The sequence below is a fragment of the Lygodium microphyllum genome, chromosome 25 (assembly GCF_053477565.2).
Source record: "Lygodium microphyllum isolate KBCC chromosome 25, Lygodium_microphyllum_v1.1.10, whole genome shotgun sequence".
Classification (NCBI taxonomy): domain Eukaryota; kingdom Viridiplantae; phylum Streptophyta; class Polypodiopsida; order Schizaeales; family Lygodiaceae; genus Lygodium; species Lygodium microphyllum.
The window spans coordinates 3,985,171-4,229,190 of NC_141159.1; the positions used below are offsets into that span (position 1 = coordinate 3,985,171).

The 244,020-nt window shown below is 44.1% G+C and overlaps 1 protein-coding gene across 2 annotated transcripts; it reads right to left on the reverse strand.

The window, feature by feature from the left end:
• Positions 1–3,381: 3,381 nt before the first annotated feature.
• LOC148013853 (uncharacterized) lies at positions 3,382–166,065 on the reverse strand. Of its 2 annotated transcripts, XM_087667392.1 has the most exons (12): positions 165,540–166,065; positions 162,475–165,414; positions 162,147–162,264; positions 161,953–162,041; positions 161,627–161,865; positions 100,981–101,067; positions 100,758–100,857; positions 100,027–100,571; positions 42,827–42,896; positions 7,582–8,598; positions 7,098–7,219; positions 3,382–4,322 (listed from the first exon to the last, which is right to left on the reverse strand). In XM_087667392.1, exons 1-10 carry the CDS (start codon positions 165,636–165,638, stop codon positions 7,642–7,644), a joined length of 5,244 nt encoding a protein of 1,747 aa, XP_087523518.1. In that variant the 5' UTR covers positions 165,639–166,065; the 3' UTR covers positions 3,382–4,322; positions 7,098–7,219; positions 7,582–7,641. The 2 variants fall into 2 exon arrangements, with proteins under 2 accessions (XP_087523518.1, XP_087523517.1); XM_087667391.1 differs by lacking the exon at positions 7,098–7,219 and having other exon boundaries at positions 3,385–4,322.
• Positions 166,066–244,020: the final 77,955 nt, after the last annotated feature.

Below are 244,020 nucleotides of genomic sequence, written 5' to 3' on the forward strand. Positions count from 1 at the left end.
GTCTCGGGGTAGAGCTTGTAGCCATACATTGGATAAATTGGTCCTCATGTATTACTCTTAACAGAGGAGGTATGGTCTAGAAAACCTCCCTCATATACTCATTTGTGTGTATTTGGTTGTGCGGCTTTCTTCAATGTTCCCAAGGACAAGTGCAATAAGATGGATCCTAAGTCTAGGAAATGCATCTTCCTTGGTTATGGAGATACATGTGAGATAGGCTATTGCCTATGGGATCTGTAGACTTGGAAGGTTATTCACAGCCATGATGTTGTTTTCCATGAGAAGAGAATGCATAAGAAGTCCGAACATGTCGTTGAGGTATGTAGGGTGATATTTTGAGAGGAGCCTCCTACTACCGTACAACTAGCTAGATAACCTATAACAGCAGAAGCTAATGCTTCAGTGGCCCAGATCCGTAACGCTCCACAGGATGCACAAGCCCCACAATCTATTTTGAGATGGTCTATTAGAGATACATGACTACCTCTTGCACACTGCTTTGAGCCCTCTATGGATTATGTTATGGTGCCAAATGCTAGTGAGTCTTTCCCTTATGATGAGACCATGCATAGAGGTGATAATCACTTTGGGAGAGGGCCATGCAATTAGAGTATGACTCATTGCAAAACAATCATGTGGGATTTGGTTTCTTTGTCTAGTGGAAAGCGTGCTTTACCATGCGAGTGTACAAGTTGAAAAGTATCCTTATATACCTCAAGTTGGCATACAAGGCCAGATTGGCTGCTAAGGGTTTCAAGCAAAAGAATGGTATGGACTTTGATGAAGTCTTTTCTCATGTTGTGAAGATGACTACCTTACACTTGGTACTAGCTTCGGTTGCTTAGCTTGACTTGGATCTTTATTAGATGGATGCTTAGATGGCTTTTTTTCATGGAAACTTGTATGATGAGATTTACATGGAGTAGTCTAAGGGCTTCATAAAACTTAGCAAAGACTACCTAGTGTGCAAATTGAGAAAGAGCCTTTATGGCCTTAAGCAAGCATCTAGAAAATAGTATTACAAGTTTGATACTTTTATGCATTCCAAGGATATTCCTGTAGTGATATGGATCCATGTTTTTATAAGGCTCGTGATGGTAGCCTTATGATTTTGAAACTTTGTGTGGATGATATGTTGATTAATGGGAGTGCTCATGATGAGCTAGATGCCTTGAAAGGTCAGCTCAAGAAGAGCCTTGAGATGAAGGACATGGGACAAGTCTCACATATTCTTGGGATGCATATTATGCATGATCGTTTTAAGGAGCTCATTTACTTGTCACAATAGTATATCCAAAAGGTCCTTGAGCAGTTTCATCTACAAGATGTAAAGTCTATTGGATGTCCTTTACCTTCTCATATGAATGTTAGTTAGATCGATTGTCTGCAGTTTGATGAGCAAAAGGCCAAGATGGCCAAGATCCCTTATGTATCCATAATGGAAAAATGTATGCCATGATAGCTACTCGCCCAAACATAGAAATATGTAGTGGGAGTTGTGGCACGCTATATGGCTATACCTAGTAAACGACATTGAGATATCGTTAATGGTATCATGAGGTACCTGAAGAGCACAACAACTATGTGCATATGTTATGGTGGCCAATGTACAAAATTCATAGGGTACACTAACTCTGATTATGTAGGATATGTAGACAATAGGAAGTCCACCTTTGGGTATGTCTTCACCTTTGCTAGAGGTGTTGTTTCTTGAATGTCCAAGGTGTAGAAATGCATGGCCCTATCTACTATAGAGACAAAGTATATTGTAGCCACTGAGGCTTATAAGAAGGCCCTTTCGTAGGCCGTCAGACCTTGGCATTACTAGTACAGTCTCTACACTACATTCGGATTTTATGAGCGTTATTCAATTGGCCAAGAATCCAATCTTTCATGTAAAGATGAAGCACATTGAGATGCGTTACCACTTTATTTGAGAGATTGTTGAGGACAAGTTCATTGAGCTTGTTAAGATCTCAACTAACCAAAACCTTATAGATCTGCTCACTAAAAGTCTCTCAATGGAGTGTTTTACCTTTCTTAAGAAGTTGATGAACATTGGATGAGATGATATATTTGCTCATTTTGTTGTACTTATATACATTTATACTGTCACTTTTTTCTTGTTCTCTTCTTACTAAGAACACATTTACCTTTAAGTGGGAGATTATTGGTGGACTTAAAGGTGCTTGTACCTAACCACCTGTGTATTAGTTATATTAATAGTATTCACATCATGTATTAGTTATCTACACTTGTATATTGCGAGTGATAAGTATCCATCACTATCACTTCATTATTTATTCTTTTAATGATATTTGAATAAAGGGAATGTCGATCACATATTGTAACCGATCCCACATCTTGTGTTTCTCTATTTTGCTTTTGCTCCTTCCACCATAGCTCCTGCTTTCGCTTCGTGCTTTCACTTCAAGGCTTACTTTCTTCATTGGTTTAAAAAACATTAATACTAAGTGAATTTTTAAGTTCAAATTTAAGTCAAATAGTATTGTTGATCATTATAAGACTAGACTTGTAGTAAAAAATTACAATGAATAGAATATTAACTTTGATGAGACATTTACTCCGTCCTGCTATATAACAACAATTCATAACATTTGTACATTAACAACTCATAATAATTGAAATATACATCAATCAAACATTACAACACATGATTGAATGGTGATATATATGTAAAAGCATATATATTTACTCACATGATTTTGTTCAAAAGATATATAAGCTAAAGTAATATCTTTAGCTTGGTATGACAAAACACATGTATATATTAACTACATGTGATTTTTAAAATAATCCAACTAAGAGCACATTGTAAATATAAAAATGATACACTTGTTATTTATAATGATTATATACTATCCATCGATCCTAATGAGACAGACTAATTTGAACTTAATATTTAACTTGTTAAGCTTGGACCTATTACATCATCATTTGGATATTTAGTTTAAGCATTGTGATGGAGATATTACTGTGTGTCAAGCAAACTATACTAAGATATTGTTACAAAGATTTAGTTGTAAGAACTACAAGCCTGTTGCTATTATGGAGATAAGTTTAAAATTGAGTGTTCTTGATGCTAGGGACTCCTTTGATGTCTTTCTTTATCATCAAGATGTTGGATCCTTGATCTATATATGTATTATAAGTTTGGACACTCAATTTACAGTTTAAAAGACATGTGAGTTTTTATATAGCTCAAATATTAAGCATTGGCAGACAATGAAACATATCTTTCACTACTTGAGTGATACTTGATAACTTGGTCCAATTAATTCCAAGAGAATCATTCTATCCAAATTTAGATGATTTTTCAAATTCTCACTACGCCTTGGCTATTATGATAGTCATGTATTTGTAACTGATTTTACCTTTATGCTTGGCAACTCATGCAAATCATGCTTGCGCAAGAAGCAATCCATTGTGGCCACTTTTGGTCATCAAGCTAAGTGCACAACTTTTACAGCTACAGTTGAGTATGTTTGGCTCTTGTATTGTTCATTGATTTGGGTGTCGAATAACCATTTGCAATGTGATCATTGAAGCACATTAGCAATTATACAAAACCTAGTGTTTCATGTTCACACTAAACAAAGATTACTAGTTGCCATTACGTTAATATGGTAGTTGTTCATGTGTGGAAGATTACTAGTTGCTAACTGAAATGTTGATGGCCACTAGTGTATTAAGGTGGACACCACTAGAGTATTGAAGTGGCCACCCAGTTATTGCCAAAAACCATTCATGAACATTGCATCACTTTCTGCCAAAAAGTCGATATAGGGCAGGTGTCTCCAATGGACAGGTACTTCTCATGCTTTACGTACTATTAGGATCCAGCCTAACAAAAAATATGATCCCTAATTATTCTGGTTTCCTAGCATCAGAATGGTGTATGTACTGTATGATCCAGGACACGGAACCAAAAAATATGCCATGTACAAAAATTTGAATCCCACGACCAAAAAGAAATGATTCACACCCTTTAAGGTGTAGCAAGTTCCTTTTCTTGCCCAAAAGAATGACAGCATTGTTCCCCCTGTACATTCGTCTCTTCAGTATGGTACCAAGTGAGAGTGGTGAGGCAGCCTAACAACGAAGGGCATGGCAATCAGGATACCATGTAGGTTCTTCTGTGCTTACCTGTATGTTCATAACTCAGTACACGACCTGGAGGCTGCAGGTAGCTGGCATCAGTCTTTTTGGTAACTGCCAAGTGACTACAAATCAAGTGGTGAAGAGCAGTTGATTGGTTGCTCAATTCATCTAAAGCAGCTACCCAGAAGCCAGCTCCAAGCCTGATACCCAAAGAAACAAGCCCCTTTTCAGGTTTTAGACGTCTTAGAAATGCCCTGTAAATCAGGTGGATTGGATCTCCAACCCTTTAAAAGGACTTTTAAAAGAATGAAAATAACTGGTTAAGTGAGAAAACAATGAACTGTCCCAATTTCTGCCAACATATGAGCTTTAAACAATCTCATTTTATCTTTGATTTGCGTTTCTCTCTTCTTTGATGCCATAAACATGAGCTCCTGGCCTTATCGGCAGATTATTTAAAGGACAGGGCCACCCAGCAGGAGTGTTATAACTGGTTGTAGGTGCACAACATTATAGTTCTATATTAGCAGTCCATGCAAATGTGCTAAAAGTCCAAAAGGAAAGTGGTCTATAAGACTGCCAAGAGGGATCAAGGAGCACATCTCTGATCTGCATATGCAACTATTCAGTGGGAGTCCCTGTTATCAGCTAGCTTTGACCTTCAACTGGTGGGATAAGACCCTTATTTGTGCTTTGGCTATCTGGATCGCATGAGACTCCTCTGTAAAAGGCACTAGGGGTATCCGTACATGGCCCTCTCAGGTTGGATAACTATAACTGTAAGGTCACCTGTTTAGACCTAATACTAGTCTCTTTTGTTCATACACACATCCACATATTGCCCAAGATTAAACAAAAGACACAAGGGAAGGAACAAAGGAAAGTAACTGTAATCTTGCAAGGCAGGTATAAATTAAAGGCATGCACATATTGCCCAAGATTAAACAAAAGAAGCAAGGAACGGAACAAAGGAAGACAACTGCAATCTTGCAAGGCAGGCATAAATTAAAGACAAATGAACTCTTTTTTGCTGATAAAGTTTTCACTTAGATGCCACTGTGAGACTTATGCATGAAAGAAAAGGGATGAGGAAGTCAATGACATCTGCACGCACTGAACATGTGTAAGAGAATCGCAATACCTCCATGCAGGATTGGAAAAGTTTTTTCTTAAACCATAAAGGATTGCAGGTTCACCTTAAGTTTTGACAAATATTCAATGTATACTAGACCTTCTCACCCTCAAGAATTTATACAACAGAATAATGACCAGTAAAAACGAGGCCTTGAGCTCTTCCTTTAAAGCTTCAAAAACACAAAGCTTCTATTGAGACCCAGTCTATTACTAGTAGGGCAGCTTAGTTGAGAGTGATGACATTGAACAGAGCTGCTGAGCTCTGCAGAGCCCAACACATTTACATTAAGCATTCATTCATTCATTCATTAGATTCTACTTTGTTTTGTAGTTCAAAATGATCACTAGACTTCATGATATTTTTTTACTCAAACAAAGCTCTATGAGAAGCATATGAGATTGGCCAGCTTCATGTCCATGTTTTAGTTTAGATTGTTTGTGTGGATGGAAAGAAGAATGTTATGGATGATGCTTTATCTAGGCAATCACATGTTTCGATTGTGCCTGTTCCCTATCATGAGGAATTGGAAGAGATGAAGGCAAAATATGCATAATATGAAGGATTTATGTGACTAATCAACTAACGGTCAATATCATTTGCATTATGCTATCAAGGACGGCTTCCTTATGATGCACAGTCACCTGTGTAACAAAGCAATTGTGGTCAAAAGTGATGATCAAAAGTAGTGTTCCACCATATGTAGGGCATCGTAGCATTGATGCAATGGTGTGATGTTCATCCCTTTGTGTGTACATGCAATTCATTTTCAAAAGGTTATGTCCAACTTAACGCACCAAGATTGTCACATTTATTGCCTATTCTAGATAGATCATGGGAGCTTATCTATGGATTTTATCTTTGATGTTCTTGGGAGACCTACAAGAAATGATGAGATTTAGACTATCACATTAGGTTTAGTAAGCATGGCCATTTATTCCGGTGAGGAAGAGGATAAAAGAAGATCATATGGCAAAGTTGTTGCGTATAACAACTCCAAGTATCATGGTATGCCATAGTCTATCATCAGTAATAGAGATCCAAGAATGAGAAGCTTGTTTTGGAGAGGGCTTTTTCAAAATAAATGTTTGTTTCATCCACAAACAAATGGATAGTCAAAAGAGACAAATTCTATTGTTCTAGATCTACTGAGGTGTTATGTTTTAGAGCATAAATCTATGTAAGAACAATTTCTTCCATCCATAGAGTTTGCTTATAATAACAACATTCATTTGATAGTTCCCCTTAGAAGGCTCCATTTGAGATGGTTGAGGGTGGTAAGCAGGTTCCACTTACTCTACATACAAAGAATAAAATCTTTGAAGTATATAAGTATGTTGAGAGTATGGATGAAGCATATAAGAAAGTAAAACTAGCTCTTTAGAATTCACAGGAAAAGCATAAGAGATTAATAGACCATCATCACTGCAGAGCTCTAGAGTTTGCAGAGGATGATTAGGTTCTCTTGCGCTTTGAAAAGGCAAGGCTTAAGAAGATGAAGGAGAAAAAGCTTTTTTTTCAGAAGTTAAGCATGAGGTACTGTGGGACTTTTCAAACAACAAAAAAAATCGTTGACATAGCTTATAGGTTGCAGTTATCAGATCACTGGAGGATTCATAATGCATTCAATGTTAGTCTTCTTTGAGTTTTCCATGTAGATGTACATAAGATTTAAGTTTTGGAATTATTCACCAATAGATACGATTGGATGGAAGTGTGAGGTGCACAAAAGAGCAGAAGCAAAACAGAATCAATGAACACAACAAGAAAGACAAGAACACAAGTTCACCAAGAACAGATCTATCATATAGCATAGAGACACAAACATATACAAGAGCAATACCGAGATGGAAGCTCCACAGGATAATGTCTCTCCTCCCCAAGGAGGCCCAACTCTTCAAGCACTGATCATGATAGCAATGAGCAGGAGAACTATATAGGCAAGAGTTCCATCAAGTAGGCCACCTATAAAAGCCATCCACCCAATGATAAAGCCTAACCCCGCCCAAGTGAAAGTCCAAATACATGCAACCATAAGCCAATGAGTTGCCCATAACATGCTTAGTTAATAGTGCTAAAACCCTCTCAGATCATGGGTCATAACACTCCAATTATTGGGTACTTGTGGCTTATGGTGACCGTAACACTTGCAAATGTTTTGTGAACACTCAGCTGCACATATTGGTTTTACATGATACTTGCTAAATATGCTATCACCTTACAACATAACAAATGACAGTACATCACAGATTATTAAGGCCTGAAAATATTCCCACCAACTACGTCAGGATAAGAAAAAGGAGATGCTGCAAGTTCTAAACACATACCTTGTGCCTCTCAAAACACACCTACTGATGTTGGAACCGCCAAGAGCAGGGACTCTCTATTCAAGTTTTCACCTCCATGCCCATTGGTAACTGTGCATACTGAGGAAAGTCCTTCGCTGATAATTCATAATCTTCTGTAGACATTTCCCTATCTTTTTCTTCAAGTTTCTCACCCTTCTTGCATCTGCTATGAACTTTTGCATTCAACAAGGCTGCATTGTATGAATCCATACTCAAATAACCCTCCTTGTTGCAGGTGGGCTGGCAGTCACTTCTATCAGTGAAGTCACTGCAATCCTGGAAAGAAAGATCACATCCACGATCAGCTGGATATATGTTGTCACCATCCTGTGCCAAAGTGCAATCTGTAACAGCCACAGCTGGCCCTGTTGTTTTGGAAGGGTATTCAATACACCCTATATCATGAGGCCCACCAATCAACTTGCTAACTCCAAGATTAGTTGAGAATTGTGAAATCTTCTCTGACTTCTGTCCTCCATCTGCTTCGACAACCATTGGTTCTTCCTCTCTACTTGTTCCGGAGCACTTGTTTTTCATCCCAAACCCATCATTAGTACCCACAGAGACGTCAAGCAATGAATCACACTGTAGCTGATGAGGAGATCCAGCTAGATCAATGTTGTCAAGTTGATGTGCCAAGGTGCAATCTGTAACAGCCACAGCTGCCTCTGTTGTTTTCAAAGGGTATGCAAGACACCCTGTATCATGAGGCTCATCAATCAACTTGCTAACTCCAAGATTATCTGAAAATTGTGAAACATTTTCCAACTTCTGTCCTCGATCTGCTTTGATAGCTGCTGGGTTTTCCTTCATACTTGCTCTGGTGCACATGTTTTTCATCCCACACCCATGATTAGTACCCACAGAGATGTCAAGCAATGAATCAGACTGTTGCTGGGGAGGAGATTCAGATAAGGACAGCCTAAGCAATTTTGATTGCCTTGTATCTTTCACAAGCTTTTTCAGCCCATCTGCAACCCACTTGGATGATTTAACCTGGCAAAGGGAAGAAATAGTAAAGAAGGAGGCCAATGGGAATGTGCCTGTACAACTTAACTGTTAATATACACATTACAAACTCTTTACTTTCCTTGATCATAAAAATTAATGTGTATCATGGTGTTTACAGACACTTCTTTAACCAATGCTCTGATCAAGTTACAAGAGGTAATGCAATCAATGATTTCAGGTCCACAAAAAATGTATTAGTAACATTGGGAAATCATGGAGTAAGGAACATCAACATCACCAAGTGAAGCACATTCACATGATTATTAATTAGATGACCATGGAAATAGAGACACTAGATGAAAAATCCAGTTCGGCACAATTTTGTGCTGTACAAGGCCCCAACATTTAGTCTCTGCAAAGAAGTAACTAACAAGAAAAAATTCAGGCATACAGCAAAACACATTTGCAGAAATTCATACCAAGAAGTCTATGCTCAGTTTTCCGTGCAAGGACTAGATAATAAACATGAAATGGAACAGCTCCAAGGGAGACTAGGGATGTATTGAGAAGCTGCTCCACATTCTTACACCTGGCAGTTGCAATTTTTATTTTTAAAGAACATCTTACCCATTGATAAAGCTACAACCTCATATATGTTGAAGGAAGTGCACATACAACCAGCTGTGATTTGTACCTGCACCTGCTGGATTTGTGCTGCTGCCAGTCATGCAGTTTGTATGGAAAGCCTCCTCTAGTTCCTTCTCTGTGAAGGGGGCTAGGAGGGAGCGTCCCATCTCCTCTGTGACGAGGGACGAGATATTATCCCAAACCTGCTGTCTACATCGCTGTCCTTTAGCTGAGGCTGTCTCCTGCTGGAAGAGGCGACTATAGTAATCGGTAGCAATCTCCATCACCTTGTTTGGGCTAGAACGGGTCCTTCCATACTGATCTCAGAGGCTGCGTATCTGATCTCTAGAGGTGCAAGGCTAGTGCACCTGGAAAAACTCCCTGCACATCGTGTCCGCCTTCCGCGCCCAGAAAGCTGCTGAGGTGCTGAAAGAGAACTCAAAGCGCCTGTCCTCTAGGCCAGCAATGGCTGCTTGCGCACGCACCTCCTGTGCGTGGAGAGTGGGATCCCTTGGTGTCACCTGTAATAATCTCTGTGTGGCTGCAAGGTCCCGCCGGAGTGCTCTCTCCTCCTCCCAGCTATGCTGCCTGGCCTGTATGGCTGCCTCTTGGCAAATCCTACTCGACTCAGCTAGGGCCTCTGCAACCTCCTTTGCGATCTGGCCCCTCCTGCCCCACTCTCTGGTCCAAAGCACGCGATGCTTGGAGAGACCCTGCCTTCCATAGGAGGGAAAGGTCGCTAGACTTCTCTTGGGGGTACAGGCGGCTAGGTGGAGTCTTGCTGGAGCGGTTGGACAGGCTTTATGTGGGAGAGTGGGGTGGCTCTCGGGGAGGCCAGATTGGGCTGCTGGCAGGCACCACGTTGTCCGATCATTGCCCGGTTCTCCTGACACTAGATCCCCCAGCATCTGCCCTAGACTCACAATCTTGTCGGATCCCTGACACGATCTACAGGAGGGAGGAGGTGACGAGACAGATAGAAACACCTCCCATGCCTCCTACTCCTCCCCGGCCATGCCCTGGTATTGGTAGTTTCTCCCTCTACCCTACTAGTCCTCCAAAGACTCCAGGTTGTTGAAGTCTCCTCCAACAATCCAAGAGCCCACCTCTGGGAGTCCTTCAGCGATCTCCACCCAGAACCTGCTGCGTGCCCTAACCTTCGTAGGGGCATAGATATTAAGGACTCCAAGGCAGAGTCCCCAATATCCAATCTGCTTCATAGCACCCTCCCTCCCACTATTGTCCCGTGGTCACGAACACAAGCGGTAAGACTCGGACCAATAGAGATGCACACGCCTCCACTCCTACCGTAGACACCTATGACATGCTCCCAGTAAGTGTGCAAGCTACCTGGGAGTACCTTCCCTACCCGCTGGGCCTGGGTGGGGGTGAGCTTGTGCTCCTGTAGAAGTAAGATGTCGATCCATCCGGCAAAGATAGGCTGCAACTCCTGCTGAATAATCAATTTCCTGGAACCACGTGCCCCACTGTAGTGGAGGCTATTCACATTCCATGATGCAAGATGTAAGCTCATGGGGAAACCTGTGACTGCCCGAATAGACATCTGTTCGGTGTGGAGACTGTTGATGACGAGGAGGAGCTATGAGGCATACAGGTACGCTTTGCTGCTAGTCTGGACGGCGAGCTCCATTCCCCCATGGTGGCCCTCGGCCGGACCAACGAGGTGATAGAAGTTCCAAGTGGTACTATCAATGCATCTATCAACCATGCTGAGAGTCGAGCCTCTGTGCAGTGGGGTAGAAACGGGCCGCCTGCGCCAGGGACCACTCAATCACATCCCTCGGAGCTCTCCACTGTGGAGGGGCTCGAAAGATAATGCTCAGATGAGGGACCTCAGTACCAGCCCACTAGTTAATGTCCATCATACAACCAGGCCACTGCTGTGCAAACAGTGCTAGTCCTCCCATCCACTAGGAGGTGTGGTCTGCCACCTAACTTTCCAATTCTTCCTCTATCTCTGTTGTTGTCCACTCCCCAGAGTGAGAGGCCTGAAGAAAGAAGGCGTAGTTTGGTCCATCCGGTGGTGCTAGTAGATGGACCTTGCCCCTCCTTGACTTAAGAACCATGAAGATCCCCGCCTCTAGAGATAGTGGGAACTCTCCGCGCTCTGCAACTCTCAAGTAGGACCATGGGCCACTGTGGAAGAACTACTCTAGCAACAGGTGTGCCTGTCTCGGAAAGATGTGACGGGCGGCAGGGGTGGATGAGCCGGTGGCTGTATGGGAGGGGGAGGACTGCTGGTGCGAAGAGGATGTAGGCGTGTGTGGCTCATCACCTCTTGTGGGAGGCGAGGGGGTGGGACTTGGGGGAGGGGGGGGGGGGGGGACTAGTGGTCCTGGGAGTTGGGGGGCTGTGGGCCAGGGTCAATGGGGGGGAGGGGCGGGCCTAAGATGTGGGGGGAGGTGGGTGTGGGGGCTGTGGAGACTTAGGAGGGGTAGTTTGCGGCGCGGGTGGTGGATGTGGGGGGCTACGGTCCTGCCAGGTGGAGGGGGCAAGAGGGGGCTGAGGAGTGCTCTGCCGAGGGGGTGTCACATGTCCACCTGCTCCCTGCTGCCGAGGCTGGGCCTGAGACGCAAGCGGTGCCCCTCCTACTGTCTCCCTCTCTGTTGTCTCTAAACCCGTGTGGAGCCATCAGCGTCCACATGTGGACATGTCGGCGGAGCCACCTTGGCTCCGAAACGCATGCAACCTGTTGCTTGATGCCCAAAGTCGTGGTAGCGCAGACACTGCCCTGGTTGCCCCGTCACAATGACCTGCTGCCTAAAGAAGTGTCCACCCGCCTCGATCTCTAGGAACTGTGGAATATTCTTGACCTCTTTCATTGCCACCCGTACCTTTGGGACTCTTGCAACTATCACTGCATCCGCGAAGGATGCGGTAAGGATAGTGCCAAAAAGCCTTCCAAAGTCTTCCACCAACTGGCGATACTCAATCGCCAGGCCGGGGAAAAGAAGCGTGACCGGGTGCCGAATAAACCTGTTGTGGAGTGTAAATGCCTCCACAGTGAAGCCCCTGTACCAAGGGACCATGTGTATGACCCCCCTCGTAGACGCATATGGTGAGCTGGCGAGTAACTCGCGAGCTACGTCCGCCGAGCTGAGCCGGACCATGAAGATCCCTTGACCCAATAAGACCGCCTCCTTGATCTGCGCTATCCCGATGCGCAGTGTGGAGTATAGCCAGTCCCAAAGCTAGGCCCTGGTCGGGGAATGTCCTACTACCTGACCATAAATCGTTGTTTCCATTAGCTCCAGCTCCTTAGCTCGGACGGCTAGGAGTTGTTCCTCAAAGAGGACTACGCACAAGGTGTTTGACTGGGGGGCACTCGCTGAGTGCGCCGGCGTCTGACTAGGGGTTTCCATTGCACGTCCCTACTTAGGACAAAGTCACGTTGCGGTGCTACCTGTTGGGGGGGGGGGGGGGGGGGGTGTTTCGGTAGATGAAGGGAGCAATTGGAGGGTGGGGGGATCGATGGCGAGGAAGGGGAATCCTGCTATGTTTGTTCCAGATATGGTCGAGGTTGCGGACGAGGGAAGCGCGCCGGGGGAGGGGGGGGGGGGGGGGATAGGCAGGATGGTGGCCAAGGTGGAGTGATGGTTAGGACGGAGGGGGGGCGATAGGCAGGGCGGGGCGGCGGCCAGGGCGCGGTGACATACAGGGCGGGGGCGGCGGGCAGGGCAGGGCGGGACAGGATAGGCGACGGATAGGGCAGGCGGGACGTCGAACAGGATAGGCAAGGCGGAAGACTGGCGAGGGTGACGAGTAGGCCAGGCGAGAGCTCAGACAGGGAAGGAGGGGGTGCCAACGCAGGCGACGATCGTGAGGGGGCGGGGTAGCAGGCGACGCGGCGGTTCGAGCTGTGATATCAATCAATTCATACAACTCTGGTAGGCATGCACACACTTGCTAGGACTAAGGTAAAAAATTAATGAAATAAGGCCATTTTGTGGATAGGAGGTGAATCGTGTAGCTCACACACGGTTTTTTCTCTCTTCCCTCCTTTGTCCAACTACAAAGATCTTAATTTACAGATTAGACCAGCAAGCTGATTTACTTCATCTATCTTTGATATCAAAGCAACAAGACCTTGGAAATGAAGGTTAGAATTTTAAAATTTTCAGTTTTCTTCCATTGAAAGCAAAAATGACCTCCCGAAAGTGCTTACAAGTGTCACAAATATGTTAGGACTGGCATCAAAAAGTCAATTTATGAAGTAGGTAAGGGAATTAATTCTATCGAATAGTCCAAAAAATAAGAGGGAAGATAAAAGTTCTGATAAAGGAAATAAAGGTAAAGATGAACATATCAATGTAGTATAAACCTTGGGAATATGGGGACATGAAAGGTTATGCATAGGGTTAGTGTACATAGTACATGTGTATCATGTCTATGTCAATGTGGTACACGTTATTTTGACCACATGAGATAATGAGAATGCATGGATCAGTAGGAGGGCATAGGGTCAGAGTCATGAATGATGACTCAGCTATTGAGCTAAAAATGCATTACATGCTGATTAGCCACTTAAAACAGCCCCAAAACAAGCTTAACTAGTTAAAATACCGAAACTTTCATCAAAAGAAACACGTTCCTAGAGAGAGTATGTGTCCCATAAGCCAAACCCTAATTTGGGAGGACCCAACTATCTAAAAATAGATAAGCTCCCCACCATGTTGAACTAAAAATGCATTACAAACTAATAAGCTCTTTTAAAAAGCACCAAAACATGTAAATTACAAAAAGTGTTATTAAATAGGGAGCGTTTCTAGAGAGTTTCCACCACATGCAAACCCTGGCATATCTTCATATGGTATCAAAGTTGCTGTTGTTTTCAAGAGTATCATGTGGTATTGTGAAGGCTTGGTTTTGTGCGAGATACACAAACATGATGTAACAATTTCACAATGTCTCAGATTTCTCTTTCTTGGGATAAGTGGTTTCAAAAAGTAAAATCAGATGCTCGTGATCAAAGAAACAAACCATGAACTAGTGAATCTATACAATTAAGCTCTTAAGAATCTAAATTCGGTGACTCTAAAATTTAGGAGATTACTATTTTTGGAAGTTATTCAAATGGAAATTTTCTTAGCGTCGAAGATTCCAAAATTTCACAAGCAACAATTTTGTCTTCAATGGCTATCTCAAATTCTTAACTATTTGAGAGACTTTAGGAGTAGGAGGTTTAAAAGCCTCTTTCTCTAAAAAAGTGACATGTGGCATCTAGAATAGGATGTGTCATTTTGAAGAGACTCAATTTCAACAAACACTTATCATTTGTAGCCTCTACTTCCCACTTTTAAGCACCCAATGCCCACACCTTTATATTGGAGGTCTCTCTCTTCATTTCTAATAAGCTCTCACGCTGAAATTTCTGCCACATGCTTTGTACTCTTCTATCTTTCACTAATCCAAGAAGCACTTTCCTACTTAGCTTGATCTAGTCCAAGTACTAAAGAAGAAAATCAGCTTGTTGCCTGAAGTATATAGAAATTAGGCATTCAAGACCCTAATTTTTAGAATTGCAGCAAATCAACTCTTTGTATATGGTTTAAGGACTTAATGGCTATGGTTTGTTTAAAAAAATGCCTATAAAGGGAAAGAGGCCGGTTTCTCTCTCAATGTGGCATTGACTCTATTATTTCTCTCTCCCCCCTTTGTCTTTTGATTTTCATGTTGATAATTGATCAAGTTGGTTAAGTTCAAAGTATTATCATTCTCACATTCTTTTTCACACTTATATTGGTATCAAAGTGGGGACTTATTTCTTGCAAGAACTTTTTTGGAGCAACGAGAACTTTGGGCCCAACTATTTTCCCATATCAAGCGGCAAAGAGGAGAATTTTGGTGAAAAACAAGAAGCCTCCTGATACTTTGCATTTGTATACGTCACTGAATATGAGAAGATACAAAGCTACAGGGAGCTAGAAGTAGATCCAGAAGTTTAAGCTTTGATGGAGAGAATGACTAAAGCATGGACTGAAGCGAAGGTCTTTGAAAAATTCCTTACCGAGAAGGCTCTTGAGATAGATGATATTACCTTAGTATGAGAGATATAAATGTTATTGATGCAACTAAGTCTATTAAAGGTAACACATAATGTATCATTTGAGGATCCACCCAAGCAATGACTTTAAAGTCTCATTATACATAAGTTGCTTCCTCTTGTCCCAAGAATCCCTCCATGGAGAAGGACAACAAGAAAGTTAAAGAACAAGCTATTTCCATGGCAGTTGAATCTCCAAAGATGATTTTAGCAAAAGAAATGATGCTAAAAGAGACTTGAAGCCTGGAGAGAAGAGTGTCAAGTTTGACAGTAAGAGAGATTCTCAAAAAGCTACGTCTTTTACTAAACAATTTGATGCTACTTTTGGTGATGAATACTATACAAAAAAATCAAAGACTAGGATGGTTAAATGCATTTGAAGGATATTGCTCTAAATTGGTGATTCAAAGTTGTTTGAGAGAAAGATGTACAAAAGTCTTAAAAAGTGTTTAAGGAGATATTCAACTAGAAGTTCTTGTCTTCATTCTTTGAAGCTGATATGAAACAAGAATGGGATGAATTGAAGAAATGTCAAGTAGACAATGTTGAGATATATATCAATAGGCTAGCAACAATTTCTCTTAAATTTACATCTCTTAATGAACTCCTTTCATTATGGAGGTGAGAAAAGTTTTATCCATGGGTTACATCCAATGGTATGATGAGTTGCAAGATGACAAAGCCCAATACTTTGGAAGTAGCCCAAGATGCTTGGTAAAGTCTCCAAAGAAGAACCACAAAAGAAGAAGATCAAGATGTTTGATCAAAAGAAGTTAGATTAGAAAGAACCAAAGCGTAGGACAGAGGCACGAAGAGGAGTGAAGGGTCAAACGCCCAATCCTACCAAGGGCAATCGAAATCCAGAACAAGAAAGGGCTGACGATCCTACAAGAGATTGGAGACTTTACCGTAGAGATCATTGTACCCATGAGGTACCTGAAAGACTCTTCTAATGGTGCAAAAGGACATGAGTGTGCCTCGGGACAAGAGAGTGGCATTAACCACCGAAGTCAATCCACAACGGGCCATGCGATTAATTTAGGTCTCTCCTCGAACTTGCCTTCCCACTAAAGAATAGGAGACACTGCTAGAATTTCCATCAACAATGAATTAACCACTTGTCTATCCTCTATCAAATACCAACAGGCCTTGGAAAGTACGATTCTCTCTCTCTCTCTCTCTCTCTCTCTCTCTCTCTCTCTCTCTCTCTCTCTCTCTCTCTCATGAGTAATTGTATTAGTTACGAAAAAAAGTTATAAGATAACAAGATTACAAAGAGCAAGGTGACTCTAAGCCATCATGTTTGAACCAAATACAACGAATTCCATGGAGCAAAAGATGAGAGTGCAAAAGGCACCTCAAGACCAAACAGACACAAAGGATCAAGGGTGAGATTTTGTCATATGGGCTTGAGCATTCACTGCTAATGTCTCCAATACACCGTCTTCAAAGAAGTTGCCCAACATCACAAAGGAATTGGGCCTCAGATAGTCAACCGTGAGGCAAAAGGCGCATCTGCAAAGTGGGAGGCAGAACTTGGATAATTGTGATCCCATGGAGTAATGACTCTACTAACAACATCAAAGGCCAACTAAGCTAGAGGGTCATAGGCACACAGTGGTGGCCAAGTAGATTGATGTTGTTGTTGTTTCTCTTTAGGGAGCGGTGGGTCTTTGGCAATTGTAAGAACTCGAGTAGCAAGCACATCGAAGGATTTGTCTTGGTGACACGAATAAGTGCGAAGTGGGTCCTACGAAGAAAAGGGGTCAACAGGTACCGCGGCCATGGAAGTCTCCTTTTCTTTTCCTTTGGTACATCGGGCTTCCTTGCATCCCTACATTGCCAAATTTGAAGAAGGAGCAGCTTGCTTGCCTTTGGACTAGCCTTTGGACTGATTGGATTGAATGATTTGTTGCTCTGTAGACTAGAGGGGCGTGTGTTGGTCCTTATCTTTTGCGATTTGGACATTTGGCCATGAAGTGACCTACTTGGCCACAAGACAGAAAATGGCCAGCAAAAGTACCCCATTAAGCTAGAACCAAAGAGGTTGCATGCCCATGGAATGAGGCGCAACCAACTAGGTTGCTTTCTGGCAATATCCCACAGCATGCATAGTCTGTTTTTGTTGGCGGCCTTCAGGCTAGGGTGTACCAACGCATGGCCTTTGGCAGCCATTGTATCCTTCAGAAGGACCCAATAGACAACCGGGCACTTCTCCACTTCTACCCATACTAGAGATTGGTGCTTTAGCAGGCATTGAAATTATGGCGATGGACACCATGAGACAATATGAACCAACTATTTCTCAAAGAAGAGGGGCTACTTTTGAAGGAGGAAATCTGCGCCAAAGTAGAGCAAAGCACAACCTCATAAAATCCACATGGAACTGCAAAGATCTTCTCCACATAGTCAATCCCAAGAATGGCAGTCACCCCAATAGACGGATCCTGGTAAGCTTGGGAATTTGACCCGTGAAGAAAAGAATCATGCCTCGCTCATGGAAAGTTGAAAAGGAACAAAGAACCTCTTGAGTGGGCACCTACGTATCCAGAACCTCCTCTGCACAAGTAGTGATAGCTCGATGGTTATGCTCAACATATTCTTCCAAGAGGGTATTCGCTATATGCCAAGGAGCTAAATCCACCCTAGGGGAGAAAATTAGCATGCTACACAAGATCTAATTGCCAGTATAGAAGACCCTTGAGTTTGGCTATGTGTCCCTAGACGCCCACGACAGAGTCAACAAAGACAAAAGCATTTTGGGTGATCCATTTATGCCAACCACCCCAAAATCTGAGAAAATGGAACAAGGATTTGATATGTGGCTGCACTGGGGTGGGATATTTGGCATTGGCAAAAACCCAGTCCAAAGGGTGCACTGATAGACCGACAACCACTTCCCAAATATCTATTAGAAGAGCCCAAATTTTCCTAGCCAAAGGGCAGGAAATAAATCTATGATGCAAAGATTCCACACTAATTGTACAAAAAAAGCATATACCCTTTGAGATTCGGCAGTTAGAAAGAGACGAAGCAAGGAAAAGCCCATCAATGATCACTCTCCCAAGATTTGAACAAGGTCTTCACCATTGTCATTTCCCATCAAGCCTTGGATTTATGCATGTCCCAAATTGCATTGGTTTTAGTAACTAGCCAATGCTTTTCCTTAATCAAGAGATGATAGACTTGGTTAGCTTAAGCCTTTTGAAGACAAAGATAGCTAGCAAGATCCCAATCTTGCCAAGGGAAATTTGAGTCAAGTGCAAGAAAAGGCTACATAGGCTACATCCACCTTTCAATCCAACTCCATAAGTCCCAGTATCCATGAGGAATCTGGAAAAGTCTCTTGGCCGTACGGAAAGACATCAGCTACAAAAGACAAACCTAAATGTACAATACAATTGAACTTGCACCTATCCTCCAGTTTCCCATCCCAAGAGAACAGACACAACACTGCCAACAATTCCAACTGAAAGAAATTTGCCTCGAGAAAATCCTCCACAGGATGCCAATGGGCCTTTTGAAAAACGATCCTCCAAGAAGAAACCAAATGATTCATCAAAATGGAGGATGATGTGGAAAGTGAGAATCAGAATTAAGAACGTGCCATGATGATGCTTGTATGCTGATGTTACCATGTACAATACCTCAATCTTCCAAAAAAAAGCAGACTATAAAGACCCAAGGATGACAATTAGTACACATTGCTCTGAAGAGTGACCAACTAAGGGCTACCATATTGGTCTCTACATCCAAAATCACCCCACCCCCCATGCTTTTTGGGGTGCAAACATGGCTCCAAGAAATCCAAGAGATACCTACATGCAAGGAGTTCTTTTTACACAGCATAAAATGGATATGTTTGGTAAGAGCATGCAAAGAAGCGGTCTTCCAAGGTAGAAGTGGTGAAAAGTAGGTAAGTGTGGGTAGCATGATGGCCTGGGCTACTTTGAGGCATACATGAAAGGGCCACGCCTACATTTTACAATAGATAAAATTTGCCTCTATCTTTCAAGAGATCCATTCCAAAAAGTATTTTGACAAAACATCAACACCCAAAGAATATCCCAAGTGTCTAACAATATCGCCATGGGGCACCACCACCCCCTCCCATCCGAAGGACTGGATGTCAGATTCGCTAAGTTAATGAGGGATGATTTTGCAGCATTAATATGGAGACTAGAAGCACACACAAATTGTGTCCAAACATCCAATGCCTTGCAACAATTGTACTTCTTTACATACAAGATCATGAAGGTGTCATGTGCTAGCAATTGTGCAACAAAATGTTGTCCAAAAGGAGGAGATAAACCCACCAACTGCCCAATGCTCACCATATGGGATAACATGATGAGCAGACGATATGTTACCCACCAACTGCCCAATGCTCACCATATGGGATAACATGATGAGCAGACGATATGTTGCGAAGGCCAAAAACAATGGGCTCAATGAACAGCCATGTCGGATTGAGTGTGCAAGGGGGAAGGGGTCAATAACACCACCATTTAACATTACTTTGGGAGAAGCATCAGTACTGATGGTATAGATCAACTGAGATATACGTAGCCCAAAACCCATAGTATGCATCGATTCTACAAGATAGGACCCGTCCAAATAATCAAAAGCTTTCTCCAAGTCCAACTATACTAATACTCTCTCTTTCTTTTTTCTTCATAATGGGTTGTTTATATTAATTACAAAAAAAGTAAAGGATAACAAGATTAAAAAATTCATAGTGGCTATAGGCTATCATATAAAAACTAGTTACAATGGATTCAACAAACACAAAAGGATGAGCATGTAAGAGGCACCCTGGGACTCAATAGACACACAAGATTGAGAAGATTGATGGGATTTTGTTGCATAGACTTTCGCTGCCAATGTGTCTAGTACATTGTCTTTCAAAAGTCTCCTAGCACTACAAAAGGATTAGGCCTTTGAAGATTGACCTGTGCAGAGGAAGGCCGATTTTTAGGGTGAGAGATAGAACTTGGGTACTTGCCATCCCACAGAGTGATCACCCTACCATTAGCATCAAAAACCAATGAGTCTAGAGGATGGCGTACGAGTTGTTGTCCTTGTGGCTCTTTGCAAGGCTATGGCTCCTTGGGAGTAGTAGAAACTAAAACAATCAACTCATCTCAACAACTTGAATAAGTGCAGAGTGGATCCGGTGATGAAGAAGGGCGAGCAGGTGCTGCACACATGGAAGTCTCCTTGGTGTGGCATGCTTCTGTCCATCCCTATGTTTCCAAATCTGAGGAAGGAGCTGGTGGTTTCTCTCTTTTTTTTTTTCGTAAATGGTGGTCTCTCTCTCTCTCTCTCTCTCTCTCTCTCTCTCTCTCTCTCTCTCTCTCTCTTTTTCGTAAAAGGTAATTGTATTAATTACGGAAAAAAGGTACAAGATTACATGATTACATGAGTACAAGAGACACGAGGGCCCTAGGCCAACGTGTGGGAAATCCCCGTACTAATGCACTAAAAAGGTTACACCTATCATGGCAACGACTCAGAGGCAATTGCCATATGCCAGGGATGCAAATCCTCCCGAGGGAGCAAGTCAGAGTGCCGGATGAGATCTAGCTGCCAATGCAAGAGCCCTTTAAGCCTTGCAATATGTCTCGGTACATTAGAGGCCGAATCAAAGAGAAAAGCATTGCGCGTGGTCCAAATGTGCCAGCATCCCCAGTATCTGAAAAAGTGAAATAAGATCTTCATATGTAACTGTGGCGGTGTGGGATACTTTGGGCGCACAAAAACCCAATCGAAAGGAGTTAGTGAGGACCCCACCACTGCGCGCCAGATTTGCGACAAGAGTGACCAGATATTCTTGGCGAGCGGGCAAGAAAGAAAACGATGTCGGGCCGATTCCGCCGTAGTGGTACAGAAGAAACAATTGCCATTCGAGATTCGACGCTTGGAAAGGGCCGAGGCAAGAGGAAGACCACCAATCATTACCCGCCAAAGAAAGACCTTGCATTTGAAAGGTGCCTTATTCAGCCAGCCCTCCATCAGCGTTGCCTGCCACCATGACAGCGATTTCCGCAGTCCCCAAACAGTATTAGCTTTCACACCCAGCCATTGGTGATCTTGAATGAGAAGATGATACACCTGATTAGTAGAGGCCTTTTCCAGACTCAACCGGCCTGCAAGGTCCCAGTCCTGCCAAGGGCGATCCACAGCCAGGGCAGGAAAGGGTTGCCTACCCTGAAGCTCCGACGAAAGCTTTCCCCATAAATCACGGTATCCGCGCGGGATCCTGAAAAGTCTCCTAGCAGTCCGAAACGATGCGAGGACATTGCGAGTGGCAAGGGTAGCATCCGCAATCGAAGTCACACCTAAACGGGCCATGCGGTTAAATCTCGGTCTGAGCTGATGTTTATCTTCCCATGAAAGTAATCTCGATACTGCTAACAATTCCAGCTGAAAGGAGTTAGTCTGCAAGCGGCGACATGGAATGGCCACGCTTGCGACTTCCAATACATAAACTTCGCCGCTAGTTTTTGTGAAATCCACTCCAGCAGGTCCTTTGGCCGTACATCCACCCCCAATGGGTATCCAAGATGCTTGACAATGGAGCCACGGGAAAACACCTGGCCTTGCCAGCCTAATGACTGTAAATCAGGCTCCGTGCAACTGAGAATGGCTGACTTAAAGGCATTGATGCGAAGACCAGAGGCCTGACCAAAGAGCGTCCAAACATCTAATGCCTTTCGAATGTTGTCCCTGTCCGCCTGCAAAATCATAAAGGTATCATCAGCCAAAGATTGGCTAATGAAGTGCTGCCCCAAAGGAAGAGACAACCCTGCCAGCTGAGCAGAAGCCGCCATGGAGGATAACATTGAAAGGACCGAGTGAGTCGCCAGGGCAAAGAAGAGAGGACTCAAAGGGCAACCCTGTCTGACCGAGCGTGCAAGGACAAATGGCTCTGTAACCCCACCATTGAGCATCACTCTTGAAGAAGCCGCAGCACTAATGGTGTAGATCAATCGGGACATCCGGGTACCAAAGCCCATAGCAGACATGAGATCTGCAATGAAAGACCAGTCCACATAGTCAAACGCCTTTTCCAAGTCCAATTGAATCAATACCACTTCCTGACTGGAGTGCCGCGCATAGTCAATAGCCATTTGCACATTTAAGATATTATGCAGAATGTTGCGGCCCTTAATGAAACCATATTGGAGAGGATGCACAATAGCTGGAAGGTGCTTGTGAAGCCGATTCGCCAGCACTTTGGAGAAGATTTTATACATCGAGCCCATCAAAGAAATTGGTCTCCAGTGTTGCAGCTTTGACGGCGAAGGGACCTTTGGAATCAGTTTGATAAGGCCTTCTTTCCATGAGGAAGGCATGACCCCTGTTTCCCAAACCTGCTGAAACATGACCACCAATGGCTTCACCAACTGCGTGGCCGAGTTCTCAAAGAATTCATTAGTGAGACCATCCCAACCAGGACTTTTATCCTTAGGCAGGTGCAACAAAACATCCATAACCTCCTCCTCGCAAATATCCGCCTCCACAGTGGCTTGCATGTCAAATGGAACCTGCTGGTGGACCAGATGATAGAAGACCAAGCGGGCATGCGTAACCTGGCTAGAAGGCGAGGGAGAAGAACCAAGAAGTTCCATAAAATAATTTTTGCACATATTGACAATGGTCTGCGGATCAGTGACCATGCGACCTTCCGAATCCTGGAGTCTAGTCATATTTTCGCGAGCCGGAGAAGCATGCAAGGCGCGAAAGAACTTAAGAGACTGGCAGGCACTATCTTGCAATGTGTCAATCAAGTTATGCAGCTTGGCCTGCTGATAAGATTTCAACTGAAACACTTGAATAAGATGGGCCAAACGCCTCTCCAGTGACAGCAGAAAATCATCATCTGGGGAGTCCAGGAGCAAGGAACGGACCAAAGCCAATAAGTCCTCTGCTGCATGTCGACGTCGGCGACACAGAGAGGCATGATGAATCCCATACTGCCGAGCAACCCGCTGCACATTAGAGAGCAGCCGTGCAAATGAAGCCAAGCCCTCAGAGGCGAAGTCCAATAAGAACCTCTCAATCAATTGTTGCATATAGCCCTGAAAAATTGGATGCTTCAAATAAGAGGAGTTGAAACGTAAAGGGAGCCTATCCAGCAACTGCATAAAAGGTGCAATAGATTGTGCCCGCATCTCAAGCTGGAGGGGGAAATGGTCCGACAACGCATATTGCTGCAAGACCTTCATTTCCAGCATCTCGGGAAGAAAATCATCCCCTTGCATGATATACATTCTGTCCAACCGCGACCAAGTAGTTGCATATTGTGCGGAATGAAAAGTAAACCCTGAAAAAGAAGGGTGAAGCCACGACCAAAGATCTTACTTAGTACGTGCAAAGCAAAGAAATTCCACACCCGGCTTTCCGGCGTATCCATTACCGAATGCCCTGAAGTGGACTGAGAAGAGTCAACACACATATTGAAATCTCCCATCAAAAACCCCCTTCGGCCAAGTGACAAGGAGCCCTGCAAAGTCGACCAAAGATCCCGTCGGGATGGGGGATCATTCGGAGCATAGAGGCCCAGCAACCATAAAATCTCTCCTTCAAATAAGACTTCGATTACCAGAAAGCGGCCCTGCACATCATTTTTAACAAGAACAGGCTGGTATTTCTCATGGACAATCATCAGCACGCCCGAATAGTGCGTAGCATGTCCCCCTGCATAAAACAGACGGAATCCATGACAATCCACAACTTTTCCTGCTTCACCGTGACTTTTGTGCTCAACTGCACACAATACATCCCACTGGTTCTCATGCAAGACAGTCCACATGGCATGTTGCTTATGGCGAGAGCAAATGCCTCGCACATTCCACGTGGCTATCTTCATATATCTTCAAAAAAGGAAGTCAGGAACGAGGCGCCTGTTGCCTCGATTTCACCTTTTCCGCGAGAGCATCCAGGACACCCTCATCCAAAAAATCAGCCAATACTGCAAACGAATTCTGGCGACCTGCTTTAGAGATAGAAGGAAAATCCACTACCTTGGGAGTGGGGCGGGGATAACGCCAATCCCAGGGTGTAATCACATTACCTTTTGTATCAAACGCCAGCTTAGCAGATTGGCCCTTGGGGCCGTCTGTATAGACTTTCCTTGTAGACTGATTACGGGGGGCAGACGGGGCCATAGTACGCGCAGCCTGCTGTGAAGTGACCATTTCTTTCCTGCGCGTATACGTGCGCACGGAATCTTGGGAAGCATTAGGCCCAGGATCCGCCAGGCCTGCATCCAACTTTTTACCTTTTTTTTTACGTGCCTCAATCCAATCAGTGCTACGGGAATCCAAACCCAGGACCTGTTGTTTGCCTTTATCCATGACATTAGGTGGCTGAAGGGCCTCCTGTGTCGGGGCATCAAGCACCATGTCATCCTTGGGCAGCACAACCAGCGCATCCTCAGAAGACGGTTGCCTTTCAGGGCATTCGGCCATAAAATGCCCCAATTTACCACATGAAAAGCAGTGTCCTGCAAAGTTGCCCCATTTCAAGCGAAAATGCAAAGGATGCATGCCAGAACAATTGAGGCGAAGCCACGCAGGCCTTTTCCTGGCCGTGTCCCATAACATGCATAAACGGTTTCGGTTCATAGCCCTGAGGCTTGGGGGAACCAGCACTGTTCCCACAACCGCCATCGCATCCTTCAACAATGGCCAATAGACCACCGGACAATTTTCCACTTCCATCCACACCGGGCATTCTCGTTGAAGCAAACGCTGGAAGTCGCCCATAGGGCGCCATGGTACAACATGGACCAAGCGGCGATCAAAGAATAGTGGCAACTTGGACAGGAGCTCAGCTCGATACGTTTCCGATTTCAACAGCACCTCATAAAAGCCGCGAGGTCCAAGGAAGATCTCCTCAACACACTCCCCTTGCAATAAATGGTGCATCCACCGGCGAATATGTGAAAGCACTGGGATCCTGCCAGTGAAGAAAAGTATAACTGCACGGTCATAAAACACCAAGAAGGACCGCAAGACTGATTTCCGGTCCACCGTGGCTTCCAGCACATCATCCGTTCCCGCATCAGAAAAAGTTTCATTATTATGCTGGACATAATCGCCAAGTAGAGTATTGGCAAAGTCCAGCAAATGTTCCCAGTCAATTTCCTGCGAATCCACAGGATCAGAGGCAACCTGCGCATAGGAACGTTCCTGAGAACCCATTGGCTCGTCAGAAGTATGCTTGGAGCGTTAAAGTAGAGTATTGGCAAATTCTAGCAAATGCTCCCAGTCAATCTCCTACGAATCCACAGAATCAGAGGCAACCTGCGCATAGGAACGTTCCTGAGGACCCATTGTCTCGTCGGAAGTATGCTTCGAGCGTTTGCCCGCAGGCGCAGGCGGCAGGTCAGAACTAGAAGGCATCTCCTCCGTGCAAGGAACCATATCCTCTGGCTCCTCTGTATCAGAATCCGGACCAAGGGCTGCCACCGTCTAGTCGATAAAAGCCATATCCAGGCCAGCCATACTACTGTCCTCTCTCTCTATCTGTCACTCTCGTGCTCTCGCACTATCGCGAGAGAAGGCGTGGGGCTGGGTGCAACACTTACCCGTGCAGATGCAGGAGGGCAAAACGCGTAGGGCTGCACGCAACCCTAACCGTACAGGTGCAGGTGCGGGCAGAAGGCTGCAGGGCGGCAGCAACAGTTACAGGGCACAGGTCTGTCAGGGCGCGCAGCCAAGGGTGACGTCGCAGGTCCGCGGGGCAGGTCAGCCAGGTCACAGGTCAGCTGACGTCACAGGTCAGCCGACGTCACAGGTCCGCAGGGCAGGTCAGCCGACGTCACGGGTTCAGCAGGGCGGGTCAGACGAAGGGCTAGGCGGGCGCACCGACACACGGAATCGCAGGGCAGGTTGTCGTGCAGACGCAGGGACCTGCGGACAGGGAAAACGGCAGTCGTGTGTGTGGGGGCTCACAGATGGTTAGGTCGACGTCGGGCAGGGTTCAGGCACGCAGGGCAGGGCTGCGCAGGTCAGGGCTCTGCACAGGGCAGGGATCCGCCATCATCCCGTCGTGTTCTCTCTCTCTCTCTCTCTCTCTCTCTCTCTCTCTCCCCACACACAAAAAAAAATTTACCGGCGTACACTCTCGTGCACCCTTGTTTTCTTTGAGGTTTGTCTTACGTTCAAGTGGCTCAACGGTCTTACCAAACTCCTACATAGACGTTTGACTGCAATTACAGTATTTTCTCTTTCATCTTTTACAAACAAGAACAGAGAGAGAGAGAGAGAGCACTCTCTCTCTCTCTCTCTCTCTCTCTCTCTCTCTCTCTCTCTCTCTCTCTCTCTGCAGATTCTGCAGTTGATCCAGGTTACAGCAGGGCTGCAGCAACACGACAGCCTGCAAAGTCACATAGAGTGCACAGAGTACATTAGTAAATGGGCAGGATCAGAATCTGGTTCATCGAGCTGACATGACGCTTCTTTTTGTTGACGATTGAGATAAGGGTTTCCTGCAACGTGGCACCTGTGCAGATCAGGACGAGCTCGTTCAGGTGAACCGCAGACCAGCAGGGCGTTCGAAATCGGTGGGCGTCTGCAGCGTGGCGCGGCAGGAGATTGTCTGAAGTAGTTGCAAGTCCGTTAGGACAGGGCGCACCAGGTCCAGTCGCCAACAGTGACACGAGGTCCAGGCGGCGACAGTGGCTCCCACACGTCCAGACGACGCCGGCACGAACTTGCAGGTCGAGGTGACTGTCAGGCGACGAACGGCTCGTTCCTTCTCTCGGTACATTAGAGCCCGAATCAAAAAGAAAGGCATTCCGAGTGGTCCAAATGTGCCAGCATCCCCAGTATTTGAAAAAGTGGAATAAGATCTTCATATGCAACTGTGGCGGCGTGGGGTATTTTGGGCACACAAAAACCCAATTGAAAGGGGTTAGTGAGGACCCCGCCACTGCACGCCAAACCTGTGACAAGAGCGACCAGATATTCTTGGCGAGCGGGCAAGAAATAAATCGATGTCGGGCCGATTCCACAGAAGTGGTACACAAGAAACAATTGCCATTTGAGATTTGACGTGTGGAAAGGGCCGAGGCAAGAGGAAGACCACCAATCATCACCCGCCAAAGAAAGACCTTGCATTTGAAAGGTGTCTTATTCAACCAGCCCTCCATCACAGTTGGCTTCCACCAAGACTGAGATTTCTGCAATCCCCATACAGTATTAGCTTTCACACCCAGCCATTGATGATCTTTAATCAAAAGATGATACACCTCATTAGTAGAGGCCTTTTCTAGACTCAACCGGCTTGCAAGGTCCCAATCCTGCCAAGGACGATCCAGAGCCAGGGCAAGAAAGGGTTGCCTACCCCGAAGCACTGACACAAGCTGTTCCCATGAATCACGGTATCCACGCAGGATTCGGAAAAGTCTCCTGTCAGTACGAAACGACGAGAAGACAGTACGACTGGCAAGGGTGGCGTCCGCAACTGAAGTCACACCCAAACGGGCCATGCGGTTAAATCTTGGTCTAAGCTCATGTTTGTCTTCCCATGAAAGTAATCTCGAAACTGCCAACAATTCCAGTTGAAAGGAGTTAGTATGCAAGCGGTCCCCCACTAGATGCCAACGCGCCTTTTGGAGCACCACTTGCCGGGAGCTGAGCAAATGCAGTAACAGAGAGGAGGAGGGACTGGAAAACCAAGAGTTTGCATTAAGGACATGTCACTAGGAGCACCGAAGTCGTGTATTACCATGCCAAAGCCCGTTGTCCTCAAGAAAATAACGGGCTATAACGGTCCACGGGTGATGATCCACACACATAGCGCGAAAAAGAGACTAGCGAAGAGCCAGCATATGAGTTTCAGCATCCAAAATAGCTCCACCACCCAAGCGTTTGGGGGTACATGTATGTGACCATGAAATCCACGAAATACCTGCGTGCAATGAATCCTTCTTCCATAACATGAAACGAATGTGGCGAGTGAGAGCCTTCAAAGTAGTAGGAGTCCACGGCAGCAATGGCAAGAAATATGTGAGCATTGGCAACATAATTGTCTGAGCCACTTTGAGGCGAACATGGAATGGCCACGCTTGCGACTTCCAATACATAAACTTAGCTGTCAGTTTCTGTGAGATCCACTCCAGTAGCTCCTTTGGCCGAACATCAACCCCCAATGGGTATCCAAGATGCCTGACAATGGAGCCACGGGGAACAACCTGACCCTGCCAGCCCAACGACTGTAAATCAGACTCCGTGCAACTGAGAATGGCTGATTTGAAGGCATTGATGCGAAGACCAAAAGCATGACCAAAGAGCGACCAAACATCTAGTGCCTTGCGAATATTGTCCTTGTCCGCACGCAAAATCATAAAGCTATCATCAGCCAGAGATTGGCTAATGAAGTGCTGTCCCAAAGGAAGAGACAATCCGGCCAGCTGAGCAGAAGCTACCATTGAAGATAACATTGAAAGAACAGGGTGGGTCGCCACGGCAAAGAATAGAGGACTCAAAGGGCAACCCTATCTCACCAAGCGTGCGAGGACAAATGGCTCTGTAACCCCACCATTGAGCATAACGCGCGAAGAAGCTACAGCACTAATGGTATAGATCAATCGGGACATCCGAGTACCAAAACCCATAGCAGATATAAGTTCTGCAATGAAAGACCAGTCTAAATAGTCAAAAGCCTTTTCCAGATCCAATTGAATCAATACCACTTCCTGATTGGAGTGCCTCACATAGTCAATAGCCATTTGCACATTTAAGATATTATGCAGAATGTTGCGGCCCTTAATGAAACCATACTGAAGAGGATGCACAATAGCTAGAAGGTGCTTGTAAAGCCGATTCACCAGCACTTTGGAAAAGATTTTATACATCGAACCCATCAAAGAAATTGGTCTCCAGTGTTGCAACATTGACGGCGAAGGAACCTTTGGGAGCAATTTGATAAGACCTTCTTTCCATGAGGAAGGCATGACTCCTGTTTCCCAAACCTGCTGAAACATAGCCGCCAATGGCTTCACCAGTTGGGTGGCCGAGCTCTCAAAGAATTCATTGGTGAGACCATCCCAACCAGGGCTTTTATCCTTAGGCAGGTGTAACAAAACATCCATAACCTCCTCCTCACAAATATCTACCTCCAAAGTAGCTTGCATATCAAGTGGAATCTGCTGGCGGACCAGATCATAGAAAACTGAGTGTGCATGCGTAACCTGGTTAGAAGGCGAAGGAGAAGAACCAAGAAGATCCAGAAAATAATTCCTGCACATATTGACAATGGTCTGCAGATCTGTGACCAGGCGACCTTCTGAATCCTGGAGTCTAGTCATATTTTCTTGAGCAGGAGAAGCATGCAAGGCGCGAAAGAACTTATGAGTCTGACAAGCACTATCTTGCAATGTGTCAGTCAAGTTAGGCAGTTTGGCCTGCTGATAAGATTTCAACTGAAATACTTGAATAAGATCAGCAAAACGCATCGACAGTGACAGCAGAAATTCATCATCTGGGGTGTCCACCAGCAGCGAACGAACCAAAGCCAGTAAGTCCTGCGCTGCGAGTCGACGCCGTCGACAAATAGAGGCATGATGGATCCCATACTGCCGAGCATGTCAGATGGGAGAGGATCGAGGTGCAGCTGAAGTGCAGTAGACAGTGTGAGAGTGAGAGACAGAGTTGAGCACGATACCCAATGCAATAGTACTGAATAGAGTGTTAGCTGAAAGTACAAATGATAACCCTTATACCTTAGGGTTATAAGGGGTTGTTCACACCCGAACACAGTAAGTGCCCGTAAGTGTGCACCACAAGCACATACAAAATAGTACACATAATCTGGGGGAAAAAACCTCTCCTACCGAGAGTAAAAAGTGCCCCAGTGTCCTAGTGATCACCCGCACACTCCCATATGAGCGTAGGCGTAAGTAAGGCGTGTGAGATACCCAACAAACCCCCCTGGAGTGAAGAGTGATCAAGTGTACAAGGATCATCCGCCACCAAAGGGCGTCAAATTCAAAGCATCGCGAAATGCTTCAAATTTGTCTCGTGGAAGAGCTTTGGTGAAGATGTCTGCCACATTGCTGGTGGTAGGACAGTAGACAAGGCTGATATCACCTGCATGTAGCCTCTCTCTGACAAAGTGGTAGTGAATCTCTATGTGTTTCGTGCGAGCATGAAACACAGGGTTCCGTGCCACTGCAATGGCACTCTGACTGTCAGTATATAAAGGAGTAGGCTCCGTAACAGATACATCCAAATCAGCAAGTAAGCGTCTAAGCCATATGCACTCAACTGCAGTAGTGAAGGCTGCCTTGTACTCAGCTTCACATGACGACGTGGCAACAGTGGATTGTTTCTTGCTAAGCCAAGAAATGCATGACGAGCCAAGAAAGAAACAATTGCCACTAGTGGAGTGACGAGTATCAAAATCACCAGCCCAATCAGAGTCACTGTAAGCATGTAACTGCAGTGGTCCCCCCTTGGCATAAAGCAATCCAAGAGCTCTAGTACCCTGCAAGTAACGAAACACACGCTTCACAGCTTGCCAATGCGACATACGAGGCTGATGCATGTACCTGCTCAAAACTGAAACGGCAAACTGTATGTCTGGCCGAGTGTGGCATAGATAGATGAGACATCCCACTGCTGGAGCATAAGTATGGATATCAAACAAATCACTGTCATCATGTAATGACAGTTTGAGCCCAGGTTCCATGGGTGTACAAACTGGCTTGCAATCCTGTAAGCCAAACTTCTCAAGAAGTTGCCCAATGTACCTTGATTGACATAATCCAATGCCTCTAGCATCATGTACAAACTGGATGCCCAAGTAATAATGCAAAATACCCAAGTCAGACATGTCAAAAGTTTGCTGTAAATTATTTTTGAATGCTGAAATCTGATCAGCATGTGTTCCAGTGAGCAAAAGGTCATCTACATATAGACACAAAATCAGCATGGATCCCCCTTCTTTATGTACATAAAGGGTAGACTCAGATGGGCTGTTTACAAACCCCTGACTAAGCAAGAAAGCATCTATCTTTGCGTACCAAGCTCGTGGAGCTTGTTTCAAACCATATAGAGCTTTTTTCAGCTTGCATACTAAATTTTCTGAGCCTTCAACTGCAAAACCAATGGGCTGCTGTACATACACTTCTTCCTGAAGTTCCCCATGTAAGAATGCAGTCTTTATATCCAGCTGATGCACTTTCCAACCAAAATGTGCAGCCAAGGCAATCATAGACCGAATGGTCGTCATACGGGAGGTAGGAGCAAAGGTCTCCTCATAGTCAATGCCCTTTTTCTGTGCGTAGCCTTTAGCTACCAGCCGTGCCTTGTACTTATCTATGGATCCATCTGCATTCCTTTTCAATTTGTAGACCCATTTCGTACCAATGGCACGCTTGCCAACTGGCAAAGACACCAAATCCCAAGTATGATTCTTATGAATAGAATCCAATTCAGCTTGCATGGCTGCCATCCAATGCACACTATGTCGTGCATCCTCAAAACATTCAGGCTCCTCATTATCATGAGTACATGCTGCCATAACAAACTCCATGGAATGTGCTGAATCATGCAGTCGAGTTTGCCTTCGAGTACGACCGGCCAAGGGTGTTTCCAAATGACTATCTCTCATAGTCTGCGTGTACCATCTAGGCACCTGTCTTGCTTCCTGACTGTGTACAAGTTCCTTCTGAATTTCAGTTTCAGCAATGTGCTGATTTACTGCATGTTCCATAGGAGCAGCTGGCTGAACATTAGGTTCATTTGCTGAAGTACCAGCTGAATCACCAAATGTGATGGGCAGCAGCCCTTCAAAGACATCACGGGCAGCCTGATATGTATCAAAACCAGCCAAGGATAATTCTGATTTTTCATCAAATACAACATCCCTGCTGACAAAAACCTTCTTGGTCACGGGATCATAGAGTCTGTAGCCTTTGCTTTCGCTGCTATATCCCATAAAGATGCATTTTACAGCCTTGTTGTCCAACTTCTTTCGAAGTACCTGTGGAATATGGGCATATGCAAGACACCCAAAAGTACGGAAGTGGCCAACAGAAGGTTTGCGGCTGTGCCAAGCCTCAAAAGGTGTGACGGTTTTCAAGGCCTTGGTAGGGCATCTGTTCAAAATGTGGCAAGCGCACATGACGGCTTCCATCCAAAAACTATGAGGCAAACTCTTTGCCTTCAGCATACATCTGGCCATCTCCATGAGTGACCGATTTTTCCTCTCTGCTACCCCATTCTGCTGTGGAGTATATGCAGTAGTGTACTGATGGATAATGCCCTTCTGCTGCAAATAAGAATTCAGCATAGAGGACATGTATTCCCCCCCTCGGTCCGAACGGAGAGTCTTAATCTTGCAACCAGACTGAGTTTCCACAAGTGCACTGAAAGCCAAAAATGCATCATACACTTCTGACTTCTTTTTCAAGCAGTAGACCCAGAACAAACGTGTAAAGTCATCAATAAATGTTACAAAATAGTAACAACCACCCAATGACTGTGTCTGCATGGGCCCACAAACATCCGAATGCACAAGCTGCAATCTGGCTGTTGCTCTAAAAGCAACATCACGGGGAAAAGAGAAACGATGCATTTTCCCCAAAATGCAACCCTCGCATAAATGCTCAGGAGGTCTCTCCAAGAGAGGTAATCCATCCAACATCTTAGTACGCTGTAATAGCATCAAGCTGCCATAGTTTACATGCCCCAAACGAGCATGCCATAACTCTGCCTCTAACATAGCAGGAGTAAGAGTGGATGTCAAATATGCAGACTGATCTACCGAAAGAGCATCCAACTCATATAACCCATGACACAGAGAACCTGTCAAGACCAATGTCATGTGTTCCTTGTCACGGACCATGCAACGGTCATCATCAAAGGTGACCTGCAAACCACAACGTGCCATAGAAGAAATGGAAAGCAGATTCTTCTTAATGCCAGGCACATACAAAGCATCCTGTAGGCGGAGAATAGAGCCATCAATGGCTGTAAGCTGAATCTCCCCAATACCACGAACAGGGTATGATGCATTATTAGCACACTGAACAGACTTCCCAACGGGAGGTGCACCAAGAGAAGCAAACAAATCTCTACGAGATGTGATATGCCGTGAAGCACCACTGTCAAAGAACCAAGTGTCAGCATCTTCTGTAGAGCTAAATGCTCTATCAGCCCAAGAGACATCATAACTGCAAGTGTAAAAACAATAGTCCCTGTCTACAACAAAGGACGCGGACTCACTAGCAGTGGAAGGAGCTGCAGAAACAGACATCCCTGACTCCTTCTTCTTCTCTTTGGCGATGCGCTTCCTGCACTCAGTGATATAGTGGCCAGGCTTCTTGCAGTAATGGCATTTTCCTTTTTTTGCTTGCGTGCCCCCCTGTTTCTGACTTGTCTGTGAAGTGCTACTACTACCAGAACTCTGCGAAGCATTTTTCCCTTGGCTGTTTTTACCCTTCTGCCTTGACATAAAAGCCTGCTCAGAGGCTATACCATCCACACCACTGTTCCGTCTAGTTTGCTCCTCCTCTAGAAGCAAACTGACAAGCTGAATGAAAGTGATGGGCTCTTTCGAAATCCTCATAGTGAGGTTCAAGGCAGTATGAAAAGCCAAGTAAGAGGGAGGCAGTGAATTCAATGTCGTAGAAAGCAGCTGCGCATCTGAGTAGTACTCATCCACATTCATGAGTTGCTCCCGCAAGTCCTGAATTTTGTTGAGATGATCCTGCATAGAATCACCCTCATTCATCTTTAGAGTCTCTAGCTCTTTCTTCAAGAAAGAGATGCGAGTCTCATTCTTTCCTGCAAACATCTGCTCCAATGTCAACCAAGCTTCTTGTGAAGAAGCTGCTGAACGAATATGAGGAATGATAGAACGCTGAACTGCCAATGCAATCAGCGACATAGCCTGTGCATCCCGTGTATCCCAAGCTTTCTGAGCTGCAGTTCTTGGGGGAAGTGGCTGAGCGGGCTGAGGTGGAGGGGGCTGAGGTTGCCCTCTTGCACGTCCTCCTGGAGGAGGAGTAGCGGGAGCCACAACTCCCGGTCGTGCTTCCTCTCCACTGACATAATCCCACAAATTTTTGGCCACTAATACATTCTTCATCATGAAAGACCAAAGGGAATAATTGTTCCCATCCAATCGGTCTTCCTTGGACACATAGGTGAATACATCTCCTCCCTGATTTGCCATTATTTCCCAAAAGGCAATAGAGCAATGTCAATGCAGTACGGGCTGGAAATCTGCAAATTTCCAGAAATTGCAGCAAACACAAGTCTGCAATTAATGTGCAAAGGGTACTCTGTCAAAAAACTGTCACTGATGCACGCTTCCCAAGGTGCAATTAGTGCTCAGCAGCACTAAAACATCAAAAGCCCCAAAATTTTCTGCCCAAAATTTCTGTCACAAATGTCTGTTACAAAAGCCCCAAAATGTGCATTCAATGTGTCACAGACAGACACAGCACGTTTCCCAATGCTGAAAACTGATGCTGCTGCTGCTCTGTTACATACACAGAGCACGTGTCCCAATGCAGAAAATTGACCCTGCTGTTCAGCACGTTTCCCAATGCTGAACCTGAACCTGTTGCACGAACTCCTGTGTAAAAGAAAAGTGCAGAATGTTACCTCTGCGTGTTGACGACGGGCACGATTCCCGAGATAATGACTGCTGGGTACAGTCGGACTGACGCACAGGTACAGGCGTGCAGGTCCAGTGACACGCGCAGGCAGGACTGGGCGCGCGCTGGGCAGAGGAGGCGGTACCCAGGACTGGGTGGTGGAAACAGGTGGCGCGCTGGCAGCTGGAGCTGACGGCACAGTCTAGCTCAGCGCAGGGAGGCTGCGCAGGCAGACTGACAGGCGAAGGGGCACGCTGGGCAGACACAGGGCAGAGGACACGCTGGGCAGAGGTGGCAGCACGCAGGTACAGGTGGCGCGCTGGGCAGGGCGCGCTGTGCAGGACAGATAGCACGCTGTGCAGGACACGCACAGGTACAGGCGGCTGGGGCAGAACTGGCGGGGGCTGGCTGAACTGGAGTGGGCTGCAGACTGCAGACTGAAGACTGCTCTGAGCTGAGCTCTGATACCAAATGTCAGATGGGAGAGGATCGAGGTGCAGCTGAAGTGCAGTAGACAGTGTGAGAGTGAGAGACAGAGTTGAGCACGATACCCAATGCAATAGTACTGAATAGAGTGTTAGCTGAAAGTACAAATGATAACCCTTATACCTTAGGGTTATAAGGGGCTGTTCACACCCGAACACAGTAAGTGCCCGTAAGTGTGCACCACAAGCACATACAAAATAGTACACATAATCTGGGGGAAAAAACCTCTCCTACCGAGAGTAAAAAGTGCCCCAGTGTCCTAGTGATCACCCGCACACTCCCATATGAGCGTAGGCGTAAGTAAGGCGTGTGAGATACCCAACAGAGCAACCAGCTGCACATTAGAGAGCAGCCGTGCAAAGGAAGCCAAGCCCTCAGAGGCGAAGTCCAATAAAAACCTCTCAATCAATTGCTGCATATAGCCCTGAAAGATTGGATGCTTCAAATAAGACGAGTTGAAATGTAAAGGGAGTCTATCCAGCAACTGCATAAAAGGTGCAATAGGTTGTGCGAGCATCTCAAGCTGGAGAGGAAAATGATCCGACAAGGCATATTGCTGCAAGACTTTCATTTCCAGCATCTCGGGAAGAAAATCATCCCCCTGCATGATATATATTCTGTCCAACCACGACCAGGTAGTTGCATATTGTGCGGAATGAAAAGTAAACCCTGAAGAAGAAGGGTGGAGCCAAGACCAGAGATCTTGCTTAAGTACCTGAAGAGCAAAGGCATTCCACACTCGACTTTCCGGAGCATCCATCACCGAATGCCCTGAAGTGGACTGAGAAGAGTCAACACACATATTGAAATCCCCCAACAAAAAACCCCTTCTACCAAGTGACATGGAGCATAGAGGCCTAGCAACCATAAGATCTCTCCTTCAAATAAAACTTCGATTACCACAAAGCGGCCCTGTACATCATTTTTAATAAGAATAGGCTGGTATTTCTCATGGACAATCATAAGCATGCCAGAATAGTGCATAGCATGTGTCCCTGCATAGAACAGGCGAAACCCATGGCAATCCACAACTTTTCCTGCTTCACCGTGACTCTTATGCTCAACCGCACACAAGACATCCCACTGGTTCTCATGCAAGACAGTCCACATGGCATGTTGCTTATGACGAGAACAAATGCCTCGCACATTCCACGTGGCTATCTTCATATATCTTCAAAAAAAGAGAATCAGGAACGAGGCACCTGTTGCCTCGATTTCACCTTTTTTGCGAGAACGTCCAAGACACCTTCATCCAGAAAATCGGCCAACACTGCAAAAGAATTCTAGCGGCCCGCTTTAGAGGTAGATGGAATATCCACTGCCTTGGGCGTGGAACGGGGATAATGACGATCCCAAGGTGTAATCACATTACCTCTAGTATCAAACGCCAGCTTAGCAGGTGGGCCCTTTGAACCGTCTGCATATACTTTCCTTGTAGACTGATTACGGGGGCCCGAAGGAACCATAGTACGCGCAACATGCTGTGAAGAGAACATTTCTTTCCTGCGCATATACGTGCGCACGGAATCCTGTGAAACACTCGGCCCAGAATCCGCCAGGCCTGCATCCAACTTTTTACCTTTTTTGGGACGTGCATCTAGCCAGTCATTGCTACGGGAATCCAAACCCAAGACCTATTGTTTACCTTTATCCAAAACATTAGGTGGCTGGGGAGCCTCCTGTGCTGGAGCATCAAGCACCATGTCATCCATAGACAGCACAACATGCCCATCATTTGAAGATGGTTGCCTCTCTGGGCATTCGACCAAAAAATGCCCCAATTTCCCGCACAAAAAGCAGTGTCCTACAAAGTTGCCCCATTTCAAGCAAAAGTGCAAAGGATGCATGCCAGAGCAATTGAGGCGAAGCCACACAGGCCTTTTCTTGGCTGTGTCCCATAACATACATAAACGATTTCGATTCATGGCCCTTAGGCTTGGGGGAACCAGCACCGTTCCCACAACTGCCATCGTATCCTTTAACAATGGCCAATAGACCGCCAGACAATTTTCCACTTCAACCCACACCGGGCATTCACGCTGAAGCAGGCGCTGAAAGTCTGCCATAGGGCGCCATGGCACAACATGGATCAAGCGGCGATCAAAGAACAATGGCAATTTGGACAGGAGCTCAGTCCGATGCTTCTCTGATTTTAGCAGCACCTCATAAAAGCCGCGGGGTCCAAGAAAGATCTCAACACACTCCCCTTGCAATAAATGATGCAACCACTGGCGAATATGGGAAAGCACTGGGATCCTGCCAGTGAAGAAGAGTATAACCGCACGGTCATAAAACACTGAAAAAGATCGCAAGACAGTTTTCGGGTCCACCGTGGCTTCCAGCACTTCATCAGTTCCCGAGTCGGAAAACGCTTCATGATTATGCTAGACATAATCGCCAAGCAGAGTATTGGCAAATTCCAGCAAATGCTCTCAGTCAATCTCTTGCGAATCTACAGAATCAGAGGCAACGTGTGCATAGGAACGTTCCTGCGGACCCATTGCGTCGTCGGAAGTATGCTTGGAGCGTTTGCCCGAAGGCGGCAGGTCATAACTAGAAGGCATCTCCTCCGTGCAAGGAACCATATCCTCCGGCTCCTCTGTATTAGAATCCGGACCAAGGACTGCCACCGTCTAGTCGATAAACGCCATATCCAGGCCAGCCATACTATTGTCCTCTCTCTCTGTCTCTCACTCTCTTGCTCTCGCACTGTCTGATGGCGAAGTCTGCAGTGCAGCCGCCTGCTATACAGACAGTCACAGTCGTCGGACAGGAAAACGGAGCAGATTCGCACTGTCTCTCACTCTCTTGCTCTCGCATTGTCTGATGGTGAAGTCTACAGTGCAGCCGCCTGCTATACAGACGGTCACAGTCGTTGGACATGAAAATGGAGCAAATTCACAGGGTCAGGTCGATCCTGCACAGGGTAAGGTCACAGGGTCAGGTCGCAGGATCAGGTCGCAGTCGCAGGGTCAGGTCGCAGTCGCAGGGACGCAGTGTCAGGTCGCAGGGTCCAGCTGCACGCAGGGAGGCGCAGGGCAGGGCAGTGCGCAGGGCAACGAGGGAAAGCAGTCGCACACGAAGGAAGGCCGTCGCAGACGAAGGCAGGCTTGAACGTGGCGTCCCAGGACGGCAACTTGCACAACCACAGGCGGAATCCGCAGGGACGACTGGCGGAAACCCTAAATGGGGTCCCGTCTCATCCCCACCAGCACGCTCGCCATCGATCCGTCTCTCTCTCTCTCTCTCTCTCTCTCTCTCTCTCTCTCTCCGTAAAAGGTAATTGTATTAATTACGAAAAAAAGTTACAAGTTTACATAATACAAGATACACGAGGGCCCTAAGCCAACGTGTGTAAAATCCCAATACTAGACCACGAAAAAGTTACACAAGTCATGGCAAAGACCCAGAGGAAATTGCCATATGCCAGGCAAGCAAGTCCTCCCGAGGGAGCAAGTCCGAGTGCCGAATGAGATCTATCTGCCAATGCAAAAGACCTTTAACCCAGGCAAGGTGTCTCGGTACATTAGATGCCGAATCAAAAAGAAAGGCATTCCGAGTGGTCCAAATGTGCCAACATCCCCAGTATCTGAAGAAGTGGAATAAGATCTTCATATGCAATTGTGGCGGTGTGGGGTATTTTGGGCACACAAAAACCCAATCGAAAGGGGTTAGTGAGGATCCCACCACTGCATGCCAAATCTGTGACAAGAACGACCAGATATTCTTGGCGAGCGGGCAAGAAATAAATCGATGTCGGGCCGATTCCGCAGTAGTGGTACAGAAGAAACAATTGCCGTTCGAGATTCGATGCTTGGAAAGGGCCGAAGCAAGAGGAAGACCATCAATCATGACCCGTCAAAGAAAGACCTTACATTTGAAAGGGGTCTTATTCAACCAGCCTTCCAGTACAGTTGCCTTCCACCATGACTGAGATTTCCGCAATCCCCATACAGTATTAGCTTTCACACCCAGCCATTGGTGATCTTTAATCAGAAGATGATACACCTGATTAGCAGACGCCTTTTCCAGACTCAAGCGGCCTGCAAGGTCCCAGTCTTGCCAAGGATGATCCATAGCCATGGCAGGAAAGGGTTGCTTGCCCTGAAGCACCGACAGAATCACCACCGAACATAGGGAATCAGACGTAGCGTGGAAACCAAGAGGGTTCACCACTAAACATAGGGAATCACACGTAGCGCGGAAACCAAGCTATATGAGGGTTCACTACTGAGCATAGGGAATCACACGTAGCGTGGAAACCAAGCAGAGCCTAGAGTCACACGCAGCATGGAAACCAAGCAGAGCCTAGAGTCACAACTACTCCCTATATAGGTGCATTCGGTGATAACACCATGGCATAGCTACAAAGCCCATACCCTTACGGGGGGAGGAGGGAGGGAAGGGGGGGAGCAGGGGGCGCTTCATTTTGGTATTTGTCCATAGTTTTGTCTACCAAGGTAGTCTTTCTATATGGACATTTTTCCAAGAAGTGACTCAGTTGACCACGGGAGAGATGATGTCTAGTGTAGGTATCCCACCTGAGGCAAAACCAAAGAGGCCATATACCGTTGTAATTGAGGCGCTCTATTGACCCTCTTTTTGGTTGTATTCAATAGCATGCACAGCCTATTTCTATTGGCTATCTTCAAACTAGTAGGCACCAACATATGACCCATTGCAGCCATAACATCCTTGAGGAGGGCCCAATACACAGTTGAGCAATGCTCCACTTCAACCCATACTGAACATGCCTGCTTGAGAAAACATTGGAAATCTACCATTGGACACCAAAAAACAATATGCACTAACCTTTTATCAAAAAAGATGGGTTGTTGATGAAGAAGAAAGACCCACGCCGAGGCAGAGTCAGGCACGACCTGATAGAAGCCACAAGGACAAGTGAAAATCTAGCCAATGAAGAAGAGAATAATACCTCCCTAATGAAAGACAAAAAAGGAGCAAAGAACCTCTTGAGTATTCACCTTTGTGTCCAAAATCTCTTCCTCCACGCAAGTAGGAATATCTTTAATCCTGCAAAGGGGAAGTAGGTTGAAAAGCAAGCAATGGATTATACCATTAAAGTTGCTCTTGCAAGGGCGACCAAATTTGGCTATAGCCTCTAGGCACCCAACAGTATTGGTGTATGGGACAAAAAGAATTAAGCCGGGACTGCCCAAGAATGACAGCATGGCATATCATTTGCAACCTCTGCCACCATGTATAAAGATACAAAGTCACATCAAAGGAACAAAGAAGATTGTTGTATGCCAAGGAACTAAATCATCTTTGGCCAAGATATCAACATGTTGTACAAGGTCAAGCTGCCGCTGGAGAAGTCCCGTAAGCTTCGCAACATGAGGTTGAATGCCTAAGGAGGTATTAAAAATGAATGCATTGTGAGTAACCAAACATACCACCAACCCCAAAATCTGAAAAAGTGAAATAGGATCTTCATACGAGGTTGTGGCAGACCGTGATATTTAGCTTTACCAAAAATCCAATCAAGAGGACGCATCCTTATCCCCACTACAACATGCCAAATGTCTAAGAGAATAGCTCAAATCTTCGGAGCGAAAGGGCACGAGATGAATTTGTGACGAGAAGACTCAACCAAAATGGTACAGAATAAACATTTTCCATTAGAAATATCTTTGCAGTGAAGAGCCAACGGAAGGGGGAGAGCGCCCCCCCCCCCCCCCCCCAAAACGAACATTCTCCAAATCAATACCTCGCATTTGAATGGCGTCTTATTGATCCATCCCTTCATTCTAGTCAATTTCCACCACGCTTTAGATTTGCATAATCCCCAAAGAGTATTGGGTTTTGTGGTCAACCATTCTCCAATCATGAAATGATAAATCTGATTAACTGAAGAGGAGTGAAGGGTCAAACGCCCTGCAAGATCCCAATCCTGCAAAGGGTAATTTGAATCTAGGATAAGAAAGGGTTTCCAATCCTACAAGAGATAAGAGACTCTACCCCAGAGATCACCATAGCCACAAGGTACCCGAAAGACTTGTCTGATGGTGCGAAAGGACATTAGAGTGCCTTGGGGCAAGAGAGTGGCATTAGCCACCAAGATCAATCCAAGATGAGACATGCGATTAAACTTAGGTCTCTCCTTGGATTTGCCTTCCCAAGAAAGCAAAGGAGACCTAAGTTTAATCCCAAACTGCAAAAGCGACCAGCGAAGGGCTGTCATATGGGTATGCACATCTAGAACAGTTCCCCCCCCCCCCCCCCTCTCTCTCTCTCTCTCTGTGTGCAATAACTCTACAGTTTGTTCTTGCTGAAATCCTAAATCTGTGCAGTCTTATCGGAAATTACGGCAATATTGCGCATTGCCTTTCCTTGTTGACTGCTAGAGGAGATTGGAGGAAAGCTTTAGACCAAAAGATATCTTTTTTTTTGTGGTTATTATTTTGTACTTTGCCTTGGGATACTTTGTGTCGACATGATTTATTCATAGAATCATTCTTTTCCTTTAAAAGAAAAATACTCGTGGCAATGCCAAGCATAGGATTTGGATCTATTGTTTAAATGAAGAACCGAACTTGGAAAGAATCAAGGTTTTTTGTGCAGTGGATATCAATGCAATGCACTTTTAGAACAACAAATAAATTCACACTACAGATTTCGCACAAATGCCAAGATGATGGCATCATCATCAAGAAAACTTGATGCCATGACATTCTTGTCATCCTTTACACGCACAACAAAAAGCTATGCTCATTTCATCATGCCCTCCTCCAAACTCTTTGGAGAATCAACTCGTATGTGCAATGTCATGTTCTGAAAAGCTATGGTAAGTGGGATCATGCCCTCTTCTAAAGTTTCTAGCTATTTTTCCCAGGTATCTTAAATCATTTTACACAGGAACTAATCATTTTTGAATTGTATGAAATTTTGTAGTGCATACCTGCCCATGTATGCATGACAACTATGTATTTTGTCAATTCATGTATGAGAAAACATCTGCATGGCCATGAAATATGGACAGGTTTCTAAGGAATTTTTCTACACAGACACATGTGTTTGCATGGAACATAACTCCATCATTTTGCAGAAATTTTGCATCGAATCTTAAACAACATTGAGGTGCTATACATCTAGAAGATGCTTGGCTTCACGGTAGAATACAAATGTTCATTCTGTGCATACTATCGGTAAAATACATCATGACCTGAAAGCTGGTGCATGCTTATCTTTTGCCAAAATTTGACCAATGACAAAACTTGCACAGATCTGGACGATACAGTTGGTGCTTCCTAAATTTAGAAGAATTAGCTCAAGCATAGCAGTTTTACTGCCTTCAATGATATAGAGTTTTGCTAGATCCTATGCTGAATTTCACCTCCTAAGTTTCTGCAAATCCAGTTTTGAAAGTGCAGTTTCACTCCAGCTTATTTACTTTCATTTTTCAAAAGATGGCATAAATCACAACATTCTGACAAACTTCCATCAATCACCTGTCGCTTTGATCGAGTTGTTGTAATAATTACTTTTGTGTTGTAAGCATCTTCAACCTTTTTGCTTTCACTAGCAAGTCACACAAAAAGCACCAATTATTCACACAACTTATGCAATTTGAAATGGTTTGAAAGACAGAAAATATTATTTGCTCAACCATAGCCAACCTCTTTTCAAAATATGAAAGTTTTGATAGTATAGCATTTAACACTTATATAAAGACAACAGTCAACTGCAGTCAGATAAATCTCAACTTCAATAGAGGGCGTTCTCGGAGCAGACATCATTCACCAGGTATATCTACATCTTCTGTTTCATTTGAGCATGTAAGCCACTCTTCTCAAATCCGACCCTCTTCTCGCACACACCTCGATTTCCTCTCTTCTTCATTCCAAAACCTTGGATTACACTCCACATCCGCATCATTCTCCATTCCCTACTCATACTTTCCTACCACTTCAAATCATGGTGCATCGTTGCAAGGCATGCCACCCTTTAACATTGTACCACTTACCCTCTAGCCACTTTGCACCATGGGGCCTTGTCACAAAGCATGCCACCCTTTAACACAGTTCCCTCCACCTCTCTGCAAGTGAGCACACCACTTCCCACTGGGATGACTGCGCTGGGCATCCCCCTCACTATTCCTAGTCACACACCTACTTTGACCTCTCAAACGCAGGGATTTCCATTCTCTGCTTATGGTGTGTCCTCACACTTTCCATGGGTCACTCCTATGTAGAGATTCCCATTCTCTACTCCACATGTCCCTCTCTCTCCTCCATGGGCTCCTCATGTCGTTACCATGCCCATGCCTAGTCAGCTCATGCCCACCTTTAGATCCATTGTGCACACTTCTCACATGCATGGTGGGCACTCTGGGACCGAGTCCCAAGTGTACTCCATTCCTCCACCCTACCCACCCTATCCATCTTATCCAAGCACTACCACTCCTGTTTCAATGGCAAAGAATGTCTTTGCAGATAAGACTCGTTTTAATTGGTCTAATTTCACCACTTGGTCAAACTTCATGCAACAAGTGCTTGTATCTCAACAACTTTGGAACCTTGTCATTGGTCTAAAGCCTATGCCGCGGACCCTCGATTGGCTCAAATTGATTGCATCCGTCAATGGAGAGCTTGCAATTCTACAACCAATGTTGAGTTAATGCAAGGGTTTCTTTCTAATTTCCACTCTCTGTTATAGCATTCCCCCTTGCATCTTAGTGTTGGAGTCATCTTATTGACTGCAATGCGGCAGGAGATCGCACTCGATGTATCAATCGCAATTTTGAGCTTCAAGAGTTTTCCATTAAGGGGATGATCAAACTGGCTGAATATCAATGGTTACTCGCATAGTTTGCCACTAGTGACTCCCTAAAGTCAGACGATGATCACGTCATGTTCCTCTTGAACAAGTTGCTTGAAAATGACTTCCATTTCATCCACCACATTATGTCACTACCTTGATTGCCAACCTTCAACAAGTTTGAGTGTCAATTCTTCCATTACACAAGGCTACATGAACAAGTCCACAAGAAATCCTCCACACATACGTATTCAGTGAGGGGACTGGATGTATCTTTGCAAGGAAAAACCAACAATGGTAAGAACTTGCAAGATGCAAAGGCAAGTCAAACCAAGGGTGACTCCCCTTCTTCAGACGGCTCCTTCAGCCCCATAACAACAACTAGACATGTGGCACAAAGATGTGGCATGCAGACAACCTCGATAGACAATCTCCTTCACTACTTCTAAGGGATTGGTTGATTGGTCTGCGAGTACTGATCCCATTGCACTTTACGCATCGACTTCACATTCACCTCCATCTGGGACTACTCACCACCTCGTTATGCATATCATTGGTAGAGCCCTCCTATTGGGCATACAAGATGGTGGCCACATCCTTGGATTAGCTCCATCTTCACACTCTTAGGTCTTTAGGCTATTGAGTCACCATAACACAAAAAGGAGGGTTCTTAGATAGGAGAAAAAAAGCTTGGCCACAAAATCATGCAAGCTTGCCTTGTGGATAAGGTTCAATAGTAGAAGCAATGCATAATCCCATGAAACCAAAGAAACATATTGCTCAAGAAGGGGTGCCATTCAAATTGCACATAAACAGAACCACACACACACAAAACAAGAAGAACAAGCAAAAACAACAAAAACGTGATTGAAAAGTAATTACAAAAGATCATAGAAACACGGAACGGCCGTTCCGGCCTGTAGGAACGGCCTAACGCGTTCCAAACCCTCCAAGGAGGTGAAACGGCCAGGGAACGTTCCCTGCCGTTCCCTACCATTCCCTGCTGTTCCCTGTTTGAAACGGCCGTTCCAGGCCTATTGATTGAAAATTGACGTTTTTTCCCGTTTTTTTTTTTGCTTGGGTCACAGTCCTACCACATATTCATCCATCTCCATTGCCTAATGTGCACACACTAATCTCTCTCTCTCTCTCTCTCTCTCTCTCTCTCTCTCTCTCTCTCTCTGGTTGAAGATTCAAAGTGTCAAGACAATCCACAAGCTAATTAGGAGTCCATGCAAAGTTCAAACTTGATGCATTATGAACTCTTGCAAATCAGAATCAAATTTCAGCCGATCCTCAATTCCAAGGTATTCATCCATTTATATTGTCTAATTTCAAGGGAAATTGGGATAATTGGGGCAATTCAAGGCAATTTGAAGCTATGGGGGTAATCGAGTCAATTTTGGGACATTTTGGTCAATTTCATGCATTGACGAGTATTGGGGCAATTAGAGGGACATTCTTTGGGGCAATTTTGGTCATGCAGGGCATATTTGTGGCACTTAAGACATGTGCCGTTCCCCCCGTTCCCGTTCCCCGACCTTGGACGTTCCCCCCGTTCCAGGGGGTCCCATTCCCGTTCCCGTTCCCCGTTCAAGGTAACTATGCAAAAGATACAAACAACTAACTGATGCCAGGAGGCATATTTCACGGTGGATTCCGTGAGGTTTTACGGTGGATTCCGTAAACTTAGATGACCGGGGCTCATACACAAAGTGGATTCTTTGTGCGAGAAGTTGATGGGGACGCCTGTCCTTTTCGGGCGTTTCATTAATTTAGTGTGTACATGGGTGATTCCATAGCGGGTGATTCCGCAAAATACATATTAAATTAATAAACGTTTATGAGTTTACGAGTGCGCACTCGTAAACTCATAAACGTTTATTAATTTAATATGTATTTTGCGGAATCACCCGCTATGGAATCACCCATGTACACACTAAATTAATGAAACGCCCGAAAAGGACAGGCGTCCCCATCAACTTCTCGCACAAAGAATCCACTTTGTGTATGAGCCCCGGTCATCTAAGTTTACGGAATCCACCGTAAAACCTCACGGAATCCACCGTGGCACGGAATCCACCGTGAAATATGCCTCTTGGCATCATAATTACGAGTGCGCACTCTAAACTCATAAACGTTTATTAATTTAATATGTATTTTGCGGAAACACCCGCTATGGAATCACCCATGTATACACTAAATTAATGAAACGCCCAAAAAGGACAGGCGTCCCCATCAACTTCTCGCACAAAAAATCCACTTTGTGTATGAGCCCCGGTCATCTAAGTTTACGGAATCCACCGTAAAGTATACACTAAATTAATGAAACGCCCAAAAAGGACAGGCGTCCCCATCAACTTCTCGCACAAAAAATCCACTTTGTGTATGAGCCCCGGTCATCTAAGTTTACGGAATCCACCGTAAAACCTCACGGAATCCACCGTGGCACGGAATCCACCGTGAAATATGCCTCCTGGCATCACTAACAAAACTTATCAAAATATCACCAAGTAATCCATAGTCTTATGAAAAAAATTTGACACAGCCTATACATACATGCGATTGATAGCTTAATGTGATGCACACAAATAGCCACCCAAAACCCCATCATCAAAGCATACAAAAGAAAAGAAAAGTCATGCATGCCATATCTTGACAGTGGCACAAAACAACCACAAAACACTAAGCATAAAGACAATAAAGAATGTAACCAGAAAGGACAATAAGACCTCAACAAGAAACCAGCTAGACAAACATCAAGACTACCAATTCGACACTATACTAGAATCCCTAAGTGTATTGATTAATCAAATGATTGTAGTGCACAGTGGATTAATTCAGGTTAAATTATTAGCATTTTATTTTTAATTTTTTATTATGTCATAAACCTTAATTAAAAAACAATAATTCATTAATTAAAATTTTGCTTAACCTTTATTAAGCATGAAACAGTAAGTTATCAAAACCTAGACTTCGTTGATGGTGGGTTTATTTTAGCAATTAAGTTATATGTATAGCATGGATGCATGCAAAACTAAACAACGGTTCATTCTAAATTAATTAAAAAGGTGTGTGAGCATAAATACACATGTAAATATATCCATGGTTCATTTTATAAAATTAATGTGTGGGTGGACGTGATGGGTAAAGAAAAAGAAAAAACCTAGAGGTGTGTATGGATGCATACTAAATCTGATGGCAACCATGAAAACAAATGTTATGATAAAAGTGTCTGCAACACACGAATATCCATGATAGGGATAGTTGTGAATGAATGCAAGCACGATAAATATGGGGAAGTGTATGTAGAAATATTATGTTATTGGATTGTGTTGTTTTTCTAAAGCCAACTTAGCAGGTGGGCCCTTTGGACCGTCCAAATATACTTTCCTAATAGACTGATTACGAGGTGCAGAAGAAACCATAGAATGAGCAGGATGCTCTGAAGACAACATTTCTTTCCAGCGCATATAAGTACGCATGGAATCTTGTGAAGCATTAGGCCTAGTATCTGCCAAGTCAGCATCAAACCTTTTACCTTTTTTTGCACATACATCTACCAGTCATTGCCACGGGAATCCAAGCCCGAAACATGTTATTTTCCTTAATCCAAAACTTTAGGTGGCTGGGTGGCATCCTGCGACGGAGCATCACACACCATATCTTCCATGGGCAGCGCAACATGCTCAGCATCTGAAGTCTGTTGCTTCTCTAGGCATTCAGCCATAAAATGCCTCAATTTTCCACACGAAAAGCAATGTCCTGCAAAGTTGCCCCATTTCAAACGAAAGTGCAAAGGATGCATGCCAGAGCAATTAAGACGTAACCAAGCAGGCCTTTTCCTAGCAGTGTCCCATAACATACACAAACGGTTACGATTCATGGCCCTTAGGCTCGGGGGGACCAGAACAGTGCCCACAACAGCCATGGCATCCTTAACAATGGCCAAAAGACAGCCGGACAATTTTCCACTTCATCCTACACCAGGCATTCACGTTGAAGCAGGCGCTGAAAATCTGCCATTAGGCGCCATGGCACAACATGGACCAAACGGCGATCAAAGACCAATGGTAGTTTAGACAGGAGATCAGCACGGTGCTTCTCAGATTTCAACAGCACCTCATAGAAGCCTCGGGGGCCAACAAAAATCTCCTCAATACACTCCCCTTGTAGTAGATTGTGCAGCCACTGGCGAATATGCGAAAGCATTGGGATCCTGCAAGTGAAGAAGAGTATAACAGCACGGTCATAAAACACCGAAAATAAGCGCAAGACATTTTTCGGGTCCACCGTGGCTTCCAGCACATCTTCAGTTCCAGAGTCAGAAAAAGCTTCATGACTATGTTGGACATAATCGCCAAGCAGAGTGTTGGCAAACTCCAGCAAATGCTCCCAGTCAACATCCTAAGAATCCACATAATCAGAGGCAACCTGAGCATAAGAACGTTCCTGATGATCCATTGTCGCTTCCGAAGTATACTTGGCGCATTTGCCCGCACGCTGGAAATTAGGACCAGGGGGCATCTCTTCTGTGCAAGGATCCTATGGTTCCTCTGTATCAAAATCCGGACCAAGGGCTGCCACCGTTTGGTCGATAAAAGCCATATCCAGACCAACCATGTTGAATCACCACTTGTGCAGGTCAGATGCAGAGCCAAGAGCTAACGGGTGGTAGAAACGAACGCATCTCTCTCTCTCTCTCTCTCTCTCTCTCTCTCTCTCTCTCTCTCTCTCTCTCTCTCTCTCTCTCTCTCTCTCTCTCTCTCTCTCTCTCTCTCTCTCTCTCTCTCTCTCTCTCTCTCTCTCTCTCTCTCTCTCTCTCTACAGAGGCGTTGTCCAGGGGCATATTCTGCAAGCACAGCCGATTGAACCTGTTTGTTACCAGTCGGCCTCAGTCGGGCCTGTCCCGAGGGAGTGTAGATAACGTGTGGGGCAGGGTGCAACCCTAACGGTGCAAGTTCAAGAGGGCGAAACACAGGGCCAATGGGCAGTTACAAGGGCCAGAACGCTGAGAAGGATGGCTGACAGGCGACGGCAGGGCTGAACAGTCAGCGGCAGAAACGCTGCGAAGCAAGGATCAGGCGATGGCCCACAGGTGCGACTGCAACGGTAGGAGCCCTGACACATAGGGCGGACGTGGGCGACGAACAGGCGCAGAGCCCGCAGGTCAGACAAGCAACGACAGGGCGCGGCACGCAGCCGTCGACGACCAGGCGCAAAGCCCGCATGTCAGGCGCAGAGCCCGCAAGTCAGACGGGCGACGGCAGGGCGGGGCACGCAGCCGGCGACTCTCTCTCTCTCTCTCTCTCTCTCTCTCTCTCTCTCTCTCTCTCTCTCTCTCTCTCTCTCTCTCTCTCTCTCTCTCTCTCTCTCTCTCTCTCTCTCTCTCTCTCTCTCTCTCTCTCTCTCTCTCTCTCTCTCTCTCTCTCTCTCTCTCTCTCTCTCTCCGTAAAAGGTAATTGTATTAATTACGAAAAAAAGGGTACAAGGTTACATTATTACAATATACACAATGGCTCTAAGCCACCGGGAAACAACACAATACTGAACAAATTGAAAGAGGCAACCAACACAATCAAGAAATCCCAATAGGAAACCACTCAAATCAGTGGAATTTGAACCTAATACATATAACTTGTTGGTTAAATCATCATAAGAAGTTGTAAATTAAGGTGAAAACATCACACATAGATAATTTGAAAAAGGAAAGCATATTTGCACACAATACACACAAATGTACCTAACTCACATCAATAAATATTTGCCTTAGAGACAATTGAAAAATCATAAAGATGAACATGTAAGAAGAGAGATAGGGCAACAAAACAAATGATAATAGAAACAAGAAAATCAGAATCCCACCACCAATAAAGACCCTAGTTCTAGTTGATCTCTTAATATCAAGAATATCTCTATCCATGATCTGATCAATCAAGTGACCCAACTAGTCGATTAAGGGACCATAGGAACCATAATAAGTATGATGGAAAGAGCTGAGAATTTGGGAAGAGCCTTGGATGACTTTCAAGCCACCATCGATAGTTTTTAGCATATGTGTTGACTTTGATGTCTCAACTATGACCCCTGAGACCATTGGGCAAAATTTTTTGAAACTAGAGGGGCAAGGGTAGACACCAACTTGTCAGTACAAAACCCAGACTGCGATACACAAGTCATGGCAAAGACACAGAGAAAATTGCCCTACGCCAAGGCAGCAAGTCTTTCCGAGGGAGCAAGTCAGAGTGCCGAATGAGATCTATCCGCCAAAGCAAGAGGCCTTTAAGCCTGGCAATGTGTCCCGGAACATTAGAGGCCAACTCAAAAAGAAAGGCATTCCAAGTAGTCCAATTATGCCAGCATCCCGAGTATCTGAGAAAATGGAACACGGTCTTCATATGCAACTGTGCCGGTGTGGGGTATTTTGGGCGTGCAAAAACCCAATCGAAAGGATTTGTGCTTTGCTGTAGGTTTATTGGCTAGCTTCACGAGTGAACCCAAGGTGGTTCATTGGAAGGCTGTTACGAGGATTTTGCACTTCTTAAGGAGGACCCCTGATCTTGGTGTTCCTTATCAGCAAATACTAGAGATTCAGCTTTGGTTCTCAGGCTGCCTCTTGTGCTCTACCGCACACAAGACATCCCATTGATTCTCATGCAATACAGTCCACATGGCATGTTGCTTATGGCGAGAACAAATGCCTCGCACATTCCACGTGGCTATCTTCATGTGTATCCAAAAAGAAAATCAGGAACAAGGCACCACTTGCCTTGATTTAACCTTTTCTGCTAGAATATCAAGGACACCGTCATCCAAAAAATCAGCTAACACGGCAAAAGAGTTCTAAGGCCAGCTTTAGAGCTCGACGGAATATCCACTGTCTTGGGGATGGAGCGAGGATAACGACGATCCTATGGCATAATCACATTCCCTCGAGTGTCAAAAGCCAACTTAGCAGGTGGGCCCTTTGGACTCTCAATATAAACTTTCCTAGCAAACCGATTACGGGGAGCAGAAGGAACCATAGTACGCGCAGGGTGCTCTGAAGATAGCATTTCTTTCCTGCGCATATACGTGCGCATGGAGTCTTGTGAAACATTAGGCCCAGTAGTTGCCAGCCCAGCATCAACCTTTTTACCTTTTTTGGGACGTGCCTCTACCCAGTCATTGACACGGAAATCCAAACCTGAAGCAGGTTGTTTACCTTTATCCAGAACTTTCTGTGGCTGGGGTGCATCCTGGGACAGAGCATCAAGCACCATGTCTTCCATTGGCAGAGCAACATGCTCATCATCTGAAGATGGTTTCTTCTCTGGGCATTCGGCCATAAAATGCCCCAATTTTCCACACGAAAAGCAGTCTCCTGCAAAGTTGCCCCATTTCAAACGAAAGTGCAAAGGATGCATGCCAGAGCAATTAATACAAAGCCATGCAGGCGTTTTCCTAGCAGTGTCCCATAGCATACACAAACGGTTGCGATTCATGGCCCTTAGGCTTGGGGGGACCAGAACAGTTCCCACAACGGCCATGGTATCCTTTAACAATGGCCAATAGACAACCGGGCCATTTTCCACTTCAACCCACACCGGGCATTCACATTGAAGGAGGCGCTGCAAATCCGCCATAGGGCGCCATGGCACAACATGGACCAAACGGCGATCAAAGAACAATGGCAGTTTAGACAGAAGCTCAGCTTGATGCGCCTCAGATTTCAACAGTACCTCATAGAAGCCTCGAGGCCCAACAAAAATCTCCTCAACACACTCCCCCCTGTAGTAAGTGATGCAACCACTGGCGAATGTGGGAAAGCACTGGAAGCCTGCCAGTGAAAAAGAGTATAACAGCATGGTCGTAAAACACCGAAAAAGAGCGCAAGACACTTTTCGGGTCCACCGTGGCTTCCAAAACATCATCAGTTCCAGAGTCAGAATATGCTACATGATTGTGTTGGACATACTCGCCAAGCAACGTGTTGGCAAACTCCAGTAAATGCTCCCAGTTAATATCTTGCGAATCCACAGAGTCAAAGGCAACCTAAGCGTACGAACATTCCTAATGATCCATTATCTCTTCTTGTGTATGCTTGGAGCGTTTGCCCGCAGGCTGGAAGTCCGGACCAAAGGGCATCTCCTCCGTACACGGAACCATGTCCTCTGGTTCCTCTATATCAGAATCCGGACCAATGGCTGCCACCGTTTGGTCGATAAAAGCCATATCCAGTCCAGCCATGGTATTTCAGTACGTGTGCAAGTCGGATACCACACCAGGAGCTCGCAGAAGACCGAGATAGCACAGGCCTCTCTCTTTCTCTCTCTCTCTTTTTTTTTCGTAAAAGGTAATTGTATTAATTACGAAAAAAATACAAGATTACTGGATTACAAGATACATGATGACACAAAGCCATCATGTGAAGAGGTTTTCTCTTTCTCTCTCTCTCTCTCTTTTCTGATTACAAGATACACGAGGGCCCTAGGCCAACGTGTGGGGAAGCCCCGTAATAATGCACTGAAAAGGTTACACCAATCATGGCAACGAGCCAGAGACAATTGCCATATGCCACGGATGCAAATCCTCCCGAGGGAGCAAGTCGGAGTGTCGGATGATATCTAGCTGCCAATGCAAGAGCCCTTTAAGCCTGGCAATATGTCGCGGTACATTAGAGGCCGAATCAAAGAGAAAAGCATTGCGCGTGGTCCAAATGTGCCAGCATCCCCAATATCTGAAAAAGTGAAATATTTCTCTCTCTCTCTCTCTCTCTCTCTCTCTCTCTCTCTCTCTCTCTCTCTCTCTCTCTCTCTCTCTCTCTCTCTCTCTTTTCTGTGTGTCTTGCTGCAACACAGGTCTCTGTCTGCTGAGTTAGAAATCTGCACCCCTGAAAGCTGGTTTCTCACACGGCGGAGGCTGAACCTCTGCTGTATCACAGAATTCTTTCTGTTGTGCCAGAAACCTAGAAGACTACGTACCGGTCACTCTTAGTACAGGGGCTTCGAAGTCTAGAAGAGACGGGGGACTGACGGTGAAGTCTACAGTGCAGCCACCTGCTATATAGACGGTCGGGGTCGTCAAGCAGGAAAACGGAGCAGATTTGCAGGGTCAGGTCGCTCCTGCGCAGGATCAAGTCGCAAGGTTAGGTCGCACGCAAAGGCAGGGAGGCGCTCTCAGGGAACCAAGCGGACGGAAGAACAGGCGACATGATGGGGCGAACAGACGTGACGGGACGAGCGGGCGAACACGCAAACTGACGGGGCGCACAAACGGAAGAACAGGCGAACGGATGTGACAGGGTGCGCGGACGAACAGGCGATGTGACGGGGCGGGAGAAGTCAACAGCAAAGCGTCGGACTGTAAACGCCCCGAATAACGTAGTATGGTTAACAATTATGATATTCGCTTATTTTCGAGATTTAATATAAAAGAGAATGAACACTTAAAGCTGAAAATGAAAATTACTCACAAAATTACAGCCGGGACCTCCTAAAATTTAGAGACCCCCCCCAATATGGGTGTCATATGAAAGCTTTTTCCGTGTACATCGCAAAAATGGTATCCGAATCTTCATGTGACTTTCCTATGCAAAGAAATGTGCATTTCAAGCTTTCAGCCCACACATGCACATTATACAACCATTTCATGATCATGCCATCTTGTTGATTGTAAATGTCTGTTCTGGTGGATCTAGCCCACACTTCAAGGCATCAATCCTTTCTGTGTGCGAGTCTAACCCTGATATGCGTGAGTTCTGGTCACAGGCGCCCAATCGGGCCATATAGGTGGAAGTGTGAACTATCTTTTCTCTAACCCACCGCGTGGGTCCACCATAACCTGTGACCACTCATCAGTGGCCAGCTCCAATGCACTTTTCTTTATATCTAATTAGTGCAAAGGAAATAAATTTAATAAATCATTATATAGACAAATTAATGAAAAAGGATACCAATTCTGTTTCTATAGAGTTGTGACATGAACGAACCCTGCGCAGGTCCGACGATGAGCTCCCGTAACGCGCCATTCTCTCTCTCTCTCTCTTCGTAATGGATGTTATATTTAAAGTACTAAACGACAAAAGAGTTACAAAAGTCATGGCAAAGACGCAGAGGAAATTGCCATATGCCAGGGAAGTAAGTCCTCCCGAGGGAGTAAGTCAGAGTGCCCAATGAGATCTATCTACCAATGCAAGAGACCTTTAAGTCTAGCAATATGTCCCTGAACATTAGAGGCTGAATCAAAAAGAAAAGCATTCCGAATGGTCCAATTGTGCCAGCAGCCCCAGTATCTAAGAAAGTGAAACAAGATCTTCATATGCGACTGTGCCGGTGTGGGGTATTTGGGCTGTACAAAAACTCAATCAAAAGGGCTTAGTGAGAAACCAACCACTGCTCGCCAAACCGCTGACAAGAGTGACCAGATTTTCTTAGAGAGAGGGCAAGAAATGAATCGATGACGGGCCGATTCCACACTCGTGGTGCAAAAGAAACAATTGCCGTTGGAGATTCAACGCTTGGAAAGGCCTGAAGCAAGAGGAAGACCACCAATCATCACCCTCCAAAGAAAGACCTTGCATTTGAAAGGTGTCTTGTTCAACCAGCCCTCCATCACAGTTACCTTCCACCATGACTGAGATTTACGCAATCCCCATACAATATTAGCTTTAGTAACCAGCCATTGATGATCTTTAATCAGAAGATGATACACCTAGTTAGCTGAGGCCTTTTCCAAATTCAGCCGACCTGCAAGGTCCCAGTCCTGCCAGGGACGATCCGAAGCAAAAGCAGGAAAGGGTGGTTGTCTGCTTTGGAGCACCATCAAAAGCTGTCCCCATAAATCACGGTATCCACGAGGAATCCTGAAAAGCCTCCTGGCTGTACGAAACAATATCAACACATTGCAACTGGCAAGGGTGGCATCTGCAACTGAAGTCAAGCCCAAACGTGCCATGCGGTTAAATTTTGGTCTGAGCTCATGTTTGCCTTCCCAAGAAAGTAATCGCGAGGCTGCCAACAATTCCAATTGAAAAGAGTTAGTAGGCAAGCGATCCTCCGCTGGATGCCACTGAGCCTTCTGGAGAACCAATTTCCAAGAACATACCGAATGAGCAAGCAGGGATGATGGACTAGAAAACCGAGCATCTGCATTAAGAACATGCCACCAGGAACTCCGAATTCGGGAAAAGAGACAAACGGAGTGCCAGTATATGAGTTTCGGTATCCAAAATAGCCCCACCACCCATGCGTTTGGGGGTACATGCATGCTCTCTCTCTCTCTCTCTCTCTCTCTCTCTCTCTCTCTCTCTCTCCATTTTGTTACATCAAACCATCAGGTCCTCAAAGAAAGTGACGAAAGACTATTAGGACTATGACACAAAGAGGAAATCACACTGCTGGTGTAGAGCGAGAACAATGGCTTGCCAATGGGCAGCAATGTCAGGAAGAACCAGGTAAGCTGATATCATAGAAGAAATCTGCCATAGCACTAAACCTCGAATACTGGCCACATTACCATGGATGCTCGAGACCGAATCAAAAAGAAAGGCTCTTCTTGCTCAATTGCCACTTTGTTTTAATCAATCTTTTCTGCAGCAGAATCAGTTTTTGGAATATGTTCAGCAACGGATCGCATCCTTTAGCTTGAAGGTCCTATCTCGAGGGAGGGATGCATGGGCTGTTTTTAGGGACAATGCCCGACAATTATCCCGTCAGTATGGTATTCAGCAGGCTTCCTCTTTACGAGCTGAATTGAGGAATGCCCAATCTCTATTGGCCCACTCCTTGTCTTTAAGTCAATCAAGGGACTCTAATGATGAATTGATCACATGCATTGAATGGTTGAAAGGCAGGGTTCATTCTCTTCAAGAACAGGAATATGGAAAATACAAACTGTTGGCCAGGGCAGAAGCTTTATACGATAATAATTGCCAATCCCATCAATTCTTTGCTCACCTGCACCAGAAATATGTTAGGGAAAATATTATCCGCTTAATGGATGAACAGGGTGTTATGGTGACGGATCCGGCCGCCATCATTCGTATGTGTGTCAACTTTTTTAAGTCCTTGTTGGGACCGCAAGAGTTATCTTCTAATGTTGTTCTCTCTGCTCGCCGCTATATTTGTGAGTTGGTAAGCAACCAGGTCAAACAAGAATGGGTGGACTTAATGGAGGCGGATATTTCAGAAGATGAAGTGGAAGAAGTATTGTCACATCTACCCTGAAGGAGAAGCCCTGGCTGGGATGGGCTTCTGAATGAGCTGTTTTTAGCTAATGTGCAGCAGCTTAAAGACCCATTGGCTCGTTTGTGCCAGCAAGTGTGGAACTCTGGTACCATGCCATTCGATTGGAAGATTGCTATCATTCAGTTGTTGCCCAAGGTTCCCTCCCTACCTCTTTGAAACAATGGAGACCTATTTCCATTATGGGTTCGTTATATAAAATCCTCTCCAAAATCATTGCGAACAGATTGCAAAAAGTTTTTCCACACTTAGTTCATCCACGTCAATATGCTTTCAATAAAGGTCAGAATATCATGCATAACATCTTGAATGTTCAACTAGGAATTGACTATGCTAAAGCTTCAGGACAACAAATGGTGATGCTTCAACTTGATATTGAGAAGGCATTTGATCATGTTAGCTGGCCTTTTTTGAGGCAATTATTGTCTACAATGGGATTTGGCCCTCGCATGGTTTCTCTTGTTGACACTATTGGTCAAGGAGCTATAGCTCGTATTGCTCTTCATGGAGGGATCACGGAGGAAATTGCCTTATCTCGATCTCTTAGGCAAGCCTGCCCTCTAAGCCCTTTGCTGTATGCTTTGGTCACTCACCCGATGCTCTCATTGTTGGACAAGTTGGCTGACCAAGGCGAGATAGTTGGCTTGACTCTTCCCAGTGGTACTCAACTTGTGGGTCAATATTTGATAGATGATTCTTTTATGTTCCTTAAGGCTGATTGCACTCATGTTAATCGGGCAATGGTGGCATGGAATCTTTTTGCTTTGGCATCTGGTCTTCATTTTAATATTCGGAAATCTACACTTCTCTCCTGTACGGAGGCTGATCTGCAAGCCTTGGGCTGGCATGGAATTGTGATCCCAAAGGGAAATATAACCAGACACTTGGGATATCCTATTGGGGTGGACGTAGCATCCCGAGCCTTACACGATTGGATGGCCTCTCGAATTCATGACAGGTTCATGTACTGGATATCTCAAGGCTGGCCTTTACATGTCAGACTGAAAGTTGCTCAAAGTATTATGATCATATGATATCATTCTTTTTGCTACTCCTTCCCTGGACTAAGAAGTCCCTTTTGGAACTTGTTCAGCCTATCAGGTTTATGTTGTGGAAAAAAAAGGGAAATCAGTTGGGTCAGGTTTAGATTTCGTGGCAACATGTGACTACACCTAAACGAATGGGGGAAGCAGCCCTGTTGGATGTTAATTTGCATATGAAAGCCTTGAGGTTGGCCCTTTTGCAGGCGTTATGTGTACAGAGTCATCCTTGGTCGGACATTGCAAAATTTTTCATTGAAAAGACTGGTCTCTCTCATGGTAATACGGTTATTTGTGCCTCCTGGTGGCATGCGCTCTCAACTCCTCGAGACCAATTAAGACTACCCAGTCTTTTCTCCTTTCTCATTTGATTGCATCCTGACAGGCTGGTGGCATGCGCTCAACTCCTCGAGACCAATTAAGACTACCCAGTCTTTTCTCCTTTCTCATTTGATTGCATCCTGGCAGGAGATCTTACGTTTCTCAGTTTGGCACTCTCCTGAGATTCGCAAGGAGGCGAATTCACTGCAAGGAGAGGTCTTAGCCTCCTCCAAGTTGTTGGATTGGCTAGACAAAGATTTGCAAAGACTCAAGTTTAATAGGATGGCTCGTTTGGGGTTGCAGACAGTTTTTTATGGTGTTATTCCTGGGCAGTCCCGTCTTTACTCTTTTCCAAGTATTTGTCAACACTTTCAAGTACCCCGTGGATATTGTGATATCTGGTTATCCATACAGGTCACACTTCAGAGGTTCTCTCCTTTACCAGTGCTACAACCATTGTATCCATGGCGTGACGGGAAGTTTGTGATTCCAGATGATTTTGAGAAGAGGTCTGCTAACTAGATATACCATCAGATGGTGGAGGCCAAGAGATGGGTCACTACAAAGGTGAATAAATTATGGCATATTAAGGACGGCAAAAAAGAAGTGGCAGGAAAGATTCCTTCAGCTTTGGAAGTCTAAGATTCCCTATTAGGAAAAAGTCTTCTTGTTGATTGGTGGTATTCCAACTGGAGAGGTGTTGCATGCCCGAAAGATCTCTGCTGGTCGTTGTGTATTTTGCACTACATGTGATGAAACATTGCTTCATCTTTTTGCCTCTTGTCCAGTAGCGCGACAGATCTGGTGTTTTATTTCTAACGTCTGGCTCTCGGCGACTCAGCTCTGAAAAACGGCCCGGTCATGGATTATGGGAAAGCTGCCCTCCGTGCCTTCTTTGCATTCTGATTATTCCTGCCTGTTCCAGTTCCTTAGATGGACTGCCTTATGGCATATTTGACAAAGCGCAGAAGCACACACTCTCTCTCTCTCTCTCTCTTTTTCGTAAAAGGTAATTGTATTAATTACGAAGAAAGTACAAGATTACATGATTACACGAGTACAAGAGGCACGAGGGCCATAGGCCAACGTGCGGGAAATCCCCGGACTAGGGTACTAAAAAGTTACACCAATCATGGCAAGGACCCAGAGGCAATTGCCAAATGCCAGGAATACAAATCCTCCCGAGGGAGCAAGTCAGAGTGCCTGATGAGATCTAGCTGCCAATGCAAGAGCCCTTTAAGCTTTGCAATATGTCGCGGTACATTAGAAGCCGAATCAAAGAGAAAAGCATTTCGGGTGGTCCAAATGTGCCAGCATCCCCAGTATCTGAAAAAATGGAATAAGATCTTCATATGTAACGGTGGTGGTGTGGGATACTTCGGGCGCACAAAAACCCAATCGAAGGGAGTCAGTGAAGACCCCACCACCGCGTGCCAGATTCGTGACAAGAGTGACCAGATATTTTTGGCGAGCGGGCAGGAAAGAAAACGATGTCGGGCCGATTCCGCCGAAGTGGTGCAGAAGAAGCAAGTGCCATTCGAGATTCGACGCTTGGAAAGGGCCGAGGCAAGAGGAAGACCACCAATCATTACCCGCCACAGAAAGACCTTGCATTTGAAAGGTGTCTTGTTCTGCCATCCCTCCATCAACGTTGCCTGCCACCATGACAGTGATTTCCGCAGGCCCCAAACAGCATTAACTTTCACGCCCAACCATTGGTGATCTTTAATGAGAAGATGATACACCTGATTAGTAGAGGCCTTTTCCAGACTCAACCGGCCTGCAAGGTCCCAGTCCTGCCAAGGGCGATCCATAGCCAGGGCAGGGAAGGGTTGCCTACCCTGAAGTTCCGAGGAAAGCTTCCCCCATAAATCACGGTATCCGCGCGGGATCCTGAAAAGTCTCCTAGCAGTCCGAAATGATACAAGGACATTGCGAGTGGCAAGGGTAGCATCCGCAATCGAAGTCACACCCAAACGGGCCATGCGGTTAAATCTTGGTCTGAGCTGATGTTTATCTTCCCATGAAAGTAATGTGGATACCGCCAACAATTCCAGCTGAAAAGAATTTGTCTGCACGCGGTCCCCTACAGGATGCCAACGGGCCTTTTGGAGCACCACTTTCCAAGAGCCGACCAAATGCACTAACAAAGAGGAAGAGGGACTGGAGAAACGAGCGTCAGCATTAAGGACATGCCACCATGAGGCTCGAAGCCGTGTGTTACCCTGGCGGAGGCCGCTGTCCTCAAGAAAATAACGGGCTATGATGGTCCACGGGTGATGATCCACACACATGGCACGAAACAGAGACCAACGAAGAGCCAGCATATGAGTTTCTGCATCCAAAATAGCTCCACCACCCATGCGCTTAGGGGTACATGCATGTGACCATGAAATCCAGGAAATGCCTGCCTGCAGTGAATCTTTCTTCCATAGCATGAAACGAATGGGATGAGTAAGAGCCTTCAAAGCACTGGGCGTCCATGGCAGTAATGGCAGGAAATACGTCAGCATTGGTAGCATAATTGTCTGAGCCACTTTGAGGCGGACATGGAACGGCCAGGCTTGCGACTTCCAATACATAAACTTCACGGCCAGTTTGTGTGAAATCCACTCCAGCAGGGCCTTTGGCCGTACATCCACCCCCAATGGGTATCCAAGATGCCTGACAATCGCGCCACGAGAAACCACCTGGCCCTGCCAGCCTAATGACTCTAAATCAGGCTCCGTGCAACTGAGAATGGCTGACTTGAAGGCATTGATGCGAAGACCAGAAGCTTGACCAAAGAGCGTCCAAACATCTAATGCCTTGCGAATGTTATCCCTGTCCGCCTGCAAAATCATAAAGGAGTCATCAGCCAAAGATTGGCTAATGAAGTGCTGCCCCAAAGGAAGAGATAACCCTGCCAGCTGGGCAGAAGCCGCCATGGAGGATAACATTGAAAGGACCGGGTGAGTCGCCAGGGCAAAGAAGAGAGGACTCAAAGGGCAGCCTTGTCTGAGCGAGCGCGCAAGGAGAAATGGCTCTGTGACCCCACCATTAAGCATAACTCTTGAAGAAGCCTCAGTACTAATGGTGTAGATCAATCGGGACATGCGGATCCCAAAGCCCATAGCAGACATAAGCTCTGCAAGGAAAGACCAGTCCACACAGTCAAACGCCTTTTCCAGGTCCAGTTGAATCAAGACCACTTGCTGATTGGAGTGCCTCGCATAATCAATAGCCATTTGCACATTCAAGATATTGTGCAAAATGTTGCGTCCCTTAATGAAACCATATTGGAGGGGGTGCACAAGAGCTGGAAGGTGCTTGTGAAGCCGATTTGCCAGCACTTTGGAAAAGATTTTATACATCACTCCCATCAACGAAATTGGTCTCTCTCTCTCTCTCTCTCTCTCTTTTTTTTTTTCGTAAATCTCTTTTTTTTTTCGTAAAAGGTAATTATATTAATTACGAAAAAAATACATGATTACTGGATTACAAGATACATGATGACACAAAGCCATCATGTGAAGAGGTTTTCTCTTTCTCTCTCTCTCTCTTTTTTCTGATTACAAGATACACGAGGGCCCTCGGCCAACATGTGGGGAAGCCCCGGAGTAATGCACTGAAAAAGTTACACCAATCATGGCAACGACCCAGAGGCAATTGCCATATGCCACGGATGCAAATCCTCTCGAGGGAGCAAGTCGGAGTGTCGGATGATATCCAGCTGCCAATGCAAGAGCCCTTTAAGCCTGGCAATATGTCGGGGTACATTAGAGGCCGAATCAAAGAGAAAAGCATTGCGCGTGGTCCAAATGTGCCAGCATCCCCAATATCTGAAAAAGTGAAATAAGATCTTCTCATGCAACTGTGGCGGTGCGGAATACTTCGGGCGCACAAAAACCCAATCGAAAGGAGTTAGCGAGGATCCCACCACCGCGCGCCAAATGAGCGACAAGAGTGACCAGATATTCTTGGCGAGCGGGCAAGAAAGAAAACGATGTCGGGCCGATTCCGCCGGTGTGGTACAGAAGAAACAATTGCCATTCGAGATGCGACGCTTGGCAAGGGCCGAGGCCAGAGGAAGACCACCAATCATTACCCGCCAAAGAAAAACCTTGCATTTGAAAGGTGTCTTATTTTGCCAGCCCTCCATCAGCGTTTTGTGCCACCATGACAGCGATTTCCGCAGTCCCCAAACAGTGTTAGCTTTCTCTCCCAGCCATTGGTGATCTTGAACAAGAAGATGATACACCTGATTAGTGGAGGCCTTTTCCAGACTCAGGCGGCCTGCAAGATCCCAGTCCTGCCAAGGGCGATCCACCGTCAAGGCAGGAAAGGGTTGCCGACCCTGAAGCTTCGACGAAAGCTGCTCCCACAAATCACGGTATCCACGCGGGATCTTAAAGAGTCGCCGAGCAGTCCGAAATGAGACGAGGACATTGTGAGTAGCAAGGGTAGCATCCGCAACCGACATCACACCTAAACGGGCCATGCGATTAAATCTTGGTCTGAGTCGATGTTTATCTTCCCATGAAAGGAGTCTCGATACTGCCAACAATTCCAGCTGGAAGGAGTTAGTCTGCAAGCGGTCCCCCACCGGGTGCCAGCGGGCCTTTTGGAGCACCACTTTCCAAGAGCCGACCAAGTGCAGTAACAAAGAGGACGAGGGACTGGAAACACGAGAGTCAGCATTAAGGACATGCCACCAGGAGGCCCGAAGCCGTGTGTTGCCATGGCGGAGCCCGCTGTCCTCAAGAAAATAACGGGCTATGATGGACCAAGGGTGGTGATCCACACACATGGCACGAAAAAGGGACCAACGGAGAGCTAACATATGAGTGTGTGCATCCAAAATCGCTCCGCCACCCATGCGCTTAGGGGTACATGCGTGTGACCAAGAAATCCAGGAAATGCCGGCCTGCAGTGAGTCCTTCTTCCATAGCATGAAACGGATGGGATGAGTGAGGGCCTTCAAAGTAGTAGGAGTCCATGGCAACAATGGCAGGAAATACGTTAGCATTGGAAGCATGATTGTCTGGGCCACTTTGAGGCGGACATGGAATGGCCAGGCTTGCGACTTCCAATACATAAACTTTGCTGCCAATTTTTGTGAAATCCACTCCAGCAGGGCTTTTGGCCGTACATCCACCCCCAATGGGTATCCAAGATGCCTGACAATGGAGCCACGGGAAACCACCTGGCCTTGCCAGCCTAAGGACTGCAAATCAGGCTCCGTACAACTGAGAAGGGCTGACTTAAGGGCATTGATGCGAAGCCCAGAGGCCTGACCAAAGAGAGTCCAAACATCTAATGCCCTTCGAATGTTGTCCCTGTCCGCCTGCAAAATCATAAAGGTGTCATCCGCCAAGGATTGGCTAACGAAGTGCTGACCCAACGGAAGAGAGAGACCGGCCAGCTGGGCAGAGGCTGCCATGGAGGATAACATTGAAAGGACCGGGTGCGTCGCCAGGGCAAAGAAGAGGGGGCTCAAAGGACAACCCTGTCGGACCGAGCGTGCAAGGACAAATGGCTCTGTAACTCCACCATTAAGCATAACTCTGGAGGAAGCCTCCGCACTAATGGTGTGGATCAATCGGGACATTCGGGTACCAAAGCCCATGGCCGACATGAGGTCTGCAATGAAAGACCAGTCCACATAATCAAATGCCTTTTCCAAGTCCAATTGGATCAATACCACTTCCTGACCGGAGTGCCGCGCATAGTCAATGGCCATTTGCACATTTAAGATATTATGCAGAATGTTGCGGCCCTTAATGAAACCATATTGGAGAGGATGCACAATAGCTGGAAGGTGCTTGTGGAGCCGATTCGCCAGCACTTTGGAGTAGATTTTATACATGGCGCCCATCAAAGAGATTGGTCGCCAGTGTTGCAACTTTGACGGCGAAGGGACCTTTGGAATTAGTTTGATAAGGCCTTCTTTCCATGAGGAGGGCATGACCCCCGTTTCCCATACCTGCTGAAACATGGCCACCAATGGCTTCGCCAACTGCGTGGCCGAGGTCTGAAAGAATTCATTAGTGAGACCATCCCAGCCAGGGCTTTTATCATTCGGCAGGTGCAACAAAACGTCCATAACCTCGTCCTCGCAAATATCCGTCTCCAAAGCGGCTTGCATATCAACTGGAACCTGCTGGCGGACCAGATGATAGAAGACCGCACGGGCATGCGTAACCTGGCTAGAAGGCGAGGAAGAGGAACCAAGAAGATCCATAAAATAGTTTCTGCACATAGTGACAATGGTCTGCGGATCCGTGACCATGCGACCTTCCGAATCCTGGAGTCTGGTCATATTTTCGCGGGGCGGAGATGCATGCAAGGCGCGAAAGAACTTATGAGACTGGCAGGTGCTATCTTGCATTGTGTCCATCAAGTTGTGCAGCTTGGCCTGTTGATAAGATTTCAACTGAAACACTTGAATAAGATGGGCCAACCGCCTCTCCAGAGACAGCAGAAAATCATCATCAGGGGAATCCAGGAGCAAGGAACGGACCAAGGCCAGTAAGTCTTCTGCTGCATGTCGACGCCGGCGGCAAAGCGAGGCATGATGGATCCCATACTGGCGAGCAACCCGCTGCACATTAGAGAGCAGCCTTGCAAATGAAGGCCAGCCCTCAGTGGCGAAGTCCAATAAGAACCTCTCAATCAACTGCTGCATATAGCCCTGGAAAACTGAATGCTTCAGATAAGAGGAGTTGAAGCGTAAAGGGAGCCTATCCAGGAATTGCACAAAAGGTGCAATAGAGTGTGCCCGCATCTCAAGCTGGAGGGGGAAATGGTCCGACAACGCATATTGCCGCAAGACCTTCATTTCCAGCATCTCGGGAAGAAAGTCATCGCCCTGCATGATATACATTCTGTCCAGCCGCGACCAGGTAGTTGCATATTGTGCGGAATGAAAAGTAAATCCTGAAAAAGAAGGGTGAAGCCACGACCAAAGATCTTGCTTGAGCACGTGCAAAGCAAAAGAACTCCACACCCGGCTTTCCGGCATATCCATTACCGAATGCCCTGAAGTGGACTGAGAAGAGTCGACACACATATTGAAATCTCCCATCAAAAATCCCCTTCGGCCGAGTGACATGGAGCCCTGCAAAGTGGACCAAAGATCCCGCCGGGATGCGGGATCATTCGGAGCATAGAGGCCCAACAGCCATAAAATCTCGCCTTCAAATAAGACTTCGATCACCAGAAAGCGGCCCTGCACATCATTTTTAACAAGGACAGGCTGATATTTCTCATGGACAATCATCAGCACGCCCGAAGAGTGCGCAGCATGGGTCCCTGCATAAAACAGGCGGAATCCATGACAATCCATCACTTTTCCTGCTTCACCGTGACTTTTGTGCTCAACTGCACACAATACATCCCACTGGTTCTCGTGCAAGACGGTCCACATGGCATGTTGCTTATGGCGAGAGCAAATGCCTCGCACATTCCACGTGGCTATCTTCATGTATCCTCAAAGACGGAAATCAGGAACGAGGCACCTGCTGCCTCGATTTCACCTTTTCCGCGAGAGCATCCAAGACACCCTCATCCAGAAAATCAGCCAATACTGCAAAAGAATTCTGGCGACCTGCGTTGGAGGTAGAAGGGCAATCCACTGCCTTGGGAGAGGGGCGGGGATAACGCCGATCCCAGGGTGTAATAACATTTCCTTTGGCATCAAACGCCAGCTTGGCAGGTGGGCCTCTGGGGCCGTCGGTATAGGCTCTCCTTGGAGACTGATTGCGGGGGCCCGACGGGGCCCTAGGACGCGGAGCCTGCTGTGAAGTGGCCATTTCTTTCCGGCGCGTATACGTGCGCACGGAATCCTGGGAAGCGGGAGGCCCAGGATCCGCCAAGCCTGTATCCAACTTTTTACCTTTTTGCGGACGTGCCTCAATCCAGTCAGTACGACGGGAATCCACACTTCGGACCTGTTGTTTGCCTTTGTCCATGACATGAGGAGACTGAAGGGCTTCCTGGGGCGTGGCATCAAGCACCATGTCGTCCTTGGGTAGCACAACCTGCGCATCATCCGAAGACGAGTGCTTTTCAGGGCATTCGGCCATGAAATGCCCCAATTTTCCACATGAAAAGCAGTGGCCCGCAAAGTTGCCCCATTTTAAGCGAAAATACAAAGGATGCATGCCCGAACAATTTAGGCGAAGCCACGCGGGCCTTTTCCTGGCTGTGTCCCATAGCATGCATAAACGGTTGCGGTTCATCGCCCTGAGGCTTGGGGGAACCAGCACTGTTCCCACAACTGCCATCGCATCCTTCAACATAGGCCAATAGACCGCCGGGCAGTTTTCCACCTCTACCCACACCGGGCATTCGCGTTGAAGCAGACGCTGGAAGTCGGCCATGGGGCGCCATGGCACAACATGAACCAGGCGGCGATCAAAGAATAGCGGCAACTTGGACAGGAGCTCAGCGCGATGCGTTTCCGATTTCAACAGGACCTCATAAAACCCGCGAGGTCCAAGGAAAATCTCCTCAACCGACTCCCCTTGCAATAGATGGTGCAGCCACTGGCGAATATGCGAAAGCATTGGGATCCTGCCAGTGAAGAAAAGAATAACTGCACGGTCATAGAACACTGAGAAAGATCGCAAGACTGATTTGGGGTCCACCGTGGCTTCCAGCACATCATCCGTTCCCGCAACAGAAAAAGATTCGGTATTATGCTGGACATAATCGCCAAGCAGAGTATTGGCGAAGTCCAGCAAATGCTCCCAGTCGATTTCCTGCGAATCCACCGGATCAGAAGCCACTTGCGCATAGGAGCGTTCCGGAGGACTCATTGGCTCATCAGGCGTAGGCTTGGAGCGTTTGCCGGCAGGTGGCTGTTCAGAACTCGACGGCAACTCCTCCGTGCATGGCACCATATCTTCCGGCTCCTCTGCATCGGAATCAGGGCCAAGGGCTGCCACCGTCCGGTCAAGAAAGTCCAAATCCAGGCCAGCCATGCTGCTGTCTTCACACAGAGGACGAACTCTCTCTCTCTCTCTCTCTCTCTCTCTCCCTCTCGTTGTCTCTCTCTCTCTCACGCGTTGTGCAGGTCCCGCAGTCCTGCAAAATCAGTGCACCCCCCGGCTGCAGCAACAGGACTGCAACGACGAACAGGACAGACACGCGCCGATGAACCGGGGCGCCGTGTAACGGGTCAAACACAGGAGGCGTAAACGGGGCTGCGTCAGCCCTGCACGCTGACGCAGAGCGGTCAACCACAGGCGGCGCACTCTGCACAGGTCAGACGGCGACAGGGCAGGTGCCACGGGGTCAGGCCCAGGGCAGGCGTCGATGGTGCAGCAGGGCAGACGTCAGACGTCGACGAAGGTGGGCACACCCAGGCGCAGCCGACGTCCGGCGAGCAGGCGTGAGACGTGGATGAAGGCGGGCGCAGGTCCAGACGACGGGCAGAGACAGGCGTGGCGACGGCTGGAACGGGCGGGCGTACCTGCGACAGGCGTGGCGACGGCTGGAACAGGCGGGCGCAGCCGCGGCAGGTACCGACGGGCGCAGCAGCGGCAGGCACGGACAGATATCGACGGGCGCAGCACGGCAGGCAGCGGCAGGCACGGCAGGCACGACGGGTCCCGACGGGCGCAGCACGGCAGGCAGCGACAGGCGCGACGGTCGCTAGGTCACGGGGGTTGCAGGCCCGCCATCGATCTCTCTCTCTCTCTCTCTCTCTCTCTTTTTTTCGTAAATCTCTCTCTCTCTCTCTCTCTCTCTCTCTCTCTCCTCTCTCTCTCTCTCTCTCTCTCTCTCTCTCTCTCTCTCTCGGAAGAAGAGACAAAAAGACGGGCACACGCACTCCACGTAAGAGTGGTTGGACTAGATGAGAAAAGCTCCCCAATTGAAGATGCTACAGCTCTTACCCCCAAAATTGGGGCTACAGATGTACTCATCATTGGGGCTTGGTGAGTCGGGAAAGCTGACACAAAACAAAAGTCCTCATCTTGAAGTATGGAGACTTGGAAAAGAAGAGAGCCTTCCTCTCCAAGAGGATCGCTCTCAAAGGAGAAAAGATCTACCTAGATGAAGACCTCACCCCAGCCCAGTTAGCCCACAGGAGGGAAAATATGCCACATGTTCTAGAAGCACGGAAAGCAGGTAAATGGGCTGTATACAGAGATGGAAGAGTCATCATCATAGAGAAAAGGACGGCATGACAGTGCGCGGCCTATGAGACCCTAAAGTTCACACTGTGGAATTGCAATGGCTCCCTTAAGACAGATGCAGGTTATTTTGAGGATACTTTCAAAGGGATAGACATTGCTATGTATACTAAGACACATCAATGTAAAGACACCCGTCTACCTAATGTATATGGATATAGATGGGAAAGTGTATATCACCCTCAGCCTAGGCGGCCTAGAGGAACGAGGGGATCAGGAGGTGTGGCAATTCTATTTAGAGAAGAGCTCCAAGATACAGTCCAAGTGGTACATAGAGATGTAGAGGCAAGATACATGTGGATCAGGTTACGCACAAGCAGAACTCGAGACATGTATATTGCCATATGCTATTTTCCCCCTGCATACTCTAAGTTTTCCCCTAAAAAGGCATCCCCGTATACACCACTATATGAGGACATAATGAGATACATGAGAATTGGGGATGTTCTACTAGCAGGAGACTTTAATGCACGCACAGGAAACAACCAATCTGCTTTCTTTGACACTAGTGATGAGATGTTCAGAGATATTGCATTAGATGAAGTGAGATTAGTTAGATCAGCCCAAGATAGAGAGATAACAGAATATGGAACACACCTACTGGCATTGGGAAGTGCACATGGTTTGGCCATCCTTAACGGGCTGCCACAGTGGCCAAGATCTAATGGCTTCACATGTTGGAATAACAAGAAAGGGCCAAGCACAGTGGACTATTTGATTGGATCACCCAACTTGCTACCTCACATAAAAAGCTTTGAAATCTCAGACAGACCAATTGGATTAACAGCAGACCATGCTATTCTAGCTTTCACAATGCAATATGGGCATATACACGAAGCACATCCACACATACCAAAATTACCACGCTATGATTTTGTGGAAGCGACCTCACACATATACAGCACTACTGTGCAAGATGCATTGAGGGAGCTAGACACATAGGCCTCTCTGGATGAGTTTACAGGACAGTTGGCCGAGATAATACACACTTCAGCAGCATATGCTTTCCCACACAATACACCATCAGATAAACCTCCACGAGATAATGCCCCACAGAATGGCTGGTATGATCATGAGTGCAGAGAGACACGAGCACGTTTTCAGCGAGAGACGCCACTTGGCATATGTGCACATAAGCATGCTCGAACACTCTTCAGACAGTTGGTACACAAAAAGAAGCGGGAATACCTGAGCAGACTAGAAACAGAAATGTATGTTATGGGGGGCAGGACAGCAAGAGAGCATGGAAAAAGATGCATGACAACCAGCCACCCCTACAAATTACTAGACCGGATGATTGGCATGGATATGCTTGCACACTCTATGATATTCCTGGCCAAGAGCCTATGCCACTCCCCTCAACCTCAAGACCAGAAAATTGCAGATTTTTCACAGAAAAAAAAGTGAGGAATGCCATATGGAAACTGAAAAATGGAAGAGCCCAAGATCATGATGGTTTAGTGGCTGAACACTTCACGCATGCCTATGATATTTTGGCACCAGCGCTGGCTCACATCTTTAATAGGGCAGTTGTGAGGGATTTCCAACCTGTTGGTCAGACCATATTATTGTGCCGCTCTTTAAGAGTGGAGACCCCGCACTACCTAGTAACTACCGAACTATCATGATTGGACACATGCTGGCCAAGATATATGGCTCTATCGTGGAACAAGCATTGAGTGAATGGGCCGAGATACATGGCCTGAGATCAAAAGGCCAGGCTGGCTTTAGGAGGGGATATACAACTCTAGACCATATCTTTACATTGAGGGCAATCATCGAAGAAGGCAAGGCATCCAAGAAAAAGATCTATTGCTGTTTTGTGGACTTTCGCAAGGCCTTTGACACAGTGCCACGTGCTAGACTCATGAGAAGAATGCAAAACATTGATGTGCCTGTAGAGATACAGTGGAGTATCTATGCCTTGTATGAGACAGTGACGGGCAGAGTACGAACACCTGAGGGCATCTCAGATATAGTCAATAGCACCATTGGGGTGAAACAAGGCTGTCCACTTTCACCGACACTATTTGGGCTGTATATAGATGAAATTTCAGAATATGTGGATAGGACTGGTGGGGCCAGAGCCAACCTAGCTAGAGTGCTGATACCATTACTGCTTTATGCCGATGATATTGTATTTATATCTGACTCACCTAAGAGACTAAATAGACACTTGGATGCATTATCAGCTTTTTGCAGATATAGAGATCTTAAGGTAAACCTTGGGAAAACTAAAGTTATGGTATTTAACACTTCAGCTGCTTGGGTGACAAGGGCTGAGCACCAGTTTACTTTTGATGGAGATCCAGTGGAGATGGTTAGGCAGTTTGTCTATTTGGGGGTCACAATGAAGGGACCACAGTTCTCTTGGAGAGAGACATCAGAGGCTCGTTTGGCAAAAGCATATCCAGCCTTAGGTGCATTGGAGAGGCAATGTGCTCACATACAATTTCATGAGCCGCGCACCAAACTGTGGCTTTTTGACACCCTGGTTACACCCACACTCCTATATGGGGCAGCTATTTGGGATCCGAGTCTCTTTCACACGAGGAGACAGCCTTTGGGAGACCAAGATGGACCAGAGAAGGAATACTATGACAGATGGGAGCATATGGAAAGACCAAACTGGTCATGATGATCTCACATATGATACGAGCGAAGAGCTCGACCCCACATGAGATTATCAGAGCTGAGTTGGGAGCATCACCCATGGTGGTTGAGGCCTTGGTCCAAGCAGTGACTTTCATACATAGACTATGGGAGCTCCCCCAAGATAGATACCCACGGCTAGCCCTGGACTCTTCTAGACAACTAGCAGCAGACGGTGACAGACACTATTGGTATGCTCAGATGAGTACATGGATGAGTCTACATGGGCTGCAGATTGACAGACTACCCCCCTTTGACTATAGCCTAGATTGCCCTACACTTGACCTAAGCTGATCAGAGCTAAACCATGTGATCAGAGCAGACATACTGAAGTTAGATACGGAGAAGACCTGGATCCGACCCCCCTTCCCCCATGGCACAAGGATGGCACACTACCAAACCCACTTCCTTCAGGTATCTGAGGATGGTTTCATCACCCGACCCAATTACATGGACACACAGCTGCCTCATGGACTACGCACAATTATTGGTCAGATCCGCACCTCATCTCACCACCTGAGGATTGAGACAGGCAGATGGGAGGGTATACAGACAGAAGAACGCATATGCCCACCATGCGATAGAGAGCCAGAGACAGAGGAACACTACATCTACCGATGCACTGTATACTATGACATACGAGGTAGATACCACTGTCTGTTTCGAGAGGGTTTTGGACCCCTGAGACAGATCATGCAGTTTGAGGATCAGAGATGCTTGGGATTCTTCTTCTTGGAGCTCCAGAGGCGCAGAGAAACAATTCTACGGAGTAGGACGCCCCCACAGCTCGGCTCATATAGACAGAGAGCAGTCACTGACTTTTTCATTGATACACGACAGAGTATAGCAGATACCACTACTACTGCCACACAGCCTACAGGAGTACATCATCATTGGACCTCATCTTCTGTAGGTGTCCCTTTGGATAGAGTAGTGGCACTTAGCCGGTCTAGGCGCCCACGTCCACCCGGACGAAGGCCTAGACATCCACACCACAAACAAATTAAAGTCATCATTGAGCACCACAAGAGACAGATGCCGAGACGCCTCAGCCATGCAGAGATACACCTCCTAAGAGAACAGACATATCATTGATGGAGAGTTTTCCTTTCTCTACTCTCATTTTCAGATCACTAATATTTTTCCCTTTTATAAGACACTATTTCATTTTTTTTCAGTCTAATAGGCATGTTTTTCATCTTTTTCTCGTTCCAGATGAGAAACACACCATCATTGTATGTATTGCTTTGGTCTCATAGGCCACATTGGCCTTTTAGAGACGTTAATATTCTCTCTCTCTCTCTCTCTCTCTCTCTCTTTTTTTTCGTAAAAGGTAATTATATTAATTACGAAAAAAAATACAAGATTACTTGATTACAAGATACATGACGACAATCCAAGCCATCATGTGAAGAGGTGCTAAGTACTACAAGTTACAATTTCATGGCAAGGATGCGGAGGAAATCGCCATATGCCAAGGACGGAAGTCCTCCGTAGAGAGCAAATCAGAACGATGGAGAAGAGCTAACTGCCAATACAAGAGGCCCTTAAGCCTCACAATATGCCGCTGAACATTATGGGCGGAATCAAACAGAAAAGCATTCCGAATGGTCCAGTTATGCCAACAGCCCCAGTATCGAAGAAAGTGATACATGAGCTTCATATGTGGCTGTGCGAGAGTAGGGTATTTGGGCTGGCCCAAAACCCAATCAAAGGGGCGCAGTGTGATACCAACCACCCCTCGCCAAACGGCCGACAAAAATAACCAGACTTTCTTAGCGACGGGGCAAGAAATAAATCAGTGGCGGGCGGATTCCATAGTAGTGGTGCAAAAGAAACAGGTGCCATTGGAGATTCGTCGCTTGGAAAGAGCCGAAGCAAGCGGAAGACCCCCAATCATCACTCTCCAAAGAAAGACTTTGTATTTAAAGGGTGTCTTGTTGACCCAGCCCTCCATCACAGTTGCCCTCCACCATGACCGGGATTTGCGCAATCCCCATAAAGCATTTGCTTTAGTAACTAGCCATTGATTATCTTTAATCAGAAGATGATACACTTGGTTGGCAGAAGCTTTGCTCAAATGCAGCCGGCCTTGTAGGTCCCAATCTTGCCAGGGATGATCCGAAGCAAGAGCAGGAAAGGGTTGTCTGCTCTGGATCACCGTCAATAGATGTTCCCATAAAGGCCTATATCCACGAGGGATCCTGAAAAGCCGCCTAGCAGTACGAAACGATATAAGCACATTGCGACTGGCAAGGGTGGCATCCGCAACTGAAGACAAGCCCAAACGTGCCATTCGGTTGAATTGTGGTCTAAGCTCATGTTTACCTTCCCACGAAAGTAAACGCGAGACTGCCAGTAATTCCAATTGAAAAGAGTTAGTAGCCAAGCGATCCTCCGGTGGGTGCCATTGAGCCTTTTGAAGGACGTGTTTCCAGGAAGACACCAAATGAGTAAGCAGCGATGAAGAAGAACTGGAAAACCGCGAATCAGCATTCAGAACATGCCACCAAGAACTCCGGAGTTGGGTATTGCCATGCCGAAGCCCATGGCCCTCGAGGAAATACCGGGCGATAGCAACCCACGGATGATGATCATCCGAGCACATGGCGCGGAAAAGGGACCAACGAAGTGCCTGCATGTGAGTTTGGGCATCTAAAATAGCTCCGCCACCCATGCGTTTGGGGGTGCACACATGCGACCAGGAGATCCAGGAAATACCTGCATGCAATGAGTCCTTCCATAGCATGAAGCGAATAGACTGAGTGAGAACATTCAGAGTCGTAGGAGTCCAGGGCAACAATGGCAAGAAATATGTGAGCATTGGCAACATAATGATCTGGGCTACTTTGAGGCGAACATGAAAAGGCCAGGCCTAAGACTTCCAATACATAAACTTGGCCACCATTTTCTAAGAAATCCACTGCAGAAGCTGCTTTGGGGGAACATCAACACCCAAAGGGTATCCAAGATGCCTGACAATGGAACCTCGAGGAACAACCAGACCCTGCCAGTCCAAGGACTGCAAATTCGACTCCGTGCAGCTTAGAATGGCTGATTTGAGCGCATTGATACGAAGGCCTGACGCCTGACCAAAGAGACCCCAAACATCCAATGCTTTTCGAAGGTTATCCTTGTCCGCACGCAAGATCATAAAAGTATCATCCGCCAGGGATTGGCTAATGAAGTGTTGTCCTGTAGGAAGCGACAGTCCGGCCAACTGGGAGGAGGCGGCCATATGTGATAACATGGAAAGAACTGGATGTGTCGCAAGGGCAAAGAATAAAGGGCTCAAAGGGCACCCCTGTCGGACAGAACGGGCAAGGACAAATGGCTCAGTAACACCTCCGTTCAGCATGACTCTCGAAGACGCCGCAGCACTAATGGTGTAGATCAGACGAGACATCCGAGCACCAAAGCCCATAGCAGACATAAGGTCAGCAACGAAAGACCAGTCCAGATAGTCAAAAGCCTTTTCCAGGTCCAGTTGAATCAGTACCACCTCCTAATTAGAATGCCGGGCATAATCAATGGCCAATTGGGCATTCAAAACAATGTGTAGAATATTTCGGCCCTTAATGAAACCATACTGGAGAGGGTGCACAAGGGCAGGGAGATGCTTATGGAGCCGATTCGCCATTACTTTGGAAAAGATTTTGTACATTGAACCCATCAAAGAAATGGGGCGCCACTGTGTCAACTTAGATGGCGAAGGAACTTTTGGAAGCAGTTTAATAAGTCCTTGTTTCCATGAGGGAGGCATGATCCCCGTTTCCCACACCTGCTGAAACAAGGCCTGCAATGGTTTCGCCAGTTGGGTAGCGAAAGCTTCAAAGAACTCATTGGTGAGACCATCCCAACCCGGACTTTTATCTTTGGGCAAGTGTAACAAGACATCCATAACCTCTGCTTCACCAATATCTGACTCCAGAGTAGCTTGCATGTCCTGCGGAAGCTGATTGCCGACCAGGTCATAAAAAACCGAACGGGCCTGAGTAATTTGGGCGGAAGGTGGAGAAGCGGAACCGAGAAGGTCACGGAAATAATTCCTGCACATATGCACAATAGTCTGTGGATCCAGGATAAGGTGGCCTTGTGCATCCTCGAGTCTGGTCATATTCTCTCGAGCAGGAGAGGCATGGAGAGCTCGAAAGAACTTATGGGTCTGACATGCACTATCTTCCAAAGTCTCTGTCAGATGTTGCAATTTGGCCTGCTGATACGATTTTAACTGGAATTCTTTAATAAGATCGGCCACCCGCATGGCCAGTGCAAGCAGAAATGCATCATCCGGAGTGTCCATCAGTAGGGAGTGAACCAAAACCAGCAGGTCCTGCGCTGCCTGTTGACGGCGCCGACAAAGAGAGGTATGATAGATCCCATATTGCCGAGCAACCCGCTGCACATTAGAGAGCAATCTTTCAAATGACGCAGTGCCCTGAGAGGAAAAGTCCAAGAAGAATCTGTCAAGAAATTGCTGCATATAGCCCTGGAAAATTGTAAGCTTTAAGTAGGACGAGTTGAAACGCAAAGGGAGTCTCTCCAGAAATTGCTTGAAAGGGGCAATGGGTTGTGCGAGCAACTCGAACTGCAGAGGGAAATGGTCCGACAAGACATATTGCTGCAACACTTTTATTTCGAGCATCTCAGGCAGAAAATCATCATTCTGCATGATATATATACGGTCCAACCGCGACCATGTTGTGGCATACTGGGCCGAATGGAAAGTAAAGCCTGGAGAAGACGGGTGTAGCCAGGACCAAAGATCTTGCTTAAGAACAGCAAGAGCCAACTCTTGCCACATACAACTTTCCGGCGCATCCATGACCGAGTGTTCCGATGTAGACTGGGAAGAATCAACACACATATTGAAATCCCCCATGAAGAAGCCCCGTCTGCCAAGCGACAAGGAAGTCCGCAAAGTCTGCCAAAGCTCCCGGCGAGATAACGAATCATTCGGAGCATAGAGGCCAAGTAACCATAGGATTTCCCCTTCGAATAAGATTTCAATCACCAAAAAGCGGCCATGAACATCATTTTTAATAAGAACAGGCTGATATTTGGCATGTACAATCATGAGCACACCCGAGTAATGCATGGCCTGTGTTCCTGCATAGAACAAACGAAAGCCATGGCAATCCACAACTTTACCGGCATCACCGTGACTCTTGTGCTCAACAGCGCACAGGACATCCCACTGATTCTCATACAATGCAGCCCACATGGCATGTTGCTTGTGGCGAGAACAAATTCCTCGCACATTCCACGTGGCTATTTTCATGTGTCTACAAAACACAATCAGGTACGAGGCACAGCTTGCCTCGATTTGACTTTGTCGGCGAGAATGTCCAGGACTCCCTCATCCAAGAAATCCGCCAACACCGCAAAAGAGTTCTGAGGACCAGATTTGGAAGTAGACGGCATATCTGCTTGCTTGGGGTTGGAACGTGGGTAACGACGGTCCCACGGAGTAATGACGTTGCCTCTAGTATCAAAAGCCAGCTGGGCAGGTGGACCCTTTAGACGATCCGAATACATTTTCCTGGCGGGCTGATGACGGGAAGCTGAAGAAACCATAACAGGAGCAGAGCGCTCGGAAGACAGCATTTCCTTCCTGCGCATATAGGTTCGCATGGAATCTTGTGAGATAGGAGGCACAGTACTCTCCATGCCAGCACCAATCCTGTTGCCTTTTTTGGGACGAACTTCAACCCAATCAGTGGCAAGGGAATCCAGACCCGAAACCTATTGTTTGCCTTTGGCCCGAACTTGGGGCGGGTGGATAGTATCCAACGACGGAGCATCACACACCATATCTTCCATGGGCGGAGCAACATGACCCGCAGGAAAAGCAATGGCCTGCAAAATTGGCCCATTTCAAACGAAAGTGTAACGGATGCATACCAGAGCAATTGAGGCGTAGCCACGCAGGCCGTTTCCTTGCAGTATCCCATAACATGCACAAGCGGTTGCGATTCACAGCCCTGAGACTGGGAGGGACCAGAACCGTGCCCACAGCGGCCATAGCATCCTTCAATAGCGGCCAATAAACAACCGGACAATTTTCCACTTCTACCCACACAGGGCATTCACGTTGCAGGAGGCGCTGGAAATCTGCCATCGGGTGCCAAGGAACCACATGACCCAACCGATGATCAAAAAACAAAGGCAGTTTAGACAGGAGAGCAGCACGGTGCGTCTCTGTTTTCAAGAGGACCTCAAAAAAACCTCGGGATCCAACAAAAATCTCTTCAACACATTCCCCTTGTAGCAGACTCTGCAGCCATTGGCGAATACGGGAAAGCAGCGGGATGCGACCAGTGAAGAAGAGTATCACCGCGCGATCATAAAATACCGAAAAGGAGCGTAGGACAGTTTTTGGGTCAACGGTAGCTTCCAGAACATCGTCTGGAGCAGAGTCAGAGAAGGCTTCCTGATTATGTTGAACATATTCACCAAGCAGAGTGTTGGCAAATTCCAACAGATGCTCCCAGTCCACCTCCTGAGAGTCCACAGAATCCGAAGCAACCTGCGCATAGGAACGATCCGGAATAACACCTATCTCTTCCGGGGTATGCTTGGTACATTTACCCGCAGGCTGGATGTCAGGACCCGGGGGCAATTCTTCAGGGCACGGAACCATATCCTCCGGTTCCTCAGCATCAGAGTCCGGGCCAAGTGCTGCCACCGTTTGGTCAATGAAATCCAGATCCAAACCAGCCATCGTGTACAACGAGCTGATCTCGAAGAAGGACTGACCGACAGTGCAGATCAGTGTCAGCTGCGTTAGAAAGCTGCACCCCTATAAGCTGGTTGCGCACACGGCGGAGGACGACCCGCAGGACGTCACACGGACAGGTTGCAGGCGGTAAAAGTCTGGGACAACCACCACGGTGGCTGACGGGCAAGGGCAGCGTCTCTCGCTCTCTCTCTCGCGCCTTCTCAGGCAAAACAGGACAAGCACTGGAGAAGCGGCTTCAGGCGTAGCCTGTCCCAATATCGCGAGTGACAGGGCACAACCCTGACAGTGCACGTGCAAGCGGGCGAACCACAGGGGGGGTGGAGGACGGCAGGGCTGGAGAGGCGACGAACGAAGGCAGGGACGGTGACTGTCAACAGGGCCCAGGTTCGACTGCAGGACGGGTGAGGCAGCAACGGCGCAGGGCAGGGGTCGGGCGCGGGCAGAAACCCTGACGCGCAGGGCCAGACGGGCGCAGGAGGAAGCGGAGGGCGGAACGTGACAGGTCAGACGACCTTCTGCAGGGCGGCAGAAACAGGCGGCGCCATCGCGATCCATCTCCCCGCCATCGCGATCATTTCTCTCTCCGCTACGTTTCTTCTCTCTCTCTCTCTCTCTCTCTCTCTCTCTCTCTCTCTCTCTCTCTCTCTCTCTCTCTCTCTCTCTCTCTCTCTCTCTCTCTCTCTCTCTCTCTCTCTCTCTCTCTCTCTCTCTCTCTCTCTCTCTCTCTCTCTCTCTCTCTCTCTCTCTCTCTCTCTCTCTCTCTCTCTCTCTCTCTCTCTCTCTCTCTCTCTCTCTCTCTCTCTCTCTCTCTCTCTCTCTCTCTCTCTCTCTCCCCGTGAAGATAATTGAATTAAGTAGTAAACATTTACATCAAATCATCAGGTCAGCATTGAAAATAATAGACATGAAGAAAAGTCTACACAGACTCTAACACAGAAATGTCACATTGAAAGAACAGCTGGTGTGGAGCAAATAGTATCCAGGACTGTCTCATCACATGTGGTACAGAAGATACATCACTCAGCAAAGATTTTACGAGCACGCAACACATTCCCAGTAGGAAGAGCCCCAATAAGTAACCTCCACATAAACACTTTTTCCTAATACGGAACCTTAGATTTCCTAAGCTGGATGAATCTATCATGCCATTTCTTTTTGTTGTCCCAAATATGTCATACTTTATTAGCCTTATCCATGACGCATCTCTTGGCCTCCACCATTTGATGATATATTTGGTTAGCTAGCCTTTTCTCGAAATCATCAGGAATCACAAACATCTAATCACGCCAGGGAGACAAGCTGTAATGCAGGCAAAGGATAGTAGCTCCCAAGTCTGTCCTGAATGGCCGCCCAAATATTATGATATCCTCTAGACACCCGAAAGTGCTGACAAATACACCAAAAGAAATAAAGACGTGTTTGCCCATGAATGACACCATCCAGGATTGTCTGTAACCCCAAACGAGGCATCCAGTTAAACTTGTCATGTTGCAGATCTTTATCAGGCCAATCCAACAATCTGGAGGAAGCCAGTACTTCACCAAGCAAGGAATTCTCCTCCTTTCGAAAATCCGGGGGGCACCAAACTGTACAATGTAACATCGCCTCCCAAGAGGTGATCATATGGAAAAGGAGAAAAAACTGGGAGACCTTAATAGATCTTGTGAAGTTACGCACATGCCACAAGAAGCATGAATAACCATACTACCATGAAAAATGCCAATTCTTTCTATAAAAACTTTTACTATATCTGTCCAGGGATGAGTCTCTACACAAAGTGCTTGCAAAAGAGCTAACCTCAAAGCATCCATGTGAAAATTAACATCCAAAAGAGCTGCTCCCCCCATCCTTTTAGGAATAGTCACATGCTGCCATGAAGTCAACACCTGGCCCTAACGATTTCCTTTCTCTTTCCATAGCATGAATCGGATAGGCTGAACCAATTCCAATAGGGATTTCTTGGTCCAAGGAAGCAATGGCAAGAAAAACGAAATCATGTTGATCATAATGCATTGAGCAAACTTTAAGTCTCACATGGAGAGGCCACCCTTGAGACTTCTAGTACATAAACCGATCATGGATACGAGATGCCATCCAATCCAAGAAGGCTCGAGGAGCAACCTCCACATCGATAGGATAACCTAAATGTCTTGTTATATTTCCCTTACGAATCACAATATCATTCTAGCCCAAAGCCTACAAATCATTTTCCGTACAAGAGAGCAATGTGGATTTCTGAGCATTAATATGAAGTCTCGATGCCATAGCAAAAATTTTCCACGTAACCATTGCCCAATTAACATTGCAGCAATCAACCTTAAGAAACATAAAGGAATCATCTACCAAAGATTGACCCACCAGTTGTGCCCCACTAGGAAGAGACAAGCCAATGATCTCACCTTGATCAGCCAACTTATCCAACAAAGAAAGAATCAAGTGAGTTACTAATGCAAACAACAAAGGGCCGAGAGGACAGCCTTGCTGAAGAGACCGGGACAAGGCGATTTCATCAGTCATCCCTCCATTAAGTGCAATACGAGCCACTACCCCCTGACCAATAGTATCCCACAAGAGAAACCATATGTGGCCCAAAAACCATGATGGACATTAGCAGCTTCAAAAAAGACCAGCTTACATGATCAAAAACCTTTTCAATATCAAGCTGAAGCATGACCACCTGCTGGCCTGAAGCTTTTGCAAAGTCAATCCCCAGTTGAACATTCAAAATGTTGTGCATTATATTCCAATCCTTAATGAAACCATATTGGCGTGTGAACCAAATGCGCAAATACTTTCTACAATCTATTGGCAATGATTTTCAAGAAGATTTTGTATAAAGAGCCCATAACAGAATGGGTCTCCATTGTTTTAAGGAGGTAGGAGAGGGAACCTTAGGCAATAACCGAATGACAGCAATCTTCCAGTCTGAAGGCATGACACCGAAATTCCAAACCTGCTGACATAGGCAAGTCAACAGATCCTTAAGCTGCTGAACATTGGCTGAAAACAACTCATTAGAAAGCCCATCCCAACCAAGGCCTTTCCTTTTAGACAAACGGGACAGCACCTCTTCCACTTCATCCTCCGAAATATTAGCTCCATTAAAGCTACCCATTCTGGTTGAACCTGATTACTAACCAGATCACAAATGTATATGCGAGCTGAGTGTACAGCAATTAAAAGAATCTCTTCCACTTCATCCTCCGAAATATCAGTCTCCATTAAGGCTACCCATTCTAGTTTAACCTGATTACTAACCAGATCATAAATGTATATGCGAGCTGAGTGTACAGCATCTGAAAGAATCTCTTGAGGGCCCAACAAAGATTTATAAAAATCTACACACGTCTAAATGATGGATGCAGGATATGTCACCATATCACCTTGCTCATTCTTTAAAAGCACAATATTTTTCCAGGCGTATTTCTGATGTAATCAGGAAAAGAATTGGTGAGAATGATAGTTGTTGTCATGCAAAGCTTCCGCTCTGGACAGGAATTTGTCTTTATTATATTCCTCTTCTTGTAAAGATTGAACTCGGCCTTTCAACCATTCAATGCACATAAGCAAATCATCTGTGGTGTCCCCCGACTGACACAAAGACAACGAATGGGCCAGCAAAGATTGCGCATGCAGCAATTTAGCGAGTAAAAGGGAAGCATGCCGAATCCCATATTGTCGAGATAACATACGCGCATTATCCTTAAAAACAGCCCATGCCTTTATCCCCTCTAATAGGACCCTTGACCAAAAGGAATCAATTATTTGCTGAACACATTCCAGAAACTGATTTTGCAGGAGAAAGGATTGATTGAAACGAAGAGGCAAATGAGCCAAGAGAGCCTTATAGGCATGAACAGGACACTGTGTCATTTCCAAGATCAAAGGATAGTGATCAGACAAAACATGCTGTCGCTCTATCCACATATCAATGATTGCAGGGAGAAAAGAATCACTTTGAAAAATATAGATCCTATCCACGACTCCTCAATCATTGGAGGAGACTTCAACAACCTGGAGGCTTTGGAGGATCAGCAGGAAAGAGGCAGAAACTACCAGGGCATGGCTGGGGAGGAGCAAGAGGCACGAGAGGTCTCTCTACTAGCAGTAGGGGCACGTGATGCCTGGAAAGACCCTACCTTCCACAGGAGGAAGAGGTCCTAGCCTTCTCTTGGGGATACAAGCAGCTAGGTGGAGTCCTGCTGGAGCGGTTGGACAGGTTTTATCTTTCCCGCCACTTCATTTTACTATCCCTACAATGCCATAACCTATTCACTTTCCCCATGATCCATTTCTTGGCTTCCACCATCTGATGATAATATCTGATTAGCTAACCTTTTCCCAAAATCATCAGGAAGCACAAACATCCAGTCACACCAAGGATCCAATAGCTGTAACGCAAGCAAAGGAAAGAACCTTTGAAGACTGTCCTGGATGGACAACCAAATGTCCTTGTATCCACGAGCCACCCTAAAGTACTGACGAATACACCTAAAGGAATAAAGACGAGGCTGCCCATGAATAACACCATCATGGACTGTCTTCAACCCAACCTAGCCATCAGATTGAACTTGCCCGCTGCAAATCTTTTAGTGGCCAATCCAATAACCTCGAAGAATCCAGTACTTCTTCTTGCAGTGAATTTTCCTCTTTCCCAATATCCGGGGAACGCCAAACTACAAAATGAAGCATCTCCTGCAAGGAAGCTATCAAATGAGAAAGGAAAAAAGACTGGGAGACCTTTAAAGGCCTTGTAGTATTAAGTGCATTCCACCAGAAGCATGAATAACCGTGCTACCATGAGAGATGCCAATCTTTTCTATGAAGAATTTGGCAATGTCTGACCAAGGATGACATTGAGTACATAGACTCTGCAACAGGGATAGCCTCAAAGCGGCCATATGTAAATTAACATCTAGCAAAACTGCACCCCCCATCCTTTTCGAAGTGGTCACATGCTGCCAAGAGATCCATACCTGCCCCAAACTATTGCCTTTCTTTTTCCAGAGCAAAAATCTCATAGACTGAACCAAATCCAAAATAGACTTCTTAGTCCAAGAAAGCAATGGCAGAAATAATGAGATCATAATGATCATAATGCATTGAGCCACTTTTGGTCTAACATGTAGTGGCCAACTCTGGGATTTCCAATACATGAACCTGTCATGAATTCGGGAGGCTATCCAATCCAACAAGGCTCGGGAAGCAACCTCCACACCAATAGGATATCCCAAGTGCCTGGTTATATTACCCCTTGTGATCACAATGCCATTCCAGCCCAAGGCGTGCAAATCATTCTCCGTACAAGAGAGAAGGGTGGATTTCTGAGTATTAATATGAAGACCCGATGCCAAAGCAAAAAGATTCCAGGCTACCAGTGCCTAGTTAACATTAACACGGTCCGCCTTAAGGAACATAAAAGAATCATCTGCCAAAGATTGACTCCCAAGCTGGTCACCGCCAAGAAGAGTCAAGCCAACTATCTCACCTTGAGCTGCCAACTTAGCCAGTAATGAGAGCATGCGGTGAGTTACCAAAGCAAACAGCAAAGGGCTGAGAGGACAGCCTTACCGAAGGAACGGAGATAAGGCAATTTCCTTTGTAATCCCTCCATTAAGAGCAACACGGGCCACAGCACCCTGACTAATAGTATCAACTAGAGAAATCATACGGGGTCCAAACCCCATTGTAGACATTAATTGCCGCAAGAAAGACCAGCTGACATGATCAAAATCCTTTTCAATATCCAACTGAAGCATAACCACCTACTGTCTAGAAGCTTTGGCATAGTCAATTCTGAGCTGAACATTCAAAATGTTGTGCATTATATTCTGACCTTTAATAAAACCATATTGACGTGGATGAATGAAGTGCAGAAAAACTTTATGCAATCTCTTGGCAATAATTTTGGAGAAGATTTTATATAACGATCTCATAACAAAAATGGATCTCCATTTTTTCAAAGAGGTCGGAGAGGGAACCTTGGGCAGCAACCTGATGACAGCAATCTTCCAATCCGTAGGCATCCTACCAGAGTTCCACACATTCTGACATAAGCGAGTTAATAGGTCCTTAAGCACTTGCACATGGGCTGAAAACAGCTCATTAAGAAGCCCATCCCAACCTAGACTTTTTCGTCAAGGCAAGTGAGACAGCACTTCTGCATCTTCATCTTCAAAAATATCAGTCTCCATCAAATTCACCCATTCTGGTTTGACTTGATTACTAACCATGTCACAAATATATGTTCAAGTAGAGAGAACAACAATGGAAAGAATCTCTTGCGGATGCAACAAGGCCCTATAAAAGAAAACGGTCATCCAAATAATAGAGGCAAGGTTGGTCACCAAATCACCTTGCCCATCCTTTAAGCACACAATATTTCCCTGGCATATTTTTGATGCAGAGAGCAAAAAAATTATGAGTTTGACAGTTGTTATCATGTAAAGCTTCAGCTCTAGCCAACAATTTGTATTTTGCATATTCCTCTTCCTGAAGAGATTGGACCCTGCCTTTCAACCATTCAATGCATGTGAGCAAGTCATCATTGGAATCCCCAGTCTGACACAGAGACAAGGAATGAGCTAATAAGGATTGAACATGCTGCAATTCAGCTCAAAATGAGGAAGTATGCTGAATACCATATTGTTGGGATAACACTCGCGGATTATCCTTAAAAACCGCCCATGCTTCCATCCCTGTAGATAGGACCCTTAAGCTAAAAGAGGCTATTAGTTGCTGAACACCTTCCATAAACTGATTTTGCTGCAAAAAAGATTGATTAAATTGAAGAGGCAAACGGGCAAGGAGGGCCTTAAATGCATGAACATGTCTATCACTCATTTCCAAGACCAAAAGGTAATGATCTGACAAAACATGTTGTTTTTCCACTCGCATATCGATGAATGCATGAAGAAAAGAATCACTTTGGCAGATATATATCCTATCCAGTCTGGCCCAAGTGTTTGGATGCTGAAAAGAACGATAAGTGTATCCAACTTGTGATGGATACATCCAGGACCACATGTCCTGTTTCAAAGATACCGCTACAAGAGCATCCCAACCCTGTCTCTCAGGACCATCCATAACCGAATGCAGAGAGGTCGCCTGATCCACAAAACACAGGCATCAAAATCACCCATAACAAAGCCTTGACGAGCCATGGCAAGGTAGTGCAGGTCTTCCCAAAGCTGACGACATTCCCTTGCATTAGAAGGAGCATACACGCCTACAATCCACAAAACCTCACCCTCATAAATTATTTCAAGAATCAAAAATTGGCCACGAGGGTCTTGAGAGACCAACGATGGATGTAGGGAGGATTTGACCGCCAACATAACTCCCGATCAGTGTGGAGGACGACCACTACAGAAAATTGCATAATCCTTATATGCATATGAAGATCCAGTCAAAGCGTGTTGTTTATGCTCCACAGCACAGAAAACATCCCATTTTCCAGCTAGCACCACTTTCCACCACCGGTACTTCTTTTAGCCCAAAGAAATACCTTTCACATTCCACAGATCAATTTTCATAATGAATCACAAATGAAAAGAACTATTGAACCGCCGCTTTCCCTTTCCCTTTTACATCAATAGCCTTGGCAGCCTAGAATCTCTGCATTTCACCTCCAATAACATCAACAATATTTGCCCTCTGCAAGCCGGCAATGGAAGCACGGGTGCATATCTTTGTATACAGCACACTTTATACAGCAGATCTTCATCTTCCACTGTCTCTTTCTCTCTCTCTCTTCTCTCTGCGTTCACTCTCTCTCTCTATCTTGGTCCCACGCTTCCGCACCGCTGCACTCTGACATGGTATAAGAGCAGTGAAGAAGGGCTGACTGAGTGAAGAACCTACCTGAAGAGGAGATTCCATCGCGACACAAGGCTGCGTTCGAGGGCGAGCGGCAGGGCTGCGCATCGGAACAAGGCTGAAGCGAGCATGGGCACGCAGGAAAGGAGTCCAGTTGGTGGATTTGCTGCTGTTTACTGCTGTTTGAAGAGGAGGAAGGCTGAGTTTTCAGCTTTCAAGTGCAGGTTTTACTTTTTCATCGCCTCCGGCGGGTGAAGAAGGTTCGGGACGTGGAGGAAAGAGCCCTAGTAGGCTGCGTTTTTACAGTCAGAGGGGGCTGCTTTTTGCATTTGTGAAGGCATTACAGGTGAAGATGTCTACAGAGATTGACTTGGAGTTCCAGACAATCATGGATCGGAAGGTGCCTGTCTTACCGGCTCTTCCCGCAGATCAAAAGCTCAATGGCGACAATTACCGCATCTGGCGCGTGATGATGTTGTTCATCCTTGAGTCTTACAATTTGGCGGAGCTTGTACAGGAGGAGATCGACCGGCCCTCGGTAAGAGATGAGTCCAAACTCTCTTCCGATGCTCGTGCGGAGTTGGCCAAGGCTCAGTCTCACTGGCACAAACTGAATGCCCGAATTCGTTCTTTTCTTTTTTTGTCTTGTACTACAGTCGTGATAGCCCACATCGAGCACTTGACGGTGGCTCGGGAGATATGGCTGGAGCTTGAACAGATGTATAACCGGATGACCCTTATGAAGCGGGTTTCTTTGGAGGTGTAGAAGCGGACCTTGTCCGTGAACAAGTCTTCTTCGTTGCGGGAGCACATCAACAAGCTTAGACAGCTTCAGATGCAGGTTCAGAATGCGGGGAAGCCGATTTCCTCCGAAGACATGGCGATCACACTCTTGACCCAGTTGCTGCCACGATTCGGTGCTTTTTACTCCGCCCTTATTGCTTCGGGGTGTGAGTCTACTCTTCGGTGGGAAAAGTTGGTTCCTATGGTCTTGGACCAAGAGGAACAACTGAAGGGACAGCATGCTTCCAAGTCGGAAGCTTTAACGTCAAGCCTCTCAAAAGAAGGGGAAGGACCAAAAGAAAAAGAAGGAGAACAACAAGTCAAAGAAGGACAAGAAAAAAGAATCCACATGCCATATTTGTGGTAAGACCGGCCATTGGAAGAAGGATTGCCCTGACAAAGATAAGAAAGACGCCAACAAGGACACGAAGGATTCTGGAGTGGTGGCTACATCCTCATCAGCTGCATTTCTTCATCTAGCAGTCATTGAGGACTCTTCACTGAAGGCTTCTGATGCTGCGATAACAGCTCCCCAAACTCCAGAGTGGATCGTTGACAGTGGTGCCTCCCGGCACATGACTCCTTCATCAGTTGGTGTTGCCCAGTTGCGACCTTCGCGCGGGCAGATTCTCATCGGAGATAGCTCTTCGGTGTCTATTGTAGGACAGGGTGAGATGCAGCTTATTCCAGATGGACGTGGTGGTACTCATACCTCAGAGATCTTGCATGTGCCAAGTTTAGGGTATCATCTACTTTCCGTTCATAAGATTTGTTCACTTGGACTTTTGGTGGAGTTTGACAGTGATTCGGTGCGAGTCCTTGATCGTGGGTCAAGGAAGGTTCTCTCATCAGGATATGAGGAGAACGGCATCTACAAATTGATGTCTTCTACCGCACTCCCTACTCTTCTTCTTACCTCTCAGACACAGTCAAAGCTATGGCATGCTCGGTTTGGTCACCTCAACTATGATTATCTTCGGAGGGCGTCACGTGGACAGCTTGTTCGAGGGTTGTCGGACATAGTGGTGAGCCAGCAACCATGCGTCTCCTGCATTCGTGCGAAGCAGCATAGGGATGCGATTCCCAACAAAGCTTCAGCGGTCTACTTCCCCGATGGAGCTTGTATCTACAAATCTTTGTGGCCCTATGAGCAACGAGTCCTTGAAAGGAAGCTCGTACTTCATGTTGATCGTAGATGACTACAGCAAGATGACTTGGGCCTACTTCTTGGCATTGAAGTCGGAGACTTTCTCCCACTTGAAGGATTGGCTTCTCTTTGAGGAGAACCGATCGGGCCGGCGATTGAAGACCTTGCGATCCGACAAGGGTGGTGAATTTGTTTCTAATGAGTTTGCTCGTTTTTGTGCAGATAAAGACATTCACCAGAATTTTGCTAACACCAACACTCCTCAAGAAAATGGCATTCTTGAATGGAAGAACCGAAGTGTGATCGAGATGGCGTGCACCATGATGGAGCACCGACAGACACCTCAGTTTCTGTGGGCTGAGGCTGTGGCTACTGCAGTCCATATCCTCAATCGATCCCCCACTTCGGCCGTTGATGGGATGACACCTTTTGAGGCTTACTTTGAGACTAAGCCCGATGTTTCTTATTTTAGGGTTTTTGGGTGTGATGCCTATGTTCACATTCCCAAGACTCATCATGATAAATTTGAAGCAGCTTCCCGAAGACAGGTGTTCGTTGGCTACAGCTCTCAGTCCCAAGGCTATCGTTTGTATGATCCCATCAAGCGGGATATGTACACCAGTCGAGATGTGCGGTTTGTGGAGGTTCCGGCCATAGCAGCGGGTAAGGAGAATCCCGTTCTTGGAGATCCAGGGGAGAGTTGGGCTCCCGAGGCAGTTCCTTTGGAGCCCGCGCCTTTTGATTCCGATTTTATTTCCAATACAGAGTCTATTGTTCCACCAGTCACCCCCGAGGAGTTACCACCGATGGATATCCCAGCGTCTTCAGCTAATGGAGAGCGACGAGGAGAGGTTCGGCCTCCTCGTTGGGCCCGTGACACACTCGGAGATTTAGAGATCAAGGGGGTCCCTGAGAAGTGGGGACCGCAGGATGGTCCGTGGCGGTCACGAAGGCACCAGGCACATTCTACAGAGCTTGTTTGCTCTAACTATTGTTTGATGACCTGTGTTATGCAGGATCGAGAGCCCACCTCCGTGAAGGAGGCTTTACAGTCCGCACCATGGAAGAAAGCTATGGAAGCCGAGTTGGAGGCTATTGAGAGAAATGGCACTTGGTACCTTGTGCCTCGCCCCTCTCGTAAGAAGGTGATTGGCGTCAAATGGGTCTTCAAGACCAAGTACCTTAGCGATGGTTCTTTGGACAAGCACAAGGCTCGCCTTGTTGCTAAAGGTTTTGCACAGCGCCCAGGGATTTATTGTCATGATACTTTTGCCCCCACTGCTCGTATGGCGACTATTCGAGCTGTTCTTGCCTTGGCTGGCCATAGGAGATGGCATGTCTACCAGTTGGATGTGAAGTCGGCCTTCCTCAATGGTGACTTAAAGGAGGAGATCTATGTAGAGCAGCCTCCTGGCTTTGGATCTTCAGATGGGCAAGTCTACAAGTTAAAGAAGGCCTTGTATGGCCTCAAGCAGGCTCCGCATGCATGGAACGAGAAGATTGACTCGTTCCTTCAGTCACAGTTGGGATATCGGCGTTCCAAGGCCGATCCGCAACTTTATGTACACACTTCCGAGGCTGGCTGTGTGCTTTTTGTGTTATATGTTAATGATTTGATTGTCATAGGTGATCATGCACAGAAGGTCAAAGAGACGAAGGCAGCTTTACATCAGGCGTTCGAGATGAGGGACTTGGGTCTACTCCACTTCTTCTTGGGCCATGAGATTTATCAGTCTCAGAGGGGGATTTTCATCTCTCAGCAGAGATATGTACAGGAGGCTCTTGGTTTCTTTTGTGATGGAGGATTGTCCGAACTAGAAGGCCACTTCACATTCTGATTCTCCCTTGGCGGATGCTTCCCACTATCGTCAGTTGATTGGATCATTGATTTGGCTCCTCAACACTCGTGTTGATCTTTGTTTTGCTATTGGTCTCTTGGCGGGGTTTATGAGTGAACCTCAGACGGTGCATTGGCAGGCTGCCCAGCAGATACTTCGGTATTTGAGGGGGACATCTGACTTAGGGATTCATTATCCAGCAGGCACAGGTGGTTCAGATCTTGTTCTTGCAGGTTGAAGCGACTCGGATTGGGCTGGCGATGTGGACCATAGGCGGTCTACTACAAGCTATTGTTTTACCTTGGGTGCAAGTGTTATCTCATGGAGTAGCAAGAAGCAGCCCACGGTAGCCCTTTCGTCTATTGAGGCGGAGTATCGGGCTGCGTCTTCCACCACATGTGAGGCTCTGTGGCAATGCGACAATGAGAGTTGCATTGCCTTGGCACGGAATCCTGTTTTCCATGCCCAGATCAAGCAAATCAAGATCCAGTACCACTTCATCAGAGAGAAGCTTCTGGATGAGACCATCGCTGTGGAGTACTGCAAGACCGAGGACAATCTTGCAGATTTGTTTACGAAGGCGCTTCCCCAGGCTCTACTTCGGAGACATGCTAGATCCCTCAGGCTTCTGCCCCGTCCAGGCTCTAAGAGGGGCTGTTAGCGATCAGATTCCCTAGCCGTACAGGCGCCTGGTCGGACTGACCAGTCAGACAGCCACGTGGCAGTCCGACCTGTACAGTACCAGTCGGCTGCAGCCGACCTGCTATTTCTGGATGCATTATTTCTGGCTATTTATAGCCGACATTCTGCACAGTCTTCCACACTTCTATACTGCAGATTTCAGGCTGGAGATCGTGCAGACTGCAGCGTACTTCGAGGTGGACAGCAGGTTGCATCGTCGAGGTGGAGACGCGCAGTCCCGCGCACTGCACCCGTGTACATATCTGCATATCTTTGTATACAGCACACTTTATACAGCAGATCTTCATCTTCCACTGTCTCTTTCTCTCTCTCTCTTCTCTTTGCGTTCACTCTCTCTCTCAGTCTTGGTCCCACGCTTCCGCATCGCTGCACTCTGACAGGCACAAGCCTCCCACGTGCACCAAAGCGCAAAGCAAAATCAAAAGGCCTTTTATCTTCTCCTGCCAGAGCACGCGAAGATTGGGGTTTCATATAAAACCCCTTTCCTCTACGTTGAAAGATTTGAGTGATAGGGGGTGGCGGAGGATGAGCAGGAGTGGAGCGAGAATCCTGTCTTGCATTACAACGAACAACTATAACCCAGGAATCCTCCTGAAGAGGCAAGTTCTGCCAACCCGCAAGTGAAGCACGCTCCCCATCAGCATGGGAGACGTCCTTCTTGCCTTCATCACGATCATGTTGAGAAAGCTGCTCAAGATCAGCCACAAGCTTCCGAATCGTTGAGGGAGGTGGTCTTGCATTTCCATATCTGCCTCCATAGAGCATTGCCCTACCTCCATATTTCTGTCGCATTCCAAAATGAAATGGCCCAACTGGCCACATCTCAAACAGTATCTTACAAAAGTACCCCATTTCAACTCATGCACCAACGTTTGTAGCCCTAGAACCTCAAAACGAATCTTTGTCAAGCGAGGTTTCCCTATATTCCAAAGCATACATGCCCTATTCCGATTGCAGGAAGCCAACCGAGGTTCCACCAAAACCTCCCCAATGGTTCTCAAAACCAGAGGGAGGAGTCTCCAAAGATGCGCAGGGAAATCCACCATCTCTACCCAAATGGGACATGCCTGTCTCAGCACCTCCTGAAACTCAGCCATGGGCCTCCAAGGGACCACATGAACTAGTTGCCCACCCATAAACAAAGGAATGTGTTGCATAATAAGAGCCCGTACTTTTGCAGAACAAAAAAGAACCTCAAAGAACCCCTTCGGACCATCATAAATCTCTTCCACCAAGGGAACCTGCATACGCCCTGAAACTTGTTCAGAGCACTGTTCAAAAATGGCAAGCATAGACTACAGCCGAGCACGAATTCTAGTGATCAAAGGGATCCTTCTAGTAAAATAAAATATGGCTGCCCTCTCATGGAAAGCAACTATATGTTGTACAACCAAGTCAATTCCCATGACTGCAACTACTTGATCTCCATCCGGTAGTGCGTTAGCTTTATCCTCATTATGATCGACATATTCTGCCATAAGATGATTCGCAGTGGCCAGCATGTATTGTAAAGATCCATCGGGTTGTGAACACGAAACATGTACCTCTAGCTGAGACGAATTCGGGCCCAAGACCGGTTCTTCAACCGACATCCTACGACCTTTAGCCATCTCTTCACTATCCTGCAATGGCCCCGAGTTCATCAGCCGAGGAATCGCCATCCGGATCAGCGAAGTCTTTTTCATTCCCTTGCCCAATCTGCTAATTGAGAAAGGCCATGTCGATGCCATTAGATTGCAGAGCCCAAATGTCGCTTTCCATTTCATCACTGGTAAGAGAAGTCATCAATAGGAGAATGTCCAGTCCGCAGACTCTACTCGACAGCAATCTTCAGGCCAGGCGCAGATCAGTTGCTGCCATTACCTAACCTGTGGAGGGTCGCCCATATCTCTCTCTGTCTCTTTTTTCGTAAAGATAATTGAATTGAGTAGTAAATATTTACATCAGACCATCAAGTCAACAATCTCTCTCTCTCTCTCTCTCTCTCTCTTTTTCGTAAAAGGTAATTGTATTAATTACGAAAAAAAGGTACAAGTTTACATGATTACAAGATACACGATGGCTCTCAGCCATCGAGTTACAAAAGTCATGGCAAAGACGCAGAGGAAATTGCCATATGCCAGGGAAGTAAGTCCTCCCGAGGGAGTAAGTCAGAGTGCCGAATGAGATCTAACTGCGAATCCAGGAGACCTCTAAGCCTCGCAATATGCCCCGGAACATTAGAGGCCGAATCAAAAAGAAAGGCATTCCGAGTGGTCCAAAAGTGCCAGCAGCCCCAGTATCTAAGAAAGTGAAACAAGATCTTGATATGCGAATGTGCCAGTGTGGGGTATTTGGGCCATACAAAAATCCAATCAAAAGGGCTTAGCGAGAAACCAACCACTGCTCGCCAAACCACTGACAAGAATGACCAGATATTCTTAGCGAGAGGGCAAGAAATAAATCGATGACGGGCCAATTCCACACTCGTGGTGCAAAAGAAACAATTGCCGTTGGAGATTCGACGCTTGGAAAGGCCTGAAGCAAGAGGAAAACCACCAATCATCACCCTCCAAAGAAAGACCTTGCATTTGAAAGGTGTCTTGTTCAACCACCTTCCACCATGACTGAGATTTACGCAATCCCCATACAGTACTAGCTTTAGTAACCTGCCATTGATGATCTTTAATCAGAAGATGATACACCTCATTAGCTGAGGCCTTTTCCAAATTCAACCGACCTGCAAGGTCCCAGTCCTGCCAGGGACGATACAAAGCAAGGGCAGGAAAGGGTTGTCTGCTCTGGAGCACCATCAAAAGCTGTCCCCATAAATCACGGTATCCACGAGGGATCCTGAAAAGCCTCCTGGCTGTGCGAAACAATATCAACACATTGCGACTGGCAAGGGTGGCATCTGCAACAACTAAAGTCAAGCCCAAGCATGCCATGCGGTTAAATTTTGGTCTGAGCTCATGTTTGCCTTCCCAAGAAAGTAATCGCGAGGTTGCCAACAATTCCAGTTGAAAAGAGTTAGTATGTAAGTGGTACTCCGCTGGATGCCACCGAGCCTTCTGGAGGACCAATTTCCAGGACCATACCAAATGAGCAAGCAGGGATGAGGAAGGACTAGAAAACCGAGAGTCTGCATTAAGAACATGCCACCAGGAGCTCCGAATTTGGGTATTACCATGCACAAGCCCGTGATCCTCAAGAAAATAACGGGCTATAATGACCCACGGGTGATGATCCAAGCACATGGCACGAAAAAGAGACCAACGAAGAGCCAGCATATAAGTTTCGGCATCCAAAATAGCCCCACCACCCATGCATTTGAGGGTACATGCATGCGACCAAGAAATCCATGAAATGTCTGCATGCAAGGAGTCCTTCTTCCATAACATGAAACGAATGTACTGAGTAAGAGCATTCAAAGTAGTAGTAGTCCAAGGCAGCAGTGGCAAGAAATATGTGAGCATTGGCAACATAATTGTCTGAGCCACTTTGAGGCGAACATGGAAGGGCCAAGCCTGCGACTTCCAATACAGAAACTTGGTTGCCAGTTTCTGTCAAATCCACTCTAGTAGTTGCTTTGGCCGAACATCAACACCCAAAGGATACCCAAGATGCTTGACGATGGAACCACAGGGAACAACCAGTCCCTGCCAGCCCAATGACTGTAAATCTGACTCCCTGTAACTGAGAATGGCTGATTTCAAAGCATTGATATGAAGACCAGACGCCTGACCAAAGAGCGTCCAAACATCTAATGCTTTGCGAAGAATATCCTTGTCCCCACGTAAAATCATAAAGTTGTCATCAGCCAAAGATTGACTAATGAAGTGCTGTCCAAAAGGAAGCGATAATCAAGCCAACTGAGTCGAAGCTGCCATAGAAGATAACATCGAAAGAACCAAATGAGTCGCAAGGGCAAAGAAGAGAGGACTCAAAGGGCAACCCTGTCTCATAGAGCCTGCAAGGACAAATGGCTCGGTAACACCGTCATTTAGTGTAACTCACGAAGAAGCCGCAGCACTAATGGTGTAGGTCAAGCGGGACATCTGAGTACCAAAGCCCATAGTAGACATAATATCTGCAATGAAAGACCAGTCTAAATAATCAAAAGCCTTTTCTAGGTCCAATTGAATCAATACCACTTCCTGATTAGAGTGCCTTGCATAGTCAATAGCCATTTGCACATTTAAGATATCATGCAAAATGTTTCGGCCCTTAATGAAACCATATTGAAGAGGATGCACAATGGCCGGAAGATGCTTGTGAAGCCGATTCGCCATCACTTTGGAAAAGATTTTATATATCGAACCCATCAAAGAAATTGGTCTCCAATGTTTTAACATTCACGGCAAAGGAACTTTTGGAAGCAATTTGATAAGACCTTCTTTCCATGAGGAAGGCATGAACCCCATTTCGCAAACCTGTTGAAACATAGTCGTCAATAGTTTCACCAGTTGAGTAGAAAAAACCTCAAAGAATTCATTGGTGAGACCATCCCTACCGGGACTTGTATCCTTGGGTAGGTGTAACAAAACATCCATAACCTCCGCCTCACAAATATCTGTCTCCAAAGTAGTTTGCATGTCATGTGGAACCTGATTGCGGACCAAATCATAGAAAACTGAACGTGCATGAGTAACTTGGTCAGAAGGTGAAGGAGAAGAACCAAGAAGGTCTAGAAAATAATTCCTACACATATTCACAATAGTCTGAGGATCAATGACCGTTTGACCTTCTGGATCCTGGAGTCTAGTCATATTTTCTCGAGCAGGAGATGCATGTAGAGCTCGAAAGAACATATGAGTCTGACAAGCACTATCTTACAAATTCTTAGTCAAATTTTGCAATTTGGCCTGCTGATAAGATTTCCACTGAAACTCTTTAATAAGATCAGCCAAAATGCATCGCCAATGGCAACAGAAATACATCATCTAGAGTATCCAACAGCAGACAACGAACCAAAGCCAATAATTCCTTCGCTGCTTGTCGACACCGCCAACAAAGAGAGGCATGATGGATCTCATACTGCCGAACAACCCACTACACATTAGAGAGCAATCGTTCAAACTAAGCATTGCCCTCAGAGGAGAAGTCCAATAAGAATCTATCAATCAATTGCTGCATATAGCCATGAAAGATTGAATGCTTCAAATAAGACGAGTTGAAACGCAAAAGAAGTCTATCCAAAAATTGCTTAAAAGGTGCAATGGGTTGTGCAAGCATCTCAAGCTGTAGAGGAAAATGGTCCAACAAGGCATATTGCTGCAACACTTTCATTTCCAGTATCTCAGGAAGAAAATCATCATTCTGCATGATGTACATGCGGTCCAACCATGACCATGTAGTTGCATACTGCGCAGAATGGAAAGTAAACCCTGCAGAAGAAGGGTGTAGCCAGGACCAAAGATCTTGCTTAAGTACAGCAAGAGCAAACGCATTCCACACATAACTTTCCGGGATGTCCATCACCGAATGCTCTGATGTGGACTGTGAAGAATCAACACACATATTAAAATCCCCCATTAAAAAACCCCGTCTGCCAAGTGACAAGGAGGTCTGCAAAGTATTCCAAAGATCTCGGTGGGATAAAGGATCATTCGGAGCATAGAGGCCAAGTAACCATAAGATCTCTCCTTCAAATAAAACTTCAATCACCACAAAACGGCCATGTACATCATTTTTAATAAGAACAGGCTGATATTTCTCATGTACAATGATAACCACACCAGAATAATGCATGGCATGTGTCCCTGCATAAAACAAGCGAAACCCATGGCAATCCACAACTTTTCATGCTTCACCGTGGCTCTTGTGCTCAACAGCACACAAGACATCCCACTAATTCTCATGCAATACAATCCACATGGCATGTTGCTTATGGCGAGAACAAATGCCTTGCATATTCCATGTGTATTCAAAAAAGAAAATCACATACGAGGGACAGCTTGCCTCCATTTAACCTTTTCTACTAGAATGTCAAGGACTCCCTCATCCAAAAAATCTGCTAACACAGCAAAAGAGTTCTGATGGCCGGCTTTAGAGGTAGACGGAATATCCACTGTCTTGGGGATGGAGCGGGAATAACGACGATCCCATGGGGTAATCACATTACCTCTAGTATCAAAAGTCAACTTAGCAGGTGGGCCCTTTGGACCGTCTGAATATACTTTCCTAGTAGACTGATTACGAGGTGCAGAAGAAACCATAGGATGAGCAGGATGCTCTGAAGACAACATCTCATTCCGGGGCATATAAGTGTGCATGGAATCTTGTGAAGCAGTAGGCACAGTATCCGCCATGCCAGCATCAAACCTTTTACCTTTTTTTGCACGTACATCTACCCAGTCATTGGCACGGGAATCCAAACCTAAAACATGTTGTTTACCTTTATCCAAAACTTTAGGTGGCTAGGTTGTATCCTGTGACGGAGCATCAAGTACCATATCTTCCATGGGCAGCACAAAATGCTCAGCATCTGAAGTCGGTTGCTTCTCTGGGCATTCGGCCATAAAATGCCTCAATTTTTCACACGAAAAGCAATACCCTGCAAAGTTACCCCATTTCAAACGAAAGTGCAAAGGATGCATGCCAAAGCAATTAAGACATAACCAAGCAGGCCTTTTCCTAGCAGTGTCTCATAACATACACAAACGGTTACGATTCATGGCCCTGAGGCTCGAGGGGACCAGAACAGTGCCCACCACGGCCATGGCATCCTTTCACAGTGGCCAATAGACAGCCGGACAATTTTCCACTTCAACCCACACCGGGCATTCACGTTGAAGCAGGCGCTGAAAATATGCCATTGGGCGCCATGGCACAACGTGGACCAAACGGCGATCAAAGAACAATGGCAATTTAAACAGGAGATCAGCACGATGCTTCTCAGATTTCAACAGCACCTCATAAAAGCCTCAGAGCCCAACAAAAATCTCTTCAACACACTCCCCTTATAGCAGACTGTGCAACCACTGGCGAATACGGGAAAGCACTAGGATCCTACGAGTGAAGAAGGGTATAACAGCACATTCATAAAACACTGAAAATGAGCGCAAGACATTTTTCGAGTCCACAGTGGCTTCCAGAACATCTTTAGTTCCAGAGTCAAAAAACGCTTCATGATTATGTTGAACATAATCGCCAAGCAGAGTGTTGGCAAACTCCAGCAAATGCTTCCAGTCAACATCCTGAGAATCCACAGAATCAGAGGCAATCTGAGCATAAGAACGTTCCTGATGATCCATTGTCTCTTCCGAAGTATACTTGGCTAGAAGTCATGATCAGGGCGCATCTCCTCTGTGCAAGGAACCATATCCTCTGGTTCCTCTGTATCAAAATCTGGACCAAGAGCTGCCACCGTTTGGTCTATAAAAGCCATATCCAAACCAGCCATGTTGTATCACTACTTGTGCCGGTGCCGAGCCAGGAGCTCACCGGAGGCAAAAACGGCGTCGGCCTCTCTCTCTCTCTCTCTCTCTCTCTCTCTCTCTCTCTCTCTCTCTCTCTCTCTCTCTCTCTCTCTCTCTCTCTCTCTCTCTCTCTCACATAACGGACACTGCACTGGACTGACGAAGGGGCTCAGGCAGCGCAGGAGCAAGAACAAACGCTCGCTGGGCAAGGAAGGCACGTCCACAGGCAGGAAACAAGACGCCTCTTTCCCTTGCTCGCTCACGCTCTCTCTCTCGCTGTGTGGCAACCTGCAGAAACAAGGCAAGATAGCGCAGGCGCAGTCTCTCTCTCTCTCTCTCTCTCTCTCTCTCTCTCTCTCTCTCTCTCTCTCTCTCTCTCTCTCTCTCTCTCTCTCTCTCTCTCTCTCTCTCTCTCTCTCTCTCTCTCTCTCTCTCTCTCTCTCTCTCTCTCTCTCTCTCTCTCTCTCTCTCTCTCTCTCTCTCTGTGTGTTACATTAGACCAACAGGTCCTCAAAGAAAGAGACGAAAGACTATTAGGACTATGACACAAAGAGAAAATCACACTACTGGTGTAGAGCGAACAATGGGCAGCATTGTCAGGAAGAACCAAGTCAGCTGATATCATAGAAAAAATCTGCCATAGCACTAAACCTCGAATACGGGCCACATGACCATGGATGCCCGAGACCAAATCAAAAAGAAAGACATTCCGAGCTCGCCAAATATGCCATCAGGCAGTCCATCTAAGGAACTGGAACAGGCATGAATAATCAGAATGCAAAGAAGGCACGGAGGGCAGCTTTCCCATCATCCATGACCGGGCTGTTATCCGGAGCTGAGTCGCCGAGAGTCAAACGCTAGAAATAAAACACCAAATCTATCGCGCTACTGGACAAGAGGCAAAAAGATGAAGCTATGTTTCATCACATGTAGTGCAAAATACACAACGACCAGCAGAGATCTTTTGCGCACGCAACACCTCTCCAGTTGGAATACCACCAATCACGAGTCTCCACAAGAAGACTTTTCCCTGATAGGGAACCTTAGACTTCCAAAGCTGAAGGAATCTTTCCTGCCACTTCTTTTTGCCGTCCCTAATATGCCATAATTTATTCACCTTTTTCCCTGATAGGGAACCTTAGACTTCCAAAGTTGAAGGAATCTTTCCTGCCACTTCTTTTTGCCGTCCCTAATATGCCATAATTTATTCACCTTTGTAGTGACCCATCTCTTGGCCTCCACCATCTGATAGGAATCTGGTTAGCAGACCTCTTCTCAAAATCATCTGGAATCACAAACTTCCAATCACGCCATGGATACAATGGCTATAGCACTGGTAAAGGAGAGAACCTCTAAAGTGTGACCTGTATGGATGACCAAATATCACAATATCCACGGGGTACCTGAAAGTGTTGACGAATACGCCGAAAATAGTAAAGACGGGACTGCCCAGGAATAACACCATCAAAAACTGTCTACAACCCCAAATGAGCCATCCGATTAAACTTGAGTCTATGCAAATCTTTGTCCGGCCAATCCAACAACCTGGAGGAGGCTAAGATCTCTCCTTGCAGTGATTTCGCCTCCTTGCGAATCTCAGGAGAGCGCCAAACTAAGAAACGTAAGATCTCCTGCCACAATGCAATCAAATGAGAAAGGAGAAAAGACTGGGTGGTCTTAATTTGTCTAGAGGAGTTGAGCACATGCCACCAAGAGGCACAAATAACCGTATTACCATGAGAGATACCAGTCTTTTCAATGAAAAATTTTGCAATGTCCGACCAAGGATGACTCTGTACACATAACGCCTGCAAAAGGGCCAACCTCAAGGCTTTCATAGGCAAATTAACATCCAACAGTGCTGCTCCCCCCATTCGTTTAGGTGTAGTCACATGCTGCCACGAAATCCAAACCTAACCCAACCGATTCCCCTTCTTTTTCCACAACATAAACCTAATAGGCTGAACAAGTTCCAAAAGGGACTTCTTAGTCCAGGGGAGGAGTGGCAAAAAGAACGATATCATATTGATTATAATACTTTGCGCAACTTTCAGTCTAACATGTAAAGGCCAGCCTTGAGATTTCCAATACATGAACCTGTCATGAATCCGAGAGGCCATCCAATCCAGTAAGGCCCAAGCTGCTACCTCCACCCCAACAGGATATCCCAAGTGTCTGGTTATATTTCCCTTTGGGATCACAATTCCATGCCAGCCCAAGGCCTGCAGATCAGTCTCCGTACAGGAGAGAAGTGTAGATTTCTGCATATTAATATGAAGACCAGATGCCAAAGCATCTCTCTCTCTCTCTCTCTCTCTCTCTCTCTCTCTCTCTCTCTCTCTCTCTCTCTCTCTCTCTCTATATATATATATATATATATATATATATATATATATATATATATATATATATATATATATGTATATATATATGTACATGTCTACACACACACACACACACACACTCTGTGTGTGTGTGTGTGTGTGTGTGTGTGTGTGTGTGTGTGTACAATTGGCCTTGTAGATACAGAGATTAAAGTAGTGCAAATAGTAGAGAACAGATAGGCAGAAAATAACAACAAAAAATTAATAGATACAAGCAAGTGCACAATGATAATTTTAGGACATTTATGTGTGTAACTGAGCCACCTGAGTGCTCTCAACATGAAAGAAACCTCAGATTTGGGTGCTAATTTGCATGCCCACGCATAGCAAGACCAATTATTCTACGATGAAAATCTGAAGAGCTTATCTCACCACACAACCACATCCTTTCTAGATTAGGACGTAGAGTGCATAAATCATGTATTCACATAAAAGGTAATGGCATCACAGCTCCTATATAGGGTTACTGCTGACAATTCTATTCCCTCCACTACCTCATGTATTGCTTTCAATGAAGTGTCATTGTGAAAAAAGTTCGTTTTATTGGTCCTAGCTATATGAATCAGTGTCTGCACATCTCGTTGGGGGAAGAGAACAGCATGAAAATGTTCATTACAAAGCCTATACTTTGCACACTAAGAGATGAAAGAGATACGTACTTATCACTGCGCAGTTTGCATTTTTTCTGGTTGGCATTCATTTCTCTATTGGAACAAGCACCAGCGTAGCCTTCTTTGCTAAATAAACCCACTGCAGTCTGTTGGCTTTCAGGTGGAAACAACTCTGTGGCCCCCTGAACTTGATCGAAGCCTAGTGCATGAGAAACATTGTCCAGAAAACATTGTTTCTCAACCAAGATGGTGTTAATGGATGGGCTTTCTATTGTTTTCATGTTACATATTTTCTCAGCACAAATGGCACCTGCAGGTGTAGGAATAAACTCCACAGACTCAAATGAAGACTTCTCAAGTAATTGTGCATCCTCTGTAACTCGACTCTGAGACACCAGCTTCTGAGCAAAACTTTCTATCAACAAATGCTTCTGAACAAGAGTAGTCCCAGGAAATGACACCAAGTTTAGTTTACTGAGTTCCTTAACCTCTGACGAGCTCATCACTTGAAAGTGAAATGCACCTGTCCATGTGTCTAGTAACTCAGGGACTGCTGGCAATATCAATTTCTCCACTCCTAAGGTTGCCAGCATCTGTTGAAAATTATGAAAACCTTAGAAACCATCACAATTATGTACGTTGGGTTGATGTATGCATTCACATGATCAGTTGACAGTCCCCTAACAAAATGAGGTACCATGTCAATGAAATTTTTCTGAAACACCAAAAACCAAGAGCAAGAGAGTTCTTTGTTCTAACTGGAATAATTAACAACAGACCTTCTCAAGTGCATGCATCAAACGTCGGCACATGCCTTGCCGGCGATATTGGTATCGCGTACCAATAAGAGGCATCTCTGCAAGCTTTGCCCCATGAACTCTGCAGAGAAACATCAACCAGATGACTATAGTCCAAACAGGAAGCTCCAGCCGATAGAGGGCAGAGAAGTTGAGATAAGTATCAAAAACTTATGAAGGAAAAACAGACTTCTATGCTGCAGACCTAATGGTAGCCACTGATATAATCTCATCTCCCACTTCCAGAATCAAGGTATAGAATCCACCAAAATCGAGCCTGGTAAAAATAGACCTGAAACAAAGATAAATCAGGATTAAATCCTACTTTGAAAATCTGACATGGCAGCCATGACAAATGAGCATAATAGTACAACATGTTTGAAAAAAACAGATCAAGACAATGTGTTACCACACATAGTAAACTTCTTTCTCGTAATGGAACTTCTTAATCAATGTACTACAATGTAAGTCTAATGAAAGCGACAGAGAAATCAAATGCATGTAACTGCGAAAAACATCCACCATTAAAGACAATTACCAAGCTCCAGACCCATGAGCTTTGACATGATTATGGGAGGTCGCACATTGATTCCATCATAGTACAAAAAAAAGTAAGCCCAAAACAAGGTAACTGATTTCTTGCCATTGTTTTAGCCATATCAGTCCTTAACAAGGACTCATCCACTTTTGGATTGAACCCTTTACAGTTATGAACTTTGGCATTTCGCCATCCTTTAAACATTCTTCAGCCTTCAAGATTTGTCTCATTATTCCAACTCTGCATATCAGAATGGCATTCACTTGTGGAAATCTGGGATGTACAAAGTACCATCAACTGAAATATTAGTCGCATTGGGAAAAATTCCCTCCCTAACAAGAGAGAAAAAGTGCCCACCTGTTATAGCACATTGTCATGGGAGATGTGCATCTTTGGCTCTTGGTCAAGTCAAGGACATTGCATAAGTTTGATCTGGACATGGGCAGGTTCATCACTAATCAAGGTTCTGTGAATCAATAATAAATTAATAATGTGTAAGTTAGTGTGCGCATGTAATTCATTCATGTTACATGAACCTTAATGCAAAACTCTCATTTAATTTGTTAAATTTGGGCATGGGCATATTGAGCTACATGATTTTCCTTCTACATTATTATAATTTTCTAGCATTTTTCTAGCCTATTACACAGCCCAAAAAATACATTTCTGCTTTTTATAGCCACATTCATCATTAATCCCCACATTCAGTGCCATCATCTTGATCATCTTTATCCTCATCATCAGCGTTCTTCCCCAGCTCCAGAAGTTTCCTCCCAACTGTCAAAGGTGATGCCCCTGCTGCCAAAGCTGCCACTAACAATATTGGTGATTCTTCCTTGCTGCCGCCCTGCCTTCTAGAGGTCTTCTACCTGCTGAATTTGAGTCCACAGTTTTGTGCATGGCTTTCCACAGCTGTCCCTAGTGATTCTACACTCTCTGAAGTTTCAGTCTACAGCCTTCTCCATGACTTTCTGCAGCGGTTGCCAGTGATTCTACAGCCTCTAGAGTCTTCCTTTTTGGCTGCAGGCTGCTGTCCAGCATTGTCTGCATCTCTGCAACAGTCCCCTGCACCTTCCAAGTTGCTGTATTTTTGCTGCCAGCTGCAAAGTGTTCACTCTATTTCATTGCATTCATACACTTCCAATGTTTTCTTTGCAAACCCTAGTATATCTTCACATGGTATCAGAGCTGAAGCTCTTCTAAAGAGTATCCTTCATGCTATTGTGAACAGCTTGGTTTACACAAGTGACATGCAACTAACTCATAATGTCACATACACCTCTTTATTTAAAGAATGAAGACGAGGATAGAAAGCATTTGTCTATAGTTTTTCAGGAACTTCTCAAGCATCAGTTGGTTGTTAATGGTAAGAAGAGTGAATTCTTGGAGGAGATTCACTATGTATTCCACATAAGTCTCTCAGGATGGTGTTAGGATAGATCCAGATAAAGTGGAGGCCATTCATAACTGGACAGCTTTGTGTCATCTGCATGATGTTTGTAGTTCCCTTGGTTATCTTCTTATTACATGAGGGTCATCCGCCATTTTGCTGAATTTCAGTTTTAAGAATTAAGTTATTGCAACTTAAGATCTATTGACCTTTGGTTTACCCAAGCCAAGTTCCACACATCCACACCACGATGACTATAAGACAAGTATACGGGTTCAACAATCTGCCTTGTGGTAAACGATGTGAACACAGGCAAAGGTCAACTAGTCAATCTCCAAAAGTGAATACACTCAAAGCTTGCACAAAGCTTCAAACATTTCTCAAGGGAGTTTGTAGTTTAACATATTTACCATATTATCCTCTATAGACACATAGATCGAGCCAAGCTCACTGGCACAAAGTCATACATTGAGTGTACAGCTTGCTTGTACAATTTTATCATTAGGGTTTGGCAAAGAGAAGAACAAGAGAAAATGTGGATTGAGCTATCCATTCATATTCCAACTGTGGGGAATAAAGGCCTCGTGCCTTTTAAATGTGCTCAGGTGTGAACACACCCTTAGCTAAAAACGTGTACACACTCATCATTGTACCTAAAAACGTGTTTACTCTCTACTCTGCTCTCACTCTCTCTGGCTCTCACTGCGCGTAGGACAGTGTCACGATCTTCGTGCCTAATCGGCCCCTACAAACTGGTATCAGAGCATAAGGTGCTGCAGACGATCATCACGCTGAGGCAGAAGACCAGCATGGTGACGAGACAGCTCAAAGGCGAGCAGGAGAGTCACAGGCGACACAGCCAGGCTCCAGCAAGGAGAGGGTGGCAGACTGGCGACCAGCTGACGGGCGTCTCCAGCAAACATGAGATGCAGGCGTGGACCACGCGTGCGACTGCAGCGCTGACGAATACCAGGCGACGAAGCGACGACCAGGCCACAGCAGCCAGCCGACAAACAGGTCCCACGGACAGCGCATGCAGCAGTTGGCGGGCAGCATTCGTCGAGACAAGTCGCACGTGGCAGGACAGTCGAACGGGGTCAATGGACCCCATCACACTTTTTTTTTAATTGTTTTTTTTAGAAAAACAAAAAATTCTACTTCCACCCCTTTCTTGACGGGGTTTCGCATGCCAGGCACAAAAGGCCAGATTTGTGCAATTTTGGCCCAGAAATTTGGGGCTTCTTCAGACTGAGTACTGTTCATGCAAAATTGAGGCATTTGCATCGGAATTGCAGACATTGTGCGCATTTGAATTGGGGATTTCACCAAAATTGTTGAAATTTTGCTCATCTAAGTGAAATTTCTCAACATTGGACCCATAAAATTCAGGGTTTTTCCCAGATTTGGGGATTGTGATGCCGAACAAGCAAATTTGTCTCAGAATTTGAAGGAATTTGTGAAATCTTACCTCCAACATTTGGGTCTTTTAATGTACATGCACAAACTGGGCTGAAATTTACCCAATTTCTCGACATTAAGGCACATTGGACCCTGTGCAATTTGGGGCTTTTGCAGTTTGGGCAAAATTTGTGCAACATTTGGTCATTTCATGTATATGCACGTTAAATTCCGCGCAATTTGGACATCAACACTTGGTAAAATTTGGGAGTTTTGCTGAAATTGCTCTATTTTGGCAAAACTGGCCTATCCTATGCATGACAGAGGAAATGCAGATGTGTGTTTGATGCTTTGAGCACAAAAATTTGGGGCTTTTGACCATTCGTGTCAAATTTTATGCCCGTGGGTACATGTATAACAGAAATTGCAGCTGAAATTTTGGGACTCCTCATGTAATGTGATGCACATGCCCTTGGACCAGCTGTAATCAGTTGGATAATGCTATAGCACATGGTCTGGTGCTTCTGAAAATTTAATTACAGATCTGAAATATGTGCTTCCGCATGGTCATTTATTGCTCATTGGTACTTGATTATACCTTGGTCACTTGGGTGACAGTTTGGGCCTGCATTTGCTGGTTTTTTTGTCACCTTTGGGCTGAAAATCATGGCTGGCAGCAATGGCAGCAATAATCTGATACACATAAAGAAGCTTGAAGGCGCACACAATTTTGCAGTTTGGCAAAAGCAGTGCTACAATATCCTGTTACAAAAGAAGCAGGCAAAGCCGATCAAAATCAAAGGGGCAAAGCCCGCGGACATGGATCAGGACGATTGGGATGAGTTAAATGAGCTTGCACACTCAACCATAAAGCTATCAATTTCTGATGCCTTGCTCTTCAACATTGAAGGTTTGGATTCTGCATATGGTATATGGACCAGACTGGAAGACCAATATGCGCAAAAGAGTGCTGCAAGCAAAGTGTATTGGCTGAAAAAGCTTATGGATTTGTGTATGAAAGAGGGTACAGCAATGTCTACTCACTTGAGTGAGTTTAACTCCATTTTCAGCCAGTTGGTTGCCTTGAAGTTCATGATTGATGAGGACTTTAAGGCTACTTTCTTTCTTTGCACTCTAACTGAGAGTTGGAATACATTCAGGACTACTATGAGCAATTCTAATGTAATCCTTTTGTATGCTGATATAGAAAGTACTCTACTTATGGAAGAGATGAATCAGCAGAACAATGCATCCAGTAAGCCTTCCAGTGCTTTGCATACTAGGGGCAAATCGCAGCAAAAGGGCAAATATGATGGCAAGGGACGCAGTAAATCACATGGCAAAGATGTTGAATGCCATCATTGTGGCAAGAAGGGTCACTTCAAACGTGACTGCTACAAATGGAAGAAAGAGAAAGGAAAAGGCAAGAAGACAGATGATAGTAAGGAAGAGAAGAAGGACAGTCAGCCTAAGAAGAGCAGTGTAAAAATTGAAGTGGTGAATGTAGTCACTCATGACAGTGATAGTGGGAGTGATGTACTCTTCGTCTCTTCACACTTTGGTGCACATGCTTTACTTGCACATACAAATGATGGCATGCATACATGGATTCTTGATTCAAGTGCTTCCTTTCATGTCACCCCTCATCATGAGTGGTTTTCCACCTATACAGGGGGTCGACATGGTGTTGTCCATCTTGGGAACAACTATGCATGTGAGATTGCAAGTATTGGCAGTGTACAGTTACAGTTTCAACATTGCTCCATCTTTACACTTCAGCATGTTCGGCATATACCTCAGCTCAAGAAGAGCTTGATTAGCACAAGGCAGCTAGATGATGATGGTTTTCATACCACCCTCGGTGATGGAAAATGAAAGATCTGTAAGGGATCTAGGGTTATTGCTAGAGGTTGCAAGAGTGATACTTAGTATCCACTTCATGTATCTAGTATGCGTGACCATGTTATTGCCGTGATCAAGCAGCCAAGCGTTTCTTTGTGGCATGGCCGATTGGGGCACATTAGTCAAATAGGAATAAAAGTGCTTTCTTGTTTGGATTACTTGCCTTGTCTTCGTTATGCTGATTTTGAGCATTGTGATCATTGTATTTATGGCAAACATGCACAGACGTCTCACAAAAAGTCCCTTTCTTTGAAATCTTCTCATCTAGAGTTAGTACATTCGGATGTATGTCAAATGCCAAGATATATCTTTAGGGGGAAAGAAATACTTTATCGCCTTTGTCGATGATGCTACACTGAAGGTATGAGTTTATCCCATTCGTAGCAAGGATGAAGTGCTTGATAAGTTTAAAAAATTCTTGGCATTGGCTGAAAATCAGACAGATAAGACACTTAAGTATCTTCACTCTGACAATGGTGGGAAAAATGTGTCCAAGGCCTTTCAGGCATTTTGTGACAGCAAAGGGATAAAGAGGGAGCTCATTACACCTCATAATCTGCCCCAAGAAGGACTTGCAGAGCGTATGAATCATACAATACAAGATAAGGTCCGTACGATACTCTCTCCTCTTGCATTACCCATGGTTTTTGGGCAGAGGCTGTTATGAAAGTCGTTCACTTAATTAATCAGTCACCAAACATGTCTTTTGGGGGGGGGGGAAGTTCCCCAAGAAGCGTGGTCGGGCAAGCCACCTTCACATGCTCATCTGAAAGTGTTTGGCTGCAAGGCTTTTATGCACATTCGTAAAGAAATACGCAACAAACTTGAGCCAATGTCCTGTAAATGCATTTTCCTAGGATATGGTCACGAGGGTGAAATGGAGTATAGATTGTGGGATCTCGAGAAAAGGAAAGTAGTACGCAGCAATGACGTTATCTTCCAGGAAGATCGCATGCACAAACAGCCCGAAAAGATTAAGGAGGTCCCTAGGGTTGTATTCCGGGAAGAAATACATTTTGGACAGCAAAATGTGCCCACTGTACAGCAGCAAATACCTGCTGTAAATGGACCTGTAAATGCAGGAAATGATGCTGAAAATGATGAGCCAGCTATTGCCCATGAAAATGAGCCATTACATGTGCAGGAACAGCCAGGACAGCAAGCTGTTAATGCTGATTTACAGACTGAAATGTAAGGACAGCATGCTGAAAATGGAAATTTGTAGGAACAGCCAGCAAACAATGACCTTTGGGATAGGAGATCGTCTAGGGCTACTAGACAACCTGATAGGTTTGTTCTTGGTGCAATTAATGTGGCTGATTATGTCATGTTGACAGACTCTGGTGAACCGTCTTGCTTCAAGGAAGCAACGGATAGACAGGACAGCAAGAAATGGTATAAAGCCATGCTGTCAAAGATGGAATCTCTTGAAAAAAATGGCACTTGGGACTTGGTGAAATTGCCTAAAAGGTAGAAAACTCTTCCATGCAAATGGATTTACAAGATGAAGGTCACTTCTAGTTCCTCACCAAAGTACAAAGCAAGATTGGTTACAAAGGATACAAGCAAGAGCATGGAATTGACTTTGATGAGATTTTCTCTCCTGTAGTCAAGATGACTACATTGAGAACCATTTTGGGCTTGGTTGCAATTGAGGATATGGAGCTCGTACAAATGGATGTAAAGACTGCGTTTTTACATGTTGATCTACATGAAGACATATATATGCAGAAGCCTGAAGGGTTTGTTAAACAAGGGAATGAAAAAATTGTATGTAAACTCAAAAGGAGTTTGTATGGGCTGAAACAAGCACCAAGAGAATGGTATCATAAGTTTGATACATTCATGCAGTCCCAAGGCTTTCATAGAAGTCAAGTGGATCATTGCTTGTACACCAAGAAGGCAGCAAATGGCAGCCTGATTATCTTGGTTTTGTATGTTGATGACATGCTGATTACTGGCAAGGATAGTCATGCCTTGGATTCATTGAAGCAAAGTCTTCATGGCAGCTTTAACATGAAGAATCTTGGTGATGCAAATCACATTCTTGGCATGCGAATACTCAGAGATAGATCGAAAGGCTTACTCTATCTATCTCAGCAGGAGTATATCTCCAAAGTTTTGCAGCATTTCAATATGGAGGGGGGGAAACAATTGGGGTTCCATTGCCTCCATATGTGAAACTTAGTGCAAAGAACAGCCCTACATCTGATGATGAGAAGGCTGAAATGGCCAAGATACCATATGCTTCAGCTATTGGCAATTTGATGTATACTATGGTTGCTACACATCCTAACATTGCCTTTGCAGTGGGAGTGGTTAGCAGATACATGACAACCCCTGGCAAGAAGCATTGGGATGGAGTGAAACGTATTATAAGATACCTCAAAGGCACAAAGGAGTTGTGCATCTACTTTGAAAAGTAGAAGGCATCTGTTGTTGGCTTTACGGATGCAGACTATGATGGTCATGAGGACTACAGAAAGTCCACTTCTAGGTATGTGTTTACTTTCACAAGAGAAGCAATCTCTTGGATCTCCACACTACAAAAGTGTGTTGCATTGTCTACTACAGAGGCAAAGTATGTGGCTGCCACTGAGGCATGCAAGGAGGCTTTATGGCTTTCACGTCTGGTTGGAGAGCCTGGCCATCACAGAGTTACCTGTTCTCCATTGCGATAGTCAGAGTGCTATCATGCTAGCACAGAATCCTGTCTTTCATGCAAAGACAAAGAACATACAAGTGAAGTATCACTTCATTAGGGATGTACTTGACATTAAAAGCATTGAGCTTGTCAAAGTACATACAAATGATAACCCTACAGACCTTCTCACGAAGGGTCTTACGGCAAAGCGGTTTGCTCATTGCAGACAGATGATGGGAGTTGGATAGATATATGTATTTCAGCTTTGTACATACCTAGACTTAGCTGATTCTTTTCTCCTCTTAAGGCACATTGCCTTTAGATGGAAGGTTGTTGGAAATAAAGGCCTCGTGCCTTTTAAATGTGCTCAGGTGTGAACACACCCTTAGCACTTGTACTTACACTTATATATCTATCTAAAAACTTAAAGGTACACACTCGTCATTGTACCTAAAAACGTGTTCACTCTCTACTCTGCTCTCACTGCACGTAGGACAGCAGGCTGTCTCAATCTTCGTCCCTAATCAGCCCCTACACCAACATCCGCATAATTTATCTATGATTAATTTAATAATCCTTAAGCAAGTTTAATGCATATCTGCTACACCATCAACTTGGATTAAGCCCATGTTCACATGCATTAAATGGCGTAAGCCCATAATTTAATTGGCCTTGGTTTGCATTCACATATTGTCTCATGTGTATGTGACAATTATACCCTCTTACACCCCATTTTACCAGAGTCCCACTATCTCAATGAGTTCAACTCGAAGGAGTTTTAAGGACTTTTGTAAGAGCAAAGGATTTAAGCACCAACTAACAATGCCTCAAACATCTCAATAGAACGGTGTTGATGAATGTCGGAATGAAATCGCCATGGAAATAGCAAGGTACATGCTGAAGGACAAGCAATAACGAGTTTTGGATGCTGAATAGCCTAACCAGTTTTGGATCGAGGCTATCAACACTATAGCTTATAGTTTAAACAAAGCTACACAAAGGCTTTGAAGGTTAAAACATTGCATGAGGCCAGCATTGGAAAGAAACTATATGTTTCCCAATTCTGTGAGGGAGGACAAGATCGAAGCTCAGCACAGAAAACCAGTAGACAGTACAAAGTAAAGCACGACACCCAATGCAATAGACTGAAAGTACAAGGTACAACCCTTAAACCTTAGGGTTCTAGGGGAATGTTCACACCCGAACACGGTAAGTGCCCGTAAGTGTGTGTCATAAGCACATACGAAATAGTACCATAACTCTGGGGGAAAAACCTCCCCTACCGAGAGTAAAAAGTACCTCAGTGTCCTACTGATCACTGACACTCCTATGTGAGCATAGGCGTAGGTGAGGCGTGATTGAAATACCCAACAAACCCCCCTAGAGTGAAGAGTGATCAAGAGTACAAGAATCATCCGCCACCAAAGGAGATCAAATTTAAAACATGGCGAAATGCTTCAAATTTCTCACAAGGAAGAGCTTTGGTGAAGATGTCTACCACATTACTGGTGGTAGGATAATAGACAAGGCTGATATCACCTGCATGAAACCTCTCTCTAACAAAGTGATAATGTATCTCAATGTGTTTTGTGCATGCATGAAACACTGGGTTCCATGCCACTGCAATGGCACTCTAAATGTCAGTGAACAAAGGAGTAGGCTCCGTAACAGATGCATCCAGGTCAACAAGCAAGCGTCTAATCCATACGCATTCAACTGTGGTAGTGAAAGCTGCCTTGTATTCAGCTTCACATGACAATATGGCAACAGTGGACTATTTCTTGCTAAGCCAAGATATGCAAGACGAGCCAAGAAAGGAACAATTGCCACTAGTGGAGTGACGTGAATCATAATCACTAGCCCAATCACAATCACTGTAAGCAACCCAAGAGATCTAGTACCCTGCAAGTAACGAAAGACACACTTAACAGCTTGCCAATGTCACATGCGTGGCTGATACATATGTCTGCTCAGGGCTGAAACAGCAAACTGTATGTCTGGCCTAGTGTTGCATAAGTAAATAAGACATCCAACTACTGGAGCATATGTGTGTATATCAAACAAATCACTGTCATCATGTAATGAGAGTTTAAGTCTAGGTTCCCTTGGTATACAAACTGGCTTGCAATCTTGTAAGCCAAACTTTTCAAGAAGTTTACCAATGTATCTTGACTGTGATAACCCAATACCTCTAGTATCATGTATAAACTGAATGCCCAAGTAATAATGCAAAGACCCCAAGTCTAACATGTCAAGAGTTTGCCGCAAATTTTGTTTAAATTCTGAAATCTGATCAGCACGTGTCCCTGTAAGCAAGAGATCATCAACATAAAGACAAATGATCGGCATGGATCCCCCCTCTTTATATACGTAAAGGGTAGACTCAGATGAGTTGTTTATGAACCCTTGGCTAAGCAAGAAAGCATCTATCTTTGTATACCAAGCTCTAGGAGCTTGTTTCAAACCATACAAAGCTTTTTTCAGCTTGCAGACCAAGTGTTCCAAGCCCTCAACATTGGCCAAGATCTGAAAAGGTGGACAAATTTAAGGCCAAAGGGGGGGTGCCCTTTGGGGCTTTAATCCCCCCCTCCAATTTTTCCAAAAAAATGGCATGAAGAAGATGGCGGCCTGCAGAAAACAGTGCAGATTTTTTGGCCATCCCCCCCCCCCAAAAAAAATTGAATTATGGGGCTGCAAAGAAGTCATACAACAGAGATTACCTGGCAACTTCTCCCTCTTGGCTGATCATATCGCCGGTCTTTGCGCAAGATATGCCTGTCTGGATGAAGAGATCAGAATCTAGTCTTTCTCTCTCCTCCCTCTCTCTCCCCTCTATGGGATGTTCATGTGCACCATCTTGAAGGAGGAACCGAGGGGGAGAATGGAGAAAATGGTGATGGAGATTGATGGAGATGTTGAATATTGATGGGCAGCATTGGATATGTAAGGCACCCAAAGGTACGAAAGTGTCCAATAGAAGGTTTTCAGTTGTTCCAAGCCTCAAAAGGTGTAATTTTCTTCAAAGCTTTGATGGGGCATCTGTTCAAAACATGGCAAGCACACATGACGGCTTCCATCCAGAAACTATGAGGCAAGCTCTTTGCCTTCAGCATACATCTAGCCATATCCATGAGTGACCAATTATTTCTCTTTACAACCCCATTCTGCTGTGGAGTATAAGCAGTAGTGTACTGATGGACAATACCCTTCTGCTTCAAAAAGGAATTCAGCATAGAGGACATGTATTCCCCCCCTCGGTCCAAATGGAGTCTTAATTTTACAACTAGACTGGTTTTCAACGAGTGCAATAAAAGCCAAGAATGCATCATACACTTCTGACTTTCTGACCAAAGAGTAGACCCAGCAAAATCGAGTAAAGTCATCAATAAAAGTCATAAAATAGTAACATCCTCCCAATGACTTTGTCTATATAGGCCCACATACATCGGAATGCACTAACTACAACCTGGTTGTTGCTCGAAAAGCAACATCACGGGGAAACAAAAACTGATGCATTTTCCCCAAAATACATCCTTCGCACAAGTGCTCAGGAGGTCTCTCCAATAGAGGTAATCCATCTAGCATTTGCGTACGCTATAAGAGCATCAAGCTGCCAAAGTTCACATGCCCCATCCTAGCATGCCATAACTCTGCCTGTATCATAGCACGAGTAAGAGTGGATGTCAAATATGCAGACTGATCAATTGAAAGAGAATCTAGCTCGTATAACCCATGACACAAAGTGCCTGTCAAGACCAAAGTCATGTGTTCTTTGTGTCTCACCATGCATCGGTCATCATCAAATGTGACTTGCAATCCACAACGTGTCAACGAAGAGATAGAGAGCAAATTCTTCTTCATGCCTAGCACAAATAAAGCATCCTGTAGGTGGAGAATAGAGCCATCAATGGTTGTGAGCACAATCTCCCCAATATCTCTGACAGGGAATGATGCATTATTGGCACACTGTACAGACTTACCAACTGGAGCTGTATGAACAGATGCAAATAAATCTCTGCGAGATGTAATATGCCTAGAACACCACTGTCAAAAAACCAAGTGTCTGCATCCTCAGTAGAGCTAAATGCTCGATCTGCCCAAGAGATGTCATAACTGCATGTGAAAACAATAGTCCCTGTCTACAACAAAGGACACGGACTCTCAGTAGCAATGGAAGGAGCATCAAAAACAGACATTCCTGACTCCTTTTTCTTCTCTTTGGCAATGCACTTTCTACACTCAATGACGTAGTGGCATGGCTTCTTACAGTAATGGCATTTACCCTTTTTGTCTTACATGCCCCCTTGTTTTTTGTTTGCCTGTGATGTGCCAGAAGTCCCAGAACTTTGCGGAGCATTCTTCACTTGGCTGCCTTTGTCCTTCTGTCTAGCCATAAAAGCGTGCTCAGAGGCTATAGCATCCACACCACCATTCCTCTGTGCTTGCTCCTCCTCTAGAAGCAAACTAACTAACTGAAGAAAAGTGATTGGCTGCGCAGCAATCCTCATGGTGAGGTTTAAGGCCATATGAAAAGCCAAGTATGAATGAGGTAATGAGTTCAAAGTAGTAGATATCATCTTTGCATCCGAATAGTACTCATCAACATTCATGAGTTGCTCTCATAAATCCTGAATTTTGTTCAAGTGATCCTGAATAGAATCACCTTCATCCATTTTCAATGTCTCTAGCGCTTTCTTTAAGAAAGAGATGCGAGTCTCATTCTTGCCTGCAAACATCTACTCCAAAGTTAGCCAAGCTTCTTGTGAAGAAGTTGTTGAATAAATATGGGGGATGATTGATCGCTGAACTGCCAATGCAATCAGTGATAAAGCCTATGCATCCCGTGTATCCCATGCTTTTTGAGCTGCTGTTCTTTGGGGAAGTGGCTGAAGTGGAGCAGGCTGAGGTGCCCGTGGTGCACGTCCTCCCGGAGGAGGAGTAGCTAGAGCCACAACTCCAAGTCGAGCTTCTTCTCCACTGACATAATCCCAAAGATTTTTTGCCACAAGTACATTCTTCATCATGAAGGACCAAAGTGAATAGTTATTTCCATCCAATCTGTCCTCCTTGGATACATAGGTGAAAACATCTCCTCCCTGATTTGCCATGATTTTCAATTACCAAAAAATGCAAAAGAGCAATGTCGAAGTAGGACTACACTGGAAATCTCAAAATTTCGAGAAATTGCAGGAAACAACTTTCTGCAATTAGTGTACAGAGATACACTCTGTCAAAACTGTCTATTATGCACGCAGTCCAATGTGCAATCAATGTTCAGCAACACTGTACCAGCAAAATCTCCAAAATTGCTTGCCTCGGATTTGTCAAAACAATCTGTCAGTGACTGTAACTGCAGTGCGTATGCCAATGTTCCCAGAAAACATAAAAGCCTCAAAATTTTTATAAATGTGTCCAGAAATTGCATTTAATGTCCCATAGACACATTTGCTGACTTCTGTGTCTGTGGCATGGAAACCCCTACTTCCAAGAATTGCAAGAAATTAAAAAAAAATTAAAAAAAATTTATGGGTTTCGAGTTGACTGGCGGTGTTTTAGTCGGGCGCTTCAAGAGCTGGCGACGATTGACGACTGGTGGGCTAGCGCTTGACTGCGACGACTGACGTGCGAGAGGTTCCCAGGTTGATCGCTGCAGTCTGATGGGCGGCCTTTCTCAGGCGCAGGCAAGAGAGCGCAGACAAGGGCTGCACTGGAAGGGTTGGGGCTTCGGAGCAACCTGGCGAGAGCAGCACAGGGGGCGGACAGGACGACAGAGCCTAGGCAGAAGGGCGCCAGACAGGGGCTGCGCAACCTAGGCTGGTTCGTTGCAAGTGGAGCTAGTGCTGGTGGACTTGCTAAACGAAATGTTGAAGGACAAGGCGCTGGTCGCAACAAGACTGGTGGCGGAGCACTGTCAAGGCGAGGAGCTCGTTGGACTGAGCAAAAAGCTCTCGGAGGCTGAGCGGAGCTGGTCAAAACCTGAGTTGAACAGAGTCAATGCTTTGATACCAAATGTGAGGAAGGACAGGATCGAAACTCTACACAGAAAACCGATAGACAGTAGAGAGTGAAGCACGACACCCAATGCAATAGACTGAAAGAGTGTAAAACTGAAAGTACAAGGTATAACCCTTAAACCTTAGGGCTATACGGGGGTGTTCACACCCAAACATGGTAAGTGCTCGTAAGTGTGTGTCATAAGCACATACGAAATAATACCATAAGTTCGGGGGAAAAAACCTCTCCTACCGAGAGTAAAAAGTGCCCCAGTGTCCTACTGATCATCGACACTCCAATATGAGTGTGTTAGATATGATCAATGCTCCACCCTCATTAGATGCTACCAATGATCCATGGTGCTCAAAGTTGTAAGGCCCCCATTATGAGGAGAAGCCAAATGTGAGCCCGGACATTGGTTGAGTCCTGACTTGTATATCAGATGAGGTCTATGTGACCGGATGGCAAAAAGGTGACTGTTGTGGGTCTAATCTTTGGGTTAGACGGAGTGGTTAAGCTGGTAGCAACTCGAGGCACATTGCATTGAGTTGCGTGGTAAGGGAGTTAAAAGGGGCCCCTATTGATATGATCAGTTCCCGATGGTAAAGGGAATATTCCCTGGAATATTCCCTGGTCGACTAGTGGAGGCTCATATGGTAGGTCGGTCAGCAGGCCGACCTAACGACCTTCGCGGGCTATAAAAGCTAAACCCCTTCGCAGCCATCACTTACTCATCTTTCACCCAGTCAGAGTTGTTGTTCCAGCTAGCCTTAAACTCTTCACCTATCTTCTGTCTAGATCGCCATCTAAGCTTCACACAGTGGAAGCGCACGGGTGGACAGAGCCATCTTTGTATCAGTTGTTTGGAGTTAAAGAATTTACTGATTCTCCTCTTATCTGTTGTGTACTCTCTATCTCTTTCTCAGATTCTGTTCGCTGCGCCGTGTAATATTTTACATGGTATCAGAGCCCAGGGGGCTCTAGAGATCGGAGAGCGTGCAAGAGGCAAAGGCTTCAACAGCAAAGAGAAACGATGTCGACTCCGGGAAGCAGTTCTGGCACATCAGGAAGCGGTGCAGGAGATGGTGCTGCTGTACCGGCTATTCAAACACTGAGGATTCGTCCACCAACCTTCAGCGAAGGCAAGTTAGATGGTACAAACTACACCTTGTGGAAGTTCAAAATTACAACTATCCTTGATTCTTATGAGCTTCTGGAGACTGTGCTGGGGACTGACGCAGAACCACAGCCTACCCCCAACCCATCAAATCCTAGTGTGATGATTCCTCCGAATGCAGATCTTCTACGAGCTTGGAAACGAAGGAATGCAGATGCATTGTGTGCCTTAGTTACAAGCTGTTCTGACAGTGTTTTGACTTTGATTCAGCATACAACCAAAGCGTCAGAGGCTTGGAATGTACTAAGGAGTCAGTACGAAACACGAAACCAAACAAGGATTCAAAACTTGGAGAATCAACTAGCAGCGGAGAAGTTTGCTGATGGAGAGACGGTTGAAGCATTCATCACTCGGATTAAGAATCTGCGCGACCAAATGGCTGGCGCTGGGATACAAAAGACTAGCGAAGAGCTAGCTCGGAGGTGTCTTCGGATTTGTCCACAAAAGTTTGATGGACTAGTAACTGCCCTTAATACTCAGGTGAGACCCCAAGCTTTGACTTTTGAGGAGTTTTGTGCATTATTAATGGAGGAGGAGTTGAGGCTGAAAGCTCGAGAAGGAAGCAACAATGGAGATGCTGCATTCTCTGCCAATGCAAAAGGCAAAGGTGTCTCCTCCACCAAAAATGATGGTGACAAAAAGAAGAAGGGCGGCAAGAAGAAGTTTCAAGGAGAGTGCTTCTACTGCAAGAAGAAAGGACATGCAATTGCAGATTGTCGTGTCAAGAAGGCAGATGAAAAGAATGGTACCCTTAAAAGTAAAGGGAGAGAGACAGCCAATACGGCTGAAGCAGAGTTGGAATTATTCATGGCGACCATTGAGGAAGTGTGCTCCTCGGCGCAAGAAGAATCTACCACTGACTCTTGGGTGTTGGATAGTGGGGCCTCCCGTCACATGACCAACAAGAAAGGTCTATACAGTTCTATGCAGCCTCTACAAGAATCCATCACTGTGACGGTTGGAAATGATGCTAAATGCCCTGCTGCGGGCACAGGTACTATTTCTTTTGTTGCTGCAAATGGTGAAGTCAAAAAGCTTTCAAATGTGTTGTATGTTCCCGAAATCAAGAGAAATCTCTTATCAGTTGCTGCCATAACTGATCTTGGTCATAAAGTGAGGTTCAAGAAGACAGGTGCAGAAATTATTGATAGTGCTGGCACAATTGTTGGCAAAGGAGAAAGAAGGAACAACCTGTATGAGGTAAGTGCTCTTACAGCCACCGCTGGAGTGGGCACAAGTAAGCTTTGGCATGAAAGGTTTGGACACATCGGATTTGCAGTATTGAAGGAGATGCAAAAGCAAGGTATGGTTGCTCACCTACCTACAATAACTGAATTGAAGGAACCATGTGAAGCTTGTATGATGGGCAAGCAACAGAGAAAGGCATTTCCACAAGAAAGCAAGAATAGAGCACAGGCTCCTCTAGAGTTGGTGCATGCTGACTTGTGTGGTAAGATGCCTACACAGGCCTTGGGGGGATCTTCTTATTTTATGTTGATTGTCGACGACTACAGTAGGAAGATGTGGGTGTACTTCCTTCGTGATAAGGCTCAAGCTTTTGGTAAGTTTAAAGAATGGCTAATACTTGTTGAGAATGAAACAGGGAAAAGTGTGAAGAAATTTAGAACAGATGGTGGTGGTGAGTTCAACTCAAAGGAGTTTGAAGGCTTTTGCAAGAGCAAAGGGATCAAGCGTCAATTGACGACGCCTCACACACCTCAGCAGAACGGTGTTGTGGAACGCAGGAATCGCACCATTGTGGAGATGGCAAGATGCATGCTAAAGGGCAAGGGATTGCCTAACCATTTTTGGGCTGAAGCTGTTAATACTGCAGTCTACATTCTAAATCGGAGCTATACAAAGGCTCTCAAGGGAAAAACACCTCATGAGGCTTACACTGGTAAGAAACCATCTGTCTCACATTTCAGAATTTTTGGATGTGAATGTTATGCACATGTTCCAGATGAGAAGAGAAACAAGTTACAACCAAAAAGCAGAAAATGTATCTTCTTGGGTTATAGTGATGAGCAGAAGGCTTACAAATTATATGACCAAGAGGCAAAGAAGATCATCGCGAGCCGTGATGTGGTGTTCAAGGAGGAGAAGGCAAGTTCTTCCACTTTATCATCAAGCGAAGAAGTAGTCCACTATGAACCTATCCCGAGAGCTATCCCTATCCTTAAGGAGGAGGAAGCATCATCTTCAGATGATGAGGAAAAAGTTCACCAACCTGACATCACCCCACCGGAAAAGCCATTGCCGCGCTGGGTGAAGCAGCTCTATGACCACAATAATCCTATGCCTGCATCTGTTGAGGAGAAGGCAGACGGACCAAGGAGGTCTCAGAGAATAGAGGAGCAAAGGAGGGCTTCTGCTCACATAGTCAATATGGCCTTGATGGTTGAGATTATGAGAGAAGTAAAGGAGCCAACTGACTTAGAAGAAGCACTTGCAGATCCATCATGGAAAGCTGCTATGCAGGCGGAGTATGACAGCATAATGAAGAATGACACTTGGGAGCTAGTGGATCGACCAGCAAAGCGAAAGGTTATTGGCACCAAATGGATCTGGGAGGTAAAGTACAAGGCTGATGGTACCTTAGAAAAGTACAAAGCTAGACTGGTTGCCCAAGGATTTTCACAAGTTGAAGGGTTTGATTTTCAAGAGTCATTTGCCCCAACTGCCAGAATGACCACTATTCGCACAGTACTTGCAGTGGCTGCCCACAAGAAGTGGCTAGTGTACCAAATGGATGTTAAGTCAGCGTTCTTAAATGGTGACCTCAAGGAGGAGGTGTACGTGGCTCAGCCACCAGGGTTTGAGGCCCCCCATTCTGAGAACAAAGTGTGTAAACTGAAGAAGGCATTGTATGGGCTGAAACAAGCCCCCAGAGCATGGTACCAACGGATAGATAGGTTCTTTTTAAACCTAAACTTCAAAAGATGTGCCTCAGATGCTAACTTGTATGTTTACAGGGATGGTAAAAAGTCTGTAGTGATTGTCCTATATGTGGACGACCTTCTTATTACAGGTGACTATGAAGATATGATCAACCAAACTCGAAAGGCTTTGAGTTCTGAGTTTGAAATGACAGACTTGGGCTTGCTGCACTATTGTTTGGGGATTGAAGTCTGGCAAGAGCCAGGAAAGATCTTCATCTCTCAGAAGAAGTATGCATGGGAGATCTTGAAGACATTTGGCATGACCGAGTGCAAGGAGATAGCTACACCTATGAAGGTGAATGCAAAGTTATCCGTCGAGGATACATCAGCATTAGCAGACATTGGGAGGTATAGGAGGTTGGTCGGCAGTCTGATCTACTTGTGTAACACAAGACCAGATATCAGTTTTGCTGTTGGTGTTTTGAGCAGGTTCTCAAACAAACCTCATGAGAGTCATTGGAAGGCTGGGATGCGGGTGCTCAGATACTTGAAGAAAACTCTTGACTATGGTATCACATACAGTTTCGGAACTTCTCTTGTGGGGAACTGTGACTCAGATTGGGCAGGAGACATTGATTCCAGGAAGTCAGTTTCTGGTTATTGTTTCTCTTTGGGTTCAGGAATTTTCTCTTGGATTAGTAAAAAGCAACCAACAGTGGCATTGTCTTCTACCGAAACAGAGTACAAGGCAGCTTGTTTTGCTGCATGTGAGGCCGTATGGTTGAGAAGGATTCTATGGCATATGGGAGTGCAGGATGAAGAACCAACTGTGCTGAGATGTGACAATCAGAGTTGCATCGCCATTGCCAAAAATCCAGTGTTTCATGCACGCACCAAACATATAGAGATCCAGTATCACTATGTGCGTGATTTGATGGAGGATGGGATAGTGGAATTGGTCTACTGTCTAACAGAGGAGAATGGAGCAGATATCTTCACCAAAGCACTTACGAAGGATCTGCTTCAAGTTCATCTTCAGAGACTCGGCATTGGGCCGACATTGAGGGGGGGTGTTAGATATGATCAGTTCCCGATGGTAAAGGGAATATTCCCTGGAATATTCCCTGGCCGACTAGTGGAGGCTCATATGGTAGGTCGGTCAGCAGGCCGACCTAACGACCTTCGCGGGCTATAAAAGCTAAACCCCTTCGCAGCCATCACTTACTCATCTTTCACCCAGTCAGAGTTGTTGTTCCAGCTAGCCTTAAACTCTTCACCTATCTTCTGTCTAGATCGCCATCTAAGCTTCACACAGTGGAAGCGCACGGGTGGACAGAGCCATCTTTGTATCAGTTGTTTGGAGTTAAAGAATTTACTGATTCTCCTCTTATCTGTTGTGTACTCTCTATCTCTTTCTCAGATTCTGTTCGCTGCGCCGTGTAATATTTTACAGAGCGTAGGCGTAAGTGAGGCGTGAGTGAAATACCCAACAATTTCAAAAACCTTTAAATGTGAATGCTATGCACATGTTTCATATGAGAAGAAGAAAAACTCACAACCAAAACACAAGAAGTGTATCTCCTCGGATACGAAAAACACTGCATGAGGCCAACATTGGAAAGAAACCATTTGTTTCCCATTTCAAAACCTTTAAATGTAAATGATATGCACATGTTTCATATTAAAAGAAGAAAAACTCACAATCAAAACATAGAAAGTGTATCTCTTGGGATACAATGAGAACGAGGCTTGCAAATTGTATAGACAAGAGATGAAGATCATAGCAAGCCGGGATGTTGCGCTGAAGGAGCAGCCACATGGAGTGGAAGCGAATAAAATACCTTCCTCTCTATTGAAATCATCCCAATGTTAGTAATGTTGTCAACTCATGAGCGAGTCAGGGCCATACCTAGTATTATTAACTATTTTAGGCATTTTATTGTGGCATGTATGATGCATATTTGGGCATTTATTGCTGGATGAACTGATGCATTAATTTCATCCTTTTTGGCCTATTTGTTTGGGCTCCTCCACATTTATCCATTCATCACTTGCAGATCCAATGCATACCTTGGTGGAGAGAGGAGCTGGCGCCAATGCCCACGCAACCAATGACTCATTGTTGTACATGACTGTCTCATATTTGGTGTATGGATTCTATTTTCCAAGCACATCTCTGAGCTTTCTTCTTTTGCAATGTCCTTCTGTGTTCTCTTCTATCTTGTGTTCAACAGTTTATTTCAACACTTATCTATGCTTCCATTGCTGCAGCACTTCTAACATAGTATTAGATTGCAGGATCTAAGTTCCTACTGCTGGCTTTTCTGTTGATTACATGCCTTTCTTCCATTTGCTAATCAGGAGACCTATCACTGATCATTCTCAGCCTATGTGAGGTCAACTGCTGCCTGCGTTTTCAGTCCAACACCCTACCTTTTCAGCCTGCAACAGTATTCAGCTTGTCATCATCAGTTTGCAGTATTAATTCCTCAAACAGCCTGCTTTTTTTTTTGACCTAATCATGGCTGGTTGACTGTTTTTAAAGGCCATTTTTGCTGTTTCTGGCAATTTTTGACACTTTTTTTATCCCTTAGGAGGAGTTGCCCTTCTTTTCTAATCAAATTTTTGGTTACACTGCATGTGAACTCTCATTTTGTGACATCTTTGTTCTAGGTTTGGCTGTCTTCTCTATCCATCCCTCCACAACTCTATCTTCTCTTCTTATCCTCTCCATATGGCTCCTCTGTGCACTTCTACAGATGATAAGTTACACAGACCTAACTATCTAATATGGAGTGCAGTCATGAATTAATTTGTGCAGAAGCAGTTATGGTACATTGTGTGTGGAGCTATTCTCTATCCTCAACGTCCTTTTCCACTTCCTAAAGATTTTGATAAGGAAAACCGTGAGGAAGCTATGCTTACATGGGATGCAAATGATGCACATGCCTAATCTTCTCTTCTTCGATGTATTTCTAAAGAAGTTCTACCCGTGGTTACCTCCTGTAGGACATCTCCCGAAGTATGGTCAAAGCTTCACATGTTGTATGAGGAACCTTTCACTATGCACGCAATGACCCTTTATGGACAGCTCCAACAGATGAAGTTTGAGTCTAAGGACACTATTCAGTCATTTTTGCTCCGTGTTACACACGTACAGCACCAACTTCGACACATACAGTCTACCCTTCCAGAGGCACATCTCGTGGGAACGGTACTCCACAAGCTTCCCCCGAAGTTTGATGGAGTCGCAAATACTTTGAGGGTACAAACATCATCCACACCTATGAGCTTCACACATATGTCCTCAATGTTGCTTAAACATGAAATATCTTTGCGTCTACAGAGAAGGCTTTTGTCTCATCATGGAGGTTCTTGTAAGGCACTTGTAGCTTAAGAGCCAAGTGACAAGAAGAAGAAGTCGAAGGCCCAATGCTACCACTATGATAAGAATTGCCACTTGCGGAAGGACTACAAGGAATTAGCAATCTCACAGAAGTAGAAGAAGAAGAAAAAGCAAGATGCGGACTCCTCCGACGAGTCATCCTCTTCCTCTGACTCTAAATCTGATCCTCCAACCAAGGTGAAGTCTTAGGTGCAAATAGGATCCGCTTCTTCAGATTGAGGCAAGCTTGGTTGCCCCTTCCTCTGCTGCTTTCTAGCCTAGGCAATGCAGTCATCCCTCACAACTCTTCAATGCCAAAGAGGAAGTGTGAGCGAGTAGTGAGATGGGGTCGATGAGTCTCATCTATACAAATATACAAGTGCACAAGTTCCAAAGAGAGACGTACTTGACACATCGACCGAAGTCTAGTGGGTTAAAACCCTGGAGCTGGGATTGGCTCCTAGTCACATGAGGGGATACTTTGGTAGTCTGGGGAATCCATGGTCATATATGTTCAAAGGTATTTTTGACACGCTAGTCTTATATGTTACTACGACACATTGATGATGGACACAAAGACATGCTATGGTTCTTCTCTATTTTTAAGAATTGATACAATCGAATCGACATCAAGTTCTCTCTGAGGCACCTAGGTGGTTGCTTGATCACCCACTACTTAAGTATCCATGGTTCTACTCTGGTGGTTCTATGTTGTATGGACTATGGTGCGTCATTATCATTATATCATTGTATTGTATCAAATCACCCATGATCTAAGAGAGGGTGTTAGCAATGTTGTCAGCTCATGAGTGAGTCTGGGCCATGCCTAGGACTGCAGGTTATTTTGGCATTTTATTGTGGCCTATATGATGCGTATTTAGGCATTTATTACTGACTGACCCGATGCATTATTTGCATTCTTTTTTGTCTATTTATTTAGGCTCCTCCTCCACATTCATTCATTCATCACTTGTAGATGCAATGCATATCTTGGTGGAGTGAGGAGTCGGTGTCAATGCCCACGCAACCAATGACTCATTGTTATATGCGACTATCTCATGTTTGGTATATGGATTCTACTTCTCAAGCACATCTCTCAGTTCTCTTCTTTTGCATTGTTCTTTGTTCTCTCTTTCTCTCTCTTTTTTCTTATGTTCAATAGTTCCATTATTGCACCACTTTTGACACCCAAAACCTTTAGATGATGAAGAGAAAGCTCACCACCCATTATGACGAATGCTCTAAACACAAAAAAACAATACCAATCGTACGACAAAGCACAAACTGATATCACAAACACAAGTAGGGTTAGGATAACTCAGAGACAATAAAACAAATAATAATGAAATGAATAACTACTGGATATACAATGCTCATGTAGTAAACACACTATGCAAAGAGTGAATACTATACCACAAACTCTTGTATCTTGAGGATTAGGGCAAGGATAATGAGCTAGAGAGAGTGTCCTACTCTGAACGGATCCCGAAACGCAGCAAGGCAGCCTCCGATGTCAAACACCAACAAACACAGCCAAGAAAGACTGAATCTGATATAGATGGTAATGCAAGAGAGAGAAAGACTGAAAACGCAAGTGAGGAGAGAGAAAACAGCAAACCGCAGCCTGTTTAGGCTAGGCAATAACTGTAGGAGAGAGAAAGACTAAAAACATAGAAAAAACCAGCAATAGCAATCAGCAGGCTGAAATCAGTTCAGAATAGTGTGTGGTACACTGAATACAGACGCTAGATTGCTATAGACAGCAATGGCTAGCTTTGAACCGCAATGTCCTCCATGTCCGAGGTGTGGGCGGCAAGCTGAAAGACCTAAAATTTGCAAAAACGAGATTAGGGAGAGTGGTGGCTTGCATGCCTGTTTATAGAAAATTTGGGGCACCTAAATTAGAGTTTTGCATGTGGGACACAATAACTCTCTAGGATCGCGTTTCTTTTTAAAATAAAAGGTTTGCTTCCTGATTAAGCATGTTTTGGGGCTGTTTAAGTCAAGCTAATGCATTTTTAGCTCAATACCCTTTCTCAAGCCCAAAACATAAGAAATAAGCCCTTAATATATATAGTCTTTTATCCCACGGCGTCCAACCCCAAAGCAGCCAGGGCATCGCGCAAAGGATACACATCAACTACCCAATGACCCACCAAGACTACGAGGCGATGGTTATCTTACCGAGGGAACCCAAGTGATCATCGTAGAGAGGGCATGGCATCGAACCAAGGATGCGCATCGGCTTTCCAAGGGCCTACCAAGTCCTGCAAAGACGGATGAAATCAGCAATTGACTTTTTTTTCTTTTTTGAAAGGGCAATTGGTTTGAGTTTTCCAAAAGTTTTAGTAATAAGTGAGGATCTGAAATCAGTTTTTATCCTATTGAGTCATTGTGCCCCGAAGGACGAGAAAAAAAGAATGGATGATTCCACTATCGTCATACAACAAGCAAAGCAATCCCGCACATTACTACGATAAGTGTCTAGGAATATTGATGTGTGTGTGTGTGTGTGTGTGTGTGTGTGTGTGTGTGTGTGTGTGTGCGTGCCAGAGAATATGTGGGGAGACAAAAGCTTGATGGTAAGCTTAGCAAGATAAGCAAAGCAAGCAAGCAAGCATGGGGAAACTACTATGGAGAACTACAATATGCAATGCCACAAATATAGTGGATCCAAAGTCAACCACTCATGAAAGACTAAAAATGAATAAATGCACACAGATGCAAGTTTACATGGACAGAATGCCAATACATGGGGTAATTCAAAGGGGTGTGCAAGATTTCATACTCATGCAAAATGCGATACAACGGTGCCACTGGACAATGCCCTCGCAGGGGGATTGTTCACTTGTCCCACTTCCCTTTTACAATCATGTCATCCTGACAATGCGGATGAAGTTACAAATGTCCTTAAGTACAATACAAAGAATAAATGTCTGAAATGTCTAAAACTAAACCATAAACATCATCACTCTCATTGGTCAAGAGAAGAAACCGCCCCTCTCAAACTAGAGGGAGAAGCAAGAGGGAAGCACCCTCTTCCCGTCAACCTGAAGAAGTAGAAGAGGGTGGATCTAAGCCAATCCAAGATAGGATGTACTATAGGATCATTTGGTCAAAATGTCTAAAAAATTTGTCGCTTGAGGATACAAAATCTAGGCGAAAGGTGTCTAGCTCAACTTGCTCTCCGATGAAGTGGAAGTAGGCTTCCATATGTTGTGTCCGAGATATGATGATCAGGTTGCCCGCAAGGACAATGGCACTTTGGTTGTCATAGTAGATAACTGTAGGAGAAACACATGGAAACTAAAGTGCAGCCAATAAGCTCCTCAAACAGATGGCCTCAGTGGTATCATCCAAGAGAGCCCTATACTCAACCTCCACTATGGAAGCCGCAATCATCTCTTGCTTGTGGCTTAACCAAGAAATGGGAGCCGTTCCAAAGGAAAAGAGGTAACCGCCATAGGAACGCCGGATGTCAGCATCTCTCATCCAATCAGAATCAGTGTAACCCTGCAAGCATAAACCATATCCATAACTCAGCTCATGATAAAAAGTACACCGCAAATATCTCAACACACGAAGACAAGTAATCCAAAGTGACATTCTAGGTGCTGAAAATTACTGACTAAGTATACCAACTAAGTATGCTAAAACTGGCCTAGTATGAATTAATCAAAGAAGCTTCCCTACAACAGATCGATAAGTGTATGTATTGAAGGGCTGACCTAGGATATCCTTCGACAAATACACAGTGGAATCAAGAGATAGCCACAGGCCATGTCCGATCCATCCAATACTAGTCCACTAGTAGCTGAAGGGCGTACTCTTTACTGTGAGACACAAATACTTTCCCCAAAACGAACTATCTCCATCCCCAAGAAATAAGATAACAAACCAAGGTCAGTCATCTCAAAGATAACAAAGCTTGGCCTTAATTTCGGCTATGGTAGCAGAATCTAAGCCAATGATAAGTAAGTCATCGATGTACAACAGGACATAGCTGACCTCCGCACATGTAGTGCGCACATAGAGATTTGGATCATAGGGGGAAGAATAATATCTATGAGTTTGTAAAACCTCGTCCATCCTCTAGAACCGAGACCTCGGAGCTTGCTTGAGCCCATAAATACCTTTTCACAAATAGAACACCTTATCCAAACACTCTGCAGAAAGAAACCTGGCTGATTGCTTCATATAGACTTCCTCCTCCAAATAACCATTCAAAAAAGAACTATTGACATCCATCTTGTATAGTAGCCAACCATGATGAGTGACAAACGCAACTAACAAACCGAAAGATGTCATCTGAGGAGTGGGTGCAAACGTCTCCTCATAAGCAATACAGTGCTTTTGACGAAAACCTTGCATTACAAGGCGAGCCTTGTACTTGTCTAGAGTCCCATCAACCTTTAGCTTAGTCCTAAAAATCCACTTCGTCCCGATGGCCAAGGTCCAAGCCTCATTCCGATCAATACTATCCAATTCCTTCTCCATGGCCTCACACCACATAGGGTCTTGAAGAGCCTCCTACCAGCTGTCCGGCTCGAAATGTGCAATATAATCAGCCATAAAGGCCGAAGCATATAAAGCCTGAGGGGCAAGCCAAGTAGATCTTCTAGGGCCCTCGAGAGAGCAATCCAGTGGAAGGATCCCCAAATCCCACATAGTCTACTAATAACAACGAGGTAACGAGTCTTGCAGAGGAAGCCTCGAGATGGAAGAATTTGCAAAAAGGTCAGGAACAAGCAAAAGACCCATCTCAGAAGACACAATGTCAAATGATGCGGGCCGAGGTAAGGACTCATAGTCCGGTGCATAAGACTACACTATGTCCCTCTTATCAAAGATGACATTCCTCCTAACGATCACCTTGTTTGCTAGAGGATCAAATGTATGATAGGCTTTTGTTTCAGAAGAATAACCCACAAAGACCAACAAATCAACTCGGAGAGTGAGCTTTCTTTTCTATCTTGTCGTCAAATGTGTGCATGTATGCACAAATCCCGAAGCCTTTGAAGTGGAAAACAAGAAGCTTGTCGCCAAAGAATGCCTCATAGGGAGTCCGCTGAGGGACTGCCACAGTCAGGCATCAATTGAGGATGTACACTACAATGCTAACAACCTCAACCCGTAGACAATCAAAAAGCTTTGTTGCGAACAGCATAGAGCATGCCATGTGTAAGATTGTCTAGTTCCTACACTCTAAGACTCCATTCTCAGAAGGGGAGTTGGTAGAGGTGAGCCGGTAAGAAATGTCATGCTCCTGTAGAAACTTAGAAAACTCATGGGAGATAAACTCGCCACTGCTATCACTCCTCATGGTACCTACACGACGTCCAGTCTGGTTATGAACCAACAACACCCAAGTATTGAAATAGGTGAAAGCATCAAACTTATAATTGAGAAACTACACCCACATGTATCGAGAGAAATCATCCACTATCAAAAAGTAAAGCTTGGCATTTAAGGCATCACTGGGCATCGAGCCACAAAGATCAACGTAAATCAATCTCAATAGAGCCTCAGCTCTATGAGTGGACTGCTATGGAAATGGGACATGGTGTGTATCGAGAGAAATCATCCACTATCAAAAAGTAAAGTGTGCCATTTAAGGCATCAGTGGGCATCAGGCCACAAAGATCAACATGAATCAATCTCAAAAGAGCCTCAGCTCTATGAGCGGACCACTATGGAAATAGCACATGGTATTACTTACCCGGTTGACATGTTTTACAGACCTCTCGAAATAGCTTCAGGTAGGGAATGTCGTCACCCATCTAGCGACACGACAACTCATAAAGAGAGTCGTATCCAAGATGTCCTAAGCGGTAATGTTAGAGACGCTCAGTGCTCGAGGACTCCCGTGCAATGGCTAAACTTGGAAGCGATAGAACTCCGAGTTCACGGCTGTCAACACGGTAAGTGTGTTAGGTGATAGAGGCCATTAGGCTAGGCCTTGCCACAAGCAATGACTAAACCAATCTTGCCATCAATGGCATCGACTGCAATTGATGTAAAGAAGACTACTCGCCCCAACTGACAAAGCTATTGAACAGACAATAGGTGCAACCCAAACTGGGGGACATGATAAACGTCGTCTAGCATAGCGCGATCCTAGCCCTCATCAATGGCAAAACTTATGCGACCATGAGTCTAGATCTTGAACAAGGAGTTGTTCCCTACTTTGACTCTCCCAACTGCAGGATGTCTAGTGAGAAAAATGTCATCTATCGAGGTCATGTGATGAGTTGCTCCACTATCCACAATCCAAGTAGGAGCAGAAGTGCTCGGCTATGATAAGTGGGCCTCTGCAACCGTCTTCTCGGAAGTCAACTCACGAATATGGACGAGACTCGCATCTGATGCCTCTGCAGAGATGATGTGGACCTCTACAGACCAATCAAACAAGCCATCTGGGGTTGAGAATATTGTCGACTATGATGGCTAATCGGTGGTAGCGTGAGACTAACCTTTTCACAGCCCCTAAGATTGGTTGCCACCGCCTTGCTTTCCTTGCTAGGGCTTATTCTGCTAGGGTGCGGGGATCTGAGACTTGGATTTTGGATGTGTACCTCTTGCCTTTGATCAACACTCGTCGTCAAAATGACCAACCTTCTAACAATGTTGAAAATACCTATTCTTCTTGGGTACATTCTGTCACCCTAGTTTAAGAGAGAATTGGTTGTTCCCTTGGATCTCACTAGATGAGGTCTAAGTGGAATTTTGAGGTTTCTTACCCTTTACTTGCTACTCTTCCGAGAAGTGGCAACAAGAGCCCCCGCTACAGGAGATGCTCTATGAAACTTATCAAATAGCCTAGCATAAGCAAGAGCTAACACTCAAATTCATAGAATATAGGCATAGTGGACTATGAGATGACTTGTTGCACAAAGTTAAAGTATTTCCTTGGCAGCTTGTTTAGGAACAGCATGGCCTAGTCATCAAGGGACTTAGGAGCCCCCGTCATAGAGAACTCAGCAAGGAGTCACAGATACTAAAACAACTTGATCTTAAGGTCATCCTTATTATTAATTGTGAAAATCTGAAGCTCATGATCAAGACTAACGTGACGGGTCCTATCCTGAGCCACATAGCGGTTAGTCAAGTGTAGCCAATGCTCTCACACTAAGTCGAAATGTTAAAGCTGGGAATGAAACTCAAGTAGTAAGCCCTGCATCAGCTCAACCATAGCGAAGGCATTAAGAGCCTTCCATAAGTGGACGACCTCATATGGAACAAGTGTGGGATCGGGTTGGAGTTCCAAACCCTGCATAAGCTCCCATAGGTTTTTGGAGTCTAAGATATGCCTCATCAAATTAGACCAAGTGGTATGGTTAGACCCGTTAAAACGAGTCTTGTCATTGAATGAGTTCTTGGCAAATGAGGTGCTAGAACCATGAGATGTCGGTGGAGGTGGATAAGTGTGATGTATTAGTGGATAAGATGGTGGATGATAAGGAGGGTGATAAGAAGTAGGGTAGACTGAAATAGGATGGTGATGTCCAATGAGTACCAATTGTTGTGTAGAGGAACTGAAACAAAAGTGTTTCCATAAGGTGCCGAAGGTAGAGATGGAGGCACTAGGACATGATAGCCTTGTCTAAGAGTCAACTGGGACACAATAGAATGACCAAGCAGTCCACTAAGTTAAGCCATAGAGGCAAACTGTGGTACCAAATGATCCACACTCGAAGAATGCCTTAGAGGGGGAAACTCAAAAGTGTGTGTATGGGAGGATAATCCCCCATCATTGATACACCACTCAAATAGGAGAAAGGAGTACTAAAGGCTATGCCTAATGGGGGACCCCCCGGTATGGTCTATGGTGAATACATAGGTGCACTTAAGGGAGGCTAAAAGGAATGTGCTGCAGAAATTGAGGGAGGGATGGGTGGGAACCCAAATGGATTTGTAATGGTTGAAGATGTGGGAAACATCATTGGTTCCTTTTGTCCATTAAATGCAACAAAATGAGATGTACCTACTCCAGTATGACCATGAGAAACAAAATTATTTGAAGGAAAAGGAAGAGAATGGATACTTACAAGTTCTTGCTTCTTTTTCTTACCTTGTCAAGATTTTTCAAAGAAACAACTATCTTCCTCATCACTTCCAAACCAAAAAATGTTAAGTATTGCCCGTTCTTCAAGAGGATCTCCAGAACCATGAGGAATAGAAGAATCAAATAGCATAGAATCAGAAACAAGATTGTGCATACCTGGCACTAGAGAAAAGAAATAAGATGGAAGTGGTATGTAATCCATGCTAGTTTCCACTTGAGGATGGCCAATCCAAAGTGGAGATTCCATCATACCTACATGGTCAATAGTTCTATGCACAGAATCTAAAGAAGGAAACTCAAGCTTACCTTCAATTTTCTACTAAGCCCTATGCATAAGGATGAGATTGTACTCAACACTTGAAATCACATCCGTCCGATGGACTCCATGGTAGTCCGAAGTTTTTCCACCCATACCACCTCTAGCAGAGGCAAGCTGGGAGGCCCACTCCTGCTCAATTCTTGATATGCTTATACTTGGCTATGGAGTCTAGAGCAATGTATCGGTATTCAAAATTATCTGAATCTTATGTTCTTCTTGCTTCTAAGGATAAGCTTCCCAATCAAGTCCAAGGTTTCTCAAAGAGAACTTAGCTCTAATACTATATAATGAGATGCTCCAAACACAAAAACACAATACCAATTGCACAACAAAGCACAAACTAATAACACAAAACACAATTAGGGTTAGGGTAACTCAAAGACAATGAACACAGATAAAAATGAAATAAATGACTACTCGATATACAATACTTATGCAACAAACACACTATGCAAAGAGTGAATACTACACCACAAACTCTTGTATCTGGAGGATTAGGGCAGGGATAATGAGTTGGAGAGAGTGTCGTACTCTGACTGGATCCTGAAATACAGCAAGGCAACCTCCGGATGTCAAACACCAACAACCGCAACCAAGAAAGGCTGAATCTCATGCAAATGGTAGTGTAGGAGAGAGAAAGACTAAAGACGGAAGTGAGGAGAAAGACTAAAAACGCAGGTGAGGAAAGAGAAAACAGCCAAACGCACCCTGTTTAGGCTGGGTGACACCTGCAGCAAAGAGAAAGTCTACAAATGCAGGAAAAACCAGCAGTAGCAATCAGCAGGCTGTAATCAGCTCCGAACAGTGTGTGGTAGGCTGGAAACAAGCGCCAAACTGTTGTAAACAGCAATGGCCAGCTTGCACCGCGATGCCCCCCGTGTCCGAGGTGTGGGCAACAAGCTAAAAGACCTAAAACTTGCAAAAACGAGATTAGGGAGAGTGATGGGCTGCATGCCTATTTATAGAAAGTTTGGGGCACCCAAATTAGGGTTTTGCATGTGGGACACAGTAACTCTCTAGGATCGCATTTCTTTTTAAAATAAAAGGTTCGCTTCATTAATTAAGCATGTTTTGGGACTGTTTAAGTCAAACTAATGCATTTTTATCTCAACACCATCACACCACCAAAAAAGCCATTGATACAATGGCTCTATGATGACAATACTCCTATTATCTATGTATCTTGAGGAAAAGGCAAATGAACCCAAGCAGTCTCAAAGAATAGAGAAGCAAAGGAAGACTTGTGCTCACATAATGAAAAGGACCTTGATGGTTGAGACTATGCAAGAAGTAAAGGACCCATCTAGTTTAGAAGAAGCACTTACAAATCTAGTATGAAAATCAGCTGTGCAAGTTGAGTAATGATAGCATAATGAAGAATGACACTTAAGAGCTAGTGAATAGGCTAGCCAAGAGGAAGATTACTAGCACCTTGGGGGCCTCGAAGTTAAAGTAGAAGGCAAATGGGAACTCACAAAAATACAAAGCCAATTTAGTTACACACCCAATGGGACATTTGAAAAATACAAAGCCAAATGAGCTGCACAAGGACACTCATATGTTGAAGGGTTTGGTTTTCATGAATCCTTCACTCCAATTATCACAATAACTATTGTTTGATAATACTAGTAATGGCCACTCATGAGAACTAGAAAATCTATCAAACAGATGTCAAGTCAACGTTCTTAAATGGTGACCTCAAGAAGAAGGTGTATATGGCTCAACCACCACAGTTTGAGGCCCCCACCTTTAAGAACAAGATTTGTAAGCTAAAGGAGGCATTGTCTAGGCTGAAACACGATGCAATTGAAACACAATCTAAAGAAAAGATAGACAATATGTAGCAAATTAAAAGAGCTGAAATTTCTTTGGTGATCTAGTTAGATTATAGGTGAAGATCTTAAAGCTTGCTCAACGATCTCTCACTAGGTGAATGGATTACCTTTTAATAGGTGCCAAAGATAAAAGAGTATCCTAGGGAATATTCTAAGAAATTTTTAGAGAATTTTCTCTAGGAATGTTCTAGAATATTCCCTCTAGGAGTATTCTAGAATGTTCCTCCTAAAGCATGTGGCTTAGCCACCAAGGTAGGACTCTTCAGTCTCCACTCCTAAGAAGTAAGCTAAAGAAGTCATTTAATGGACTAAAGCACAAACTTTGTAAACTAAACAATGCATTGTAAGTGTGGTACTAGCACGGTTAGATAAATTCTTTCTAAGTTTAAATTTCAAAAGAAGTGCCTCATATGTTGACTTGTATTTTTCAAGGATGGTGAAAATTTGCATAAATTGTCCTATATATGGATGACCTTGTTATTACAAATGACTAGGATAATATAATCCATCACTCAAAGGGCTTTGAGCATTAAGTTTGAAATGACAAACTTGGGCTAGATGCACTATTGTTTCAAGATTGAAGTCTAGCAAAAGCAAGAAAAGATCTTCATCTCTTAGTAAAAGTAAGCAAGGGAGAGCTTAAAAGTATTTGACATGTTTAATTTGCAAGGAAATAGTTCCCCCAATGGAGGTCAATGTGAAGTTAACTATTGGGGATACCTAACTACTAGCAGGCATAGGGAGTTACAAGAAATTAAATGAGACTAGGTAATCTAACCTATTTGTGGAGTACCAAGCCTACATCAGTTTTGCTATTGGTGTTTTGAGTAACCTCTCCAAAAGCCTTGTGAGAATCATTGGAAATCTAGGATGCATGTGCTCAAGTATATGAAGGGAACTCTCAACTATGGTATTACTTACAAATCTGGCACTTCTTTAGTCAAGCAATATGACTCAAATTGGGCACAAGAGAGTGATTTCAAGAAATTAGCTTTTGGTTATTGTTTCTCATTGAGTTCAAGAATTTTCTCCTCAATTAACAAGAAGCAACCAACAATCCTCTATAAAGATTGAGCACAAGGCAGCTTATTTTGCTACATGTGAAGCAATGTGGTTATGGAGGATCTTATGGAACATGGGAGTGCAAAATCAAGGCCAATTATGCTAAGATGTGACAACCAAAGTTGCAGTGCCATTGCACATTGATAGCTAGCTACACTGGAACGTGTATGGCCCAAAGCCTTTTGGTCGATCTTAATGTGGGATAGCACTCATCTACTTCTATCCATACTAACAATCACAGTACCATGGCAATTGTGAGAAATCTAGTTTTTCATGCTCGCACAATGTACATTGAGATGCATTCATTATGTCAAAGAAAGGCTCCATCAAGGGGAGATTGACTTGGTTTATTTCCCTACACATGACAACTTGGCTTATGTGTTTATGAAAGCTCTCTCTAGAGAGAAGTATTGGCACCTTTTGCAAGGCTTTAGGCTTCCTACCATTTGGCAATGGATCTACCAAATCCCTGTATATATTCACATCATTCACTCAAGGGGGGTTTGTTACACTTTTTGTATTCCAACTTTCTCCTAGTACTCCTCCCTTATCCACGGTACTTTTCACCTTGTAACTAGTAAAGGGTTTTTTCACCATGTGAAAACCCATTAGTGGGTGTGGTACTCTAGTACCTTAGGAATTGTACTTTTATTGTCATTCTCACATTAGAAGATGTGACATTCTTCCTTTTAAAACACAAGCAATGGGTGTAAGTTATCAAGAATATCCAAATTGATACCAATATGTAAACGCAAGAAGAAGTGATTATCGAAGCAAAAGCTCAAGTAATACCTTTGTGTCACATGCTTATTCCAATGAATTTGCTTTTGGTGCTTCATCTTCATTCAATCAAAATCATTTTTCACAATTTCAATTCCCACCCACTACAAGAATTCCTTCTACTTCCACTACATTCACAAACTCATCCATTCCACAATCCATCACACTAGCGATACCACACCATTAGGCACATATCCCATAGGTCACATTCCTGCCCGTCAACTGCATCAATTCGATGCAGTGATGGTGGAAGTCCAACTCCTAAACCAAGCACCAATGGGGACCTACACACAAGGGTATCCCACCCATGCATATCAAGCCCCTTCCATTCTTTCCATCTCAAAGGTAGCCATAAACCTTCTCTATATCTCAATGCTTAGTGTGCCATCTTACATTGTTTTGGCACATGCACCCCACACTAGTCAATCACCTCTTTTGGGGCAAAAATCTAGAGTCACTGAGGCACACACTTCAATGCCCACATGTAGCACCTAGTCACCCACTTGTCTATTCCATGCCACCCACTTATCAAACTCCTTATACAACCATCCATACATTTTCGTCAACCAAGAATGCATTTATAAGACTCATTTCAACAGGTCAAGCCTAACTTTACAACTTATTAAATTTTTATGCAACATGTCTTGGACTCTCAAGGCTTATGGGACCTCATTCTAAGGTTGAAATCCTAACCTCGCCCCCAATGGTCCCCCTATGAGGGTCTCTACTATTGGAAGAGCTAAAATGCCATAGCCATTGTGAGGCTCATGTAGAGTCTTATGCCTTAGTTTCACTCATAACTTTATCATTTCAATATTGCATCTGAGACTTGGGACATCTAGTCGACTGCTATGCTGCTCGCAATTGTACCCAACAAATCAACCTCAATCACAAACTCTACGAGTTCAAAATGACTAAGAGAGATGATGTCATGAAGACATGTATTTTTGAAACCTCACTTAACATGTGGATTAATTTTAAATCACATGATTAAGTAAATGTTACACATGTGAGATGCAACTGGGGTTAAAGTAAATTTACGAGCCCGAGACCCGAGAAAATCACGGGATGTCAAAGGCAAAAATTGCTATAAGTTATGCTGCACAAGTACTTGCTGGTATCCGGTGCCAGTTGTTGGCCTAGGTCATTCATTTGGCCATAAGTGTCAGTCGGTGGCGCTAGAGATGTGGTGTTTATTAATGGTACCTAATGCCAATCTAATGGTCAAAGATTGCACAGATAGACTGGGGAGTGGAAGATGCCTAGCCAATTTAATTATTGGCTAGTCAAATTATTTTTCTGGACACCAAAATAATTATTAGATTAATTTTTAATCTAATATTTAATTACGTATAATGTTGGAAAAACCATTTGGAAAGATTGCCACTTGTCAAAAATGCCCATGCAAGACCCAAAAACGTCTAGAGAGGCTGGAGAGAGACATTTTTAGTGTATCCAACTTGCAAGAGAGAGGGAGGAGATGTTGGTCTGATTTGCAGCCATTGGAGGACCTTCTAAGGCAACCAGGGGCAAGAGAAGACCAATCAACAGCAAGTGACAGCATCTACAGGCTCTTGAGATAAGGCAGCAGCAATAAATGATTGATTTTTTTTCAATTCTTTACATCTACAAGCTATTGTGGCAAGGCAACAGCTGCATTTGACCGATTCTCAGTCATTCTTTGCAACAAAACTCTAAATTTTCTCTCTCTACAGATTTCTCTCTCATCTCCCAGCCATTTCACAGCCTTGCTCCCAAGATCTAAGAATTTGAACCTTAGAGGCTGAGAAATTATAAATTTCTTTGTTGTAACCCCTAACTTATAGTAAAAATTAGGATTTAGCAGCAACCTCAGGAAGCATACCAAAATTTGAAAGCTCCAAGACTTGGATTTTTCAGGGTTGAAGGTGAATTTCAGCTAAATTTAGGTGGAGAACTAGCTAGCCATTGAATTTGGGGCATTTCCATTGTCTATAAAGTGGTTGAAAGCCAATTAAGAGCCCGAATCAAGGGGCAAAATAGATTGAAGACTTACTAGTTACTTTGGACGGCAAGGGGAGTTTGGATTGCGAAGGGGATCGAGAGAATCCCATTGTAAATCAACTTTTTCTTCAATAAAGCTAAAGAAATACCGAAAGGGGCACCAATTTTGGGGCCAATCGGGTATGCATTGTCCAAGATCAGTAGGTAAATTTGTATTTTCAGATTTGCATTAATTGTTTGTTGTTGTAATTAAGTTGTATTAAGGGATTTACCACCCTATCTGAGGAGAAAGGTTGATTACATGGTTCCATTGCCGGGATACCATCAAAACCTTTGAATTGGTACGCCCGACTTCGGACTATTGCATTGTTGCGGACTATTGCTGAAATTGTTCTCAGCAGTGAATTACAGCAAGCATGTCTTCACATGGTGATACGGGATCAAGTGGAGAGGATGCATCACTCCTTGGTCAATCACGTGATGAAGGGGGAAATGCAATGGCTAATGTTGGGCATCGTTCTCAGCATGGATAGCATGCTGAAAATGAGGGAAATGACCCAAATGTTGGCACTTCAATGCATAAAGAGGTTGATGACCAACAAGGGACTGAAGAATTTGATGATAGCTTCAAGGATCGAATGCGTACAGCAGCAAATCTTTTTGCTGAATTGGCAAAGGATCCCCAATTTACTCGATTCTTGAATGCCGTAAAGAAGGACAACAAAGGCAAAGAGAAGAAGACACCTTCTATAGCTTCGGGACAGTCACAAGAATTGAAGGTAATGCCTAAGCCTTCTTTAGAAGAGCCCAAAATGCCTGATGCGCACAAACAATTGGTATTCATGGGGCAGCGAGTGCAAATGCATGGCCAACTTGGTAGTGCCAATCCATGGGAACATGGGTAGCAAGACAATTATGCACATACAAGAATGGGACAGCAAGGATACTTTGGTGGTGGTACCATTTTTCATGCTATGGTTGGACAAGCACCACATATGGGAATGTATGGCACAAATTCCTTTGGTATGAAACAACCAATGCATGGCTCACAACACCCAATGTATCCGGGTAATGCAAATGGAATGCCTAATCCCATGTATGCAGCATAGGCATGATGCCCCAGGCATAAAGCAGGCCATATGGATATATATCATCACCCCCACGGACTGTCAGAGCACAAGGATTTGGTGCTGGTCATGTAGGTGCTTCAGATAGTGCTGGTTATTATGCAAATACAGCCAATGCACCCTTTTTGTAGCAGTCCATCTATGATAACCTAATGCCCATAGGTCCGCCGAAGGACTATGATGAGGCGGCAAAAGCGTGAAGTTTGAACCTTTCAGTGGTGCACAAGATAGGCTGAAAGTACTTGTTTTTATTCAGCAATTTGATGCAGCCTATTCTGGAGAAAACTTCACAGAGGCATCTAAGATATGCAAGGCAGCCACATTTTTGAAGGGAAATGCATTGAAGTGGTGGTCTACACTTCTGATTCAAGGGAAGTCACCTACTACTTGGGTCCAATTCAAGCAAACATTTGCTTCAAATTGGTTGACAAGTACCCTTGAAGTAGACATTATGACAGCTTGGAATCAGTTGAATTCCAAAGACTGCAAGAACTTGGATCGGTATAATAAGAAGTTTTGGAATGCATTGCTGCCAGTTACTTCTTATCACACAGTACCTCTCCATGAGCAGGTGGAGAAGTATATTTGTGGTTTGCCAAAGGGTATTCGGGATTTTTGAATTAAGTCCACTATTTCCAGCATGTCTCAGCTTATAGAAATTGCTACTACAGCCGACACATTGCTGTGTGGAAAGAATGCAGGATTCCACGATGATGATGCCAAGTCACATGTCAAAGAGCCAAAGGCTAAGAAAAAGGGTAAATCTGAAAATCAGTGCAGATCTGATAATAGGGCTGAAAAGAGGAACAGATCACAGAGAAAAGAGTGGGAAAAGTGATGCACGGCGTAGGGAGCTGATGGCTGCACATAAATGCTATATTTGTGAAGAGTAAGGGCATTGGCACACAGTTGTCCTAATAAACAGCAAGCTGAAAAGGATGAAAATAAAGGAAAGAAAGGCAAAACCACTATTAGTTTAGTGCTTGATGTAATGGACGATCAGCCTAATCAAGATAGTACTGAACTTTGTAGGACATGGGTCAAAATCAGAGATCAGCATGCATTGATTTTTCTTGATCTAGGGGTACGATCAAATTTCATCTCTCTTGATATGGTAGCCCGTTTAAGCATCACAGAGAATGAGATGGAGCCCATGGGTGAGATTGGTATGGCATGCAAGGGACATGCAAAGTTGGTTACTCCTATCATTGGAAAGCTTCGTTTGCACATTCAAAGTTATGTGGACAGCGAAGAGTTCTTTATTGCTCCATTGGAAGGATGTGATGTCTTGCTCGATATCCCTTGGTGTCATCGTGTGCATGCAGTGATTGATACTCATGATAAGATTGTGACTCTTCCATAGAGGCAAAGTTCATACTTTGGATGTAAAATTGAAAGGGGAATATGTCCCTATTGTATCTGCTTCTGCCATTTCCAAAGTAATGAAAAATCATATTTTAACTTAGTTTTCACTAAGGATAAGCAAAAGAGAGCAGTTGATCGTCATAGGCATGCTTTGCACTTTGTACAGGCTCGACGGTGATTATGTATTGCTGCAATTTGAAAAGGCACGACTGAAAAAGATGAAGGGCAAAGAGCGATTGTATCCAAAGCTGTCTATGAGATACTATGGGCCATTTCAAGTGTGGAGAGGACCAGTGATGCATGCTATAGGCTGAAATTGCCTCCACACTGGCGGATACACAATGCCTTTCATGTGAGCTTGCTTAGACCTTTTCATGGTGATATGTCACAGGATGTATCTGCTGAAATTTAGCCGAAGGTTGAAGAGCTCAATGAAATATTGGTATCAAAGCTGATTTTGGCACACAAAGAAAGGTCAAAGGTAAAGTTTCCAGGAGATACTTGGTGAAATTTCAAAATTATTCACCAATGGATGCCAAATGGATGGAAGAGGATGACTTGGCAAACCGTCCTCAGTTGTTGCAGCTTTACCTAGATGCTTTTCAATTAGAGCCGGGCTCCGTCAGGTTTAGGAAAAGCAAGGGTCCAGAGTATTGCCTAATGCTCAAGGGGAAGGTAGCACTTCCACTCCTCTAGTTATGGACAACTCTCGTATGTAGTGGATCTCGAATGTATTCAGCATGCATCAAAGGTACTGCGCTGACAGTATGTTTGCCATGAGGTCACTACTTAGTGTACTAGTCACTGTCAGATGTATGCATATGAGTATGAGTTCCACCCGGGCACTGGAACTATACTTTTGCATCAACTTATGATCAATTTGGCATGAATTAATTTGCCTCAATTTTGAGACAAAAATTTTGATCAGTTTTAGCTCAGTTTTTTATCAGCTTGAGAACCATTTATGGTCACTTTTGAATCAGTTTTGCATCAGTTTTTTCATTGATTTGCTGGTCAGTTTTGCAATGGCTAAACTATGTTATGATGCCATTGATGTTTTAGCCATGGTTTATGCTTGGTTATGCTATGCTATGGTTTGGTTTTGCCAAATGAGTTGAGCTCATAAGAAATGGACAGTCACATGATAATATGGCAATGTTTTTGAGATTCTTTTTGAGTCTTATATTATGTTATGTTGGCTCGTAATTTTCAGCATATGTTGGGTTATGGAATGGTTGAACAGCAATGCACAATGTTGTGTTTACTATGATGCCCTATGGAAATTTGGCATCAGTTTTACATCAGTTTTTTCATTGATTGCATATGTATACTTTTGCATCAACTTATGATCAATTTGGCATGAATTAATTTGCCTCAATTTTGAGACAAAAATTTTGATCAGTTTTAGCTCAGTTTTTGATCAGCTTGAGAACCATTTATGGTCAGTTTTGGATCAGTTTTTTCATTGATTGCTGGTCAGTTTTGCAATGAGTTTGTGATCACTTTGGGGTCACATTTGCAGTAGTTTGTGACCAGTTCTCAGATAAGTAAGTGATCAGTTTGTGATCAGTTCTCAGATCAGTAAGTGATCAGTTTGTGATCAGATTAGGATCAGTTTTGCATCAGTTTTTTCATTGATTGCATATGTATACTTTTGCATCAACTTATAATCAATTTGGCATGAATTAATTTGCCTCAATTTTGAGACAAAAATTTTGATCAGTTTTAGCTCAGTTTTTGATCAGCTTGAGAACCATTTATGGTCACTTTTGGATCAGTTTTCCATCAGTTTTTTCATTGATTGCTAGTCAGTTTTGCAATGAGTTTGTGATCACTTTGGGGTCACATTTGCAGTAGTTTGTGACCAGTTCTCAGATCAGTAAGTGATCAGTTTATGATCAGATTATGCTTAGTTTTCAATGGCTTACATCTAGTTCCATGGATAACAGCATATGTTATGATGCCATTGATGTTTTAGCCATGGTTTATGCTTGGTCGTGCTATGCTATGGTTTGGTTTTGCCAAATGAGTTGAGCTCATAAGAAATGGACAGTCACATGATAATATGGCAATGTTTTTGAGATTCTTTTTGAGTCTTATATTATGTTATGTTGGCTGGTAATTCTCAGCATATGTTGGGTTATGGAATGGTTGAACAGCAATGCACAATGTTGTGTTCACTATGATGCCTTACGGAAATTCCAGTATAGTACTTTGCTTTTGCTGCATTTCACAGTGTAATCGAGGACGATTGCAAGGATTTCAAGGGGGGAGGGTTGTCATGAGGACATGTATTTTTGAAACCTCACTTAACATGTGGATTAATTTTTAATCACATGATTAAGTAAATGTTACACATGTGAGGTGCAACTGGAGTTAAAGTAAATTTACGAGCCCGGGACCCAAGGAAATCACGAGATGTCAAAGACAAAAGTTGCTATAAGTTATGCCGCACAAGTACTTGGTGGTATCTAGTGCTAGTTGTTAGCCTGGGTCATTCATTTGGTCATAAGTGTCAATTGGTGACACTAGAGATGTAGCGTTTAATGGTACCTAACACCAATCTAATGGTCAAAGATGGCAGAGAGACTGGGGAGTGGAAGATGCCTAGCCAATTTAATTATTGGCTAATCAAATTATTTTTTTGGACACCAAAATAATTATTAGATTAATTTTCAGTAATTAAAGGCTGAAATTAATATTTAATTATGGATAATACTGAAAAAACCATTTGGGAAGGCTTCCACGTGTCAAAAATGCCCATGCAAGACTAAAAAACGTCTTTAGAGGCTGGAGAGAGGCATTTTTAGTGTATTCAGTCTACAAGAGAGAGGGAGGAGATGTTGCTAGTCTAATTTGCAGCCATTGGAGAATCTTGCGAGACAGCCAAGGTAGGAGAAGACCAATCAACAGCACAGGTGATAACATCTACAGGCTCTTGAGATAGGGCAACAGCAGTAAATGACTGATTTTTTTTAATTCTTTGCATCTACAAGCTGTTGTGGTAAGGCAGCAACTGCATTTGAATGATTCTCAGTCATTCTTCGCAACAAAACTCTAAATTTTCTCTCTCTACAACTTTCTCTCTCATCTCCCAGCCATTTCACAGCCTTGCTCCCAAGATCTCAGCATTTGGACACTTAGAGGCTGAGAAATTGCAAATTTATTTGTTGTAACCGCTAATTTACAGCAAAAATTAGGGTTTAGCAGCAGCCTCAGGAAGCGTGCCAAAATTTGAAAGCTCCAAGACTTGGATTTTTCGGGGCTAAAGGTGAATTTCAGCTAAATTCAGGTGGAGGACTAGCCAGCCATTGTATTTGGGGCATTTCCATCGTCTATGAAGTGGTTGAAGGCCAATTAAGAGCTCGAATCAAGGGGCAAAATAGATTGAAGACTTACTAGTCACTTTGGACGACAAGGAGAGTTTGGATTGCGAAGGGGATCGGCAGAATCCCATTGTAAATCAACTTCTTCTTCAATAAGCTAAAGAAATACCGAAAGGGGTGCCAATTTTGGGGCCAATCAGGTGTGCATTGTCCAAGATCAATAGGTAAATTTGTATTTTCAGATTTGCATTAATTGTTTGCTGCTGTAATTAACTTGTAATCAGGGATTTACCACCCTATCCAAGGAGGAAGGTTGGTTTTAGATTACTTGACTGTCAAGTTGGCCAATTATCAGCGCATTCTCAATGAATTCCCACCACTAGCCCACCAAGGTCAAATGAGAATCAAGTCACTTTGTTCACAAACAAGCCACCACCTAAATATTTCAGTTTAATGTAAAAAATCGTCTCGCAACCCCAATTATCCACATTCTATGAATTTGAATTTCAACTTTTGCGTTTCACAAGGTTGTTGGATTAGGTTAGTGAAACTTTTTATATTACATACAAATACAACATCAGTATTATTATTAACATTTAAGGTTAATGTTAACAACAAATGTTCATTTCAATGTTACTATTAATATTCCTTAACATTAATGTTTGTAGTGTTGATGGTTGTGGTGTCAGGGGGGTGAAGTGTGCTGGGAGGAAAGAGAAATTACATGCTATGGAGAGAAAGAGAGAGAGAGTAATTGACCAAACAGTCTTTGTTTCAACTCCTACATTCCGTACGGTCATTTAGTATAAGTATATACAAAGGGAGATTGGAGCCTAGGTCAATGGGTTAATAACATAAGTGGCTTATCAATAGGGTACCCATTGGATTACAAAAAAAGAGAGAAATTAACTATGGCGATGGCAAGTTGGACAAGTGAGGCAAGTATGGCTCAGGCAACGAGCCAACACTCTATAGGCCATGGTGTTGATAGTTTGGAAGTCATGCAACTAGCTTAATATATGGCACCTCCCTTGGTGGACAAAAATATGACATGTGTCTAGAGTCTATTGAGATGGGGCACACAACTCAAGGTGGCCCACTTTTTTCTTTTCTTTTTTGGAGGGGGGAAAGGGAGGGATGACGATACGTATTGATTCATGGGAAAAATCCACGTGGAGTGCTGAATATTCTATGTTAAGTAGGCCCCTTTGTGTAAGAAAGAGAGAGAGAAGAAGAAAGAAAGTTATATTAACGTCTACAAAAGGCCAAATCGGCCTATGAGACCAAAATGTTACATCTAAAAATGTCAAAGAATTTCACATGTCCCAAAATAGCAAACATCTAATGCTATGATTATCTAAATGGAAAATAAATTGTGAGCAATACATAGCTAATGAGTACAAAATGATGTCTAAGCCAAATATAATGTGGAACTACTTAGAAAGCACACTCATCTTAGGATATCTCTCATAAGTTTGTCTAGCATAGAGAGGCTAAAGCGGCAAGGTAGGGTCCCCTTGCGATGGTGTAGTATCCTCTGTATCTACATATAATGCCTCCTGTGAGGGCATGAAACAACTGGACGTGGGGGACCGGCTCTACATCTCTCTGTGGCTGTGTCTAAGGTGGTTCCCTATGCCAGTACCATTGGTCGGACCAACAAGAGCTATGTGGTGGAGGGAGTAGTCGATTCTCTATAGAACCCCATGAGTGCACGCTGGTGTGTGGCTCTCTGTCTCTGCTGCCTGGCCCGTAACAAATGTTGTTGTGGAGGCCTAGCTCCAACAAGAAGAGCCTGAGACATCTCTAATCTAGAAAATCCATAACCCTCAATAGAATCGAAGCGCCCTGAGATCTCGTAGAGAGAGAGCCACCTAGATCTACATCAAATGCACATCGTTCCACCATCATTCTGTTGTTCCAACAAACAAAATCTCTCACAAATTGACAACTTACTTTGATCTACACCAGCTCTAGTTCGATGATACACAACACATCAAAATAGAGACAGATCATATTACAAAGGTGTACGCTTGCTTGGTGGGGCGACACCCCAAGCCTAAGATAGGCAGAATTTAAATTTGTTTTTCTAAAGAGACTTGTGATTGACAATGAGATTCAAACTTTTTGCAAGTTGTTTGAGCTGGACATGGAAAAAAAAACATTTGACACATATTCCTAGGAGTTCAAGAATCTTCTTCATAAAATGAAGGCCTTGAACAACCTACAAGCATTGCTCTACATGTGTCATCTCTTTGGGCTGCTGCCGAAGTACCAAAATGAGGTACTCTACAACCCTTTGCATTCTCTAAAGGGCATCTAACAGTACAGAAAGAAGTTAACAATACTTGGGCTGCAAAGTCAAAGAGACCCCCTACCACAGCAGCTTCTTAGTATTCCCTTCAAAGACGTGGAAGAAAAAAGAAGGGGAATGCAAGCTACTTGCAGTGAAGATTGTTCATTACTTTCTATCTCACTCAACACTTCTACAGGCACAAAGAATGTCCAAAGAATAAGAAAGCGAACAAGACCTCCAAAGCATAAATAAATAGCCTTGATGCTCGGAGTATGTCTTTTGATTTTTCAATAGAGGATTGTTTTGTGAACGAAAGTAGTTGTCCAGGTTGTTTGGTAAATAAGATCGTGTTTGGCCTACATGGCCTTTTAAAGGGTTGATAATTGCTCTCATCACAACTTTCTTTATTCTCAATTGGTGCAGAGACTTCGACTCCATATGGCACCCACTAACCGAGAGTATTATTTTAGTTTTGGTGCCAACAATAACTAAGGCTAGAACTTTCAATTCAACAAAACCATGAGCCCTCAAAATTCTCATTGATGGGGTCTCGACTATGCACATGTCATTCTTGACATGCCATGGTTTTTTATATATTTTTATATATATTCCTCACTTTTTGTAGATTATAAATCTCATGTAATCTCTCTGGAGTTTGATGGTCTATTTTATGTGATCGAGGAGTATCGACCCTCAAGAATCACGGAACCTTGCAAAAATATGATATTAGACTTTAAATTCAGTGAGTGTTCTCATAGTCCAAATGTTCCCATAGATATTTGTTTTATTGAAAATGTTTAATTATTCTTTTAATAAAAATATTAATGATAAGTTCAATGTTAATGAGTATTCAGATTCGTTTTTGTGACCTTTATAATCAATGCAAAAGTGCACTAATTCTAACCTTAGATAATTCTGTCTATTCATACTTAAAACTCTATTACTAACTACTCTTAGGTCATTGCTAGTTATCAACTTACAATAGCTAGCTAACTAACTAACTAAATAGCTTGGGTTACCTAACTATTTTAGCTACTCATTTATCTATTAATCTTAGCTCCTAACACTAACCGACCAAGTGTGTAAACTTATTCTAGTTTATCTATTAGCTGTTATGAATCCAATCAACTAACTAGTAGTTGTAGCTTTAGGCTATAAGCTAACAAGCTGGACTAACAATATAATGCTAATCGTATTTGCTAGGTACTTGAATATTAGTGTTACTAGGGACTATGATTTATTATTATCTAACCTAGTATTGACTTTTAGCAACCCTAATCCACACCCTTATTTCAACTCAAAATGGTCCCATAATTTTGATGTATGTAACTTGTTGAGCTTGGGTATATCACATTCTCCCTTAGAGGGATTGAGATGTCCTTATCTCTAGAAAACTAGAGTTTTGATTCCTAAAGCAGAATTTATTGCTCAAGCTGCTTACATTTTGACTATGGGTTATGATGTTTCAAGGGACTTCCTTCAGTTTATGGCTCTACTACGAGTGGTCTCTTCATCTAGTTCACAAAAAAAGTTGAAATTTCAAGCCATACCCTAGCTCCTCTTGATAGTTGTTCCTACATTCACTTAAGAAAATCTAGGGGACTCGGCTTGCAAGTGCCCTATCTCACTACGTTGGAAATAGCAGCAGTTAGGGCCTTCCTTGCACATGTGTCCAACTTCACCGCATTCAAAGCATTGTCAATGGCCAAGTTGATCATCTATAACATCAATATGATTTAGCTCGACCTCGACCCCTTCAATAGCATAGATGTTATTGTCAAGAATGACCTAAGACTCTTGAGATTCTATCAAAGACTTAGTTCGAACAAGAGCATCTTCCAAGTCAGTCGCTCTCATGGATTTAAGATAGCCATCCAAAAGGCTCCTTTAATCCTTGGGAAAACCTTGCAATTTGTTGATCCAAGAATATCTTGGATGCATATTTCATGAGGGTTGCAAACTTGGAATAATAGGCTTCTAATGTCTTGTCCCCCTACCTTAGGTTCAAGAACTCCACCTTCAATGTCTAAGAAAAAAAAGGGAGATATCTTCTTTCTACCACTTCCCTAATCTTTTCCCATGTCTACAGACTTGTGGTAATTGTCTTGTCATGGTACCACAACTCTCACCAAAGATGAGCTTCAACCATCAGCCACACATGGGTTATTATCGAGATTGCTTTTTGTAAAGCCAGTACCAATTGCAAAGAAACAATGTTCTTAGATTTCAATCCATATATCCATATTAGTTGGAACCTTAGACCCCTCTTCCATTTGAATTGAGGTAGTTTAACTTACTATCAGAGAGATTTCTTCTCTTGAAGATCGATATGCTAGTAGTAAGCGGTACCCGACAAAAATGTTATGATTTTAGCTTTGCTTTATCTTTGCGACTTATGTAGCACAAAATTCAAGATTAGTCATATTTTTGTTAGTTTTCACTCTAATGCCATGTGCTAAGAGTCTTTATCAGTGATCTAGTACCCAACCGAAAATAATCACCTTACAATCAGTCCAAGCTGAATGGACTATCACCGCACTTGTTTCAAAGACAGTGAGAGACAAAGGAGAGTCATACTTGATCCCTCTATCCATAAGGCTTATTAATCTCAGCTTCGATCAATTAAAACAATGCTAGTCAAGTTCGACAACACAAACCCTAGGCAGTCAATGTTCAACCCTATTCCTATTTCCTTCTTTAAGAAAGCACCCGACTAATCCAATCCACCCATCCATTGGATGGCATCGTTGTGATGACCCTCCACCCGCTTTCCACACACCCACTTGATTTGCTTTAGTTATCTAATTAAATCCTATCACACTATGAGACATATACGAGCAATTTTCTTGATTAGTCCCCTTACATACACTTCATTGAGCACCTTTAGTTCACATACACAAAAACAATGAAATCAGTATGAAGACAAAAGGTACCTAGCCTCAAGTCCGAGACTTTCGAGACACTTCAACCCATCTTGAAATAAGTCCTTCCTCCTCTTGGTATCCTGCCATTGGATACCCCGATCCTAAACTAGGTCAATCTCACCCTTTTACCCCCCTCTTCTTATCAGGGTCTCCCTAGTGCCCATCACCATGCCCGTGCTCACCGAGGATTTCTTACCTATCATAGGACCAGTTACAAGTATTACCTAAATGACCAGAGACCCAATGATTCTTGTACCGCCATAAGGAGAAACCTTCCTCCAGGTGGCGGTCTACACTCTAGATCGTAATAATTGGCCAAGTGGAAGCCATGATAACAAGACTCGGGGAAGAGTTCATATCAACAAGAATCTAAGCATGTCCCAATAGTCACAATACATCACTTCAAGCAAATCCACAAACAGCCATATCCAATCACAAGCATTTGTATCAACAATAAACTTTTTAATCAACCATTTGTATGGCAAGAAACTACCAATGGATAATCCATATCTTCTAAATCAACGCATCCATCCAAGCACAAAGTGCTATACGAAAATACTTTACATCTTATAGTTATCCCATTGACATTAGCATAATATGATCCCTATCTTTCTCATAAATACAACCTAAGCACTAGGTTCTAATCAATGAAACATCCATTCAAAACTACTTCTATCAACTTAGGGAGAGTAACACACATTCATAGGCAATCTTTTAACATACCCTTGTTAACATTTCATTTCCCTAACAAGGACGATGGTTCACCACTATAAGTTATCTGCAATTTCCCAACCTTATGTCTCTTTCCCTTGTGTTAACCTTTTTATTCAATTCAAGGGTTCGCCTTGGGGTGACTAAGAGGAGGGTCAACTATGTGGTGAGGTTCTCATTAGTGTATACACATCAATGCAACTACTAACCTTCTCATAGCCTTGTTTCAACCCATTAGTGGGTTTGCATATTTCCTTAGGAATTCACTTTTATATATTTACTTGGAAAGACCTAATCCACTCTACCATTCCACTAACTTATTTACTCATTCTCCTTTTTCTTTTAATTTGAATGATCATTATTGCATTCTCTTCCTTAGGAATTCACTTTTATATATTTACTTGGAAAGACCTAATCCACTCTACCATTCCACTAACTTATTTACTCATTCTCCTTTTTCTTTTAATTTGAATGATCATTATTGCATTCTCTAATCCTCTCTCATATCATAATAGCTACGTGAAGGCAAGCTACATGAATAATTAGACTCTTCCCTAATATCTTCGGTACACAACAATAATACAAGGCTCCTAACGTTAGTAGCCCTGGTATCACTAGTGTTATGCATTTTTGTCCCGGGAAAGAGTCCACTTGTTTTATACAAACCTTGACAAGTTCAATTGTTCTAGCTCCCACATTTATGGGTTTACCCTCAAGTACTTATTAAGAACATCACACATGATTTTCTTCTCCTAATCATTGACATTAATGGCCAGTAAAATATTCTAGGCCAAAATCTATCATTAGGCACCACCTAGCAATTGACCAATATAACTTATAACAACTTTTACCTTGGACACCCACTAACTTCTCGAGTTTCTTAGCATGTCATTGTAACTTAACTAACTTGCACAACACATTTGGACATTTGATTAATAACTAATCAAATGCTAAGGAAAGCATCAAAAATTCACGTCCCTGTGACACTTTGATTGAATCTTATGTGTGAAAGTCCATAGTGTTACCTTAATAAAGGTTAACAGCATAAACAAGTGGGGATATTACATCCTTTATAAAACTTCCCAATACAACGTGTAGTAGTTTCTCCATGGACTTTGCAGCAAGATTACCTTGTACAAATCAAGGTCATGATGCCATCTAGGTCCTCATTGATCAATTGATGAAAATGGCTCAATTCGCTCTAACAAAGACGATCCTTAAAAGCCATGAATTGGCTAGTATCTTTACCAAGCACTTATATAAACTATATGATTTGCCCAAAGAAATTGTTAGTGACATGATCCTAAGGTCACTAGCCATTTAAGGCAAAAAGCCAACATAGCTCAAGACTCCATGGGAATTCACAATCTAAAAGCCACAATAGAGTGAAGCACAGTATATAGGGGAGGGGGTGTGCTCACTTACAACTTATTCAGGGATGAGACAGATGTGTTTGGCATTAGGAGGAAACACTTAGGAAGAGGCATTACACTGGGCACTACAAACACGAAACAACACTCATCCTTGGAAATAATAGCAACATCATATACATTGTCTGCATCGAAGTACACAACATTCTTGATCCATGGCTTGCAAACCAGTAGCACCAACATTGCTGTCTAGACATTCTCTACTGCTGTGTTTGCTGCAGTACATTCATCAGCAGCCTATCCACATCCACTGCAGCTATCGCCAGCCCTTTATTCTGCATTTCCACTGTTCTAGGAAGCCACCATGCTGAAATGAGCATTTTTGCAATCGCCAGCACCACAGATATCATATTCAGCCTGCCTCCCATCATCTGGACCTGTTCCAGTTTGCGTTTTCAGCTGCCACCTGGCATTTTCACACGTGCAGCCCACCCTACTGCCCCTGCCATTGATCAGCCTGTTGCAGATTTGACACACTGATCTGTGTTTACAGCAGCTGATTACATACAGAGGCTTCTTGCTGCAATTTGGGGTCTGTTCAGAGTACGGCACTCTCTCCAATTTATCTCTGTCCTGATCCACTTTGAGACATGAAGATTCAAGGTTATTGTATTCACTTTGCAGTGTGTTTTCAGCATTCATTCTGTGTTTGTTGCTGCCAGATGTCTTCTAAGGCTGCCTTGCTGCATTATGGGATCCATCAAACTACAACACACTCTCCAGCTCATTACCTTTGCCTCAGCCCTCGATACACAAGGGTTCAGCGTACATTATCCATCCACTGCATAGTGTGTTTGCTGCATGAGCATTGTATTATACATATTATTCATTTCTCATATTCACTGTGTTCATTGCCTTTGAGTTACCCTAACCCTAACTTTGTGTTGTTTAGTTTGTGTTTTGTCATACAATTGTATTTGTGTTTCTATGTTAGGGCATTTCTTTACACTCACTCTGTTCCAATGTCAGAGCCTACAGTTGGGCAAGGGTTTTGGGTTCCAATGCCTCCTCCTCGCGAGAATGAAACTTAAGTGGCTAGTGGTGAATCAGTAACTTATGGTATCCTGAAAAGTAAGGAATGCTTATGCCCTAGTTGATTTAATGCAAGGCCTTCTTCCAAAACTTCACTCACAATCACACACTTGGATCTAGCATCTAGACGATGGAAACACTTGATAGACCACTATGTGGCTTAGGATAGGACTCATGGTATCAATCTCAACCATGAGCTCAAAGAGTTCAGATTCACAGACCAATATGACCGCAATGTCGAGTTAGCAAAATACTAGCATTTACTTGTTGTTGACTTTGCAACTGCTTCTTAAGTTGATGACCAAGTTGCTTTGTTTCTTAATAACCTTCCACAAAATATTTCAATTTTGTATAAGAAATGATCTCATAGCCTACTATGCCCACATTCTATGAGTTTGAGTATCAACTACTGTGTTAAGCTCAGTCATTCAACCAATTTCATAAGATTCTTTCACTCTCTCTCCCCTTCAAAGGGAGGCTTGTTTCCCCTTCTTAAAAGAGGAAGAAAGGGAAGGGCAAGATGGATCAAAATCAAAATCAAACACCTAGTGAGTCACAAGGGAACACCTGGTCAAAACTCAAACTCAAATAGCAAAATGTACCCAAGAAAAATAGGTATTGCCAACACTGTATCATACCTTCCTATTCTCACCAACATGGATACAAAGCTATTGGCTTCTCTCACGAGGCTAATGGAATCTATGTTCGTGGAGTCATAAGCGAGAGTAGGGATGTGCAGCTCCTTTGGAGCCATGGATAGCCAACAATCTTTGTCACAAGGGAGCAAATTGTAAAGATGAAGATGGTAAACAGCCACCCTCATACAATGGAGTAAATTGTGGAGTCTAGGGTTGTGGAAGCCACTAAACTTGAAACAAGGTGAGCAAAACGTCCATAGCTAGTTGCAACAATCTCCAAGAGGGCTCATTCCCTAGTGAGGTCTCATGGCTCCAAGGGCTTGAAAGGACATAGCACATGTTCTAGGTATCTTAAGCATGTCAATCAAAGGCCAAAGGCACAACACCAAATAAACCTCCCACACAAACCCCAATCCCACCATCGCAGGGTAACCTCCCGCAGTGGAGATAGGTGGTGGAAACAAACAAAATCAAGGGCAATGGAGATCTCACAATTACATCACGCCCAATTAGCCATCACAATTTGCACCGTTCTGGACTCCCGAGGGAATGGCAAGTCGGTCTACTAGACCTTTGATAGACTTTGGTCCTCCCCACCTCATCACCATAGAGACATCAAAGTTGAGAGCTTGGTGTACATTCAAGAGTTGCTCACTAATGAGGCAACCACAGAGACCCACCCTACATGTCCTTGTGGCATAGTTACCAGGAATGGGGGAACGGGAACGGGAACGAGAACGGGGGGAACACCCAAAGTGAGGGAACGGGAACGGAGGGAACGGTATATATATATTTTATATATATATATATATATATATATATATATATATATATAGAGAGAGAGAGAGAGAGAGACAACACTTGTCTTAGAATCTAGAGAGAGATCATATCAACCATAAATTATAATTCATGAAATTAGACTCTAGAGACATAATAATCAAGTTTCAACTTTCAACAATAATAAAGATTCAAAACATTGTAACCAGCAATGGATTGTCGCATTCATAATTCAACATTGTAATCAACAATGTTGCATAAGTCCAACTGGCAACAAGTGTGCATTGCAAAAACACAAAATATGCACTAAACAGTAAACTTTAAAGCCTAAATAGTAAAGATCAAAGTTACAAGAGCTCCAATTTCCAAGTCAATACTCTAAAGTTCCAAAAGGCTAGCTACTAAGTGCTCTAATTCATGGAAGATGGCTCCACTGTGCCTGAATGCTCATCCTGCTGAACAACGTCCTGCCCATCATCATCACCATCATCATCATCGTCATCTTTTTCCCAACATATAAAAGAATCAGCCTTTGCAACTGATGTAAGAGCTAGCAAGCGAAGATTGGAGCTCACATAAACTAGGTCATTCGTCTTCATTGTACCAAGACGATTTCTCTTCTTTGAGTGAATGTGATTGAATGAGCTCCATAGTTGCTCTAAACAAGAAGAGCTAATTGTTTGGCTAAGAATACGAATAGCCAAACTCTGCAACTCTGGAGCTTCCGCCCCGTAGTCCTCCCACTATAAAGCAGCCCCAATATTTGTCCTGCCCTCTAGTGCATCCTCTGTACCAAACATCCCTAATGTTTGCCGATATATAGAGAGCTGATTTTTAATTTTGCATTGCATTTCACGGCTAGGATAAAGCCTTGCAAGCAATGTGTTCCAAGCCTTGACTACCTCAAGGTCTCTTTCTTGCATCTTTCCTTGAAACTCAGGATCAAGCACATATGTTGTAGCATGCATAGGAGAGTCATACTCATTCCATCTGCTGATGCATAACTCCTTGATCTGCTCATACCTATCTGCATTTGGTTCCAAACTCTCCAACCTCTCAATCATGCGATCCATACCTTCATAGATCTTCCCAATGCATGGATCCATGCCATCTGCAAGCCTCAACATGTGCATAATAGGATCAACCATTTGGTTGGAGTGATTAACCTCATCCCAAAAATCTCTATCAGAAACATATGCATTACATAACACAGCAGTAGCAGTGGCAGCCCCAATCCAATTTTCATACTCATCACTAGCAAATAGCTCCCTAATTGCACCTTTGCAATAGTGCAATCGACCAAGGATAAGAAAGTTATATGCAAATCGTGTATCCGAGTATTTAAGAAGTTCTTTGTCACTTCTCTTGCGAAACTCAGCATGCAAGTACTGATGATTACATATAAATGTTATAATCTTGTTGCCTTTCGCAACAAGAGATGCAATCCATGGCAAGTCCCCAATATCCTTCAACAAGTTATTCAAGCAATGCGCCATGCATGGACTAAAGGTGATATGTGGATACATTGCCATTAAATGTTTCCTGCTGCCCTGTTTGTAGGTTCACCATCTGCCACAAACTGCACTACACTTTCTGCCCCAACAGCCTGCACTGCCTCGCACCACTCGGAAGCCAATACATCTGCACTCTTTCCAGTCTCTGAAGCATCATGACTACCAATGAAGTATACATCTCCACGAGAATATGCAACAACACCATGTATGGACCTATGGCGTGTGTCACTCCATCCATCTACTATCAATGTCACTCCATTTCTTGCCCATTGATTGCGAATATTTGTTGTTGCAATCTTTATGGCTACTTTCTCCTTTTGAAGCAATGTAGTCATGATAGTTTCTGATGAAGGGGGCTTATATGTGGGTCCATACTCTGCAATCTTTGTCACCATATTTAAAAAATAAGATGACCTGGCTGATTTGAATGCAATATGGTCATGGTAAAAAAAGCGTGCCACTGCTGCATCTGTTTCCTCTTTTTTCTTTGGTTCCCATGAAGTGTGCAATGAACTCTATTTAGCACCACGACCTGTTGCCATTGATGGCCCACGAGAAGGCTACGCAGCCACTAATCCTGGTGGTCTTCTGCATGAAGCACCATGCCCTGCTGGTCTTGGAGTCCATGTTGTTGGATCCACTGCTATATTTGGCGTCCTCCTGGCATGTGAATTCCCCATAGATGTGGCTATGCGGTCAAGTAACTCCTGCCTTTTCTCAATTAATACATTGGTGCAAAAACGCACCTCTTTCCCCTCCTCATGTAGAAGATGGGCTCTCACTTTATCAGCCCCGCTAGTGCGAGCATAAGGGCAAAGTTTGCATTTCCAAGGGTGAGCCCCTCCACCTCTCAATGGCACCCCTGCATCTACCTCATCCCACCATGACCAAGTAGTGCTTCGACTTCGTCCAGTTGTTGACGAAGTACCTGCTGAGGATGATGAAGATCCCATAGATGTCAATGCTGCCATCTATATAAAAGTGACAAATAATCAGTAAAGTTCAATAAAATTGCAGAAATTTGCAGCCAAAATTTCAACATGTGTGTGTTAAATTTTTAGCAATGCTAAAAACGCCAGCACTTTGGTGCTACTTCAGCCTGCATTCCTTTTACTGAAAATGCCACAAATTTGGGGCATTCTAGCCTGCATTCCCTTGCTGAAAATGCCCCAAAATTTGGAGTATTTTCAGCTCCCAAACTTGGGGCAATGACTGACTCAAAATGCCCCAATTTTGGGGCATTCCAGCCTGCAATTCCTTGCTGAAAATGCCCCAAAATTTGGCGCATTTTCAGCTCCCAAATTTGGGACAATGATTGATTTAAAATGCCCCAAATTTGGGGACATTGCAGCCAAATTTAAGTCCCAAATTCCAGAATCCAATCCTTGAGAAAGGCCCAAATTTTGGGGCAACTACCAACAACTGACGTCTGACCCAAAATGCCCCAAATTTGGGGGAGAATCGAGATAATGATCCTCGAGACTTCACCTGATCGCGGGGAGGAGTCACGCCAAGCAAGAGAGGTGGGCCAAGCAGGCGGGAGAGGTAGACGAGTCCCGAGAGTAGGTGGGAGTAGGCAGTGGGGGCAGGCGGGGCAAGCAAGATAGTCGGCGGGACAGTCGGTAGGGCAGGCGAAGCAGGCGGAGTGGGCGAACCAGGTACTCGGCGGGAGTGCAGTCGGCGCAAGCGAGCAGGAGCAGTCGACACAGGCGAGCGGGAGAGCAGTCGAAAAGCCGCAGTCGACGGGAGTGCGCAAAACGGGCGACAGCGGGCAACAAACGGGCAATCGGCGCGAAACGGGCAGTCGGCGCGAAACGCCTACTCCAATAAAGTTAAAAGTTAAAAATTAAAAAAAACTCTTGTGCTGGAACGGCCGTTCCAGACAGGGAACGGCCCTGGAACGGCCAGGGAACGGATTGGAACGGGAGGGAACGGGTCAGGAAACGGGCTGGAACGTTTCGCCAGCGTTTCCTCGGCTCAAACCCCTCGGAACGCGTTAATCCGTTCCTATGTGCCGGAACGGACGTTCCCTGTCTCTATGCCTTGTGGCCATTCAACCATTTGGATTGTAAACAATGGAGCCACACACTATATGACCGCACACGAAGGTCCATTCATCATCCACAACTCTACAGCCAAAAATGTCAGACGCAACAATCACCCCTTTGCCAAGATTTAGGCATTGATTGCACCGAGTTTTATACTAATGAAGATCCGAATCTCAATTCATTAGATGATGTGTATGATGTCCCCCAAATGGGAGAACGATTTTATCCATCCATTAGCTTTGCTACTTAGGGAGAGAAATCTTCTTTACAACAACCACAGTTGAGGTAAAACCAGCCTTCCTCCTCAAATAGGGTGGTAAATAACCTGACTAAGCACTAATTACAACAAGCATAAAATTCACATAAACTGAAAATACACACTTTACCACTTTAATCTTGGACATTGGACACCCAATTGGCCCCAAAAGTGGCGGCCCTTTCAGTATTTCTTTATCTTATATTGCAAATGAAAAGAGTACAATTGAGATCCTCTAAACTCCTCCACTAATCCAAGTACCTCTTGCTATCAAAACTAACCAACAAGCCTCCAAACCAATGTGCCCCTTGGTTTGCCTAGGGATGGGCCTTCACCCTGCTCCTTGAAAGACAAATTCATCCCTAAATCTAATATTGGCTAGCTAGCCTTCACCTGCTCACTCTCAAGATTAAGCATAAGTAGATAGAATAAAAGCAAGAAGAAGAAGCACGCTCTCAAGTTCGCACACCACAAGAATGACCTTATACATTCACTTCTCAGTTTTTAGCTAGCCACCTTGTATCTCCTATAGCCACACAAGCTCCATGGATAGCTCGCCTATAGCCACACAAGCTCCATGGATAGCTTGCCATGACACCAAGATTCCTCCACTAGAGCATTTGCATGCCCTTTGGGTCCCCTCATGCGAGACCACACGAACACATCATGTCACTCGTGACCTCGTCCTAGCATACACTTGGCACTCCAACACACCAATCCAAGGTTTGGATCGCCAAAAGATGTGACTTTAATAACACACACCAAATCCACCAATAATGAAAGAGCATCAACATGCCCTCTCTCCACCCTCACACTTGCCAATTCTAGCTAGGAGCATATACAAGTGTGCAATATTACTAGAGCAAAGAAGAATCATCCACTCCAACCACCATCAATAGACCTCGAGTTAACCAAGATGATATAGGCATGTACCTGGTCTCGTGCTCCATCAAGCATGACCATGATATCCACCACACAAAGTAGTAACATGTCTTTTGTATCTTCTTTCTATGCAAATGTGACACTATGCCACACCATTCTATCTCTTCACCTTTATGTGCATGACCGCCACTTTGCCGCATCATGATGGAGATAGAGATTCCTCTAAAGGTTGGAGCAATCCAACACCTTGGCTGAAAAGCACTAGTAAGCACATGGACACTCAACCATAGCTCCATGAGATGAGTTAGAATATTGAATCTCGCAATCACAAAGGCACCAAGATGATTGTAATGAAGTGAAATTAGAATGGACAGTACTTATATATTACCTTAGTTAGGAGAGAGTAGCAGAGGGAGTGTGAATGCCTACAAACACTGAAGCTCAAACCAAAATATAATACTTATATAAACCACCACAAACGGGGTCTTCACATAGGAATAAATGTAAAAACAAAAACATACCTAACTAATGTTCAAAGCGACACTAGCCTCATGTCAGCACCACCGATTACGAGATCAACAGCAATACATGTGACAAAGTGGGACCAAAACAAAAGATTGATGCTAGCAGACAGATCAATGGCCATAAATGGCACGACATCAGCAACGCACAAACATCGAACAACAGTGATACGCAAGCATACTCAATGCTGAACAAAGCAAGAATAGGCCGGAAACCTAGACAATGCAAAAACACAAGTAAAGCACGTATAAAACACACATCAACACAACACATAGACAATGATACATAAGATCAACACAGCAAAGAACACGCACTCAAATGCAGATCAGGTCAAGGAAATAGCAATCAAATGATGTCAAACGCAAGTTCAGAGTGACATGTGTTCTATTCCAGCTAGGTCAACAAAACACAAACACCAACTGCCAAGTCAATGGCAAACACACGACAACAGCAATGCACAAAGTGCTACACCACAGGTCACTGTATAGGCCGTCAAGGTAAGCAACAACACAAGATTAACACACCATGTCAGAGAAACAGAAGACATGTAGCACATATTGACATGGAGTGCCAAGTCAAATCCACACCTCTTGCAAACGTCGCTCAAGAGCGAGCAAGGTTGATCAAAATGTGGCGATCATAGACGATGATATGTGAGATCAACATAGCACATGGACGATGATACGTAAGATCAATGCAGCAAAGAACACGCTGCCACATGCAAATCAAGTCAAGCAAATAGCAATCAAATGACGTCAAACGCAAGTTCAGAGTGATACGTATTCTATTCTAGCTAGGTCAACAAAACACAATACCAGCCACCAGGTCAACGGCAAACACACGACAACAGCAATGCACAAAGCACTACAGCACAAGTCACCGTATAGGCCATCAAGGTAAGCAGCAACACAAGATTAACACACCATGTCAAAGAAACAAGAAACATGTAGCACATGTTGACATGGAGCCCGAAGTCAAATCCACGCCTCCTGCACACATCGGTCAAAGCAAGGTCGATCAAAACGTGGCAATCAGAGACGTCCTTTGCACATCCGTCATATACCACCAGCAGAAAAAACGTGAGACCTATACACACAAAAATGTTCCGTGAAATAAATCCCAAAACACAACCCAAAAAAAAAAAAAAACGTGTATACACAAACAAAAGCATGAGCATATCTCAAACAAACCATTAGCATCTGATACCATGTTAGAAGAGCAAAACACGCAATGGAATAATGAAAGACACAAGATTGATGAAAGAGAGAATGTGCAAGATGTAACCAGGAATAGGATTCCACTATGGCAAGAGTACAATGGTTGAGCACCAACTCACACGCTCCACAAGCTCTCTCTCTCTCTGCACACCAAGAACTTGCAAGTACTTGAATGGATAATGGACTGTGGCCATACTCCCTTCTTTTATAGACAAAGTAACTTCTTTCTCAGCTGATCGCTCCCCCTACCTGCTATTGCTTTCAACCTTTCACATCTACTGCTGTCTACAGCCTTGAAACTCCACATCCCAGCCCTAAAACTCCACATTCCTCATCCTTCAACTACCCAATCCCTTTCCTTTCCTATCCATACTATTTGTAGCTGTTTTCCCTCAGATTTGGTGCCGATTTTCACTGTTTCCAATGAGCAATCCTTCCCCTCTCTTCGTCCTTTGTTGTCCGCATTGATTTGAGCAAGTTTTCCCCACTTTTGCTGCTGGTTTCCCCTATTTCTAGCAAAGTACAATCTCCTCTTCCTCTAATAGCAGTACTAGTGCTCATGCTAGTAGCCCTGAGGAGGCCAAGACAAAGATGGCTTTGGATGATGCTGAGTGACTCTCATGAGCCATTACATGACACATCATGATATGATGATTCATAGGCCTATATTTTGCAAACTTGCTATTAGTTGATCATGTAGATTCATGTTTATGGTTTAGTGGCATTTGGATGACTCATGAGATACTGTGATACATCATAGTTGTATTTCTTTTCGAGCATTGTTTACTGAGTTACAACTCACAAGCACTCTCTTTTTTGAGTCTATATGTCATAATATGAGTCTATGACTATTCACTTTTAAGCCTTCAATCTTAAGTTTACTGTGTATGACAAGTTGTAGTTTACTATCTTACTTAATCATGATTCATGTATACTTGTCAAATCTCAATTCTCTTCTAAGTTCTAATGTTGTATTGTTGAGGAATTTAAGTGTTTTGATGTAGAGGTTCAACTAACAAGTAGTGTTACTCCATCATATATTTTTAATTATATTTATCACTATATTTCTTTTATTTTTATACCTATATGTTTTGGATCTATGTTTCATTTTTTCAGACTAGGCCCAAAACTCTATTTCACGACTCCGAAACGCGTTTCTGTTTCACCATTTCCAAAACTCCTAGCAACTATGGGGAAGACCCAAATAGTGCTAGCTTGCCCTCTTACTACTATGGGACAACTACATGGCCTAGTGTCGAGATGAATGCTTGCTGTATTGAACTCCCTACCCGTTCAATCTGGGACCACCAACCGCTACATGTCATATGGCCCCATGTTTGCAACCTCCCCTCAAAGTTGGAAGACCGTCAATCAAGAATAATCAATTTGGCTTTGAAGAAATATAAGCTCTTGCCAAAGTATTACCACCACCATGCATTTTAACTCCACTTGCATCACAAGCTCTTCATGCAAGGCCTTTATGGTCGAAAAACGATTCCTATACACTTGTTGTAAACAACAGGTAAAATTTTTGTTGACTCCAATAATAGTTTTTGAGAGTTGGCTCTAATACCAAATATGAGACATTAGGTTCTGATTGCACACCTTGAGAAACAAATAAGAGAATCCAAAGGACAAAACAATCCTCTGATCTTATATCTGTAATAGTTAAATGTGAGATTGTACATCGTATAGCTTCAACACCCTGATCCATGCACTATCGCCAACACACTCACACACTTTGTATCCACAAGGCACATCCCTACCCAATCTAGTGTGGTCACAATCAATCATGATTAAAACTTTGCTCGATCTCACATAGCCACAAACACTTCAATCCATCCTCCTCAAATCACTCACTCACACTCGTGTCATCCTGCACTCACAATCTCGCCCATGATTCACCAAGAGAAGACCATGATCACTTCTACTCACACACCTTGCTAAGGAGAAAAGAAAAGGAGACTATGTTAAACCTCTACAATCCCTGATCCTCCACTATTACAACCATGATGATTGCCCTTAATAGGCAATTCGAATAATGAAACCCAACAACCAAAACAGCATGACTTCAAGGTTTCATAACATCAGCAAAGTTTAACAAAATAGTTTTTAGGAGCAAAGAAACTTGCTCTCCAACAACTGCCCTAATCCCTCACAAACATGCTGCGCATGGCTCGCGATCATGCTATCATGCTACTATTTCTTTTTCGAGGTATATAAACCTGAGGTTACAAATGTTCACATGCTACAGAGACAGTCCTGTTCACATGCTACAGAGACAGTCCCACTTCTCCATTGAAATTGCCCAATCACTAGAGTATGCTTGGATGGTCTCTCTTTTCTCACAATTGCATGCCAAGTTTCTGGCACAAAGATTTGGTAAACAGCAAACTTTAATCATGATTATCATATACTTGTCTTTCAATTGGGTCAAATTTTGGGCTTTGTGGACAGTTTGGATGCAAAGGAAGAACGAATGGTCAGGAACTCAGTCATTTCATTCCTACAACTACTTTAGATGCTTGCTGCAGCAGTCCTTATAATAGTTGCTGTCTTTATGATGTGAACCCTCTTACATGGAGGACACACTCTATCTATCCTCCTTGTAAATCAAAGAGCTGCTAAGTGGCAGTTTCACCAAACAAAGGAGAGTGAGTGTGTGTATGTGTATGTTCTCCATTATGCACCTACTAAAGGTTCTCAACAGGATCATGACCCTTGCGATGTGGGTATGAAGGATTGCCTGAATGCCTCTCATAGAGGGACAAAAGGATACACAAAGGCTCACACTATTCATGGTGAGACTTCTGCACTAGCTCCTCCATGCGTTTTAAAAGTTACTTAGCATCCTTTAGCTTTAGGCACTACTGCAGTATGCAGATCAGCCAGTGTTTTGTCACTACCTTGAGCATCATAATACCATCAAGCTGGTTGGTTCCATATACAGCACACAACCTGACCTGGTTTGCAGCATGCATGTATTTCTTCTGCTACTGCACTCCATAGACATTCATAATGCTTGGTCCAGACATATACCAGCACATTTGGGCATCAGCCCCTTCCTCTCTCATTTTCAACCTCTGTCCTATATGTGTGATGTTCATCATGCACCCAATCAAGGCTCTCAGAAAACCCATCCGTGTGGGCAGCAGGTTACAATGCACAAGAGATCAAACAAGACTTCATGAAAAGATTGAAACTAGAAATTTGGGTTGCTGTTCTGACAATCACATTTTCAGCTTTGAGAACTGTAGCACAAACAAGACAAAACAAAAATTATACAAATCTACATGGTTGAAATTTTGTAAGCAGTGTAATGAGACAACAGCCAATATTTTCCAACTAAACTTGGGATTAATGGTAACTTCCTACAACTAAGTTCATCAACAAAAACGCTGTCACTTGCAGTGTATCTTCAAATAAGCTCACCTCCTGCTGTACAGAGCTTGAGAAATCAAATCAACTTTTGTACGTGGATCTATCATGGGCACAAAACACTCTTGCATCACACCATGAGCTACAGAAAGTTTTATGGTATGCTCAGCCATAGCTTCAATGCTTGACATTGTGGCCCCACGTTCATGTTTCATTGATTGTAAAAGCATATAAGAGAAACCGCACTCGAGGGGGTGTGCTTTCCCAATGAGTCCACGAAGACCTGTAAAAATCTGGGAAAAACATTTTGCCACATTTCAGCAGGGGAAGGCTTGCTGACTTGGAACATTGTAAGAGGCAACAGATTCAGCAAAATATACCTTTTCACACTGCTCACAACAGAACCAAGGTATCTTTGCAGCATGATTGGAATCCAGCATAGCATGTGCACGCACACAAGAAATATGGTCTGAGAAAACCCCGCCCCCCCCCCCCATGGAAAAAGAAGACAGCCAGGTAAGATAAAATTCTCCCTGTGATTCTTGAAATAAACACATAAATGACTTCGACTTACATGCAAGTTCACATTGACTGCACTGTAAAGTTGATTCGGAGGCAATGCCATCAAGCTGGTTCATTCCACACACTGCACAAGAGCATCTGGGGCAGTACCAATCCCCTTCTGGAATGACCTGCAATCCACAACGCATTGCAGTTCCTTGGTTATATATCTTCATATAAAGTTTAACACAATCTTCAACACTGCCAAGGTGAATCCAGACTACTAATTTATGGTGATCATCTCTTCAACCTGTTAGACAATCATCTAAGTGGCTCTTAACCAGTTAGACCATCACCTAAGTTAAGCTGAATCAGATCACTTAAAGATTAAAAGATAGCACCTCTAATCCAACACAGTCACGGTGATATGTTGATGGGCAATGATCGCAGAGAATCAATTCTCCACCATCCCCACACACACCACAGATGTCATCACTTGTATCTGCAAAACCTTCTCTCTTTTCTGTTATCTCCTGAACATCACAAGCTTGCAGCTGACAATCTGAAATCGACCTCCCATCATCTAAGAAGGTGTTTGCACTGGGCCGATGGAGCCTACTTCCGGCATGAGCTTCAAAGTTTGAAAGTGTAAAAATTTGTCCACAGCACTTGCAAAGAACTCCCTCACGAGTCACCTGGCCTTGCTTCATGACATGCCCATCCTTCCTGTTTAAATAGCGTACCGATTCTCTCTCTTTTAAGAGACCCTTGTCTATCAGCCAAGAGAGGACAGTTGACCTCTTGAAATGAGATGACCCACCACTATCATGCCCAGAACCTGAATCTTTTTCTCTCCTGGGAGGAGAAAGCAACACCTGCATGCGACAACCTCCTCTGACACGATGACTTTTGCTTCCCTGCAGAAGACTTGCTTTCTTCAAAGGAGCCCTGCCCCTTTTGCGCCTCATTTCTTCCTGTAATGGACTGCCCTCCCTGTCACACTTTCTTTTTTTCAGGTTTTCAGTTTGAAAAAGTGTTGGTGTGTTCTTTGATCTTAAATCATGAGCAGCATTACTTGCATCTGTGGCCTCACAGTTCGCCCTTTGAATGCCCTCCTGTTGACGAATATCACAATTTTCATTGTGATATTCTGTGAAACCACCACCTTTAGATCTTACATTGTGTTTAGCATTACTAGTGATTAGAGTCTGGCAATTCGCCTTTTCAACTTTGCCCTGTTCACGGATACCAAAAATTTCTTGAAGTTGACACGTATCATTTACATCTTCCACAGATTGAGGAGCAGTAATCAGCTTTCCAGCATCTTCAGGATGGACTACAATTTTGCTAGTTTTTGGTTCTGATTGTCCAGTAAGCAATGCAGGCTTCATCACCTGCTCAGACTTCATTTGTCTAGAAACACAATCATCCCCAACAAGAGAATTTGAGAAAAGTCGTTCCGTACTTGACACCTTTAAAGGACTACTTTGGTTTTTCTGATTCTTCCAGTGCCTGCAAGCTGAAGCCAAAGAACGATATCTAAAACCTGTGGGTGAAATGTAAGCTGTTCCATGATGACAACCTTGTCTTCCCATAGTCCATCCAGCATCTAGAAGCATCTCTTTTGCTGAAGGGTATGCCTGCCTCAACTCTTTGGCTTGCATGGAAGCAGCTGAGAAAAACCCTTCACTTTTAGGAGGATCTGTACCCTGCACATCAGGCCTACCTTTCCCATCAAGTTTCCGAAACCTTTGGCTACCTCGCCCATGCGTTCCAGAAGCAGATGCTGAATTACACTTAGTTGCATCAGGCTTGTCACATTCCTCCTGTGACAAGGCTGCACACCTGTGTCTCCCATCGCTCTGGTCAAGAATAAGGGCACTTGTACTTCTGGTAACCCTGCAACTGGGTTTGCAATCTTTCTGTCGGATTGATGCAGCTTCATATGCATTGCCTGCCAGCTTTGTTGTAGATGGAGTACGTATCTTCTGCCTTATTATGGTTCCTGAAGAACCATTGCAGTCAATCTTTCTATTAGTGGTCTCAAGTGTGCCATCATGGGAAGCAGTCGTCCCAACAATGTTTTCCAGCAAACCAGTGTCTTGTTCTAATGGTATTGTGGATTGCACTACCAAATGTGGAGGTGTTTTTCCACCACCTTTCAAGGACTTCATCGCACCTTTAGTAAGTGTTTTCACTTGCTCGCATTGATCTACTAGCTGTGCAGAGTCTTCAGAAGGCTGCACAATGGTAGGACCTTCAGCAGCAAAGACACTGCACTTCCGGGGGCTGGCAAGATTTTCACCATCAGACACTGCTGATGGAGTGAGAGAAACAAGGCCAGCTGAGTGTGGCAGATGCTCTTGAGAAGGCTCTGTCAAGGCAGCCTGAGCATTCTCTGAAGATAAATCACTTTTTACAAAAGTATGGCCCTGTGCAATAGGTAAAAGTACAGCTGAGCTTCCAGAACTTACTGGCATTAAAATTTCGTCCCGATTTGACAATCTGTAATACTCTTGATCAACTTTCAAAACTGTTGTATCCTGAGAACTGGTTGCAACATATTCCGATGCTAAACAACCAAGATTTCCAGTTACATCATTTGGATGCTCAACAGTCAAACCAACCATATCCTTATCAGTGCACCTGCAACCTAGTGAAACTTTGGTATCAGCAACAAACACTCCAGCAGACTGTGACTGATTCTGCAACAGTGAAGCTGAGGTATCCTCTCCTTCCTCTGGCTCCTGTACCTGGCAAATGTTTCTTTGTCGCCAATGCCTTTTCAACAAACTCCTACGATGTGTGCACATCCGTTTAAGAGGTCCAACATCCACCTTGCCATTTTCACTGCTCAATGACCAGTGACCTCGTATGCCCCACAGTCCAGAAATCTCATCCCAATCCTGAGAAATTCTCACATGCTTTAACATAATATGCAGCTCATCTCCTTCCTCTGGGAAAAAGATCCTGACCTTGGCATCACACTCCTTACCGCATACAACACCATCTAGAAGGATTCCTTCCCACCAAGCATCATCATAGAAAGCATCAACTAAAAGGCCTTGTGTCCATGTTTGAGGAGAGGGTTGCAAACAGTCAGGTGGTTTAGGCCTGATAAATCCCCGCATATTTTGGTTGCCTGCCATGCCATTCCTTTCACCTTGTCGCACTGGGAATTGATGTTTGATGCACTCAGGAAGAGGGATTGATTCTCGTAAGTGCTTTGTGCCATCCAACGTAAGCAAGTGATCATACTCTATAACTCTGCGGCCGTGCTTGACTTGGACAACTACTCCAGAGTGCCATGAACCTCGAAGACCCACCTCCTTTTGGCGAACCTGCATCACCAACAGCATAAAGAGCTTTGGCAGCTTGTTTCTTCCACATTAAATGTACAGGAGTGTTCAATGCATGGACAAAAAAAAATGTGCTGAATTATAGCTCTATAAACTTTCAAGGATACCTCAACTACCTCCCCTTCGAGCAGTTTCCTGTCATGGTACATAACCTGAGCTTTCCCGGCTCCACCAGGCGACGCATAAAGACCTTTTTCAATCTTCATGACACCCAGTCTTACTTCACATGTTCCCCGAGTGTCGTAGATACTTCTGTCTTGCCTAGCATTCCGATCAGAAATAAAACAAACCCGAGATCAAGTGGCAGTGGCAGAGGATTGAAGCCTCTGGATGAACTTTCGGTTCTCAAACAGACAAGACCACCATGAACCTCTGATCTGCATATTTTTCCTGTCACTGAACCTGTCAATATGCCATTGGTGCGGACGTCGCCTCACCTCCGCCAGTTTCTGTCCAGCGTGGTTTTGGGATAGAAAAGCGACAGAAACAATGTGGAAGCAGCCAAGACAACTCTGATCAGATGCATTTTCTCCTCTTGATACTCAACCAAGCCCCGACATTAGAAATGGAAGAAGGAACAAAGGAAACCTTCTTCAGAGATCTCTCTCTCTCACAAACGGACCGGGGCGGGGGGGGGGGGGGGGGGGGGGGGGAACGGGGAGTGTAAGGCTAAATGCAACAGAGAAAGGGAGAAAGGATCCAAAAGCTCAGGAGAGAGATGACAAACGACTGGGATTAAGCTTCGTAATTTGTTCCTAGACGATCTCTTTAGCTTAAAGTTGCCAACATTAAGTATCGCACTCGCATGCCATGCAAGCCCAGTTGGCTGTCCACGTGGACCTGTAACGATAAAGTCTCTCATTGTCTGCAGACAAGATACAAGAATGTCTACCTTAATGTACCTCATTATACTCCGTGCCATAAAAGACCAAGCAGGCCGAACGATCCATGCCATAAAAGGTAAAGCAGACCAAGCATCCTATCCTTCATTACGTTTTTGATGCGCCTCGTCCTAATGAGGAAGGAGGCATGATTACCGTCATCACGACCAATTTTGACCGTTTGAATCCATGGATGATTAATCGATGCATGGCCTTGGACCTTCATCAATGAAATGACATTTGAGACGCCTTCCGTTGAATCACAAACGAAGACCACAAAATCACCCAAGAAAATGTGAACGATTTGTACATTTACTCTAAATGGAGATCTTCAAATGTAGATGATATGAGTTGTAAACACTCCAAAGTCATCCACATTTACTCTAGGAAAAGGAATATCCTCTAAATGGATCTCCAAAAGAATAATCTTGCATACAAACTTCCTCTAAACATTCATCCAAACAACAAGACTTCATCTCTTTAGAAACACAAACATAAGAGTAAACCTTTTCCATATCATTCTCACAAACAATACAAGAATCTTTCTTCTACGCATATTATTTACAAGCTTTTGTGAGGGTGCAAGATGGTAGTAATAGAGGCACAAATCAACCCTCACCAAAAGTTGCCACGTGGGCTCTCTCTCTCTCTCTCTCTCTCTCTCTCTCTCTCTCTCTCTCTCTCTCTCTCTCTCTCTCTCTCTATGCCCTTGTGCATTCGATGGCACTGCCCATACAAGGTTTCTCTCTCTTCATCTCTCGAGCTATGCACCCCCACACTCTCTCTCCCCCCTCTCTCTACATGAAGCCTCCCAAAAACCTTACAATTTATAAAAACCATATGTGCTTAATCACGACATCCATGGTCAAGTCTCGAGCCTTGCATGACTCCCCATTGGGCTCAAAGATCTCTTGCAAGGAAGGTGTTTGGAACTCATGGAAGGAAAAAGTGAAGAGTTGGGTCCCACGGATTAACTTGCCCCTCTTTTGTGAAATGCATATGGACATTGCTTTAAGCCTTAGGAAGTTGGTCTGTTTGACTCTACAAATAGTGTTACAATGGTGGTTCTAGCTTTCAGCTTTTACATATGCAGTAGGCTATATACCCACTAGTTGTGTTTTGTGTAGCATTACATCATTACAAAGCACAAGAGGTTTCGTGATGCTCACTTCACATTTCTGTGAGCTACAAGAAGTAAGCACATAGTTGTTTCTCTGTCATCACAAAAAACAAAGAGGGGTGCACTCTATTAGATGACAATCGTGCTAATCTTGCTAGTCCTTCACAACGGAGTAGAGAACATGCTTCACTCGACATGGCTGTGTTTTTCTTTGGGGGGAGGTTGGGTTGAAGAGAAAGAATAAACTACGAACATGTGACATCATATGTGTATACTTGGATGTTTATGTATACATGATGGTGGGTGTGAATGAACACACATACTTATTTATTAATGCAAATATGATAATGCAAGTTGTAGGGGACAAATTAAAATGTGCTCAATGCTAAGTTATGGTTGCTCACCTACTTGCAGTGATAGAGATTGACCATGTGGAAGCATTCTCACAAGATAGCCATGTGGAAGCATTCTCACAAGATAGCAAGAAAGATTGCTCAGGAGGTGGCCTGTGCTAACTTGTGTCAAGAGATGCCTATTAGAGGCAAAGGGTTTTTGGATAGTAGTCCCTCAACTTTGATAGCATGTTGGTAGTAGAGCTACACGGATAAAGCCATCAAGAAAGAGCAATGCATGAAGAAGTGGAATCGAGGCAAGAACGAGATGGTCACAACAAAAGGTAAACTACAAACAGAAGGGCCCTATTCATGTGCAAGAATCGCCATATTACTGCAGCTAGTCCACAACACCCCGTTGTATCAGCCCTAGTCCTAGCCTTAGCTTTCGAAAATAGGTTATGTCTACTGTATGGAGAATGTATGGCCGTACGCGCGGGATGGCTTTATACTTCGGACTGGTAGCTTTGGTATCTGGTCGCCTGTGGCCCTCTGTGTATCTCTTATTTTCTATACACGTAAATAGGCCGAGCTTGGGTTTGGGATTTGGTACTATCGGTCTTTCAATACTTGCTTTCTGCTGGTTTTGCATCATCGCATACTTGCTGTAGCACGCAACTCAACTCATGCTTGATAGGCTGTATTAACTATGCAAGTTCTTCATGCCACAAATCGCTTGGCAATTCGCGGCGGCCAAACTTTCAACAGTAAACCACAACCAACAAGATTGCTAGCATCTGGCAATGTCGACCGAAGCACCTTTCTGCATGCGGTGAGTCACGTCTGCAGGACCAGCAGAAGGCCGCGGACCGAGCGGTCACTGAGGCCAAGCCAGTCGAGTAGCCACCATGGAACAACTGATTGAACGGGAGCTACATTACTGGAGGCATCATGGGGCTATTTGATGGGGAAGTGGACTCTCCTATTGCAAGAGAGGGCGAAATAGGGACCTCGAGCTGTCTCGTATGGACGACATGTACAGATAGCCAAACTAGATGGCCAAGAAGACGAAACGCGATCGACCAACACTCCGGAAGGAGCCCAACTCTCCCGGTAGCATCGCAAAGGAGAAGAGAGAGCTCTTCATAGCCTTGGTGGTATTGAGAAGAAGCGGAAGAGATCACTTAGCTAGTTGACAGAGCAAGAGATCAGTCAACGAGAGCGGTGATTGGGAGGATCCGGAAGGGATTGCTCTTACCCCCGTGCATGGGAACCCACGAGAGGCTTGCGAGAGGCGAACGCAATGCAGGTCTAGCGGGCCAAGAAGATTTCAGAGGGCCAATAAGATTTTCAGTGGCTCGAATGGTTGAAAGGGAAGCATGTCAGATGGTTATCGTTATATTTCTGGGTTCCTGTCGTCTGTAACCTACCCTATTATTCAGCGCACATGATGTTAGGATTCAACCAACAACAACAAGTTATGTTTGGTGTAATTTTCGAATCCAATCCTCCGAGAATTCTGCCACCTCAAAAAGAGGGCTTACCAGAAGTTCTCCCCATGGTTTTAGGAAAACCCCTAGTTAACCGCAAATTTGTGAAAAATGGCTTGCCACATAGTAAAGGTCAACCATGGCGAGTTAGAGAGACCCCATATGCAAGGGGCTTCAGAGAGATGAAGGAAAGACTCGTAGACTTGTGAGAATTCAAATGCCAAAGTAAAAGGGAACCAAGAAAGGGAAGAAGACTCATAGACTTGTGAGAATTCAAATGCCAAAGTAAAAGGGAACCAAGAAAGTGGTCCCTTGCATGTATGTCCAAGCGATTGAGAGATGAGCAAAGTATTTTGTTTATAATGGGGCTGAAATTATATTATAAAGGAAAAATATATGTACAACAAAATTCCAACTGAGGGCATATTTCAAGGGCTAGCCTTAAGATAGTTTCAAGGACTTGTAAAAGACTCTGCACACTCTCTTTACTGCCAAAAGCTTTTAATGCCACTAGTACTTGACTACGGAATTATGATCATTTGTCCATGGAACCACAAAGGACTTGACCCTCCCAAACCTTAAATTCTGCAAATATAATTGCCTTGATTGTGTCCCAAAGCTTGATTGTGGCTTCACCCTTTGTTCCTCGCCCAAAAAGGATTAACTTCAGTCATAACTTTTAGAGAAGCCACCCTTTCCAAGCCATAGTATGGCGTTCCTTTGCACAAAAGATGCTTCCCCTTGAGTTAGGTTAAAATGGTCCCTAACCCCATTGATCTCCATAAAATACGTATCCCTTTGATCCCGTAGATCCTTCCACCATACAAGACCCTTCCCAAACAATCTCATTAAATCTTCAAGTCCTCAGTCACCGATTTGGAAAGTGGGTCAAATGCATAGCTACACGTCCATATGATTTGCATAAGGGATAAATCTCCTCTTCTATCCTGAGCTCCACACCATGTGGCTTCTTTGAATATCTCCTACTAAGCCATTAGCAACTTTTGGGAGACCTTAATATTGCTTACTTTTAATCCTTTGGCCAGAAAGCAGTGTCCATCCAATGCAAGTTGGGCACATTCACCCCCTTTATGCATTAATGCTTTGGCAAGCCATGACCTCAAAAGCAGTGACCAAGGCTAACTCTCCTTCATCCTTTTAAAGAGATTGAATTTCAAAGCTTTAGCTTTAATTGCCAACTTAGGTAGGCCTAGTCCACCATCCCTTTGGAGAAGCTGTAATCAGCAACCAAGCAATGGCTCTCCACCCTCTTTTCTTTATGGACCGATTCCATGAAAGGGGTGAAATTTCCCTACTGATGCTAGCCGAGGTGCCTTGGCTAAAGTTAATCACCATGGAAAGGAAGGTTATCATGGAAGCCAACATCACCTTGATGATGACTAGTTTACCTTGAAAGCTGAGTGGGCAACCCTTCCATTGATCAAATTTACATTTGATTGTCAACTCCATCCAAAGAGCCCTCTGCCACATGGTTACTCTAAACCCAATAGGGCACCCCAAGTAGCAAAACAAGTGTAGATGTGGGATTTCTTTGAAGCTTAGATTAGAGATCCAATCCATAGACTTATTAAAGCCCAAATACATTAGCTTAGTGTTGGGAGCACTTATTCTAGATCTAGAAAGTTCATGAAAATTGACATATACTTCCATAAGCGATGATATTGAATGTTCATAAGCCTATATTGAATTTGAGTTATCATTAGCAAGAAATTGGGAGACAATTTGCTTACCATCCCAACACATCTATAATAATTGCAAAGATGAGAGGCTCTATTGTGTAGTCCTACATTATGGATCTTTTAACATAAAAGGGTGCTGCACAAATTCCATTGATGAAAACAACTATAGTAGCATTAGTAAATAATACATGAATCATCTTGAGAAACTCATCTCTAAAGTCCAATTCCTTTTGAAAAATGAAGCATGTGCTCATTCAATCAATTGTCTTTTCAAAATTCATGTTGATAAGAACAAACTCTACCTAGAGAGAGAGAGAGAGAGAGAGAGAGAGAGAGAGAGAGAGAGAGAGAGAGAGAGAGAGAGAGAGAGAGAGAGAGAGAGAGAGAGAGAGAGAGAGAGAGAGAGAGAGAGAGAGAGATCACCATCTATAGAAAGGATTAAGTTTAATATAGCATTGTGAATTTGAATAAAGCCATGCTATTGTAGGTGAATTACATGACAAAGAAGGAACTTGATCCTATTCGCTAAGGCCTTCGCCATGATTTTGCAAACTACATTTAAACATAGGAAGAGGCCTTCGTGCATCAATTTTGACTCTGCCAAGGGATTTGTGAATTAGCTTTATTAGGTCTTTATTGAGATCCTTTGGAAATTAGCCTTCCTCCTAAATTTTGCTGACTAATTTTTATAAGTTAGAGGAATAGGCATCGCAAATCACTTTGATAGACTTCACAATCAAAATGCCATTTAAGCTTGGCAACTTTCATATTTTCATCTGGTTGACAAGATATTGAAGCTCTTCAATTAAGAAGGGGTTTTCTTCTACAATCCTTCCTTGGGTTTAAGGATGTCCCTCTCCATTGCTAAGACATCTTTCAACTTCTTTTTAAAGTCAAGAAGAGTCATTGCTTTGATTCTTGCAATCAAATGTAAATGCAATGTGAAGGCCTTTGCAATGTGAATGTCATCCTTGATGAGCACTTCTCTCCATTGTAGAGACCTTAAAAAGAAAGTGCTTAGGCACCCCCCACCAAATACCAATTACCTTTTACATGTATCTTCTTATATTTAATTTTACATTTTTGCATGCCATTAAGGAAATCCTCCACTCCTTTGAGAAGTTGATGCAAGTAATGATTAGCAAGATGAAGAACAAGAGCCATAAGAATGCATTTCATAAAGCCTTAGCAATTGGCTACCGACAAGCATACTTTGTCTAGATCTAGCCTTATCCTTGACATACTCTTTAGCTACCTTTGAAATAGTAGCAATGTAGCTCATTCGTTTATTTATAGGATGGCAACCACACTTACTTTCTTCTAGGTGTCACTAAGCTATTAATGGTAATACTCCTCCAATAAAGATGTGTCAAACCTAAACAATGGGGACCCAACACCATCAATCTTACCTCCTCCCAATCTCAAGGTACAAAGGAAAAGAATGTGGTTGGATGAGGTCATCTCACATAGCATCAATCACCTGACATTATGCACCATTATTAAGATATATAATCCAATTTAGCAACTCTCTACATTGTACTCATAGGCTTATTGTGCCACAAATAGGGAAGCTTCTTGTTGCTATTGGAGGCAACTACTAACCCAATTATCAACCACCGACATATCAGCGGTCTTCATCGAATAGAGTAATTCACCCAATACAATATAATACTCATTTAATAAGCTTTCTCTTCAGCTCTTCACATAAACTAGCTCCATTTGTTGGACCATAGATTGATAATATTAAATCTTTTACCCACCACAAGCTGATGTGATGGCAATCGCATTGCCATCTCCTTTGCTCCACTGCACTACTAAACTAACCAATATCATAGTCCCTCTGTTGCCTTGACCACAATAGTTACCAAAGGCTTTGTGACCCTTAATCTAAAACTTTTGTGCTTCCTCAATTCTTAATTAAATCTCTTGCAAGCCATGATGTGCGGCTTGCTAGTTCTGATCATGAGCCTATATGTATCCCTTTTGGACTTTCCTATTAGGCCCTTGATATTCCAAATAATCATACTTAACCTATACATGGTATACCTATTCATAGATAAATAGCTTCACTTCACCATCGTCTTCTTAATCTAGAATGATGAAATACTTCCTATTGACTAAAGGCTTGCACACAAGCTTCTTGAGTGATGTTTACCGCAGCACATAATGTTTACCGCAGCACAGAGGAGCAAGAAATGGAAAAAGGGAAAAAGAAAAGGCGCCTTAAATGGCAACTAGACCCGGGAAAGAAGTCTTGGAGTCGCCCAAGGAGAGTAAAAGAATAAAAAGCGCACCATTAAGTGCGAAAACACTTCCAAAACCTTGTAAAAGAGCGCCAGGCGCACTCCTGTGCAAATTGTATGCATTAGTTAGGGAAAGGATAGACTAGAACGGTGGGAAATGAGGAAATAGGCCTAGGCTAATGGCCGGCCATGTAAAAAAGGGGGATGGCTGCCCATGGAAATTAGGGCATGTATATAAAGTTGGAAAGTGAATGGGAAGCTCATTCTTGTGTGTGGCAAAAGCTTCTTCTTCTTCTTCTCTTGTTTCTTGCCTTCTTGCTTGTGCTTGAGAGAGGGATTGAGAGAGTGTGAGGGAGTGAGGGAGTGATTGTGTGAGAGTGAGGGATCTTGGAGAAGAAGCTCTCCATCTTCTCCTCCTCTCTTCTCTTTTCTTGACTCGCGCGTGGCTATGGAGGATGAAGCTCATGGGAGAGGGATTGAGGTTGCTTGAGCTTGCCTCAAGGATTGTGGAGCTACCGGTGTGCAAGAAAGAGGAGGGTACTCGATCGAGCATCAAGGTAAGCTCACTACACCCGTAAGGTAGGCATTGCGCGTCGACTATGTGAGAGGTAGCCATGGCTGCTTGGTTCGAAATACTTGAGCAATAAGTGGTCCGTAGATCTTGGGGTAGAGCTTCAAGCTCCCCTCCATTTTGGTTCCGTTGCCAGGACCGACGGAATCGAGCCTTGAGTGCCGCGTGCATCAGATCGAGCATGGCAATAGGGTTTGCAGCCTGAACCAGTGCTCGAGCTCGAGATAACTAGGAGATTTAGGAGGTTTTAATTCGTGGAACAGGTAAGTATTTGGGTTTGTTGGAAGCATTAGATTAGGACTACTGTTCTGCATTTCTGTTTTTCATATTGTCTACACTAGATTAAGGTTAGATTAGGGTAAGAAAAGAGAAAACAGGGTATCTGGTTGCTGTTGGAAATAGGAAAACAGGGACCCAGATTCAAGTTTTTGGGTGAAACAGGGACAAGGGACTGGCTGTAAGGTTTTGCAGTGCTGGGAAAGGACCTTAAGAGGCTTGGGAGCCAGGACAGACCTCATTTCTTTAGTTGGCCTTGTGTGTGTGTGTGTGTGTGTGTGTGTGTGTGTGTGTGTGTGTGTGTGTGAGAGAGAGAGAGCTTCTGGTTCACAGGACGAGGAAACTCGACCCCGATTCTAGGCGCATTCGATTCGTGCTGCTTCACGTGAGTCCGGTGTGTTCCATTAGTGCTCTAATCAGTTGTGGGAAGTCTGTGGTGATTGAGTGCAACAGGCATTAGGAAGGATTCAAACGCGTCGGAATCGCGCCCACCGCCGACGCAGTCGGACCAACCCGCAGTGGTCCGATTACCGTCCAACTCCCAGAATCGGATTGTCCGACTGAGATAGAGTCGGACCAAACTGGTCCGATTGCCATAATCGGACCAACCCGATTAGACATGCCATGTGGCACTCGGACTGCCCATTAGAATCGGACCATCGTAGTCGGACCATTGGGGCTAGACTCGGACCAATCCATAGTCAGACCACTTCAAAAGTAGGACCATCCTCCCGGTCCGATTCCCAGAATTGGACCACCAGGGTTGGACGATTCCCAGAATCGGACCAACCCCGTCCGACTGTTAGAGTCGGACCAAACCGGTCTGATTGCCAAGATCGGACCGTCCAACTCCCACAGTCGAACCATCCCTGTCCGATTCCCAGAATCGGACCATCTTGCCAGAACAAAAAGATAAGGGTCTTTTGCTGACCTTGCCACAGACCTGACCCTAGGACGCAACCCTGAACACCCCCAAGACCCAGTTCGACCATTAGGACCATAGAGGCTAATAGAACTTAGGGTGCGGAAAGATCGTAGGATAGCCGGGAACCGAGTTGAAAACTCAAATTAGGCTAAGAACGTGGGTAGAAACAAGGTGGAGTTTGCATTAAACGCTTTCTGCATCGGCATTTCACTTTTGTGCTCCACTAAACCTGCACAGCAAGAAAAGAGAAGAGCCTGTTTTCGCACCAAGCACCACAAAAGTAGTAAGCACAACGTGTGAGTAAGGATTGCCACTGCTTTCAAATAACAAGGAACACATCTAGATACCTAATAACATTAAGGAACCCACTAGTAGGAGAAGACCCCAAGACTTAGACAAGTGCATGAGCGCCCTACTAGTAGTACCTGGAGAAAACACAAAGACACCGGAAGCAACAAGATAGAGGAGTGGAAGTTGCCGGAGCTGATTGGATTCATCGACAATCTCGTGGAGCTGGAAGCAGAAACGATGTCGGGAACAAGAGGCGGCCAAGGGGAAGACCAATTAGACTTAGGAGAATCTCCAACCTCAGTCCAGGAACTGGTCCACGACTACGATCTACTCACCAAGACCGTGATCCAAGGTAGACCTGTAGAGGAAGTAGTGGCTAAGTTGTAAGAAGAGAGAAGAGCTATCAAGAGAGAGTTGGAAGGCATAATTGCCTACAACCATGAGCAAAGGGCTAGAAGGCTGCACCAAGACGTGGATATGTACGAGGCTAGACGAGTACTAGACCTAGCTGGGGCAGCCAAGTCCGGACCGAACGTAGAGAGGGAATGGGCAACAGAGGCTGGCATGACGTTGAGTGAACTAGTGGCAACGCGACTCATGGACAATACATCCGTGGAACAGAGTGCTACTGCCCTAGCCACCGTGCTACTGTCAGGATTGGGAGTCACGCAAGGGGCTAAAGGGTAGGCTAGAATCCCCATAGTAGCGAAACAACTAGCTCGATACGAACCTAGTAGTGACCTGTACAGCTTCATGGAGCTGTTCGAGCAAGTATGTGAGGCTAACGGTCTTATTGACCTTGCGCAGCGAGCTCAAGACTTCAGCCTGTGCTTAGGCAACAAGGGGAGGACATGGTACTCTAGTCTGGATGACGCAGAACGTACAAACTTCGCTCGCCTTAAGGGCCTCTTCATCAAGAGGTTTTCGGAGGCAGGGTATTCGGATAGCCTCATTGTTAGGTTGATGAATATCAGTCAAAGGGAGAAGGAGGACGTTAGGGATTACGTCACTTAGGTGCGCAGTCTCTACAAGAGAATCCCTGCCAATGAGCAACCTACCGAGAGGGCAGTGTCCACAGTATTCATGAACGGGATTTGGAGCGAGGAGCTCTACAAGGCTTTGGCCAGTAACTCCACCTTACAACGAGACGTGCTAGCTCGAATCTTCGAGGAGGCAATACGTGTAGATGATCAACTTAGGGAACGCACCATGAGGGCTACCAACCGAGATAGTACAGGCCAGAGGCACCCTGAGAGATCAAAGGGAGAAGGAGGACGTTAGGTTGATGAATATCAGTCAAAGGGAGAAGGAGGACGTTAGGGATTACGTCACTCAGGTGCGCAGTCTCTACAAGAGAATCCCTGCCAATGAGTGACCTACCAAGAGGGCAGTGTCCACAGTATTCATGAACGGGATTTGGAGCGAGGAGCTCTACAAGGCTTTGGCCAGTAACTCCACCTTACAACAAGACGTGCTAGCTTGAGTCTTCGAGGAGGCAATACGCGTAGATGATCAACTTAGGGAATGCACCATGAGGGCTACCAACCGAGATAGTACAGGCCAGAGGGACCCTGAGAGATCAACCACCTTAGGGGAAAAAGTAACTGCTAGCGTGCAGGACAAGGAAAAGAGTGTAGACCATGACCAAGGGATGGCAGATATGAGAATGGAGATTGCATGGTTGCAAGAGCTCATTAGAAAGCCTGTGAGATCACATGTACAATGTGTGTACTGCGGCGGCAATCACCTCCCAGTGGAGTGCCAAGATCCTAGATCTCGGCCATGCTCAAATTGTGGTAGATTCGGACATGATGCAGCGCATTGCAGAATGCCGAGGAGATTCCCATACACACAGCATTACAACTCTCCATACTTAGGTAATAGGCCACCTAATTTCTTTGGCAGGGAAACCCAGTTAGCTCTTCCAGCACCAACTGACTCAAGACTTGTCGTGCACCCAACTGGTATACCCAGGCCACCAAGGCCTTTTGTGACTCACCCACCTAGCGATGCTCCTGTTCACTTTCTGGAGGATCCTAATGAAGAAGAGGCACATGTCAATCCGTATGTATCCTACGACGAGGAGGGCAACCCATTCCTAATGGACTATTGGCCAGTGCTAGTGATGGCTTTAGGAAGAGGATGAGGCAGAGGCTTTGGAGGACCTAGCCAGGATCCAGTCACCCATGCCATGTTTCATCACGCTGCCCGGAGCAAGTACAAGCTAACAAGGACAAAGCGGATCTCCGATGCACAAAATCACACATCTGTTCCCTATGACTGTCCTAGGCGGAAGCCATCAACGAGCGCTGCCAACATGCCATCGGTGCCTTTGGGGCTCTTTGGAGTGGAAACTTTTGGTAGTGAGGATACGCCCATCCCGCTACATGCTATGATGCGAGCTCAAACGAAACAAGCAGGCATCTCCTTGCCAGGGCCAAGTAACCTTGATGCAACCTCAATAGGGAAGAAAAGCCGGAGGAGACGAAAAAAGAGAACCGATGCGAAGATAACCCTTAAAACTGAGGAAACGACTACGCTGGTAAAACGAGAAAGAAGGTCACAGACGCAGAGGCAGAGACCTCGGCTCCTAAGACAACAGAGCTAGGGAGTGCCAAGGTAGGGGAATATCCCCACCCCAAACGACAACTCAAAGCTATAGCCAAGGTCAAGGAGTGGGTCAAGGACGCCCAAAAGCACCTCGAAGATGCTGAACCCATATTGGATGACCCTATGGACGATTTCTCCAATGTTAGCACACCAGTCTCACCCTCAAAACTACAGGCTGGGAGCATACCTGCACCACTAGGAGCGACTCAGCAGCGAGGCCGGGGGGAAGCTTACCAGGGTAGACAGAATGCATGGCCTAGAACTGCTAGCCTCAGAGGAAGACAAGGGTCCAATAGCCTCCTCACAACTTTGATGTCCACTCCAGTAACTCTAAGCTTGGAGGATCTGCTTAGGCAAAATCACTTCTTGTGGCAGGAGTTAAAAGACTCGATCGAGAGACACGCAGGACTTGCGGGTGCTGATCCGCAAGATCGTGATGCAGTTACACGGATCCCAAGTCTAACTCTACACCCAGATCCTAAGTCTTTACACATCAATGCTTTTTAGGAAGGCACTGAAATGCACGTAGTTTTGCCCGTCCTAGCCTTAGGAGACATGACTCGAAAAGGAATTGTAGACACAGGCGCCAGTGCGGTCCTAGAGGCATGGGAAAACCCTCCTGTAGAGGCTGCTAGATTCAATGTCACGCTAGCAAACGGAATGAAGGTAAGACCATTTGGGGTCCTAAAGAATTGGCCGGTAAAGATTGCCAGTGTGCAATTCTCGATAAACTTCATTGTCATGAAGGGGGTGGATTACGACATACTATTAGGCCGACCTTGGATGAGGAATGCACGAGTCATAGAGGATTGGGGAAATGGATTGATTTTCCTAGGGAACAGAACTAGTGCAGTGAGGGTAGAGATGGACACTTGGACGATGATACCTGTTGACCTAGCTGCCATCTCGGTTATGCTAAAAGGCGATACTCAAACGACCAAACCTTATGGATCGCTCACTAGATATATTCCTTGCCCTGAGGATGAGAGGGATTGGATGCACGTTTTGGCAACCATTGACCTACCATTCTCGGATGAGGAAGGACCACATCAGTAGGCTGCTAAAGCTGCAACCATATTGACTGAGGAGCTAGTGGTGCCGCTCTACATGATGGCAGGAAGCTCACTCAACCCAGGCAAACCGGCCTCGTCCCACATCCCCAACAACAAATTAGAGCTTCAGGAAATCGTAGAGTATCTAACCGATAAATTGGACGGCAATTTGGTTGCTAACTTAAAACCTCTACGTGACCTTTTAGCTAAACCAGAATGGAAATGGACCAAGGTCCATGGCCTGAACTTGTTATATAACTGGGCTTTAGTTACTGACGACAAGGAGATTGAAGAGGAAAGCTTAGGGGATGATGAGCAGTCAGAAGGACAGGACCCGGATGATGAGGAGTATGAGGACTATCACTCTACGGGAGAAGAGAGTGAAGAAGAGGTAGACACAATAAAATACAACACGGAGGGAAAAGCGATAGAGCAAATCAGGGCAGACTTAAGGCCTAGGAAAGAAGGGATCAGTTGAAACGAAAAAGGAGTCATGCTAATGGAGTGTGACAGATCCTGGCTAGAATGAATAGGAGCCGTGGATTACGAGCAAGCCAGAGTAGCACAACCATGGGTAATTCCAGTGCTCAAGACAGATTCTCCTATAGAACTACGACCCCCTGGGGAAACACCTTCCTCAAGTGAGGGATGCGAGTTCAACTCAGAATCGGAAGTTAGCATTGAGAGTGATCCCGAGATACCGCAACCCTCTAAGGTCAAACGCACTAAGGGAGACCTGCCAGTCCACCTTAGGCGCATGAGGCTAAAGGAGGAGGCCAAGAAGCAAGGAAGGGACTCAGAAGCGGAACGGCAGAGGAAACCACAGGATCTACCCAAACGGTTTACGAAATTTAAAAAGGGTGACAGAGTGGTGGTCCTGTTAGGTGCAAAAAGACAAGGTCAAACTAGTGAACCGATCGAGGGACCCGCCAAAGTCAAAGAGGTTAACTTGGCTGGGAAATGTGAAAAACCAAGACCAGTGTTCGTTGCAGATGACTTGGGGGAGGAGGAAGAGACCAAACTTATTGCGCTCCTGCAAGAGTACGTTGATGTGTTTGCCTGGACATTGGACGAACTTAAGGGAGTCGACCCTAGGGTCGTGACTCATAACATCCCAATGGTTCCAGATGCAGTGCCAACAAAACAATGACCTTACCCCATGAATCCCAAGCACGCCCATGCCGTGAAGGAGGAGATTGATAAACTCATGAGGGCAAGTTTCATATATGAGATCGAGCACACGGACTGGGTATCACCTATCGTGATTGTCATGAAGAAAAATGGAAAAATCCGAGTGTGCGTAAACTACAAAAAGGTGAATGCCACTACGAAAAGGGATAACTATCCTTTACCTTACACCGAGCACATGCTGGAGAGGGTAGCAGGGAAGGAAGCCTACAGTTTTCTGGATAGTTTCTCGGGTTACAATCAAGTGCAAGTGCACCCTGATGACAGGCACAAGACTGCCTTTGCCACGGAATGGGGCGTATTCGCCTACATTGTCATGCCTTTTGGGCTAATGAACGCACCTGCAACTTTCCAATGCCTAATGTGCACTATCTTTAAGGACATGCTTAGGCGCGAACTGGAAGTGTTCGTAGACGATCTATGTTTACACTCTAGTTGGGCCGAACACTTGGAGAAATTGAGAGCTGTCTTTGAAAGGTGTAGGCTGTACCACCTCTCGCTAAACCCCTTAAAGTGTCAAGGAACGGCATTGCTACTGACTTTTCCAAAGTTAGAGTCATTGTTGACCTACCGCCACCCGACAACTACAAGGGAGTTCAGTGCTTCTTGGGACACACTGGATATTATCGACGATTTGTGCTGAATTATGTATTAATAGCTAGACCTTTGTACAAGCTATTGATAGTGTTTGAGTGGACGGAGGAATGCTAGCACGCATATGAGGAGTTGAAAAAGGCTCTTACGACTACACCAATCTTGCGAGCCCTAGACTGGAACGTAACGTTCCATGTGCACATAGATGCCTCTAAGTTCACTATTGGAGCCGTGCTATGCCAGCCTGGTGAGCATAAATTGGATTACCTAGTGAGTTTTGCCAGTAGGTAGCTCACAGAGACCGAGATGAACTATTCCACGACAAAAAGGGAGGGGTTGGCCATGGTGTTTGCGGTAAAGAAATTTAGGCATTACCTGTTGGCCACTCCCTTTGTCTTCTTTGTTGACCATCAAGCCCTACTGTATCTTATGAACAAGCCTTGCGCTACGGGGCGCATAGCTAGATGGTTACTCCTTTTACTGGAGTTTGACTTCTCTGTGGTTGTACGCAAAGGGAAGCAGCACTACATGGCTGACCACATGTCCCACATACCCACAGGAGAAGCAGCTGGACAAGGGGTGCCTGACGATTTGCCGGATGTCCATCTTTTTAACTTGTCTAGTGAGCGAGAATTATTTAAAGTGGATCTGACGCCGTATTGGGCCGATGACATAGTGCAAGTACTAGAAAATGGATTACCAGAGCGACCCATTGAGAAGGCCAGGCTGAAAAGACTTATCTTGAAAATCTAGCCATACCAACTGAGCTGGCCAACTCTACAGGCTGGGACAAGACGGCTTATTGCGCAGATGCGTGTGTGAGCATGAGATGCACGACGCATGAAACGAAGCACATGGCGAAATTGCTGGAGGACACTTTAGTGGGGACACAATAGCTCGAAAGGTGCTACAATCCTAGCTATGGTGGCCCACCCTATTCCGCGATGCAGCTAAATTTGGAAAGCACTGCGATGAGTGTCAAAGAACCAAAGTGCCTGTGCGAAAGGACAAGATGGAGTTGACCCGTGTCATAGCCCGACAACCCTTTGAAAAATGGAGTATCGATTTTATTGGACCTATCAGTCCTGCAGCACAGTATTCCCAAGCTCGATACATCATAGTGGCGACCGACTATTTAACGAAATGGGCAGAGCCACGAGCCACGAGGAAGAACGACGCTAGGACCACTGCAAAGTTCTTGTGGGAGCAGGTCATTTCACGGTTTGGCTGTCCAATCGAACTTGTAAGCAACCAAGGCACACACTTCATTAATGAAGTGGTTGCCCACTTGCTCTCTACCTTCCTAATAATTCATCGAAAGTCCTCTCCCTATTACCCTCAAGCTAATGGCCAAGCCGAATCCACAAATAAAATCCTAGTCAATGTGCTTACAAAAGTCGTGTCTACTTCGAGAAGTGACTGGGACAACAAGCTAATGGTGGCCTTGTGGGCCTATCGCACATCTTATAAAACGGCTGTAGGACAGACGCCCTCTAGGCTGAATACGAAACTGAAGCCATTTTACCCCTAGAATTCTTTATCCCTAGCTTGAGGCTAGCAGTCTAGGAGCGTTGGGAGGGAAGAGAGGCTTGGACCAACCGCTTGGTGGAACTCGAGCGTTTAACGGAGACCCGACTCCTCACCACTCACTCTCTGATTTGTGAAAAGGCTCGACGAAAGATGTGGTTTGACAAGCATGTCAAGCAGCGAGACTTCCAACAAGGGGACCTTGCTCTGCTGTACTCGGTAAAAGGACATAAACAGAAGATGAAGTTTCAGGGGCTAGGGCCTTTCAGAGTACGCGTGATCGGTAGGACCGGGAATGTCGAGTTGGAGACACTTGACGGTGAAGGAATAGGCTTTTTTAATGGCAGCCGCATTAAGAAGTACTATCCTCCTTCACATCCATTACATGACCCACCCATGCTACAACCCCCACTGAACGTCCGTATGGCTACTGTAACTGACCTTACAGATCAGGTTGAAGAAGCAGTGGCACCGGCGTACCTGCGGATCACAGTTGTAGCAGGAGCGGTGTATTCTTTCGAAGCCTTGATTGATGATAGATACTTGTCCCTTATACAAATAGTGCCATATGCATAGTTACTACCAAGAAAGATGCATCTTTGTCTCCTAGCATAATAAGTATTGAACTATTCTTTATGTGAAGTGGCATGGAATGATGCTCTTGAGTTCAAAATACAAATTTGTGACATGCTATTATTCGTGGAAACTAAGAATGCTGTTAGAAGATAGGAATAGGAACCCATCGTAAGCAAGGGTGTATGAGGGAAAATGGGTGTGAATAGCATGAAGGACAGGGGAAACCCTAACCTAGCCAAGCAGAGGCTATATAAATAGCCTATGGGTCACTATCAAGGTGTGAGAGAGTGTCACTCCTAGGGAAGTGCAAGGTGGTTGTTTCCATCGAGTCTGAAAGTTTACCAGCCTTCTTCCATGTGTTACCTGACAATAAAGGAGCTATTGGGTCGCACTTTCAAAAAGCAAACCAACTGTAATGTGGATTACAACCTAAATCGCATACATCTTGCTATCGGCAATGTGCGCATAGTGACGACTTTCAGCAAGGGCTGTCTTAATTCCCCCACCTTTATGAAGCCACTGGTAGAAACCCCTATGACCACACTTCAGCTCGAGTGTGAACAGAAGGAAACTACGGCCTCGTGCCAGGCTCTCGACCTCAGGCCCAAACCAACCAAGGGCGCTCACAAGGCCGAAGAGTCCAAGTTTCTATGGGTGCCGAAACGGCAAAAACCACATCCGGGTAGACCACCCAAGTATGATCCTAAACGCCAAAATTATCAACCGTCCCGACCCAAGAGGCAGTCTAGGCGCTATCGCCGTAGACACACAACCACGCCGCGCTGGATTCCCAAAGATCTCTTGCGGGCACAAGGATACTACGAGGGCAATCCCTGGATTTGGGTGCCTAAAAGTGGCCAGCTACGAAGCCCATCTACAAGCAATCCCACCCCAATGAGACAGGCTTGCAAATGAAGGGAACATGCAGCACAAGCTCCTCCGCCGGTGTGCTACGCGCCTAACCTCAAAAGGTATGCAAAGAAATGAGGTCCCAAGTGACACCGCCCCAGACATAGGCCGAAAAATCCCCAGGCCAGGGGAATAGAAGCTCAAGGGAGCATACAAGGCATGGCAACACCGGATGTGCGAGCCCCCAACAGACGCTCGGGCACCAGGTGCTCGAAAGTGGAGAGGGCAGCTTGAGACAAGGAAGAATTCAATGCATTGTTGGAAACGGTTGCGGCCAGAGACTACACTATTCACGTCCCAGCCGACATCTTCCTTGCCCAACTTCACAGGAGTCCCTCACCAGCAGAGCCTCAGTCGCCTGACCACCCGAACTCACCCTGCCTTGTGCAAATAGAGTAGCTCCTATGATATGCAAGCAACTTAACAAAGGCCATCCTGCCATAACTTTTTATCTTTTTATGATTAAAGGGGCAAGCTCCCCACTTGTACACACTTTCCTCACCTATTGCTAATATATGCCAAGTCTTTAACAAGCACCGAAATAGGCATCACAATCAGCATCATAGGATTTTGAAAAAGTAATATCTTGGCATGATTGCATTTGTTTGTTATACTTGACGTATGCGACTTGCATATACTCTCATGAAGTGACAAGTGGATGTAGGATGACACAGGTCTTCATGCGAATGTGTTCAATGCCCAAGTCACCGCAAGACCACCAACCTCACAAAGAAGCGCGACAAAACCACGCTGCCGGACGCGAAGAATCGCCCTTATGAGTGCCCACATCGCATGACCCAAAGCATAGTCATGGGCTACGCTCTCTTTTTGGGTCAAGCTCTACAGTTGGCTCACGACAGTTGTTACCTCAATTATACCAATATCGCGTGTCGCAAAGAGGTTTGCAATATCTCAAGTGTATCTCCCCATTTCAACAACTGCTTCTTTAACAGCGAGGCTAGGGCACAATCATCACTGTAATATCCATTTCCTGAGCCTTCGAAGCTTGACATTTCCCAACCCATTGAAAGGCTGATAGCCTCGACATATTGCAATGGTTGTACTCATGGAAGTAAAAAAAAAAAGAACGAAAAGATAACAAGCACCCACGATCATAGCATAACACCTAGGGGTCCTCAAATTAGGTGCGTCTAGTGACCTTGGTCGGCTGGCTCCGTCCCTAGTCCCCTAGCCCCTTAGCATCACCCACAATTGTTTAGGCCACACCAAGGGCAAGACATAACTAGGGAGCTTGTCTCGCCTATGATTAGACCTGTCACCCTGAACCATTCACAGGATTCCCTCTTGCATGCTGCCTTAATACCATTGCAATCAATTGTGATAAGCACCGCACAAATGGCCATGAGAAGTACACTGTTCTCATTACGCAGGTCCAATAGCTACTAGCTACCGATCGTGTAGTGTCTTTGTGTTCAATTATGCTACGTCGTGCAGTCACATTATAAAGGATGTCGTAGACACCTTCACGTATACTTCTTCTCAACATGGACAACTTTGCTTCATCCACACATCGTTATGAGAAACCAGCCCGCTGTCTTCTACCTACGTAATATTTAAGTATGCACGAGCACTCACATAATATCTGCACCGAAGTATATACATAGTTTGGGTCCTCAAGTACAGGACAATACTCTCAACTTGCTTAGAGTTCGACCTGTCTTCTAAACTAATTAAACTATGTCTTATGCACGATAGAGAAGACTAGCACTACCCCTAGGGAGAGACCACCTATAAGAGGTTTTCAATTGCAGGTATTGAAGACTCCAACGAAGGTGTCGTTCACTCTTCATCGACATTCAACTCTGAATTCCTATCCTTTATCATCCTGCAAGCCCGCCAAGAATCGTCATGTGCAGAATCTTCAACAAACCACCACTTGTACTCCATCAATGCAATCCCCACAAAGAACATCCCTACCACCAGCCACCTAGGCCACCAACGTGCCCCCAAACGACCTTCCTCCCCACCACTACCAACACTTCTTCATGGCAACCATAGACGTCCTTGCCACCCACATCTTCAGTGCATGCTAAAGCCTGCTACCTATGACGGTGAGTGCCATGGGACTGGCACTCGTCTAGGAAGGGGTAATGTTAACAGTCAGACAAACAAGGTGAAAAATCTGAAAAATCTAAAGCGGGGGACAAAGGCCAATGCAAAAGTGAAATGGAAGATGAAGGCGTACTAAGAGAAATATGGAAGCACAAGAAATGCAAAAAAGTCCTAAATAAAGGAAAAATGAGCACAAGGAAAAGCACAAGTCAATACTTTTGTAAAAGAGCACAAGCGCATCATGATTTAATTTAAGGAGCACCGAGATCTCACCTGTGCAATTTGTAAATGTAGAGGAGCGGTGGAAAGGAAGCTAGGAAGATAGAAGGACAATGGGAAAAAGGGCCCCATGTAAAAAAGGGGATAAGGGGATGACCGCCCAAAAGGGATTTAGGGTTTTGTATATAAAGTTGAAAAGTGAATGAGAAGCTCATTCTTGTGTGTGGCAAAAAGTGGCTCTCTTCTTCTTCTTCTTCTTCTTGCTTGCTTGAGCTTGTGCTTGAGAGAGGGAGTGTGAGAGTGTGAGGGAGTGAGTGTGTGAGGGTGAGGGACCGGGGAGGAGAAGCTCTCCATCTTCTCCTCTCTTCTTCTCTTCTCTTCTCTTCTCTTGTCTTGCTTGCGGCTATGGAGCTTGGAGCGTGGAGCTTGAGGATGGAGCTTGCTTGAAGCTTGCACTTGGATTGTGGAGCTACCGGAGTGCGTAGGAGAGGAGGTAACTCGATCGGCATGGAGGTAAGCTCACTACACCCGTAGATATGGATGGCACGTCGACTATGTGAGAGGTAGCCATTAGTGCTCGGCTTGGAACGCTTGAAACAATAAGCGGTCCGTGGGTCTTAGCGGTTGAGCAAAAGCTCCCACAAAATCTATTGCCTTTAGAATAAGCTATCAAGCCTTAATAATTAGACATTTTTCCTTATGAAGAAAAGATAATGGATAACTTGAATAACAAAGTCTTACTCATTGAATATTAGGATAAAGCACATACATGGGGAGGCCCTATACTATTATGCAAACTCTAGATTAGATATTCTATTATACAAGAAATTTTGGTCTCCTAAGAACATTCGGATATGGAGGAGGTTAGGGTCCATCACATGCAGACAGAGGACCATGGAAAATTTAATGCACTAGGGTTTTAATATCGAGGATTTTTGTATGTTAGTCAGATTAAAGATAATATAATTTTTTGCACATCTTATGCTAGTTTTAGAGACTTACAAAACTCCAAGATACTAAGTATTCAAAGCACGATGAGGATAATAATGAGGATTTGGATGATGGGGATCTTGATAAAGGTCATTCTAAATCAATGCCTTTGGTATTTTATGCCATGATAAAGCTCAAGAATCCATAGTTGCATGTCCTTCATAGAGCTAAATGGGCAAGCACATAGATGAAGAGACCCTATGCTATCATGGATATACTAGATTGGGAAAATCTAAGATCAATTGTCATGTCAAGTACATTTGGCTATGGAGGAGGTTAGGATGCTCATCCCATTGTTTGTATTCATATGCATGTATTTTGATGTTTGAGAGCCAAATGATTTATCCATACTAGCCTTAGTACTTCGACTCCCATGTAAGAAAGATTGAAGCTTGATGTAATGATGTTATAGGACAAAAAATGTCAAAAGAATGGATCTAGAGCATGGCTATGGTGGCTTGAAGAGATAGAATGAACTCATGAAGACATAGAGTTGAAGATGGAATGTCACACAAGTGAATTAGGTTCTAATATTGAGACTTGGACTCATAAACACAGACTTGTGTGGTTGGACAATGTGTAGAGGGAGCTCATGCACAACTGCCAAGACCCATCGACCACTTATTTCTTCAAGCATTTCAAACGAGCAGTAATGGCTACCTCTCACATAGCTGACATACTATCCCTTTCTATGAGTATAGTGAGCTTACCTTGATGCCCGATTGAGTTGGTTCCTCTCTCAAGCACTCCAATAGCTCCACAATTCGTAATGCAAGCTCAAGCATTCTCAAGCCTCTTCCTCCAAGCTCCATCCTCCATAGCCACACGCAAGATGAGAAAAGAGAAGAGAAGAGAAGAAGAAGAGAGGAGATGGTGGAGCACTTCACCTCCAAGATCCCTCGCCCTCACACACTCTCTCCCTCCCTCAAGCACTCATAGGTAAACAAGCAAGAGAAGAGAAGGAGAGAAGAAGAAGAGTCCACTTTGCCACACACTAAAGAATGAGCTATTCATTCACTTTTTAACTTTATATACAAAACCTAAATCTCTTTTGGGCGGTCATCCCCTTATCCAATTTTTTACATGACCAACTGTTGTGGCAAGTCTTTTTTCCATTTCGTTGTATGTGCCTTCTATTTGCCTTCTTTCTAATCTATGCCTACCTACCTTTTACAATTTGCACAAAAGGGAGCCTGGCGCTCTTTTACAATAGTTTTAAGAGTGCCTTGAATTTAAAAATGTGCTTTTACCTTTGACTTGAATTTAGAAGCCGCCCTTATGCTTTTAGTCATTTTCCATCCTACCTCTTCCAATGCATCCAATTCCTTCATGGGCTACCTCTTTTAGGTGACCAAACTTGTGCTTTCCACTTTTTTCACTTTTTTATTGTGCTGAGGTTAACATTACCCCCCTCCTAGTTTAGTGCTAGTCCCATGGGATTGATGTGTAGTGGTTGGAAGGTGGGATGGATGTAGCCAAATGGCTTTTTGAGTTTGTATACAAGCCCTTGCGGGGGTTGGGGTTGGGCGGATTGGCCTTTGAAATTCAAAATGGTGTGGGGTTGGTCCCGTTGCGACACTCATAGTGGGTGGATTGGTCCTTTGAAATTCATTATCATGTTGAATGGATCTCTGGTTGAAGAATGGTGGGTGGATGGATCTGTCTTTGAAATTGAAAATGGTGTTAGATGGATCCCTATTTGAAGAAGGTGTACCACCTGGGGGTGTGCCTGCTTTGCTGTATGGTGCATTGTATTGGTGCTAGTGGGATTGGGAGTTGGATTGAAGCTTGGGTGATGCCCCATAGTTGAGGATCCAATTTGTGCATAATGGAGATATGATGCATGTAACTTGGATGACAGGTCTAACCATAGGTAAGTGTTACCTACCTAGGTATGTCTTGCCCTTGATGTGCCCTAAGCGTGAAGTGGGGAATCAAAATGAGGCTAGGAGGTTCGGGATGGAGCCACCCAACCGAAGCCACCAGATGCATCTAACTTGAGAACCCCTAGGTGCAGTGACTTTGGCCTATGTGGGGTAAATTGTTGTTCGCTGTGATTTCTTCGCTTTTCATCTTTGCTTTCTTTTTCTTTCTTTCTTTATTTCTTTCTCTTTCTCTTTCTTTTTCTTTTCTTTTATCTTCTTTGCTTTCTTCTTCTTCTTCTTCTCTCTTTTTTTTTTAAAATTATATAGGCAGGACGAGAGCTAAGCTTCGTTGTCCGAGTGGGGTGGAGAAGGGGGCCTAAGAGACTTATTTATGAATTGCCAACTCTACAAGTACCCTTTGAGGTTTAGGTAGACTTGCAGAGTAGTGGCAGAGAGAAATGGATGATTGCAACGTGTAAAGCGGCTATCATTCATATCTTCTAGAAGGGATAAACAAAACAAGGGGAGAAAAGCAGTGCGCATTATTAGTCGAGCCATGGCATAGCTATCTATGGCGTTGGGATCAAAGAAAAGGGGTGGAAGGTTGTGTTCTTATGGGGTGGGATTTTGCCTAGGTAGTATCCTAAGTAGCCTAAGGTAATTACAAGTAGTAATGAATGCAAGGTCGGGGCACGATTAGAATTCATCTACAAAACAGACTATAGAGTCACCCAGATTTTCTGGGGTGAAGATAAGGGTCTCCTCCAGCATGGTACAATTCGTGTTGTAGATCATAGGAAATTCATATCGACTGTGGACGCTTGGGTCAAAATCCACTCCCATTCTTCGAGGGTATGGCATGAATATCAAGTTTTTGCATTCGAATGGGAGGGTGTTGTAGAAAGCTACCCAAGTTTCTATATTTATGTCACAAATGTGCCTTCTCCATGTAGGCCAGTACTCATAGCTCAGCACTGATCTCGAGACCTCAAAAACCTCATCTTGCCAAAATTTCGCATCCTCTGGGCCCTAAAGGGTGGGGTTATGTTCTCTCTCCACCAGCCACTTATCTCCTAGCCTGCTTCCAATGGCAATCACCTCTTCCACTACCTTGATAGGCAACACAACGCAGGTGGGGCGCCCAACACATAGTCAACAGGCCCTGGCCAGCTGTGGTGGCTAGAAAGCCTCAGCTCATCTATCGACCAAAGCACATGCCATAGGCCTTAAACCTACCTAATCCAGAGAACTTACAAACCACTATGACTGTTCACTCAGAACCTAGCACAACCCCCATGCCTCCGGAGCCTCCTGCAGCATCTCAAAATGCTTCAGAGTGCAAGGCCCAACCTGTGACACCGATGAGGAAGTCACAACTATCCAGTCTAGTTGCACCACCCCCGCCAGCAGGTCTTAAACCTTCATATGCAATACGACCTTTCCTTTCTTTGGCTAAGGACCTTGCCGCGACTTCTGGGGATGACTTAATAACCTGCATTAAAATGTTAGATGAAACTTTCACTACATTTGCTAGAAGCTATGAGAGGCTAGACCTAGGCCTCCTTGACGAAACACTTGCTTCGGATGTTCGTGCATTACCATGCACTTGGGAGGAGTACGAACTTATGACCACTAAAGTTCCCAAAGTTGCTGCCGAACTGATAGCAAACGATGAAATCTCGAAGGATCAAGCTGCCCCTCAGAAGACTTATCACTTCGTATCGTAAGCCTCCTCATTCTGCTTCTGAACAAGAGTTGCAAGAGCTCAAGCAAATGGCAAGCTCACCTTCCACATTCTTGCAGCAGTGGTTTACGTAAGGATCCAATGCGAGAAAAAAGGTTGTGACATAATGACCAATGCTGAGCAATGCAGGGCAATTAAAACTATCGAATATGACCCCACTTATGTGGCAACTATCTCGTTTAGGGTCTTGGCCATCACCCGTAATCAGCATTTGGACGACCATGTGCTCACCCATCCCTACATTGACCAATTCCTCACCAAAGAGGAATTACATGTTGCCAGTTGCCTCAATACTGGAGATCTCTTCCACGACGTTTTGACCTACATTTCCCAAGTCTCCATCCAACCATCTACTCTGGATTGTCATGCCCAACTCGAATACAATCCAAGCTTCTATGATTGGCTATTGGCTAGGTAAGTCAACCCACGCGAAACATCGCTTACCTCATCCTTCCTGTGCTAATCCTAGGAAGGATTCTTTGGAAGATCCTCGACGAAGGGGGGAGCAATGTGAGCAAGAGCAGAGCAAAAATGAAAAGTTATGCTATCTAGCTAGCAGATTGTTATAATTAAGTAAGTTTCTATGGAAGAATATTGCATAGTAAAACAATAGCAATGGTCAAGCCTCTAAGCAAGTGTATCCAAAAATGAAAAGTTATGCTATCTAGCTAGCAGATTGTTATAATTAAGTTTCTATGGAAGAATACTGCAGAGTAAAACAAATAGCAATGGTCAAGCCTCTAAGCAAGTGTACCCATTTTGAGCACATATATTTTTCTCTCAAACTGAGTTCTGATTAGAAATAAGCCGATTGTTAGGCATTAATGTTGGCATGGTGTGTTGATAGGTCACCACCATGGCAGGACAGGACAAAGGAGGCAAACTCCCATTCTCTCAAGAGGAAATGACCAAATTCGGCATCAGCATCGAGACGTGCGGATTCAGTCGGTTCTTTCAAGCACACACTGCATCTGGACGAGGCCATCCTCAAGGAATCCGCGATCAAAGACTTGGTGGACAGATGCCACCTCCACAAGTATGTGGAGAAGGTGGGGCACGCTATGGATTACAGCATGTGTGCGGATTTCCTGAGGAACTTCGACAAGAGCCGGAACTGTGGCACTATCACAGTAAGGATAGGGGAGTAAGAAAGAAGAATTGAAGTGCCCCTCAATGCAACAATCATAGAAAAGGCCCTGGGGCTTGCGCCGAAGAAAGAGAGAAGGCCGAGATGAGATGTTTACACCATGCTGGGGGTCAAGAAAGAAGCGGTGAATACCGTGGATGGAATCAGCTTGGCTAACATCCCGGATCCAGCGGTGAAATTACAAGCAAAGATGATCCATACCCTCTTCTCGGGCCAACGTTACAATGCGCTGATGAACAGGATCAGGGTCCCACTATTGGAAAGCATAGCAGCAGGAGTTCCTGAAGAGATAGACTGGAATGGATTCGTACAGAAGACCATTCAAAGTTCAGCTGCCCTCCTCACTCCGGTGGAAGCACCAGCAAGAGGAGAATCCCCTACCTCAACCGCTCGCTCCGCAAGGAAGAAACCTGTGTCAAAAGCAGCTACAATCAGATACGGGGGCATCCTGACAGCCATCATAGACGAAGCAATAAAGAATGAGGGCGTCATGGATGAGGAAGCTGCGCATCAAAGCCCACCTCACCACGAAGGAGGGAAATCAAGGGAAAGAACAGTAAGTGACAAGAGAGAGCAGGAAGTGCCGCCTCCATGAGAGAGCAAACCCGAAGAATGAAGCAAAAGTGATAGGAGACAGAAGGAGAAAAAAGAGAAATTGAGTAAGGAAGAACGGGCTGACATCAAAAGGGCTCAAAAAGAGTCTCAAAGGGCTGAGGAAGAAAGGAGGAGGAAAGAGGAGGAGGAGCTTGCCAGAATAGGAGAGGAGTCGAAGAAGGCACAAGAGGACAGGAAAAGGAGGGCGGAGGAAGAAGCCGAGGAGCAGCAACTAAAGGAACTGGCTGAACTGGCGGAAGCTACATGAAGGTCGGTGGAAGAGACCCATGGCGGCGGAGAACTCGACCCCGCAAGCCTTGGCCATAAAGCCGAAGCCAGCGCAAGTGTGGAAGCAGCACCAGTGGTCGTAGGCAAGGGCAAGTCCCTTCTACATCCACTCCCTCCCTCCTTTGTGCCGACAACGGCTGAAACTACGATTGTAACTACTGCAGAACTCACGCCTCCCCTTGACACAGCACAGCTCATGACCATGGTGTAGATGCTCGTGAGCAAGGTGGCCGAAATCGTCCCTAAAACTAGATTGAAAAGGCCCACTACCGCAGATGCAAAGTCACGGCAAGACCCCAAATGACAAAGGCTGGAGGCATCAACCACCACGCCCAATACTCCCATACCTGCCGCAGACTATGACGCATATGTGGTCGAGTTACTGACACAACTGGACAAGGCAAAAGAAGAGAAGAAGGTGGCCTTGCGAGAACTAGAGAAAGACAAGGAGACGTTGGCGGCCCTCAGGCTAGAGGTCTCAAGGCAGGAAGGCGACAAACGGAGAGAAATAAAGGCCCTGTAGGACCAGCAAGCAAAAAAAACGAAGGAAGCCCAAAACAATGAAAGCCGCCTTAGGCAAAGGCTGGAGGACGAGGAGCAGAGCCTGGTGGCGGAACAAAGGAACCTAAAACTACTAATGCAGCAATACAATGATCTACAGCAAAGGGTTGCCCAAGTGGAAAAGCTCTACCGGGAGGTTCAGGAAGGCGAAGCCACTATTCCACAAGAACATGCCATGGAGCCCCAGTCATGACAGGAGTAAGAAGAACAGAATAGGTTAATAAGGGAAATCAAATTCTTGAAAAATGAAGGGCCGGGGGTCTCAGCAGCTGAAGCAAAACGGCTAAGGATGAAGTGCAGAGGTTGCAAGATGCGCTAGAGACCTTCCAGGAAGACGTGGAAGCCCTCATGGCCATGACCTTTAATCAGAAGAGGCTATTCCTCTCGCTGAAATTCAGAGCCAAGAACAGTTGGTACAAGAGAAATCAGAAATCCTGGCCGAAGCGCACCACAGGCTCAGCATTATTGATCAAGCAAGAGGGATCGCTGAAGAATAGCTCGCTCAGAAACTAAGAGAAAGAAACCAGTTATGGTTTTTATCAAATGAGCAGCAACAGGTAGTAACCACCCTGGCGAGCCAGCTGGAGGAACAAAGATAAAGAATGGAGGAGAGAGCCATGGAGTGGGAAAGAAAAAACTTTGATAGGGTAAGGGACTTAAAAGAACGCATGGCGGTGGCAGAATGTGAAAGAATGCTGGCCGAAGCTAGGGTTGAGGCTGCAGAGATAACCATTAAGACCCAGCGACAGGCCTTTCTCAACACGGCGCTCCACATGACGCAAGCCGAGGGCGATGATACAATGGAACAGGTAAAAAGAAAGTTGGAGCTAAGCACCCGGGCGCTAAGATACGGTCTTCAAGAGCGGGAGCTTCCAACAAGTACAGGAATAACTAAAGAGCAACAATTCTACTACCTACGCTGTACGGGCCTTTCCACTACGGAGCTCAAGGAGTTTGGTTTTCAGGAGCAGGAGCAGCCACCGCCACCACCACCACCACCACCAGTCATTCGTCCTGTGGTAGAGCGAAATGTCGAAGAGGGCCCGGACTTCGAGCAAGATAATGACGAAGAGCCACAAAGGATGCTGAGTCCGCCTCAACCCGAGATCCCACAGGAGGAACCTGCCGATGCCGAGCTACCTAAACACATAATTGCAGCAAGGAGAAGGAGGCAAGAGTTAGCTGAGGAGGCCCAACGCCGAGCGCGCATACTTCCACGACAACTCCCTGAGGAGCCCATGCCACTGAGAAATGATACACATCCTGTAGATTGGCCCCAGGAGTTGGTCATCTGGCGCCAACGAGAGCTACATAAGAGGCCGTTCGAGCTTTCATTCGCTTTTCCACGCTCCCTGGACCGGGCCCTGCCTTTAGGAGTCGTAGCCAAGATCAAAGATCTGGCTAACGAACTCGCAAATAGATGGATGGAAGAACAAAGCATAATAATGACTAGGTGGAGACAAGAGCCACGAGAATACTGGGAAGACAAGGTCAGTCTGGTTCCCAAATCCGTCCAAGGCTACGAGGCACAGCCGAAATGGCGAAGGAGGATTGGGGACACCAATTTTGATACCTTGACCGCATTTTGTAGCTCCCTCCCCGAAGAGCGTAACGATCCCATCTACATGCCCTACCCCCGTAGGTATGGAGTGGACTACGTCAGAGATTTACATGGGGATTATGACTTCCCGAAAATGTACAATGTAAATGCTAGAAGCCCGGAGGAGTGCTTAGAATTTAGGGTAGAAGATACACTTCTCTCCATAAATCGTTTTCTTGTAGATTTCTCTTCCTACCCCGATCCCGTATTCTTAACCACTTGTAATTACCTCCAACTTCTCAAATTCCTGCTACTCCAGAAACCTGCAGCAGCAGAGGAAGCCCATCTCCCTCCACTCTTTTTTTATCTTAACCTAGGAATAGATAGTAGAGCCATGACGAGGTTGATGATGCGCGCTACTCTCCTCCCTGCCTTCTGATTAGAGTTATTAGAAAATATGAGTGACACTCATTTTGCAAGGTGTAATCACCCCTTTTTGTCCACCACTCCTTTGAGAGCTAGAGCCGATATTAAAGAATACCTATAAAGTCGCTCATTTTTATCACAATGCTTGCGACTGCCCCGTGACTAAATAGGTGCCCCATACCTTGCCCAATGTACTCTCTCTCATTCCAAAAAAAAAAAAGTGCTTGCAGTCTTCCTTCACTCTTATGGTGCACCACTCTCACTGCATCTAGAGTCCTCTCTAGCCCCGCCCCCACTTCACACTTAAGGCACATCAAGGGCAGGACTTTCAGACCTGTCACCCTAAGTTTTGCACTGCACCTCCAATGCTACACAAACTGGGTCCTCATGTGTGGGACATTACCAAGGGCTTGCCCAAGGTTAGACCCATCTCCCAGTTCCACTGGCACGGGCACCATGCAGTACACAGTGAGACAGACACACCCCCCAGGAAGTGCACCACTTTTCTTGCAGGTTATGTTCGTGTTTCAAGAACGGATTGCTTGGTTGAAGGACATCATCTATTACATCCTCCAATGACAAGGAATTTCCCCAGGAGTCGAAAATGACCACATTACCGCAACTTCAGGCGCTTCGTTGCGAAGGTTTAAATGGCTCAACAGATTTCATGTTGCCAATCATTCGCCTACTGATGGCTGCCATGACTGAACCAAATTAAGCAGAAGGAAAACCCAGTGATGGACTTGCCATTGGCATAGATCTTGGAACCTCATCGTCCGATGATCCATGTCCACCGCCTCAAGATCTACGGATCGCTTATTGATACCATGAGTCTGAAGACTTTCAACTTAAAACTGAAGATCCTCTATTCACCGCCAGGGGTTTTCAGCCCAGGCGACGGCTTTCCAAGGCAACCAGCGTTCGGGGGGTTTCTCCAGAATAAATCCCTCCAATACCATCCTCCTACGGGATTGCTTATTGCTTCAAGTGTTTCGGATCCTCAAAAGACGACCGGCTCCATAAAGGCACCAGAACAGTGTGAAGGATGCCCAGAATCTTCATGAAGCCTACAGCACGCCGGAATCTCTATTGGTCATCGTCATCAAACTCCATCACCTCTCATTCACAAGCATCAGTGTCATCTCCCCACCAGTTCCACCTAGCAATAGCACCATCTATCCCACTACTTCCCACCACAGTGCCATGGGATTGGCATTTGGCTAGGAGGGGGGTAATGTTTACCGCAGCACAGAGGAGCAAGAAATGGAAAAAGGGAAAAAGAAAAGGCGCCTTAAATGGCAACTAGACCCGGGAAAACATTAAATGCACGGGCACGATCCTCAAGAAGTCTTGGAGTCGCCCAAGGAGAGTAAAAGAATAAAAAGCGCACCATTAAGTGCGAAAACACTTCCAAAACCTTGTAAAAGAGCAGGCTCACTCCTGTGCAAATTGTATGCATTAGTTGGGGAAAGGATAGACTAGAACGGTGGAAATGAGGAAATGGGCCTAGGCTAATGGCCGACCATGTAAAAAAGGGGGATGACCGCCCATGGAAATTAGGGCATGTATATAAAGTTGGAAAGTGAATGGGAAGCTCATTCTTGTGTGTGGCAAAAGCTTCTTCTTCTTCTTCTCTTGTTTCTTGCCTTCTTGCTTGTACTTGAGAGAGGGATTGAGAGAGTGTGAGGGAGTGATTGTGTGAGAGTGAGGGATCTTAGAGAAGAAGCTCTCCATCTTCTCTCTTCATCTTCTCCTCCTCTCTTCTCTTTTCTTGACTCGCGGTGGCTATGGAGGATGAAGCTCATGGGAGAGGGATTGAGGTTGCTCGAGCTTGCCTCAAGGATTGTGGAGCTATCGGTGTGCAAGAAAGAGGAGGGTACTCGATCGAGCATCAAGGTAAGCTCACTACACCCGTAAGGTAGGCATTGCGCATCAGCTATGTGAGAGGTAGCCATGGCTGCTCGGTTCGAAACACTTGAGCTATAAGTGGTCTGTAGGTCTTAGGGTAGAGCTTGAAGCTCCCCTCCAAGTGGCACCTTTTTCTTCTCTCTTGAAGTAGCATTTTTTGGTGGGTTATTCTCTTTCTTGGAAAAGGGACTCTGGCTTTGCTTTGCTATTGATTCCTTCATTACTAAATCTTAGGTCCTTCTTTCTCAATAAGGCTAGCTTCCTTACATCTAGGTTCCTTCTTCTCTTGATTATTGCTTGTAGGTTGCCTTGCAAGCATCCTTCTTTTCTACTCCTTCTTTCCACCATTGCTAGCCTACTTGCTCTCCCCCACTAAGTTCTTCGTGACGGTGGGCCTTAGCATTGTGACCACCTTCTTTGTAAATGAAACATGTGTCAAGGAATGTCGAGAACTTAACAGCAATCAACAAGTCAATGACATGATCATGATGGGAAGGAAAGGAGGCATGGACGCAACGCCTAGTTGAACTCGAACACCTCTCGGAGACTCGCCTTCTAGCCACTCATGCACTCATATGTGAGAAGGCATGAGGTAAGAGTTTGACAAGCACATCAACCAGCGCGACTTCAAACAAGGTGACTTAGTGCTCCTATACTCAGTTAAGGGGCATAAGCAAAAAATGAAGTTTAGAGGTCTTGGACCTTTCAAAGTTCGTGTAATCAGCCGAACGGGCAACGTCGAGCTCGAGACTCTAGACGGTGAGGGAATAGGCTTCTTCAATGGCAGTCGTGTCAAGAAGTACTACCCTCCCATGCATCCTTTGCATGAGCCACCAATGTTGGAACCGCCTGTCATCTTCGGGATTGCTCACATCATAGTAGATGGCACATACAATGGTTTTTTAAGTGCCTTGACCAAAATGCCAAGCTCTCCATTCATCCAAGTTGGCAAGCTTGGGAAATGGCATTCAATCTTTGCAATACATATTTTGAATTGAAGTCAATGCGATGGAAAGGAGAATACACAAGATGTCCTTTATATCCAATGGCTGATCCCAAGTCCACTTCTCTTTGTGCTTTGGAAGCCAACTCCCCTTCCATTGATAATTTACCTAGGAAGTATATGTAGAGACCACATAGGGAATACTCGTCACCTCCATCATATGCGTGAGTAAGAATGTTAAAGGGGTTTGAACATATGCCTACCATCTTCTTCACGAACCTTCTTCCTTTGATTAAAAGCCTTTTGATCTTCTCAAAGTTATTTCTCCATCTCCACAATATCATTACTAGAAGATACCACACTAGCATAGTCCATCTCCATAGATTCATCATTTCTCAGTTGTTGCTTCGTGGAGCCCTCCTAAGCATTTATGCTATTAGCCACCCTTCCCCCCTAAGTGCACCTAGGTTAACATGCTGCCATATGTTGTTGGGGGGGGAGTAATGGAAATTAATGCCACTATTGGCTATTAATAGACCTTAATGTGGGGAAGATCATGTGCCATGTGTTCCTTTATTCATTCATCTATTTGTTTTTGTTGGTTCCAAAGATTAGCAAAGTTGAAATGTGTACTCAAGGAGGATTGTAGGGATTACTTTCACATGATGTGAAGTGTACAGTATAAAGGTGGTGCTCCCACTATTCATTTAAGAACTTGCTCACCTATACAACTACTATAAAGTCTCTAATTACCAACTTCAAAGAGGAGAAAGAAAATAAAGATATTGTATGGAAGCAAGTAAACTTAGGTAGAAGATGCTAAAAAGGAAGAAGTTTGTGAGAAAATGAAAGACTTGACTAGGTAGTTGAAGGAGCCATTCCAAATGTTTCCAACCCACTTCTTTGAAAGTATTGAGGGATCCATGTCCACGAATCAAGCAAAGAAAACATGAAAAGTGGGGGCCAAAGTGTTGAATGCACTCACTAAAGATGCACCAAAGGAAGTGGAATTGGGCATCAAGGAAGAGCCACAAAAGGTAAGGATCAATAATGGATTAACAAAGCCATTTAAGTAAAAGCTTATTTAGAGAGTTCAAGGACATGATTGCTTATTACCACATTGATTTGAAAGGCATCGACCAAACAATCTACCAACACAAAAATCCTCGAAAAATAGATCATGTTGTAGAGGTATCGAATGAATTCCAAGTATGCAGTGAAAGTGGAGGAAGAGATGATTGTCTTCTAAAGGCCACTTTATTGCCAAAATGGACAATGAAGATTGGCTCTTGCTCATAGTGGTAGTGTCCAATAAAAATGGTGAGATTGTGGTTATGTGTTGAATTCATGATGCTAAATGAACAAATGATTAAAGGACCATTCTCTCTTTCCTTGACTAATCTAACATTATGCATACAATTTTCTAACTTGCTAACAATGGATACAACAAAATCAAGTTGGATCTATAGGACTAAGAGAAAACAAAATTCATCACTAAATGGGGAGCCTTTAAGTCTCCAATGACATAATTTGAGCCATACAATGCACCCTCAAAATTCTAAAGGGCTATCATGGCCACTATTGTAAAAATCCATAGGCATAGTTATGGATAACTTCATTGTAGACAATGTAGTCACTTAGACTCCAAAATTTTCAAAAACTATAAAGATTTATACTTTGATACCAAATTCAATAGAGGAGGGATTTGATTTTAAAGGCAAATGTGTTTTAGGCATCATGGACCCTTTATAGTTTGTTGATACTAGATTAGCAATGGAGCCATGTGGACAAGCCACAAAGAAAGAGCAACAGTTCTGGCTATTGATGAGCAATGCATCAAGAAATGGGATTAAGACACAAAGAAGGTAGCTTCTATAGAAAGAGGAGCTAGCAAATTACAATCCCTATTTATTTGCAAGGTTTGCCACATTGTTGGGGAGAGAGTCTTGAGATATTGGCCAAAACACCACATAGGATTAACTCTAGTCCAAGCATGAACTTTTGATTGTAGCTTGTGTTTGATGTATTATTGATTCTAATGGCATGACAATTCAACCTTATGCCTTTGGTATTTAGCCTTGTAGCTTTAGTTGTATCTTTCATTTTCTACACACTAACAATTATTTAGCTCTAATATTGCTAGTATTTTAATGTCTACTTTCTACTTGTTTTATAGTGTAGTATTTATATTTGCATTGCATCATTGGGTACTTGCTTTAGCACATTGCTCAACTCATGATTAAACAACCAGTACAACTTTGCAACCATATGTTGTGTCATGTTAGGTCGTTGGTAGACAACTCGCCATAGTAATCCATGACCACCATTTTGCCAACAACGCCTACACAAACCTTAAGGGCAACTTTCTATTTCATGTTTATCCTCAAGGAGTATAGTAAGATTTGTGGATATACTTCATGATAAGACTCAAGATTTTTTTAAGTTCAAAGAATTGCTACAACTTGTTAAAAATGAAATAGGAAAAAATGTGAATCAAGTTTAGACAAATGGCGATGGTGAGTTCAACTCAAAGGACTTTGAATATTGTTGCAAAAGAAAATCAATTAAGTACCAATTGATGATACCTCATTCAACAAACATTGTTGTTGAGTGTTGGAAACAAACGATTGTGGAAATGGTGAGATGCATTCTAAAAGGCAAGGTATTGCCTAACTAGTTCTAAGATGAGATACTACAATTCACCTTTTAATGATTCCAAGATCAATTTTACCACTACTAGCATTGAAAATAGATTATCATGTGCAATTAACAACAAAGAGAATGTTGAAGACTCGTACAACAAGTGAACTTTTTCTTTGATCTTCATTCATCCTCATCTAGTATGAATAGCAATGTTGCATGGCTTTGAATTTTGCATATGGGCATTTATAGAAAGGTCTTGTGACCAAGTACCAACAGAAAGTTCTTAATGAGGACAATGATGCACTATATGTAATTTATCCAAAATAATCATGGAACATTATTATTGATGAAGAAAACACAGAATCATTAGATCCTTCTCCATTTGTATGCAATGACAAATAGAATGCACAAAACTTGGTCAACAAGCAAACATCTTCTCTAATCTTCATTCATCTTCATTTAACATGGAGTTTACATTGCATGATTTGTCTTGACAAATATAATCATTTGCCACATGTGACACATGCATAATGATCATGAAACATTATTGTTGATAAAGCAAACATACAATCGTTAAATACTTCATTAGTATCATTTCAAGTGCTAGAATTGATAATCCACCAACTTATCTATGTTATATTTGAAATTATTTGATTTGATGATGTGTGGAGGGTTTTATCCTTCATGCATCATGTGCATTAAAAAATCTATGTTATTCTCTCTAAGGAGCATTCAGGCCCTCATTAAGATTAACTTGCGAATTGACTAAATCTCAAATTGCTATTTGCAAGCCTTTGGATCACTAAAAGTTTTTGAAACATTGGGTTTTCTAGATAATTTGATTGCCAACCTATGGTGAGCTATGATATTTCTTTTGTGAGATGTCAAGTTAGAGTAGTCAAAGCTAGCATTGAGGTAACAAATTAATTTTGAACTCTTGGCTAGATGTACATATTAGTTCTTTTACCTTGTGACCCCTTTTATACATATGCATAATAGCTCCAGATGCTTGATTTTGACCCCTAGAATATATAGGTAACTAGTTTAATTAGCTTTGCTACTTTCATAATAGCTTTGGATGCTTGCTTCTAGCCCCTAGCTTGAGGAAAAACTTATAATCTTAGCTATTGGCTTCCTATGGACCTCATACATAGCTTTAAACACTCAAGGTTGCACATAGAAGACCGATTACAATAGATGTGGCTACTAGGGCATATGCACATGTGAGAAGATTGGCCTCAAAGAAAATTTGAACGTTTTTTCATCTTTGCTAGAAGCAAAGAATAGTTTTTATCTCTTAGCTCCTTCAAGACCTATCAAGGTTGGCTACACTAGTTCCAATAAAAGAGACGTAATCCTCTATCTACTCCAATTAGGTTTTAGCATTGGCTTCAACCTTAGCACCTATGGCATTAAACTCAAGGGATTTAGTTGCTTGACCAATAACTATTTTTTTTATTCATCTACTAGATCAATTAGGTTGGAGGTAGTTGAAATGTCAAATATATTTACACTCATTACTTGCAAAATATTTTTACAAAAGAAGAGCTCAACTAGGAGTACTTACAATGCTTACACTCTTAAAAAAAGAGCAATGTTATTTTTTAAGAAGATAAAACTCAATGGATTTTAGTTGTGGAACCTAGAGTTAGTAACTTTCTTGTACATAAATGTTTTACATGGACTTTAAGGATTTGATAATGGCTAAGTCGATCATGAAATTCCTTGACTCATAGTTGTCTTGCTTATATTTACCTAGATGAGCTATCTTATGTGCGTGTAAGATCTCTATTATGTTACCATATGGGCAATAGTCTTGGTAAATATTGTGGTCATTTACTTTTAGTATTGAGTTGACCCTCTCCAAAGAGGAACAAACTTAACAAGTTTCGATTTTTTCAACCACTAGATTCACTTTACATTTGTTTCGAGGTAGCTAACTTCCATGTATCAATGAAGTAGTAAGCACCATACCATCCCCAACATCTTTCTTCATAAGTGTCTTTGGGGCTGATAAAGACTTTCTAGGATCTTCATAAAGTCATCACACCAAGAATAGTCCTAGGAATGAAGAGTGGATAGGTGCATGGATTAAAAAATGTGATAATCTTGCCATGGATCTCTTTAGGCTTGAATATGAAGTTACACATAATCAATAATATTTGAATTGACAAGACTTTTGTAGGAAAGAAAGTGACCCAAGCTTTTATTTCAAGCATTGCACTTGGTTTAATGAGAGTGAGAGACCAAGGGCAGTAGAATACAAACCCATATTGCCTTAAGGCAAAGTTTAACCCTAGCCTCCTAAAATGATATTGTGCAAGTTCTAAGACACGGACCCTAGGGTGGTCCAGTCCTAATATTATGAGAAGCTATCCACCCATTTGTAGGACATTCTTGTCAAGGGGACTTGTCCTCCCACTTCCCGCCTACGCATCCAATGTATTATTTAGTTATCTAACCAAATGTACTACTCACACTATGAAACATTCAAAGGTAGCTTTCTTAATTATTTGATTAGACATCTTCTTAGGCATGACACAAACGTAATAAATTAGTCATTTCCAAACAAAACTCTTTATTCTAGATTATTACATATCTAATCCATTCGTAAGAGCAATAGAAAAACAAATCAACCCAACATCAGGTTAACCATCCTACCCTCGGCCTAGGCCCTCCGATGCTCTACCACATTAGGCTCGTATAGGCTTTCTCACCTATTAAAGGATTGAGAGTGAGATTATTACATAGACATGGTTCTCAGCCTACCCATGGACCCCCTACCTAAGCAATGGTAAGTCATCATAGATATTTTTTATTGGAATTTGATTGAGGGGCCCTGACGAGCCTAAGGGAGCTGCTTCACCTTATTCTCATCCATTTGATTGAAGCAGGAATTATGATTAGAATTTATCCATCTTTTTAGAGTCTATTGTTAATCATTTAACAAATGGTCCTTCACAAACATAATTTGCGAAACTAACACTACTTAATGCTTGGCTTCACAAATAGTTCAACAAGACCAATGTTTTTCATGAAAGTATTTCCATGAATTGCGTAAGCAAAACAAATCATCCTATTTTATCATTTTGATACTAGAGGTAATTCCCTTTCTTTTACTACTACTATTCTAAGATTGTATCACAAATTTATTATTTTTCATGATTTAATTTAGATTGTGCATAAAGCACTCCTAATATCTTGTACAAGGCTTTGGGGAAGTGTGACACTTAATAGACAAAATCAGCCTATTGAACTAGGCAAGGAAGGTTCATGTAATGCATACACAACAAAAATGATAAGCACATTTCCTTACCAAATACCTTAAGCAGCCCATGCATCCCAATTGATAGTCTTTCCCTTGCCATGCATGTGTGTGTGAAGTGTAACATGTACTCAAAGTGAGTGATAGGAGAGAATTTCCTCGTTAGTCTACATGACATGCATATGCCAAATTCATGATGGATGCTAGTCGGACAGCTCCTCCTATCATGCACTTGTGCATATGCATGCACACAAACACATCCACATACACTAAGTGGCAGGAGAGGATTGCCTACCATCTCTTCTCTAGGTTACCCTAATGCTATTTATCTTCCTATACCTAGCACCATTCTTGGGTTGGGCATGCAATCTATAAGAATTGCATAGTCATATTAGTCACATGTCACATAAGATCACATATAATAATCTTGTTTGTTTTCTTATTACACATGGTGGGCTAGCACCTCATTTTGAGAGTACAGGATATAGAAATCATCTAGGTGTTTTGCGAGTTATCGAGAAGCACCTAGCCCCCTTTGCTTGGCTGGGGGGTAAGGCCAAGCACGTTTTCCTCTTATAATTGTCCCCCTTGCTTGAGCCAATGGTCCCCCAATCATGATGTTTTTGTCCCCTCCCCTTAAGTTGGTATGTATAGGATTGGACATTACCTCAAACGGTCAAGGAAATTCATGGGTCTATTAGTCTTATAAGGTGGTCCTAGATCTTTATCAAGGAATATGCATTGATCACTACCCCACTCCCCATACTACTTAGACTCTCAAAGAGAAAGAGAGATTTGACAAGCTCAAGGAATGCTTGACTACTCCTCCCATCTTAAAGCCGTGAGATCCCACTAAGGAGTCTAAGGTCATAACTAATGCTAGCATACTTTCAATTGGATGTGTTCTCACTTAAGAGGGGCACCCAAGAGCCTACTCCTCTTATATATTTAAGGACCATGAGAAGAACTATACAACATGTGACTTGAAACTCTTGGCAGTGATTCATGCCTTGAAGCTTTGGCACACTACCTACTTGGCTAAAAGATTCACTTTGGTAACATATAACAAAAGCCCAAAGTGGAGATTCACCCAACCTAACTCAACATGAGGAAAGGAGTTGATAGAGGTATTGCACAAATTTGAGTTGGAGATCAAGTAACACCCAAGCAAGGAGAATGTGGTAGCTAGTGTCTTGAGTTAGAAGGATGTCTTGATGCCTTGATGACTAAAGAAGCTTCTATGGGCAACAGTCGTATGCTTGACCTCAATGCTCAATAGATGCCAAATGACCCAAAGTATCTATAGCTACAACATCTTGTCTAAGAATAGGAGAAAATTCAAGGACAATCACCTTGAAGGGGAATGCATCTACTTCAAAAAAGTTGTGCATCCCTAAGATTTGGGACCTTAAGAAGAAGATTAGTAGAGTAGTTCACAGTAGCTTTATTAATGGACATCTAGGTTATGCCAAGACTTTCAATGGGTGAGGAAAAGCTATTTTTGGCAAAGAATGAATGTCACTTAATGCTTAATCTACCAAAGTGTCAAGGAAAAATGGATGAAACTACCATAGAAGATCCATCCACTTGACATTCCCAATTGAAGTGGGAGCTCATTAGTTTAGATATTGTAGGTTGTCTCCCAAAAGTATAAGGAGGTTGATATAGATTAAGGCTTGACTCAATATTAGTTATTATGCACATGCTAACCTAAGCTTTCTATTATAATTACAATTAAAAAAGACATTTAAGGCTTCGAATATATGTAGGCTACTTATCAAGAGATTTTGGGGGTAAAGACACTTGTGCCAAGATGCCCATGTATCAATACTTGCACACCTATACATTGCATGTGGTGGGCACCCATCATTGTCACTTCATTCTTTATACTTTCAGTGACATTTGAATAAAGGGAAGGCCAATCACACATTGTGACTATTGGAGTTTCCACATCTTGTGTGTGTGTGTGTGCGTCTCTGTGTGTGTGTGTGTGTGTGTGTGTGTGTGTGTGTGTGTGTGTGTGTTACAGTTCTTGCATTCATTCATGTGCTTCCACTTCAAGCTCACACCCTTCAACTAGTATTAGAGCCATCTTCTTCAAGAGGTTGAGCCTAACCTGACATTGCTTCAGCCTCCATTTGAATACCTACAGTAGTCATTCTAGGGCAACCACGGATTCTTCAGCCCATGGTATGCATTGAGCTCCATATTCTCTTGGCTTCTACCCATCACTTAAGGCTTCTTATAGGACTTCCCTGAGATTCATTAGAGCTTCCTATGTACCACATTTGACTCTATATTAGCAACAATCCACATCACCAACTCAACGTGCATTGCGCTAGTTTGTTGGCCTCCATCTCTAATCTACTCGCTTATCATCCTCCGCTCTTAAGCTCTTGAGCACTCTTGGGCACTCACTTGGCATTGTATTTAGCACTTTGGATTGAGTTAGGAGTCATTTGAAGCTCTCGGGATTAGCCATTGTCTCACAGTTTATGACAGTTTGTTGTAATACAACTCAAGGTAGCACTTATCTCATTGTTTGGAGGTCACTTATGCTTCCCGAATGTCTATTTGATGCCAAATCACTTGGAGATGCTATGTCAATGTTATGAGATGCTATTGAACTGATTTGATCACACTTTTGACTCATTTTTCTCAAAGATTTCATTACTATAATAACATAGCAAAATGTCATTTATCTAGGAAAAGCATATGTCTCTTGTCAGTGATGCTTTCAGGGCTTGGTATTAATGCCCGAGTGTTAGCTTGACACTTGGAGATGCTTGACACAAATCTTAGAAAGCCTTTGGGATTTGATTGAGCTTGCATTGGCTCAATTTTAGTAAATATTTCATTGTTTTAATACAGTGGATAGCAAGCTTTGCCTAGAGAACACTAAATGCCTATTTCTCTTGGATGTCATTCACGTGCTTCATACAAATGTATTGATACTTAGCATTGGTCTATGCACTTGAATATGCTCTAGGATACTCTTGAGCTTTGATTTTTAGCTAGGCAACTTTCATCTTAACTATGGTTGCATGCTTTCGTTGCTTCAGTGGGCTATGCCTTTACGGGCTTGAAACACATATTCGGTTTTATGCTTCTGAATGTATGCTCTATGGATCTTGGATATATGGATGTCATCACCATGATGTTTTAAGCTTTGCTTTCTCATTTGGTATTCAACTTTTGCTTCAATGGGAGTTACTCGGCTTTATGTATTGAGCCACTTTGACACTTGGATGTACTATATAGCTTTTGGTTTATGCATTTGAGCTTGAGCTTATTACAGTGAGACAATGGGACTCATTATGACCTATACATATTCTCTTGATATTTATTAGATGCAGTTACCCTATCATGAGCTAATTTGATCTCTTGGCTTAGACTTGGTGCTTATATATGTCAAGGTGTTGTCATTGGTATTTATATGCTTCTAGATTATGTATTTAGCTTTGCTTAGTGGGTTATGTATTTGGTAGTTCTCTTCATTTACGCTTGAGACTTACCCTATGCATGGCATCTATGCCTATTGCATATATGGTTTCTAACACAGTGCAGTTGTCACAGTCTTTAGTGTCAGTTGATCATGGCTTCTTCCCCCTTGGTTGGTCATAGTTGGTTGTTGGCATATTGTTGTAGTTTATTATCGTAGCATGCTATTTTAGTTTTATGCATTCCATTTGAGGGTAGTCACCTGGACTTGATAGTCTTTTTCTTGCAGGGGTTGCGGAAAACTCATTACTTTGGCAATCTCTCTTGTCTCTCCCTTGATTTAGCAATGGTTTTGGGGCTGATTTGTAGGGTATTACATTAGCCCCCATCTTGCCCTTCTATGTACTTGCTTGATCTCATTATGGCTAGTGGTTCTCATGATAGTGCTATCTTCAATATTGAGAATTTGGATGGGACCAATTACAACTATTGGAAGACCTAGATATGGTAGGTTTTAGTGTAGAAATTGCAGGTTAGACCACTCAAAAATGGGGGTCCTAAACCTGAAAACATTGCAGCTGAGGATTGGGATGAACTTGATGAGTTATGCAAGTCCACCATCATTTTATCACTCTTTAAGTAGGTTCACTATGATGTTATAATTAGAAATTAGATTGCAAATGAGCATTGGACACAAAACAACAATCTTTATGACAAGTAGAGTCATGTATTTCAAATGTACTGGTAAAAATAGTTGATAGACATTCGCATGAAGGAAGGGACTTCTATGTCTGCATACTTGAATGAGTTTCACTCCATCATCAACCATTTAGCTTTGTAGTGGATTGAGTTCAAGGATACGTTGCATCCTTTATTTCCGCTTGATACTCTACTTGAGTTGTGGGACACTTTTCGTACGGCTCTCTGCGCTTTTGTAGGATGTTGAGAGTGCCCTCTTGATGGAAGAGGGAATAGAAAGAATGTGGATGTTTCCTATACGTCACGTGCATTGACTGTGAGAGGTTAGAAAAATGGAAATGACTGTGGTAGAGATTGTAATAGATTTCAGTCTAGGATACGTGGACAATCTTGCAGTAAGTCTTGTGGCTGCAAGTCAAATCTTACTTGTCATTATTATAGGAAAGCAAGTCATATTCGGCCACAGTACCATAAAATGCGGGAAGATAAGCACAAGGAAAACATAAATGGTAAAGTGCAAGATAAGAATGACGATCACATCATTGTGCTTAGCAAGTCTAGTGTTAAGATCGATGAGATTAATGGAGTGCAGCTTCATATAATTGATAAGCTTATCTTGACAACGTCTTCTTTGGATGCTTCACAATAGATTGATGCTTTTCTTAGGCTATACTTAGTGTTGGATGGTAGATTCAAGGGCTTTCTTTCATGTGACCCCTCATAGAGAGTGGTTTCACTCCTATCTCAATATGATTGGATCTATCCATTCGGATAATGACCTAGCATTAGAGATAGTTGGTATTGGTGATATCGAGCTACATTTTTGTTGAGGAAGCATGTTCATGCTTCATGATGTATGTCATGAACCAACTCTCGAGAAGAGCCTTATCTCTGCTAGCATCTTGGATGATGCAAGTTATGTTGTCTCTTTTAGTGATTCCTCATGGCAAATTCTTTGTGGGAATCTTGTTGTTGAACATGGTGGTAAGTCTAGTACCCTCTATCCCTTGCTTGTATCTAGGTTAGTCGACCATGTTTTGGAAATGGTTGCAATCCCACATGTATCTCTTTGGCATTGTTTCCTTGGGCATATGTCTTTGAAAGGAATGAAAATGCTTGCTAATTTGTAGTATCTTCCACCCCTAGACTATAAGTGTTTTGAGTCTTATGATCATTGATTATATGGTAGGTAGACATGTAGCACACATAAGATGTCTAGCATGAAGCGCATGGGTGAGCGTTTTGCTCTTATTCATTCAAATGTATATGGTCCCATGCCTTATCAGTTGCTAGGTGGTGCAATAACTTTGTCACATTTATTGATGATTATTCACATAAGGTGTAAACTTACCCTATTAAGGAAAAATTTGATGTCTTATCTACCATTTCAATGTTGGCTTGCTCTTATTGAGAACTAGTCTAAGTATAGGCTGAAATACATAAGGTTAGATAATGGGTGTGAGTATGTCTCAAAAGCTTTTGACCAATTTTGTGATGAGCAGGGTATTAAGCCTTAGTTGACCATCGCCTACACCCCTCCCTAAAATGGTATTGTCAAATGCAGGAACATGATGATTCAAGAGTGATTCCATAGTATGCTTAGCTAGGCATGCTTACTTTAGCACTTAGATTGAGGCTGTTATTATAACTAGTCTCCTTGTACTACTTTTTATTACTAGGTTATAGAGGAGGTTTGGATTGGGAAACCTCCATCATATGCTCATTTGCACATCTTTAGTTGTGAGATATTATGCAACGTTCCCAAAGACAAGTGCAATAAGTTGGATCCTGAGTCCATGGAATGCATATTTCTTGGTTATTGGGATGCATGTGAAATAGGCTATTGCCTGTGGGATCCGTAGGCTCACAAGGTTATCCGCGGCCATGATGTCATATTTCATGAGGAAAAGATGCATAAGCAGCATGAGTAGGTGATTGAGATATGTAAGGTGATCTTTCAAGTAGGACCCTTCTGCTCCCATATAGCCAACTAGATAGCATGCCGTAGCTGATGCTCTAGTGGCCAAGGCCCCATTTGTTGTGTAGGATCAGCCTGCTTTGAGATGCTTTACTAGAGCTAGATGTTAGCTTGAGCGCTTCACGCCCTCCATGGATTATGTTATGGTGATAGATGCAGGTGAGCCTCTCTCTTATGATGAGGCCACGCACATAGATGATAGTCACTCATGGGACATGGCTATGTAGTCAAAGTTTGACTCATTATTGACTAACCATACGTGGGATTTGGTTCCTTTTCCTAATGGTAAAAGAAGGCATTGCCTTGCAAGTGGTTATATAAGTTGAAAGTATCCCTAGATGCCCCAAGCATGCTTATAAGGCTAGATTGGTAGCTAAGGGTTTCAAGTAGGAATATGGTGTTGACTTCGATGAAGTCTTTTCTCCTATGGTCAAAATGATGACCCTATGCTTGATACTGGTTAGTTAGATCTAGACCTTTATTAGATGGATATTAAGATGACTTTTCTACATGGGGACTTGTATGATGAGATTTATATGCAGCAGCAGTCTAAGGGCTTTCAAGAAAAAGGCAAGAAACACCTAGTGTTCAAGTTGAGAAACAACATTTATGCCTTAAGTAGGCACCTAGGGAATGGTACCACAAGTTTTCTTCTTTAATGCACTCACAGGGATATAGGCATAGTGCTATGGTTCAGTGTTTATACAAAACTCGTGATGTGACAACCTTATGATTCTGGTTTGGTCCTCTATGTGGATGATATGCTTATTGCTAGGAGTGCTCATGATGAGCTAGATTCCATGAAAACTTAGCTCAAGAAGAGCTTTGAGATGAAGGACATGGGACAGGCTTCACATATTCTTCGGATGTGCATCCACACGTGATCGTTCTAAGGGGCTCCTTTATTTGTCATCACAAAAGGAGTATGTCCAGAATGTCGTTGGGCAGTTTCATATGTAGGATAGTAAGTCTATTGGTTGTCCTCTACCTTCTTATGTGAAGGTTAGTCAGGCTGATTATCTATAGTTTGATTAGTAGAAGGCTGAGATTACCAAGATTTCTTATGCATCTATCGTGGATAGTTTGATGTATGCCATGATAGCCACTCATCCTAACATAGTATTTGTCATGGGAGTTGTGGCACGCTATATAATTATACCTAGTAGATGGCATTGGGATGCCGTCAAGGGTATCATGAGATACCTAAAGGGCATAATAGCTATGTGTATATGTTATAATGGCTAGGATATAAGAGTTGTGGGGTATATTAACTTTGATTATGCAGGATGTGCAAATAATAGGAAGTCCACCTCTAACGATGTCTTCACCTTTGTTGGTGGTGCTATTTCTTGGATGTGTATGGTGGAGAAATGTATAGACCTCTCTATTATTGAGGCCAAGTATGTTGCAGTCACTAAGGCTTGCAAGGAATTCCTCTGGTTAGGTTTGTGTGGCGGCAGACCTTGGTATTATTGATGTAGTCTCTATATTGCATTCGGATTCTATGAGTGCTATCTAGTTAGCCAAGAATCCAATCTTCCATGTGAAGACAAAACACAATGAGGTATATTACTTCATTAGAGAGATCGTGGAGGATAGGTATGTTGATCTTGTCAAGATACCAACCGACTAAAATCCCATATATTTGCATATACAAAAAGTCTCTCAACAAGGTGTTTTGCCTTCCTTAGTAAAGGTGCTTGTGCCTAGCAACCTGTGTATTACTACATTGACGATATCTATACACCTATACACTGTAGGTGGTGGGTGCCCATCAATGTCACTTCATTCTTTATTCTTTTAGTGACATTTGAATAAAGGGAACGCTGGTCACACATTGTGACTGTGGGACTTCCCACATCTCTCTCTCTCCCTCTCTCTCTCTCTCTCTCTCTCTCCACCATAACTCTTACTTCCGCTTGTGTGCTTCCACTTTGGGCTCATCCCATTTTGAAAAATTTTCGCCTCCATGGGCTACCTTTAAGAGGATAGTTAGTGAGTAGAGACACTCTTTACCTCAAAGTTTTGACCTTGTCTCTTTAACCTATATAATGAGACACAATTGTGTTTTAGTACAACCTAAGATCCTCAAATTGATGGTAAAAACAAAAGAGTAAATCAAGTAATAGAGGATGTTCTTAGGGTGTACTACAACCCTGAATCTAAGAGGTAGATTTAGTACCTTCCATTGGTGGAATTTACTTACAAATCTTCCTACCATTAGATCATTGGAGTCATTCCTTTCTAGGCTTTCATGGACTAGATTTCTTATCTCCACTCAATTTCTTAGACACCACTCTCAAGGTAAAAGTATAAAAGAGTGCTTCATGAGAGTGATTGAAAGAAAATTTTGCCTCATGAGATCTTAGTTGCAAGGTATAGGTCAGCACATTAGGAAAAGAAGCATGGTAATCAAACCTGTTAACCGTTAGACAAACAAGGTGGAAAATCTGAAAAATCCAAAGCGGAGGACAAAGGCCAATGCAAAAGTGAAGCGGAAGATGAAGGCGTGCTAAGAGAAATATGGAAGCACAAGAAATGCAAAAAAGTCCTAAATAAAGGAAAAAGGTGCACAAGAAAAAGTGCAAGTCAATACTTTTGTAAAAGAGCGCAAGCGCATCATGATTTAATTTAAGGAGCACCGGGCTCTCACTTGTGCAATTTGTAAATGTAGACGGGCGGTGGAAAGGAAGCTAGGAAGATAGAAGGACAATGGGAAAAATGGCGACTATGTAAAAAAGGGGATAAGGGGATGACCGCCCAAAAGGGATTTAGGGTTTTGTATATAAAGTTGAAAAGTAAATGAGAAGCTCATTCTTGTGTGTGGAAAAAAGTGGCTCTCCTCCTCCTCCTCCTCCTCTTCTTCTTCTTCTTGCTTGCTTGAGCTTGTGCTTGAGAGAGGGAGTGTGAGAGTGTGAGGGACTGAGTGTGTGAGGGTGAGGGACCGGGGAGGAGAAGCTCTCCATCTTCTCCTCGCTTCTTCTCTTCTCTTCTCTTCTCTTATCTTGCTCGTGGCTATGAAGCTTGGAGCATGGAGCTTGAGGATGGAGCTTGCTTGAAGCTTGCACTTGGATCATGGAGCTATTGGAGTGCGTGGGAGAGGAGGTAACTCGATTGGCATGGAGGTAAGCTCACTACACCCATAGATATGGATGGCACATCGGCTATGTGAGAGGTAGCCATTAGTGCTCGATTTGGAACGCTTGAAACAATAAGCGGTCCCCGTGGGTCTTCACGGTTGAGCGAAAGCTCTCACATTTTGGTTCCGTTGCGAGACAAACGGATTCAAGCCTTGAGCGCTTGCGTGCTTCGAATCAAGCATTGAAGTACGATTTTCCCCGAATCGGTGCTTGAGGTAGATAGGTAGGAAGCGAGGGAGTTTGAAGAGGTATTCGATCTCCTTCGCAAGTAGGTTTTTGGTTTTTTGGATTTGGGAAAGCATGATGGAGTAGTGTAGGTATTTTTCTTATAAAATTTTCTTGAATTTAGGAAGGATAGGAGCAAAAGCTTGGAGCAAACAATAGGGTTTTCTATTACTGTATAACACGCTGAAATAGGGAAATAGGGGCATAGATTTAGAATTTTGGTCGGAAGAGTGTGAGGAACTAACTTCTGAGGTCACAACAGGCTGGGAAGGGGCAATAAGAGGCCGAGGGAACCAGGAAAGACCACATTTGATATCATGCCCTCTGAGAAGAGAGTGAGCTTGAGAGCTAGGGAGGGAGGGAGGGAGAGAGAGCGGCGGGGAGACTGTTGAAGTGCTGATCGATTCGAGCGCCACATCGTGTCCAGGTACGCCAAGCGGTTCCCTTTGTTGCTTTGCATCTATTTAGAAGGTAAGGCACATTTCGGTGGAGTAGACATTGACCTAGGGGCATCGCGTGCAACTTGCGGGCCGTCGGCCACGCCATCGGACCAGTTTGTCCGAGTCCCAGAATAGGATTGCCCTATCTCTGGAGTCGGACCGTCCAACTCCGAAAATTGAACCTCTTCGAAAATCAGACCTCTCCGAAAATCGGACCACCTTTTCGATCCGATTCCAAGAATCGGACCACCCAGTCCCCAGAATCGGACCACCTTTGCCTGTCTGATCGGACACTCGACCGTCTGATTTTGAAAATCGAACACTCGGACCCTGAAAATTGGACACAAGGAATCGAACCACCCAAAATCGGACAGTGTCAAAATCGGACGTGACCAAAATCAGACAATTGGGCCGATCGGACCAATCAAAATTGGACGTCCGATTCCGATAATCGGACTCCTGAAAATCGGACGTCTGAGAATCGGACTAAAAACTGTCAAAATCGGACAGGTATCTAGAACACAAATTTTGACGCATCTAAACCCCGAAATTGACCCCAAAGGCTATGTAGAGCTAAAGGCACATCATAGATCCATCACTGGGCTGAAACTTAGAGCAAGTAGTTCAAAATTTGGCTATAAACAATCCTCCAAAGTGCGCATGGTGTTTATCGTAATGGCCCTGTGGGCTGGGGGGACTGCCCCCCCGAGACCCCCGCAAAGGGGGCTCTACCCCCTCCGCACCTCCCCCAAGTAGGTTGGAGAGAAAATGCGCGTCGTGACAAGTCCTCCGGATTAGGCCCTAGTGTAGTAATGGCTCTACACAAGCATAGATCTTCACTTACAAAGCAGCAAGCAGAAGCCCACACCCAAACAAAGACAAAAAGAGACCCTAGAACCTCAACAGGCCAATCTAGCCATCAAAGGCAAAAGGGCCACACCACGAGAACACAAAGACATTGTGTTCACACCGTGTCTAGTCAGAGCAAAATGCAACATCAAGCTACAATAGCAAGAATGACTAGATGTGATAGTCCTGATGATAAATGCTCCTTGAATAGCACTGCACTGACGATCCAAGACATCAGTGGAGAATCCACATTTGGTCGTGCAGTTGGGGACTCAAGGGCATTTGTCAGAAGGCTTAAATTTACAAGTCAAGACCCGGAAGACGAAGACATAGTACCACCAGCTTATCTTAGAGTCAAACTCACCGCAAAAAGAGAGCATACTATCGATGCTCTGATTGATGAAGGAGCAGATTTTAATATCTTGACCTATGAATCATGGACCCTACTAGGCCAGCCAGAGCTCACGCCGACTAGTGCAACTCATAACCCTTACGGGGGACACCCACAAGTACTTATAGGGAAGTGCAAAATCCTTGCGACAATTAAAACTGAAAGCTTGTCTATCCTATTTCATGTTCCTCCAAATAGTGCTAATTACGAGAAGGGAATCCTTCTAGGAAGACCCTTCAAAAGGGCAACCAAGTGTGCGGCCGACTATGTAGCACAGAGGATACACCTGACACTACCGGGTGTGAGGATAATCACGGCCTTTAGCAAGGGTGACCTCATCAAACCTCGAGGGAAAGGCAAGGAAGGTGCTGACATAACAATCAAGCCTACTAACGAGAGCAAGGACTTGTTGGAAGAGCTGATACAAGCACAGGTTGAACAACGAGAACCAGTGAGTGAGGCCATGCCTAAAACAAGAAGGTCAAGAGACAATGCCAAAGACGGGCTTTGGACTTACAAATATCGTAGGAGACCCCAAAAGAAGCCCAAGCCTTATGGATGAAGGCATCGATGGAGGGTCAATACAACACCGAGATGGATATCCAAAGCGTTGCTACATGCTCAACGGTATTATGCAGGTAACCGATGGATTTGGGTACCAAAACCCCCTCCTAAACCATCTCTATCAACTAAAGACCAGATTGCATCAAAAGCAACGAAGCAAAGGAGGAATTCTAAGAGAAACTCCAGGTCTTGAGGCAAGAAACCAAACATGAGTGTTCGAAAGAAAGAGCCTCAGCCTAGCATGCTTAATAAGCAGATGTCATATGTAACCATTGAGTGTGCACAAAGACCACTAGTGCTCAAAGAGCTTTTGACTTCCCAAGAGAATAACATGCATCATAGGCACAACATTGCTCACGGCAAGGCTAATTGCTCAACAAAGAAAATGGCACAATTGTCTAATAGCCTCGAGTAAATCATTCAGCCAGTGTCGAGTCCACCTAAGAGTCCTAGATCTCCTACACCCTCTTGTTCCAAACGGACACAGGAAGCACAGCAGCGACTATTAGAAGCGGCTGCTCACTCCCAATCTCTATCTCCATCTAAGCTTCCAAATGTCCAAGAGGTGAGACACGACACAAGTCGTGGCTCTCGGCCCAAGGATATGCATGTGCAACCTAATGTGACTAGATCAACTCACGCTCAATCTGCACAGATGAATGCTCAAAGGGCAATAAAAGACACGACCACTTCCGATCGCCCTAGGGACCTGACACTGCAATCCACTAAGAGTAGCCGGCCCACTGGACTAGCCACTACTATTTCCAATCAGGGATCACAGCAGTCACAGCCCTTGGCCGTGACAATGCCCCTTGCGGAACGTGTCCTTAGTAGTTTACCTGTGGAGGAGGTATTGCAACCAACTTCCTTGACAACTCCAGCACTTCCAAAGTGCCTAAAGCCTAGACTGGAGGAGTTAAACACAAGGGAATGGGCTGAAGAGCTAGACTCTCCGAAAAGGGAGACAGTTGTATCCTCACAACCTAGCGAGGCTATTCAGCAGGCCACGGCCATGTCCCATAAGGACACATTAGAGAAGTAGAATGTTGAGGCCCAACTAAGCACATCAACAGTTGACCTAGTCCAGGGTCCTGAGTCGTTGAGAGATGCACCTTCACTAACCAAGAAAAATAGGAGAAAAGAACGAAAACAACAACAGTTACAGGTGGATGTGGACCCCAAGAACATTGACACCAAGAGCATTGGAGAGCTAAGGAATAAAGCATCGAGTCCATCCACCAATGACCCCATTGACACCTCTCCTAATAGCGGTGAAACCTCAAACACATCCATGCAGAAATTAAGATCAAAGGGTTGTAGTGCATTCTCATGTTGCTCCTAGATGATGAGATCTGTATGGAAGCTTGCTAGGAGTTCATCTGAGGTTAGTGGAACGGATGCAGTTAGCCCTATTACTGGTCTAGCACTCAATCTTCTCTTGGCTTCTTCCACCATCTATTTCCTCTTTTCTTTCAGTGCTGCTCTCCTCTTGGTGGAGAAGTCCATTAGTTGTTGCTAGTTTTATTAGGGTGGAGAAGGAGGCGTTGGGACTAATTCCTCTTCATGAGGTCCCATCTCAAAGTTCAGTCTAGCCTCTTTCTCTTGCTGAGCTTCCTGTTGCACCCCTTCGGCGAACCCTTATGTGTCCACCTCTTGTGGGGTCAGACCTGCTTGCAATAGATACTTTCTTTATTCTTTGAAGCTTAGGCGGACTCCCACTGGTTGTGCTAGCATCTTCAGGCCTGCCTTCAGGGCCCTACGTGCAATCCTTGGTTTCTTCTTGATTGTTCTAACGGCCTCCCTTTCCTTTGTCTGAGTGACATCAAGTAGCGTATTGAGAAAGGCACGTTGTTGGGCCTCAAAACTCACGTGGAGTGCTATTGCTCTACTTTCAGCCAATACTTTGTCTTTCTCCACCTGAGTTAGATGATGTGGCAAGGTCTTAACTTTTCTTTTGTTCTAATTGGCCCATTCTTCTGCTCTTTTCTTCATGTCTTCGAGGCTTTCCCCTTGCCTCTGAGCTAGCACTGTCAACCTCCATTCTTGATCTTACATTTCTCTTCTCAAATTCTGTTACTTTTCCTGTGCCGAGGTTGCCTCTTGTGTCAAAATTTCCACCTCTTTTTTGTACTTGCGCGCTCTTTCCTCCCTCTGCACCTCTAGTTCTTCTATGCCTTTAGTGATCTTTTCCATTTCAACTTGTAAATCTTCATAAAGCCCCACGATCTCTTCGTTGTGTCTTTGCAGGCCCCGTATGGCTTTAGTTTCTTCTCCAGTCTTGCCCTCCATTCTACTTCCACTTCGTCCTTAGCTTGGAGCTGTTCTTTGAGCTTCCAAAAAATCAAAGCAGTCGTTACCATCAATGGCTGCTTGCAACACTCAATCCACCGACAATAGAACTCGCATTGACCAATCAAGAGTGTACTGCTATTTTCTTTTCTTCCTTGGCTTTTTCCAACTTCGATAGCAACTATTTTACATATTCATCGTGCTCCTTAGCTGGCAGCTTTGTCGTGGATATGAAGTGGGAGAGGCTTCCACCTTCTACCTCTTTGGATCTTGCTTGGACATCTCCTACCAGCCGGTCTTTTGGTCCTTGTCACTAGGGTACCCTCTCCGATCCCTTGGGTCATCTCCTTATTTACAAGGTACTGCACCTAGGCTAAGACATTGTTGGAGTCTATTTTTGGTGTGGAGCCTGAGGTGGTTGTGACTGTGGGTGTGGTTGGCACTAAGAGGGTAGGAATGGGCACAATTGATTCCTTACCCTTGCCTTCTTTTGGAGGAGGAGGCGTGATTTCCGACACATGGGTGCTCGAGCTTGGCCCTTCCTCTCTTGGTGGGCTCATGGTATCCAACTCATCTCTCTTGCTCTGCTGCTCTATTGATCGGCACGTAGCTAGAGCCATATCCTCATCCTTCTTTCTTTTCAGCTCTACCTCTTCTTCAGCTACCTTCCTTTTTCTCTCCTCCTCAGACCTTCTCAATTCTTTTCTTCACCTTTCTGCCTCTTCTTCTGCTTTCTTCTTCGGTCTTTTTAAACTCCTTGCAAGCCCTCTGCAAATCTCTTTTTTCTTTTTTTCTTCTTTCTTCTTTCGTCATTCCTTGTGAAGCTTTCCTCCTTTGCTCCCTGCGCCTCTGTCGACTAGTTTGCAACTCTCCTTCCCCTTCATCATCAATATATGTCTCTTCAGTTGTTTGTGTTTGCTGCTCTTGTTGAGGAGGTGATCTTAGTGGTGTCTCTCCAACTCCTTCTTCTTCTCCTTCTCTTTGCCCTTGCCCCAAGGCTTCTCTGATAATGGATGTAAGGACCCCACTGAATCCAATGGTTGAGGCCTTAGAAGATGAGGCTTTCCTTTTGGGATTGATAGATGGGGACTCTCCTCCTACTGGCCCTCCTCCTATTTCCAGAGCCTTAGCCAACGGTCTTTCTCACAAAACCATTGAGATTGACCTCATCTAGTGATCATGCTATGATGCTCTCTAGTAAAGGGACATTAATGCGGTTCATGATGGTGTTGTACCTTTGACTAGAGAACAACGTGTGCACCATTTTTGCGTGGAGTTGAATCTCAGGGTCGAGGATATTTTGCCAAGCTGATGCCATCGTTGGTATGGACCTTCACCTTGTCCACTCCCAACATGATAAGATCAAGAACCTCTATGACAAGCAAAGTCATGCAAGTTGAATGTATTGGCTGAAATAGCTTATGGATCTCTGCATGAAATAGAATGTGACCATATTAGCTTATCTGAGCTAGTTTCATGCTATTCTTAAGAACTTAATTTCATAGGGCATTGATTTCAAAGAAGATGACCATGTCAGCTCATCTGAGAGCCAGTTTCATGCTATTCTTAAGAGCTTGGTTTCGTAGGGCATTGATTTCAAAGATGTCACTTCGTTGTTCTTGCTTGGAACTCTTAATGAGTCTTGGGATGTATTCCACACTGCCTTATGTGCTTCTGCCACTACTCTGAAGCCATCTAATGTTGAGAGCTCTCTTTTGCAGGAAGAGATAAACCATAAGAAATTGGATGCATCTCCTATGTCTCATGCTTTGATAGTTAGAGGCTGACATAATGGAAATCTAAAGAATGACTGTGGTAATGGTCGTAGACAGGATTTGCAGAAATCTTGATCCAAGTCATGCAGTAAGTCTCTGGGAGAAATGCAAATATGATTTGTCATCATTGTGGGAAGAAAGGCCACAATGTCATGAATTTCGCAATGAAAGGTAGAAAGACAAGGGGAAAAAGAAAGTACAAGAAAAGCCTTCTGATCGCAGTATAGTACCTGCTAAGTCAAGTGTTAAAATTGAAGAGATCAATATTATGCAGCCTGAGGATAGTGATGGGGATTATATCCTTGCAGTAGCTTCATCTAGTGCTTCGCATATGTCAGAGATACATTCTATGTATGCACAATGTTGGCTCTTGGACTCAAGTGTGTCCTTTCATGTGATACCTTGCCAAGAGTGGTTCCATTCATACCGTTCTGTTTCGGGTTCTGTGCGCTTGGGTGATGACATGTCTCTTAAGATTGTCAGAATTGGTGATGTTAGGCTGCATTTTCCTTCTGGTAGCAGTTTTGTTATGCATGATGTATGTCATGTACCTGCATTGACACGCAATCTCATGTCCGCTAGACAGCTTAATGAGGCAAGATATCATGTATCTTTTGGAGACTCTGCATGGAAGATTACTTGTGGCAAGCTTGTGCTTGCGAGAGGTGCCAAGGTTGGCAGCCTCTACCCCTTAGTTGTTTATGGATCTATAGTCTATCATGTTTTGTCTGTGGGGTCTTTACCTCATGTATCTCTTTGGCATGCCCGTTTGGAGCATATGTCCGTTAAGGGAATGAAAATAATTTTTGGTTTGTAGTACTTACTGCCCCTTGATTATTCTCGTTTTGATTCTTGTGATCATTGTCTTTATGGGAGACAAACTAGGTCTATGCATAAGAAGTTTGGTATGTCACGCATGAGGGAGCTCTTGGCTTTGGTATATTCTTATGTTTGTGGGTCCATGCCCTGTCAGTCTTTGGGTGGTGCGAAGTATTTTGTTTCCTTCATTGATGATTTTTCACGTAAGGTATGGGCTTATCCCATAAAGAAGAAGTCTGATGCCTTGGCAGTTTTTCAAAGATGTCTTGCTTTTGGGGCAGAAAACTAGTTCGGGCATAGATTGAAATGCCTTAGGATAAATAATAGGGGTGAATATGTATCACGTGCTTTTGAGCAATTATATGATAAGATGGGTATTAAGCATTAGTTGACCGCCCCTTACACCCCTCCCTAGAATGGTATGGCTAAGCGGATAAATAGGACCATCCAGGAAAGGGTTCGCAATATGCTTAATCATGTAGGCCTACCCCAACACTTTTGGGCTGAGGCAGTTAGGATTGTTGTGCATATCAATAATAGATTTCCCTATAGTGCCTTTGTCTTTCAGGTTGTAGGGGAGATATGGACAGGAAAGCCTCTCTCTTATGCACATTTACATGTCTTTGGATGTGAGGCATTCTACCATGTGTCCAAGGATAAGAGTAAGAAGATGGATCCTAAGAGTTTAAATGCATATTCCTTAGTTATGGAGATGCATGAGAGATGGGTTATCGTCTATGGAATCTGCAGGTGTGGAAAGTCATCTGCAGCCATATGTAGTCTTCCATAAAGATAAAATGCATAGACAACCTGAGAGAGTGGGCGAGATACATAGGGTTATATTTCACGAGGAGCCATGAGTTTCCATACAGCTAGTTGGACAGCCTGCAACAGCCAAGGGATGCTCATGGCTAGGGTATGGACAGAATGTTGAGTAGGCAGCAGAGCCTGCAGTGCTATGTTCTACTAGAGATAGACGCCCACCTAACAAATTTGAGCCCTCCATGCACTATGTCTTGGTTACAGATGCAGGAGAGCCTCTCACCTATGATGAGGCTATGTGCAAGGGTGACAATCACTCCTGGGAGAGGGCTATGCAATTTGAGATAAACTCCTTGAATAAGAACATGACTTGGGATTTGGTTTCCTTGTCTGCTATGGCAAGAAGGCTCTGCCATGCAAGTGGATATACAAGTTGAAAAGTACCCCTGGATATCCCAAGCTGGTATACAAGGCTAGATTGGTTGCAAAGGGTTTTAAGTAGGAGCATGGTGTTGACTTTAATGAGGTCTTCTCTCATGTAGTTAAGATAACCACCCTACGCTTAGTCTTAGCTTTGGTTGCACAACTTGATTTGGACTTGCACAAGATGGATGTCAAGACGGCTTTCTTACATGGGGACTTGCATGATGAGATTTACATGGAGCAGCCTAAGGGCTTTGCAGAGCTTGGGAAGGAGCACCTAGTGTGCAAGTTGAGGAAAATTCTTTATGTCTTGAAGCAGGCACCTAGGGAATGGTATCATAAATTCGATGCCTTTATGCAATCACATGGCTATAGCCATAGTGATATGGATCCATGCTTGTGCACAAAGAAAGCCCGTGATGGATCTTTGCTTATTTTGGTACTCTATGTGGATGACATGCTATTAACAAGAAAAGCTAATGATGAGCTAGATGCTCTTAAGACTTGGCTCAAGAAAGAAGAGCTTTTAGATGAAGGATCTGGGAAAAGCCTCTCACATACTTGGTATGCGCATTAGACATGACATGCATCAAGGACTCCTCTACTTGTCATAGAGGGAGAACATTCATAAAGTCCTTGAGCGCTTCCACATACAAGATGTAAAATCTATTGGTTTTCCATTGCCTTCTTATGTGAAGGTATCATAGGCCGATTGTCTTGTCCGCAGATAGATGAGCAAAGGACTGAGATGGCCAAGATTCCCTATGCATCCATAGTGGGCAGCCTTATGTATGTTATGATAGCCACTTGTCCAGATATTGCCTTTGCAATTGGTGTTGTGGTATGCTATATGGCTACACCTGGCAAGAAGCATTGGGATGCCGTGAAGGGTATCAGGAGATACCTGAAAAGCACAGCAAAAATGTGCATTTGCTATGGCAGCTAGGTTTCAAGAGTTGTGGGATACACAAACTCCAATTATGCATGCCATGTAGATAGTAGAAAGTCCACTTCTGGCTATGTATTCACCTATGCTGGAGGTGCTATCTCTTGGATATCCAGGGCTCAGAAGTGTACGGCTCTCTCTACCACTAAGGCCTAGTATGCAGCAGCCACTGAGGCTTGCAAGGAAGCCATATGGTTAGGCCGTTTGGTTCATGACCTTGGGATTAATTCTATACCTACGCTTTGTTCAGATTCTATGAGTGCTATTTAGCTGGCCAAGAATTCAGTCTTCCATGCGAAGACAAAACACATTGAGGTGAGGTATCACTTCATACGTGGGGTCATGGAGGACAAGTCTATTGACCTTGTCAAGATCTCCGCTGATGAAAATCCTGCATATCTGCTCACAAAAAGTTTCACTACTGAGTGCTTTGCCTTCCTCATGAGATTGATGGGCATTGGATGAGACGGCATTTCTCCTCATCCTGTTGTACATGTGTACATTGTATTGTCTCTTTTTCTTTTTCTTTTCACTCCTCATTGGGACAGATTTGCCTTTATGTGGGAGGTTGTTGGGGGTAAAGGCGCCTCCGCCTAGCCGCCTGTATATTACTACACTGATAGTACTAGCCACTACATACTACAGGTGGCGAGCGCCCACACTATCACTTTATTCATGGGTTGCCCCCCAGGTCTGGAGAACTGCATGGCTCAACACATTGACTCCTGCTCCCATGTCCACGATCCCTTTCCTTATGGTGTCTCCTAAAGCTAAGATCAACAAGACAACATGCGTTTCAGTGCCCTCCCAGAAAGCATTGATGTGGAAGGATTTTGGCACTAAGTGCAGCATTAGACTCGGTATCTACGTTTCTGTGTCATGTTCATTCAAGTCAATGGCACCTTGCTGCATTGGTCCTTCAACCCACTGTTTCATCTCCTGCCACAATTGGCTAATGCTACCTAAGTAGATCTTCTAGGCTTAACGTCACATGGGTGGTTACCAGTGAGGTAAGGAGATTGCTAGTCGCTTGTCACGCTTCCTGGCCCATAATGGCCTTGGTTGATTCGCTGGCCCGTAGCGTTTAGGCTTTGTTTATGCAGCACTGTTTATGGTGCCACCACATCTATCAATTTTGGTCATGGAGGTGACATTTGCCTGCTTATGCTTGAGAGATCATCAATCCCGTTCTCTAATATGGGCTTGGCATCTTTTAGGTGTTCCTAGGATTCCTTCACCCACTCCTTCACCTTTTGGATGGCCTTCGAGTTGGCGCTTTGGGTTGGGGTACTCCCCGACCCTCGCACTACTTTTCTTAGCTGTCTTTGGAGCTGACATTTCTGCCTCTGCATTGGTCATTTTCTTTCGAGCAAGTAGTGTTGTGGCACTCTTTGTTTTCACCGTAACCTTCGCATCTGGTCTCTTCTTTCTTCGTCTCCAACTCTTTTTTCCTATTGACGCTGCGTCTAAGTTGCTAGGCCTTGGCAATGATATGCTAGCCTGCTTACTTTGCAGATGGAATGGCCAACAAAATGGATCTGAAGATTTCATGAAAAGGGGGAGATCTAATCAATAAATAAGGGCAAGGAAGAATGGCAAAACCAACTTTGCCAAGATTTCTAATCAAGGCAATGAAAGACTTCCACAAGAGTAAAAAGGGAGGAGTTGCAACTATGCATCCCCTTAAAGGAGAAGAAGCACCTTCCATGGAAGAGGAGATTGAGAAGGGTATAGGAAATCTACAATTCAAGTACTCATTCTAAGATACTTTTATCTTTGAAGGTGGAATTTTTAAATCTACAATTCAAGTACTCATAATCATGCATTACATGCAATAATTGAAAGATTTTTTTTTTGTTGTGTTTTGAAATGTTTAACACATTACATAGAATAGTTTGCATACCATATTGGGTTTGATCTCATTAAATAGAAATTTTTGTATATATTTAATCTCATTAAATATAACACTTTGCCTAGTTGCATATTTACCAGCTAATTAATATTGGGTTTATTGTCTTCATATTGGCTATTAAACTCTCAATAGAATCTATAGGTTGGTGTAACTTAGTTGCTAAAAAACAATGCCTACTATATTAATATTTACATTCGAAAGCAAATATAGACACAAAAAGGAAGCAATATGAGAACTTCATCCCTCAAGTGCAACCCCAAACATACTCAAAGAAGAGTCTTCAATGGGCCAACAATAAGAGGGACAAGGTTTGATTTGCATTTCTACACTACAAGGATACCGGAGTATAGCGACACTATTTTTGACGCAAATTAGCGGCGTCACTATTGGCGTCGCAAATGCGATGCAAATAGCGATGATACTTAAGCAAAATAAAGCAGGCCGAAACCCAAGCATGTTATTTTGCGCAGATGAACGAAAGAGGGAGCGAAATGGAGAGCGAACCGCATCTTGAGTTTGAGAGAGAGAGAGAGGGAGAGAAAGAGAGAAAGAGGGAGAAGGAGAGCTTCTCACCGCCGCTGCCGCCGTTTGCGAAGAAGAGGAGGAAGTGTACGGAGGGTGAAGAGGAGCCGCCGAATCCATCCTTGGGCCTTTTGCAATGAGTGCATTGTTCCCTCTTGCTTTGTTTTTATTTTTTCTCCTTTTCTTTTGCTTGTTTTTGTTAAAAATCATGTGTATTGAGAGAGAAAGAGTGGAAATGAGAGAGGGAGAGGAAGAGAGAAAAAGAAGGAAGGAACGAGAGAAAGAGGAAAAAAACATTAAACATAATAGAGAAAGAGAGAAAGAGAGAGAGAGGGAGGGAGAGAGGAGAATGAATGAATAAAAAACTAAGAGAGGGTAAGATCACATTCTTTAATTTCTTATTTCCTTGTTTGTAGTAGTAGTAATAGTAGTAGTAGTAGTTCTTTAATTTCTTATTTTCTTGTTTGTAGTAGTAGTAGTGGTAGTAGTAGTAGTACTTTAATTTATTCTTTTCTTGTTTTTTGTAGTAGTAGTGGTAGTAGTAGTAGTTGTTGTTGTTGTTTTATTTCTTCTTTTCTTTTTTTCTTATTTGTTGTTGTTGTGGTAGTCATAATAGTGGTAGTAGTAGTGGTAGCGGTAGTTATTTAATTTCTTATTTTCTTGTTTATTGTTATTGTGGTAGTCGTAGTCATAGTAGTGGTAGTGGTAGTGGTAGTGGTAGTGGTAGTGGTAGTGGTAGTAGTTGTTGTTGTTTAATTTCTTCTTTTCTTGTTTGTTGTTGTTGTGGTAGTCATAATCGTGATCGTAGTCGTCGTAGTCATGGTCGTAGTAGTAGTAGTAGTAGTTTTCTTGTTTGTTTGTTGTTGTTGTAGTTTTTTTTATTTTCTTGTTTGTAGTAGTAGTAGTAGTAGTTTTTTCTTCTTTTCTTGTATGTTGTTGTTGTAGTAGTAGTAGTAGTAGTAGTAGTAGTAGTTGTTGTTGTTGTTGTTTTTTCTTTTCTTGTTTATTATTGTTGTGGTAGTCGTAGTCATCGTAGTCACAATTGTAGTAGTAGTAGTAGCAGTAGTAGTTTTTTTGTTTGTTGTTGTTGTTATTGTAGTAGTAGTAGTTTTTTTTTTTCTTTTCTTGTAGTAGTAGTACTAGTAGTAGTAGGAGAGAGAGAGATGTTTTGTTAAAGGAAATGAGAGAGGGAGAGGAAGAGAAAAAGAAAGAAGGAACAAGAGAGAGGGAATAAACATACAACATAATAAAGAAAGAGAGAAAGAGAGAGAGATGGAGGGAGAGAAGAGAATGAATTGTAGTAGTAGTAGTAGTAGTAGTAGTAGTAGTAGTAGTAGTAGTAGTAGTAGTAGTAGTAGTAGTAGTAGTAGTAGTAGTAGTAGTAGTAGTAGTAGTAGTAGTAGTAGTAGTAGTAGTAGTAGTAGTAGTAGTAGTAGTAGTAGTAGTAGTAGTAGTAGTAGTAGTAGTAGTAGTAGTAGTAGTAGTAGTAGTAGTAGTAGTAGTAGTAGAGAGAAAGAGAGAGAGAGAGATGTTTTGTTAAAGGAAATGAGAGAGGGAGAGGAAGAGAAAAAGAAAGAAGGAACGAGAGAGAGAGAATAAACATACAACATAATAAAGAAAGAGAGAAAGAGAGAGAGATGGAGGGAGAGAAAACAATGAATGGATAAAAAACAAAGGGAGGGTAAGATATTGTTCTTTAACTTCTTCTTTTCCTATTTGTAGTAGTAGTAGTGGTGGTGGTGGTGGTGGTGGCGGTGAGGTCCGGTGCAATATCACGAGACAAGAAAAACTCCGACATACGTTAATTTGTGGGTGGGTGGAGACTTTACATACGTTAATTTTGTTGAGTTACAAGAGAAGAAATCCCTTCTCAAACAATTTAAGAAAGAAAAAAAGAATGATAACAAAAACAAATTGTTTGTCGTAATGTAAACTAAATGGAAAATGATGAAGGTTGTAATGTTCAAGATCGCAAGGCATATCTTAATCAACATGTCCCATGTCCTTGCTCTCAATGTCAGTTGGCAATTAGACGAAAACATTGATTGTCTATAGAACACGTATGATGCTTCAGCAAGTTTCAATCAGAGATCATTTATCAGGCAATCTCAGATTTTGAGCAAACGATAAGAAAATTGTATATCAATCATGCATTGTATTTGCAAACTAATTGAATATCATATACAAAAACATTGGGTGTGGCTGGCAAATTTTCTATCCAAGGAGGTGACATCTCGGCCCAAGGAGGAATGCATCCTTTGTGGCCAGTTAGAAGAGTTCATGAGAGTGCGATGGATGGAGTGTCTAAGCCAATCCACCACTTGGAAGGTACTATCCAATCTATACCGTCAATACCAGAGAAGACATGCAGCCTTCCAGACTTTCCAACAATCTTGGAGCCTGAGATGGAGGCAATGACTGATGCATTGATGCCCATGGATGTCGAGACATCTAATTTGCTTAGAGAGCACGAGACTTCTTACAATGTATGGCCTATAGTCATTGTTAACTGCAATATCCCTCCATGGCTTTCTATGAAGAAAGGACATATCATTCTTAGCTTGCTCGTTCCCGGCTGCTACAAAATCAAAGATATGGACGTGTGTCTTCGTTCATTAGTCAATGAGCTTAAGATTTTGAGGGAGGAGGGGGTCACCGTGGAAGATATGAGCAAGTGTGATGGTCGACGGTCTGCCAATATTCGAGCCATTCTCATGTGGACCATGCATAACTTTTCGGGATTTGGAGAGTGCTCAAGTAAGTAGGCTTCCGTTCTCGTTGGTAACATCTATCATAGCTCATTCAAGTTTGTATTCATTGGATAGAGGTGTTGGGACATGTCTGGTTACCTCAGGTTATCATGCATGTCCATTGTGTGGGTCATAGTTAGACTCCCGAAGGTCACGAACCATGAAGAAGATGGTATATCAAGGACACGCCACTTTCTTGCTAGAGGGTCATGAACTCGGGGAAGGTTTTCTTAGACGACCTCCATCACATATGAATACCCAAAGTTGGTATGAGCTGAAAATGGTCCACACAGAGTCACATCGAAAGGGGATGCGATGGTTCTCACTTTTCTAAGAGTTGCCGTATTGGACCCACTTACAGATCAACCACTTATTAGATCCCATGCATATTTTCAAGAACGTGGGCAGCTTACTATGGGACCACATCACAGGAAAGAGAGACACTGTAGGGGGACGAATGGATTTAAAGGAGGTAGGCAAGATGGAGGTGCTTTGGTCGCAGTCGAGTGCTGATGGTCGCTTGCAGCTACCTCGCACTCCTTGGGTTTTGTCCACTAAAGAAGAGGGCATTGTGAAGCAAATAATCAAGTCTATCCACACTCCGATGGGTATGATGCGTTCTCTTAGGTCCGCATTTTCTAAAGACAACCAATTATCATGGCTAAAATCCCATGATTGACATAAGATATGTCATATTTGTACTACGAATGGATTGTAAGTGGCCTACGTATTTTGCTATTTGGAGTGTAGTCATTGTTCATAATGCTTCCTTATTTGTGGCAGTTTGTACTACCGATCGCGATCGCAAAATGCCTTACTCTAGAAATACGTGGGGCGATTTACAGGTTGTCAACTTTAGTGCAATGGATCTCACAAAAGGAGATTAAGACGTCCTCTATTGAATCCACAAGGTGAGGAGCAGTGGAGACGGTCTGTCTCTTTGAGAAATACCTGCCTACCAGCATACTCACGATATAAATCTACCTTCTTGTGCATCTTGTAGATGAAGTAGAGATTGTTGGACTTGTCTGTACGCGATGGATGTTCTTCTTGGAGTGCTTCATGAAAACCTAAAAGTCTTTGTGCGACAACGAGCTCGACCAGAAGGTAGTATGGTTGAAGGCCAGTTGGTGTCTGAGGCAGTAGTGCATATTTCACAATGGCTACCAACGGTGGATTCAGACAACAGTATGCTATGGTTACTGAAGGACGATAATAGGCCGACTGGAGATGTGGTGGTTGGAAATGGGGAAGAAAAAAGAATGAATACTGCAATGGGAGAGAAAGTGAATCGCTTTTGTATGTTGCATCATGCCTCCATGGAGACGTGGCTCGCTAGGTACGAGCAAGCTAGGAAAGATCGGAAAGAAGTGCGATCTGAATTTCGACGTAGTACGTGCCATTGACCGATTCAATATCTCGAGGACATGGAGGAGATGCCGCGGTTTATGTCAACGCGATGGTTGCATGGAGCTTTGACTACAGTGTCTCGCAAAGGGGTGGAGGTCTCAACCGAAGAGTGGGAATTCTCGAGGGGATGTAGTCCAAAGGTGATGACGTATTTAGGGTTTGTCGTATCTATATTTTATATGCAACAACTAATTGAGTGTTTCAATGTACAATACAAAATATATAGTGTGGCATGGTCGCACGGACGGCATTTCCACGTGGAGTGTATCGACAAAATAAGCTCCACAACAGATTGTGGTATCATGGCAAAGTTTAAGCAAGAGAGCTGACGACGAGCAACGGATCCAAACACAGTTATAGATGAGATGGAATCTATTGGAAACTTGTAAAGTATTATCACGGTGGATTATCATAGCTTCTCCATGATCCTATTTGATGTGCAGTGGTTCAAAGTTGTACTTAAAGGAGCTAGAGCAACAATTCGACGAGGTCCATCTGGATTTCTCGAAATAGATTCTGAAAAAAAGATGGATGGATTTGCGGGACACGTTTGTGTTGCCGGCCCGTTGTGAACAGGTGCATGAACTCATGTTTTTTAAATTTTATTACAACAAGATACATGTCACAAAAGTTAAATATCTCTTGTACGTGATTTTGAACATGTACTTTTCTATCCAAACCCTCGACAACCTCCATGGTGGTATGTTATACCTTCAGCTCCCCAAAGTGTGAGAGTATATGATCAAAGTGATGTTTCAAGTATAGATGAGGACAGTATGCAAATAGAGAGATCAATATTACAAGAGGTGGAGGCCACCAAGAACTTGGAGCATGTAGAGGAGCCAGAATCGGGTAACAATGATGGAAATTCAAGAGTCCAAGAATTCATTGAGAACGAGGTGGACTCGTTCTTTTGTGGTGACAAGTCTATCGACCTTCTAGTGTATGCGGAGTTGTGTAAGGAGATTGACATGGGACCATAAGGTACTTCATACTTGAAGCATCCACCTACTTAATTCGTTGAGGAATCGCTTATAAGGGTACATAAGATATGCATTTTAAGTAAGATCATTTTTTTAAGATTTATATTACCATGCTTTGTATGATTTATATTGATTATGCTAACATCAATTTTGTCTGTGTAGGTGACCTTTGTGGATATTTAGATCACCACGATGAGTCAAGGGATGAGCGATAAGGAGCTATAGGAGATCTTCATGCGTATGTCTCCAAATTAGATGGCTCGATTTAGAGATATGGCAGACCAGGAGCTGTCTTGGACACCATCATGCAGTTCTGTTAGATTTACTTTGTTGCGCTCTGATGCTTCAGTTTCCAGTAGACGAGGTCGACGCTCCAGACTTGGGCCAGACAAAGGGAGTGGTTCTGGGGGATGCTTGCAGAGACATGGATACAGTGAGCCCGCGGTCGGCTCGGGATACATATGCTACTCCTCGCTCTCGTGGTGGTTCGAGAGAGTGTGGCTCATGTGGTTGTTATGGAGATACCGACACAATGTCTCCGTCTCGTCATTCTGTTAGAGTTGCGTCACCTATGGGATTTGTCACACCTGTGGGGACGTCTACTCCAGTCACTCCAGCTTTTGCTTAGCCATCCGCAAGTAGTACTCCTATGGATACTACTCGGAGAGATACTACCCCTGTAGCTACACCAGATGTACAAGGGTCTCCTAGATATGCCCAGGAGCATGGTCTCAGGTGGGAAAGGACACATCTTAGGCATACCCCAAAGGGGTATGGATACCTTGTAGATGATAGGACATGAGCCATCATCATGAATGATGAGGAGGGAAGGGTGATGGCTCATATGAGAGAGTTGTGCTAACAAGTTTTTCGGCACAACGTCTTGGATCATTGGAAGAACATACCGGAGGGGAGCAAGGACTACATACTAGCATTCTTGCATGAGGAGTTTCCCATACCTGCCACATCAGATATATTTTCCATAGGCTAAATGATGGAGTACATGCATCCATACATGTCACACAGATGATCGAACGTACACAAGGCACTTAAGAGTGGGGTCTCAAAACCCGAGTGGCTAGACGTGGACGATTGGTGCCGACTCAGGGAGGAGGCTACAGATTCTTCAGGATATTGAAGACAACAGCACGAGGTGGTGAGGGCACGACTGGAGGCATGAGTGGTCCATTATCTTGGGAGTGGCGGCCACAAGACATATCTGGAGGACTTTGTAAGTTTTTCTTTTGTTCTGCTTGTTTGTTTGTTTGTTTTTTGCAATATCCCTTGTACTGACAATCATGTTTTTAACAGTTGTATTTTGTTTTCTTTGCAACACTCCATTGCAAACTGTGATTCCACCGGCCTAGAGACTCGATATGCAGAGAGACACGGTCTCACTGCATTAATCAACCGATTGTATGGACGTGGCAGCTTGTAAGTCACTCGTCTTTCTTGTCCATAGTTACTAAATTTAATTCAAATGCATTATTGTATGGTGGACTTATGTCCTCCCAGTCCACATCGACAAGCGCTCTCTCTCTCTCTCTCTCTCTCTCTCTCTCTCTCTCTCTCTCTCTCTCTCTCTCTCTCTCTCTCTCTCTCTCTCTGCTAGCAAAACTTGAGTATGTCAAAGTGTAAGGTCAATGGAGCACGCTGGTGAAAGTGCAAGCCAATTAGGCTAAGGAAGGGATAAAGGTATTTTCGAGGGGAAAACAATGACGGACAAGCATGGCCCTCGCATGGCCAGTGATGAGGAGGAGATCGAGCTAGCACAAGGCCACATGAGACTAGACCTGGGGGACTACACAAGCTACATTACCTTGGCCACCACACTACATAACTAAGTCATTGAAAAAACCTAATGTGGGGTCAAGGAAAGGGAGCACCGTCAACCCCTTGTGCCTACTAAAGTCAGGGACCTTCCACCTCCTCTTGGAGTGGTACACGAATGCTTGTGGTGCTCCCATCATGCAAAGCAAGACCATGGTGCCTATATCATGGCCATGTATTACCTCTCATGTGATGCCATCCCGGCTCAACCTTATGCACCACCTCGACTTACCATGTGGTCAAGAAACTAGACAATCTTACCTGAGGCTACAATGGATAGGCAAGTTGTGAGGTGGCCATGGGAACAAAGTGAGAGAGAGAGATTCCAAAAGGAATTAAAGTGAGCATTTGCATGCAAGATGAGTAGCTTCTAAATGTACATGAGTATATTTATGTGTGCACTAGATCTAGAAAAGTAATATAAAAGGGATAGAATTGGATGGAGGAGTGATCTTAACCCTCAAGTATTTTTCAATTTAGATGTTTTTCTTGATACTCAAAAGGCATGCAGATGTGTTAGCCCCAATGACCTACTACACCTATTACAAATCTATTGAAACCACAACTTGTAGGTTTTGAAAAAGTTTAGGTCAATTTGTATGTGAATTGTGGGAGGTCAAATATTCAAAACCCACAATTGGGTAGCTCCAAGGTCCCTCATCTATATGTGAGAGAGAGTGTGTGTGTGTGTGCACACACACATGCATGCAAAAGACTTAATGCAATGGATTACTTCATGTTAACTACCTCTCCCACCTCCAAGCCATCCTATACTCCCATTTTATTCCTAACGACATCTCCCAACTCACATTGCCTATGTGGATTATGATTTATAGTTCCTTTTAGTAAGCCTTCTTACCTTACATCATTGATGTATTTGGGCGTGAGTTTTCTTTCTTAAAATGAGTAGTTTCAAATATTAAATTTAAAGAGATTATCCAAAGAAATAGATAACACAAGACACCCATATCTTCCTACGAAGTGATGGTGGATCTCCAAACATATTATGGGTAAGCCTCCTAATAAACTTAGAATTAAAGTGATTTATCAATAAGTCAATTGCAAAATGTAAATCAAATTGTTTCACCATCTTTTCCTTGGATACATGCACATAGAGCTTTTAGAGCACTTGTGTGTTTATCACCATATGTGCCATTCACATACATAAGGAGTAGAGGTCATAGACATCTAGAAAGTGCCTTAAAATTTCACTATCCATTACCTATTTCTCTATTGATCATTGATAGTAATTATGTAAGCAAGTAGCTTGGTGATTGATATCCCAATTGTAATTTCATCACCTAAGCTCTACCTTGGTTTATTCGAGTGATTCTTTTGAAGGCTTTGTGTTGAAATATTTATTAAGACCTCAACCACTCATACTTATATTTTTGGGGCATATGAGTAAGTTATTCACCATACTACCCTCTTCCACTAAATAGTTGAAAAAATTAAAACTAACCCTAATGTTTATGAGCCCAAGTTTAATGTGATAATTGATAGAAATATTAGGCCTATTCCCTAGCATATGTGGTAGCCTTACACTCATCTCAAACCCTCTCTCTCTCTCTCTCTCTCTCTCTCTCTCTCTCTCTCTCTCTCTCTCTCTCTCTCTCTCTACAATTCATACACCGCATGTGGAATTGTGACATAGTGATTGTGATGTAACATAATTACACTCAACACATGCCACTACTACTGAAGAAATCAGAGTACAGTAGTTAGAGAGATTGATGAGCACCAAGGTAGGGGTGCTCGATACATGGGTAGGAGAATGAGAAAGGGGGAAAGCTCACCTGTCATAGTCAAGGAGATGTTGCACACGAAGAGGTCTTCTAGATGCGAATCATTTGCTATTATAGTATGAAACCATTAAACACTATAGGTTAAGATTAGCTAAAGGATAGATCTAAGTTGTGGATATATCTAAGGATGTGATATAAAAGGATGCATCATGTGAAAGTTTTACAAAACAAAGATAGAAAAGCATGAAGCATGGTTGCTTCCCTTTGCTCACCAAAATGTGGAGAAAGAAAGGCGTTTTCGCAATTTTGGCAATGATGGCAACCACGCTTTGGTAGTGGGCGTTGCTAGCAACACTAGCCATGCTAGCTAGTATATAAAATAGATGCACTATAAGGAAATACATGTATAGCGATGGTGGGTAGCGATACAAGAATAGCGACGCCTCACAGGGAAAAAAAAGAGGGCCGAAACCCGAGCGTGTTTCATTTCGCACATTCGTGAGACATTTCGAGAGGGAGAGTGAGAGAGAGAGTGACCGTTTTGCATAGAGGGTGAGAAAGGGAGAGGAAGAAGGCTTGCCACCGCCGCCGCTGTTTGCGAAGGAGAGGAGGAGCCGCCGTCGCTAAGTGGAGCCGCCAATTATGGTGAATCCATTCTCTCTCTCTTTTACTTGTTTAGGGTTTAATTTGTGTATATTGAGAGAGAGAGAGGAAATGAGAGAGAAAGAGAGGGAGAGGGAGAGGGAGGGAGAGAAAGAGAAAGAGAGGGAGAGGGAGGGAGAGTCCATTCTCTCTCTCTTTTACTTTTTTATATATAATTTGTGTATATGTATTGAGAGAGGGAGAGGAAATGAGAGAGAAAGAGAGGGAGGAAATGAGAGAGGGAGAGAGAGGGAGAGGGAGGGAGGGAGAGAGATAGAAAGAGAGGGAAATTAAAGAGAGGGAGAGGAAGGAAATGGGAGAGGGAGGGGGAGGAAATGAGAGAGGGAGAGGGAGGAAGAGAGAGAGAAAGAGAGGGAGAGGGGGGGGAAATGGGAAAGGAAGAGGGAGGGAGAGAGAAAGAGAGGGGGAGGGAGAGGGAGGGAGACATTAAACATAATAGGAAAATGAGAGAGGGAGAGGGAGAGGGGGGAGAGACGAAAACATAATAGGGAAATGAGAGAGGGAGAGGAAGGGAGAAGAATGAGAGAAGGAGAGAAAGAGAGCAAAAGGAAATGAGAGAGGGAGAGGAGAGAGAAAAAGAGAGAATGAGAGGAGAGAGAAAAAGAGATAAGATGTTAAACATAATAGGAAAAGAGAGAAAGAGAGGGTGTGGGTGAGGGCGAGGGCGAGGGAGGGAGAGGAAATGAGAGAGGGAGAGGGAGAGGGAGAGGGGGTGTGGGCGAGGGCGAGGGCGAGGGAGAGAGAGAAAATGAGAGAGGGAGAGGAAGAGAGAAAAGGAAATGAGAGAGAGAGAGGAGAGAGAAAAAGAGAGAAAGATCATTAAACCTATTGGGAAAAGAGAGAAAGAGAGGGTCAGGGTGAGGGAGGGAGAGGAAATGAGAGAGGGAGAGAAAGAAAGAAAGGTAAATGAGAGAGAGAGAGAGGAGAGAGAAAAAGAGAGAAAAATCATTAAACCTAATAGGGAAAGAGAGAAAGAGAGGGTCAAGGTGAGGGAGGGAGAGGAAATGAGAGAGGGAGAGAAAGAGAGAAAGGGAAATGAGAGAGGGAGAGGAGAGAGAAAAAGAAATGTGAGAGAGAGAGAGGAGAGAAAAAAAGAGAAAAATCATTAAACCGAATAGGGAAAGAGAGAAAGAGAAATCATTAAACCTGATATGGAAAGAGAGAAAGAGAGGGTCAGGGTGAGGGAGGGAGAGGAAATGAGAGAGGGGGAGAAAGAGAGAAAGGGAAATGAGAGAGGGAGAGGAGAGAGAAAAAAATGAGAGAGGGAGAGGAGAAAGAAAAAAGAGAAAAAAATCATTAAACCTAATAGAGAAAGAGAGAAAGAGAGGGTGAGGGTGAGAGAGGGAGAGGAAATGAGAGAGCGAGAAAGAGAGAAAGGGAAATGAGAGATGGAGAGGAGAGAGAAAAAGAAATATGAGAGAGAGAGAGAGAGGAGAGAGAAAAATCATTAAATCTAATAGGGAAAGAGAGAAAGAGAGGGTTAGGGTGAGGGAGGGAGAGGAAATGAGAGAGGGAGAGAAAGAGAGAAAAGTAAATAGGACCTTACAATAAGCTTAGGGTACTATGATAGTGTGTACTAAGAATGAGTCCACCTCGCTAAGAATAGAATTGGTGATTCACCTCACTAAGAATGAGTCCATGTGCCTAGCACATACCATCATAGTACCCTCTTAGCATCATCCCCATAGCCTAATAGTATCCTAGAATCAAGCTTCCACTTGTGTCAGCACAAGGGTACCATCGTATTTTACCCTCCTGCTCTCTATATTTGTGTATGCATCTAGGTACAAAGGGTACAAATATATTATCCTAGAAACTACATTATACAAGCTTCCACTTGTGTTCGCACAAGGGTACCATCATATTTCACCCTCCCCCTCTTTATATTTGTGTATGCATCTACGTACAAAGGGTACAAATAAAAACAGACAGAAGAGAAGCCAAATAGACAAATGTAACAATATGTGGGTATAATAATAGTCAGTGTTACAACTTCTCTTCTTCTTTACTACCCATATTTGCTATTGTACCTAAGTATTAGATAGATAGATAGATAGATAGATAGATAGATAGATAGATAGGTAGATAGATAGATTAATAGATAGATGGATAGATAGATAAAGAGATAGATAGAGACATAGAAACATAGTTACATAGATAGATCTAGTACCTTCTACCTATTACATAATATCATGGTATCCTAATATTTACTATCTATTCAATATTATCATGCTAGCGAAGTATTTACTATCTATTGGATAATATCATGCTAGCCAAGTATTTACTATCTATTATATAGTATCATAGTACCCTAGTATGTACTACCTTGTACCTATTACATACTATCATAGTACCCTATTATTTAGCACCTAGTACCTAATACATAGTATCATAGAACCCTAAATCTACTACCCACTATTGAGTACCTTTTAGTACTGAAGTATTTGGTACTTAGCACATAGTATGCTAGTACCCTAGTATCTATTACCAAGTATCTGGTCCTAGCACATAGTATCCTAGTATCCTAGTATCGATTACCAAGTGTTTACACTAGTATCATAATACCCTAGTATCTAGTCGTAAGTACCTAGCACATAGTATCATATTACCCTATTATCTAGTTGCAATTACCTATTACTTGGCACAAAGCACTTAGTACCCTAGCACCTATTACCTAATAGCAAAGTACCCTAGTAGCTAGTACCTAGTGCCCTATATCTAGCACACACTCTCATAGTAGCCTTATCTTTAGTACCTAGTGCCTAGTACCTAGCACATGGTGTGATATTACCCTAGTCTCTAGGAACTAGTACCATAGAACCTCACATCTACTGCATAATGCTTAAGGTACCCTAGCACCTACTACATAATATCATAGTACTGGGTACTTGGCACTATGATACTAGAGTACTAGGTGCTAGATACTAAGATGCTATGATATTATGTGCTAGGTATTGAGTACTAGGTACTAAATACTAGTGTTCTATGATACTATATGCTAGGTACTAGGTACTAGATACTAGGGTATTATGATATTGTCGTAGTCATAGTCGTAGTCGTAGTCGTAGCCGTGGTCGTGGTCGTAGTCGTAGTCGTAGTCGTAGCCGTGGTCGTAGTCGTAGTCGTAGTCGTAGTTGTAGTCGTGGTCGTGGTCGTGGTCATGGTCGTGGTCATGGTCGTGGTCGTAGTCGTAGTCGTAGTCGTGGTCATAGAAAAAGAGAGAGATGGAAGAAGAGGATAACAATCTAAGAAAAAAAAGAATGATAACAAAAACAAATTGTTTGTTGTAACGTAGACAAAATGGAAAATGATAAAGGTCCTGTTGTTCAAGATCGCGAGGCGTATCTTAATCAGCGTGTCCCAAATCCTTACTCTCAATGCAAGCTAGCAATTAGACGAAAACGCCAATTGTCTATAGAACACATACGACGACTTAGCAAGTTTTAATCTGAGATCATTGATCAGGCGATTGCGGATTTTCAGCAAATGGTAAGAAAAGTTAATATCAATCATGCATTGTACTCGCAAGCTAATTGAATACCATATACAATAAGATTGGGTCTCGCTGGCAAATTTTCTATCCAAGGAGGTGATGTGTCGTTCCAAGGAGGAGTGCACCCTTTGCGGCCAATTAGAAGAGTTCGTGGGCGTGCGATGGATGGAGTGCAGGAGCCAATCCACCACTTGCAAGGCCAATCTATACTGTCAATGCCAGAGGAGACAGGCAACCTTCCAGACCTACCTACAATCTTGGAGCCCGAGATGGAGGCAATGATCGATGCATTGATTCCCATGGATGTTGAGACTTCTGATCCGCTTAGAGAGGAAGCATCCATACCATTATATGATAGGTGTCGAGTATCTCGCCTGAAGACATTGCACTCTTAAGTGTGCAAGCAAAATACGGGTGGAGTGATACGAGTGTGGTCGAGTTGTTCAAGTACCTTGTACATACGCTTCGTTGATTTTCTTTTCGACACTATTATTAAAAACATTTGTGCTTTTTCAAGGTGTTTATGATTTTTTTCAAGTTATTGAAATATCATATATTACCACCTGCAAATACCATGCCCGAGTCTCGTGATGATGCACGACATATTTTACGAAAGCTTGGCATGGACTATAATAACATCCATGCATGTATCAACGATTGCATATTGTTTCGAGGAGAATACGAGACTATGGAGACATGTCCAAAGTGTGGTGCTCACAGGTATCGACAGGACTTGCAAGGGCAAACCATCCCTCAAAAAGTTCTCAAACACTTTCCGCTTATCCCCCGCATAAACCACATGTTTTGTACGTCCGACATGACGAGCTTGACAACGTGGCATGCGCAGAATAGGTCCACGGATGGAGTTCAACGAATATCAACGGATTCATGCGCATGGAGCCACATTGACTCTACCTTCCCAGTCTTTGCCCGAGAGCCAAGGAATCTTCGGCTCGGTCTTGCAATGGATGGCTTGAACCCATTCGGTCTGCACTCAACTTCTTATAGTGTGTGGCCTATAGTCGTTGTCAACTACAATATCCCTCCATGGCTTTCTACGAAGAAAGGACATCTCATCCTTAGCTTACTCGTCCCCGGCCGCTACAAAGTCAAAAATATGGACGTGTATCTTCATCCATTAGTCGATGAGCTTAAGATTTTATGGGAGGAGGGGGTCAACGTGCAAGATATGAGCAAGCACGATGGTCGGCGGTCGGTCAATATTCGAGCCATTCTCATGTGGACGATGCATGACTTTTCGAGATTTGGAGAGTGCTCAGGTGAACAGGTCTCCGTTCTCATTGGTAATATCTATATTTTATCTTGTTCAAGCAAGTATTCACTGGGTCGTGGTGTTGGAACATGTCTGGTTACCTCAGGTTATCTTGCATGTCCATTATGCGGGCCACAATTAGACTCCCGAAGGTCACGAACCATGAAGAAGATGGTATATCAAGGACACGTTGCTTTCTTGCCAGAGAATCATGAACTCAGGGAAGGTTTCCTTGGATGACCTCCAACACGTATGAACGCCGCAAGCTGGTACGAGCTAAAAATGGTCCACGCGGAATCACATCCAAATGGAATGCGGCGGTTCTCAGTTTTTTACGAGTTGCCATATTGGGCCCACTTAAAGGTCAACCACTTGTTGGATTCCATGCATATTTTCAAGAATGTGGGCAGCTTGCTATGGGACCACATCACAGGAAAGAGAGACACTATAGGGGCATGAATGGATTTGAAGGAGGTAGGTGAGATGGAGGCGCTTTGGCCACAGTCGAGTGCTGATGATCGCGTGCAGCTTCCTCGCGCTCCTTGGGTTTTGTCCACTAAAGAAGAGCGCATTGTGAAGCAAGTAGTCAAGTCTATCCACACTCCGACGGGTATGATGTGTTCTCTCAGGTCTACATTTTCTAAAGACGACCAATTATCAGGGCTAAAATCCCATGGCTGGCATAAGATATGTCACGTTTGTACTACGAATGGATTGTAATTAGCGTGCGCATTTTGTTATTTGGAGTGTAGCCATTATTCATAATGCTTTCTCATTTGTGGCAGTTTGTACTATCGATCGCGATCACAGGATATCTTACTCCAGAAATACGCGGGGGCATTTACAGGTTGTCGACTTTGGTGCAATGGATCTCACAAAAGGAGATTAAGACGTCCTCTATTGAATCCGCGAGGCGGGGAGCAGTGGAGATGGTCTGTCTCTTTGAGAAATACTTGCCCACCAACATGCTCACGATACAAATCCACCTTCTTGTGCATCTTGTAGATAAAGTGGAGATTGCTAGACCTGTCCATACGCGATGGATGTTCTTCTTGGAGCGCTTCATGAAAACCTTGAAAGGCTTTATACGACAACGAGCTTGGCTAGAAGGTAGCATGGTTGAAGGCTGGTTGGTGTCTGAGGTGCTAGTGCATATTTCACAATGGCTACCAACGGTGGATCCAGACAACGAAATGCTATGGTCGCTGAAGGATGATGATAGACTGACTAGAGTTGTGGTGGTTGGAAATGGGGTAGAAAAAAGAATGGATGCCTCAATGGAGGAGAAGGTGGATCACTTTTGTATGTTGCACCATGCCTCTATGGAGATGTGGCTCGCCAAGTACTAGATCGCTAGGCAAGATCGAGAGGAAGCGCGAGCTGAATTCCGATGTAGTACACGTCATCGACCGATTCGATATCCCGAGGGCATGGAGGAGATGCCGCAGTTCATGTCAACGCGATGGTTGAATGGAGCTTTGACCACAACGTCTCGCGAAGGGACATAGATTTCAATGGAGGAGTGGGAATTCTCGAGGGGATGTAGTCCAAAGGTGATGAGGGGTTTAGAATTTGTCATATCTAAATTTTATATGCGACATCTAATTTGAGTGTTTTAATGTACAATACAAAATATATAGTGCAGTGTGGTCGCGCGGACGACATTTTTGCGTGGAGCATATTGACAAAATGCGCTCCACAATGGATTGTGGTATTATGGCAAGGTTCGAGCAAGAGAGCCGGCGACGAGCAATGGATCCAAACACGGTTGTGGATGAGATGGAGTATTTTGGAAACTTGCAAAGTATTATTACGGTGGATTACCGTAGCTTCTCCATGATACTATTCGATGTGCAGTGGTTCAAAGTGGTACTTGGAGGAGCTGGAGCAATAGTTCGACGAGGTCCATCTGGATTTCTCGAAATAGATTTCGAAAAAAAAAGGATGGATTTGCACGACACCTTTGTGTTGCTGGCCCATTGTGAACAGGCGCATGGACTCATTTGTTTGCTAATTGTATTACGACATGGTTTATGTTACAATGGTTTGAACTCTCTTGTACGTGTTTGTGAACAAGTAATCTTCTATCCAAACCCCCGACAACCTTGATGGTGGTATGTTATACCTTCAACTCCCTGAAGTGCGAGAGTATATGATCAAAGCGATGTTTCGAGAGCATAGATGAAGATAATATGCAAATAGAGGGGTCGATATTGCAAGGGGTGGAGGCCAGCGAAAGCTTGGAGCCAACATCGACTAACAATGATGGAAATACAGGAGTCCAAGAATTCTTTGAGAATGAGGTGGACTCATCCTTTTGTGGTGACATGTCTATCGACCTTCCAGTGTATGCGGAGTTGTGTCAGGAGATTGACATGGGACCATAGGATACTTCATACTTGGAGCATCCACTTACTCAATTCGTTGACCAATCGCTTATAAGGGTACATAAGTTATGCATTTTAAGTGAGATATTTTTTTTAGGATTTATATTACTGTGCTTTGTATGATTTAAATTGATTATTCTAACATCATTTTTTATCTGTGTCGGTGACATTTTCAGGATGAGTCGATGGATGAGCGATAAGGAGTTACAGGATATCTTCACACGCATGTCTCCAGACCAGATCGCGAGATTCAGAGATATGGCAGACCAGGACCTGTCTCGGTCTTCGTCAGGGTGCTCTGCTAGATCTACTTCATCGCGATTGGATGCTTCAGCTTCGAGCAGACGAGCTCGACGCTCCAAACTTGGGCCAGAGGGAGGGAGTGCTTCGAGGTCAGGGGGATGCTACAGAGATACGGATGCAGTGAGCCTGTGGTCGACACGGGATACAGGTGCGACTCCTCACTCTCGTGGCCCTTCCAAGGAGCGTGGCTCAGGCTCAGGTGGATGCTGTGGAGGCATGGACGCAATGTCTTCGTCTCATCGTTCAGTTGGAGTTACATCACCTCAGGGATTTGTCACACCTGTGGGAACGTCTACTCCAGTTACTCTGGCTTTTGCTCAGCCGTGAGGCACCCCTATGGGTGCCACTCCGAGAGATATTACCCCGGTCGGTACACCGAATGCACAGGGGTCTCCTGGATATGCCCAGGAGCGTGGATGCAGATGGGAGAGGACCCATCTTAGGCAAACTCCAAGGGGATATGGATATCTAGTCGATGATAGGTCAGGAGCCATCATCATGAATGATGAGGGAAGGAGGGTGTTGGCTCGTATGAGAGAGTTGTGCCAATAAGTTTTTCGACACAATGTCTTAGATCATTGGAAGAACATACCGGAGGGGAGCAAGGACTACACAGTAGCATCCTTGCATGAGGAGTTTCCGATTCTAGCCTCAATAGATAGATTTTCTACGGGCTGGATGATGGATTGCATGCGTGAATATATGTCACACAGACGATCCGATGCACGCAAGGCAATCAAGAGTGGGGCTGCAAAGCCCGAGTGGTTAGATACAGACGACTGGCGCCGACTAAGGGAGGAGGCTACAGATTCTCCAGGATGTTGGAGTCAGCAGCGCGAGACGGCGAGGGCACAACTCGAGGCCGGAGTGGTCATCATCTTGGGAGTGGCGGCCACATGACATATTTGGAGGACTTTGTAAGTTTTTCTTTTGTTTTGCTTGTTTATTTTTTTGCAATATCCTTTGTACTGACAATCGTGTTTCTAACAATTAGCATTTTGTATTCTTTGCAGCACTCCATTACAAATCGTGATCCGACCAGCCTTGAGACTCGATATGCAGAGAGGCACGGTTTCACTTCATTGATCGACCGATTGTATAGATGCGAAGGCCTTGTAAGTCACTCATCTTTCTTGTATGTAGTTACCATGTTTAATTAGAATGCATTATTGTATGGTGGATTGATGTGTTGTTTCTTTTTTTGTAGAGTCCATTCGATGCTCCTTTGCAGCGGGATGAGCTTTCAGAGGGTGAGGATATGTAGCTCACCCTTGGATCCCTGGAGCTTATACACCTTTATTTTTGGGTCGCCTGATCTATCTAGACATTTTCTATGTATTAGTGATATCTTGTCATGATTATACCAATCGCTTATTATGCGATCATGTATTTATTTCATGTATCAGTGTTATGATTTCAGTATACTTTGTTTTTGTTTACAAGCGCATTGTACACAGTGTAGAAACTATTTTGTATGGCTCTAATAAAGCACACAGTGCTATATGTGGCAGGGCAGTGCACAAAATTTTTTCCCTGTTACCGTCGCTATTAGCGTCGCAAATTTTACTACTCGCGTCGTTATTGGTGTCGTTATTTGCGTCGCAAACTGTCGCTATCAGCATACCGATGCCAATACTGACGTTGATAGCGACTGTTCTATGGTGTTGCCAATAACGACACTTTTTGTGACGACGGGGGAAAATTTTATTATTTGCATTTTCGTTGCTTTTAACATCGGTATAAGGCCTATATCTTGTAGTGATATACTAAATTGCAAACTTTTATTTTGTAAACCATCAATACCAAGCCCCCTAACTTTTGGGGGTAGTGACCTATTTCCAACTTCTCGAATGACAACTAAAAATCTCTCCCCTCGAATGCAAAAAAGATATTGGACATCCTCTCCACTTGCTTCTAAATCTCTTTGTTGAAAGAGGGTACCGTAGGCATAAAAACTAAAAAAGATTCTAAAAACTATAGAATACTTGAGAATGTAACTAACTATTATAGTTATGCAAGCAAAATTAAGATTGGCACTCTTCCAATACTCTAGTTTTCCTTCAACCTCTCAAAAGAACCAAGTGG

Coding starts and splice junctions, on each gene's coding strand:
- LOC148013853 (XM_087667392.1), bottom strand. CDS start 165,638: ATGAAGATTGAAAAAGGTCTTTATGCGTCGCCTGGTGGAGCCGGGAAA. Junction 162,265..162,474: donor GTGACTGTGTTGGATTAGAG/GTGCTATCTTTT, acceptor TGTGGATTGCAG/GTCATTCCAGAAGGGGATTG. Junction 100,572..100,757: donor TGATGCATGCACTTGAGAAG/GTCTGTTGTTAA, acceptor AATTTTCAACAG/ATGCTGGCAACCTTAGGAGT.